This window comes from Lissotriton vulgaris, chromosome 12 (assembly GCF_964263255.1).
Source record: "Lissotriton vulgaris chromosome 12, aLisVul1.2, whole genome shotgun sequence".
NCBI classification, from domain to species: domain Eukaryota; kingdom Metazoa; phylum Chordata; class Amphibia; order Caudata; family Salamandridae; genus Lissotriton; species Lissotriton vulgaris.
The window spans coordinates 367,988,500-368,276,857 of NC_141700.1; the positions used below are offsets into that span (position 1 = coordinate 367,988,500).

Sequence of the window (288,358 nt, forward strand, 5' to 3'; positions counted from 1 at the left end):
ACAAAAACAGCAACGTAGACAGGGAACCCACTGCCAGATGAACACCAGGAGTGGGACACAGACCCAAAGAAAAAGAGACGCAACCGCAACCACCAGGTCACAGAGACCCCCCTCCCAGGGCACAACAATACACAAAGCCCAGGACGACCAACACCCAGGGGCAGCCGTAGGCGCAACAGAGGCCGGGAACCAAACGGAACACAGCCTCCCCCACCCCCGACCACGAAAGGGCCGAGAGGAAGACAGAGCACCACCACACAGACTGTCAGTAGAGGGAGCCAAAAAGCCAAGGAGCCACAGAAAAACAGAGAGTGGACCAAAACGCCAGGACCACGTCAGCCGAGGAGAAGACTCAACCCATCAAGCCAAGACAGGAAGGAAGGCCCGCAAACAGCCAAACTCCACACAACCCATGAGAAGGAACAGTGAAGTACAGGCCGAACAAGAGACAGCACGCACCCCAAAAGAAGAAGCAACACATGGAAATGCATGAAAGTGAGAGACAAAGTCCGCCAGGCGAAACCACCATCCCAGAAAACGAGGAAAACCCTGCGTATCTGCCGCAAGCCATTCATCAGAGAGGATATCCAACAGGACAACATGGAAGGAAAAGGTCAACCACCACAAAGTAAACAAACTGCGGAAAACCCCACAGCATCCAGGGATCTAGGGCCACAACCCAGCATCACCCTAATAAAGACCTATCCTCAGGACAACGCAAAGTAGGCCCTGGCAGCGCATACTGGGCAGCCAATACCAACAACTGTGGAAAAGCACAGATTGAAACTATATCAACCCAGGTAATTGGACAGCATAGGCAGGAAGATCTCGTGAACACCAGTAGCTCTTCACAGTATTCAGCGCAGCCCCAGAATCTGCAAAAATGTCATCCACCTGCAGAACCTGGAAACTATGCCGCATGGAAACAGCCCCGGCAGGCACAGGTGAAGACTACCCTTCACACATGGTGAGTGAACCCGAGCAATCGAACCAAACAGGAACTCACCACACAACAAAGGAAGTGCCCAGCAACCTCCAAGCAACACTGCCCCCAATCACCAAATCACACAACGTGAGACCGGTGAAAATTACAAGGGCAGCCCTGTAATCTCCTCCCATAGCCCCATGTCAAAAGACCTTGCCCGTGGGGGCCGGACGCTGCACTAGAACCACAGCGCCGGAACGACCCGGGGCCAGGACACCACGAAAACTCCCCGCCCCAGCACATGAACAGGGAGAGTCCCTGACCCCAGAACAGGAGCGCAGCTGACCGGGGGACCGGAGCAGCCGCGCAGAGAGAAAAACCCACAGGAAACAATGCAGAAGTAAAAAACTGCAAATTAAATACTCCTGTGAAATTCACACAGTAAAATAACGCAGAAGCATAAAACTGCAAATGAAACACTCACGGCACCGTCCTGAAGAAAGCCAGAAACAGAAACAGGAACCGGGAGCACCAGCGTTCCGACCGCCGTCGGAGCAGAAAAAAAACAGGCATGGCGGTAGGTGGGAGGGGCTTATGTAACTTTTGAATACTGGCGTTGTGATTGGCTGGGTGGAGGCAGGACTGCCTCACGTTGTTAGGACTGGGACGGGGAGGACCCATGAGGGGGTAAAGACCCCTATGGCAGAAGTGCAGTATGAAGGCCCCATTTAAAAAAAAGTCGCAGGGACCTTATCGTGACACAGGTGACAAAAACTGGCATCTAACAACTACAGTTAAGAAACCACGTTGAACAAAATGAGTGCCATAAAAGCAATTTGAACACATTTCACATTGTGACACTAGATTAACTGTAGGAGATACCTTGAAGTTTTAAATATGAGCCTCATATGCTCATTCAGGTCATTTTCACCAGCTGCACAGCACATCACACATTGCTGTAGACTTCTTTTTCCTCCTGCAATGGCTGGGATTTGGCCCAGTGATCATCCAAACACACTGTGCTGTTGGTTTTATGTGTAGCTTTGATACCAAAGTACAGTGATCGGTAAGTGGGCTACACAGCAAAAGTGGCCAAAGTGGGGCGAGCCAGCCCAATCTCCAACTAAAGCCAGTGCAGGTATTAAGGGCTGGAGCGAGCTGTAGGACCTTAATTATAACACTATAGGATTATCTATTAACTCAGCCCCAGCACACTTTTTTACAGCTGACAAAACTGGAGCAGACCCATTGCTGCTACAAGGCAGGTCGTGCACTTTGCTTAAATTAATTTCTTCGCCAGTAGCGGCTGGTATCCGGTAAGAGTGGTCGGGGAGCGTGGGGGACAAAAAAAAAAAACGTACCTGCTGTCACTCTTCTGCTGACTGCTTGTGCTAAGGCTCACTGACTCCCCTGCGACCAATCCCAGCGCTTCTCTCATGCTGGTGAGAAAACTGTTGGAATTAGCCTGAGAGTGCTAGTTTTCCACTCTATCAGGGACTGGGAGCCTGCTCCTGCTGTTATGGCCACCAGGTAATGCAGCTCGGGTGGAAGAAAGTCAATGTGCATGTCGGTTTGGCCATCTTGAGACAGCCGGCCAAACCCACATGCGCAATGACAGCAGTGCCCACCACACCCTCTCTGTGCTTGCTGTAGTACTGGGTGAGAATGGCCGAGTCCTCAAGACTTGGCTCAGAGAAGAAAAATAAAATTATAATAAAACTGTTTTATCATCATTTTATTTTTCAATTTTTGTAGCTGCTGGCAATTGGGGACGATGCTCCTTCGCCACAAGGGAGGAGCGGGTGTTCTTCACACTGATCAGCCCTGACAAGTGCGTGACAATTTCAAGTTCCTGAGGGAATGCGAGAAAATTACTAGAATGTGTTAATCTAATCCAAGACGTGTGGCACTTGGCAAGGCTACCTTTGTGCTATCTGTTCTTGCAGCTGCTTTAAAGGCTCCTGACCACGTACATTAGAGGGCACCAGAGATGCGCCAGATTGCCAAAGATTAAGACGTGGTAGCAGGTGTTACCCTGGGCTAACCCCAAGTTACCTTCTATGGTACATTGGTGCATTTCTTGGAACTAAAAATATTTCAAAGAATACATTAAAAAACCTACAAGAATTGCAGACTTCCACATGTATACATACATATAACCTGCAGATGGAAAATCTACACTTTTAGGGTCAGGCGAAGTGCACTTTTGCACAATTTTTTTTATCACTATGCATCAAAAAAGAGTTTTGACGACTAAGGGGCATATTTACAAGTCCCTATCGCCCCTGGGGTGTAACTGTTTTTTGATGCTCCAGTGGCGTGGCGCCATTTCCCATTTTTTTATAAAGTGGTGCTAAGCCACTTACGTAGTTTAACACCACCTTGTAAATATGCCTCTTTCTGCCACAGTTCTCTGCAGCAAAAGGGCATGCAATGGGTGTTACTGTGGGCTTTCCACCCCAAAACTCATTGCTTTTTTACGCTGCCCCAAGTTTGCAAGGCTGAGGCAGCACCAAAAACTAATGCCATGGAATGCCAGGTGTTAGAATGGCAATTCAAGGAGAAATTATCAATTTCTTCTAGTTTTTTGCTCTTTTCATGAGTGCTGCACTCTGCAGAACACAAAGAAAGAGCAAATCGCCATTATTGATTGTTCATGTGCAGGAAGGTGTCCCTTCCGGCACATAAACAAATGCACCTGCAGTGCAGGCACCCTTGCAACATGGTGGCAGGGCGCCTGCGCTAGCGCTAGCCAGCTTTTTTTACTCCAGCGCTAGGGAAAACACAGGGTTGCAACATATTCTTGTGAATACGGTGCATCCCTATGTTTTGAAAATGTCAGAGCGCGGTGCTGCCCAATTTGGCACAGCTCCACGCTCTGACATTTTCTTGTAAATATGCCCTGAAGTCCTTATATTGTGGCTTTTAGGAACCCACTGTCCACCAGGCCCTGTTTCTCCTCTGAAAATCCTATCAGTGCCACTCGTTAACTGAACTCAAGTACAAGATTCACAAGGAATACTCGTTAATCCACACGTACTCGTGTGCACAGGTGTAGATTTAGAGGTTTTGGGAAATAACATACATTCCCAATCATACCATAGTAAAGATGCTCCAGTCATAGGTTTCCGGACATACTATTGCGAATATTATGAGCTATTGATGCTGAAAAATTCTGCACGTGGGAAGGAAGCCTGTTCTGCGAACGTAAACTTTTTCACTTCCTTTTTATAATAGGAAACATTTTTCCCAATGGAGAAAATCTTTTCCTCTACACCTAATGATTGCAGGCATCCCCTTTCAAATCTAGTGTGAAAGGCGATTTTCTGCTGCATTTTTGGAAACAAATTGCCAACCATTTCAAGAGCAGGAGAGAAGATTTTGAATTTTCACAAACTCACAAGTTGGTGGGCAATCACAACCTCTCTAGATCAACCCGCCTTCTTCCGACCATTCCCACACCTAGAGCTGCATTACAATGGCCGAAGGACAGCCACTGACAGGTGGCCGGTGGCGGTCTTTCGGCCAAATTACCAGGGATCTCCATCCACCATATAACAATGGTATTTTGATGGGTGATGGTTGGAAACACCTACCGGCACGGTCCAGACAGACAGTCTGAAACGGCAGGCTTAAACAGATTTGGGGACCTGTAGCTGGCCCTCTTAACCCCCTGGTGCCTGCCACGTAGTTCAGGGATATGTGTGGGGTGTCTGTTTTGGCTTGTGGCAGGTGCTGCAGAGTGCAGCACCCACCATAATGCAAAACATGGGCAATGCGACTGCCACGATGACAGTCACATCCTAATTTGCCCTGTGGGACCGCCGCCTCCTCATAAACGGGTGGTCTCAAATTGAATTAGATGGTGTACGGATGAAAGTTTGTCTGCCATCCTAATGACCCCCCTAGTGTGGGGTTTACTACTCAAATTTTCTTGCTCCCGCAGTTCATGCCGGCTCCCCGCGTCCTGCGGGAGCCGCCATTGCTTTTGGACAGAGGGAGCTGCTAACATGCAGCTCCCTCTGTCCGAAAGCAATTCTGCTCTGCTTCTATTAAGCAAGAGCATTTTCTGCTCTTGCTTACTTGAAGCGGAGCAGAGTTTACAATGGCTTGGCTGGAGCGGTGCCCCTGTTAAGGCATAGCAAGTGGCAATGATCCGGGGGGTGGGAACCCCAGGACTTTGCTGGAGCCGGCACAGGGGGGTCATGGTACCCCTCATTTGTTTTGTATTGCCCCAGGAGGTGTTTGTTCCCTGGGTTGTGGGGGGGGGGGGGGCACAACCTCCCACACTTTTTCTAGCAAAAGCCCCAGGGAGGTGCCGGTCCCTGGGGCTTGTGTGGGGGCTCCGTGCACCCCATGCATTTTGTTTTATTAAAGCCCTGGGGAGGTACCAGATCCTGGGGATCCAGGGGTACTATACATCCCCCTGCAATAATTTATAATAAAGCCCGGGGGAGGTGGCAGTCCCCGGGGCAGCGAGGGAGGCCATAAGGGCCTCTCACGCATTCTTAATTAAAGAAGCCTTGGGAAGGTGGTCGTCTCCTGTGTATACTAAGCCCCAGGAGGGAGAGCCTGTGCTCGCCTCCTCTTTTTTTGCAGAATGCCACCGGGCACCTGGCCAAACGGGGGGGCCGATAATAAACGAAGTGCGGGAGCCTGCGCTTCATTTTTTAAAAATGTATTTTGATCCGGACCCATGGATCCCACTGAATATCTTTTTTTACTGTTTTTTTGGGTCCTGGGTGGCCCAGTGGGAACCCCCCCAAGGGGTCTAGTGGGTCAGGGTGTTTCTACCCTGACCCCTTTTCTTTTTTTTTAACGTTTTTTGTGGGACTGGCTGCCAACACTTCCTGGTTGAAGTGCTGGCAGCCAATCAGATTTCAGTAGGGTCTCCGTAGGCTGTGGGGCTCCCAGATATCTATATTTTTTCAACCTAAATATCTCTCAAACTACTGAACGGATTTACACCAAATCACATAAAAGCAAGGTTCCTGGGTCAAAATCTAGCTTTCTGCCGAATTTGGTATTATTCCGTTCAGCGGTTCAAGCTGTATTCATGTTAAAAAAAAAAGAAAAATCGTCATAGACATAACATGGGGAAAACGCGTTTTGGGACCCCCTTTTTTCTCTACCTCCGCTTGACGGATGACCCTGGATATTTCAACACAGCAGCTGAACCAAAAAGGGGACTTTTTAAAAATGTCATGAAGATTTGTCAAGCGTCTCTAAAGTTATAGGCAAAACAAAAAACACTTTTCCTATGGAAACTTTGGTCCTAACTATAACTACCTACTGACGACCACCAGTAGGTAATATATGTGTGTGTATATGTATATATATCACCATATCCAGTGGTCTTGAACCACCACCACGGTAGCTGCACCAGAGACTTGAACAAATAGACGATTACAACAAACAAAGCGGGCCCAGCGGGATGCCGGTGGTTGTTTTACTTTGATGAGAACAGTGCCATGGACTGGGAGTGCCATGAAAAACAGACATCATGAAAATATAGCAATCAAGCCGGAAAAAAACGGTTCCCTTCAAAGAAAGGATGCTACTGTCCCTTATTTCATTATGGGCAGGGCAGATATCTGGGTGTGCTTGGTTGTAGGACTGGCCTTACCCCAGAACAAGCGGTATTCTTCTGAAGCGGTAATTTCCCATTTTTGCTCAATTGTTTCTAGCACATGGCAATAAACTGAATGCGAATGTTTGTGCCACACACCTATCAGTCCCCGACTGTAGGTGCTACCCATGGCACCCATTCATCCCCTGAAGGCATGGGCGACCGGGTGTCCGTTCTAAGACACCATGGTAATGCGCTATTCTTGTTGGGAGACATAAAATACGAGTATATTTACACCATGGTGCCCGATGGGTTACTTGCTTCTCAATTGACTCTCATTAGGTCCCATCGAAGGGCAATTGAACTTTGCACTATGCCTCTGGTAATCAAATATCCTGTTCCACCACAACTTGGTCTTGTGTACAGTAGTGATTGAGTTCACCAGTGCAGGGAGTGTTATTAAAGACCTTTTTTGAAGTTCCAATAGTAGGACTTTAGGGATAGCAGGGTAGATCTTCCAAAGTTAAGGACTGATGGGACAGTGTTTGCCTCACCCTCCATCATCTCTCTCTCTCTCTCTGTGTAACTCTCTTTCTCTCTCTCTCTCTCTCTACGCTATCCTTGTATGTAACTGAGTTATTTTTCGTATTGGTGTTTTATTAACTTGTTGTGATGCTTCGAACGCTTGGAGATGGAGGTAATATTAAATCTTTGGGAGCAGTGACCGGTCTCTTGACCTATACATTTCTCTCTATAAATATTTGCACAAAAAACCACAGGAGTACATTTATGGTCAATAAATGGAAAAGGAAGAAAGCAAGCATAATATATCCGATAAATATGATACAGGATGCAAAACTGCCTTCCTACCAGCTAAGAAGAGCCTCTAAGGAGGGTCATAGTTCTCACAGTCCAGCAATCCTGCATCCGGCCTAAATGTAAAGCACGCGTCTCATCCGATCAATGTGGCTAATCCATAATTCCCTCTCAGGAAATATCCTTCGCTCATACCTGTTTGCACGCTGTAGGATGTTCATGTGTACATTATAACATTATTTTAGGATACCTATCGACTTTTGCAGTCTTTTTTTTTAAACAAACGCTATTTTATGCATTTTGTGGGTATGGATTACACCTCACAAAAAGGTCAGCGTGGAGTCTCTTTCTCTAACAGCCACTGTTTTTATGTTCACCTGTGTTGCATATGGGGAAACTATATTTTTCTGCTGTCTGCCTTGCCTTTTGGCCCCACTGACTATCGTAAAAATTAAAAGTAGGTACTTTTTTATCCGCCTACACTTCTTGTGAAAGGAAGTAGCTGCCTAACAAATTATCGGCTGGTCGGGGGTTATCGGATTTGCATTGATTTTCACACAGCCAGGCTGGGCTCCGTGCTCTTAGGTCTCCTGCCCTCGTTCCCTCCTTCCCCTGCCCGCAGGTTTGGTTTCCTGCCTCTCCTGTGAATCACCACAAACAGATAAGTCTAAGTGAATTAAAATCAGACTCGCTTGTGTTCTCAGGTTGCAACTTGTTACTTAAATCCATGCATTGAACAATTTAACAATACCCTTGAAATGTTTGCCCTGTAGCCCATGTTACGGCACGTGGCTTGTTTTGAAGCGCAATAATCCAAAATCAGAGGTGTAGTAATCGTAGTTAGCTCAGTAACAAGCATTGACAAAGTCAATAGCGTCAGTTTTTGGATATCAGAAAGATACTCTTGCGATAGAGTTATATGTATCTCAAAATGGCGGTTGTTCCGCGCGATGGATGCCATTTGTTGCAGAGCTGTCTGAGGGAAGTGTTCCAATTCATGGACTGGAAAGATTAGCAGTGCTGTTTTCGGTTAGCACTAACAGCAGAGGGTGCAAGGCTTGATGCAGAACTGATGAACTGTGGCAGGAAGTGAAGGTAAACTTTGCACCACAGTATTTGCTTACTTTGGAAAAGTGCTGATACTGTCCTATTAATTGCACAGCCAGCTCGTGAAGAATTGCTGACACTGTCCTAGTAATTGCATGGTCGCCTTTTTAGGAACTGCAGATACCTAGTAATTATAATAAAAGTGCTACTGTCGTCCTGTTGTACAATCGTCTTGATGGGAAGTGCTGGCACTGTCCTATTGTACAGCAGACACTTCAAGAAGTGCTGCTATTGTTTTAGTAATTGTACCGTCATCCCTTTAACATGGCACAGAGGCTGCCGGCTGGCATGTTCCCTTTAACAACGTGGAGAAGTGTGGCTCACTGGTTAGAGGAGGCAGACCTCGAAGCAGAGGTCAGCCCGGGGTTATCTCACAGGGGAATACCAGGACGGGTTCCCTAAGCAAGCGCTAGATACCGGGTCGGTGATTTGCGCTATATAAATACATGTACATTTACATAGTCGGCACTGTTCTAGTAATTGTATAGATTCCCCATTACCAATTGTTGATATGTACTGTTAATTGAACATCTGAGATTTTAAGAAGTGCTACAGCTGACCTGTTGTACAATCGCCTCTTTGAGAAGAGCTAGCACTGCTCTATTGTACTCTAGTTCCTTTAAGAAGTGTGGGTAACATTCTATTAATTGTGCAGTCACTACTTTAAAATGTCCAGGCACTACCCCTTGAAATAGGCGGTTGAGCAGATGCTCAGAGCCCGATGAGCCATGTGGAACCTGCCTTCACAATGCAACCAATGTTACACGTAGCCTTACAGACAGAGCCGCCCTCAAAGGAAAATGAAGCAGCGATACATTAGGATATAGCGGACATTCCCTTGTTTATAGTGATTAATACTTAGGTAATTGGAGGTTAAACTAAGTGTAAGTACCTCAGTGTTCAGGTGAGTGACTGAAACTAATACCATTCAGTTTTGCGAGTTCACACACTAGGCTAGTGTCACAATGATGTAAATGTTCAATTGTTAGGATAAGCTGTGGGCCTTAAGCATGACAGAAATCGTGTTGTATCCTCGTACACAGCAGTATCCAGATCGTAGGGACATTGTGGAAGTCCACCTGGTTTTCTTCCGTTTCCATATGCAGCATACATCCCAGAGCGACATAAGATCCTTCTATGCTGAAGCCTAAACTAAAGTAATTTAGGCCTTACCCTTCATATGATTATAAATGAAGATCTTGTGGCCTACTCAACTTTTCTTAGCAATGTTGTTTTCTGTTTGTACTAAGACTATGATACAACTACTCCAAGTTCAATATAATGCAGGGCTTTCTTTCTAGGAGGAACCAAGAGTGAGGCAGAGAGCTGCATTTGGACAAACTGGGACACCGTTCAAGTTGCCTGCAAGTTGACTGGCAAGATGAAGATAAATGGCAAAGAAGACTACTTACCTGCATTTGCCAAGGGGAACGGAATGACTTCTTCTCCAATCACCACCTGACCTGATCCGATATTTCTCACGTGGAAGAACAGGATAAGGAAGGAGTTTGATTGCTAGAACTGGTTATTCTTATATGGTTTCTAGAGGTGAAGACTCGCAGGTTGTTTGGTGATGACAAGCGGGCAACAGATCAATCTGAGAGTGGTCTGGACATCATAAACAATCTAGCAAGTTCCTTTTCTGTAGGCCTCTGGGCTTCCCTAAATTGTGCCCCTAAAGCTCCAAAGCAGTCATTTCCAATTCCGATCATAGCATAGACCTTTTCTCAAGATCCCAAGCAAAAGGAAGTGAATAAACTCTGGCTCATGTTTTATCTAGCTTTTCTTTGGATTTTGGAAGTGTAGAACTATGTTAAACTGCGTCTAGACTCAGGTTTGTTGTCCTAAGGAGTTTCTAGTGATTCTTCTCCAAGAAATTACTATCTGTCTTGCAAGCTGTCCAGTGACAGAACTCTTTTAGATTTAGAAGGTTAACCTTCTCTCCTTGATGTAGCAGTCTCTATTTGAGTTCTGAGACCTTCTGAAACTTCCCTCTGGGTGTTTAGGTCCACAGGTAACTTCCCAGTTTCTGGGAATGTCTTCACTGTGCTCTGGTGTTCGGGAATGCAGAGGTTCCCAGGCAAAAGTCTTTACTAAGGAGGATTCTCAATTTTAAAATGAAGAATTCAGTATTGAGTGTTGTTCAAGTACTATAATAGGGCCATATGCATCAACACATTTTCCCATAGACACAGAATGGGCAAAACCCTTTGATGCATCTGGCCCATTATGCTCCATTCTATCACAAAATCCTATGAGAATTTGGCAATATGGGTAAAACATGAAATAGTGTTTCCCTTTACAGCTTCGTTTCTAGCTTGATAGGCTTTGTGGGCATCAAATCCTAAAAAAACACAAGCAGTGGCAGCGTTTGTATATTTGGTTGTGCAGATTGGGGAGTGGATGAATGCGACAATAGATCAAAGTATGGATAAATAACCCAAACACTCCGTCAGATAACCACACACAAGCTATCACTTGCTGCTGCTACACAAAAATCCATAGATTAATGTATTCATCTTATTGGTATATGTATGGCATTTTCCATGCCCTTAATCCAACAGCCACGATCAGGCATGTGCAGACATACACTATCAGGCTCCAAAGTATGGATAAATAACCCAAACACTCCGTCAGATAACCACACACAAGCTATCACTTGCTGCTGCTACACAAAAATCCATAGATTAATGTATTCATCTTATTGGTATATGTATGGCATTTTCCATGCCCTTAATCCAACAGCCACGATCAGGCATGTGCAGACATACACTATCAGGCTCCAGTGTGCACAGTCTGAACCCACACACAACTTCATACACACATACCAACAGACACCCGCACACCACCATAAACCTGCAGAACATCAGACACCCCCATGTGCACTATCATATCCAGTGGCTTAATGAAACTTGAGCCCCCCACCCCTGCAAAGTACATTGAGGGGGCCTCCCCTCTCCGGCACACCACCTACTACTTTTGCTGAGGGGGCCCACTGGTGCTTTGGGAACCCCGCACCTTGGGGCCTGCAGGGGCTTATGTTACGCCAGTGCATATGTCCAGGCAAGCACACACACACACACACAATGGGCCACACGGACGTGATCAGATTCATTCATACGCGATCAGCTGCCCAAATCAGCGGTAGAAGTGGAGGGGGATCGGTGGGCACGGCGTGCCCCTACTTCTAAAAATAATTTCAGCCCGTTCCCCTACTTCTTTCTTTGAAATAAGCATCCCGGGACGGAGAGAATAGTCCTACTAAAAACGATACATTTTTTTTCAGCTTCCAGGGGCTGCTCGCACTTCTCTGTTGACCTCCAGAGGCTGCAGCAGCCCCTCCCTGACCTCGCACAGACCGAGGGCAGGCCCATTGTCATTCCGATTGAGGCTGATTATCCCCTTTGGAATGACAATGCGCCCGCCCGCTGCCTGCCTTTAGCATATGCCAGCGAGATCTGCATGAGGTGTCTCTCGTATCTGGGTGCAGGCCATGGCTCGTTGTGCAACAAATATACAAGATGGGTCCACAAATGTGTAATCAAAACTTTAAAACAATCCCACTGGGGCATGAGAGGTGCGCTGTGGGCAGTGTAATCTGCTGTTTGGAAAACACAACCCTGACGTCCACGACGCGGAGGAGGTGAGGAAAAGCATTACATCCGATCAAGCTATTTTTTATAGACAGTATACTTGTAAAAACACTTGTGGCTGTCAAAGGCGTGCCCGAAGGTGCTTGCTTCTTCTAATACGTTTTATGGAATATATATTTTGCTTAGTGCTCTAAACTGTGTTTTTATAAGTGTGTTTTGCTGCTCGGTACGTGATGTATTAAAGGGGAAATCCGGCGAATATTACATTAGTCTCAACACCCAGCAGACGTAATTGAACAAGGGAATATCGTGGGATGCCTATTGTTGGGGATTGTTCGAAATACAGGTCTTGATAAAGAGAACGGGGTTTTCCTTTAAACTACCAGACCCCTTTAACTGGAGGACAACGTGATCTTAAGCCCTCCTCTGAGATCCTGTGGCCTTTAAGGTGTGAGGCTCTGCTCAGAGGAGAAGCCAGAAAATCAAAATGCCCCAAACTTTGAACTACACTTATAATGGCAAGCAGCACGTGATGTGAGTGTGCTTTGCACTCCCTAAAAGAGAGGCCTCCACTGCTCCATCCAATCAAGGGAGTAGTCAGAAAATTAGAATGCCCCCCATTTTGCAGTAAACCTCTGATGCACACCAAGCAAAATAAGTAAATGTGCCCATCTTCCACTCGAAGAAGTGACGGGGACAGGAGAAGTGACGGGACAGGAGAAGGAGAAGTGAAGTGAAGGGACAGGGGAAGGAGAAGTGACGGGGACAGAAGAAGGAGAAGTGACGGTGGCAGGAACAGTGAACGGGGCAGAAGTGAAGGGACAGGAGAAGTGAAGGGACAGGAGAAGTGAAGGGACAGGAGAAGTGAAGGGACAGTAAAAGTGAAGGGACAGGAGAAGGAAAAGTGACGGGACAGGAGAAGTGACGGGACAGGAGAATTGACGGGACAGGAGAAGTGACGGGACAGGAGAAGTGACGGGACAGGAGAAGTGACGGGGCAGGAGAAGTGACAGGAGCAGGAGAAGTGACGAGGCAGGAGAAGTGACGGGGCAGGAGAAGTGACGGGGCAGGAGAAGTGACGGGGCAAGAGAAGTGACGGGGACAGGAGAAGTGAAGGGACAGGAGAAGTGAAGGGACAGGAGAAGTGAAGGGACAGGAGAAGTGATGGGACAGGAGAAGGAGAAGTGACGGGACAGGAGAAGGAGAAGTGACGGGACAGGAGAAGGAGAAGTGACGGGACCGGAGATGGAGAAGTGACGGGACAGGAGAAGTGACGGGACAGGAGAAGTGACGGGACAGGAGAAGTGACGGGACAGGAGAAATGACGGGGCAGGAGAAGTGACGGGGAAAGGAGAAGTGAAGGGACAGGAGAAGTGACGGGGCAGGAGAAGTGACGGGGACAGGAGAAGTGACGGGGACAGGAGAAGTGACGGGGCAGGAGAAGTGACGGGACAGGAGAAGGAGAAGTGACAGGACAGGAGAAGGAGAAGTGACGGGACAGGAGAAGGAGAAGTGACAGGACAGGAGATGGAGAAGTGACGGGACAGGAGAAGTGATGGGACAGGAGAAGTGACGGGACAGGAGAAATGACGGGGCAGGAGAAGTGACGGGGCAGGAGAAGTGACGGGGAAAGGAGAAGTGAAGGGACAGGAGAAGTGAAGGGACCAGGAGAAGGAGAAGTGACGGGACAGGAAAAGGAGAAGTGACGGGACAGGAGAAGGAGAAGTGAAGGGAGAAGGAGAAGTGAAGGGGACAGGAGAAGTGACGGGGACAGGAGAAGTGACGGGGACAGGAGAAGTGACGGGGACAGGAGAAGTGAGGGGCCGGAGCGGTGATGGGGGCAGGAGAAGTGACAGGGGCAGGAGGAGTGACGGGGACAGGAGAAGTGACGGGGACAGGAGAAGTGACGGGGGCAGGAGAAATGACGGGGGCAGGAGAAGTGACAGGGGCAGGAGCGGTGACGGGGGCAGGAGAAGGGAGGGGGCAGGACTGTTCCCATTGGGCACAGAATCTAGACTGATTTGCATATGGCTGGGTCCAAACTGGAATGGCATGGTGAGCAAAGAAACAATGGATTTGGGCCCAGATCTCTGTACTGAGGTGAATGTATGATATTGTTCTGCATTCAGTTGTTCTTTTTGCTATATTATGATTGAGCAGCTAGCTGGCGACATGAATATGAAGGAGCCTTTGTGGGTTTCCGTGAGTCTGGATTCTCCTGAAGAGTCCCTTTCTCTTCTGAGTCCTGCTTAACACATGTGTACAGGAGGAGCCCTGTGTTCATGACCTCAATGTTTGAGACAAAAAATAATCATGGATTTCTGAACATTGAGTAAAAGCATTAAGGTAACATGTTGTTCCTGCTTATATTTCACACGCTTTACATAAACCTGTATTCCCTATGACTGTTTGCTTTTTCCTGAATTAAACCTCAAACATGTTTATCCATTGTTTTAATTAAATAACGTTCTAAGCTGTAACTGGTCAGTGAAATGCTAAACGTACTAAAAATTGGTATGTTTTGCTATTTCTAGCCACGCCCCTGACTCCGCCCACTGATTCAATCTTCGGTTATTCCTGCCCCCTGATTCTCCGCCCACAGTTCCCCTACTTTTCTTTCCCCACTTCGACCACTGGCCCAAATATATGATCAGATGTCTTCACACATGATCATACACACACACATATAATCAGATACACATGTGCACAATTAGACACTCATGTACATCAACAAACATCTATGCATGCCATCAGCCATTGGCACACACTCAGACACTCAGGCCTGTAGAGAGCGTGCCTTTTAAAAAAAAATACGTTTCGCAATGATTTTAACATACTAAACATTTAACATACGAGTAGATGCTCGGTACTCTTAAACGTGCATTCATCACAGATTGAGGTCTGTCTTTTTAGAAGAAAAACACTTCAACTTTATATTGGGGGCACAACCCGTTCTCTTCCATAAACATTTACCAGCATACATTTAAAAGGTTTTGCATAGGAGCACCCAAATCACCTTGTACAGACCAATCAATAGTGCACAGAGTTTTCTTTTTGAAACTTTTTGTATTATATTCTATAGATGAGAGCCATCCAACCTTGCGGCCAACATATATTTCGTCTCCTTGGACTTCCTCAAGTTTAAAATAGGAATTTCAGAAAAAAACACACAACACGTAGTGTATGAGGATAGTAAGAACGACGTCATTCCCAAGTACTGTGTGTTGGATAAACACGCACAGACCATGAGAAGATACAGGCATCATAGGCCTATCATAGCCTCTGCTCTGAGAAGGAAAGAAAGTGCGATAGGAAGAGCGGAGGAGAATGGCAAGAAAGAGAAAGAAATGAAAGAAGGAAGGAAGGAAAATTAAGTATGAAGACAAGAAAGAACAAAAGAAAGAAAGAAAGAAAGAAACAAGAAAGAAAGAAAGAAAGAGAGAGAGAAAGAACATAAAAAGAAAGAACATTAAAAAAAAGTTAAAAACATACATTGGCCGGATGAAGGGTAGGAAAAACAAAAGAAGGAGCTGCTTGCATGCTTCTGCCATAAATTGCACCTATTTCGAGATTTTGCAAATGTTGGTACTTAGGGCACCAACATCCACACGTGATGGTAAATACTGTGCTGTTTTGCCCTGTTCAATACTATCAAGCTTGACAATGAACATTTATCAAAGAAAGAGTATTCAAAACACCTGGTAATTACCAAGTGTAGTAAATACCACCAAAGTCAGAATTCCGAACCGTGTGCAAACAGAGGTTTGTGTAGGAATCGGAGAACACTGATCAACTCATATTCAATGCCACTGTGTTGAATCATCCTCTTGTTGCACTGAACCATGACCAAGCCCGTTTCAGCGTCTCACTAAAGTATGTTAACATTTTAATGTATAACCTGCTGGAGCCATCTTTGTTAAACTACTAACTGGAAGCTCGGAGTACCAGCTTGACTTGTTTTTTTTCTTCCCACTTGGAGCATGCTGCATCAGCAGAACTTCCAACCCTGAGTTGACACTTTGAAAGCCTCTTTCATCTAGTTTGTTTCACGTAATGTAGGAATCCAGTAGAAGCTTGTATTAAAAGTAGTTTATTGACAGCACAGCATCAGGTACAAGTACAGCAGTATCCAAGTAATAACTGACAGAGAAGGGCAGAATGCTACATTAGCAAAGCTCTGTTCAGAACACAGAATGCATGGCAAGACACTGCGCAGCGCATGCAGTTAAAGAGGCAAGACAGAATATAACACGTAACATAATGCTTCCTCTGCCTGTTAGAAAACTGAAGTGTAAATACATGTAACTCTATTCTAGAAACCACTAAAACTGTCAATGTGTGTGGGTACCACTCTCCACTTGGAGAGCTCTGTGTCCTTGGCAAATGCTGTGGAGTCTGTCGCCTGTTTTTTCCCCCCTGTGATGACGGCTACTTTTTAACATTCATTTTACAGACGCATTCCAAACGCAGAGTACTGAAGTGCTTCTTTCACAATTTTGGTGCAGTGATGTTGGTTTGCAACAACTTGACGAGGAGCGATGGCTGGGATTGGAACAAACTTGCCCATTTTCATGACTGGAGTTATGCCAGTGTTCAGGCACATGTTTCGCTTGTGTGTACTTAGGTGGAAGAATGCCTGGTGCTCAGCTCGTCAACCAGGTTACATAGTTTTTTATGGTGGAAACTTTAAATGAGTGTGTATAAGTTTTTATTGGTATTAAAATACGAATTTGTTTGTCTAAAAAGGGCTGGGTTAGGGATGTTAAAGTGGTGAGCAGAACAAGGAAAAGACAGGAATGGGAAGAGCCTAGGTTTTTAGGAAGCATGGTATGATAAAATGCAAGCAAAAAGCAGGCGTCTGAGGTAGGGTATTGGATGTGTCCATATGCCCCTTTTAAACCCTACTGGGTGAATACTGTTCAGCACTGGAACTGGTCTAGCTGCCCCGGGAATCTCTGTATATCCCACTGGGTCCTGACTGGAGATCTCTCTAATTCCAGGCTAGGGGTCAGTGGATCATAGTGCACCAATTGGTGAAATGACTACATTCCATCCTTTCACCCAGGGCATGAGCTGCCATTAGTTGACATACCACCTATTTCCTTTATCTAAATGTATATTTTTCATCCTCCCGCTCTTGGTGTAAACTGTTAGTAACTGACAGATTAGCTACATGCTTTTTCCGTAGTATGGCTGAGTTTAAAATGGAAAATGGAAACTCTAAGGTCATAGTGGTTTCGAGCAGGGGGGATCCTGCCCACTATATTCACTAATAGTATGATAAAAAGATGTGCAGATATTTAAAAGAATGGGAAACATGCACTAGTGGACCAAAAGCCAACCATTGTAGTAGGTACCTTTGATCTGGATAGAATCATGTGTCATATATATCTCACCTTCACCACTGTGACTCAATAGTATGTACACATGCATATAAAAACAAGCATTGGCAACGCCAACAGGTATCGCATGCTGTAACAAAACTGGTGCTCATGTAAAGCGCTCTGATACCTGATGTGTTCGGGTCTAGTTTGTGCTATATAAAACAAAAAAAAAAAAAAAAATATATGAAGCAGCCACGTCATAATTAGGGCGCTCTGTATTCCATTTTTACAAATAAAAACAGAGAGAAAACATTGTGTTTTCTGTCTGCATTTATTTTTAAAAGTGGAAAAATACAGAAAATCTGGCTTCTTTTCAGTTACTCTCCGTGCTGAGGTTAATGAATTTCAGGCCACTAGCTGTACATATTGGCCGCATAGGGAGTTAGAAAGCTGAATCAGATTTGCTTAAATTACTTTGTATTGCAATATGATATGTATACGTGCAAATATGTGTGCAAATATGCTAATTCTTTTCTTGTGGGTTCATTATTTTATTATAGTTTGGCTGTATAATGTGCTAAAACCTGACGGGCATTACATTCGAGTGCACGTTTGTCCGTTAAATAAATGTTGAAATATACGAGTTACCACCTCTTCTGTTCTATAACCCAAGATAAATATGGAGAAGTACTAATAAGATGGCTACAATAAATATGGATAAATACAGATGGAAATGTTAAAAAACTAAATACCATAAAACAGGGAGCCCTAGTCATAATGCTTTTATTTTCTTATGGAAGTTGTGAGGGAGGGGAATAAGAAACAGAGTCAATAGGGGGTGGGGTGGTGGGAGGGCAACAATCAACATGACCCAAAAAGCAACATTGTCTTGGGTAGAGGGACAATAAGCACATTCTACAGGGTATGGGAGGGAAATAAGCAACAAGGACGGGGTGGGGGGAATAAGCAACATGCCACTGGCAGGTTTGGAATGGAAAGAAGCAACATGGACAGGGGTGGGAGGAGAATAAGCAACAAGGATGGTGGTGTGGGGGAATAAGCAACATGCAGGGGGTAGTGGGAGGGGCATAAGCAACACAGACAAGGGAGGAATGATTAAAAGCAACACAGGCAGAGAGGAACGCAAAGAAGCATCCAAGACAAGGATGGCAGGGTAAGAAGAAAGTAAAGAAAGAAAATATACCTCAATCACAGAGAAGGAAGAAATTATCAAAAGGGGAACTCTTTTGGATAAAGAAACTGGACACAATAGCTCCAAAGGGATTGAATCAGCATTTAGAATATGCATGTTGTCTATAGCTAGAGGGATTACAATATGCTCAGTTTACATATTCATTTTCGGTGGTCTCAATCAAGGATCCTAGACAGAATGTGATGTTTTAACATGCTCTTTGGGGTATCATTTTGATCTAAATGTTTGACTGTGATGGTCATAATTGAGTCTTAGAAGAGTGTGTCTGATACAGCTGACGTTGCATAGTCTTTACATACACTTCCAAGACATTGTCAATGTTCAAAGGTGACATTTCAGGTAATGTTCTTATCCACTTCAACCTATTGTTTGAAATTAAACAGCTTTAAGCATCATATAGCCCTAGAATGGATATGAGTTTCGACATTCTTTCTTAGATGTTCAGACAGGAAGTATTCGTTTTTCGACACTTGTACATTCCAACCAATTTTAATTACAGGCAACCAAAGTTTATATTTTAAATTGTTGTATACATTCAGTACCATTAACATCGATTTAGGACACCTCCAACAGAGTGTTCTTATTTAAGCTTGTTTGAAATTTTTACCATTTGTGAAGTCCCATTTCGATGACCATGAAGAGTTGGACCATTTCTCACAAGTCATTCACATAATCAGTTTTACTTCATGGGACGTTTTCTAGTTTCTTAAACATCGATTTCAGACAGGTTAATAGAATACTGTTTTGGAAAAAAACACAAGCTTGTGCAGTGACATCCTTGTCAATATCGAACATGAAGTTCCGATTTAAGCTTGATTCGGACAACTCCCACCATTTTTTAGTTCTATTTCGATGGCTAGTACACACTCGGAGGCCATTCAGCATAAATAATTAATTACCTTAGTCATACAAAAAAAACCTTTGGAGAAGTTCACACTTACCATACCACTTATACGCGAACAGCCTTACACCAATAGGATGACAGTGGACATAAAGGATGTAATCAAAATAATGCAAATCTAAAAAAATATAAATGTATTTACAGGCAATAGATACCATATATATCACAATAGACAGTAAAATTCATAACAAACCTGGACTATACAGTAATATTAAAAACATCAGTAGAAGGATAGAAGATTATTGTCCTAAAAACACATTTGTACACAAAACTAATTAAAGTACACAAATATTGGGAACACACAAAAAGGAAAAATTGATTCCTATTTCCAGAGAAAAACACTAAATCGAACATGGATCAATTGTAGCAACTGTAGATAGTTATCCAAATACTTATGTCGGATACAATTGTCACCACAAATTTTACGTAGTTTTCTCCAAAGGGCATAGACGCGTTTCGGTGGGCACTAGTTTTTGGTCAACATCTTCTTCAAGGAAAATTACATAAGGTCCCAATCACAAAAACAGTCTGTAAAAGATGAACACAACAATAAGCCTTTGAACCCCAATCATAAAAAAATATAAAAAATAAATAAAATACCTAAAACCCAGCTTATTTTAATACATCAACCCAATGTCCAAAACTCAACCCACTGGTGATAGAATAAGGCCAACACATACATCCACACATACTCAATCGCCCCACAAATTCTAACTTAATCACAGGCTCAAACCTGCTCTGCTCTCCCATTTCCTAATCTCTACTATTATATTCATTAGTATAAGGGCCACCATACAATCCACACATGATGTATGATATGGGCTACAATAGACCCACCAGTACATAAATAAAAGGGGGTCCCTACGCCTTCCTGGTCTTCTTCAAAGGAGACATCCGTTGATGTAACCCATAATTATATAAATGAACATCAACAGCAGAACAGGACACAATGATCTACCAGTATAGCATATAAAAGCCTCCAGAGTAGTACTGCCAACGGGTACTCCAAACCATCAGTACCTGTGCAAAAGGATCATTCTATTACCTCACCTCACCTACAAATAAATAATTAATCCCATGCTTATATTGAGGTTATCACAACATATAATTACCTTTAGGTGAGTATTTGGAGAAAATATCGTATCCGTAGTGACTGGTACACAATAAACTGTCACTATATTTCAAAAGGGTCCTCCAATACCATATGTGGAGTGCAATCTGAAAGGGTATAAAACTCATGGTCAAACTCAATATATGTGCTACCCTAAATAATTAATTACACATGATGGCTTCACTTGAACCTCGAGGGACTTGTGAAACAATTTTACTATCGGGTAAGACACTTTTGATTTTCACACAAGGGTCTTTTTATTCAGTCTGGATGTTGACTCCGGACACAGGAATGTACAAACTGAGTATGCTATGTTTTAATTTGATTAGGAAAACAACCTCGCTCATCAAGACAACCATGAACTTTGTTAGGATTATCTTTTCTTTTTTTTCCTCCACAGTATGCACTGTTTACCAGAGAGATACCTGTTCTTGTATACATAAGATATGGAGAGAATCTTGAATATGTTATTTACCCATCATTAGCATAATTAAGCCATTGATATCCATTACACTGACAAGCTGAAAGCCAGGTTAATAATGCAATGATTAAGTGATATGTAGAAATAATTTTATGCATGGGCTTTAAGAAGATTATAATTCAGTGACAGTTTTATGAACCATGAAGTATTATATCTACTTTGAAGACTTTGTTCTCTGTGTATCAAGTATAAAATATTACATTGCTCTTTTTCGTTCCATAGGTAACCCTCTTGTGAAGGACCTCCACAGGTACAAAATGCACTGGAGATTTGATTAGCACTGATCAAACAGGGACATTTGAAAAGCACTTTGTGATGTATATATATGGAATTCATGGAAATAAAGACATGGAAAAAGAATTGGAACGTTGGATTACTTAATGAGTCATGAATGTTTTTCTCACTGCGATAAAAAATAGGGAATTTAAGGATTACATTCATTACCCGGTAGGGTAAATGAGTGGTGCTTAAGGGGGACACTATCCTAAGTCAGGAATAGTCCTCTTGAACCTCAATAATGGTGCCGGCAGCAGAACGACCCTAATCCAGATGAAACAACCATCACTTGGTCCGTGCTCCAGCCGAAAGAAGAGAAAGTGAAGCCGGCTCGGGCTGCTCAATTAAAAGCCAGCAAATGAGAGTGAAAATGAAGCCCACAAATGGTAAGTGTTGCAAAGTCATCCTGTGCCCAGGGCACCCCCCAACATTTTGCTGAATGGTACTGGTGGTAACTGACTCTGACTGACCCTGTGCTCTGCCTTACCAGGCCCAGGGCCAGTGCTATGCTGAAAGAGACACATTAGAATACAGTTAAAACACCTTCATACACTAGGCTACACAATGGTATGGTATGGTGGGGTACCCCTGTGATTGGCATGACCTCCCCTATAGGTCCCTAGTATATAATAGGGCAGTGGGATTGAAACTACCTAGAAGTTCCTAGTATCCTGGGGCATGGCAGTTTAGAGGCCATCAGCCTTTTTCTGCACTTGCATGTGTGCACTGCTGAAGCCAGAGGTCAGTTTTAAAACAGCCTTGGGTGCCAGGTCTGCTTTTAAATAGTAAATTGTGCCCAAACCCGACTTTGATGTTTGGGACACTTGAAAATGGATAACCTACACTGTTTTTTCATATTAGTGACCCCCAGGGTCTCCCCTGAGTGTCCCAGGGGAGGGGGGTCAAGTATGTATAAGGTACACCCTGATACAATAGGTTTTTATATGCCTGGATAAAGTGCAATATCACATTTCACTCCCCACATTGTGGTAAAGTGCTGCTCAATTTCGACTTTGATGCTAGGAGCACTGTGGAGGGAGGATCTGCAATATTTCTACAGATTCAGAACCCCTAAAGTCTCCCCTAGTTGCACCTGGGGTGGGGTCCTGTAGATATAAGCAAAGTACTTATAAAATATGTTTTTGTAAGTCTTGGTGCTGGAAAAATGGCCCGTCCTTTTTTCCTATTCCCGAATGGTATTAATAAATTCAACAAGATGATATTTACAACTCTGAACTTCCCACCTTAGGCAGATGGCAGGATTAAGAAAGGTATGAACAGATGCAGGGGGAGAGTCTAGGTAAATTAGCCATCCTAGGGGTGTGTTTAGCCAGCTCGTACCTCCTTGCTGGAAAATCAGCATTTATGGATTTGGATGATTTGATGCACTGTGGGACAAAATAATGCCACACTCTACAGATTGTGGTCATATCTTGGAGAAGTTACCCTGCTCGAATTGGTCAGAAGTCACCTCCTGCTTGACCCAGAGAACTTGGAATAAGTATCTGAGAGGGGCAGAGCCCTCCAGACCTGCTGCTTGAAACTTACTGAAGCAGGACATTGCCAGCTGAGAAGATTGCTGTGCAAAGATTTCTAAGGCCTGACCTCTGAAGACCGCGAGATCTGAAAATACAGCCCTGTGGATTATCTTGCTGAAAAAGAACTAAAGAGTGGACTCCCTGAAAGCTACTGGTTAAAAGAAGCTCATCTGGAACATCACCAACTAAATCTGCACCTTGAAGAACCACCTGTGGATTTGTAAGGGTTTTGTGCCAGTGGATTGTGGGAACTGAAGCCCTCAACTTTCAAGGACCATCTTAGAGCTTCTAAACCCTTGGAGTGACTCGGAGCAGATCGAGATTCAGCTTCAGGGGTGACAGGATCAACCAACAGCCGCCGGACTAGTCTGCAGGAGGGCCCAGTGTAAGGACCGAACACTGCTGCGGCACCGAGGTCCCAGCAGTTTCCCTTGACTCTGTTGCACTTTAAGAACTCACTGTGTCACTCTCATGGACTTCTCTACTTTTGTCCTGCCCGCCATTTTGCTGCTGTTCTCGTCCGTTTTTCTCTGGACCGGCCATCTTGTCCATTTCCTTGTCTTTTACCCTTTTCCCTCTTTTGCTCCTTGACGATCCTCTGATTTGCCTTTTCTCCATACCCTTGTATCCCTCCCACCCTCGGTGCTGTGACTACGTCCCCCCTCTGACCCCCTTAATGGAACTCTGCTCTCCTGGGTTTTTTTGGGCCTTGACCTGAGAAATTCTACTATATGTATATACATGTATATAGAGATAACTCTAACCACTAGTATATGTAGTAGACCTGTACTCTCTACCATTCCTATGTGACTCTTAGAGTGTATCCATTTCTATCTCTTCCTTGAGGGACATTACAACTTGTACATTTGCAATTTTTTCTGTTTGTATCTCTTCCTTGTGTGACTCTACAACTTGTACATTTGCAATTTTTTCTGCTTTTATCTCTTCCTTGTGTGACTTTACCACTTGTACATTTGCAATTTTTGTTCTGTTTGCTTCTTTTATGTAACTCATGTAATCCTAAGTCCTTATGTATAGCAACTGGTTCTTATGTAAAGCGCTCTGACACCTTCGGGTAATGTTTGTGCTATTTAAAATTGCATTAAATGAGGAACTTCAGGAAGAGGTTCAAGAAGTTTGGAGAACTTTGGATCAACTTTGAAAAAAAGTTCCATTGAGAGACCGACTCAACCTGGCCAGCCAAGCCGCCTACCTTTAACCATAAGCCGGCAAAACCAACCAGGTTCGTCCAACTAAAAGCTCCATTGCTCCAACTTCCAGAGATTGACTGGTACTAGAAGAAATCTGAAGCCGGCGAACCCTCACGGAATCTGGCTACATGAAGAGCATCGAAAGACCCAGCGAGAAAAAGCTCCAGAAAAGTTTCTAAGTCAGCTCGGAGATAGGGTGACCAGCAACAACCGGGAACGCCTTCCATCACGTGTCGGCCTGGATTGCCCCGCTGAAGCGCTTAAGGAACATTTTTTTTTTTTTTGTTGAAAATTCTTTATTGTCAGGAGTTTAGAAGAGATATTCATAACGACATTTTGTAATTGCATCAACATAACAGTAATATGATCCCCGGGCGGGGAAAGGATTTAACATAGATTGTATTAACAGTTATCATGTTGACGTAAGGCCCAGCAGGCTAAAAGTGAATAAACAGACATATGTATCACAAGGCCCAGTATCATCCCTTCTTCTTAACACCCATCCCGCCCATACTGTTTCAAGTCAGTAGGCTGACTTCCCCCTTACATAGCATGAGCGGGGACTCATAAGAATAAAGAAAACAAATCTAAAAAACCAAACGACGGTCATCATGTTACCAAAATCTGTGTACGCTCATATATACTATCCCACAGGCTTACACATTTGGCATCCCGCTTGGAGTGGTGGTGCATGCCCTCCGCCTCCCAGCCCCGCCCCCGTTCATGTTAACAACTCTATAGCCACTAGTCTTCTTCTTCCTCCGAGTCTGAGTCCTCACCCTCCGGCAATGCTTCACATGGGTCACCCCTATATGCGTTCCAAGGCATCCACACCCGGTTCCATTTGCGGGGGCAGGCTCTTAATACATACACTGCTCTCTCCTTAACCATGAGGAGGTCCATATTTCTTATCCACCCTGCCACCGTCGGTAATTCTGGAGCGCCCCACCTCTGTGCAATGTCTCGTTTGGCCACTGTCACTGCTAGGGTGACCCACAGTTGTCCATACCTGTTCAAGTCCGTAGGGTCCCAAATGTTCAGCAGGCATTTACGTGGTTCCGGCAGTACCGACACATTGATGGCCTGAGAGACTGTGCGCATAATCTGACGCCATAGTTCCCTGATTTGTGGACATTCCCATAACGTGTGTAGGAGAGTCCCTTCCTCCCCGCATCCCCTGAGGCAGTATGGGTGTGGCGCCCTCTGTATTTTGTGGAGTAATGTGCGAGTGTAGTAGGTGCGGTGTAGTACCTTGAGCTGTATCAGGCGGAACCTGGCTGATATGCCCACTTCCCTCGGCGAGGCCAATGCCTCATTCCACTCCGTTTCATCCATGTCGCCCAGTTCGTCCACCCATTTCTCCTTAAGTTTGTGTGTGGGATCTGGCATGTTGTTAGTTAATTTTTTGTACGTGAGCGAGGTCGCTTTTTGCTCCATGAATTCGGTGAGCAGCCTATCCTCAAGGGACGATGATTCTGGGAGTGCGGTGTCTGGTGGGATCGCTCGCAGTAGTGCATGTCGGATTTGTACATAGCGGTACGTTTCAGTGGGCCCCAGGCCGTATTGTTGCTGGAGGTGCTGGAAGGGAATAACCGTGCCCTTGTCCCAGAGGTCCCCAACCACCGAGATCCCTATGTCGTCCCACCTCGCAAATCCTTTACAGGTCCGTAGGTTACCCAGTGTTTTAGTGTCCCATAGTGGTGTCAGCCTGGTGATTTTACCCTTCCACCCTAGGCGTGATTGCGCCGTATGCCAGATTGTCGCTGTGTGGAATGTCGGGCCTAGCAGGGTCTTTACCTGCGGGTAGTTGTACAGTGCCGAAAGCATGCCATCAGTCCCCAGTTGCGACCAGTCTGCCTTATATGCGGGGTCGTCTCTTGAGACGTGAATCCAATGATTAATAACTTTAAGCTGTGACGCCCAGTAATATAGTTGGAGATTGGGTAATGCAATACCCCCCTCGTACCAGCTCTTCACCAGTTTTGCCTGCGCTATTCGCGCCGGACCATTACTCCACAACAGGCTGGAGACCAAGGCTGCTACTCGTCTAAAATACTGCGGGCTAACCACATAGGGGGAGTTTTCTAACACATACAGAAATCTCGGGAGAGCCATCATTTTGTAGAGCGCCGCGCGCCCTAGGAGGGTCAGCGGCAGCGTCGCCCAGTATCGGACATCAGCACGCAATCTTAGCAGAGGCGGCTGCAGGTTTTCGATATAAAACTGTTTAGCGTCCTTCGTCACATAAATACCTAAGTACTTAAAGGAGGAGGCGGTCACTGTGAGAGGACAGTTAGCCGGCAACACCGGAGCCGGGCCAGTAAGGACATAGAGTATAGACTTGGCCCAGTTCAGGGTATATCCTGAGGCCCGGCCGTGTTCATCGCAGATCGCCAATAGGGCGGGGACCCCTTCAGTCGGGCCGGTCATGTATACTAACATGTCGTCGGCGTACAGGGAGACCTTGTCCTCCCACCCGTCGCTCCAAGTGATTCCCCGAAACAGCGGCGTCGATCTTAGCAGGATTGCCAGTGGCTCCAGTACTATCGCAAACAACAGGGGCGACAGCGGGCACCCCTGTCTTGTCCCCCTCCCCAGTGGAAAGGTCGAGGATATGCGTCCGTTCGCCACCACCTGTGCCATTGGCTGGGCGTAGAGCAGTCACACCCATGCCATATAATGGGGCCCGAAGCCCATGCGGGTTAGGACAGCGAAAAGGTATTCCCACTCTACCAAATCAAATGCCATTTTAGCATCTAAGGAAAGTATCACAGCCTGCTCCTTAAGAAGATGTGCCCTCGCCAATACCCCATGTACCCTCCGTAGATTAAGCGCTGTGCTTCTATGTGGCATAAAGCCCGATTGGTCAGGGTGTATTAGGGTACTCAGATGCTTGGTTAGGCGACTGGCCAGGAGCTTCGCCAGGACCTTCGCTTCTGCGTTGAGCAGTGAGATGGGTCGGTATGAGGCACTATCTGTTGGTGGCTTAGATGGTTTGGGGATGGCCACAATGGTGGCCGTGCGTTGATCGAGTGGGAGCAGCGCCTTTTGTACGCTGTCGTTATACATGTCTAGGAGGGGCTTGGCCAGGACAGAGTCCATCGCCTTATACCATTCCACAGGAATTCCGTTTGGGCCTAGGGCTTTGCCTGACTGCAGCGCCTGTATCGCCAACTGGACCTCTCCCTCTGTCAGGTCTGCATCAAGTTCCTGCTGTGCTTCAGGTGTGAGTACGGGGACAGGGATGTGACTAAGTGATTCTGTGGCCTCCCGCTCAGTGACTGGTCGTGTCGGTGTGTAGATCCCCTGGAAGTGGCGAGCTAGAGTCTGGATTATTTGCTCCGGGTGAGTTTGCAGCACGCCGGTCGCATCGTAAAGCCCGTGTATCCCCTTGTTACCGTTACCCCGTTTGTCCAGCCACGCCAGCATCTTCCCCGCCTTATCGCCCACATCATAGATTCTGTGCGCCGTGCTCGCGAGGTGTCCTTTGGTAATCACAGTGAGGTGTGCCTGGTGTTGCTGTTGACGGAGCTGCAGTTCATGTAGCGTCTCAGGAGTGGGGTTTGCCATATGCGCAGTGTTCGCTGTGTGTAATGCTAATTCCAAATTGGCCAGTGTGGCCCTAGACTCCCTCTTATGCCCAGTAATGGCCGATATGGACGCCCCTCTGAGGACCGTCTTATAGGCCTCCCACAGAATCGAGGGTGAGGTGACCGACCCAGTGTTCTCAGTAAAATAGTGTGTGGTGGTTAATTTGAGTTTTTTCCTAACGGTAGGGACCTGCAGATAATTGGGATAGATCGGGTATAGCCTACCCCGCTTACAATCCTTGGTAGAAATGTGAAGGGAGACCGGGGAGTGATCAGAAATTCCTCGTGGCAGGATATCAATACTATCCACAGAGCTCAGCCCAGCCCCCAGAAAGAAGAAGTAGTCAATACGGGAGAGGGTGTTGTGGGGTGCAGAGTAGTGTGTGTATTGCTGCGCTGTAGGGTTCAGGTGGCGCCAGATGTCTGTGAGGCCCATAGCAGATAAAAATCCCGGAAGTGTGGCAGACCCTCTCTGGCGAGCTCGCTGGGGAAAGGTGTCCAGCAGGGGGTCCGTGATGGCATTGAAATCTCCCCCCAGGATCATGTCCCCCTCAGGGAGGTCAATAAGGAATCGGCTAAGCGCCGGCAAGGCTGTAGCATGCAGTGCCGGGGGGATGTATACAGATATCACATTCAAGGCTCTCCCCTCCCACTGGCCTGAGAGTGCTGCGAACCGTCCCTGACCATCTGTCTTGTGGCCAGTGACCAGGAAGGGGGAGTTGTTTCTGAGGAGTATCCCGGTGCCCCTGGAACCCGAGGTGAACTCGGAGTGTACTGCCATGGAGTACCCACGCCTGTTTAGAGCCTTACAGGTGGTCCCCGCCAAATGTGTTTCTTGCAGCAGCACTAGGTCTGACCGATTACGTTTAACAGTTTGCAGCACCAAACCCCGTTTAATTTTGTCTCCCAACCCTCTGACATTCCATGTAAGGAGCTTCAGTGGGGGCACCAACGTCGTTACAGGGGTACCCATTGTGGGTGTAGCTCGATCATGTTGTGCCATTTGAATGTATGAACCGCGTTCTCCATGTTCAGCAGGAGAAGGACGCCAGAATGCGGAGGCGGCGCACGCCGCCCATAGTGAGCAGTGTTCCCGTGCCTTGTGAGATTGCAATAATGATGACCATAAAACTTAACTTTAACTTGAACCTCGTAACTCCCCTCCCTCCACCCCCTCCCTGCTCCCCTGCACCACGGACAAATTCCCGCCCGCATCCCCAACTTGGCAGAGTGCTTTACTCCCCCCCTGTCTAGTCTTACTTGCTTGTGGGGTTGGTGAGTCCCCTACAGGCTCCGGCCAAAACCCACCCTACTCAGTTCCATCGGCCCAAGGTCCCAAGGGCAGTGTTCAGTTCTTGGTGCATTCCAGTGTGGCCATTCATCCCCTGCTAGGCTGACCTGAATCAAACGGGTCCCTCTCGAGATCAGAGTCCAGGCCCCCGGCCGCGCCCTGCTCAGTGGCCGGGCTGGCCGCACGGTGTTCCGGCGTCTTCTCCTTACGGTGATCCTGGCGTTCCTTGCGCGGGCGTTGAGGCTTGCCCGCCGGTCTCCAGCCATCCAGCCATTCTCGTGCCACCTCAGGATTGTCGAAGAACCATGTCCTTCCCTCGGCCACAATCTGCAGTTTGGCGGGGAAGAGCATTGAATAGGGTAGTTCCCTGTCTCGCAGCGTCTTTTTGATGTCATTGAAGGATTTTCGACGCCTGGCCACCTCGGCCGTGTAGTCTGGGAAGAACGCTAGCGTGGAGTTCAGGATTTTTACCGGCGGCGCTACTCTGGCCGCCTGCAAAATGGCGTCCCTGTCCCTATAGTTGAAGAGTCTGGCCAGCACCGGTCGCGGCGTGGCCCCTGGTTGGGGCGTACCCCCCGGGACTCGATGAGCCCTCTCAATGGAGAAGAAGGCTGACAGGCCTTTAGGTTGTAGTTTGGTCTTAATGAGGTCTTCGATGTACAGGTCCATGGCCCCCTTTCCCTCCGATTCCGGAAGGCCTAGGATACGGACGTTATTTCTTCTCGAGCGTCCTTCCTGGTCGTCCAGTTTTTCCTGTAGTTGTTTAGTGGTCCTTTCTAGTCGTTCCATCGCCACCTGAAGGTCAGAAGTGTCTTCAATGAGGGATTTCGTGACCACCTCCACTTGCGACACTCTCTCCGACATTTTCTTAAAATCCGCTCGTAGCAAGTTCACTTCAGTGGAGATGGTGCCTACCGTCGCTTGGACGTCTGTGAGAGTTCTCATTATGGCTTCCAGTGTGACTTTTCCAGTGCCATTGGTGTCAGAGGAGGCACCGGCGGAGTGCCGTCCAGGTCCCTGTGAGTGGCTGTTCTGGGCATAGGCAAACTTATCAAGCTTTGCTTGCGTCGCTGTCATGCTCCTCGTGTTTTTGCCCGTCATGTTGGTTTGTCTGGGTTGACAGTGTTCGTGTAGGCCTTCCTCTCGGTGTTTGCCGTCGAAGCAGCCGGTAAAAGGAGCAGGAACCGCAGGGCCCAGGTCGATCCCGGCCTGTAGTGTAGCCTCACTGTGGCTGCCGCTGGAGTCGGCAGAAGGGCTTCCGCGGGGCTAATGGCGGCGTGCGTATCTCTCGGATATCGTACTGTTTCTCCTTTCCACGTGGGTCGCGCCGCCGCTTTCTAGGGTTGCAACGGACAGCCGGAGACTGGCGCCACTACGATGAATTTAGCCCTTCTGCCCAACGGCGGTTCGGAGTAATGTTCAGTGCTGTGGGAGGACTGCGTCGACCCAGGCTTCCCTCGCCCTGTCTTGCCGTAGTTGTCGGGGCGTCCGCCCGGTAGCGTAGGTCCGGGGCTGCTTCGACGTTGTGCGGGGCCTCCCCCGCCCTTGATATCACTGGAGTCTTGGCTCAAGGGTGCTCCCAGGTGCAGCGTTAAGTGAGCGCCGTGGTGGAACTTGGCGCCAAGCGAGGAGGAGCGGATGCCGGCCGAGGCTGACTTCTCCCGGCCGGGCAAGGCGCGCTTCCGGTCGGCCTGCCCCCGAACTCTGGGCCGTTGCTGCCGAGTTGTCATAGGCCTCGTCTCACTGTCGACGGATGGAGCACTTCCCGGCGTCGGCTCTGCGCTGGGGGCGGCTCGTTGTGTGCCGCTCGGTTCCCGGAGCCGATTTGACCCCTTCAGGCAGGTTAGTAGACGGATGTGCATGCGGATTATTGTGCGGGCCGGATTGCCTTGCGGAGCTCCCGAGTTAAGCTGCCGCCATGTTCGGCAGTTGGCCACGCCCCCAAGGAACATTTTCTAAGTCTGCTTCACGGACATTGACCGGGAGCTCATCGAAAGGCAAGCCGGCAAACCCTCACCGAATCCAGACTGGCTTGGAGCGTCGAGGGACCTCGGGAAGAAAAGCTCCAGAAAAGTTTCTAAGTGTGAAGGTAGAAACTGGCCCGGTCTATCGCGAGCAGGTAGTGCTATATTTTATTAAATCTTTGAAAATTCATATCTCTGGTTCACTACATTGGATTTTTGTCATTTTGGTGTCATTTTAAAGATAAACATATTTCCTATTTTTATAAATTGGTGTCGGATTATTATCGCGTTGCGTCTTGATTATTTACTGAAATGGTGTTTTAAATGCTTTACATACCTGTCTTTGAAGTTAAGCCTGTCTGCTCACAGCCACGTTACCAAGGGTTGAGCATAGGAATAATTTTCTATGACCTAGGCTGAGTCCTACCATGTGTTTGTGGCCTTATTGCCAGTGGCAGACCTACAGTTGCCCCTACCAATAACCCACTTTCCAACATTTGGTGCCAGCGGTGTGGATGAGGACTTGTGTTTAAATGTACACCTTTCAGTAAAGACAATTAAGATTATAAAAAACCTCTAAATTGCCTTAGAACAAAACTTTTGAGTTTGATTTTTGAAATTTGGACTAAACTGTTTTTAGTCCATTGTTTTGACTTTTCCAAATTGTTTTAAGTCTGTTGTGCCTAGTTTTTGTGACCCAAAACTAGGGAACTATGGAGCTGGACCTGGCTAAACTGTACCAGTTTAAGATAGCTGCTCTTAGGACACAGTGTAGGAGTATGGGGATGCCTGCTGCCAAGAAGAGGAGGAAGGCAGGGTTGCTTGAATCCCTACAGAACTGGGTCGGGGAAGCTGAGGAGACCCCAGGGAGTGGAGGATGTTCCCCCCAACCACACCCAAGAGGGGGGTGAGAATGAGACCTCTTCCATTGTGACTAGTGTTAGCCAGGTGAATAAAGGTGGAGGTGGGAGTAGGAAAGGGTCCCTTACTCAGTAACCACTACCGTCCCTTGCAGAGAGACAGCTTCAGGCTCAATTAGAGTTGATTGCCTTGGAAAAGGAGAAATTGGAATTGTCTAGGAGATAATGGAAGAGGGAGGAGGAGAAGAGGAATGGTGGCAGCAAAAGTCAATGAGATGTTAAGATGTCCTGGGGTGGTAGATTTAAACCTAAACTTACCAAGGGCCTACTGCCCAAGTACACAGAGGGGGATGACATTGACAGGCGGCTTGAAGCTTTTGAGAAGGCCCTTAAAATGAGTAGGGTCCACTCTAGGTATTGGGGCACTCCTGTGGGAGTTGATTCCAGTAGCTGGGAGGGATAGGCTCCTGACCCTGAAGGGAGAGGATGCAGAATCATACCCGCAGATGGAGGCATGCTTAATCAAGAGATTTGGTCTCACTCCAGAACAGTGCAGGGTGAAGTTTAGAGGCACCCAGAAATTGAGTTCAAAGTCTTGGGTAGACTTTGTGGACGTTTCAGTGAAGGCACTGGAAGGCTGGATTGTTGGTAACAAAATTGACACACATGAGGGATTGTATAATTTGCTTTTACAAGCAAATAGAGAGGCAACGAAGCAGATATTTTTCAAAATGCTAGAGCACACTAAAGAAATGAAAATGTCCTTCATTGATGTCAAACAGATGATCTTTTTAATACATCCTGGAAATGTTCTTGATTCACTATGGTCAAATTCAACATTAACCACGCAGCCAATGCTTTTTGCCCAAATGGGGCTCTCTCAGGGCTGCAAACACAACATGAATACAATCAACAATATTCAATTGTTCAATACGGGGTTGTGTATAAAAAAAATGTAAATGCATGAAATTTTGTCATCTTATTTCTAGGACTTCAAATACATTCAATTTAAAAAATGTCACTAAGAAAGATATTCAATTATTCCAAGCCAAAACGACATAATAATTGACTTTTTTGTGAAAAAGAATGTGATTGGAAGAAAAACAAGAAGAAGATGAAAGAAGAGAAAGAAAAGTAAAAAACACAAAGTGCAAGGAGAGTTATTATTACTCGCAATTCCAAGACAGACATTATTACAAAAAGACAAAAAAAGAAGAATAGAACGATAGTCAGCACCTCAACCACATGTGCCAAACATAAAATGTAGTGAATAATTCATGATGAAATCACGAAAACTCCTACTGAAAAGGCACAACTGCCATATATATGGCGAACACCTACTAACAGTGTGTGCAACTCACATATATGTCAACAAAAACGAGAGAGAAAGAAAACGAAAAACCAACATCAGAGAATACGTATTAAATCAAAAACTCTCCATAGAGTAAGCTCAACCAATGTAGTAGTGACCGCTTGTATTTCAGATCAATATGATAAAAGCTGTAACACACATGACGACCAATGCATAATTTGATTAATGATCGGACCTCTCCTGCATTAAAAACCATATAAAATACTAAAGTTTATTGAAAGCGCATTTACATCCTCAAAAGGGTATCGCATCCAACAAAGGTGAAAATTCACGCGGGGGAAGTGTAATTAAGAACTGCACACATTGTAAAGATGATTCACGAATGCTGAAACAAAATAGCCAGTATTAGCTACTCTGTAACTGTCACTAAAAAAACTAAAAAATATAACTACAAGGTTAGGAATTAAATTGCCGATATTTACCTTAAGAGCGCCAAGTCTTGGAGCTATTAATGTTCATCAAGTGAACCTGTGTACACTGTGATATGCGACACGTAACATACTGTAATGGAATTCAATCAATTATACACACAATTAGTACCGTATGACAGGTCCCATATTAAAGACATTTAGTCAATTCAAAGAAAATGTGCTAAAATAAAACATGAGACGCACATATGTACGTCTATCAAAGAAGAACAGACTGAACATCTTAAAAACAGTTAGACAAATGTAAAACCTCACAATCAAATTGGACAGAAAGCGCAAAGAGACCGGCACAGACCATGTACAAAATCGCATCGTTACGAGTACATTAATAATGAAAGGACTTCCGGTCATAACCCCACATTTCTCACCAACTATTAAATGTAGCTTACAATACAGTCACACGTCCATCCTTGAATGCACAGAAATCGTGTCATTTAAACTGACCCCTAATAACAGTATTCCTAAATATGTCTTTTATTGTGTTTGACACTAAATTCCAAAAGGTGCCTCAAAAAATATAACTATTCGAGAATAGATAGCGTACTCGAACTCGGTATGCCGGAGCGTGGCAGAACAGGCGTCCTAAACCTAAACAGTATTCTAGACTGTGTCTTTTATCGTGTTTGACACAGAAATAACGACAATCAATTGATACAGACATCATTACGCCATCACAACATATATGTAAAGGTTCAAAACACGCAAGAATAAAATGTGCGTGTAGCCCGCCATATAACCTATTCACAGGTATAGATGCAAGATTTAAGAGAAGTTTACTTACAAAAAGCATTCCTCAAAGTGGCCCCCGTAAAACGCAGAATCTCGCGACCCGCCGTCAGTCCGATTCGAATCCAAAAGGGAAACGAGCCAAGTATCATGTGACCGTTTTTAAACCAATGCCAGCCACAATTTCTCGTGACATCCACACACGTGGTATCCCTCACGAGAAACACTAGAACATGACTCTTCATAGTTGCAAGTAAGCGTAAACACCGTACTCCTATCTAACATGCTTAATTAAAATAACCCGAATGTATAGTACACACATTAGAACCTTGATAAGTGTTTAGTAATTAAATATGGAACCCAAAAAATAATTTGTTTTTGAAGGAACATATTTTGACTCATTGTGCAGAAAAGAAGTTACACCAGTATCTAGTGGACTCTAAGCTGACAGACCCCATAGAGTTGGGGGAATCAGCTGATGAGTGGGTGAGAACCCAGGTTTCCATTCAGCTTCAGCGGGGTGACCAGATAAAAGGACAGGTCCCTTCCCAAGGGAAAGTCCAGGGAAATGAAGGTCAAAAACCTAAGGAGTCCTCCAAAGACCCACAAAAACCTGCACTATTGGGGGTCCGAGCCAACCCAAATTCAAAGGGAGGAGGTTTCAGGGAAAGCCTGGTAGGTTCTTTGATCCCTCAAAGGTGGGTAAGTGCTTTGACTGTAACTAGCCAGGGCCTAAGCAGGGAGATGCTGTCTGTACCAAGAAGCTCCCCCCTAAGAGGCCAACCACTGGGATTGCCAGTGTAAATGTGGGGGTGGAGGGTGGTGTACAGAACAGTCAAGTGGTGGAAGCAACCTTAGTGTCCCTGGGTGGGATGAATATTGCCACCCTTGCTGCCTTACCTTCAAACATTGACAAGTACAGGCAGAGGCCTAACGTGAATGGGACTGAGGTTGAGGATATCAGAGACACTGGGGCTAGTGTAACTATGGCCCTGGATGAGCTGGTGCCTACAGAAAGGTTGCTACCTGGTGAGTTTCACCAGGTGACTTATACAGACAGCACTATCAAACTCCATCCTATGGCTGTGGTGGATTTGGAATGGGGAGGTGTGATAGGCCCTATGAAGGTAGCTGTGTAAAAGGTGCTCCCAGTCCAGTATTTACTGGGCAATGATCTTGAAGCCTCTGAGTGGTCAGAGGTGGAGAGAGGGCTCTATGTGAAAATATAGGAGCTCCCTGAGTGGGTAGTTGCTGTGACTAGGTCACAGACTAGCCAGAAGAGAGGGTCTGGACACTTGGACCCTGGAACAAAGGGCCAAGCATCCAAGGACAAGGGCATTGGGCCTGGTGAGCCAGCCCAGGGAACTCCAGAGGTGCAGGAAGAATCTAACCCTGATGGGGAGGATCTGGCCTCTAAAGGAAGGGACTCCATCCCTGCCAGAACTGTCAGATTTGGCAGAACTGACAGGAGCAGGTGGACCCTCCAGAGAGGAGTTCAGTAAAGGGCAGATGGACTGTTCCACCCTTAAGGGCTTGAGGCGGTTTGCTTCCAAGCAGGAGGAGGGGGATGACAGTGGGTTTCACAAACTCTACTGGGAAGATGGACTGCTGTATACTGAGACGGAAACCTCAAGGAGGGGGCCACCAGGAGGTTGGTAGTGCCCCAGAAGTACAGAGAGTTCATCCTGACTTTGGGTCATGATATCCCCTTGGCAGGACATTTGGGACAGACAAAGACATGGAACTGGTTGGTGAACCATTTCTACTGGCCTCATATGTCTGAAAAGGTAACAGAGTTTTTCAGCTCCTGTGTCACCTGTCAGACCAGTGGCAAGGCAGGGGGCAAGACAAAGGCTCTTCTAATATCACTGCCAGTGGTTGGAGTTCCTTTTGAAAGGGTGGGGATGGACATTGTTGGTCCCCTGGACCCACCTACTACATCAGGGAATAGGTATAAGTGGTAGCTGACCATGCCACTAGTTTCCCTGAAGCCATACCTCTTAGAACCATTGATGCGCCTGCAGTGGCTAGAGCATTGCTTGGTGTGTGCACCAGAGTGGGTTTTCCAAAAGAGGTGGTGTCGGATAGGTGCACAAACCTCCTGTCCAGCTATCTGACTGCTATGTGGGATGAGTGTGGTGTCAACTAGAAGTCCAACACCCCCTATCACCCACAAGCAAATGGTCTTGTTGAGAGATTCAACAAAACCCTGAAGGGCATGATAAATGGGTTGTCAAAGAAGAAACTCATGAGGATATGGGATGTTCTCCTCCCATGCTTGCTGTTTGCCTACAGGGAGGTGCCACAGAAAGGGGTTGGTTTCAGTCCCTTTGAGTTGTTGTTTGGACACCCTGTGAAGGGGCCATTGAGCCTGATAAGAGAGTCTTTAGAGAAGCCTCTTAAAGAAGCTAAGGACAATGTGATCGACTATGTGCTAGGCCTGAGATCTAGAAAGTCAGAGTGCATTTACAAGGCAAACAGGAAACTGGAGGCCAGCCAGGAGCTCATGAAGCACTGGTATGATCAAAAGGCTACTATGCCTGAGTATACTCCAGGACAATTGGTGTAGGTGTTGGAGCCTGTGGCTTCCAGGGCCCTCCATGACAGTTGAAGAGGGCCCTATCCAATCTTATAAAAGAAGGGTGAGGTTACCTATTTGGTTGACCTTGGCACCCCCAGGAACCCTCACAGGGTTCTGCATGTGAATAGATTGAAACCCCACCATGAAAGGGCAGACATGACCATATTACAGGTCACTGATTTGGGTGTGGAGGAGGAAACTGAGCCTGTGCCCGACCTCCACTCCATTAGTGTGCAAGACGGGTCAGTGGAGGGAGTTGTGCTCTCTCCCAAGTTGACAGACAAGCAGCACAAAGACTGTAAGCAAGTGCTGGAGCAGTTTGCTGGACTTTTCTCTTTGACCCCAGGCATCACTGAGTGGTGTGTGCACCACATTGACACTGGTGACAGCCTACCTGTCAGAAAAAAACTGTACTGGTTGTCTGACCATGTCAGAGGCAGCAGTAAAGCTGAGGTAGCTAAGATGATGGCATTGTGGGTAATTGAACCGTCCGAGAGTCCATGGGCCAGTATAGTGGTGCTGGTACCCAAACTTAATCCTCAGGGGGGACCCAAGGAGTTATGGTTCTGTGTGGACTACAGAGGATTGAATGCAGCCACAAAGACTGACGTTCACCCTATACCTAGAGCTGATGAGCTCATTGCTAGGTTAGGGTCTGCTAAGTGCCTGAGTACATTTGATTTGAATTCAGGTTACTGGCAGATTGCCCTCACCAATGGAGCAAAGGATAGGGCAGCATTCTCCACACCAGAGAGACATTATCAGTTCAAGGTAATGCCCTTTGGCTTAATGAATCCACCTTACACCTTCCAAAGGTTGGTGAACAGGGTCTTGTTTGGGTTGTAACAGTTCAGTGTAGCTTACCTGGATGACATAGCTGTATACCGTTCTGCCTGGGGGGATCACTTAAGCCACCTAAGGGAAGTGCTTCAGGCCATGCAGCAGGCAGGCCTGACTATTAAGGCAAGCAAGTGCCAAATAGGGCAGAGTTCTGAGATGTACACGGGCCAGCTGGTAGGTGGGGGCAATGAACAGCCTCTCCAAGCTAAAATCCAAAATATTTTGGATTGACAGCTCCTGTTACCCAGACTCAGGTCATGGCATTCCTTAGACTGACAGGGTACTATAGAAGGTCTGTTCAAAATTATGGGACCATTGTGGGGCCCCTAACAGAACTGACTTCTAAGAAGAGGCCCAAAAAGGTATATTGGACCCCAGAGTGTCAGAAGGCTTTTGACACTCTGAAAGCTGCTATGTGTTCAGCGCCAGTACTGCTGGCCCCTGACTACACAAAATAATTTATGGTTCAGACAGATACTTCAGAGCAAGGGATTGGGGCAGTGTTGTCACAGCTAAATGAAGAGGGCCTTCATCAGCCAATTGCCTTTATTAGCAGGAGGCTTCTGCCCAGAGAGCAGAGGTGGAGTGCCATTGAGAGAGAGGCTTTTGCTGTGGTGTGGTCCCTGAAAAGGTTGAGACCATGTTTGTTTGGGACTCACTTTTGAACCTAACCATAGACCCCCCAAGTGGCTCATGTAGATGAGAGGGGAGAATCCCAAGCTGTTAGGTGGTCCATTTCCCTACAGGGAATGGACTTTACAGTGGAACACAGACCTGGGGTTGCCCATGCAAATGCAGATGGACTTTCCAGGTCTTTCCACTCAGCTGATGAGGACTACCAGGGTGTAGGTTAGTAACCCATCACCTTTCATTTGGGGGGGCTATGTTGCAAAGTCATCCTGTGCCCTCGGCACCCCAAAACTTTTTGCTGATTGGCACTGGTGTTAACTGACTCTGACTGACCCTAAACTCTGCCTAACCAGGCGCACGGAAGAGACACATTAGAATACAGTTAAAACACCTACATTCACTAGGGTACACAATGGTATGGTGGGGTACCCCTGTAATTGGCATGACCTCCCCTATAGGCCTCTAGTATATAATAGGGCAGGGCATTTGGAACTACCTAGAAGTCCCCAGTATCCCGGGGTATGGCACTTTAGAGGCCAGCAGCCTTTTTCTGCACTTGCATGTGTGCACTGCTAAAGCCTGTGGTCAGTTTAAAAACAGCCCTGGGTGCAAGGACTGATTTTAAAAAGTAAATTGCGCCCAAACTCAACTTTGGTGTATGGGGCACTTAAAAATGGATAACCTACAATGTTTTGGCATATTAGCCCCCCCACTCCCCAGGGTCTCCTCTGGGTATCCCAGGGTTGTGGGTGTGTCTGTGGGGGGGGGGGTCATGTATTTATAAGATACACCCTGATAAAATGAGTTTTTTTATATGCCTGGATAAAGTAAAATTTCACATTTCACCCCCCACATTGTGGTAAAGTGCTGTTCAAATTCAACTTTGATGCTAGGAGCAGTGTGGAGGTAGGATGTGCAATATTTCAACAGATTCAGAACACCTAAAGTCTCCCCTAGGTGCACCTGGGGTGGGGGCCTGTAGATAAGAGCAGAGTACTTATAAAATATGTTTTTGTAAGTCTTGGTGCTGGAAAAATGGCCCAAGTTATTTTTCCAATTGCAAATCCCCTGCTACATAGGTTAACATTGCAGGCAGTTATTGATTAATAACTCTTGATAGGAGAGGGCTAGAATTGCCATTCAAAGACTTCTCCAAATTGTATTAATAAATTCAACAATATGATATTGTTGAATTTCTCCTAAAGTATACATACAAGAAGCTATACGGCTTTCTTGTTTGTAAGTCCAGATTCAGCCTTCCAGCGGTCTGCCCTGATTGGTCAGAGTTAAGTGGATTAGCCAAGCTGCCTTGAAGAGGTGATAAAGAGCAACTGGGGTCATCCAGCTCTACTGGTAGGGCAGTGTACTGTTCCATAGGAATGCCAGGTCAGGGGGGCTCATAAACTATGCCCTTCAAAGAGGAGAGCAGAGAACAGTGTCATTTACAACTCTGAACTTCCCACCTTAGGCAGATGGTAGGATTAAGGAAGGTATGAGCAGATGCAGGTGGGAGAGTCCAGGCAAATTAGGCATCCTACGGTTGTGTTTAGCCAGCTCTTACCTCCTTGCTGGAAAATCAGCCATTATGGATTTGGAAGATTTGATGCACTCTGGGACAAAATAATGCCACACTGTACAGGATGTGGTCATATCTTGGAGAAGTTACCCTGCTCACATTGGTCAGAAGTCACCTCCTGCTTGACCCAGAGAACTTGGAATAAGTACCTGAGAGGGACAGAGCCCTCCAGATCTGCTGCTTGAAACTTACTGAAGCAGGACATTGCCAAGCTGAGAAGATTGCTGTGTAAAGATTTCTAAGGCCTGACCTCTCAAGACTGCACCATTTAAAACTACAGCCCTGTGGATTATCTTGCTGGAAAAAGAACTAAAGAGTGTATTCCCTGAAAGCTACAGGTTAAAAGAAGCTCATCTGGAACATCACCAACTAAATCCGCACCTTGGAGAACCACCAGTGTTTTGTACCAGTGGATTGTGGGAACTGAAGTCTTCAATTTCAAGGACCGTCATGGAGCTTCCAGACCCTTAGAGTGAGTTTGAGACACTTTGGGACCCCTTGGGGAACTTCAGGAAGAAGTTCAAGAAGTATGAAGAATTTTGGAGCAATTTTGAAAAAAGCTCCATAGAGGGACCGACTCAACCTGCCCAGCCAGGCCGCCTGCCTTCAACCGCGAGCCGGCCAAGCCAACCAGGTTTGTCCTGCTAAAAGCTCTATCGCTCCAACTTCCAGGGATTGACCGGAACTAGAAGAAAGTTGAAGCCTGCAAACCCTCACCGGATCCGGCTACATGAAGAGCATCGAGAGACCCCGCAAGAAAAAGCTCCTGAAAAGTTTCTAAGTCCGCTCATAGAAAAGGTGACCGGGAGCAACCGCAAACTCCAAGCCGCCTGCCTTCCAACACGTGTCGGCCTGGATTCCTGGATTGCCCCGCTGAACCGCTAAAGGAAACATTTTTAAGTCTGCTCCAGGGAAGTTAACCGGGAGCTCGTCGAAAGGCAAGCTGGCGAATCCTCACCGAATCCGGACTGGCTTGGAGCGTCGAGGGAACTCAGGAAGAAAAGCTCCAGAAAAGTTTCTAAGTGTGAAGGTATAAACTGAGATCAGGACCTGCTGCGAGCTGTAGCCGCTCAGGGCACTATTGCGCTGGCCTGAAACTTTGACTTTGGCCCGGTCTATCGCGAGCAGTTATCATGATAATGTGCTATAATCTTCTAAGAGCTATATTTTATTAAATCTTTATAAATGTATATCTCCGGTTCCCGACATTGGATTTTTGTCGTTTTGGTGTCATTTTAAAGATAAACATATTTCCTATTTTTATAAATTGGTGTTGGATTTTTATTATGTGTTGTGTCTTGATTATTTACTGAAATAGTGTGTTTAAATGCTTTACATACCTGTCTTTGAAATTAAGCCTGTCTGCTCACAGCCAGGTTACCAAGGGGTGAGCATAGGAATAATTTTCTAAGACCTATGCTGAGTCCTACCATGTGTTAGTGGCCTTATTGCCAGTGGCAGACCTACAGTTGCCCCTACCAATAACCCACTTTCCAACAGTAAGCAATAGTAGGGCTCCAGACCCATTGTAGAACACAATATCCATTGTAAGCAAGAATGTATGAGCTAACGCATTGTGAAAACTCAATGTATAGCAGATGTTTTGGAGTTTGCATTGAGAATTTACTATACATAATTTATTATGAAATACCTCTTTGTGCTTTGTGACATTAACCTTTATATCCTTATGCAGACCCTTGAAAGGGTGAATCCTTCTTGTTGTTTTGGGAGGCATCCTGTTGTCATCCTGTGTTAGACCTGAGACATTTGGTGTGGTATACCTCCACACTTTTTGCCTTCTCTTTCCCGTTTTTGATGAGCTCATTTTTGTTGGCATTAGGACTCTGCCCAATTTAACCCTGCTAACCAGTACTAAACCATGGTAAAATTGGTATACACCTACATTGCACATTTACCTTACTTAAAAGTACCCATGGCCAGTGTAGTGTAGCTCTATAAAACATGTCTCAGGCCTGACAGGAAAATAAACCTTTTGTCAGGCCTTAGCTTCCATTTTAATGCTTATAAGTCACCGCTAAGGTAAGCCGTAAACACTCATTGGGCATGGTACTTAAAAAGTAGGACATGTGCACTTATGCTTTACATGACCTGACAGTAGAAAAGTCCCGTAGTCGTTTTTTCCATTTAGCAAGGCTACCTCTCCCATAGACCAACAGTGAGTTATTTTATTACACTTAATGTGATAACTTCTGTTTGGAAGCAGATAGAGAAACACGTCTTCCACTCATTTAAATTGTTATTTTAAATTCTCTATAATGGGAAAGGTGGTTTTCAAGTAATTATCCTCCCTGCAAATGCCACTTTTAGAATGTTGCCATTTTTCTGCCTAAACCAAATGTACATTTCTGCTGCTGTCCAGGGTCATATGACTGATGTATGGTGTGTACTCCTCCCAGACAGGAGAAACGGGGCCTTGGTTGTGGGGCAGGGTGTTCCTCTCCTGAGCAAGATGACCTGGGGGCTGTACTCAGCGCTTCCTGGGCATCAGTGGGTAGCCTGAGGGCTGTTCCCACCCTCTTCCTGACTTTAGAAGCTGCCTGCCCTGTCAGTAGCAAATGCAGCTCACGCATGGGCCTGTCCTTTGTCACCTTCAAATTAAACTCAGGAGAAGGGGAAGAAATTACTAGAAACAGTTTAGAGGTATGAAAATAGAGAGACACCCCCACACAAAGGCTGCCACTGGGTATAAAAGTAGCACCCCCAGAACCTCTCTGAAAAACACTGCTGGGCCTGTGGAAGATCCAGAAGAAGGACTGCTCTGCTTTCTGAAGAAGGAAGACTAGACTTGCTAGGTTGGAACTTAGGAACTCCAGAAGTTCCTTCAATTGTCAGTTGGCTGACCTCTTTTTTGAGCTACAGAGCCACAATAAGTTTACAGAGGTATTTCCTGCTTCCCAGCTCACCAGACCCAAATGGACCTGACCTGGTGACCTCTGCTGGCCTCTGTGGGAATGAGTCCAGGCCCTCCAAGTGCTTTCTTTCATATCCTTGATCCTTGGCAGGATAATATATGTAATTCTCCCCTAAGGAAAGCCTATAGAGCCCTATGGCAGTATGTTGTATATTATTAAGCAAAACATATAGGTTTATATATGTCTTAGCAGCAAAATCCTTAAAAATGTTATTTTGTTGAGGAAAAGTTAGCTGCCCCATTGGCTGATACAGGGGTACCATCTGGAATCCCTTCTGAATGGGACTACCTAACTGGGTACTGTGAAGTATCAAATAAATCGTGACATTAAAGTACTCCTCCCTCTTCAACTGAAGTTTTCACTGGGTGTAACGCAATGCCATGCAGACCTATGAAGGTCCTTGCAGCACCTAACCGATGGCTTCACTGGATCCAACACAGGGTGGAGCAGACTGACGCAGGACCTCTAATTTCAGCAACTTGCAGTTCCTGAGAGGTGGCTTCACCTGATCCGATGCAGAATGACGCAAGGGCCTTGCATCACAGCACCGCACAGCCCTTGATTGGCAAGTCAATGGACCCGACGCAGCAAAACGCAGAGCTTTGCATCGCAGTGCTGTGCACCTCCTGTACAATGGAAAGAAGGCCCAACTCTCAGGACATTGCACTTGGGGCCAGATGTACGACCTGTTTTTGCATGAGCATAACCCCTACAGTGCATGTACAAACGCTGTTTAGCGAGTCACAATTTATTTGCGACTCGCTAAATAACATTTGCGACTCGAAATTAGGAAGGAGCGTTTCTAAGGCGTCCTTTCCTAATTGTGACTCTGAGCCCTAAGTATGACTGTTCTGATACAGCAATTGCGGTTGCAAAACAGTCACAATTTACCACCTACTTCAAATAGGTGGTAATGCAGTCACAAATGGGACCCTTACCCTCTGCAAATGCATGCAGAAATATTTTTTAAGGGCAGGCCATGGTCCTAGGGACTACTGCCTGCCCTTAAAAAATGACATGAAAAGGTTTCATTTAAAAAAAAAAAATGCATCCCATTTTCCTTTAAGGAAAACGGGCTGTATTTTTTTTTTTAAGCTGCTTTATTTCAAAGCTGTCCCAGACATGTGGTCTGCTGAGCCAAGCAGGCCACCATCCCTGGGAGGGCCAGCCATTCTCAAGGGGGTCGCAAAATGCGAGTGCCTCATGAATATTGATGAGCCCCGCATTTTGGGACCCCACTCAGAATCGCTAACAGTGTCTCTGACACTTTTGTAACTTTGGAATTGCGACTTGCAAAAGTATGACTCACTATTTTTCGCAATTTGCGAGTCGCAATTCCAAATGGTCGTACATCTGGGCTTTAGTCTTTTATCCGGCCTGTGCTCTATCGTGGTTAGGCTGAATTTGTGACTTCGCCCCAGTCCGCCATGACCAGATACCCGCAGTTGATACTTCGCACCTTTTTTGTGCTATTTTCCCTTAAATTAAAAAAACTCATAACTCCGGTTGTACTGGCTGGATTCTCATTGCTGCAGCATTGTTTAATTTATTAAAACATCTCATATTTTGGTTTGAGATTATTCTCATGTTGTGTTTTAACTTTATTACGGATTGAGTGCTGCATAAATAATTTACACATTGGCTCTAAATTAAGCCTGGCATCTTTGCCGCCACTTTTGTGGTTCACCCTCAGAAGGACTGTTTTTATTACTTCAGTGGGGCTCACATCCCTCTCAACTAATAACCCAATTTCTTTCATCCTGAAGAAGGTAGCATGCTATTGTTTTTTGGCCACTAACATGTGCATCAATGTTTTGTTATATGTCTGTTGACCATCAAGATTAAATAACTATGGTAAAATAGTAAAAAGTGTATGGATTAATGATATGTAGGGGCTGAGGGATGTTTTAAGTAGTATGAGTGTTAGTATGAATGATGAATGGCAGACATTTCAGTGGTGTATTACAGATATTAGAAGAAAATACGTTAGTTTTATGAACTATTATGGCATTATATTTATTAATTGATTTGTTCATTATTAATATGTGGAAGTAGCAAATATTCTGTAGCTATTTGACATTTGTTAAATAAAAAGTTTTGTACTGATATTTTGATCGTGTCACAAATTGCCACTACCAATACTTAAACATTTTTCAAAAAATATAATATTTCCGTTATTAGGTAAAATACCTGTGTGTTAAAGGTACAAATACTTACCTGTGTGGTATGTACTTGTATGGCAAATGCTGAGTGGTAAAGGTATTGCATGGTAAAGGTTGTTTTGCATATGCTATCATTTCCCTAAGGCTGGACATCTTTGTAGGCAAGTCCTTTCCGTTCTGGTCACAAAGTGATGATACAAAATAATAAGCAATTTTTTTATTTTAATTTTACTAATGAGTGTGTTGCTACTTTGTTAAAAAATGTATGGTTCAGAAACTGCAGGCCTACTCCTTTGTATCTTTTATTACTCTCAAGCCCCCAAATGAATGTTTTTCCAGATGGAATCGTATCATTTGTGTTTGAGTAATCATTGAACACTAAAGGAATGTGTATTTTAGGTAAAGGTGGCCAACTTGGTATATGTGATGTGATTTGCTACGTTAGAAGGCGTTTTATTACTGTAATCTATACGTGTTTATATTATTGTTTGAGAGATCTTGTTCCCAACTGGTGTGTGTGAAAGGAAGGATTTCGTTTTATTTGGTCTAAAGATGCTCCTTTTACTATATTTCTCTTTTTATAGATTGATTTTCAAATTTAAATACGTTTGAATTAAATTGATTAATCCACAGAGCCTCCCAGAAGCACTGCAAATGCTATAACACATTTATGTTACTAGTCATAGTATCTTAATCATGTTAACATTTGTATATCATCTTATTAAAAAAAGCAACTTCAACAATATAGTTATTGTAAGTGATACATTTACAAACTGAACTAGCTGTGCTTCTCCACTGGTGCCACGGATCAGAGGCCAAGAAGAAGCGGGGCATCAATTAGGGCTAGTGCACCGAGGACACCACTAGGCTGCTCTCGACTCCCTGAATAGGTCACACTGTCACCTAGTCAAACTGAGCAAAGAAGGTGACTCTCTGGAATATGGCTGCCCAAGAGCAGGTCTAGTCGAGGCAGTATTCATTATGTTTAACTCCAGCGACTGCATATGGAAAGGAAAAGAAATGGTCCAGAAAGGAAAAAAGGGCTCCATTTGAAAATCTATCAGTCCTGGAAGGAAAATGACTTGTCTGGGGTGGTATTCAGGCAGAAGACATCATGAAACTAGAAAGATAAAGTGAGCATCAATGCGGTCCGGAAAAGCAAGAGGGGTCCCGGCACAGGAGGGTTCCAAGTCATCAAAGAGATACAGGCAAAGATCTCCAGAGCAGGATTCAGTAATATGTCTGGAAGAGGCTGTAGATCTGGAATGCGCCCCCCCTTCAACATCTGCACTTGGCAAAAAACTGCACTTATAGCAAAGAAAGAGGGATATAAAATCATGGATTACTAGTGGCAACCGGCATAAATCTGGGGCAGGAGGCGAGGGGGTGTAAAGAAAGAATAAGACACCTACCTCCTCGACGCTCTGTCCCTTGTCGTCTCGCCTCCACCGAACAGGAAGCAGGCAGGCTCCAATGAGCCAATCACAATGGTGTAATGAAGCATTTTGATTGGCTTACCTAACCCAATCACAACGCTGCAATGCAGTGTTGTAATTGGTCTGAGTGCCATAGTTCGGCGCTCAGACGAGGACTGGGGGCCTGGGCATGTTCTCCACCCAGGCAGTAATGCAGCCTGGGTCGAGAACATGCTAGGTGAGCATGACTGTTTGACCGGTCCAAGACCGCCGGCCAAAGCGGCATGTGCACTTCAGTGTGCCCACCACTCCTACTGTGCCCTACTTTGTGAGCAGAGCAACCCCACCCTGCACCCATGATGCTGCAGCAGGAACAGATAAAAAGATAATAACATCAAGTTATTATCACTTTATTTTTCCTTTCTTTCACTGCTGCAAAGCAGTGAGTGGGGCGACGCTCCTCCGCCTCAGTGGAGGAGATGTGAATCTGTGAAACTAGCAGCCCACATCCAAACCAACCCTCAGTAAGTGAAACAACTAACGGAGAAACTGATGAGCCATCTAGCGGAGAACAGATGTTGTCAAGAAATGTCATATGGCACTCCAACAGCAATGCCAGGAACATCATGTACAATACAAGTGGATATGCAAATAATTAACTCAACAGAGTCCTTCTCATCACTAAACTTCAGTAATTTTAGCCCACGGTCTTTAATAGTCAATCAGCAGGGGCAATCAGAAGACCCTGAGTCACAGGATCAACCGCTAATTGAACTCTCAGCAATTGTGTCCACGAATGAAGCCAGTGTATTGCAGATTAGACACCCATTGGTGCCGCTCCTCGACCCTTTGAAAGGGGATGGTAGACATTTGGATTCTACAACATCCAGTCTAAGTCCATTCTTGGCTCGAAGTAGCAGTACTCCCACCAATGTTGAATCCACTTTAGAAAATAATAACCCTAATGCAGTGGGCACTGAAATTTCTGAATAATCAGCTAGTGGCATTCCAGTGGGTATGTGGGGGCCTTTTTGTTGACTATAGACGCAATGTCCACAGCAATTCATCATCAAGAGGACAAACAAGAACTTCAGGAGGCCCTTCCTAAGATCTTGGCAGTCCACATAGTGGGTATAGATCAAAAATTGCAAGCTCTTAATGATCTGATACGGACATAGTGACATGTCAGTGTGCAATTTTAGGGGACAATCCCTAAGTTCTGTCCTCAATCGTCACCACCATTTTGACGGAAGTACGGTCTGAAGCAGCTAGACTGTTCGAGAGGTAATGTATTCTACAATAAAAAGAAACAGCAGAAACCAAGGGTTTAACAGAAAACCATACTTCAGAGCCAATGTACAACCTTGCCTAGGTAAAGGGACAGACATCGAGCAATATTGAGATTAGCCCCCAAAACAAGTTGCAGATGTACCTGGAAGGGAGAATCAAGCAGTTGTGACCACTTAAATTGAAAGGTGGAGCAGGTCACTACAAAAAGGGAAAACCTGCTGCCTCACTCCTACAGGAACAAGTTGGAGAAATGTCCATTTACAAGATGAGCAAGCAACAGGGGGCGCCAGGAAAATAAATTATTGCTAACTCCCAACTACAATTTGATGGGATCATTCAACACCCTAAATAGAGGTACCATCATAAAACTCACAAATGAGGCATGAGCGGAGCCACGCTAGCAACCAAGATGGCCACGTAGGCTCCCGGCTCTGCCGACCTCGGCCTCCCGCCGGAATATCCTGCCAATTATCCTGTCTTTGCACCCCGTCACAATGTGTACGAACCTGCCGTGAGATTAATGGTGCTATCCCGAGATCTCTACTTGCTCGGCTGACGAAGATATGTTGAGTGGAAGTTTGCGGCCTAGATCTGCCCGGAAGCCGGGGTCTCGAGTACTGCCCCATCCGGGTTTCAGTTCAACAACATCGGCTGTGGTGGTGTGATTGGGTCCGGTCTACCGATGTGGACAAAGAACATTTTTCTTTTGGTTTTTCGAATTGATGTGGACGACAGCGGGCTGCCTTGGTGAAGGTTGGAGGAGGGGTGACAGCCTAACGCTAGAAGTTGTGGACGGGGGCCCTGCCCGGTGACCCGGTAGCCGGCCCGCTGGTGTTCGCTGGGTTTGGTTCTTTGCCTGCGGTGGCAGCCCCAGGATACCATCGAAACAATACATAAGTCTCCCTCTGCAGTCGACCGTTTCCTATCCGCCCGTACCTCTGTACCTTTCAGGTATAACTATGCCAACGTTGCCTTAAGCAAGCACACGGTGGTGGTGAATACAGGAGCAAAACAGCTGTCCCCTTGCAGACCTAGCAGATGCTAGAAGCCCACGGACGCTGCCCCTCCTCCTTGACGCGCTGAGAAAGACGCTGTCTTTTCTCCTGCCGAGAAAATCCAGCTCCGTCGTTTCCAGTCTACCCTTGAGGAATTTGCAATTATTTTCTATGTACCACGTGCATAATCGATATTTTATATTTAGCATGATGTACCTAAATGTCACCTTACATATACGCAAACATTAGCATGAAAACGTCTGCCATATTTTAGAAACTCTGCCCTGCACCACTCCTCACATTTTATACTTTCTTAGCCTGACCCGAGCCATTTTGTGGCCTCGCTAGAAGCCTTACACTAACAGCCCGCACTCATCCCTTTCTGCCTTGTCGGCGTTCTCCTGAGAAATAACCCAACTGTTGCAGAAATGCTGTTTCAGCTCGTTAGGCCTGTCAAGGTTGTAGGTAGCTGGGGAGGGCCCGATAAGCACATTCCAGAAGGGAGCGGGGTGGGCTGTGTCGGAGCCGGTAGAAGGGAGTCACCCATTCGACCTTGCTAAACTGAGCTGAGCTAAACCATAAGTTCTTTGTGTGCCATATATGGTCTTTTCCCCCTTGCACCAACTTGTACCAGCTTGTACTTTTCCATGTTGGGCCATGATTTTACCAATGCAACTGTATATATGTGATGACCTGACAATGTGCCAGCAGTCTTCTTGGCGGACCTCGTGGGGTTAGGTCGCAAGGAGCTCCTCTGGCAGAGTTTTGTTTGTTCTAATAAATGCTTGGACCTTCTACACTGCCAACTGGCTGATTATTGATAATGGGAATGGGATTGCTCATGGTAAAGACTCTAATAAGGGGTTTGTAAATAATTTTCGGTACTTCACCCTTGCGGGTGACTGGGATATCGGGTCCTGAGAGGAGATACCAGACCTCCCGCATTCTATTCCAGAGGTACGGTGCTGACTAAACCCTTAGAGAGAATTCTTGAAACAAACTCTTGGCAAAACCAACTTAACTTAAACCTCTACTTACTCCCTCCCATGTATTATGCTTAGGTCAGGTACACCGGGGTAGGCGTAGTTAGAAGCACCAGTTGAGGTCGTTAGCTAATGTATATATAAATGTATATATTTTATTCATTTTAACTATCTTATGGCTAAGAAACCATATCAATGCTTTTACAGTATTATTTCGTAATACTCCTTTTACTGTACGCACTTTTCATAATAACAAGTCTTGCAATTGTGGCAATTCATTTCTCTTGCATGAGAAGGAGGACTGCTCAATAAATAATATCTTTTATTGAAAACGCCCGTCTCTCTATTCTCTGCATCCTGGTGAAAGTAAATCTGCACAACTGACTGAGTGAAATAGCTGTCTATTGTTTCACACGACTCTAGAGATTGACTCTTATTCTGAGGAGCAAAGTTGTCATGTTTATGCGGTTGTCGGAAGCTGAATCCCTTCTTGTCTGAGCCAGGGAAGCTGATCACTTCCTATTCAGTCAAGAAAGTTTCCAGTGACCTCTGAGCTAGCTGGCGCAAACCTAAATTAAGTCTAACATAGTCAGTAGAGACCTAGGAGACCGCAGTCCTACGTCTACACTGCTGTTTATGTTATTCCAATGCGCAGGGCCTATAGGGAAAATAGGAACTACACTACATGGCGCCCAACGTTTGGGAAGGCGATAAAACTAACGCAAGACGTTAGAGTAACTCAGTCGTGCTTTTTCACACAGACCCTTTCTCCCGTAAATACTCCAATAGACGTCTGGTGTGGGTGAAAGGTTAAAATCAGCCGGAACGTAGTAGGAAGAGATTCCTATGTAGAGTTTCTGGTTTAGTTAACGTTGAAGGATACAGTGTTCCAAAATATTGTGCACCTAATCTTTGTTTCCTTGGAAACCTGCTCTGCAAACCTTCATTAATACAATGTCAGAAAATGGCAATAACAACGGAACCAATGAAGTCGAAGTAGACGCGAATCAACAGGGTCCCAATGTTACAGGGATTAATGAACCGGGTGCGATTATCATCCCGGCAAACATAAGAAAATCTATAACTTCAAAACTTATAGAAAACGGACTGACATCACAAGGTGGTACAGTCATTTTCGTGATAGAGGCACACGAATATCGGCAGACAGAGGTATTCTATTCTTGGATAAACTTTCCAGCGGCAAACGCTACAACACATGAGTTCCACTATTACAAAATAGAGGATCCACCGGAAGAATATGCTCCTTTCGAGGAGATTAAAATACCATTAAAATTCCAAGAGCCCCTGCTCTGGTTTAAAGGTGCCCTAAAACATAATGATCACATTACCAGGCTCGGTCCACTAGGTAGACCAGGAGCAACGTGGCCGGGTCTAGCCAGCTACACACCACATCCAGACATCGAAAAAATGTCAAGAGAAGAACTTTTAGCACAGCTAAAAGTATTAATTAAAATACACAGACAGTTAGTCCAATATGTAATGCGGACTGCAACAGTCCAAACAGCTGTTAATATTCCACAGCTGACCCCTCATCAGGGGAACACAAATAAAATTACACCACAGAACATACAATCATGTCTTGGAAAAACTCCCGCAAAATGGGAACAAATTCCTTTCTGGTTAGCACAGAAAATTACTCAAATAGAGGCAGTATTCCCGAATACTACCCCTATTGAGAAACACAGAATTCTGACTATCTGCCTTCCAATGGGGGTCGCACCACATGTGGAGGACTGTGACACTTGGGGTACAGTCTTTGCTTCCATTTACACAAAAACACATGGTGTTCCGTCCATGGCGGTAATACCGGATGTGCTAAAACAAATTCAGAATGAATACGGTCCAGAACCTGCTTTAACTCTTGGTATGAAATTACTGAAAGACTTCAAGCAGGTCTCGGCTATATTACTAGCCAACATAAAAGGAGAAGCAGCGTCTGTGGCGATCCGCCAGAAATTGAAAGAAACAGATATAACAGATCAACCAATTGAGCTTGCCAGAATTATAGAAAAATGCTATGAAGAATTAGGTAGAGATAGTTTGGGTGGGAAACCTGTAAAACCCCAACTACTCGAAAATCCTGAAAAATTATTTATTAAAAATAATCTAAACACTCCAAAAAAGAGTTGGGATGGAAATAAACAGTCCACTCCCAAAGAAAAAGTTTTCCAGTCCAGAGGATGGTCTCCTCGGCGGAGGGAAAGGACTCCGACTCGAGAACACCAGTCTCCCCAGAGGGAACACTCTGAGAAAAGATATAACCTTAGAAATAGGGATAACTTGAAAAAGCCTGATAGATATCAAAGTATTGATACACGTCCCTCTCGATCTTTTTTGCAGAAATCGGAAAGAAGAGGACGGTAAGATCCAAGGGAAGAGCACATCAAGTCCAAAGACAAGGAACCTGCTCAAAGTAAAAAATTACAATTCCCAAGGAAGAAGGTAGCCAGTATTAGAGTAATCGAACATGCCGAGAATACTGAGGACACAGCTGAAAAACGGAGAATGGGCAGAGACAATGCTAGACAGTGCAGCAGAAATCAGCATAGCTCGCAAGATCCTGATGAGTCATCTGGAGACAGTGGACACGAATGAATACATTCAGGTAGAAACTGCAGACACCAGAGTTAGCGAACCTCATAATATATACGAAATAACACTGCGTATAGAGGGAGATAAGACTAGAAAAATAAGGGGTCTATTTTGGGATAACCTCTCAAAAGGCTATGACATCCTGTTAGCCGAGAAAGATTGGCCCCCAGCGTTTGTCAGGGAGTGCCCTCATGGCGAATAAATGATTATTTATAACAAAGAAAGGGAGTCCAAGGGAATATTTTATGACCAACCAATGCTACAGCTCTAACAATTACTTGAATACCAACTTAAGAATAGCAAGGGTACAGAAAAGTAGGTGTGTTTCTTAGCCAGTGATGATATGTGCTATGACCAATGAATAGCGAAATCTATCGCTGGGTCTCTCAAAAGTGCTCAAAGAGATCCCATCAGACTTCCACCCTGTACTGCCCTACATCATTTGGGAACCTTCAATTTGCACATGGGGAATTGAGTACCCAGTGCGAGATTTGACCAGACTTAGCCAAATCTACCACATCAATCCCAAACCGTCTGTGATGTAATCTGTATTGGGTATCAGGAGGTAGCTGAAAAGCAGTGCTAAATTGTGTAAACCAAAAAGTGTATAAAGTGCAATATCTAAAATTGAGTACAAGGGAGGAAAATATTTTTAATGGACACCTCCTTTTTCTCAACGATAAAAACAGTACAAATGGTAGCCTTAACAAATAACTACGCAGATGAAAAAGTGGTCGACATGTTTCTGCAGTCTTTTATCGGGCCCATGGGTCACCTTGCTGCTTCATCAGGACCTATTTTGCTACTGCTAGGTGTGGTGATGTTAATCAATTTCAAAAGCAGTGTGAAAAACAAAGTAAATATCACCTGAGAATCTCCTGTGTTCAAATTGTCGGAGTACACCAGATGGACAGACACACACACACACAAATAAGAGAGAAATGTACATATCATTAGTGACAATAGCATTTAAAAAAACATCTGCTGAATTATTTTGTCCAGTCAGAAATGCGTACTGCAAAACATCATGTTACCTTATGTAGGTATGCGATGAGAGCTAGATCACCAGCGTATCTACTAATCATATGCACTTTGTAAACATATAGAATTACACTCACCCAATTTGCAGGAGAATGTTGCCCCCCCTCACCTGGCCACAGCTCAGGTAACACGGAGCACCGCTCTATTCAAGCCAAACAAAAGAAAAGATCAGAGGAAGCACCTCGCTGCTGCGAATTAAAACAACACTCTTCTCCTTAACTAGGCTTATAGTGTTTAGGTAAATCATTAATTTCTTATTTTAAATACTATAGTCACCGCCCAGTCAAAACACCCCTGATGTCATGGATGGATTAAAACTCATAAGCTGAGCAGGTGGACTTAATATTTGTAAGGACACATTCAGGACAATGTCTGCTCCCAAAATTCGTCATTATTGAATGTGGCTGACACTCATCGTACTGCACAAAATCTGATATCACTGCACAAACAAGTAAGCTACCATCCTGATTAAATTGTGTGTTGATCACTTGGATGTTACAAGTTAAAAATATAACGTTAGTGCCCAGGAGTCCAGCTCGGTGTGTACTACACCCCTCATCTAGCGTAACGAGGTAAATCAATTCACCGGGCACTCGCCTCAGCAGATACACACCACCGTGTGTATAGATGAAATCTCAAAACAGCGCGCGAGCCCTCACGCATCGTTCCTATTGTGAAGCGTGTAACCAGTGCTTACTTTTGTTTGAGCGCTAGTTTGGATTATGCTCATTGGCCGCGTTTGCAGTATACGGATCTCAGCTAGAGTTGGTGCCGTATACTCGCCGAGCTGCCCCTTAATTCAATCATCTTAAGGAATCGCCAGCCTGCCTACCTGTCCGTCGGTACTCCAGACGTCCTTCTGGGCTGTCTGTGGGAGGTACCCAACGGACAGGAGGAGGTCTATTTGGCGAATCCTCTGGTTGGCGGCCGCTGTGATGTCATCTCAGCGCACCCCCGAGGCTGTAGGGAAATGTAGTGCATTATCCCAAATGTGCCGATTTCGTGTGCTAAACGTAGATTTAGGAGTGTCTATAATCACTTATTCTAATATCACTTCACTCGACTTGAGCAATTGAGATATTGAGTCATTAATCCCTTAATGTCTGTAATAGAAGGGAAAGAGAATTTCTTCAACGTCTATTTTCATTCCCAAAGGTGCAGAACTACATAATGGACCTATATTCCAAGGGGCGTTGTAGTCCTTAAAGATGGCGCTTGAAAATGCCGAACGTGAATTCCCGACACTAATCGTGTGCGATTCGCATTTTTGCGTCAATTCTTACAATAATGATTTGCAAAGCTGTGTTCAAAATGATTACAAAGACGATACAGGTGCCACAATGAAGCATAAAATGCTTTGGAAACAAGTAGTTCTTTTACAGAAGGAACTACAAAAGACTCACGTGATACACACTCTGAGTCATCAACGTGATGGCGTTCACGTTGCAGGGAATTCATTGGTTAATTCAGCCATAGCAGAAGCAACTAAACCGGCTTCCGTAGCCACAAAAAAGGGTTCAGAAAAATACATAGACGGGGAAACCATGCTGGCGGTAAAAACGTCTTCAAAAGACAACTGTGCAGCACTACCTGTGAACTATCCACTCAATTATATGTACGTAATTGATGCAAACTCCATTCCATTTGCTCGAATCCCTGGAGTGGGGGATAGGGTAATTCCAAACACGTATCGGAGAAAGTTATTAATAGCAGACGCACACATGGGTGAAGGACCAAGGCACAAACAGATGAAGGAATCTCTGACTGAATTACAATCAGTATACTGGTGGCCCGGGATGAGCCTGCACCATTATAAATTTGTAAAGAACTGCCCAGACTGCGACAGAGACCGCAGTAACGAGTCAAGCGGAGTAATGCCATGGCCATTTATGAAGGTAGCATAGAGCTATCTACACATGCAATCCAGCGTCCTATTAATTGTTTAAGACTACAGTCACTTAAAAATGTGGCCCCAGCGCACCGCTGAGGCTAGAACTGTTATAAAAGATTTGTGAGTCTTTATCGGCACATACGCAATTGCCATGCTTCATTCTGAGCAGGGTCCTGCTTTTAGCTCTTGAGCTTATAAGGAGGCCATGACCAGCATGGGCATTGGATTGCGATTCTCTTGTCCCTTCCATCCTGAGGGAAACAGCGTAGTGGAAAGAAAAAACCGAGACATAAAGCAATCTATAACGGCAAAGGGATTAGGTTCGGGTGATGGGTGGGTCAAGTATTTAATAAGTGTCCAAAGTAGTCTTAACAACTTGCCAAGAAATTCTCTAAAAGGTTTCAGCCTGTACGAACTATTGTTTGGAACTAGAAGGCATGTTCAGGACTTAGATAGTCTTGCTTCAGTGGTAAAAGATAAGAATAAAGACTTTGACATCAAAGATCGTTTGGCTGTTTTACAGGACTTAAACGAAACAAGAAAAGCCCTGAGCAACATTAAGTTAAAGCAACAGCCAACCACCACTGAAGACACACCACCTGTCCCAGCAAGACCTGTCTGGATTCCAAATATTGGGGATCTGGTCAGAGAGAAAATAGCGGTAAAGAAGGAATTTGGGCCTTCTTACAGAAAAGCAGTACCTGTCTTAGCGATCAACGGAACAAGATCAGTAGTACTACCGCCCCTTGCTGGTAAAAAGGAGAACAGAGTTGTATCAACCGACCTGGTAAAACCACAATCATGTGGCCTATAATCAATAGCAGGCCCAGTGGACTCCCAAGAAGTAACAGAATACCCAAATTTGCTAGTATCCAAGAGGTTCAAACTGAAAGACTAATCATATTTGATAAACCTGCAGTGAATAAAAAAGGACTATGCAGAAATGCCATGGAACTTGTGCCTCTTGAAACACAAATTGAAACAGTTCGTCATGAAACACCAGTCTACAATGATGTGGCATCAGAATGTGCTAATGAAAGTCAAATGGGAAAAACAATTCCAACAATCGACAGAACTGCATCTGGCTACTTCATCAATTTCGACAACTTTTCTGAAGATCAAAGCGACCCTGAAGTGACGCCGGAAACAAAGACTTTTAAAGAAAAAGCAACAGAACTCTTTCATCAACTCAAAGAAACCTATCTTATTTCTCCATGGTTAGAATTTTGGATAGGGTTAGGTGTATTTTTCGAGAAAAGAGAACTATCATCAGTAAATGTCACAGCCATTCAATACCCGGCGGGATAGTTTGGGACAAGACAGACTATGAAATATATGGCCCGGTCGAGATCTTGAAATATCCTCACCAGTTTAAGGTTTCATTAAGTGACTTTGTAAAACCAAGTACATTCTCTGATGATTGGTACTTTAAAAGTATAAATGATATGATGTCGGATTTAGTGTTGTCAGCAAAATTTACAGAACATGATTATTTACAAGGTTCATCTAATTATGAACAGATGTACTGTTTTTCACATTACGCAGACCACTATTTACATAAATCTGCTCAACCTAGAAATGTTTTTAAATATAACCAATTGGAACATTGTGCTACTCCACCTAAAAGCAGTTCAAAAACATTCTATGAGAAATTCCAATACTTCTCAGGGTTTAAAACAAGTAATGCAGAAACATTTTATTATAAACTGTTGGATAAAACAGGGACGAAAACCATGCTGACTAATACTAAATTGATATATTCAGAAGCATTTTATGAAACAATTATTACATTTGGTATTGATTTCTGGAAAAATAACATTGAAACAAAAACCATCTGGGGTACAAAAGATTGGTAGGTACAAGGCCTAGAAGCATTATTTCGAGCCTGCATGATCCCAGAGCAAATAATGTTCTTGAATGACACAATTCATCAAACAACCTGTCTTGGACTAGCCAAGATTAAAGACCTTAACAAACCGTCTATTCCAAAGCCAATACCTGATAATGCAACCACAGATATTGAAATAGACGTATCCACAATTTTAAATGAAAACAGAACACATCCTGATTGGAAAAAGTGGTTAATCTGGCCTACCGACACGAATAACTGTCAAGATAGATTCCTGAACAAAGTACAGGGGTTAAAAATGACCAGACCAGACCCTAGATACTCCCAGAGACAACATCCAGGGATAGTAACAACATACAGTGTAGGGAAACTATGCCTTGAATGGCTACAAACATCCACACTGGCACAAATTAAGCAACACTTGTCTTTACTTAAAGATGGTGCTGACTTGCGCGATTTCATTATGGGACCACGCAAACAGCGTCAAAAACGTTTCATAGCGGCCAGCATATATGCGGCATACAACGAGGCTTGGAAAGAAACTCAAATTGAAACAGCCGAGAAAATACGAGAAATTGATCGTATTAATTTGGAAAAATCGCTTTCTGTTGTGGACAATGGGTTAATGACTCTGTCCTCCAGAATATATTCACTGGACAGTATTGTATCATCTGCAATTGATATAATAGACCAGGACTTGCTAATGTTACAACATGGCCAGTCCCAATTGCGTTCTATTGTACAGCTAGGCTGGACGTTGCAAAATCTCCGTTCGGGCTATGTGCCATGGCGTTTAATCAACACAACGTCATTGTTTTCCATCTTTAACCTTACTGATAAACAAATCAGTTTGGCACAGAAAGGAGCAGACTATACAATCCTGAGCATCGAAAAACTTGAGAGATTACCATTGACAATGTCAGAAAGACCTGTCATTGAATGGATAATACACAGGATTATCACAATTCCGATAACAACTTTCCAATTTAAAAATTGCCTTGAGTGTATACCGGCAGGCCAGTATGAAAAGTTGGGTAAAGGATACATTAAGTCATCATGGAAATTACCTTATACACACACATGTTATAGTGACAACAACAAAAATGTATTTCTTAGTGGTAATGAGTCTAAACATTCACTAAGCGGTATACTTTTGTGCCAAGGTATTAACTTACATGGGGCCTGTGAGGGTACTTCAAACTACCTTTCATGCCACCAGCACGGCACACCTGCAGCACAAATAGAGCCATTCTTTAGGCAACTTTCTAACGGGAGTTACGTTCTAATAACGGATCACAGCTGTTGTGGCTTGGTGCCAGGGAAAGCATATCTCTTAAGCGTGAGTTCCATGGTCACTTGCTGTATGCAAGCATTGTATTCGAATGGCCCTGGAGACTCAGTGGTTCCGATTTGGCCTAGTTTGAATATCTCTTCTATACGAATTGATACTTTAAGCAGAATGAAGTCTGTGCTTTTGCAGACAACAGTGCCCATCTCGTCATCAAAAGAGACGTATGATCTCTAAGTTGCAAGAACGGGGGCAGAGATACATACACTTTTATCAACAAATTGCCCGGTGCATTTCACAGAAATGCTCAGCCAAATCCTAAATATGTCGAATGCCAGTGGTATCTCGAATGTATTTAAGACAGTTTTTTCGGGACTATTAACACCATTTGAAGCAGTCGTGAGTATCTTTCCAAATTTTGTACATTCGATCTTTGGCGGCGTACCACTACTTTTGGGACTCGTAGCAGGTATTTTATTTTTGACTCTCCTGCTCTGATATGGCAAACCAAACCGCAGACATGACTCCGGCACGGATGGAAGAAACGATCCTAGCAATACGCTACCGGGACCGCATAACTAAAGTCCTTGGGATAGCCCGGCTACGAGATCTGAATATGACCTGGTTTCTTTCATTCAGACCTATATGGCAGACCTGCATCTTACCTGTGAATGAATGAATGAAATGATCTTTATTCGGATTCTGAAAAATCCATAAAATTACATACAGGATGAATCTTTTAAAATACGTGAAGACATATACAAAGTTAAAAGTTAAAAATGTTAAAATACATCCCAATTAGACATGAGCAGCATATATGGCAAGAAGTGCATATTACATAGAATTGTACCACAAACAGTTTAGAAAAATATTCATAAATTTCTGTTTAGATAATGCTAGTAACAATGTTTCCATACTAATAAAAAAAAACCTCTATACAGTTTGTATTTAGAGTTTAAAGTGCGTTGTGCGTCCGAAGACCGTTATGCATGTTCCATACTTGCCCTCGATTTAACACAGGCTTTTATGAAGCAGCTTACGGTAAATGTGACATCATCGGTTGGTAGCATTTGCAAAAATTTAAATGCCAATTTAAAATCTCTTAGATTGTATTTTCTGAAAATTGGCAATAGGTAATGATGGATATACAGTTTATAGTGGCCACAGAAGATAAAATAATGCAATAAACTTTGTTTCCCACCGACAGAACACTGGCATTCAAGCTCTTCTAGATTTTTGTTATAGCCGAGTGGAAAGCTCAATAAATTTACAATACTGCCATCACGGAACCTGAATAAGAGGCTCCGATTCCATCTACCTATCGGTAATGTCAGATATCTACAGGGTTTGTAGGATTCATTTAAAACAATATTGTTAGTCACAGTTAGTGGAAGATATTTAATAATAGCTGGTTTCATTAATTCAGTTCTCATGCGTTCCTCTTTGTATAACTCATACAGTGCCCGTTTTACAATGTTCTTATGGGCGGGCACAATGGTATTTGGCGAGCTAAACAGGGAACCATGTCCAACACTAATTAGACTATTCTTGACCGCATTTAGCCAAGGTATAAGGTTGGATCGTTCATGAGATAAACAGTCTAAAATTATGCTACGGGTCAAGGAAGCTGCTGGATTTGTCCAGGTTTTTAACCAAAAAAGCGTAGGCCTTGACTTTATGAAATCAGCTATGTATAACAACTTAAGTTCTTGGTGGCAGATAAAGATGGGCGTGCAAGAAATACCACCCAATACCTTCCTGCAAAATCTATTTTCCTCTAGCTGCAGAGGCAAGCTATTACAATAGCCCCACACTTCGGATCCGTATGTCCCAGTTGGCAGACATTGGGTACGATAAATATTTAACAATGGGGTGATCACATCTGCCACTCTCGGTTGGCGAAGAGATAAAATTGAATTAATTGATTTGCCAAACTTATTTCTTGCGAGGGCAGTGTGATGCTGCCACGAGCCAGTATTAGAGAATAATAACCCTAAATAGGGGAAGGTACTTGTACATTTTAGTTCATTTTCGCCACTTTTAATTGAAAGGATGTTGTATCTTTTTAAACCACAATTCATGATAAATGATTTTTTAAAATTGGTATTCAAACCTAAATCAGACATAAAAACAACAAACCCTGTAATTAATGAGCGCAACGCATTTGGGGTACGCCCCATCAATACAGCGTCGTCCGCGTAAAGTAAGGTGGTGATAGGGGAGCCATTAATAATTGGGACATCCTTAGTGTTCTTACTCAGGGCAGGGCTCAGCCCATTGATATATAAAATAAAAAGTAAAGGGGCGAGTACACAGCCCTGCCGGACTCCTCTTTGGATGGAAATGTCATCAGATAGTTCACCTTCGTTGTTAATGCGTACTTTTGCCTTTAGATCCCTGTGTAAGTATGAAAGAAAATGTACTAAAGAATCATCTAAACCATATTCCAGCAATTGTGACCATAACCTAGAGCGGTTAACAAAATCAAAAGCGGAACTCAGATCCATAAAACCTAAATAAAGTGGGGACTTTTTAACGATAATATATTTGGCCATGATTAGGTTCAGGTTGAGACACTGCTCAACAGTGCCCACATGGCTTCTAAACCCCAATTGGCTGCAGTGTAACACATTATTATCTTCGGCCCAATCCCTTATTCTCTTAAATAGTACCCTACCAAGGACTTTTAATGTGTTGTCGATCAGCGAGATCGGTCGGTAACAGGCCGGATCGGCCCTGTCACCTTTCTTAAATATTGGTACGATAACGCTGTTCGACCAGGTTTCGGGGATGGAGCTGTCGGTCAAGTGATTAAATAAGTTACATAATAGGGGGGCCCAAAAGTTAATTTCCGATTTGATCTGGTCGATAGATAGACCATCAGGGCCAGGGGCTTTATTACTAGCGCTATCAGAAATTGCATCCTCCACCTCAGATATTGAGAAGTTCAGTTGATCATTATTGTTTATAAGCAAAATAGAATCTATGCTAGGGGCAGCTATGTTGTAGATTTTGGAGAAGTGCTCCACCCAGTCCTCTCCATTGATGTTACAGTTAATTGGTTGGATGTTAGAACCAAAAGACCTGAGTGATTTGACTTCTCTCCAGAACCCCGCGGTGTCTTTTAGAGAGACATTCCGTATTAGTAACTCCCAGTGGTTAACCACTAAAGCCTCTGTTCTTGTCCGTAGGGCGAGTTTATATTTAGTTCTTAGTTCTCTCACTAGGTTAAAATCCCTAGGGTTTAGTTGTAAGGCCGCCCTCAATTCCCTATTGGCTTTAGAACACGCGGAATCAAACCAGCGTGGGCTGTGGTCTGTATTGGGCCTAGATGGTTTAGAGGATTCCCTTTTCACTGCCCCACAGAGATTACCAAATGCCCCAATCAACACTTCATCGGTGCTCTCAAGGGACAGACAAATGTCTATTAACATTGGGTGCTTTCTGATTACATTGGCTAGAATAGCTTTGTTGTCCGCCCCTTTCCATATTAGTCTAAGTCTATCGGTAGACAGTACCAGATTTTGTGGGCCACTCTCAACCTTTAATGCAGCCTTTCTTGTCTGAGGATGGTCTAGATGTATTCTTAGCGGATAGTGGTCACTATATGTACTACAAATAACCTCAGCTTTTCTAATTATATTACACAGAGATGGACAAAGAAATACATAATCAATCGTTGAGGCGCAGCCTTGGCCTATATAGGTGGGTGCGAATTTTGTTTCGGCGCTAGTACCAGCGATTTCCATGGCATTCACTAAGTTACGTGAGGCTAATATGTTCTTTAATTCCTCGCCATTTTGACACGGAGCACTCGTGCGATACATATGAGCATTAAAATCTCCCCCTATACAAATACCATCGTAATGACCATATTTCAAACCCTCAACGATATCATCAATAAAACTAAACAAAGACAAAAAATTTCCGTTGGGATGATTAACAAAATCATTATTATAAAAATTAATTATACATAAAATCATCCTATTAATGTATTTTACAGCCATAAAACTTTTGCCTGGTGTTGGTATCGTTTTGATTTGTACCCCTGGTTTTATCTTTGACCAAATGGATAGCCCCCCGCTTGGCCGTCCCATAGATGAGGCTAAGGCCTTTGAGTTATAGCAGCAGAAGCCCTCCATTGTAGGGTCAGTTAAACACCAAGTTTCCTGGAGCAACAATAAGTCACAATTAGTTTTCACCCAGTCAAGCCATTCTTTGATTTTCAGTTTGGAGTTAAGACCCGCTATATTCCAACTCACAACGGAAAGTACAGAGTCCGAGGGCTTATGATTCGTAGATTGGCCTCTTACAGGATTTCCTATCAGAGAATTTATATCTGCCTGATTTCCGTTGGTGACAGATGATAGGGAAGCAACTGAGTAGGCTGGCTTAGTTAGAGAGGGTCAGTCCAACATATCCAAACCTGACAGGGGTGCAAATCTATTGAATGTATTGAAGGGGAAAGCAACTGGCTGGAAATGCATGGCTGGTGGCTGAGGGTACCTTGGTGGAGGATAAAAATGCATTAAAGGCGGTTGGAATTGCATAGGTGGCTGTCTGTAAAAGTAGCTTAAAGGTAGCATAGTTACAACCGTGGAAATAGCTGAACAGTTACCACTTATATTAAGCAAATGTCTTACAGTTCCTGGATTTTTGAAATTAAGAACTACACAATCTCCATCCTTATCTTTAGGTAGTGGTCCAATCCAAGGCACCCTGCGGGCTGATATTATTTCTCTTGATATATCATATCCGACCCCTTTATGTTTAGTTAGCCAGTCTATACATTTGTTTCGGAGTTGAACCCAGGTTTCCCCCTGATCCTCCCTCAGCACCGGTACTCCTGCCAAAATCAAAACAAATGGGCAGGCATCCGGTGGTAAGTGTAGAGGACGCACCGGCCCTTCGTTTTTGTGGGACTTATTTAACCTTACTTGAGTAGAACCTATGTTATCGTTTGCAGCTGATGTTGTGGCTGTAATAGGTTGGGTAAGGTGGTCATCCTTGCTGGTTACGCTTTTATTAGTAGTGGCCAAAGGAGTGATTTTCCTTGGTGCAGGGGTAGGGATGGTTTTAACAGCCGTACTAGGTTTTACACACTTAGCCCCTGCATTAACAGTTCGTGGTTGGGCTAGAGGTTGTGTAATGGGCGATGATGATGACGATTCCAGGTTTTTTGTTCCCTTATTCAATACAATGCAAGCAGCCTGTGTTTTTGATGAAAGGGTGTTGCTTAAGGACTCAAGATCGTTTAAAAGACGGTCGGCTCTAATTTGGTCCAGGCTAATAGACCCCTTTCTTTTGGCTTCAACATTTTTGACCAGGTTGTCCAATCTGTCCAGTCTTTTAAAAACATTATTAAATTGGTTGATCATAAGTTTCTCTACTCGATTAAAAATAGTATCTACTATAGTTTCAATAAGGTTCCCATTCTGCTTGGAAAAGGTATAATTATCTCCCATTAGTGTTGTTTGGGTCCAAACAGTATTACCGTTCCCATCAGGGTGGGTTATGGGTGAAAAAGATGTATTATCTATATCCACAGAGTCTTTTTCCTCCGTGGGTACAGTTGCCACCCCCAGAGATTTTTGTTTGTTCCACAGGCTTTGGGGAGTAGGCTGACGCTTGTTTGGTAAGGGTTGTTTTCTTTTATTAGTGCTTTGCTTAATGATACCTCTTTTCCTTTTCCCCCTTCCTGGTTTGTTACTGCTGGGCTCCGTAACATCCAGGGTAATGACATCCCCCTGGGAAACAGGTGTGCTAATAGGGGTGGTTTCTTTAGACAGAGGTGCCAGTTGGCTAACTGCTGTAGTTCTTAATAGGGCAGAATCTGTAGCTATATATATAACTGTGTTTTCGTCTTCCGATACAGTAGGCACGGCTGCAGGTGGAAGTGGTGGCTTAACCACTGTAATCTCGGGGGTAATATGGGTGTTTCCGGAAGCACTTGGTATGTTGTTAGTCATATAAGAACCCATTGAAAACCTCCTCTCTGTCTCTACAATTTCATTGAAAGCGGTTTCAATTAGTGTTTCAAAAGATGTGATCAGGAAGACTGAGGCAGAGGTATCAGCATCCTGGGAGGATATATCAATGTGGGTGTTTATGGTAGTGGAATCACCCATGTTTGCGCTTGGGTATAACACTTACGGTTGAGAAGTTCTTAGGGGGGTGGCCCGCCCGACCACAGTCGTCCACGGACGGCCACAGACGGCCCGCCCTCTGCCCGGGCTCCGCCCGGCGACGTCCGCGCGCGTCCGCGACGCGGAGGGAGCTCCTCGATTTTGTGCACCTCCTGGTGCGCGGGACAGGAAGTGGCGGTGGTGTCCGGCCGCTAGGGATGCTGGGAACCGTAGTTCCTCCCCTCGGCAGCCAAGATGGTGTGAGGCGCCGTCAACAGGGATCACTGACGGCGTCAGGAGCCCAGCACCCGGCAGCGACAGACACGAAGAAGAAACAGCAGTGCCCAAGGTAAACGCAGACACGCTTCTGCGAAGGTCCCCGCTCCACCGAGGGAGCTCCTCGATTTTGTGCACCTCCTGGTGCGCGGGACAGGAAGTGGCGGTGGTGTCCGGCCGCTAGGGATGCTGGGAACCGTAGTTCCTCCCCTCTGCAGCCAAGATGGTGTGAGGCGCCGTCAACAGGGATCACTGACGGCGTCAGGAGCCCAGCACCCGGCAGCGACAGACACGAAGAAGAAACAGCAGTGCCCAAGGTAAACGCAGACACGCTTCTGCGAAGGTCCCCGCTCCACCGAGGGAGCTCCTCGATTTTGTGCACCTCCTGGTGCGCGGGACAGGAAGTGGCGGTGGTGTCCGGCCGCTAGGGATGCTGGGAACCGTAGTTCCTCCCCTCGGCAGCCAAGATGGTGTGAGGCGCCGTCAACAGGGATCACTGACGGCGTCAGGAGCCCAGCACCCGGCAGCGACAGACACGAAGAAGAAACAGCAGTGCCCAAGGTAAACGCAGACACGCTTCTTACCTGTGCTTCGATGTATGCTATGCGGAGAGGAATGCGTGTTAGACACCTGTCTTGCACTACCATCAGCAATACCAATGGATGTCGATACTTTGCTAAGTCCAGTAACGGCTCACGCATCGTGTTGTCCCCAGCGGTTACCAATCCTGATGACGGCATTCGTTGAGACTCCTGCTCTACGACATGGTGGTAGTGAATACAGGAGCAGAACAGCTGTCCCCTTGCAGAGCCCAGCAGATGCGAGACGCCCACGGACGCTGCGGATCACTGAAATAATATCGAGGGACAAAATATCGACTTGCCAAAATATCGTTGACAAAATATCGACAGTCAAAATATCGAGTTTGTATCTACAAACAGGTAAGTACAAAAATATCGAGTACAAAATATCGTTAACAATAATATAGATGTAAAAAATATCGACTTTATTAAAAACAGTGTTAAATTAAATTAATATTACATTTTAATTACTAAAATATACTTAAAAATACTTACATTAAATTATAATAATTAAATAATAAATGAAAATAATAAAAATAATTTTTTACAATCTTATTTGTTGACCCTGAACCCTAAAATATACCCCTTTACCCAAAAACCCAAAACTGACCCTGAACCCTAAAAATACCCCTTTACCCAAAAACTAAAAACTGACCCTGAACCCTAAAAATGCCCCTTTACCCAAAAACTGGAAACTGACCCTGAACCCTATAAATGCCCCTTTACCCAAAAACTGAAAACTGCCCCTGAACCCTAAAAATGCCCCTTTACCCAAAAACTGAAAACTGACCTTGAACCCTAAAAATGCCCCTTTACCCAAAAACTAAAAACTGACCCTGAACCCTAAAAATGCCCCTTTACCCAAAAACTGAAAACTGACCCTGAACCCTAAAAATGCCCCTTTACCCAAAAACTGAAAACTGACCCTGAACCCTAAAAATGCCCCTTTACCCAAAAACTGAAAACTGACCCTGAACCCTAAAAATACTCCTTTACCCAAAATCTATCAATATTATTTAATTACCAAAGAATTATTAATTAACAATAACAATAAAGTAAATATATTAGCACATTAGCTGTAATTATTTTAATAATTAATATTATTTTTTCCCAATTAATTACTTAACAATAACACAAAATTATATATATTAAAATGTACTCTAATTAATGTAATTAACTAATTACAATTAATTAATTACCAATTAATTAAAATTACAAAATATGTACAAAATTATATTAATTAATAAACTAATTATTATTAATTAATTATCAATTAATTATAAATATTTACAAACATATATTAATTAATTAATTATTATTAAATTACTTCCCACCCTATTCCCCTATAAACCCACAACCCGCTACAGAATTACATTACGCAATTATTAAAAAAACAAAATTCATTTAATAAAATATTTTATAACATTAATACACACTTTTCACACATATTATTACATAAAAATACACTATAAAATATTATATATTATTAAAAATTCGATATTTTTGCTATCTATATTTTATACAGTCGATATTACTTCACTTACCTGAAAAACGATATTTTTGTAGCCGATATTATGTCCAGTCGATATTTTGTCCAGTCTATATTTAAAACTCGATATTATGTCCAGTCGATATTTTGGAGTCGATATTTTGTCTGTGCACCGGACGCTGCCCCTCCTCCTTGACGCGCTGAGAAAGACGCTGTCTTTTCTCCTGCCGAGAAAATCCAGCTCCGGCGTTTCCAGTCTACCCTTGCAGGTGACTGGGATATCGGGTCCTGAGAGGAGATACCAGACCTCCCGCATTCTATTTCAGAGGTACGGTGCTGACTAAACCCTTAGAGAGAATTCTTGAAACAAACTCTTAGCAAAACCAATTTAACTTAAACTGCTACTTACTTCCTCCCATGTATTAGGCTTAGGTCAGGTACACCGGTGTAGGCGTAGTTAGAAGCACCAGTTGAGGTCGTTAGCTAATGTATATATAAATGTATATATTGTATTCATTTTAGCTATCTTATGGCTAAGAAACCATATCAATGCTTTTACAGTATTATTTCGTAATACTCCTTTTACTGTACGCACTTTTCATAATAACAAGTCTTGCAATTGTGGCAATTCATTTCTCTTGCATGAGAAGGAAGACTGCTCAATAAATAATATCTTTTATTGAAAACGCCCGTCTCTATTCTCTGCATCCTGGTGAAAGTAAATCTGCACAACTGACTGAGTGAAATAGCTGTCTATTGTCTTATTCTGAGGAGCAAAGTTGTCATGTTTATGCGGTTGTCGGAAGCTGAATCCCTTCTTGTCTGAGCCAGGGAAGCTGATCACTTCTTATTCAGTCAAGACAGTTTCCAGTGACCTCTAAGCTAGCTGGCGCAAACCTAAATTAAGTCTAACATAGTCAGTAGAGACCTAGAAGACCGCAGTCCTACGTCTACACTGTTGTTTATGTTATTCCAATGCGCAGGTCCTATAGGGAAAATAGGAACTACACTACAAGATCAATGGGTTTATTTGTCCTTCATTTATTTCCAGAGCAACGTGTATGTTTGTCGCGGTTCACCTTTACAAGTTCATTTGTAACTGGATGCGGATCAGATCAGAAGTAACAAGATTAGAGGTAAGAACATTATTATAATAATTATGAAAGCAGTAAATACATATAAAAAGTAGAAATAAAAATGTAATATATAGTAAGAGATGGAATGCATAATGGTTTTAATATAGATGTATTAAAAAATATATTTTCAAATAAAGAATAATTTATTAAATTTATTACATGTTTTGAAAAATAAATAAATGTATACGTCACATGTAGAAAAATAGTTTTGTAATAAATAAATGTTCAATAATGTATTACATTATTTAATTGTCCTTTCTTGTTGTTTGTTACTCCAGATGACGTAGACGAGTAAACGTGAAGGTCGCGGCAATTTTGGAGAGCGTCGTTGCACAAAGCAGCAGGAAGCAGATCTGCGCTCAGGTAGCAATCATTTATGACTTTATTAAATGTTAAAAAAAGTAAAGGATTATATAGATTGTAAAGAGAGAATAAGGAGAGGTCGCATGTGCTAATATTAACAAACTTTATAGTTTTTCAGCATGTCACCAATTATGTAGCTAGTGTATGCCTTTGTCGGGTCGCCTGTTTATTTAGAGTATTTAAAGTGTTTTAGAACATAGTAATGTTTTAGTAAGTACATTTTTAAATTTTGCAAATGTGTAAGCATTGTTTAAGTAAGAAATCCATGTGTAAAGAAAAAAAGAAGAAGATCGAGTACCCGGATTTTGGTTTTGGATGGTGTTGTTTTTTCATCTAAATGGAATTTTGAAAAAGGATCTTGGAGAAGTTATTTACAAGGATGGATTTTTGGGAAAGAATGTTTTTGCCTGTTTGGGATCATGATAAGAAGAAAGAAGATGCTTCGTGGATTTCTTGGTTGAAACTTTGGAGAAGAATCGATTTTTGGTTTGGATTTCGCTATTAGAAAAAGTAGAAAAATGAAGACTTGGATTGTGGATCGTTTGATGGAAAATTGGTATTCGATCTTCAACTGTTTGGATTATACACATTTGGAATGGATTTTTTGAACTTGGTCATATTTGTAAAAAAACTTTTGGGGGGAATTGTTTCTTTGAAAAAAAAATGGAAATCATTTTTTAAACAATCCAGTGGATGTCTTGGTGAATTTAACATAAGAATGGATTCATAGGAAGATAGAACACATCTAAAGGTAAGGAGACCCGACATTAAAATTTAGAAAAATGTTTTAGAAAAATGCCAATTGTAATTAGAAGTAAGGTGAATTTAGGGTGAAGCAGGAAAGTAAAGTTGTTTTATTAGTTAAAAATACAGTATGTTAGCAACATTATCAAGGTAGTCTAAAGCCACGCACAACGAAAACTGTTGTAAAATACCCAATAGTCTCTCAGACATTTCCTTAGATTTTTTAGAGATGCGTGGGTTTAGACCACCTGTTAATGTTTGGGAAATTCTCATTTCTTGAAAACTTTGCTCCTTCTTCAAAGTTTCCAAAAAATGATAAAAGTTGGGGTGTGGTTTACCAATTGTATGATTGAAGGAGTTATGCCATCCCTCTATGGCATTGTTTGTCTTTGCTTCTCCTTCTAAGCAGCTCGTGTAGCAGTTCCACCACTCCACATGGAAACATGGCTGCCTCCTGCGACCCGACCTGATTAGATGCCCAATCAATGTGTATTCAAAATAATTTAGTAAGAGTGCCAATTTTTCTTCGTTGTCATTAAAAAATTCAGATTCTGTAATTGCAGTGTAGTACTCGTCTACACTTTCAGGAGGAACAAAGCAAAGAGCTGTTAGTTTTTTAAGTTCAAATTGTAGTTTGCTATCCGATGAATACTCTGCAACCAGGGAGGTTTTTTGTAATTTAAGCCAAAAAGCCTGGGAAAAATGGAAAAAACATCCCTGAATTTGGGTATCCGTGTACGTTTTGGTAATCACATTAATCATTGCAAATTCGAAATCAACAATTATTTTCCTAGGACTTTTGTTTGATGTTTTGCTTTTAATCACTGACAAAAGTTCAGTGTAGGTTGAAGATTGTTTGTCAGGTAGCAAACTGTAGTCTAAGGGAATAACATTGTTATTAATTTTAGCATGAATAGTGTAAATTTGAGTGAATGGATGGGGCGTACTTTTAAACGTCCCATCCATCATCCAAATTTTACTATTCTTTAATTTGACAAGGTTGCGGGGTGTACTAAAGATAAGAATACGTTTTTGAGGGTTTTGGTTGTCATGCAGGAGGAAAGGTTCATTGGAAAAAGATACAGTGAGTTCAGGAGGAATGTGAATTTCAGAAAAGGTATGAGGAGTGGCTGTATGTGTGTTACTTGCCTGCTTTTGTCTTTGAATAATCCTTCTCAGGTTGGGAATTTTAGGCATACTGCTAGCTACATGACTGGGGACATGCTGGGCAACCTCTCTTAACCCCTTCCATGCTGATGACGGCCCCAGCCGTCATGCACTACGGTGCTCGTGTGCTGATGACGGCTGGGGGCCGTCATAAACCCGCCCACTCGCGATTCTGCCGCACAGGCGCAGAATCGCGGCCGCATGGAAGAGGTTAAAATAGAACCAGAAGTGTCATTGGAGGTGCATGCAATTTCCTTCATTTTGTTGATTGTTTCACAAACCTCAATGTCCATTGCAGAGGCAGAGTGGTTGTGGGCTGTTGTCTTAATGACTGTCTCATCCAAAGTAACCGCTCTGCCTCTGCAATGGCTTGAGTAATATTGCACACACCTCCAATGTCTTCGTGGTTCACTTATTCTCTCTTTACAATATATATATCCAGCATGTTTCAATAAACGATTCCCTTTGTTGGTTTTAATGTAGGAGGCAGTATTTTCACTTGACATTATCTGAAAAGAAAGAGAAAAAGATTTTGTAAAAATCACTTTCCCTAATGCTGCACCTTACTGGACTTAGAGTAGTAATTGTAACCCCTACACCATTCATCACTTTCCATACTGCTGCACCTTTATGGAGTTAGAATAGTAAATTATACTCCTACACTATCCATCACTTTCCCTAATGCAGCACCTTCCTGGAGTTAGTATAGTAAATTATACCCCTACACTATCCTACACTTTCCTTAGTGCTGCACCTTCCTGGAGTTAGAATAGTAAATTATACCCCTACACTATCCATCACTTTCCCTACTGCTGCACCATCCTGGAGTTAGAATAGTAAATTATACCCCTACACTAGCCATCACTTTCCCTACTGCTGCACCTTCCTGGAGTTAGAATAGTAAATAATACCCCTACTCTATCCATCACTTTCCCTACTGCTGCAACTTTCTGGAGTTAGAATAGTAAATTATACCCCTACACTATCCATCACTTTCCCTACTGCTACACCTTCCTGGAATTAGAATAGTAAATTATACCCCTACACTATCCATCACTTTTACTACTGGTGCACCTTCCTGGAGTTAGAATAGTAAATTATACCCCTACACTATCCATCACTTTCCCTACTCTGCACCTTCCTGGAGTTAGAATAGTAAATTATACCCCTACACTATCCATCACTTTCCCTACTGCTGCACCTTCCTGGAGTTAAAACAGTAAATTATACCCCTACACTATCCTTCACTTTCCCCAATGCTGCACCTTCCTGGAGTTAGAATAGTAAATTATACCCCTACACTATCCATCACTTTCCCTAATGCTACACCTTCCTTGAGTTAAAATAGTAAATCAAAAACCAACACTATCCATCACTTTCCTTACTGCTGCACCTTCCTGGACTTGGAATAGAGATTGTAACCCCTACACTACTCATCTCTTTCCCTACTGCTGAACCTTCATGGAGTTAGAATAGCAAATTATACTCCTACACTATCCTTCTCTTTCCCTAATGCAGCACCATCCTGGAGTAAGTATAGTAAATGATACCCCTACATTAGCCTACACTTTCCTTAGTGCTGCACCTTCCTGGAGTTAGAATAGTAAATTATGCCCCTACACTATCCATCACTTTCCCTACTGCTGCAACTTCCTAGACTTTGAATAATAAATTATACCCCTACACTATCCATCACTTTCCCTACAGCTGCACCTTCCTGGAGTTAGAATAGTAAATTATAACCCTACACTATCCATCACTTTCCCTACTGCTGTAACTTCCTGGAGTTAGAATAGTAAATTAAACCCCTACACTATCCATCACTTTCCCACCTGCTGCACCTTCATGGAGTTAGAATAGTAAATTACACTCCTACACTATCCATCACTTTCCCTAATGCTGCACCTTCCTGGAGTTAGTATATTAAATTATACCCCTACACTATCCTACACTTTCCTTAGTGCTGCACCTTCCTGGAGTTAGAATAGTAAATTACACCCCTACACTATCCATAACTTTCCCTACTGCTGCACCGTCCTGGAGTTTGAATAGTAAACTTGCCCCTACACTATCCATCACTCTCCCTACTGCTGCACCTTCCTGGAGTTAGAATAGTAAATTATACTCCTACACTATCCATCACTTACCCTACAGCTGCACCTTCCTGGAGTTAGAATAGTAAATTATACCCCTACACTAGCCATCACTTTCCCTACTGCTGCACCTTCCTGGAGTTAGAACGGTAAATAATACCCCTACTCTATCCATCACTTTCCCTACTGCTGCAACTTTCTGGAGTTAGAATAGTAAATTATACCCCTACACTATCCATCACTTTCCCTACTGCTGCACCTTCCTGGAATTAGAATAGTAAATTATACCCCTACACTATCCATCACTTTTACTACTGGTGCACCTTCCTGGAGTTAGAATAGTAAATTATACCCCTATACTATCCATCACTTTCCCTACTCTGCACCTTCCTGGAGTTAGAATAGTAAATTATACCCCTACACTATCCATCACTTTCCCTACTGCTGCACCTTCCTGGAGTTAGAACAGTAAATTATACCCCTACACTTTCCTTCACTTTCCCCACTGCTGCACCTTCCTGGAGTTAGAATAGTAAATTATACCCCTACACTATCCATCACTTTCCCTAATGCTGCACCTTCCTGGAGTTAAAATAGTAAATTAAAAACCAACACTACCCATCACTTTACTTACTGCTGCACCTTCCTGGACTTAGAATAGAGATTGTAACCCCTACACTATTCATCTCTTTCCCTACTGCTGCACCTTCATGGAGTTAGAATAGTAAATTATACTCCTACACTATCCATCACTTTCCCTAATGCAGCACCATCCTGGAGTTAGTATAGTAAATTATACCCCTACATTATCCTACACTTTCCTTAGTGCTGCACCTTCCTGGAGTTAGAATAGTAAATTATACCCCTACACTATCCATCACTTTCCCTACTGCTGCAACTTCCTGGACTTTGAATAGTAAATTATACCCCTACACTATCCATCACTTTCCCTACTGCTGTACCATCCTGGAGTTAGAATAGTAAATTATACCCCTACACTATCCATCACTTTCCCTACTGCTGTACCTTCCTGGAGTTAGAATAGTAAATTAAACCCCTACACTATCCATCACTTTCCCACCTGCTGCACCTTTATGGAGTTAGAATAGTAAATTATACTCCTACACTGTCCATCACTTTCCCTAATGCTGCACCTTCCTGGAGTTAGTATAGTAAATTATACCCCTACACTATCCTACACTTTCCTTAATGCTGCACCTTCCTGGAGTTAGAATAGTAAATTACACCCCTACACTATCCATAACTTTCCCTACTGCTGCACCGTCCTGGAGTTTGAATAGTAAACTTGCCCCTACACTATCCATCACGTTCCCTACTGCTGCACCTTCCTGGAGTTAGAATAGTAAATTATACTCCTACACTATCCATCACTTCCCCTACAGCTGCACCTTCCTGGAGTTAGAATAGTAAATTATACCCCTACACTATCCATCACTTTCCCTACTGCTGCACCTTCCAGGCGTTAGAAAAGTAAATTACACCCCTACACTATCCATCACTTTCCCTACTGCGGCACCTTCCTGGAGTTTGAATAGTAAATTATACCCCTACACTAGCCATCACTTTCCCTACTGCTGCACCTTCCGGGAGTTAGAATAGTAAATTATACTCATACACTATCCATCACTTTCCCTAATGCTGCACCTTCCTGGAGTTACTATAGTAAATTACACCCCTACACTATCCTACACTTGCCTTATTGCTGCACCTTCCTGGAGTTACAATAGTAAATATTACCCTTACACTATACATCACTTTCCATACTGTTTCACCTTCCTGGAAAAAGAATAGTAACTTAAACCCCTACACTATCCATCACTTACCTTACTGTTACACCATAAAGGAGTTAGAATAGTAAAGTATACTCCTACACTATCCTACACTTTCCCTACTCTTACACCATACTGGAGTTAGAATAATAAATTAAACACGATCACTATCCTTTATGTAATTTTTTTGAAAACTACAGAGGTATTTTTTAGCACATATTAATTTGATTGACATAGCTTTACCTTTTGACTTAGGAGTTGTAGACACTTTGCAAGAAAATGTGTTTTCTTTTGTTGTTCTTTGCAGAGCTTTGTTTTTCAGATGTTGGTCTGTTTAGAATGTAAAGATAAACATTTTATTAACGTGCTGCTTTTTTAACAATATTGTTTTGATGATGTCGATAACAAACATGCTTTTTTATTACTTCATTGTTCTGCTTATTGATTAACTTACTTTTCTGTTTTGATATTATGCAGTTGCATTTTAAACGTTTTCAAAGCATTTATCAGTATAAAAGCATATTTGCATTGCCTTTAATTTGAAGTTCATTTTTCTGGAGAAGTCTAATCATTTTAATCTTTTTAAAGGTATTTCACTTGTCTTACCTTTGGTACTTTACTTTTGCCTGGTTGTTAACATTTCTTGATTTATCTTTATGATTTCAAAATGTTGGGTTGGGTTTTCTGAATGTGTTAAAAAATATAGTTAAAGCATTTTTTAGTATTGTGTGGTTTTTAAAGGATGTGTTTGCTGTTTGTGGATTAAAAGGGGTTAATAAAGAACAGCTTACTGGTGCTTTTAGAAATGTATTTACCTTATTTGATGTACTGCTTTGGTTTTTGGTTTGTTGACTTGTTTAAGGATCGCTTAATGTTCGTCTTTTTTTCTTTTTTCCAACTTTATAAAACTGTTGTTTTATCTGTTGAGGGTTAAAAAGATAATTTATATGTTATTTACCATTTTAAAAATCCCATTATTTTTAAGTAAAAATTGCTTCGTTATTATAAACTTTTAGTCATATGTAAAAATAGTGTTTCAAGTTATGAAAAACATTTCAACATAGTTCTTTTTATTTTAAACATGGGTTAACAGTTTTTTAAGATGAGCAACAGCATCCCTGAAAAAAACAATATAACTAATAATTGCTTGGATTGGTTACCTGTGTTTAAGAAGATATTATCACTTGTGTTCGTTTTTCTTTTAATCTTTAAGGGATGTTATTTTTGGTCCTTTAAAATTAATCAGTTTGCTGAAAAAATGGAAATGTAAAAATGTTTAGTTTACTAAATAATTATTATTGGTTTAGTCACAACACAATTTTTTTTTAGACAGAGTGATATACTATTCAAATTTTTTTAAATGAAACAATAATTGGATATTGTTACATGTCAAACTTTAATAATACATTTCATTTCAATTTTTTTTATTATAAACGTACTTACATCTCTTGGCACTTTTTTCAAATCTCGACAAGATTTTAAAAAATGATGGCAAAGTATGCAGAAATCTGAAACATAATAATGTTTTAAATTTAATATTAAGTTAAGATTTTATTTTTAAAAAGCTATTTTCACTTTGGTTTTAATATAAACCTACTTGTTTGACCAAAAGGACTTGTATCTCTTTGGCTAGAGTTTGTCTCTATGGCAAGAGGTCAGAGGGTCAGTTTGTAGCGACTGCTCTCTCTGGTAGTTAAATAACTACTGAATTCAAAATCGCGTCTTACTCGTATTTATAGGTTTTTGTGAGTGTCATCTTAATTTTTGTGAAAAGTATCGTTAAAATGTTATTTTTTTAGGATTTATTTGCTGTGAAAACGTCTAATTTAAATTACCTATTTAAAATTGTGTGTTTTGTGCTTCGAATTGCGTTTTGTCCTCCATTTTGTTTTTAGTGCCTAGGTGTTTGTTTCATGAAAAGAATTGTAGGACTCTTTTTTTTCTTTCTTTCTAAAATGGCGGCTATGTGTTTGTTTCGCAATTTATATTAATAATACTTAAGTTTTTGAGTTTAAAATATATTGATTTTTAATTATTATGTTTTTAAAATCCTTTGAAGTGCCTTTTTTAAATGAAATTAATAATTGTAATATTAGTTTAATATTTGGGTACTTATTTTCATACTCGAGTATTTATTTTTAAAATACCAAGCTATTTTTCAAAATTTACGTTAAGTTCTTTACTATATTTTAATACACTTCCCCATCCAAAAGCCCTATTTTCCCTGCATCCCGTCCCAGGAGTTATTTTACAACAAAAAAATATGTAAAATTCATTTTATATGCATTGTAATGGTATGCGTTATATTTGTTTTCGTTGTAATGGTAGTTTTCTATTACTATTATTATTTTGCGTTGTAATGGTATGCGTTGTAAAATCGTTCGTTGTAATGCTACTTGTGTTATAATAAATGCGTTGTAATAGCATACGTTGTAATAGCATGCATTGTAGTGACATACATCCTTCCAAGGCCATATGAAAATCTAACAATTGTGAAGCTTCCATGTACGTCCCACCAGGGTCTGAACCAGCATGTTTATATAGACTCCACGGCCATCCTCAATCAGGCTAGGCCCTGGCTGCCTAAGGGTTTAGCCATTAACTGGTTCTGCCAAGAAGAAACAAAGCCCTATAGTAGAGTCGGACTACATAAACATCTGCTCAAGGAACACACATGCAATAGCAGCGTTGTCATTGGTCAGAACGGGGCCCAGCCAGGCACCTATCGGGAGGTAATTTTCTCCATGTAGGCTGCATTGCAGCCTGCATGGAGAAAGGGCAGAGTGTGACTGACTGGTTTAGGCGGACCCAGTGGACCGACCAAACCAGTCATGCTCACTCAGGAATGGGCACACCACTCCTCCGCTGCCCAGCACTGCTCGGAGAGCAGCCTTGCCCACCCGCCAGCCCACAACCAAACACTTCTGTTTTTTCACAGTGCGAGAAGCAGAAACATAAAATGGTAGTATTACCATTTTATGTTTCTGCTTCTCTCACTGCGAGAAAGCAGTGGGGCAACACTCCTCCACCATATTGGATGAGCAATCCCTGTATACACCCCAATAAAGCAAAGAAATGGGTTGACATAGAAACGTTTCTTAAAATAACAAAAACCATACAGAAGCAAAGTAAGCACTCAATTTTAATTATCTCTGGTGACCTCAAAAATTATCTATGCAAATTCAGCACAAAAGGGGGCATCAATCACAGTGGAATCAATTTCAGAAAGCAGCTGGATAAACTTGGGTTTAGGATCCTGAACTGTCATACAAAGGAGGACTCTCTTGCATCGATTACCTTTTTAAGCTGTAAGAAAAGTTCAACAATTGACTATACCTTAATCAGTGAAGCAGCTCTGCCTCAGGTGTGTCACTTTCAAATTCTCCCTCGTTCAGAGAGTGATCACTTCCCCTAATACTTCCTGATGTTGTGCAAGACCATGCAGCTGTGTCCAACACATAATTTAATCTCCGCTCTAGTAACTTATAATTTAAAAAGCTTAAAATGGTATGGCCCGGGTATAGAGAAGATAATGGCAGAAGTCTACCATTGTGCCGGAACAACCGAGGTTATAAAAAGCGCTTCAGAAAGGCAGGCAACAGTAGGAACAGAAACAAGTGAGCGTGTAGCAGCATGGGTACTTTTAAGTGACTCATTACAAAAAAAAAATCCAACTAACATACGCCCGCTCAAGTGCATGAATGGAGCCAATAAAGGCGGGGGCTGTGGAAGGCAAGTATGGAACAATAAAGAGCTACAAAGTCAAAAGTCTCAAATAGCATGAGAACCAAGATACGTGGAAAAGGAGCTAAGACAGGGTAAGAGCCCGGATAAAACCTTGCTTCCTAATCTGAAAAAGCAATGTAAGAAAAACTGCTGGAGAGAAAAAAGAAGATATCAAGAAGATCTGTGGACAAAGCTCCTCAAGTACAGTAAACATCAGAATAGTAAATAAACCTGGCAGCTGGGGAATGGGTTGACATCTTTAAAAGAACTTTAGTATAGCGCAGAGATTGAAGCAGCCACATGAGAAGCTCACGTTCTTGCTATATATTCAGCGTCAGAGCCAGTGGGTGTGGTGGGAATCCAGCAGGCCAAAGCCAAATGTAAGACAAGCCTAGACTCTGCAACTTGTTGCAAAAAAATGAACTCCGATATGCACAAGGTTTCGATAAATTATGACCAGACCACTTGGGTGGTGGATGTAGAACAACTGATGGGAATTTTAAAGAATTTAAAATCAGAGGGTGCAGCAGGACCAAATGGAATCCTGAACGGACTATTCAAAGGAGATGTATCTTACTAGGCCTATTATTTTGCCCCACTGTTCAGTGATCTATACCATTCTAATCATGTACTAGACTCGTGGAAAGGCAACATCTTTCATTCCATTATCAAGAATGGAAATCCTGCATCACCATTCAGGTATAGATAGGCTTATAGCATTAATCGATGTTGAAGCAAAGCTCTATGCATCCTGTCTACTATAACTTGAAAAGCTTGGGTAGATGAAAAACAACTAATACCACAAATTCAAACAGGATTCAGAGCAGGAATGGAGGACATTAATGAATTTAAAAGCACTAACCCTCCTAGTAGAGAAGGCCAAACACACAAAAATCATGGCTATTTGAGTGTTTTATAGACCTCAAGTCTGCTTTTGGTTGAGTGCCCCCAGGCTGACAATGGATAAAACTGAAAGAATGGGGTTTACCAAAAGATCTTTTAAAAGCAATCATTAAACTACTGTTAAACCTGACATCCTTGGTGTGGTTTCCCATTACTTTTTGCCTCTATCTCCTGTATTTTGCTGCTGTGCTCAATTTCATTTTTGCTGGCTTAGATGCTTTGGGCACTTTGCCACTGCTGATCAGTGTCAAACTGCAAGTGCTTCCTGTGTAAATTGTTATCATGATTGGTTCTTCCTGATATGCATATTTGATTCACGAGTAGGTCCCTAATAAAGCGCACTAAGTGGGCCAGGGCTGGTAAATCAAATGCTACTAGTGGGCCTGCAGCACTGATTGTGCCACCCACACGAGTAGCGCTGAAAAGATGTCTCAGGCCTGCCACTGCAGTGCCTGTACACAGTTTGTTAACACCTTCGCTGAGGCGGCTATTCCGGCGCAGCGCTAAGGGGGGGTAGGGGGGGGCCACGTGGCATGCACATGCTGGTGACGGAACCGCTCCATCACCAGCCGCGGTTGAGCTGTGCTCATGACGGTTCAGTCATGGCCCTGCCCGCTCAATGGAACGCCCAGCGCAGGCGCGGAATCCGCACCGCGCAGGCGCGGCGAGCGGGCCATGATAAGGATAAAATACAGTAAGGATTTTTTTGGACAAAAAATAAGGTTCAATCCTCAGTGTAGAGAATGGATGAGCCTGCCCCACACATTTGCAAAAAATGTAATTCTTTCTTGCTGGTACGTAATTGCAAAATCCTCCGTATTCTGATAGGCACAGGGAAAGGGGGGCGTAGGAAGATCACAGGTGCAGGCTCTGGGAGAAAATATGTTGACGTTTCGCCTTACTGTATTTTAACCTTATCTTCTCACTGACCTCTTGGGTCGCTTTTACACACGAGCACTTACTATCACTTTCCTCTATGCACGTCATTTTGACAACAAACCCCTTATGTAAGTAGCTGTGTTTTTCTATTTTGTAAAAGTTTACTATGCTGTCTCTCTAAGTATGTATTAAATAATACAGTCTCCCGGACTGGGCGAGACACAGTTTTTTGTTTCAGGTGTGGTTTTCTTGCATCAACAAACACCTCCGGCTAATATATGTTCTTTGTTTTGATTAATATCTACCATCACGGATCTAATCGGATGGCGATCTAAAGCAAAATGAATAATTGATCTATGTGTACACTGTATATTTTGAATTAACGTCTAGGACCGCTTTTTCTATAATACTTGCTACCCAGGTCCTTTGACTTCCATTGGGTTAGCCCCTGTTTATAACGCTTCCCTTTGAGAACAGACCACAAAACATAACAAAATGCATGGTATCTAGTTGTGTAGTGTCCATTAGTGGTGTTTTCACTGAGTTACTGTGAGTGTTGGTGCAAATACGTTACACATTGCCTTTGGGATAAGCCTGTATGCTTGTGCCAAGATAGCAAGGGGTGATGTTATCTAGTGTGTATCCCCCTTACCCTGAGTGGAAGCAAGGGCCCCTATTTGGACAAAGGTTCCTACCTCTGCCAACTAGAGACCCCCATTTCTAACAACTACACACAGAAATCTGGGCGTAAGTTAAGATTGTAGATGGCGATCAAGTCACGTGCAAAATCACCACTAAGAACATACTCAAACAGGTATGCATTCTGGAGCCAAGTCTGTTTAATTTATACCAGTTGACACTCTCCTACTGGATAACAGCCATTCGCCTACACTTGATTCAGAGAAACTAAGCTGCCTTCAATATGGGGACAATATTGTTCTAGTGAGTTAAACACTAAAAGTGTTTGCAATGCAGCATGAATGCTCTAAAAAACTATATGGATGAGCAAGGGTTAGAGTTAAACCTGAATAAAACTAAGGTGGTTCGCCTGGTTGACTCCAAATTCAAGACACACTCCTGGTTTTGAGGGGGGGGGGAGGTGGAGGTAGTTCCCTTATATAAATATTTGGGATTTACCATGAACCATCAAATGACCTGCAAACACCATCTAGTTGCTATCCAGGCAAAAGCACAGTCGCTAATCTATGTGTTCAAAATAGCAATGCAAAAACTGAGCTGTCCATCTGCTTACGGTAATGTCTGCTTGGCTACTGCAGTTGCCAATGGTACGGAAATTATGCAGGGACAGGAAGTAGTCACTCTTAACAAAATCCAAACAAAAGTTTATAAATTTGTGTTTAATATTCCAAAGTCAGCTTCACCAGCCAAGGTGCGCCTATAATTTGGCTTGAAAAGTCAAGCATGTCAGTGCAAGAGCGCGTTTATCAAACTGTGCTGGAGACTGCCTGCTTCTGAAAGGGAATCAATCAACAACGTATGCTGGCTGGAAATTGAGGAACAACAACGCAGCAACTTAAAAGGCTCTAGGGGAAATCACCTAAACCAGATCATTAAGGATCGAGGTATGCAAGAAACCTGGGCAGCAAGCATGGGAAAATCTGCATTTAATTGAGCACTAAATACCTCAACTCGGATCTCATCTCATCTAGCAGACCATAACGTATTTGCGTGAAGGCGACATGCCTGGACAGTGATAAACTCAACCAACAACTTACACATTCAGAAGAATCTGTCAGTGCATTTTTCGCAGGTATTAAAGGGCAAGTTCATGTTATTTTGTTTTGGTAACATGGAGACTATAGATCTGATGTCATGTCCTCCTGGAAATACCAGTCTCAAAATCCACCTTGTTGACTTTGAGGATATAAACAAGAGGCACTAGTACACATCTTATGCGTTTGTCTAGTACCCTTGGCACAATAGAAAATACTCCTGAAATCATCAGAAACCCGAAAATGCACTCTTGCAGGATAGCTGTATTACTTGGTTAAGTGGCACGTCTGTACCCCTAGCTTGTAGGTAGGGTAACGTGTTTTAATGGCGCTATTCAAAGATTTGCCTAAAAAGAAATAAAACAGAAAAACTTCCATAGTATAAAGCTATAAAGTTATGTATCTTCAGTCTCCCTGATTCACGCCTTTAAGCTGCATAACGCACCAGCACTTTAACTTGGGGATTGACTATGGACCATGAGCGCCCCACGTTCAGGTGAAAACATATTTCTGGGCCTGGTGTGGGCGAGTACTTACGTTTAGTTTAGGCATTTGTATCTTCCCTGACTTGAGCAAACATAGGCACTACCCTGGCTGAACAAACGATTTTCACACCTCTAAATTTTGTAATGACTTTGTATGCATAATAGTATTTTAACTGCAGGATATTTTGCACAAACCTAGAATGCACTGCTTAGTGTTAAAAATGTTAATGTTTTTTAAAGCTGTTTTGAGACTATTTTTTACATTTTTACATTTTGAAGTATTTGATTTGGTTTTATCGTATGCAATGGTTTTAATTAACCATGCAAATAAACTTGATTTGATTTGAAGGGTCCAAAAATCTATAAGATTCTGGTTAGGCAAATAAGGGCAAAACAAATACATGAAATCCTCATCTCCGGCTAATGTTCTCCACTAAAGCATGTGTTATCTAGGTTAGGTTTGTTTTCGGTTATTTTTTTCTGAATTTTGGTTCTCTCGCGTTTGTTTGGACGGCCCTTTGTGCTTGTTCTGATTAACATTGACAATGTTCCTGCACAGCACCGAGGTGGCGTGGCCACATGACTTAATCCAGCAGTAGCACTGCTGCTCCAACCTGTGCAGGAGTGGAGGGAACCTCTGGGAGGAGGAGGAGGAGGCGGGGAGACCTCACCGCTCAGGAGGGGGCTGCTCAGGGGAAGGGGAGAGCAGGAAGGAACGCACAAGGAGAGGACACGCTGGGGGAGCCGGGACATACAAAAGGAACATACAGCGGCTCTGGAGAGACGGTGTTGTGGAGGAGGACCGGGGGAGACAGAAAAGGGAAACCAGCAGCAGAAACAGCTGCATCGTAGAGAACAAGACGAGCTAGATAGAAAAGGGGTCAGCATGAGAGAGGGGTGAAATAAAAAGCACCTCCAGGGGCAGGTTTTAGAAATTGGAGGCAGGTAAGGCGAAGACTGTAACACACGGGAGAGGTGAGACAAGGAGACGCACGCACATCCGAGGAAGCCCCTGGCAGGTCTGCGGGAGCCGAGCACGGAGCTCCTGCGATGCTGACACCTCCGGCAGCCTGCTTGGAGCCTCCGTCGGGCCCTGGGATGTGTGGGGGCATCGAGCAAACCTGCCGAGCCGGCTCCATCCTTCCACAGGCAGCTGCCGTGACCGAGGCCGCGCGGCGCACCCGGGCCAGGCACAGCTGCAGCCAATGAGCCGGGGTCCGCGCGCTGCCCGGCGCTGCTCACTCACCTCATGAGCCCGGGGTCGGAGCCGCGCGCTGCCGGGTGCAGCAGCCGCCGGCGCGCTCCGCCGCCGCCGGACAATAGAGCTGTTCATGTCCCGCCGCCCCTCCCCGGCGCTTCCCGGCAGACTGGCGACCCCCCAGCATGGAGAGCCTCCCCCTATGCAGAGTCCTGCGGCTCACCCTTCTCTGCTGTGGTGAGTACCTGGGTCACCTTCCAGCTGTGAACGCTTTCTATGTTTTACAGGGTCTTCTTCCTTTTGGTGTGGCGAGTTTTTGCTGTGTTGTTTGTGGTATTCCCTATCCTGTTTTTCGGTGCTGCCGTGCCCACCTTTGTGTTTACAGTGGGCTGCTTCCCACCTCTGCCTCGATGAGAAGTCAGGGGCACAATACCATGACTGACCCACCTGCCTCTGTTGAGGTGAGTACTTACATGTGTGTAGAGTGGGTTTTTAGCAGCGTCCGACTCTCGCCCCATGTGTGTTTATATAAGTTGTGTGTGTGTGTGTACTTATATTTGTACATTACGTCATTGTTGCACCTCATCGTCCTCTGCAGTGGTGAGAACCCACTGGTGTATATGAGTGCTGCTTAACTCCCTGCAGCAAACCCTCAGCTGCTGCGGGCCTAGTTCAACCTCCTATGCTCAGGTGAGCACCTCTGTGGGTGCATATTTACAATAGACCAACTCCTGGACCCCACATTCACCTGCGCTTGTATTGCAATAATGTGCAGTGCTTCATAACCCTGACGTGGTGCTGAAGTGCATTAGTTGCAGGCAGGTAGTGCTCTATTGCGTGGGGAAAGGCTTTGTTGGAAGTGTGTTGAGGTGCAGTGTGGACAATTGGAGAGCATTGTGGTGCTGTACGTGAGTAACCAAAGTGCTGTTCTTATCCTGTTTTAGGCCATTGCACCTAAACACATAATAGTTGGCAGATGAGCTAGAGATAGAACGCATGAATTTTAAGGTAATTTATCGTACTAAATAATTGGGCAGATCTGACTGGTATCCACTCAGGAGAGACAGCGAAGCACCACACTTTATTCACTGGATATAAGCAGGAATGCCAGATGCTCTTATGAAGTCTCCTGGGTGGCCCTCAGACATGGTCCGTAGTCAGCCAGCCGCCATGGCAAATGAGCTGGGTCCATCCATGAATGTCAGAGTGCAACCCACAGGAGGAACAGTGCCATGGTAATTGCTATTTAGGAGTTACTGAGGAGTGATTGGACCAGGTAGGAACCCTCAGGAGAGCACCGGCAGCTAGAGTAGAAGCTCTGCAGGGCTCACCCATCCGCTCAAGTGTTACAGATGAGCAAGCCCTGGACAGGCACTGCTTTCAAGCCCAAGTCCATCACTGCTTTCAAGCCCCAGTCCATCACTGCTTTCAAGCCCCAGTCCATCACTGCTTTCAAGCCCCAGTCCATCACTGCTTTCAAGCCCCAGTTCATCACTGCTTTCAAGCCCCAGTCCATCACTGCTTTCAAGCCCCAGTCCATCACTGCTTTCAAGCCCCAGTCCACCACTGCTTTCAAGCCCCAGTCCATCACTGCTTTCAAGCCCCATTTGTTAATGATACTCTAGTCTACTCACATGAGTGACAGAGGGGTAATCCTCTTGCAGGCACTGGTTACAGGTAGCCAGGGCCCCAAGGTCACAAAGGGGTGTTCAAGCCCACAAATAAACTACACAAACAAAGCAAATAGTTTGAAAAGTCACAAATCAAGAAGGCTAGGGTCTACCCCAGGATCGACGGAGATCCAGCACGTCTTGCTCTGCTAATGGGTAGCCAAGATTAATGCCCTTTTGGGGCCTCCGAGGAGCAACCGATGGCCAAGCACTGGCTAGTGGTAGCCAGAATAAATGCCCATCAAGGTCCACCCACGTGTGACAGAAAGACAAACCATAGTCCTCCAGGGGTGTGAGGCAGCCGGGGCATATTGCCTATTGGGCCCACCGAAGAGCAGTGACGAGATGCTCATGTTCATTCACTGGCTACAAGCAGCCATACTTGTCTAACTTGGAGGAGGATCTTGGTGCTGCCAATTGAGTGAATCAGCCTGATTCTGCTCTACTATGGCAAAAGTGTCAGTAGAGTGAACCTGTTGGTATCTTCGCCTATGTAGCTCCCTTTTAACATTGATTTGGGCTTTGATTCAGACTGACATTATATCAGGATTTTTAAAATGTGTAAAATATTGGCTGCACTTAATGCACCCTACAAAGACCACGCTGCATGTGACACCTACACAGGTAGGTCGATAGTTAGTACAGAAGATGTGAATTTGGTCTTGCAAAAATTCTAAGACTGTTGGAGTTTACTAATTGGCTGAAAAATGTTGACCTACATAAGAGAGATTGTTACCACCGTTGTGTTAACTTTACCACGTAAATAAAACATCATATTGTGACTGTAAATAGTTTTATTCACATATGGGGGCCCACCTACTCCCATAAACCATCCTGTATGTTATAGATGGCACAGTAATATTAGTGTCCCCATCAGTCGAAAGCCCTTCACTTCTAGTTAGGATCCCATCCTGGTGTGAAGACATCCCTGTTAGGGTGAGAACAAAACCTATTGTAGAAGCATGCCGCCTCTGTGGATGAGGGCTTTGTGTCCTTTTAATGAGAACTGCAGTGCCAAATTCGAATTGCTAAGCATTAAACTAACAACCAAACCCCTAAAAATCTGTGTGTCATATTTTTTGTGTTTTAGCCTCAATAAATATATAAGGGATTCACTGAATCAAAAACGCCTCTCTTTCTACGAGAGAGACCTACATGATTATGAAAGAACTTCTGAAAATCCCCGATCCTCCGTTACCCCAAGATCCCTCAGGCGCCAAATGCAATGAACTAGCCACTTACTTTGATCAGAAAATAAAAAATATCATTTCCACCCTACCCCAAACGGAGAGCCCTTCACACCATGAGATACCGCCCCCGGACACCACCCCTCACTTGGACTCTTTTAATTTAATCTCCGAGGAGGATTTCCTCAAAATCTTATCCAGCACCAAAAGTGGCTCTCCCAGTGACCCTGTCCCGATGCGTTTTTTAAAACAGATAGCTGCCTCCATCTCCACCCCGGCAACTGAACTCATAAACCTCTCTCTCTCTCTCAGGGCATTGTGCCTCCCAGTTGGAAAGGAGCCATTGTCAAAGCTCTTCTCAAGAAACCTCATCTCAACCCTCTTGAGCTTGCCAACTTCAGACCGATCTCCCTTCTCCCGGGGCTCAGTAAGATCACAGAAAAAGTGGTGAACCACCAACTTTCCCACTTTCTGGAGTCCAACGATCGGCTGCGTGACTCCCAAACTGGTTTCCGGCCAGGCCAAGGCACTGACACCGCTCTCCTCACTGTCATCGAGGAGGCTAGGCGCATTCTGGACTCAGGAGGATCAGTGGCAGTGATCCTCCTGGACCTGAGTGCGGCCTTTGATACGGTGAACCACCGTATCTTGATCCACCGCCTGGCCAAAGCCGGAATACGAGGGTCCGCTTTGACCTGGCTATCGTCCTATCTTTTGAATCGTACCTTCCAAGTCTGGGAAGGCAATTCTCAATCTGCCTTAATTCCCCTTCAGTGTGGTGTGCCGCAGGGTTCATCATTGAGTCCCACATTGTTTAATGTGTATATGGCCCCCCTGGAGGAGGTGGTCGCCCCTTTCGGGATCAAAATAATAAGTTATGCCGATGATACCCAATTGGTCGTCTCACTATCACAACTCAGCCAAAGCCCTGACAATCTCTATCAATGCCTGACTAAGATCCATGCCTAGATGTGCGACTCTTCACTTAAGCTCAACGGAGCAAAACCAGAAATCATGACGCTAGGTTTCAACTCTGCATCTTTGCCCCCTTCCATTTGGCCGGCCTGTCTAGGGGATGTACCCACCCCGAAAAATGAAATCAAAAGCCTGGGGGTGTGGCTTGAGCAGGACCTTTCGCTCAAGACACAGGCAAAAAGGACAGCAGGTACCTGCTTTGGTCTACTCCGCTCCGTCCGTGAAATCCTTCCCCTTCTCCCGCAGCACTCCAGGAGGCTATTGATACAAGGCCTAGTTCTTTCGAGACTAGACTTCAGCAATGCAATCTTCTTGGGAGCCCCAGAAGCGACAATCAACAAGCTTCAACAAACCCAAAATGCCGCTGCCAGGCTCTTAATGGGTATCCCCCTCAGGTCATCAGCTAAACCTGCTCTCAAAGCACTTCATTGGCTCCCCGTACGAGAGAGGATCATTTTCAAATCCCTTTGCATCGCCCACAAGATCCTCCACGGTAAAGGACCCCCGATTATGAGAAACCTGGTCACCCCCTACAAACCCAATAGACCTCTGCGCTCTGAGAATGGGTTCCTGGCCACGGTGCCTAGAATCAAGAAAGCCCGCACCGGAGGCCGCCGTTTTTCGGTCAATGCGGCTTCACATTGGAACTCTCTCCCATTGCAACTTCGGGCAGAACCCGGCCTTTCATGCTTTCGGAAATCATTGAAAACTCTCCTCTTTCCCAAATGATTCCCCTCCCCCCTCTGAGTATCACTTTATATTAGCGCTGCGATGCCTTTCGGTAACCATGCGCTTTACAAAAATGCCATACAATACTATACAATACAATACTGAGGAAAGACCAAGGAACATCTCCACAGTCCTGCATTGACAACAGACAGCCAAGACAAGTGCTCTATGAAGTCAATCTATTAGCAGCCAGTGGCAGTGACATTAGGGGTATCAGGTGCTCCCTGAACTAGTAGTGTTGATAGCGTGTTAGTGCCATGGAATGGCAGTAAATAGTAGTGTAAGTTATAGAAAGAGAAACATGCATTTAGAGGAGGGTTGCAGTGAGAGGAAAGAGAAGAAGCACGGATTTGGGCCCATGGCCCTTCTTAGTCGTAAAGGGCCCAAACAGGAAACGTGTCACTGGAACAATAGGAAGGCGTCCAAACTGGATGCCCAGGAAAGGAGAGATTGTAAATGTTACTCTGTATCTTATAGATCATTTTGTTTCCCTCTCTCCCCATTGGTGTGAAGTGCATCAGTATGAGTGTAGTGTTATGGATTGTTTGTGTGTTTATAGTAGACCAATTCCAGCTCACACTGATCAGCTGTGCTCATGAGCCATGGGTACAAAAAACTATGCACACATTTATTTGATGAGGGCACACTTGTTAGTGTTGTGGATTGTTTTTGAGCAATAACATGTAGAACAGACACACTACATAGAACTGAATTGCCATACATTAGTAAGTGGGCAACAAAACGAATGTAGATTATTCATGAGGAATGGGAAGAGAACATTAAACATTTTTGAGGCTTCAGTTGTGACACTTAGCACGGCAAGTGGGATTTTCCCATTATTCATACCTGCCCATCTATATAAATATTGTGTTTTACGCTTCCTCCGAACTACTATTTGTAAACTGATCCCATGAAGGGGGACTCATGGGGGAGCTGTACACATTATGGTTCTCCCACCTCCATCAGGCTTCTTCTTCTGTCCCTTCGCACCGCAACACTCACTCACAGACCTCTCTTAGGTGCTCCTTTTCTTAAAAGCCATTGGGCTGAGCTTGACGGGAGCCAGGGTGTTGGCGCATGTAGTGATCGAGCTGGTGAGCTTCTTGATGACTTTCGGTAAGTTGCTGGTATGCTCCAGCTAGTGCGCAGAGAGGACGGAAGCTCATTCCTCCTCTTTGATGCTTTTACAGCTGCGGTGGGGGTACGGTGGTGGTAGGTCTGTGTTGGTGTGGGCTCAATATGCTGGTACTGATGAAGGTGTGGTGAAGGTGATAGTTGCTAGCTTGTCGATTATGATGTGTCTTAAAAGGTACAACAAGTGTCCAATGGTGTGGGCCGGATCGGTAGTGTCCTGGGTGTGACTGAGAATTCAGAGGTTTTCTCGAAGGGCCATAGAGCAGGGGTCAGTGGTGTTTTCTAGGCGTAAGTCGTCAATGCTGGCATTGACGACGATGAGGGGTGAGATGAAGTCCATGATGTTGCTGGAGAAATGGCTGCAGGATCCTGGTTGTCCCTTCTGTCCAGGTAGTAGTTGGCTGTGATGTGAATCTTGAACGTACAGTGCTCCGTGTAGCTGCTGGGGGTGTCTGTGTAGGTGTTGCAGCTGATGGTGTCTTTGAATATGATGGTGACTCTAGGCTTGTGCTGACGGCCTTGCCTGGTGAACCTGTAGCTGGCAGGGATGGCTGTGTCGATGTACGGTGCAAAGGCTGGGTTTAGCTGCAGTGTCCCAGGTTCCACTCTGAAATCCTGAAGATCACTGGTATTGCAATTTAAATATAATAATGTCCTGACGGGTATTTTCGAGAAAAAAAGCATTCAACAGAAGATGAAAACTAGAGGATTATTTTGACTGGAGTTGTAAGAAGCAATTTTTTTCCTGGCATGAATACCCCCCCCCCCCCCCCAACACACACACCCCATCGAGAGTTTGTATGATATTTGAATTCTGATCTTGCACGATGAAAACCTACAAAAACAGTGCTCTCACTTCTACAGTGCCTATAAATGAGCTGGCGTGATGGTAGCTTTTAAGTGTAGTTAGATGGGTGCCTTGTTGTATTTCTCCTGCCGCAGCTTCCTATTGATGATTTCAGCTCGACCCCGGATTGCTGACTTCTACACGGGGGGACTCAGAAGCCCCTCACGTGGCCACCCCTTTGCTAGCAGAGGCCAGTCTTGGTGTAGCAGAAACAAATTGATGGCTAACAATGCCTGCAAACCTGTTTCTTCGTTCTTTGGTAGCTCTTGGCACTTGAGGGTTGCGCTTCTAGCTGCACAGCACAGCAACTCCGGAAACCTGTTGAAAGTGTGAAGCTGTTTCAACCAACTTTTTAATTTATTTTTTAGATGAATTCAGTGGCGGTTCCTCCACTAAGGCGGGGAAGCATCAACCCACTGCAGTGGTTCCCAAACTTTTTCAACCCACGGCTCCCTTGACCTATTAGCTGTCGGCCGCGGCTCCCCACTATGTTACGATTTTTTTTTAGGGTGGGGGATGTAAGCCCGGCCTTAGGAGTGGGTAGTCCCAGAAAGTGCACAATCGTGACTGCAATGTTTTGATTTAGGTCCTCTGAACAGTCCTTAAAGGGTTATAAAGAACAGCACCTCCCTTTCAATAAACACATTAAAGGGGATTGGAGTAGCTTTACCAAGACTGGAGACAAGCTGAGGAAACCTGCAATACTGTCAGTGAGAATACTCTTCAAAATGAGACAGAGTGGGGGCCACCACCTCTGCACCCAGAAGACGTAAAGTACGAAGGAGCACTTAACTGGCACTTGTAACAGAGTGTGAACTACAAACCAGTGTAATTTAGACATTAAAGTGGTTTGGAGTTCATTTAAATTGTGCCTATGACTTCATTACTTTTGTTGGCAGTCATAAATACATCCTTATTAAAATAAACATTAACTTTTTTTATAATCCCCATATTAGAAAGATGGATTAAGTGATTTGTAGTGCAGGGTTCTCTAGTCAGACATGGCAGGAACAATAAAGGGAATAAAGGTGGACGCCAGCCATAGATATGATATTTCCAAAGAAAGAGAAATTTGCTTGCAGCTCCAGCTTCTCCTTGTGCCCTTTATTTTCTGAATTTATGTATGTGCCTCAGAATACTCATCCTGTTCTGCATCGAAAACAGATGATGAACGGAATGCAGAGGAAATCAAACATTCACCCCCAGTCAAAGAGATCTGGGTTAAATCCATCGTTCTTTTGCTCACCATGCCACCCCAGGTTAGACCCAGCCATATGCAAATCAGTCTTGACCCTGCTCCTCATGGGAACAGTCCAGCCCGACATGCCACGCCAGGTCTTCCCTGGACAGGAAAGAAGCATCCTGGGACCGGCTTTGGGGCATTACCCTGGCTAGCTTGAATCCAGTGGTACAGTGAGCCCGGGACCCACGTCTGGGCATACTCAGCGCACTTAGGGCGAGAAAGCAAAAGGCACACAGATAAAAGACAAAATGCAGATCACTTGACAGCATTATTAAAAAAAAATAACTCAAATTTCTGCATTTATCTCTTGTAAGATATCAGGGCCTAGACAGAACTATGAAGATGGACTTTAAATTGCAAATGGGACTTCACACTGCTCATGTGCTAACATTCATGTTATTCTAAAAACAAAGGGGTGTACTAAAAATAAATTTCACCCAGAATAGTGAACCTATGTTGGGTTTTGGGATTAGTTACTAGTACATGGTACTTCTTGCAACCCACATACCTGCTCTCCTCCCCTGTGTCTTTTCTTTCTTCTTCTTCTTTCCTCTGGCACATGCCTCTTTTCCGTGTATCACTCTCCACTCTTTCCATCCCTTTCTCTTTTTTTGCTGTACACATTCACTTTTTATCATCTCCGTCCTTCCTCTCTTTTTTCTTCCAGTGCGTGTCTGTCTCCACTCACCTGTTTCATCTCTCATTTCCTTTCTTAACTCTTATTGTTACCTGTCTCCGCCCCTCACTTTTCGCCACTCATTCACAATATTCCCTGTTTGTCTCGCCTCTTCCCCTCTTTTGTCTCCTCACCCTCTCTACTCTACCTACCGGTTCCCCTCTACCTACTTTCTCTCTACTCCTCCTTCCTTACCGCCGCTCTGGGAAAAAAGAACCAGCAAAAAGCCCTTCCCACCCTCCTTGTCACACACCTACTCCAGGAAGTCTGAGACGAAAATGGCTGAGGTTCCTCCAATGTGGCTCTGGGGAGGGGCCCTTGCTCTGCCCCCGCTCCCTGTCCCAGGAAACTATTGAGTCACCAGGAAGGACTGCCTGCTGCAGCACACCCTGCACCGGGAGGCCAGGAGGCAGGTGGACACCTTCGGCCCCTCACCTCGCGCCTGCCTCGATCACTCACCTGTACGCGTGACAGCTGCGCTCCTCTTCCCGCGTCCCTTCTGCACGTCCCATACGCCTCGAGGCCTCTCTCCCAGCCCTACACCTGACCCGGCGCCCCTCCCACCAGATACTGTTTCTTTCCGAGCTCGCTGTTCTCTTTCAGGCCCGCATCTGAGCAGCCCCCCCAGCCCCAACTGCTGATCTATCCCCACACTCGAGCCCGGGGGCCTCTAACACATGAAAAACTTCCGTTTAGAATGACCGCGAGCTTGTTCATCACGCTTGCGGTCATAGAAATAAAGAGGACCGCACGAACATGGTCCTCGGAGGAGAGGAACATCTTTCACTGTCCAGTGGTTCCCAAACTCACAATCTGTGTGCTTAGTGCGCGGCGCCCCTATCTGGTTTTGACGGTGCACCGGGGTGCCGCGGCGCACATATTGGGAACCACTGCCCCACTGTCTTGCAGCAGTGGAGGAAAGGGAAAAATAAAATGATAATAACTTGGTGTTATCATTTTATTTGTTCCCGCTGCAGTAGCACAGGGGCAGAATTGCTCTGCTCGCAGAGAAGGAGTGGTGGGCATCCTTACCTGAGCACTCAACTACAGCCCTTAGACTAATCACAACCCTGCATTGCAACATTGTGATTGGCTCGGGGGAGCCTGGCTGTTTCCTGTTAGGCTGACGAAGGAGAGACGACGTTAGAGAGAGCGGCGAGGAGGGACGTTTTTCTTTGCACCCCTTAATGCCCCCTGTCACCCCAGATTCGTGCAAGCTGCCACTGGATGAATTACATAGAGGGCCAGGTGGTATTGAGTATTTTTTAAGAAAATTATTTGTTGACAGACAAATGAAACTTGTTTGAACATTTTTTTTTTCTGAATGCTTATTTTTTTAGCAAACCCTCTTTAGTTTCACAATAATAAAATACACAATTCTAATACCCAGAAGTTGTGTGTTTACTACACTTTATGGTGTGCTGAAGACCATTGTGCTGAAGATCTAGTACATTTTTTTTTTTGTAGATAAAACAAGAGTAAGGTACCCGCCAACCGTGTTGGGATTGGGGTGTAATAGTGTAAGAACAACAATGTCCCAACTGGTATTGATTAAAGACAGTTAGTAAAGATATGTAAAAACATTATCCGAAAGGAAACCAGGAGACTCTATATAATTCTGACATGTGCTAAAAGCATCATTTTATGTATAAATATTTAAAGGTGAGACAGAGATATAGTTAAGTTATGGCAGCACTGCAGTATATAAATCAAAACAACTGAAAAAACAACCCAAATTGTACGTGGTGCTCTAGGTGTGACAGTGAAAACCAAAATAGCGACGCAAGTGACAATGTGAAACAGCGTGAGCAGCGCAAAGTGACTGGTGAATAAATATACAGTGTATTAATTGGTATACGGCGGTTCCAAGTAGATTATAAATTCATTTTGGAGGTATTCAATGTGGTCAACCGCTTCGTAACTCGCGCCTGTATTTGCGCTGAAAGGTCGACGGCGTTTCGATCCAGGTTACTACAGGATCTTCATCAGGTCTGGGTCGTGGGCAGAGAAAAAGGGGGGTTGGAATATGGGATAGGGTGGGAAATTAGACAATAGGAGGGGTGACATGGGAAAGGGGGAGGGAACCCGTGACCTCCAGTGGGGTACCGCTATGGTGAGGGGATAGCTTGCAGGGACTGGGGCATCTCAGTACTGTGGAGGGAGGTAGCCAATTTGTAAAGAAGATACCGAGAGGGTGGTGAACATGCACGAGTCAGGGGTGGACATGCAGGAGTCAAGGGTAGGTAATAGGGTCTTGACTCTGAGCCTGTGATCCACGGTGGTTAAGGCTGCCTCAGAGGGGGTAGGCCATATGACTACTAAAGGTGTAAGAAAGTAGGTAAGGAAAAACCCAAGTAACCACGTTCAGGCATGGTGGAACAGGGCATGGCCTAAGATGGAAGGTAAAAGGGCGGCAGCATTTACCTGATGGCCGTTTACTGGGAGTAAATCGCCGGTGGACAGCAATAGCCGAGTGGTAGGCTTGGCTTCTTGTTCTGTAGAAAGAAGAGGGTGATGAGCGGGGATATGGCCAAACCCGTGTAGTGGTAAAAAAGGAGAAGGACGTTGCTTACCAGGACTGGCAGGAGCAACCGGAACGATTAATTCCGGGGTATGAAGGGACTTCTTGGCCTAGCGAACAACAACAAGGGGGACGGAGGTCAGTAATAACCAAACAGAACTCAATGATAAATCAGGGGAACACAGGGCGAGACGGTCTTACCCGGGTCAGAGTTATTGAGTCCTGTGGCCATCCCGGATGAGAATGAATGCAAGTTGTCCGATCCCAAGCGTGGTCGGTAGGCTATGAATGAATCTGGAAGGGAGGCAGGAATGGGTAAATGTACTGTTAAAAACCGGCGAAGACGGTAATTAATTGGTTGCAGTGTACACTGGGAGGTCAGTAATGACCAAACAGAGCTCAATGGTGAAAGAGGGAAACACAGGGCGAGACGGACTTACCCGGGTCCGAGTTGCTGAGTTCCCTGGCGATCCCGGATGTAAATGAATTCAAGGTAGCCGATCCCAAGCGTGGTCGGCTAGCTGAGAATGAATCTGGAAGGGAGGGAGGATCGGGTAAATACACTGTTAAAAACCAGCTGCAGTGTACACCAGGAGACGTGCCTCAAAGGGAAAAAAACTTCGGGGAATGTCCGTGGGAATCAAAGTATCCGCAGCGGGACGAGCGCTCACCTCATCTAGTAGCTGGAGAATGATAGGTCAGGGGGCGTGGCTGACAATGACTGCGGCGGCCGTCAGAGTCAGGAGGCTGAGGATAGGCTGGGTGGGTGGAGGAAGGGAGGTCCAAGGGTGAGTGGGCGTGAGGGGGGATGGAAGGGGAATAGACGCGTTGGAAGGAGGGAGGGAATCGGGGTGGGGCGGAAGGGTCAAAGGGGCTGGGGCTTCTCATGGGCTGAGGAACTGCTCCAAGACCAGGACCCGAGAGTGAATGATAGCGGTACACAATACTGGGTGTACAGACCTCGGTGCTAAACATCCGCTGTGAACCCTGACAAAGGCAGCAATCCAGGTACTTTTAACAAGCGGACAACATATATGTGGACTGTATCGTTACAAGCAATGTCAGACATATATTCGCGGTCTCAAACAGATTAATTAATAGCATCAGAAGCTGTACAACAACAACTAATCTGTATGATTAGACATATGACGTCTAGAAATCGAGGTGTCTGCAAGGTTGGCTGAATCCTATGCGGTCTGTAAGTGGACTGGTGCCCTTAACTATAGTTAAGGCGAGGAAGCACAAAAGATGTAGGCTAATGTAATGAAAAGCCACCCTGTCTGACATCAATATGGCAACAGTGTTGGAGAGAACAGGGACAGATTGCCAACAGGAAGGGAGTACGGTCAGATAGATATATAGTGCTGTTCCATTCATCAATGGTATTTAGTCCACTATTGACAGTGTCACAAAAGGTCATCCATTTGCACTTGCATCTATTGAGAAGTATTTTGATGTCTCCGCCTCTCTGTGGTAGTGTGACTTGTTCAATGATCAGCCACCTGATGTCATTGTCGTGATGGCCTTTTTCCAGAAAATGAGCGACCAAGGGTGCCGTGGTGACCTTGCAATTGATCCGGCTTCTGTGCTGGATAATTCTGTTCTTGATGGTTTGTATGGTTTGTCCGATGTAAAGTAAGTCACATGGACATCTGATGGCATAGATCACATTGGAGGAGCGGCAGTTGGTATGGTTCCTGAGGGTATATGATTTGTCTTTGTAGGTAAATACTGTGGTGTTGGTGGTGAGTTCACAGACTGAGCAACTCTGGCATTTGAAGTGACCGACTACTGGTGGAAGCCCCCACGCAGCCGTTATCGTGTGTTTGTCAGAGGTCTTTTGAGGCCATTTTTTTTCTGAATGCTTATTTTTTTAGCAAACCCTCTTTAGTTTCACAATAATAAAACATACACAATTTTAATACCCAGAAGTTGTGTGTTTACTACACTTTATGGTGTGCTGAAGACCATTGTGCTGAAGATCTAGTACAAGCATCTTTTCCAAATATTCTAGGAATAGAGTGATCATATTAATATACGTAATCTCAAAATATAACTTGGGAAAGTTAAGCTTCCTTTCAGATATAACTTGGGAAAGATTAGCTTCCTTTCAAATTAAACGTTTTCAAACGAAATGTAAGTCAAAGTACCTAGTCATGTAGAGGATACGTATTCAGTAAACAAAGTTTTAATCAAAATATTTCTTCCACCTCTTTCCGTAAAACACTAAGGGGTCCATTATGATGTTGGGCGAATTGCCTCCGCCAGGCTGGTGCTAGCCACAACCGGCCTGGCGGAGGCAATCCGCCCGACACTTATGCCTGGATTTCCCCTGCCGTATTAGGATGGCGGGGGGGAGCGCGGCGGACGGAAAGACCGTCCGGCGCTTTACCGCCGCAGTCGCTTTTGGACCGCGGCGGTAATGGAATAATATGGTGGCGTGTCCAATGGACACCGCCAGCCATATTACAATGCCCACATATAGGTGCCTTTCCGCGGCGGCAATGCTGCCACGGAAAGGCAGGTGGTGTTTCCTGCGGCTGCCCCCTGCGGGGCCCCCAGGTGATACTGGTTCAGGGGGAGGACAGGGGGGGTACCTATGGTACCCCCCCACATTTGCATATGCAAAGCGGCAGTGTTTTGCATTTTGGCGGGCGGTGCAGATTGCACCGCCCACCACAATGCAAAACATGGAGGACATGCCCGCCACAGTGGCAGGCACATCCTAATTCCCCCTAAGGGACCTCCGCCCTTATGGTGGGCGGTTCCGTTCTCCGTTAGGGTTTGTCCGCCTGCCCGCCATCCTAATGAGCTCCTGAGTGTCAAAAGTAGCTGGTCCTTCACCACAGCAATAGTGAGCAGACCATCCTTATCCTGTGAAGGGTGGTCGAGGTGGAGCTGTGGAGACATTTCAAAGTACCATGGCTCCTTTGGTGTCCAGGAGCATGCCTACAAGCTAAGGTGTAGTTGATTCTGTTGTATCAAGACGTGTTGTTTAGCACAAACATGCATCCCAATAGAGCCGCATTCGCACTATAAAGTCATTCACAGATACTACAGCAAAGGAGACATTGCAAATACACTGATGAAAAACCCCACACGTTTTTAACAATTCATTAACCTTAATTAAGCAGGCCGGGTTCATTTTTCAGACTTCGGTGGAGATTGTTCCATTATCTCGACCTATGAACTCAAAAGAATGATCCACAACCTTGCTTATCTCCCTAAAACCGGGGAACTTAAAAGAATTTTGGAGTGGCAGAGCAACGTTTGGGAAAGGTTTATCCTGTGAAAATCGTTGTGCTAAAAAAAGTGGTTGAGATAGATACAAGATCCTATGATTAATAATACATTATTGGATGTAATACTCTGAGCTTCCTAGAAAGAAGTTCAAACTTTAGATGACTAAAGACAAGTCTTGCATAAGTGTTTTGTATATGTTGTAGCCATTACAGGTTTTTGAATGTATGACTCGGAAGAATGTTAATATTGGCAGAACATTTGTAGCCATTGTGAGTTCATGTCCATGCCGGAGTCTCGGGCAAGGCTTGTCCGGGCCCTAGACTTCAGAAGGAGCTCGACTGTAGAGCAGATTCTGTAAGTATAGCACTAACATTTGTATCATTCATTTCCAGTTACGGTTCTGACCCTGTCCTCTGGAAATAAGTAATCATATCTATGAAAGCGTGAAGAATATTCTTGACGGCCCCATAACCCATTCCTCAGGGGTGTCCAATATAACTTGCTGCACATCCCCAGATTGTTTGTTTCAGCTATCTTCTCCTCATGGCTCTTCTGTCTACGGGGTAGGGGGATGGGGGGGATGTGAAAGGGAAAGTAGGGCATTGCATAGGGATGGTGCCTGTGGAGGACATAGGTATTCCCCACCCTCAAAGCAGTCACATAGAAGCAACACAATCTGTTGATCACACAGTTCCTCTTGCTTTATGTTCATGTAAAGCAACCTCAAATTCAGCTAAATGTGTGGAAGCAAATAATAAAGAGGTGTAATACCTTTAAGATGTGGAGCTATTTATACCCTTTCCCTTTTAAATAAAACCATACATACTATTCATCTAGGAACCAGATTGGTAAAAATAAAATTATAAACCTGAAATCTCCTCGCCCAAGACTCCCAGTAACCTTTTCCTCATGTCTTCGATTGCTGTTTCTGTGCTGCGATGGAATCCAAAACCTGATAGCAGATCACCCAAAAGATTATTTTTCTCCAAATGTTGAGTCGGCTATTTTGTAATGACCTTTTTCAAAACAGATTCCAGCTGTTGGTCGGCACTGCAGAGCTCAAATATGTATTGCTCAATAAAGGGGTGATCTAAGAATGCTTGTGACAAGTAAGAATTCCTTCAACAAAAGAAATACTAGAAATCACTACAATCAATGGAGTAAGAGTTGAACATAGGCTTAATTCAGACGGGAGACAGGATTTTTGAAGCCAAAAATGGTTTTATTTTAACTATCTCCTGGCTGAAATTCCATTTACTGCAATAGAAGTCAATAAGGAAAACACACCTTCCCCCAATTTAGTTTCAACCTTTTCAGACGATTGTCAAGGGTAGTAAGTGCTATTTAAATACAACTTTTTATCGCGCTGATTACCCAAGAGTGTATGCAGGTGCTTGGGCTGGTGAGTAGGTTTGTGGACCCAAGGTGCTTATACAAAGAGCCAGGTCTTCAGCTTCTTGTTGAACTCCAGAAGTGAGGAGGCGGTTCTGATGTGCTGAGGGAGCTCATTCCATGTCTTGTGTGAGCGACCTTGCTCAACAACAGCAGTGAAGAAGCACACAGCTGTTTGAAAGGAACCTGGATGACTTTACTTCTCCACCACCCCCTCATGGATGACATGCAATACAAAATCCCTTGGATTCACTACCCAAACTGCCCTCTCCTGCAAATAACAGATCACTAAGAAAACTGAGACCTCGTGGTACCTCTTTTCTGAAGAAAGTGAAACCATTTCTCCCTAAATAAGACTTTAGAACATCAGTCAAAGCCTTAGTCCTCATGAACCTGGACCAAGATAATGCCCTCCTCTGTGGCTTCCCTGACTCCATAGTGGTCCCCTGAAGGGCTTTCTACATGCTGCAGCACATCTCATCAAAGGCCTAAGTTCAATGACATCACCCCGTTCCAGAACTAACTATAGTGCCTCCTCCTCCTAGCCCCTGCATCCTTGGTAAACAAAGCTTTATCGCTTATAAGACCATCAGAAGTGGCACCCATACATATATGTCTTAGTAATTAACCACATCATTAATTAGCAACACACTCAAACAGGACTTTGTTAGACTGAAAATAAAAGAGGACAGACCCTCACCATCCGTGTTCCTAAAATTAGGAACTGCTCCAACCCCACTGCAATTTAGAATGGAGTTGACGACTTGCCTCTTCATTGAACTCTATGTCTGTACATTAGGAATCACCATTCACAGATTCCTCCTAATTGTGAATGAACCTCAGTTTTTTGTCAGGGGTCCCGCCCATTTGCAGAGCTCTGTTTCCTTTTGGCTGCAGTTGGCTCTACCACACTATTATTATGCATGCTTACATGTCTTCTTCCTCTGCTCTGGTAAATATGTGTAGGTATACAATAGATTATGGTACTCAAGCTGACTTTCCTCGTTGCCAGGGGTACCACCACCTCCTCTGTTTCAGCCTTTTCTACTTCTGTTATTGTTTACATATGTGCAGTAGACTGTCCCAGGCGCATTCTCTTCTCCTTTGTTTCCCTCTTTAAGAACCTCTGCCCCTGTTAGCCTACCTTGCTCATCTACTTATCTATCTATTGCTATGCAATAGGCAATCCTACTCGGGTGTGCCTTCGTTGAGCAGCTGTCTACCATGAATACTAGAGTTTTGTACTGCAATTCACTCTTCACTTGAGGAGTGAATTCCTTGTGTGTGTACATCAAACTAACCTACTGCTGTTCAGCATATACATATATATATCTTCAGTGAATACATGTGTGTGCTTAAAACTGTATTCTAATGCATGACACCCTTCTCGGTGTGAGTGCTTGTATAAACGGAAAGCTATTCTAGCGAAACTGAACCTACACATCTGATGGTTTGCACAAGCTGAAAACTGTCGCACTGCAGTCCCTCATGGTCAGCACAGTGAATATCTCAGCTGTTGAGTAGTGTTTTATAGCCTAATGCACTTCAGTTCATCTTACTATGCTGGCATCTGCATACCTTCTTATGTATGTTAAAGTAACATATTCTGCTAACCCATGGCTCACAGGGTGAATACATGTGTAAGCAAGAAGGCGTTCTCCTACAGGTAACCGTGTCTAGTCCTCCTGAGCGATCCTGTGCATGTTTGTGAAAAGGGGCTTCTAATTGCATTGGTGAGTGCCTGCGTCATTTTTAAAATTGGCTGCCTCCTATACCCTTGGATGTTTTTGTCTGCACAATGGGCCATTCTATTGAAGACTGCTTTCTGGGAAGAGGTCGGGCACCTCCACGTGTACAAGAGCTCTCCATCCGTTGCTACAGAGGTATCTTTGTGTATGCAGTAGGCGATTTTCTCTCAGATGTTTTTCATCAGATTGTCTCACAATAGGCCATTTTATTGCAGATACCGCTGCCGCGCGTCTGTGTGTGTCTCTATATGTGGGTTCAGCATGCCTGCACGCTACAGGTTGCCTCATATGCTTTGAGGGTATTCATCATTTTTTCAACTCAAGCTCATCTTTCATGTTTTTATGTCTGACTTAGCAGAGCTTGTATCAGCAGAAAAGTTGTTACCAGTTTTCTTCACATATATATGGAGTGGAATTTGGGCATGCCCAGGGTAATAGCACTCTCATCTCATGCTGTTGGATATCTAGTGTATCATTCCACCTTCCAGACAGTGCTTTCTTAGGAATGTATAAGGGACTATTTTATATCTGAGTAGCGCTCTCACTTATCACGCTGTTATTCACCTAAATATATTTAGGTCTTACACACATTATATAAAAAAACAATCACTTTTTGTTACTTTTCCTCTGCATTTGCTAAGTCAGCATGCCAGGCTGTAATGTGATGGAGCCTATGTGAATTCACGCCTCTGTTTTCAAGGGCATGAAAGCCAGTCCCATTGGCTTTACCAGGTGCATTTGCAGAGGAAAGCTGTCCCGCCCTCCTCCTCCTCCTCTGCACTTGACTCCATGACATGTGGCTTGGCGCACTGTGTATCCTTTTCGAGGGGTACTTGGACAGTTTGCTCCCTGTGTGGAAATATTTTCCATTGGAGAAGAAAGGCAGACATCCCGCTTACTTAGGGGTGCGTGGTCTGGAGCCGAAGCAGTTGTGGATATTTTAGTTGTCATTGTTTAGATTGCTGTACACCTTCTGCGTTTCTTTTATTCGCCGCTGTGTGCGCTTTTTTAGGCTGTATGGAAAGCCGCGCTCATTAACGATGTTGTCATTCGAGCTAATTTTTCAGCGCGAGGGATTTCCTGCAGGCCTTGTTTTCTGAACTCCACGAACAATCTTAAGTTCGTTTGAAGGTATGCTACAGAATACACGATTAGTGCTCGCGTTTGCAACCAGGTGATTTACTGGCTAAGACTTCACACGCAAACCATTACAGCCTGAAAATGCCAGCCACGTTCAGCGCGCGCCCGCCGCCCGCCGCCCCCCTCTTCGTTTCCGACTGATGTCTCCTGAGCTCGCGCTGCTGCAAGGCTTCGACTCGATGACATCATCCCAAAGTCTAGCTAGAAATCCACTCCGTCGAGAGCCGGAGCCCTGGCAACCGCACAGGGAGCTTTGTAAACAAAGATTACAAAATCAATGCATTTTAATGATCTTTTTAAAAGAGATGCGTCATCTGTACGGTAGCAGTCAGTCCAAAAATGCTTCCCAGAAGCATATTCAGTGGATGTTTGTTCTTACGGTTTTTGGCAAAGCAAAATAAAATGCATTTCAGAACGTTTTAACAATGTTTTCCATATCTGAATTTTAATTGTTCATTCCAATACATTATTTGAGCACAAATATTTCTGGTTGTCATTTTTTGAGATCGTTTTGCCTAAATGGATTATGATGTTCGCTTGTACATAACTGAATATTTAAATGTGAAGTAATCAAAAAGTGTGAGTTGAAATGCTTGAATTAATCTCCGCCACTGATAATTGTTTAGGGCTGCAGCCAAGGCCTTTCTTTTTAGTGACTGTGTCACTCCACTGACTTCAATAGGAAAAAATAAATTATAACTATCCTTATTGGCTCTTGGGCGGGACTGGCCAGAGCTGGGAGAGGAGTGGTCTCCTTAAGTGTGCAGAACTGCTTGGGCCTGTGGGGCTGGCCAAACAGTCCTGCGCACTTTGCATCTTTCTCACTAGGCTGCATTACACAGTGTGGCGAGGACATGTAAAAAGCGTCCCAGTCCCTGTCTGAGCGCCGTGGTTTGGCGCTAGGACCAATCGCAACGCTGAATTGCAGAGTGGTGATTGGCTTTGGTTTGCCTGGGAGTCCGGGTGCTTCCTGCTCCTTCCTGCAGCCGGCAGAGATAGGCAGAAGAGGATGGTGAAGAGGCAGCGGCTGACCGGGCCAGGTGTATATTTTTTATTTTGAATCTGTCCTGCACCTGCCTCACCGATCGGTAGCAGCCGCTACTGATTGTTTTTTTTGCCCACCATGCCACCTAAGATTAGACCCAGCCATATGCAAATCAGCCCTAATCCTGCTCCAATACGAACTGCTCAGCCCAAATTGCCAAATAAGGTACTCTCTGAACCGAAATGCAAGAAACTCAAGACCGTTTTAACCCTAGTTCAGTCAGATGCAGCTTGACCTCAGTGACAAAGAGCGCACAGGAGATAGACTGAAGACTGGCTTGAGAGAGTAGGCAAAATGTCCACTTACAATCTGAGGGGGTGGGGGTGTGCCCTCTGAATATCGAAGACAGAATACCATGGCTTGAAAATATCGAGGAGAAAATATAGAAACTGAAATTTCAAAGTAAGTATAGATTTTCTATACCTAACTCCACATGGATGTAATTTGTGTACATATATTATGTAATAATTGTGTGTGTGTGTATATAATGTGTGTTACGTGGATATGGAGTTAGTGATAGTATCCCCCACTCCCCAAAATGTGGGTTCTATTAAAATATGATCAGGAGGGTGTATATTTTGACTGTTATTTATAAATAGGGGGGACCTTGAAATTAATTTGCCCTCTTTAGTTTGGAATGTGTCCCCTGCCCTGTAATTTGTCTTGGAAAAGGTTTTCATGTATCAAGGTGTATCGTAAGGCAAATCCACAAAACCTCGAGCGGTTTGTCTTGTGTGATGCATAGGCCAGTCAAAGTGATGTTGCTAGTTTGATGGAACTTGCATAGCTAACCTGCTGGTTGCCGAGTCTGCCAATGTTGGTGCAAACTAGAGGGGTTCCATTGTGGCCACCATGTATACTTTGCTTTGGCACAATATCATGGAGCGCTATCTTTGTTTGCTCAGGACAGTGTAACAATCTGGCAAGAGCAGAGAAGTGCAATCATTTTTACGTTCTCCTTAAAAAAGGCTCCTAGTATTAACATGAACTGAAGGACTAGCATCATGCCCATAGTTTGGCTTACCAAAATATTGTGCAAGCCTTTAGACTTGAAGTGGTCCTAGGACTGCTACTTGATCAGTTCAACTTTATAGTCCGCATAACATGAAAGGGCCCATATGAACTTAGATGGTGTGGTACATGTTGAACAGGTGTGAGATTGAGTCTTTCATGAGCTGTGCAAGGGCTGAACTATTAGCTGTACAAGCATTTAATAGTTCCACATTTAGGGGCTAGATCATTACATTATGTTCCTATTCCGCAGCGTTTTGGTGGGGAGAATGTTTAACCAGGTAGTTTATTATGGTGATGAATGCAACTTAAGAGCATGCAGACTGTCGAGGATGGATTATGCTTCATCAGGGACCAAATGGAGGGTACCAATATTGCCTTGATTCTTGAGTTCAGGTGGGCTTCCATGTACTACACTGGGTTTAGAGATTCAGTTACAGCTTACAGGAGGGTCCCAGCCGTTCGACCTATTGTGGGACTGATGTTGGTAGAATACATTACTGTAGCAGTTTTGCAAATGTTGCTTCTTGTTGTATAGATTTAGCTTTTGCCCTATGGGCAGATCAGGAATTATGGTGCTTTCTTTTTAGATGTCTAGGTAGCATGCTATCAAGCAAGAAACAAAAATGTTGTATTCGTGACTATATTGCCGGAGAACTGCTAATCACTAATGCGGTTAGACATCATATGCTTGGGGTTGGATGGGGCAGCAATCTGTAGTAGGAGCTCTGTTTTTGGCTTGTTTGTATGGTTTTAAGTCTTTCACTTCATAGCGCCATTTTGGCTTTGTACGTGTGTATAATGTCTTGTATAGCTAATACTTTTTTTAATACATAGCTGAGTGTTTTTAGCGTAACATTGCACCGTGCCACCCAAGTTGTTCCTTAGGACTCCAGAGGATATCTATATGAAGCACATTGAGTAATGGATTGGTCCCTTGGCTACTCTGTAATGAATTGCTGTCATGGTAGATTATGTTGGCTCCTGTTTGTATGGCTTGGAGGAGTGGCATGGGAGGAAAGCTGAGGGTCAGTTAAATGCTCCACCATGAGTGTCCATTTCGGTCTTCAGGATCTTTGTAGATTCCCGTGGCCAGGTGTTGGAAATTCTCTTTATAGGTTGAACTGGATTAGGGGGCATGGGTTGCCATGGTTGATTCCACAAAGCTTGCTATAAGGAAACCGAAACACATTGTTTGCGGTGTGGAGTAAATGCAGTGCATCCAGACCCCTTTTGCTCCCTGGGAAGGAGTCTTTTTTTTTTTTTGCACCTTATCCACTAGGTAGTGGTGAGAATGTTTTTTCTGTGTTGTCAGTCTCCTCCATCTGACATGCACAAACACCATCTCCTCAAATACCTCTATTTGGAGATTACCATATCCGAAGGTGTACATTATATGGCTGGTTGTGTGCTTTGATAATTGTGTCTGTGTAAAGGTGTGAGGATTGTGGCTGGGGGTTTACAGAGCATGAATGATGGTATGTAGGATATGACTTAGGGTGCAGAGTACATGTAAGCATGGTTGAGGATCTGCCGTGTGTAACAGATGGCTTGCTGCTCGTGCATGGCTGAGGCTATGCTGAGTATTGAATAATACAACAGATGGACATAGGACAAGTCTAAAATTGCTGAATGACTGACAAGCAAGACAAAAATGTGGTTTAACATATGCAGCGATTGAAAGAGAGTGCATAGCATGCCCGAGTGTAACGGTGGGCTGAATGGGATTAAAAAACATGTGGAAAGCGCAGGATCATTTTTTGTTTTTCACATCAAAATAGCATGTGCTCCTTACTGTTAAAATTCAGGCTCATGAAATAGAAAGGACAGGATATTTTACTTTCTAATAGTCCTGGGCTAAATTTTAATTACGCCGGGGTAATTTGGAGGAATTCCAGTAATTACGTATTCTTGGGCCCAATTTGGACACCAGGGTGCATTATTCACTATGAAAATATATTAAATGCTTCATTATGCTTCTCACCTAATTACGCATAGTTACGAGTAATACTGCTGTAATTGCGCTAGAGAGAATTATGGCAGTTATGCCCACCCCTACTTTCTAACATCAGAAGGGCACTGATGTTTTTAAAGGTTTTTTTTTTAGCTTTAATGAGAGAAGTTTGTTTATCCCTTTTGTCTTTGAACAGGGTTAATTCTTCTCAAATCCATATATTATAGCGGGCTCTTCCATGTTGCAGCGGCTAAGATTGTGAACTAAGAGCTACTGATATGTTTGTTCCAATTCGATATTTTTCTTTGCTCTAGTTTCTGACCTCTTACTTCTTATTCAGCTTTATCATGCTTATTTAGTGTTTCTTACGAGATTGGGAGTCTTATTTACTTTCTTGGTGTTCCTTAGCTCATTATTAGCATGTAAGATTATAGGGCATATGTATTTGTTTAACGAATTACATGTTTTACTTTTATGTACCGTATTTTCTCTCTGTTCACTTTATTCAATAATTAATTTCAAGGGAATTCAGGCTGACATTTATGATTCTTTGTAGGCCATGGGATTTGCTTGTGAATAGTTTAGCGGATATACCCGAATTCTTCATTTGCAGTGGTTTCTTTTCTTTTTTATTTCAGTAATTTTTTATTGAAAATAAAAAGCATATTTACATGGTACAGGGTGAATCTCTTTACCTGTACTTATTGCTGTGCATGGAGTAGCACTCCTGAGCCTGTTTATTATTACTTTTGCGCATCTGAATCCTAGTGCACCTGCTTCCTAGTTTTATCGCTTCCTTTTGTAGATGGCTTTTGTGAGGACACACTTTTTCTGTTACTGGGTTTGCATTTTTTTATTGGAGTTGAAGCTTCATTCAAATTGGCTCAGCTTCTAACTATTTGCTAGGATCATCACTCTACCGGTGATGTAGATGCCGATGGCCTGTCCCTTTGCTTCTACCAGACTAATTTGTCCTCTGTGAAATTTTGCAATTGATTTCCCGACACTGCTGTTCAAAAAAATTGCCATTCAACAGTGATACCGAGCAATTACTGTTTAGTGAAGGTTTGCAGTTTCTGATTTCTTTAGCTTGTGTTTATCCCACTGGAGATGATTTCTTAGAAAAGTGAAGGGGCTTTTGTTTTACGGGCTTTCTCAGAGTGCATGCCACCTCCCCCCACTACTGTATAATTCTGGATCTTTTTTCGACATTTAAGTCGTAGGTATTTTTTTTTTTGTTTTGTTTATCTCAATTTGTCCTATCTCTTACTCTATCTTTCATGAGGGCTTCCTCACACCCTCTTTTTCTTACCATTTGACTTTCCTTCTTCTTTACCCTCTTCTCGCTGTCTTTTCCTCTCGGCTCGCTCGCGCTCTCGCTCTCTCCAAATCTGCCTTTCTTCCTTTGTTTGTATTCCACCCTCTTACTTTCTTTCCAACTTCTTTCATCTTCTCCTATCGATGTCTGTTCTTATCTCCTTTCCTCTACCGACCCTTCCATTCAGGTGGGACTGATAATGCACTTGTTCAAATGTTTCTTGCTTTCTATTCTTAGAAATCTTATGCTTTCCCTTTTCAGTGTTCATCCATCCTTACTCTTGTTATCATACCTTCACTTTTCTTTAACCATCTCGCTCTTCCCATCTGCATTACTGCATTGTTTATTTTTACCTCTCCCTCCTAGTCTCCTTCTGACTTTGGCCTGTGTCCCTCTCATTTCGCAACGTTTTAAAATTTTATTTTTTCCTGTTATGATTTTATTTTGTCCTATAATAAAGCGTGATTTGTTTGTCTATTTTTTCAATATTCTGATCACATTATATAACATGTTCGTAGGTTTCCTGTCACAGCTCTACTTTAATTTTGTTACATGCTTCTTTTTCTTTTACGTTTGCTTGTTTTTCTTCCTTTACATTCACACACTGCCTATTGAAACATTTCCTTTTCCCTCCCATTCTAATGTCTGCCATTGATAACGGTTTAGAGATTGTAATCTACCTATGTGTGTATTATTCACCATTTCATCTGGTTTGCTGCTATTTTTATTATTGACTTGTGTGGCTTCAAGTCGGTGGCTACTGTATGAACAATCACTGGCAAAACCAATAGGTTTTCCCTGTGAGAACTATTGGTTTTGGCAATGTGTTTCAGCCATTATGTACACCAATGTGGCTGCTGTTTAACATGACTAAAGTTAGTGGAGGGGGTGTGGTAGATTGGAGTTGGGCAGAGTGAAATGGAGTAGAGTGGAATAAAGTAGATTGCGTTAGGGTTGGGTAGATTGGAGTGGAGTAGTTTGGGGTGGGGTGGGATAGGGTAGAATGTAGTGGATTTAATTGAGGTGAAGTGAGTTAGATAGTACTAGATTGTGGTATATTTGGTTGGCATGTGAGAGATTGGAGTAAAGTTGTGGGGGGTAGATTGAAGTGAGGTAGATTGGAGTAGGGGTTGGGTACCTTGGCATGGTAGATTGGAGAGGGGTAGATTGGGGTGGGGTTGAATAGATTGCGGTGGTGTGGGGTAGATTGGAGTGGGGTAGATTGGGGTTAGAGTGGAGGTGGGATATGTTGGTTTAGATTGGAGTGGGGTAGATTGGGGAAGAGTGGAGAAAAGTGAATTGTGGTTGATTGGAGTCTAGTGGGGTTGGAGAGACTGGAGTGGACTCATCAGGAAGGACACTCAAGCTGAACAGCCTTAATTAAAAATTAGAAAGTCAGAAAATGTGAGTTACAAACACGAAGCCAATGGTAAGCAACAGGCCTAATGTATTCATAGGTCAGCTTTTTGGTTGTCCCCAAAATGACTGTAGCAAACCAGACAGCTGCATTGTCTGGTAGGTTTTGACCGAAAAAACAGGGCAGTACAACAAACAGTCAGCTAGGTACTTGTTTTGCCTACCTTGCCAAATGGTTCAGAGCTTGCTTTATTAGTTAAAATTCTTTCTTTTCCCAATGAAAGTAGGTGGTTGCCTAATCCTCTTTCTCTTCCACTAAGTGTGCTGTTCTTCACTCATAGTTCATGCATTTAACACAAAATGGCTGATTTATTTTAAAATGAATTGCTCTCTTGGAGTTAGGCCTAAGTTACTGCAATAGTCAATCTACTACTGTTTGCAACATGTTGGCCTCTCAGATGCCCATCTATGGCTGGAAGGTGACTGTTGGGCTCAAAACCGCATCCCCTTTTTCTGGCCCTACCTCCTTCCATTGACGCGCTCCACATCCTGCCCCAGACCCCAACCTGTCTAAGTCCACCCCCCTCTACCTGCTAGAGTGAAAATATTTTCAACGTGGCCAGGTCTGCTCTATGGGACTGTTTCTTCGCTCAAGTTACATTGATTTACATGCTCTTTTCAGTCTCGGTGTTTTCCAGCTTCAGATAGACATTGAAACCAGAGTGATGGACAAAATAATGTCCTTCGTCATTCCTGATGGGATGGAGAACTGGCACGGTGAACTCCCACAAAATTCTCTCAATGTGAGTCAAAATACTTAGAAACCGCTTTCATAGCAGAAACAGTGCCCCATTTGTTCCATTCCCTTGACCCCACAATCCAGTAAGGATCAACGTTGCCATTAAGAGCCTGAAGGCTCTGTAGAACGCTGTAATATGTTAATTGTGCACAAGGTGCCATGTTTGATATGACTGTTAAGCAAAACGTTTTGTATTTCAATAACTTCTAAATCTGGAATATGAGGGGAATCTGTTGCACCTCTTGACTGTCGTGGACCCTTGAGTGAGAAGGTCTTCGCCGAAGGAATTTAAAGTGACTGAGCCCACACTTCGCCGCAACCGCTGCGCGGGTGCCGCTTCTGAAGCTAAGACACCGGGGGAAGCCTTGGGAGTCCGGGCGCTGTGCTGTGGGCTGCAGAAGGGGGCTGAGCCGGCGACTGTGAGCGCTGCAGGGACTCCAACATCCAGGAGTCCCTGCGTGACCTCTAACACCTGGTCAGCGTTCCCCAGCTCAGACCCGCCCACCATGCTCACTACATAACTGACAGAAACCCCCGCAGCGAGGGAGCGCCGGGTGAAGCCCGGGCAAAGGGTGGGCCGTCTGTGGCCGTCAGGGGCTGCAGGAGGCTGGGCTGGGCCTAGTCCCTAACTTCTATTCTTTGGTGTTCATTCGCCAGCTGCTTGTAGTTCGCAGTAAGTTAGGGGTGTGGGATATTGGTGCTTTCATTCTTGTTTGAAATATACTAGCAATGTGGCTGTGGCGCTCTTTCAGATTGAGAACACGCTCTGTAGATCAGAGTCCACTGTCTAGGGAGCGGTCTATTGCTTAGTAAAGTGTCAAGGATGGCTACAGAGGTACCGAACTCACTACCCGCCGCTATTGGGGTTTCCATACTGGGTCCCTTAGACAAATATTTTGCAAGGGCAACCAAAGAAATATATCAAGAACTTATGTTAGCGGAGAAACGCGCGGAGCGCCGGTTCTCAATTGACTTACTTAAAAAGAAACCATTACTTTCCCCCCCGAAGGTATCTATGCAGTCACTACCTGATAATACAAGCAACCCGGGCGAAGATGCAGAGTTATTCAGCACCGATAATATTCCTCTTATTTTTCAAGATCACAATTCCTCGCCTATATCTATTGATATTACTAATGATGGTACTGTAAATGGCCCATCGGCCACTCCTAGTTGTTTAATAGACTTGAATTCTCCCGTAGTCTTGGACCTTGTTTCTCAACCACACTCAATTTCCCCTAATCAACTAACACTGACATTCCTATAGAGACACTTCCATCAGCTACTGTCAGTGTGAGTAAAGTCAACTCTAAGAAACTTCCGAGGGCACATTTTTCTCCACCAAGGAAAAGAAGGAGAAAAGGTGGGGTTAAAAAAGGGGAAATCATTTCACGTGTCATTCCGCCTCCGGTTGACTCTATTGATAAACCATCTGGTCAATCAGAGAAGGATGCTTTAGAAGGGCCTCAAATATCACCAATCTCAGGGGAATACATTTCGTTGACTAAAGAGACTATGGAGATGTTTGAACATCTCCTAAAATCTCTTTGCTCCCACTTACGGAGAGAGTCAGTCAAAAGGTTGGGGTAAAAAATGGATTGCATCTTGGCAGCTTCCAAACTTACTGTAAATTCCAACACCGGTGAACTCAAGGAACACTCCATAATAAATAACCAGCCAACCTCTAACAAGGTGAATTTAAATACCCTACAGAAAGAAAACCCTATATTGAAAAACAAAACAAATTCTATTTCCCCAACAGCTGTACATGCTACGCATTAAGAGAAGGTAATGCCGGCCTCTAAAAAACCGCTTCCTCCTATAAATATTCCAAGCACGAAGCCGGTGACAACAACAAAGCAGAGAGTAAATTTAAATTCTAGGAATATAGTGCAATTGCCCCCAGAGTCAGCCAATTTTGTGATAGTTCTTATTTATTTATTTATTTATTTATTTATTTATTATGCAATTTGTATCGCGCAAACTAAACCCGAAGGTGTCAAGGCGCCTATCAAAAACAGATCAAAAAGTTTGCCGAGCACCACTACAGGTATGCGCGTGTAAAGAGGTGAGTCTTTAAAGAAGATCTAAAGGCTTGTAGAGTGGGGCGGGACCTTACTTCCAGAGGGAGAGCATTCCACCATTTTGGGGCCAGATTGGAAAAGGCCTTGCCTCCCCACCTTGTCTTCCTGACACGAGGCACAGAAAGAAGAAGTTTATGTGAGGAACGAAGATTCCTGCCGGGATTGTACAGAGACAGGATGGATCCAATGCCCGTAGGGCTGGTTTTAGCTAAGGCTTTGTACACCATACACATGGACTTAAAGAGGATACGGTCCACGACGGGAAGCCAGCGGAGCTGCTTCCGGGCATCGGTGGCAGAGGCACGTTTAGGTAAGTCGAGAACAAATCTCGCTGCCGCGTTCTGGACCACCTGCAAGCGCTGTAGCTGACTCTTATTCAGTCCAGCATACAGCGCATTGCAATAGTCCAGACGAGAGCCCAGAAGTGCAACGGCCAGTTGCTTTCTTGCCTGAAGGGACAGATAGTGCCTGATTTTTCTTAGTATATGGATGATCCCCCAACAGGTCGATACAGTCCTGTTGACCTGTTGGCACATACTAAGGGTGGGATCGATCATAACCCCCAGATTTTTTGCTGAGGAGGTAGGATCGGGGCAGGCACCCAGTGAGTTCGGCCACCACTCAGCAGACCAGATCTCTTCCTTTCCTCCAAATACCATCACCTCAGTCTTCTCCCCATTCAGTTTCAATGAATTGTGAATCATCCATTGGCCGACTGCCTCCATACAAGATCTACAATTGGTGGCAGTCGACATAACTGACTGGGCGAGAGAGACGAGGATCTGGGTGTCATCCGCATAGGAGACTACCTCCATCCCGAAAGATCTAATAAGTCTGGCAAGGGGGTCACATAAATGTTAAAAAGGGTAGGACTAAGCGCTGACCCTTGAGGGACCCCACATTGCACAGACAGGGATGGAGATAGGAACGGGCCCAGCATCACCCTTTGCTCTCTGTGATCGAGAAAAGAGGAACGGAGTCCCAGGGCCGCCCCCCGGACCCCAATCTCCCTCAGTCGAGATGTTAACACCGAGGGGGATAGGGTATCGAAGGCAGCCGTGAGATCTAAGAGGATCAGGAGAGAGGTCTGTCCCTCATCAACCCGTGTGCGGATGTTATCGAGCACTATGGTGAGGGCAGACTCGGTGCTATGTTCCCTCCTGAATCCATGCTGGGAAAGATCCAAACAGCCCGAGCTCTCCTCGATTGCAGCAAGATGTTTATTAAGATGGGCTTCTAACATCTTAGCGGGAGCCGGGAGCAGTGAAATGGGGCGAAAGTTTTTTAATACCCCAGGGTCAAGAGAGGGCTTCTTGAGCAGAGGTTTTACCACAGCATTTTTCCACTGCTGGGGAAAAATGCCCTCCTTCATCGCCCTGTTCATGATGTCAACCAATGAGGGAAGGAGGGATTCTCTGCACTGCTTAAGGATCTTTAGCGGACAAACATCTAGCGGAGAGCCAGATTTAGTTTTGTTGAGCAGGATCTCAAGATCCTGGCAAGAGAGAGGAGGAAAGGATTCCAGACCCAGAAGTCTAGATGGTTCTGCACCATTAGGCTCCAAGACAGCGGGCACCGAAGGCACAGCGGTAGAGGATCTTTGAGCTTCCAGGGCAATGTAAATGTCCGCAATTTTGGACTGAAAGAAGGAAGCTATCTTGTTGCACAGTTCCTGAGAGGCAACCACAGGGTCTGGGATCTGGAGAGAGGCAAGAGAGTCAACAATCCTGAAGAGCTCTCTAGGAGACGAAAGTGAGGATGTAAGGGCCGTGAAGTATTCTTGCTTGGTCTTAATCACTTCCAGTTTGTAATCTTTAAGCAGGACCTTATGAGCTTCTCTATCCTTAGGGGCCCAGCTAGAGTGCCATAGGCGTTCCTGTCTCCTTGCTTCCTGTATACGGAGCCTTAGTTGTTCTGAGAACCAGGGAGCTGAGGGTCTTTTCCTGGCTGAATAGCAAGACCTAGCTGGGGCCAGTTCATCCAGGGCCTCCGAGATGGTCTTTTCATATTTAAGGACCGCTGAGGAAGCGTCCGTCTCCTGAGTAGTGGACAGGCTAGATATCCACGGATGGAAAGAATCTTCCCTGATGTTTTTGAAGTTCCTTCGCACTTCCATTGTACTCGGGACCCTTCTGATAGAGTCCTGGATCAGATGGGTCATATTAAAGGGAACGGCCAGATGGTCCAACCATGAGAGATGGAAGGGATTGGTGACTGTCAGCCTCTGATCATTAGAAAAGATTCCATCGAGCGTGTGCCCCGCTCGGTGGGTGGGACCGTTCACCAATTGGGTGAGTCCACAGGCTGACATAACTTCCAGTAAGGAAATTGTGTCACGGGCCTCCAGTAACTCTAGGTGAAAATTAAAGTCACCTGGAATAGTGAGATTTTGTCGGCCGAAATAGGGTTCCAGGACCTGCATCAGTTTCAGCCCAAAATCTGCTCTAGGGCCGGGGGGACGGTAGAGCAGAATCCCATTGAACGCGGGGTTGGAAGAGTCAGACAGGGAAAAATATAAAACTTGGAACACATCCTTAGGGTCAGAGAGAGGTATAGTGTGGCAATGGAACCTGTCTTGATACAGAATAGCCAGGCCACCACCAACACGGCCTATTCTGTCCTGTTGTGTTAAGCAGTAGCCCTCAGGGACCGCTTCCACAAGATCAGGGCCTGAAGAGTCTTTAGCCCAGGTCTCGGTGATCAAAACCCAGGATGGTTTCCTATCTAAAACGAGCTCCTTAAAGACAATGTTGTTCTTACCGGAGTCCCAACCGTTCCAAATGGAAACATTGAATATAACGCAAATCTTAAAAACAAAAATAGGCCCCTTTCTTTCACATCTAATTGGAGATCTAATCTCCGTTAGATGATGCAAGTGGGTGGGCCCTAGACCCAAAGATATCGAGGGGGATGTTGTGAAAGTTAATTTTAGGGATCACAGAGTGGTCACGCACATTAGTGATTGGTTTCCAGGAAGAACTGAGGGGGGTGTTTCTACTCGCAATCTGAGTTATTTTTACCCTGAAGCTCTGTTAATACCCCCTAACCAACCACTAAACCGTCGAAACTTTAACCCCCTAAACGTAGTACACCTTGTTTCAAATCCTTTAAATTTGGTACACCATGTTTCACATCCTTCTTTTTCTGCTAATTATACAAATAATTTTTCTCCTTTTCTTGGACGTCAGTTTCCCCCCAGATATTTTCCTCCGAATACTAATTTTGGCCACCCGGTTAATCCTAATGAGTTCTGGAACATTCCTCTACAAAACCTATATGAACCACTCACTGGGCTCGACTCAAATGAATGACTCGATATGCCAACTCTCGATATAGAGGTTACCCGAGATTGCCTGAGTGTTTCTGTTACATTAGATGAAGTCAACAAAATTGCCCCTTTGGTTACTCCTCCATTAAGAAGTAGTTCCACTGAGTTAGAAATCAGTATGTGGGAGAAAGGCTGTGTACCCTTAGCGGAGAGGAGTGGGACCTGTAATGATGTCACTCTTTGTTCGCTGAATTTGTATGACATGGAGGCCATTTCCACTCCCAGTGAAACAAAGGATGATTGGGCTGGGGCGGAGGGTTCATTGCACGATGCCACACTTGTGATTTCTAATTGTATGCATTCGGATAGTGGAAAGTGTTTAATTTTTCCTACTAATTATCCGGAAAGTGATATGGAGGGTATCGGTGGGAATGTAGAATTTGTTGATATTGCATCCCTGTCTGAAAAATGTATCCCTGGTGGTCAGATAAATCTAGAGGCCCTCTCCAACACCTCCATTCCTACCCCTGCTTATATTGTACATTCCATACTTAGATGGAATGTGGCCGGCCTTGCGACAAAAACTGCATAGCAATCGTGGTTGGATCTGGTGAATACTCATTCAATCCTATGTTTTCAAGAAACCTGGGCCTTCAACCCAGTGCATTTACTAGGGTACCAGACCTTCCATGCTCCGGCCTTGGTGACTAACCATGGCAGAAACAAGGATGGTTTGGTAACATATCTCAGTATCAATAGTGGACTAACTGTGCTGACACACATTCCCAAAGACTCCTACCAGATAGTTATGATTGGATGGGGTAACTTCCTCAATCCTATTATAATACATTTTTACAACAATTTAGCTCCTGAAGCTTTAAACCAAGTATTAAATGACTTAACTCATGCAGTTGTTACATTAAAAGAACGTACTACTAAGGAATGCATGATTGCCTGGTTGGGTGATTTTAATTGCAATATTTGCCAGTATGGGCCAAAGGAACTTTGTGGCCTAGATTGTACAATGGATGATACCCTGAACCATTTTAACCATTCAAAACTAGTGGATAGTTTAAATAGTTTTCTTTTTTATTTTAACTTAGATTTTGTAAATGAACTGTGCTCATCGTCACTACCTTTTCAAACTACTTTCCATGGAAGAGGCTCAAATACTGTGATTAATTTTACTTTCTTTTCTAAATCACATGCCACTCTGCTCTCCTTATGGAAAACATTGGACGGGGTGTATGGAGACCATTGCGCCTTAATGTTTAATATAAGAAAACATATAGAGAGGTCACAAACTCGTACAAATACTATTAACTATCTCCCATATTTCCTTGGGACGGACAAATGGCTATACTATTAAATGGGACAAAGTGATCCCTGAAACACTTTTTAGAAATTTATTATCCGAAAGACGTCCGGAGATTAACATATGTTTATCTCCATTAGAAGACCCGCAAAAAATATTAGGCTCTTTTAACAAAATTCAGCAGACCCTAAAATCCTTATTGACACGGCAACCTAAACCTGGAACTAATAAAAGAGAGGTTGGTTTGACAAACATTGCACCTCTGCTCTAAAAATTTTGAAAAAGGCGTTACATACCACCCCGCGATCTTTAGAGGCCGTTAGACAGGCAAGATGTAATTATCGCAAGGCTATTGAGAACAGAGAAAAAGCCTTGAAACAAAAGGCCTTGGAAAGTTTAATCTCTGCTTCAAGAAATAAAGATGCCACAGCCTTTTGGAAGGCAGTAAATGCCCCCTTTTGGCGAGGCAACCAACCGGAAATGATAGATATTGCCATCAACGGGGACACTTGGGTCGCTCATTTTAAAAATTTGTATGATGGACAGGAGCTACAATCTACTGCTCCTGAGGGTGGCACTATACTTCCTCCCATCTCCGAACCTCACGTGAAAAATCTTCCGCTGGATCTTGTTTTTTCATGTGAAGAGGCGAGTCTGGCTATTAGAGAAAGCCCGTCTAGTAAGGCACCGGGTCCAGACTCCATACCAGTAGATGGTTTTTAAAGCTAAATCAGATTTTGGGCCCCCTTGTTAGCCTTAGTGATGAACTGTGCTAATACCCATGGTCTAATACAAACATGGTCAGAAGCTATAGTGGTCCCCATTTTTAAAAAAGGGGACAGGCATGACCCGTCCTGCTACCGTCCAATTTCTCTTATTGATGCTTTAATGAAAGTAGCGGGGCGCATCATTTTAAAACGTATGCAAAATTGGATCGAGGAAGCTAATATCCTCTCGATTTTTCAGTATGGTTTTCGTCAAGGTATGGGGACGTTTGAGCAGAGCCTTAATTTACATCTTTTAATTTCTAAATACACTATAGCAAAAAAAGGGAACCTTTTTATTACTTTTATAGATTTAAGTTCAGCATTTGATTGTGTTGAACACAAACAACTGTGGGCTACCCTAAAAAGTCTCGATCTGGATCCTTCCATTTTAAATTTTATTAAAGAGTTATACAAAGATGCTGGAGGGAGGGTTCGCTTTGGACAACAGGGAGAGTGCTCATCAAGATTTTCGATCAAGAGGGGAGTAAGACAGGGGTGCATTTTGGCACCCCTACTCTTTTCACTCTATATTAATAAAATTGGTGATTACCTCAACAGCTTTCCTTATGACTACCCTGTAGTACAAGGCTGCCCTGTTCCATTCCTCTTATATGCGGATGATGCCGCAATTTTATCGCTGACCAGCCTGGGCCTTCAAATGGCAGTCTCTAAGTTCACTCTTTTTATGAGGGAAAAGGGACTGAAGGTCAACATTAGAAAAACTTTCTCTATGTCTTGCCGACAAGGAACAAAGACAATACCCTGCCCTGTCTTCATAGAGAATAAAAAAATAGAGATCACCAATCAATTCCCGTACTTGGGGATTTGTTTTAATAGGAAATCCACTTGGAAACAAGCTATCTTAGCGAGAAAATTAGCTTTCTCTAAGGCCTCTGGTGCCTTGCAGAACTTTGCAATTAAAATTGGTGGAAGACCTGTCAAGGAGTTGATTGTCATTTATAAAGCCAAATGTGTGTCTACGGCCATTTATGGTTCAGGGGTGTGGGGAATCGATTCCGTACTTTGTATACAACAGACTGAGAATCGTTTTCTCCGGTACCTCTTAGGGGTACCAAAATCCACTCCTAACTACTTTATACATATAGAACTCGGCCTTTCATATATTTCGGACATTATTATGACGGAACCCATCCTTCTATGGCACAAGCTCTGGTTGACCACTGAAACTGCCTTTACCCGCAACATCATATCCGACTGTTTACAATTGGATGGCGTTAACCCCTTAAGTGCTGCCTCGGTGCATTGGCCGACGGCAGCACTACCTCCCCAGTGCTGCGCACGACCATTGGACGTCCATTCAGCACTAGTTCCAATGGACAGCGCAGCACTGGGGAGGAATGTTTAATAGCATCTATGAGGCTAAGCGTGTTAAGTGGTTGTCAACAGTAGAAAATATGATGAGTGACATCGGTCATCCAGAGTTTTTTAAGAACCCCTCTACCATGGAATCAATATCAAGGAAAGGGCTACGCAAAATGGTTATGGACCATCTAGAGAATAAAAGATGGAAGACGGAGAAACTAAAAAAGTCTGTCCTAGCCTATCAACACATTACTCCTGAACGGGGTCCCGAACTATATCTTAATAGTGACACTAATAGTTATTCTAGAATGCTTTTATCCAGATTTAGAATGGGTTCCTTTTTTCGATTGATCACATTCCCATCCTGTAATGATTGGTCGAGACAAATGTTGCCCTGTCCCTGTGATGATGTGGCCCTCCAATCAAATTTGCACTCCACTTTATTCTGGAAATGTTATCATGTTCCCAGAAAAATTTTGCTAAGACCAATTCTCAAGGAGTGGGGGACCCGTTCTTGTAGAGAGGCGTTTTTTAAACTACAAAGGAAGGAAACCCCAAAATTAATTTTTACTCTAATCAAATTTTTGAAATTATTGGTGAAATTTAGAAATTCAATGAATTGACTGTATATATCTTTTTAAAATTGTTTTAAAATTGTTTTAACCCATAGGGCTCTCTGAACTGTATACTACAAATTGAGGCCTTGGAGCTTTATTACATTTCTTAAAAGAAGTAAGCAGTCCACTGATGAAACCTTTTTTTTTTCCTTTTTATTTGTACAGCACATTGGATAACACATGGAAATATCGAAAGTGCAGCTGTATCAGGAGGTGAGAACTCCTTCATGGGGATTATTTGTTTTGTAAAAAAAAATTCATTTATACACCATGTATTCTCTCTCTCATCAGTTATTAGATTATTTTTTCTATATTTTCCAGAAAATTTAAAGCACACATTTTTATAATTGGTATAATCCAAAAACTATGAAATCTAAAACATCTACATTATGGACACAATTCACAAGTGCAATTGAGTATGTGAAGCAGGGCTCCTGCATTTCTACTTCATGCACTCTAAATGTTTGTGCATTGGTCCCAAACATAGAACATTGAATGTTTGAATGTTCAGGAAATGTTCATGAACACTTACTACAAGTGGAAATGATTGTTCCGTCTTTAATACTTGTTTTTAATATGGAGTTAGCCGTTTAGTGCTCCAGTAGTACTGCCACTTGAACTCGTAAATGCCTTTGTGAATTGCTCCCTATTTATGAAGAATAAAAAGTTAGCATGTTCCTTGGTTCAAGAGAAAATGAAAAAAACCTGAAATTTAGTAGCAATGTTTTCAACGCAAAAAGCGGTTAAAACGGAAAATCTTTGTTTTTTTCTCATTTAAAAAGGTATACAATGATTACTCTCCGCATCTATGTTACTTGGGCAGCGTTGAAGGATCTATGCATGTATATCATTGATTAATGAAGTATTTAATTCAGGTGAGGTGATGTGTTCCATCATAGTGATCAAGTCTCCCACACCACAACCAACACTCCTTTTACAATGTAAAGGAAGATCTCTATAACCACCATAGCTTGAGTGAAGAAGCAAATCCTTACCAAATGAATAGTCACACTTGAAAATGCTGGTGATAAAGCCCGTTAATCTAATGCGTAATTAGTCTGAAATGTAGATCAAAGTAAATGCAAGTTGCCACTGGGCAAAAATTATGTGAGTTGAGTGCGAGGCTCTAATCTGCATCTCTGTGAATTAAATATATGCGCTCATATATCTTGGGTGGAAACGTTTGGCGGAGCATGCTTGGCATCGTTTGTATGATAGCATACCAGCTTAATGAAGAGTCCTCGATAGTATTTACAATGATGCACTGTACCATTTTCATGGGAGGGCCCGTAGATACTCTATACAAACCATAGCTGTCTCCCATTTTGCACTGTAATCAGCCATGTGGAGAAGACAGATAGATCAAATCTAAATTGTGGCAGTAGGAAGAGAGTATGCAGTGGTAGTTCATGGAGATGTTCCATGGGTAGCTGTGACTGACTGTTTACATGCTCCAAATTCACTCCTGGAGTAAGTTGCACCTACTCATGCAAGAAATATTTGTATCTCAGTCTTAATATTTAGAAAGGGAGCAACAGTTGTGTTACTGAAAAGTATTATGTCGGCCTTGCCGCTGCAGCTGATTTGCTTTGTATGTCATTGTGCCAGACACTTTCTCTTCCGCCATGCTTTCTTCTAAATCCTTCTATTCCCTCGACAGATAGCGCCAGCAGTGTGGCAAACTTTCTACTTGGTTGAAACCTGACCTATTTTGAGAACCCACTCTCCGGTTTTCATATGTGGACATATTTACCCACACCAGTATTTTGCTGTATTTAGCTGGAAGGCCCAACAAACGTCCCAAGTCTATCAACAAAAAAGATTTGGAATATTCACAACAGCAAGGGAATTTTGTTACTAAACAGAATGGAAACTCATGTGCTTCTGACCATGCACAAGTTTGCTCATGTGGTCTCCAGTGTTACCACTCGATTTAGACAAAGGATGAACACAGAAGATCAACCAGGACACAGTCCTGGTGCAACCCCTTAGGGACTGGTAAGGCCAGAACCAGAAACCACACTGTCCTACAGCTGGCTTCTCTTGAGTTCCACACATATCTGATTATAATTAGTTTCACTATAACGAAAGAGCAGTAGGAGAGTCCAAGATTTTATCTGGATAACAGTGGCAAAAGGCATCTTTAGGCATATGAGTGACCGGTGGAACTCTTATTTTCAAAAGCTGTTCCTCTAACTACATTTTCACGATCCAGCTCTAAATCCCACATCTAAGTTGGATGTTTCATTGTTACCAATTGATACTACAATTGGCTGGCCTGTTTCGGAATGTATAATTGAAGGCCTCTTTCCTGAAAATCAGCACAGTAGTTTATTCATTCTGGTCAAATGTGCAGACACAGGAACTGAACTTCTGATAAACTTTCTTTTTTTTAGAGTTATTCGTGAAGGCTTTCTTTACTTTTTGTGTCTCTTTTCTACTTTTTAGGAGGGAGGTGCCAATAAACTGGGGATTTTTGATTGACCTTTCTTTACTCTGTTTGGCAGGGTTCTACTGGGGAATCAAAAAGCAGCACTGGCACAAATGTTCAAACAAGCCCTGCTCCCTTCCTCTCCTGGCTTTCTCTCTTTCTGCCTATTCTTTCTCTCTCTCTCTCTCTCTTGAAGCCACCCTTTGCCTGCTGCAGTTAACCTTGGGGAGTTAGGAAAAATAACAGAGCCTTCTCTCGGCTTTCAAAACCAGCCTCTGTCCCCCGAGGAAATGGCTGGTGTAATCAAAAGGCCTGTCTGGTCCTGCTGACAGCATTAAAAGATCCTTGGAAATATCAAAGCCTCTCCTCCTTTCCTTCTGTCATTGAATGCCTGAAAACCCTGCCAACCTTTTGTCGCCGAGTAATGCAAATGTGAGGTTTATTTTGAGATGGCTTTAAAATAGGACATGTGCGCTAAACTCCCTTATTTATAGTAAGTAACTTGATGACACAAGAGAAAATAACCAAACCATCATGACGGGATACTGTAGAAATAATTATTCATTGCGAGGGCCACACCTATTTAAACACCTTCTTCTGGCTGACCGTGCCTGACTTTATTCTAGGGCTCCCAGTGCTTTAGCCTCACTTATAAAATAAATGCTGCATTTATCACTGTTAACCTGAGTGGGCAGACGAACTCATGCTCAAGTCAAAACACTGGTTCTAATTGTAACACTACATGTAATACCAGTCCTCTTATAAATGGAGCTGTGGCAAACTGTGATGGAGTTTATAGCTAGTTTGGCAAAATAATATGGCACACTTTGATTGGGGGCAATGACATTAGGGACTGGAAATTGATCACAGAAATGTACTTCTCATCAGTAAGCTGCCAGCTATTCAATGAGATGCCATTGCTGTGGTGTCCCTACTCTTCATGGATGTAAGCCTCTTATTTGTCTGCCTCCTGTTTTCTTCTTTTATTTGGGGGGGGGGGGGGGGAGGGAGGGGGAAGGGGGATTTTAATATAGCGCAAACTTGACCCGAAGGTATCAGAGTGCTTTACGTGAGCTCTGGCTACGTTACTGGCGGACACCTTCATTTTTGTTAGGCATGGGGAGTTTAAGTGATTTGCTCAGAATAACAGGATGTTGAGCGTCCCTGCTGAGACTTGAATCCCGTTTCCCAGCTTCGAAGTTGACTGTCTAGCCTTTAGTGCTCATCCCTTCTCCTCTCTTCGTTTCTCCTTTAAGTTGTATATCATTGTAGTTGTAGATTGGATGGTTTGTTGCTGCTGGCTGTAGAGAATTGATTGAGTGGATCACAGGTGTTGGATCCCACCCATTTCTTTAGTTCATCCAGAGCACTGGCCCTGCAGAATGCATTCCTTTTGACTCTTTACTGTGCTTTCGCCCCGAAATGGTAGTAAAGTCTCTGGCACCCATCGCCTAAGAGAGCGCTCTTGTGTTTTGTTATGGCAACCAGAGGATGGTAGCAAGGGATGCAAGCTGCTCCTTCACTTCTCTCTCCTGGGATGCTTCCCGTTGCTGGAGCCACGACACACCTAGCCAGACACCCTTTCATATGCAACATTTTCAGAGCTGCCCATGAATCCATGTCTCTCGCATTGTGGCAACAAATCCTAATTATTTTCTCATATGTACCATAGTGTGAATTAAATACTTGTTTAGTGCTATGGGAGCTTGCATGAAAGTGTTAATGGCACTCCTTTTTCACAGCCTAAATGTAGCATTAAGTGCCTGCTCCTGCTATATAGCCTGTTTGCAATATTTAGATAATATTTACTAGGGGCTACTCTGTACCTAGAAACTGATAAAATTTGAAAGCAGGGGCAGTTTTTGCTAAAAGGCCACAGCATGGCAATCTTTAATGGGGCAGCAAAAAATGATCAGAAACCCTGGTGAGATGGCACATAAGAACCCTAAATTTGCCATTAAAGTTCCTCTTCTGGTTTAGATTGTCAAACAGCATGATTCCAGCCTTTGCCGGTTGATCCTGCAGCTTCATGACAGCGAGCATTTTCTTTTGATTTAATATTTCCGCATGAAACACCCTACAAATCAAGGATGGTTCTGTTGTCTAAGATACCTAAGGTTGCTGACATTCAGGATGTCGGCCCTCCATAAGTATACCAGATAAAAACAATAAGCACCTCAGGAGGCCTTTAAATGTAGGAAAAGGGAGCCAATTATTTTGCTTTCATTTTGTATAACTATCCATCAACTGGTTTCAGTGGAAGCCTAGAGAAAAGGACACCGTTCATGGCAGCCCATTGCATTCAATCAGGTCTGTAGATTAAGGCTCTTATTGCACTATTCAGGCCCTTTGCATGGCTGCTGCATTGATGAGCGACGTGCAGCGACATTTGCACAAAGTGAAGTGGGTGGGCCTTTTGTTCTAGCAGCCCACACTGCTTTGCTGACACATGGCTTCTGCTATATTTGATGCATTGTGAAACATTCCCTCGAGTTTGCTGCCTGTGAGGAATGCGTTAATGGTTAATTTGTGTTCTACCATAATGGTGGGTGTAGTTGTTACACATTTAACCAATTCACTTCCGTGGAGTTTAAGTCCAGGACTTCATTTTTTTTTTACATTTTCGCAACGATGTGGATCAAACGGGCTTAACTTTTCTGTTTCGTATCCTTTATCATCACAGTCTGTTATTGCTGCAGCCTAAACGTAGAATCATTGTTAAAGGCTGACAAATACTTTAAAAACGCGACCATTTATACTTTTTTATTTGCAACAAACCAACACTCTAGAAGGCACCCTAGCTCCTGCCGTCTGTACTGATTTGTTCCAAATGCCATCATCTGCAGGCAAATCGGACAGAAGCTACCTTGACAGATGTGTAAGGACAACAGAAATTGGAACTCCGGGTAGTCCCGTTCTCGAAGGTCAGCATTCCACATGAAACACAACCAACTAATGTTACTCTTTTTGCCCGCCATCGTTTTGCCTACTCACATTCTAGTAGTGTGGCAAGCCCTTTAAGTATTTGATCAGTGAGTTAAAAAAATACTTTATTCGAATTGAACAATGCAATTCATAAAAGTACTTTGACTGACGGAACCAGAGCATGATATAGGCACCTATCATTGCAGCCAAGTATAAATGTCTGCAAGAAGGTTCTGCTAATAACAGACTCACACATTGTATCACAACAAAACATCCTTGCAGAATGACCAAAATGGCAAAACCCTTGCACAGGGATGGAAAATAACCAAAGGATTAAGACAGTACATTGCAAAACCCTGCGGTATGGGCTAAACTATATAAAAAAAAAAATCAATAAGTGAAAAAAGGCCTGTGATGATTGACAATTTTGTTTTGTACATAAGTTGAAATTCTCTAGTTTTCAAACGTAGAAGCACGTTCAGTGAGTGGAGTTCTGGAACACATATGTAGTCTTCCCAGTGTCCAACACACAATGGTTTGTAATGGGGAGTGTGGCCGGCACAGAAAGTAAAGCAATACGAGGGTTGATTTAACAATGCCATGCACAGACCTACAAAACAAAAACGCGCCCCTCGCCCCCTCCAGTCTTCTTCTGCTGTGTTAACTAGTGTGCGCACACACAAGCACACACCAGAACACACACACACACACACCAACCACACACCACACTTACACCCCCCCAACCATTTGGAGGATAAAGATCTATAGTATTGCAAAAAGCTTCTAAATTATTAGAAGCATGAAAGTAGACTTTGAGGGTAAAAAGGTGTGTAACATCGGACCCAAATACCTCAACGAGAGAGTTTCCTTCCATGTATCCAAGAGGAACCTCCGCGCCGCCAACCTCGCCCTAGCAGAGGTCCCCCGCATCCGCAGAAACAGAACCGGCGGGAGAGCTTTCTCCTACATCACAGCAAAAACCTGGAACACGCTCCCATTGAACATCAGACGCTTCCCAACAGTGCACACGTTCAGGAAGGACCTCACGACCTGGCTCTTCCACTGATCCAGAGCTGCCATCTTCCCCAGTGCCTTGAGACCCTCACGGGTGAGTAGTACGCTTTATACCCCCCTGATTGATTGATTGATTGTTGTGGCACCAACATATGGGGACGCTTGCATTATTTACGTGATGAGGGAATCCCTTTGGAGTAAGCAGTAATCCTAGAGTAATTAACTTGAAGGAGTTGGACATCCAACCTCAAATAATAGATGCAGATAAAACATTTGAAATGGGAAACTAATGATATTTGTTTTTGGTATTCTGATTCAGTTTACTATGTCAATTCAATTGGTGGATATTGATGTAATGAATAAACTATTGTTAGTTATGGATAGAAAGGTGTTAATTGAGAGAGGGATCAGATAAGATTGCCTCTTTTGCATCTACTGTAAATAAGACTGGCCAAACATTTACCAAATGCAGTCCCATGATGTTGTCAAAGACAGACAGGAGCATAATTGGTCTAGTATGTTAAAAAATAAATAAATGGGGTCCAAATCTAAAAAAACATTGCTGTGTCTACTCCATTTTTACAGGCCTCTGAGTCTTAACCTGTGGTATGAGAAGTGTTGATGAAATGTCATAGAGAAGGATTGATGGCAGGTACTAAGTCATGTTATGTGGCCACATGGTGGTGATTATCCAGCGATTCACATTTAAAGCTAAAAAGGGCCCAGCTGACCTTCACAGAGGTCATCGTTGAAAGGGGAGTAGTTTCTAAGGAGGCTACACCAGCCATCTGCAAAGTATTCTTCTAAAATAAGAGTGCCAAAGGGTGTTTAACCCCCTGTTAGCTGTTGAAGGCCTTCTTCAAAAAGAAAGAGATCATGCAGAAGCTGTGTGGATATAATGTTAGACAAACAAAATGTGTGAGCCGCAAATATTACTGCATTATAGAAACAGTAGAGAAAATCTCACAAGATTAGCAGAGGTAAGATGAGAGGGAGCTAAAGCTTTTTTGTATAATAAAGACAAAATATGTAGTGCTTGGGTTGGATTATACATTCAGCGTGTCTCCTCAGAATACCATCTGCGCCACTCGTGTTCCACCAATATAGCTGCAAAATACTTTTTTAGGTCTCGTGCCTAGCGTTACACTGCGCAGCAGTGTTCGCGCAGCAAGAGTCCTTTTCTCGGCTTTTTGAAAATGGACCTTTACATTCCACACGCTTGTGCTTGTATTTTTAGTATTCAGCTCTGATATTGGCGTTTTCGTGTGTGTTTGCTTGAAAGGCAGCATACCATAGGTCAGAGGCGGGCGCATAGCTCCGCCCCTGGCCTATTGGTGTCTGTTACGCACATTTCTAGCATGTGCTTTAAATTATCGAGGCCTTGTGTGTGCGCGATAATTGAAAGAAAAATGCTAGAAATGCGCGCGCACCACTCACGGCTTTTGTTTTCATTTTGAACGTCACTGCTGCTTGTTTTTATTCCACCCTGTTCTGTGCTGGTAAAATATTCTGTGCTCAGATGACAATTTTATGATTCACATCACCACCCGGAATCTCCTGTGTACCAAAGGGGGTTCGAATCCAGTGAGAATATGACTATTATCTTGAAATAAAAAGTGGACAGGTCACTTTATTTTTTAATAATGTTTTTACTGTCCGAGCACTGCCGGTTGCAGCGCATCACAGCACTTTATAGAGATAATGTTTTTACTTTCGGAGCACGGCCGGTCGTGGGGCTTCACAGCACTTTAATCTTCGATAATGTGTTTACTTTCCGAGATTCAGGGTCGGCCGTTCTAGCCATTAAACCATGTCTGGGGGCCCTGCACTGCAGGGGCCCACGTTACCTCCCATCTTGATGACTTCAAGCTGTGGAAATCGAAGTATGGAAATGAGGGGAGAAAGGTTGTGCAGATTGGAGGGTACATGCTGATGAGACGTGGGGGTTGGTTGCCGAAAGAAAGAGGGGCATGTTGGTGTAAGAGGCAGCACATACCGATGACACAGGGAGGTAGCGTGCATTCGAGGGGTGGCGGTCGGCGGCAGTCCAGGCTCCTGTAACCTCTGCTGCCCCTTATCCCTGCATTACCCAAGCCCATCCTCGCCTCCTCCGCCAGCTTCACGGCCGGTCGCAGCGCTTCACAGCACTTTATTTTTTGATAATGTTTTTACTTAGAGGAGTCGAGCAAAATGCTGTGCATGGGCGGCCTGCTGTGCCACTTGTTTTCAATCTCCTAGTACTTGGGCCGGCTCCTCAGGCGTCGCTCTGGGCCCCAGCTGCACGAAAAACCTCTTGTGTGCCTGAGCAAGTAGCCGCTCTTCCTCACACTTTTCGGGTTACTGCTGCTTCACTTTAACTCCAGGGAGCACGTCAGCGGCATACTGCCGATCCTCTCTGCCCCTCTGCTACCCCGCTGCTGGGGTCTTTAATGGTGCACCCGTCTATGCCCCCGGCCGAGGCTAACCGAGGGCACCTTGGCCACACCACTGCAGCAGTTCGTATTCCTTGAAAGCGTTTGCCTCGAGGTAAATTGCAAACGTGAAGCACTCTTCAAAATTTTACCACGCAGCATGCTGTTTATTTGCAGTCTGCACGCATTATTGTGTGACACTGTGCTTGTGCAAATTAACAAAGCAGTGCTTTCTTTTAGCTACATTCCGATTTTGAAACGCAACGGGCACTTTATTTTCATGCCACATTTATGGGTGCTTTTTGTTGTACATGTTTTGTGTTTAGCGAACTATTCATTTATTTAGAGCCTGTAAGATTTATTGCTCAATGTGTCTCATTTTTGTACTAGAATGAGGGGGAAATGACTTAATTGGCGTTAGTTCGACCCCGATGCGGAGCGGCAGGGCTGTTTCAGCTGCCTCCCTACTGCTGCTCATTCCTCCTCATCTGTGCTTTTGTGGCTGTCTCGCCAGTGTGCATCTCTGCTCCATGCACTTTCCCCACGTAATGGACCGAACATGCTGTCCTGCTCCTCTGTACTCTTTCAGCTGTGCCACACTTTTCATACACAACAGCTATTTTCTCACATGAGCGCCTGCCGAGCGGTGCCTCTTTACTTTGTTAGGTTGCTTCTTTCCATAAATGAGCTCCCTGCCGAGATTCATTGCTGCCTCTGCTACTCAACCCTCCTTCAGTGGGCAATTAAACTTCACATGTAACGTTACCAGGGCCGTGTCATAAACCCAGCACACTAGCAGATCAACACTTTGTATTTAGATTACTGTGCACTTTGTATGTCTGGGTTCTAATCCTATTTCAAGAAACCTAGTTTGCATTTTTAAACATTTGAAATGCTGCTGAAGATTTATTCATTAAATCTGCATTCACCACCTAAATTATGTTTAAAAAGTTATTTATTTTCCAAGTCATGGGCAGGGGATGGTTTAAAGTGCTGTATTCAAATTGTAATATCCAATCCAATCCAATCCAAAAATCTTTATTTCGGCCATTAAGGCCATAAAAGATGCATAAGAAAACATACAACATATTAAAATCAGCATTGGTATACATTCATGAACAAATGACAACATTTCTTAGCTTTTAAAATCAAGTTTGTAAAGTGCATAGAAAGAGAAGCAGCACAATACATGTCATTAAAAATAAGATGGGCAATATAATGGAAGGCATTATCGACAAAAAACCAAAGGCTACAGTAAGACAGTGGCAAAGGCATTTATCCTATGATGATTTAGCCTTAATCAACTTGGACCTAATGCGCCACATGGCGAAGAGATATTTTGAGACTGCAAAAACGATGTGGGGGGAGGAATCGGATTTAAGTATTCTGTAAGATGTTACACAGTTCCTTATTGCCATGTTCCTACATAGGGGCACCAGCCAGTATTTCCTTGGTGACTTGTAGGTGGGGCAAAAAAACAGAACATGGATTTCCTCCTCATCACACGAATTACAGCCGGGGCATAATTTATCCCCTCCCATGGTCCATTTGCTGGTGAAGGATTTGATAGGTAGGGTGCCAAACCGCCACTGTATGAAAAGCTTCCTTGCCATGATCGGGTAGATAAAGTCCATAAAAGTTTCAAACTTATAAGAATTTTTGGATTCGATAGAACAGTGGGTTAAGGTGCCGATTCTGGGAGCAGTCGTGTGAGAGACAAGATTTTGCTCCTTGTATGCTTCCACAAGTCTTTTCCGAGGGACCTTGTTACAGCCTATTTCTGGGGCCACCCATAGCTCTTTGAAGCCAAGCCGGAACAGTTCTTTTTTAACAAAGGCAAGCCAAGGGATTTTGTCATTATGGTTTAAGTTCATGACATGCACCAGATCTTGCCTATAGTGACTAAGCTCCTTTGTTGACCAGAGTCTGTGCCAAAGTCTTATAGGTTTGGATTCAAGGTCCTCCCTAATGGACGGTAAACCCAAATCTAGACGTAAGGGAAACAGAGGAGTTGCAGTTGGGAGGGCTAGGAGACGTCTCATGAAGTTATTTTCTACACGTACCAACTCAGTTGCAGCTAGGTGTCCCCATAGTTCACTGCCGTAAAGTGCGGCAGATTTTGCTTGTGTTTTATATATCTCAACTGCAGGAGCTATAGGCTTGTATGATGAGGTGTTTGTAACCTTTAAGATAGCCCCAGAAAGTTGAGAAAGCCTTATTCGTGAACTTGAGATCTGTGGTCCCCAAGAAAGGTTCTCTTGGAGGGTTACGCCCAGGTACTGAAATGTTTTAACCCTCTCTAGAACCGTGGAATTTAGGGATGGATTAGGTCTAGTTGTGGAGGAGGGGTTAAAGATCATGTACTTGGTCTTCCCAGCGTTGATCTCAAGTCCATACTGGCTGCAGAAAAGACCGAAACCATCAAGGATTCTCTGAATTCCCATGGGTGATTTGGAAAGCAGGAGGGTGTCATCAGCGAACATAATTGCCGGCACCCTCCTGCCTGCCAAAACCGGGGCGTCACTGTCCCTAACGTTATCTAAGTGTGAAATGACACTGTTCACGTAAAGACAAAAAAGAGTAGGGGCAAGGACGCATCCCTGCCTGACCCCCCGGGAAACAGGAAACCTTTTTGTCAAAGCTCCACCCGCCCACATCGTACCTGGGCAAAGTTGCCCTGATGGAGTCTTATTATGGCCTGGAGTAAATTGGTGGGCACTCCCATCTCCTTCAGAACCTCCCAAAGTTTTTTCCGTGGTACCAAATCAAATGCTGACTTCAGGTCTACGAACACCATGAACAATCTCCCGCCCTCGATGGTCACCGATTTCCAGAAAAGGAGGACGAGGCGGAATATTTGATCCATGGTGGACGTATTTTTCCTGAAGCCAGCCTGGAGGGGACTTAAGATGTCATTTTCCTCCATCCAGTCCAAGAGTTGGTTCAATAAGAGACGGGAATAAATCTTTTGGGGGACATCTATCAGGCTGATCGGCCTGTAGTTGGATGGGAGCAGAGGGCAGCCCTTCTTGAAGATAGGGACTATCTCTGCCCCCAGCCAAGTACAGGGGATCGCCATTCCACCTGCCAGTGAATTGAAAAGAATGTGAAGATAAGGCGCCCAGATCTCAGGGTGGGACCTAAAAAGGTCACCTGGTAATTTATCAAGGCCGGGGGCCTTGCCCAACGCTAGACCATCTATTGCGGTAACCACTTCCCCTAGCGTAAACTCCAAGGTGTCTCCAGGAAGGGAGAGGAGTGTTGCAACAACGGCATCAGTATTCTCTAAGGTATCTGCATAGAGTTTACTGAAGTGTTCTTCCCATATGTGTGCTGCTATATTGGGCTCAACTGCAGCTTTGGGTTCCCCTGAGCCAGTAGAAACTAAGGACCAGAATCTTCTTAAGTCCTTAGTTATTAGGGCTGCTGAAAGATCCTGCCATCTATCCCAGTCCCAGTCTGACCTCGCACGGGCCATTGTGTCCTTATACTGACGTCGCAGAGCGGCCACCCTGGTACGGGGTACGCCCTATTTGACTGCGGTGATAAGGTCTAATTTGGCCTTTCTGCAATCAGAGTTGTACCAGGTGGAGGTTCTAGTCTTAGGCTTGGGCTTTGGCACCTCTGGATAGAGAACCTCTCTCAATGCTCCCACTAAGTCTTCATGTATAGAGGGTAGGGTATTATGCAAATCCTGGGTACTGGATTGACTAATTAGGTCGTTCAGAACCTCGAATTTAGGCAGCACCAGGTTGTAGATTTTCCCAATATTTTCTTCTGATTTGGAAAATTTCTGCCATCTCACCCTACGCCTGTTTGAGGTTAGTACCAGGGTTCCCCGTTCATCTCTTTCCTCAAGTGATGATGGTCCTGTATATTCTGGAAGATAAGCCAGGGAGAGTTGTAGAGCATTGTGATCACTATCAGTGCGGGGGATAATGTTAAAATCCTCTACCTTTGGCCAAAGACTGGTATCAACAAAAATGTAGTCCAGTCGTGACTCGTGATTATTTCTGTTAAATGTACATTTAGAAGGGGTGTCTGAGGGTGTACGTCCGTTGCAGGCCCTTAGTGCAAAATTAAGAGTTAATGACATGATTTGAACCGCAAGTGGAGACCAGGATCTGGGATAGGGCGATTGGCACGCTGGAATACCCCAGAAGTCATCTTCTGCCGTAAGGGCCCCTTCCCTCCAGCCCTCTAAGGGCTCGAAATGACAGTTGAAATCACCACCCATTACCACCTTGTAGTCGGTCGGCAACTGACCCAAGAAGGACGCAAGGTCTTCAAGTGTGGCAGACTCCGCCGTTGGGCCTACTGGGCGGGAATAAACATTTATTATTGCCAACTTGGGGGCGCCCAACCAGTTCAATAAAACGCACTGGATGTCTTGAGAGGACGTAAGGTCTCAATAAAACGCACTGGATGTCTTGAGAGGACGTAATATCACCTGAAACCCTTCATTTAAGTACTCTGTCTGTTAGCACCTCCAGGATCTTTGTTTATTTTTTGGAAATGTGGCGGTTTCTGTCGGGTAACTTTGCATCCAACAACTTACTAAGGTTAAAACAGGCCCTGCAAACACATATATTATTGACAGTCCTCCTGCAGCTGTTTTTACTGTTATTCATAACGGATAATAAAATACATTCAATATAGCCTTTGCACATACGTGCCCATTCATGTTTGCTACCTAATTACACTCTACTAAACACCAGATAGATACATCCACCATAAAACTACTATGCTACATAGCAACCATCCATACAAATACACACTACGCCATGCCACATAATTCCCATCAGCATCATTTAACTCAAAATACCACACAGTTCCACGCCACACAATTCAGCTCCACACATTTCCATTCTGCACCACATAATTCAACAACAAACCACATCATTCAAATCAACACACTTACACAACAAATGCATCCAATCCACACCTCAACATTCAACATGTCACACAATTCAACAGCTCACCACATAATTAAATTCCACTGCATACCATGCCACAAGACAACAAGTGTGGCTCACCGGTTAGAGGAGGCAGACCCAGAAGCAGAGGTCAGCCCGGGACCAGGGTTCAATTCCCGACGGGGCAGGGTTTGGAGCCCAACTGTCCACGGACCTGATAATTCTCGCTTCGGTGCCTACTTGAATCAGGGGTTCACGCTCTGCAACTCTGGGCAATAGCTTGCTCAATCTCCACTACGGCCCCCGCGGCAGAATGCCTGGCTTTCACCTTGGGGGTGCCCAGCTGGGCTATCCCACAGGGAAAAACCAGGACAGGTTCCCAAAGCAAGCGCCGAGATACCCTTTGTGGTGATACGTGCGCTATATAAGAAACTACATTACCATTTTACATTACATTTACCAATACACATATTTACACTCCATAACACTCAATCCCATTCTACATAATTCCAGTTAATTTAATACCACATAATTACTATCCACATTATTCCTCTACACAAATACACACACACTATTCCACCCCGCACAATTCCACAACTAACAAATTCAATCAATCCATATATTTAAACTCCACACTACATACAGCCACTACATAAACAAAAGACGTTGTCATTTAGAACACCATTAGCTCCAACTTTCACTAATAGGGGGCCAATTGCATTGCAAATGCATGTGTTATTGTACCTTGTGGCAGATCTGCTCCACTGTATCTCTTGAGGCTCTAAAAGCAAATTTGGTGATGAAGAGTGAATTGTATTTTTCTTAACAACTTTTTAATTAAAACGTTATTCTCTTTAAATTCCTGTAATTCCCATAGTTGAAAAAAAAGCATTTGCCATGCAATAGGTTTAGCTTGTTTGAGCTATTGCCACTATAAATGACAATTCCTTTTATTTATGTTTTGATTTAGTATTTGTTTTCATAATTTCACACTCTTTACGTTAACCTAGCCATTGCTTTACTGTACAGTTGCTATAAAAGCATATAATATGGTATAGTGTGCATTTTCTTTCTTTGAAGAATTGCTCCACTGCAAAGAAAAAATAAATTAAAAAACATTGCCATTTACAGTGCTAATTTCTCCAACTCCAACATTATTGCATTGTAAATGCTTGTCTTCAAATCCATTGTGAACCATTGGTTAGCATATCTTCCATTTCTGAAAGGGTGGCTACCTGTGAAGCATGGTGCTCAACCCCAGCATTACAAGGCATAATCACCAAATGTTGTTCCGCAGCATCGCTTGGTGTGGTACTCTCACACCTGGTAAATACCAATACGGAGGGGAACATTATTTACCAGGTGTAATATTATTGTATCTTTCTGTGCTTTACTCCTCAGAATGGGGGTATTACACAGTAATACTGAAACCTGGATTGTTATGTTTTTTTCCCCGTACAAATTGCATTAGTACATGTTATTAGCTCTTAAGTGTTCAAGGTACGTCGTAATAAAATAGCAGAAAAATAGATTGTGTTTATGCAGATTCTGCTGTTAGTCTTGTTAAAAATAACTGTCATGTGGAATTCATGTTGGAATTCAAGGTTAAAACATTGAAATTCAACCGAAATGTATTATCCTAACATTTATGGGGACTGGCTTTGACCCAGAAGTTTGAACTATGTTCATTGCTCACTTTGTGGTCGGTGACACTGGTTGCTGGTAAATCATCTATGACTGTAGAGGGCATGTGATCGCCAATTATCGTCAAGACACTTTGATTGAATTTTTTGGTCATTCATCTGAGAACTATTTCTAAAACGGTCACATTCTAAAGTTTCCAAATGTTTCTGGTAGGAGGTAGAAAGGATCTTAATAATAGGCATCAAAACATACAGCTGTTCTACTAATATGACCTAAGATATATTTAAGTTTTTCTCATTTTCTTTTCTTTATACAAACCTTTGACTGTTGGGGAAATCCTAAGATTTTATGATAGTCCTTTTGCTCACATTACATCAAGTAATGTGTTTCATTATCGAGCAATTTGATTGGGTGGACACAATCCAGAGGAACATGTTGCAACCGGCATTACAGAAATCAGAGACTAGGTCCCCATGGTACTCTGTGGGACCCAACATTGCCCACCTGTGAGGTACTTTGGTACTTCAGGAGGAACTGCCGCACAAGCTTTACCCCAGGGTACTGTGTACATGTCCACGAGGAAGCTTGCAAGGTACAGCAGGATAAAGGGGTGAAGCTTGAGCTGCGGGTACCGCAGGAATACCACAATACCTGCAAACAATGACTCAAAACACAAAATGTGGATTTGGTGTTTGTGAAGGTATGTCTGTCTGCAGGTGTTTAGCTGGCGTGGAGGGGGAGGCAAGGGGTTGGCAGCGCGTAATGGGGCATGGCCATATATTTATTGGTGTTATTAAACACCTACCACTACATTTGTTAAATTTAGTTCCATTGCTTTGCTGACCCTGAAACTCTTGTACATGTTGCCCATTTAGGGCCAGATGTAGGAGCCCTAATACCGGTCGGTAACGGCCGAATTCGGCCGTTACCAACCGGTATTAGGGTTTCCAGATGTAGGGGGCCTAAATTTTACCGATTCTGTAAAGTTACCGAATCAGTAAATTTACAGAATCTGTAAAATACCGAATCTGTATATTTACCTATTCGGAAAAACCACATGTAGGTGGCACTCCTAAGAGTGCCACAGGCCCTTAAAAATCGGTACTTTACCACCCAATCCTATTGGGTGGTAAAATACCGAATTCAGGTGTGCATGCAAATCTGTGCATGCACACCTGTGCAATGTGACACACAGACATGCCCTTAGGGCATGTCTGTGTGCCACATTGCACACAAGTCCAGAGTGGGGTGCTAGAGGGTGTCAAAGTGACACCCCCTGCACCCTTGCAGGATTCGGTATTTACCGATTCTGTAAATACCGAATCTGCATTTTACATTGATTCCTATGGGCTTCAAGGCCCATAGGAATCAATGGGAAATACAGATTCGGTATTTACAGAATCGGTAAATACCGACTCTTACAGATTCGGTAATTTTTTACCTACATCTGCCTCCTTCCAATTTACCGACTTTTAAATACCGAATCGGTATGACTCGGTATTTAAAAGTCGGTAAATCGGATTTACCTACATCTGGCCCTTAATTCTCTAATAGCCATATGGGAAAACTTATAACTTGAATACAAGGCAAACGCTGCTTTTAAAATAAACAGTTGGTCCCACCATTTGCTTGTTTATTTCACTTATTTCTTTTGTTTATTTAATATTTTACTATGCAATAGAAAAGTAGCACGCCACAGAACTCTGCCTGGCTGAAACTATATTTACATGTTACTGGCTTCCCTCCCTCTTGTGTGAATCTTGTCAATAGTATCACTTATTCATTCAAAGTAATCTTGCCTAGGTATCACTCATTCATATAAATTGTTATGCGACCATCTTTTTCTCTATTTGAAAATTACTTATAAGAATACATCTTGTAAATTGATTTTCTAAAACACTTTTTTCTTTTACCCTTTATTTCTGTGATGTTGCTATGAGTGAATGTGCTACCTCATGAGTTTACTGACTGTACTGCTCACCTTTGTTTGGACTCCTCCACATCATTCTCTCAGTCACATCTGCATTGACCTTCCTTTGACGTGGCCATCACAGGGATAACTCCTTTATCAGTGCTGCACTCTGTTGCGAATCCTCATGATTCACTCAAAAATACTAGTTGCCTCGGTCTCCTGTCTTCAGCAGCTCTGACCAGTGAGGAATGGAAATTGATGCACTGAAATATACCTGTTCTTTCACCAGACTGGGGCTTCTCTAAGGATAGCCCAAGACAAACCTAGGTAGGTCAAACGTTGCTTCATGGGCTGTCTGTGCGAAGGTTTCTACAGATGGTTCCTGATCTATAATTTTGCTCCCAATCCATCTACTTTACCCCTGATTTTCTCTGTCTTCAGATCCTCTTCTCTCTAATTCTTACTCCCAACTGTCTGATACTCGTTATCTAAGGCGTCTATTGATGACATCCCAGGAGCTCATTCTGCCTGCTCCAGAATCTTCTGCACAGTAGCACTCACGCAGATCAATGCTGTACAAACCAACAAAAACATACAGGAAAACCCTGAGAAGTGTAATACCCATTTGACATACAATCCAGTACTTCATAAAGGCTGTAGAGGAGAAGGGCCTTATTTAGAGTATGTAGGACAAGATACTTTAAACAAGGTGAATGTCCTGTCCACCATATTAATACAATTACATTATATCATATGGCACATGTAATACAGCAGACCACAAATCTGTCGCATTGTGATGGGTTAGCCCACTTTCCAGCCTCTAAAAAAGGACCTATATAACAGGCATGCATTCTGTGAAACAGCCTGATTTGCAAGTTACTTTCCCGGAACTACTAGAATCGTTACCGACACATGGATTACAGATAAACCCTTCTTCTGCCTCTTATTAGTTGAAAATGATGATTTTTGCACATAGCCCTTTTTCAGTAAGAAGTGATTTCTATTCTAGGGGCCAGAGTAGTGATTTCTCAGAGTATGAATTATTGTGTATGTCCGTACCAAGCCACATAAACCTGTTTACATTGATGAAGTAAAGGAGACTTAAAATGTTATTCATTAGCCGTGTTTGTCAGACATTGAGAGGGAGACTTATTGTGTTCTCCCATCCGAAATGGTTATGGCTTCTGCATACTCAGGAAATACCTGAGGTTTGTGATGGTAAAAAATGTAAATGTAATTTGATACTTGTATAGCGCACTTCTCACCCGCAAGGGTCTCAAGGCGCTTGTACGAACGAATACCGCTGTGGAACCCATCCTGGATTTCCCTGGGAGGCGTCCACTCCTGGGCACCCCCAAGGTGGAGGCCAGGCATCCTTAGCGTTGTGGGGGCCGTTGTGGAGATTAAGCAAGCTATTGCCCAGAGTTGCAGAGTGGGACTCCAAGATTGGAATAGGCACCGAGGCGAGAATAATCAGGTCCGTGGAATTTTTGAGCCCAAGATCCACCTTACTCACATTACCAAGTAAATGTCTCATATTTTGATTTCCGCTGATCACAAGACACGTTTTAAGGTATGTGGCAGCATGAGCTGTTCGTCGGAAAGACTGGAAGTATATCTCTTCCGACACAGCGCCCATGGCATTGTAATGTTGTATCCCTGTGATCAGGCCTTAAAGGACCTTTGGCCATATCTCAATTACATGTAAGTACTGTAGTAGCAGATGTGTTGGTGGCTCAGTCAGATCTCCCCAGAAAACCAAACGGGCCCTTGTGAGGGAAGTGTGCAATAGGAATTGCCCTGTGTCTCCCTCCAATGCCTCAAAGGTTAACAGTGCACCATCCATTTATAAGTTGCCCAGGGTGTCCACACCCGCAGCATGCCAATGTGTAAGAGCCTCCTCAGAAGTGTCCGTCCTCCCTCTAGGCGTCCCCAAGAGTGGCAGTTTCGGAGCATATGGGATTGTTGTCCAAGTAAGATGCAAGCTCCTCCTGTAGCACTTATGCACCAGTCCTAAGTGTAATTGGGATGGCCATGGGGGCTTGGCAGCACAATTAAATAATTGATAGATCTGGGGTTGGGTCCATGGCTGTTGCAGGATGGCCGTGTCTTACAAACTCTTGCCACTGAGCCACTTCGTCACCCATTGTAGCTGGGCCGCTATATAGTGCAGCTCCATGTTGGGGACGGCCAACCCTCTCTGACTGGTGGGGGCATATCGTTTCCACAGTGCAACTTTGGGCGTGCCATTGTTCCATATTAGGTCTCGCAACAGGCAATCCAGCTGGCGGAAGACCTTGGTCAGGACATAGACCGGGAGATTCGAATAATAATATAGTAATTTGGGAAGGACAATCCTTTTAAGCAAGGTAATGCGGCTCATAACATTTAGTGGGAGTGATTCCAAAATTGTACTTGGGCCCTAACAGCCGAGATCGCTCTCGTCCAATTGGCGTCCAGCAAATCATCAGGCGTCCGATCTATAAAGACACCAAGATAGCGAAAGGTGGTGGGACACCACGGAAGAAGTGAACCATTGAGGAGCACATCCGTTTTAACCGTGTCTTCGCTAAAGGGGTAAACCCCTGACTTGGCCCAGTTAACTGGAAGACCCAACATCTCTTCAAAGGCCCTGAGCATGTCTGCTATGGATGTGGGAATATCAGTAATGTCACGCACATATAATAACAAATCATCGGCATATAGAGAAACGGCATGTATCCCATCCCCCAACTGAATTCCCCACTCCTCACTACCGCCGCAGAGCAGCATCACCAACTGCTCCGTGGCTAGAGAAAAGAGTAGCGAGGACAGTGGGCATCCCTGACGTGCCCCTGGCCTCCGTTGAATAGGGTCTGATATGTGCCTACCAGTTCTGACCCGAACAGTGGGTTGCGGGTATAGCACCTTTGTGGTCAGCAAAAACAATCACCACCTTTGTGGTCAGCTATTGGGACTCTCTGTGTTCCTTGGTATAGCAGCTGAACCATGCTCTTGCAGTGGTCTCCTAGCTCGCATTTATTCAGTACCACCACCAGATAGAGCCATTCCAAAGAGTCAAAGGCCTTTTCCAGGTCCAATACCAGGCAGCCACGGTCTCTTCCGTCCCCTGCGACAGTGCAGGGAGGCAGCGGGGGCCAACTCACTCCATCCAGTGGTAGGGCCCAATCCCTCGAAGAGTCATAGGTCTCACCATTCTTCCGCTCCTTCTGGGGTGGTGAAAAAATGAGTCTTTCCATTTGTGATCACCTGCAGCGTCGCCGAGAATAGCAGCAAGAACTTGGGGTCATGTTGTCGAAGGCGCCACCACCGCTGAGGGGGTCATTGCAGATGTCTCTCCATGAATGATTACGGCGGAGAAGCAAATACAGGGCCTTCTAGACCAAGTGGGGTTCTTGGAGGACAGGGCCGAAGACGCTGAGGGCCGAGCCCTGCGCAACTACGTACACGTTGTGGGTCTGCCGGAAGGGGTGGAAGGAAGAGACGCGGTGGCCAACTCTGAACAATGGCTTCGCGAGCTGTTGCCCGGGGAAGCCCTCTCTCCATATTTTGTTGTTGAACGGGCGCACAGAGTTCCTGCCAGGCCCCCCCCACCATGCTCCAATCCGAGGCCTCTCTTAATCTGCCTATTGAACAAAAGGGACAGGGATGCCGTGCTCCAGGGAGCCAGGAAGCTGCATGAGGTATAAGTAGACAATCACACAGTTATGTTTTCCCCGCACTATAAGTTTCAAGTCCAGAAACAACGGCACTCCCATCTGGTAGTGAAGCTGCGCCTTCGACAACATGACCCCAAGTTCTTGCTGCTGTTCTTGGCGATGCTGCAGGTGATCACAAATGGAAAGTCTCATTTTTTCACCACTCCAGAAGGAGCGGAAGAATGGTGCGACCTATGACTCTTCGAGGGATTGGCCCTACCACTGGATGGAGTGAGTTGGCCCCCGCTGCCTCCCTGCACTGTCGCAGGGGACGGAAGAGACCGCAATCCCTGCCCTCGCAGACTCTTGGCCCGCTACTCCTTGTCCTCTTCACAGAGCATCAAATCTGTTCCTGGGACACGCACAGAGGTCGCAGCCCTTTCTAGATAACTTTTAATGGATCTACACTGCCAGGAATGGGAGCTTGCGATGAGGATCTACACGAGCACGTCCGACTCCATTGCCGGCTTAGCCATGCCCCTCCCAGCTAGGTATGGGCGGAAAATCCGTTTCGCTCGCGGATTTTGCGGATTTTCGGGAAATTCGCAATCCGCGAGATTCGCGAATCTCCCGCAAAATCCGCAAATCCGCGAGCAGCGGATTTTGCTCGCACTGCTTGCACTGTTCGCGTGAGTTCGCGGCTTCCCAGTACAACTTCGCGCCCCGCGAATAAGTGCTAAATTGCAGAAATACGATCTTAGCAAAACTGAAACTACTTGCCAGGTTCAAAAGTTCAGGCTCATCATTAGTAGCCATTTCCTGTAGTGCTTCCTGAGGGGCCCCTCCAGAGTTCAGTTGCCAGTTGCAACTATTATGTGACCCTGCTCTGAACCTCAGAATAGTTACACATATGCCACAAAGGTCCTGAATTACAGCTAAGGGAGACAAGCAGGAGCCAGGCTGGAAGTTAAAATCCATTAATCAGCCCCTAATTCATTATTGTCAGTTGGGGCAGGGCAGGTGTTGTAACTAATTTTGCAACAATGAAAGCACTTAGCAAGTGCAAAAGATCACTAATCAGGGCGCACTAAGGAAGCAGGTGCCAGCTAAAAAAATATTCTGTGACACATTAATCAGCCCCAAATTAATTCAGGTCACTTGAGGCAGGGAAGGTGTGCTTTGCTTTGCCGAAAATAATGTACACTGGACAACCAGAGGGTGTGGTGATGAAACAGAGGGTGGCATGGGTGGGCCAGAGGGTGGCATGAGTAGTCAGAGAGTGGCAGTGGTGACAGAGAGTGGCAGTGATGAAGAAGAGTGTCCCAAACAGGCTGGACACGTAGAAACAACAAGTTCGCAAAACTTGCGACCCGACAGGTAAGTTCGCAAATTGCGAAATTGTAAAAACCCTCGCGAACTGGCAGAAACACGGGCGAACACAAAAAAAAAATCCGCAAATTCGCGGGAATTCGCGGATTTTGCGGATTGCGAGTTCGCAAATCCGCAAAATTCGCGAACGCGAGATCCGCAAAATTCGCCCATGCTTACTCCCAGCTTTTGGTTCTCATGTTCTCTTGTCCCATTTGTGTCTCCCGGATCAAGGTTAAAGATGAACCACATTCAGTAACTGAAGCATTTTCTATTAGTACTGCAAAAAGAGAGACCCTGCATGACTCGTAACAGGAGTATAGACCCATCAACCATGTTGGGATTGGGGTAGAGAATTATATACAAGGAATATCCCAACCGGTATTGTTTGCAGACAATTATTAAGGATATCTATACAGTATTATCCAGACAGAAAAAGGAGACTCCGTATGATTTTCATGTGTGCTCAGGGCATCATTTTTATAAGCATTATGAACAGTATAGGACAATTGTAATTAACTATTAACTATTAATATCAACACTGCAGTTATTGAATGCAAAGTGACAGCCCAAGGTTGTACAAGGTGCACAAGTGCAAAGGTGAGTGACACTACGGCGACACAAGTGACAGTGAGAGCCGCATGGACGGCGCAAAGTGTATGGTGAACAATTATGTACAGTGAATAAAATCAACAGAGTGGTTTCAACATTTTTCAAAAAGATGGTTATTCATTTATCATTTTTTTGCGAAAACCACTGTGTGAAGGGCACCTAGAATCTCGCTGGAGAGTCGACGGCGTTTCGATCCGTAAGAATTGGGATCATCATCAGGACAAAGGGGGCTGGAAATAGTGCTGTAAAGGGGAAGAGGGGGACATGAAGTGAATGACAGGTATGGGCGGCGGTCTAGTAGAAGGGGAGGTAAAAAGAAAAGAAAAGAAATGCTCACCGTTCGGCAACAGTTGGGAGATCTAAGTGAGTCAAGAATCTGTCGGGATTCCTCGTAGGACGTCCCTTGGCAGATGACGGGATCAAACTCACATGGTCGATACTACAAGTGTAGTTGAGCTGGGCGTTTAGAGGTGAGAGGGATTATAAGTGTAAAGTTAAAGAGCACCGTGTCTAGTTTAGCGGAAGTAAGGGGCACACAGTGAACTTACCACGAGATGAATTAAAGCCGCGTGGTCCGTAGATGGTTCAACGCTGATCCCAGCGTGATTGGCGGGAGGGGGGAGGATGGTGGTAATGACTCACAAGGTCGATTTTTCAAGTGCAGTACTGCTGGGGGTGAGAGGTAAAGGAATTATGAGTTTCAAGTTCTGGCGCGACGCGCCAGCCATAACTTAAGAAAGGGGCATGAAGTGAACTTACCACGGGGTGATTGAGGGCCGCGTGGTCCAAGGATGATTCTGCGCTGGTCTCAGCGTGACCGACTGACGGGCGGGGGAAGGAGACACAATCTGGAAGGAAAATGTAATGGGTAAGCGATCACCAGGGATCGCGAGTCCAGTGAAAGGCAGGCTCGGGAGTAACAAGCCTCTACGGTCGGGGGTGAAGGACCTATGGTAGACTTACCACAAGATACGGGGTTGTCCAGAATCGGCGTGGTCCGTGGCAACGTCTATGCTGATCCCTGTGTGATCTGCAGGAGAAGGGGAGTGAATCTAGGGGAAAGAGAGGAAGGGGTCAATGATCTCAAAGATCCGGAGGTTATTGGGTCCAGTAGAATGCCGTGGGAAATCGGCTTTGGGCATTTACCTCTCCTCAAATTCAGAACGGGCGAGTGAAGCACTGTTCGAGCGTTGCCTTAGCGATCTCGATATTGGGACAGAGCTAAGTAGTAATAGGTCGAGAAAGCCGGTCTGGTGACGCGGAGCGGCTCAGATGGTAGAGTTGCCGGGAAAAGTGGAAAGGGCTGGGGGTGCGGGTGGAGGGGCGGGCGGTTGAAAGTGAGGGCAATTCGTGAGAGGCAGCTGTCTAATGCGGGAGAGAACGGGACAGACAAGGTAAAAGCAGGAAATAATTGGGCCAAGGTGCAAAGGCATCAATTGTCGATAAATTGACAATGGAGCAGGAGGACAAGTCAGAGTTTTAAACCGAGGGAGAGAGGGGGGGAGGGGAGGAGAGGGGGGAGGGGGGGAGGAGAGAGGGGGTGGGGGGTGGGTGTTGGGGAAGGGGGGGTGGAGGGGGGGAGGGGAGGGAAAGGAGGAAGTGGAATTCCAACAGATTCTAATAGGAACATATTTGGATTTTATTGCAGTTGGCTCTGTTCTTCTACTTTCACAAGTCTGCATGGTGTCTATTGTTTCCCCCCCCCCCGATGTGTGTATCCTTTGCCATAGTGTCACTAGCATACAGCCCAGTTCCATCTCTAGTAACACAATTTAGTGCATTATTTCCCTTTTATATTTGGCAAATACGCCTGACATTTGAGCTGATGGATCATCTTGCAGGACTCAAGGCACCTTCTGCTGCTTTCATAAGGCAAATATGTAATGTGGGCACCTGTAAAGCTGTCAGTTGCTCTTCAGTTTAGACCGTCACATGACCAACTGTGTGAATTCTGACACCAGAGCTGATGGCACCGTTTAGGACCGTACCCCAAAATCCTTTCAGTGTACTCCTTATTTAATGGAAGTACCTTCTTGACACCAGCACCATCCAGGCCCTATGTTTGGCAATACTTTATTATACAATGAAAATGCCCAAGATCAGCAGAGATAAAGGAGTAAAAGGGATCAAAATACTTCAGTGTTAGTATAAATTCATGAGTCCAGCTGGTTACTACCCTAAGAACAGGCCCATCTTTTTCTGGCCTTTTTTGAATGATTAACTGACGGCTCATAGGGGGTAAAATTTCTGAGGCAGACATTTATAAAGGAGGCACAATTGACCATGGTGAGATAGCATCAGATACTATCCCACTGGCAGCCTTAGTTCAGAATCCTGTTGTACTAAGGCAATTTCTAAGATGACAAACCATAGAGTTGGCAGGGCGTACACCTGCAACATTACATGTATATGTTTTTTTATTTAGTAACAAAAAATACATATATGCGATAATAACTATATTAAAGCCTGTTATATTTTTATCATTTGTTCTGTTTTACCCAGTAGTTAATTTGTAAAAAAAAAAAAAAAGTGCTGGAGCTCTCCTCAGGAGGCAGCTTGCACCAGCCCATTTCTCTTATAAGCACCACCTAAAACAGAACCATGAAAGTGGGGAGAGGATGTGGTGTAATGGCCAGAGCTGCTGACTTCAGAGCTGGGGAACCAGGTTCTACTCTAGGCATCGGCTCAGCATCCTGTGTTCCTGGAAAAATCACTTAATCCCCCCCGTGCCTACCAAAAACAAATGTGTCCCTACCTAGTGCCCATGAAAAGCGCTGGTGTTGATGTTAACGTGCAGGTGCTGAGCACCGGAAACCACCGTCTCAAGTTAAGCACTGAATTTAGCCCTTTCTTTCCAGTGAAGACACCTGCTGATTTTGCCTTGAATAAACCAACACACATAGGACTACACCATTTCAGATGCTTCTAAAACATTTCACAGATCTAACATGAGCTTGAGTTCTATTCTGTATTATTTATGTTAATAAAGAGTATGCCTTGTATGTATTTGACTAATAGCTGCTTGCAGTGGAAAACTGGAACAGCGCACTGAAAGACGTGGCGTCATCTACAGTCCCTCCTGGCCCCTGAACTACCCTCCCGCTATGAATTGCAGCTGGTATATTCAAGGAGACCGTGGCGACATCATAACAATAAGGTATGATCAGTGGCCTTTTCATTATAACAACTAACACGAGAGACCTTAATATCAGTATGAAAACCTGTCTCTAATTTTCTAGCATATTACAGTGAAGTAGTCACTTGTAATAAGAAAATGACATAGCTGCTCAATTGTAATAACTTATATCAAGTGAATTGTGATGTCATAAGATGAAAGGCAAGTCGCGGAGCATCATTACCATTGCAATTGAAGCACTTTTCGTTCTTCTGATTTGTTTTTCTGAAACGAACAATGATCAGCACAAAGGAGAGATTTATGACAATGTTTACTTTTTGCCACTTTAGTTTATTACAGGAAAGGAAGTATTTCTGCATATTACTACTCATTCAGAGCTTCACCTTTAAAAAAAAAAAATAATAATCTGGTTTACATTAGACTGATTGTAATATGTTTTTGCAACAAATGACTGCCTCTTGTTTGGTGTGTTTAATTTCACACTACAAATTCAGCTTTTATTCTTCATGTCTGCAACCATACTATCTCTATCTTGCATAAGAAGGAGCAAGACACCAAAGATTTAAGTAGTTTGCGGGATGGGTAATGGTGTGAAAATGTATTCGAAGAAATAAAATAACTTCTTCCGTACCTTTGAAAAGAGGATGAAATTCACCTCAGAGATCCGTGACCTTCTCACAGAAATCCTTGGGGATTTGGGATATCCTTATTATGTATGTCAGGGAGTACTTTACTCACTATATAGTATAGGAAAGTGATCAGAGATTTATTTGATACAACAAACCACACAATGCAGGTATTACTCAAACTGTTCGAGTGTGCTCTGGCCCCCACAAAAATAGTGATTTGGTATTACAGTTAAGAATTTTACTGTCTCTGAATGGAAGTTACTTCAGTTTTTCAGTTGCCGCCTGCGAACCTGTGAGTTCTGGTTCCGCATGGCAGAAGGTCCGCCACTTGTTTATGACGCTTGGTACTGAGGAGATCCTTATAAGTTACCTTAGGAATGCAAGGAAATCCGATCACTTTAGCACTTTAGGTTTCAGGTGCGATAGCATCCAGCACCAAATAAATATACTTCAGCATGTCACCACTTTCTATAGTTGCACCTTAGGAAAGGACTCCAATCAAGGGACATTTTGGAATTTTTAAAATGCTTTTACAAATGTGCATATAATTATGTTAAATCTCTTGCAAATTGTGCGTTATAATATTGTTGTAACATGTATTACTTTTTTCGTAAGAAACTCACCTTCTGTTCTAGATTATAACTGTTTTATTAACCAAACTATAAAGTATTGTTTTTTTAAAATGTATTTTTATTGAGAATTTATGAAGACAGAATCAACATTTCAAAACGCAGTGAAAAAAAGATCATACAGTACTGGACACATAAATACAGCAACATGTTCAAATTTCATCAGTTCAGAGCATGATTTTAAAGTGCAATGTGCATAGGTAAAACCAATCTAGCAGACTAGTATTAAGAAAATGTGATTCAGGTTGGATGTTGTCAGAGAACAGACTAGGATTCGAATACACTCCAGAATCTTTCATATTTCTTAAGAGCAATAAAGTATTGTGTGTGTGTGTGTGTATATATCAATTTCAAAAAGCTTTACTCGACAGGGAGTCCTAAAAGCACACGCAAATACAAACCGCTATCAAAATACACAATAAATAATACATAGACAATACACAGAATAAAACAGTATTGCATTCCATTTGGTTATTGTCGAATAAGAAAGGCTGGTTAAAATTCATATATGATACAGTTAAGATTAATTCATAAAATAAAGACAGCATTAATATCAATAAACATATTAAGTAGCTAGCAGCAGACAGCAATAAAGTACGTGTACGAATGATCCAGGCCCACCTTAAAAAATTGGCTATAGCGATATGGGGAGAGCAATCTGATCCTAGTATCCTTAGTGCTTCTATATGCCTCAAAGTGCCCAAGGAAGAGCAAACCGGTCTCAACCATTTGCGACGTGGGGCGACATATAGGGGGCATACAAAAAATAAATGGGCTATAGACTCTACCATGTCTAAACAATTATGACACCCATTTATAAGTATAAGCTTTAATTGGTAGGGTACCGACCCTAAATTGAAAATACAATTTTCGATCAGGGGGGCTATCAATTATGTCCCAGTATGCTTCACAGGACGACCAAGATTTATGATGTAAAAAACGGACAGTCCGGTTAGTATTCATACCGGACCGGTAGGATGACAATAGGACCATTTCCCAGTATTTTTCTTTCAATTGTTTTTTTGTAGGGAAAGTTGCTGTATCCGGTTCATCTCATAGTAGCCTTAAGTCCAGCTTTATCAAAAGAGACCTATGCTCTTTTAGCCACTGGATTTTATGAAAGCGATCTGCCAAAATCACATCCTTCAAACCCTGGACATAGTGTGTAAGTTCAGGGGTGGTGCAGATTTGCCTCCAGTACAAAAGTGGACATAGCCTGGCTATATCTACCACATTTTTTCTGCCTAGATCTAATAAGAGCGGGACCATAGGTGTGCTTTGGGGAACGCAAATTAGACTACGTAGGAATTTATTCTCAGTTTTTGCAAAATAACTCAAGTTATAAAATCCCCATAACTCTGCTCCGTAGAGGGCAGAGCTTATCATTTTGGTGTTATATCTCCAAAGCTGGAATAATTGGTTTAGTGAAAGAGGATTTATGTTTAGGGGATAAAATACCTACAAGCTGGTGGAATTTTAAGAAGGCCATATCGGTGTGGCTTTTCCATCCCAAGTTATTCTGGAGCAAAATACCTAGGTAGGTGAAAGCATCCACCTGTTCTAAGGGAGTGTCGTTCAGGAGGATTCTACCTTTGAAGGGTTTATGCTGATTCAGGAACATAAACTTAGTTTTTGTGGTATTAATCTCAAGCCCACGCAGATGGCAAAATTCCCCAAAGGCGTTGACAGCCTTCTGCAGGCCACTTGGGGTCCTGGAGACAATCAAAGTGTCGTCTGCAAACAAGAGGACAGGTACAGGAACCCCAGCTATAACAGGGGCATCAGTAGGGGATCTGGAAAGATGGTCCACTATTCCATTAATGTATAAGGAAAACAGGGTGGGGGCTAAAACACAGCCCTGCCAAACACCACGTTCGACAGGGAATGAATCGGTGACCTCACCCTGTGTCCCCATCTGTTCCTAGCAAAATTGCTCTCATGTAAGTGGACGAGGAGGGTCAATAACTCAGGGGCCATCCTCAATTCAGGAAGGACTCTCCAGAGTTTATAACGAGGGACCAAATCAAAAGTCGATTTCAAGTCGACAAATACTGAGTAAAGAGTCCCTTTAGACAAGACCACATTCCTCCAATAAATTGTAATGATGCGAAAGACTTGGTCTATGGAACTGGTGCAAGAGCCAAAGCCCGCTTGATATGGGGATAGTATATTATGTTCCTCTACCCACGACTGTATTTTATTTTGGACTAAACAACCCATACGTTTTTGTGCTGAATCTATTAGGCTGATGGGCCTGTAATTACCTGTAATTACTGGGGAGGGATTTCTCTCCCTTTTTAAAAACGGGGATTATTTCTGCTCCCTTCCACGAGAATGGAATGGGAGCACCCTTAGCCACTGAATTAGCTAACAAGGCAAAGTTGTGTTGTATATATGTATGTATGTATGTATGTATGTCTCCCAAAGTTGCACCAGCAAGATAAAGCCGCACACCAATCACAGGTAAAGGAACATCCTTTATTTTTCAATACAGGCAGCTTGTCATTCCGTTTGATTGTCCCCCAGCTTTACGCGTTTCAAGGATATCTTTCCTCTTCGTCAGAAGCCTTTGGTTTGGAACAGATTGTTTGCAAACATTTTCACATCTTCCGTTGCATATTTAACATGTTTAATTATTTCGCATCAGGTGTGCCTTGAATGTTTTTTTTCTTCTCTCGTGTTGCAAACTGGTAGATGTGTTTTTTTCTGCAACTATTACGCCCTGCAGTGGGCCCGATCAAAACCAATGTTTACAGGGACTATTTACAACCCACATTGGGCTCCCGAATGAAACTCTGCCTACTAAATTCAAAATACCTGCAGTGCCATAGCGCAAAGGGAAGATTCCCCCTGCATGGTCCCTTTGTAGTTTGAGAAGGGGGGTGCGTCGCTTTCAGGGCCTGGAACACGCCGTGTATAAATGACTCCCAAAGTTGCACCAGCAAGATAAAGCCGCACACCAATCACAGGTAAAGGAACATCCTATATTTTTCAATAGTAGGCAGCTTGTCATTCCGTTTGATTGTCCCCCAGCTTTACGCGTTTCAAGGATATCTTTCCTCTTCGTCAGAAGCCTTTGGTTTGGAACAGATTGGTTGCAAGCATTTTCACATCTTCTGTTGCATATTTAGCACGTTTAATTAATTTGCATCAGGTGTGCCTTTAATGTTTTTTATTCTTCTCTTGTGTTGCAAACTGGTAGATTTGGTTTTTTCTGCAACTATTACGCCCTCCAGTGGGCCCGATCAAAACAAATGTTTACAGGGACTATTTACAACCCACATTGGGCTCCCGAATGAAACTCTGCCTGCTATATTCAAAATACCTGCTATGCCATAGCGCAAAGGGAAGGTTCCCCCTGCATGGTCCCTTTGTAGTTTGAGAAGGGGTGTGCGTCGCTTTCACGGCCTGGAACACGCCGTGTATAAATGACTCCCAAAGTTGCACCAGCAAGATAAAGCCGCACACCAATCACAGGTAAAGGAACATCCTTTATTTTTCAATAGCAGGCAGCTTGTCATTCAGTTTGATTGTCCCCCACGCAGATGGCAAAATTCCCCAAAGGCGTTGACCGCTTTCTGCAGGCCACTCTGGGTCCTGGAGACAATCAAAGTGTCGCCCGCAAACAAGAGGACAGGTACACGAACCCCAGCTATAACAGGGGCATCAGTAGGGGAACTGGAAAGATGGTCCACTATTCCATTAATGTATAAGGAAAACAGGGTGGGGGCCAAAACACAGCCCTGCCGAACACCACGTTCGACAGGGAATGAATTGTGACCTCACCCTGTGTCCCCCATCTGATCCTAGCAAAATTGCTCTCATGTAAGTGGACGAGGAGGGTCAATAACTCAGGGGCCATCCCCAATTCAGCAAGCACTCTCCAGAGTTTATAACGAGGGACCAAATCGAAAGTCGATTTCAAGTCGACAAATCATGCGTAAAGAGTCCCTTTAGAAAAGACCCCATTCCTCCAATAAATTGTAATGAAGCGAAAGACTTGGTCTATGGAACTAGTGCAAGAGCGAAAGACCGCTTGATATGGGGATAATATATTATGTTCCTCTACCCACGACTGTATTTTATTTTGGACTAAACGACCCATACGTTTTTGTGCTGAATCTATTAGGCTGATGGGCCTTTAGTTACTGGGGAGGGATTTGTCTCCCTTTTTAAAAACAGGGATTATTTCTGCTCCCTTCCACGAGAATGGAATGGGAGCACCCTTAGCCACTGAATTAGCTAACAAGGCAAAGTTGTGTGTGTATATATGTATGTATGTATGTATGTATGTAGGCACGGAGTCCACTACTCAGGGTCTGGTAGTGAACGATATTCCTCTGATGCAGGACCTAGCAGTTTTGCGAGCTGAAGCTCCGAGCACTCAGAACACGCAGGGGGAGGTGAATATTCAAACTGGTGGCCTCAGCAATCTCAAGCCACGATCCACCTTTACCCCTGTTACCCCATACGACAACATCGATATCTTTCAGGATGCAGTAGTCAAACAAATGAAGGCTTTACATGTGACAACGTTGAAATCAAACTATGGTAAACATCACGGCAACAGCGAGTACCAGAAACTGATCAGCAAAATGAAATCGGATGGAAATATCATTGTCAGGCAATCTGACAAGGGTGGCAACATCGTGCTCTGGCCCAGATCACTATATATGGAGGAAGCCTACCTCCAGCTCAATGACCCGAACTGCTACAGGCACTGTGACATCAATGCACTCAGGACAGCACAATCAGACTTCCACTCTCTCCTGATGGGATGGCGATCCAGCGGACTTATAAGCATGGATGAGTTAAAGTGTCTGAAGAATGATCATCCTGTAACCCCCGTGCTGTACCTGAATCCTAAGGTGCACAAGGATGCGATCAAGCCGCCAGGTAGACCCATCATATCGGCGTGCGGGGGTTTGTTGGAAAAAGCCACCAACTACATTGACTTGTTCCTCCAAGAGCATGTATTGGCACTTGACTCATATATTCAAGATTCAAGTGACTTGATGAGGAAATTAGATGAGTTTGAGTGGAACAATGATTTTTGGCTTATTACCCTAGATGTGTCATCTTTATACACAAGTATAGTGCATGCAGATGGGTTAAGGGCTGTTGTGTTCTTTTTGGGCAGGCGACCCATAGAATTAGTCGAGCATAACAAAATGTTGATGACTATGATTAGTTTCTGTTTAAACCACAATTACTTCATGTTCCTGAATCGTTACTACCAGCAAGTCAGGGGTGTTGCCATGGGGGCCTGTTTCTCTCCCAGTTACGCCTGCCTCCACATGGGGTACTGGGAGAGACAGGTCCTCAATGGTACTCACCACGATATCTGTACCTGTCATATCATCCGATGGTACAGATACATCGATGATATCCTGATGATATGGCATGGAACTTATGAAGAGGCTGTTAGTTTCATTGATGTTTTGAATTCTAATTCATTCAACTTGTCGTTTACATCCCACATCAGTCAGGAGGTAGCACATTTTCTTGATGTTACATTGGAGGTTTGTCAAGGTAGGCTAGAAACTAAACTTTACAGAAAGCCTACAGCTGGCAATACTATCTTGCACGCGGGAAGTCATCACCCCCCACATTTGATTCGGAGCATCCCCTACGGAGAGATGCTCAGAATTCGTAGGGTGTGTAGCACGGACTCCCACTGTATAGCTGCACAAGCAGCCAGTAAACAAAGGTTCCTAGCCAGGGGCTATAGTGAGAATCTGATCAATACAGCTATCAGAAAAGCCAATGCCCTGTCTCGTAAAGAGGCACTGATCCACAAGAAATCACAGAAAAACATCACTGCCAGCACTGAACAACCTGTTAGACTCATTTGGACCTACAGTTGTCAGCACGGGGCGCTCAGGAAAATCATTAACCAATACTGGAATCTGATTAAATTGGATCCAGTTATTGGTGAACACATGCCTAATAGACCAGCAATCACCTACAGGAAGGCGTTCTCATTACAAGACGCACTAGTTAAATCCAGTCCTGAGGTAATACCCCCCAAAAATTGGCTGGCAGCCAGTCGAGGGTTTAGGAAGTGTTCCAGCTGTAAAGCTTGCTCTCAGGGGCTCAATAGGACCGAGTTCTTGACAGGATTTTCTACGGTGCCTCGTAAGATCAATAAGCAACTCACGTGCAAGTCGGAGTATGTGGTGTGTGTGCTGGAGTGCCCCTGTGGCCTGCAATACATTGGTAGTACCAAATTGCAGGTCCACAAAAGGGTGCTCCAGCATATCAGGGCAATCAACACAAATGACGCCACTTACCCTGTCGCACGACACTTTAAGGAGTTCCACGATAACAACAGTGGTCTCCTTAAGTACTATGCTATTGACGCAGTGGGCCCATTGAGGAGAGGTGGTAACCGGGATGGGATCTTAAGGGCACTTGAGACCAGATACATCCTGGAAATGGACAGCAAAAGTCTGAACGGCTTAAATTCCACGGAGGACTTTTACACCTGTTTGTAAGGACTCTAACATCTAAATGCCTCCCAACACACCTCTGCCACCCTCACAAAATCAATGTTGGCTAGAAATGCATATACAGGTATAACCATCAATGGTGTTGAAAATTGATTAGATATGACTATACAAGATATGAGACACTAGGTCATACTATCAATTGTGAAAAAAGTGGTTGACATATATCCTCAGTTTAGTTGTGTAACTAAATACATTTGGAGTACTTCAGAAAATTTTGGTTTTAATTTCACTTGTCTATTTTAGCACTTTCAGCGTTGATGTCATGGTTTAAATTTTTCTGCAAAACATTTAATAGTGGGCTATGCAGGGGATTGTATAAAATACATACATGCTTGTGCCTTTCTTATCCGATTTTTACACTACTACAGGACATATTAATTAGTTAGGTGGTAGTAGTTCGGAGTATTTATACTGTACATAGGTGTATATATATGAAATTGTGTGTATATATTTTATAAATGCGGGGTCTTATGGTATACTGTGCATTAGTATTTATTGCATTTAAGGCATTTATGCCGGCAGTTTGTAAATATTAGCTCTCAAATCATCCGATTTGTAGGAGGGTGTTCTTTTGCACATTTTGTAAATATATGAAATCTTTCATTTTGTGAATACTTCATATGCCCCCATGTAAGTAAATATAACCTTTTCGAATTATCGGATATTATAAATGTATTTAAACAGTTATTTAAACGAAAGGCATGCCTGTAAACATAGCTAGTTCTTTCCCCCGTTTTTGCAATTGTAAGTGAATGTCTAATAATCATGGTTAAACACTCCCACTGATTAAACTGCAACCAATTGAATGTTCCCGCTGTTAGTGCATGTGCACTTTAAATTTCACGCAACTCTCTCAGTGCGTCATGTGACCAAGGCCTCTGTGCAGGCCGAAACGTTATGCTGGCGTGGTGTGCTGAGGAATAAAAAACTCACCTGCACTCTGGGTCTTCCGTGTTCTTCCTGTCTGCTGGCCGAGGATTGAAGGTCTGTTGCAGTAAGGGTGCAAGTGCGGAAATACATATATATATATATATATATATATATATATATATATATATGTATATATGCCGTCTGCTCTTTGAAGACGGTAGCTGAAAGGGCATTTGTATGACTCGTGAAGAAGAATTCTAGGTGCCCCTATTTCAGCAGTGAGACCGATTGTCGGGCATCCCTTTCATAGTGACAGTGGTGCAGTGTAAAGCTTATGGCCATTTGTACTACTGCGTTATAGCACTGTAACATTTATCTAAATAAATCCACAATAAGAGCCCGTAAGATCGCTCAGTGAGCCAAATGTCGGATGAAAAAATATTTTGGCAACCTTCTGGGATACGGTTTAAAACAGGCCTTCAGGTTTTTTATGTCACTACAAATGCACTTTTTGAGCTGGGTTCTGATTAGTAATGCGCCTACAACAATGCGTCTATTCCCACACTATTCAGTAACACCTCATGCTTAAAAGCTGTGTTGCACCATGTTTGACACACGTTTCCAAACCTCACGCCTGTCAGTCAACAGATCTGGTATAGGTATTGCACATGCAGCACTCTGCTTATTGGTGCACCTTGAAAAGGGCGTCAAGGATCCTGAGGCATATCTGAGCGCTATGCAACCCTATCGGGGTATGAAGCATAATATAAATGATACAATATAATACAGGGATACGCACTCGGGTACAGTTAGAAATGTGGTGCACACTTAATAGATGGGTAATATTAAAACAAATGCATTAGTCAAAACACAAATTCTAGGAATAGTTTACAAATTAAATCCGATTTTGCTGTAGTGATTGCCATATTTAACATGCACTTAATTTGCCATGTTTTATAAACAGCATAGCAAGCGTTTATCCAGCCAAGACCAACTTGTGCATGCTTCTTAGCCCGGCAGATGTAATTTTTAATTTTTTACTTGTCAAATGCAAATCACAACATGTAAGCAGGATATACAAACTAAGCTCCTGTGGCTCCAAATGGAGCGAGGTGTGCTCCAGTGATTCCTTCTAAAATGTATTAACGAGCACATCTCTAGAATTAGCAAACTTCCCTGCTGGAGGTAGGAGAATTAAAACTACGCATAATATTTTATTATCTGAAAAATTCTTTAGATTAAAAAATGTGAATAATTTGTTATTTGTCACATTAATGTGTTTGGTTCCATCTGCCTCACCTAGTTCATCTGCACCAACATTCATAATATCAGCAACCGCAGATTGAAACAGAATTTCCACAGATGGTTTGTCAGCACGACTTGTCCTCCGTTTTACTAAATAGTCATCATCATCAAGAAAACTTTATTTCGGCAAGGTCTGCCATAAAAGTACAATAGTATAGCATTTTTATACTCCTTGTCATAAAAACACATAATAAAATCTAGCAAAAGTAAAAAAGGGAATGTTAAAAGGAACAGCAGTAGCAAGTAATCAATGAAAGCAAGATAAGCCCAAAGGTAAAATGGTTGTTGAAGGGAAGAGGGACACTCCCTAACGAGGGAGTGCCTCATATAGAGCATATACAAGTATCACATTTAGGGATAACATTAGTGGCGTATTACATAACGTCAGCCTATAGCACATACTGTTTAAAAATATAAATAAGCAAATGTGAGAGATAAAAAGAAATAAGCTTCAATTAATAGCATTTAAAATCAGGGAAATTGTACTTTGAATAGAACGACAACAGCTATGAACAGTGTTCTAACTACTGACCAGGCATCTTTGTCTGTTCCACATTGCAAATAAAAAATTAGCAACTGCCGCAACAAAAATTGGATAAGTATCATGTTTAAATATCCTATAGACCTCTCTATAATTTCTAATACCCAGATTCCTACAGAGCTGAAGAACCCATTTAGATCTAGCAGCACTGCATAGGGGCAAAAAAAATCACATGAATCTCTGTTTGTTCCACATTCCTGCACCCTGGGCATAACCACTTTTTTGCACCCACCCGGTTATTGGTAAATGCATATAGGGGGAGAGTCCCGTTCCTAAATTGGAGATACAGTTTCTTCGCTAAAAGAGGTTGAATAAAATCTAACACGGGCTCAAAACTATAGTGCTGCTTTATGTCTAAAAACCTGTAGGTAAGACTGAATGAGTCTACTGTCTGGAACATACTTGCCAGTCTCTGTTCTTTCAAGGCCAATGTTTAAGATTGTTTAGATATTGTGGGACAAGACTCTTCAGGTGTAGCCCACATGTTATTTCTCCGTAATTTGCAAAGTTTGTTACGAATAAAAGACAGACAGGGAATCTTCCCCGCCCCCTGGATAGACAAGACTGATTTAAGCTCCTCTCTATAGTGTTCCAACTCTGTGGTGCTCCATAGCCTACGCCAATATAAAAGCGGGCGAAAAGCTATCAAGTCGGCTATAGGAGCAATGCCCATGTCCATCCTGAGAGGAGTTAGAGGGATGCTTTGCGGGAGGCCCAGGAGTTGCCTTAAAACATTATTTTTAGTTGCTGTCAGAACATTACTAGGACGGTGGCCCCAAAGTTTGGCACCATACAACGTTGCTCCCCTTGCCTGGACCTTATATATTTCTGCAGGGGGGACAATAACTTTGGCACAGTTCCTATGCACTTTTAAAATCCCCCCACTTGCCTGGATGAGTTTTAGATTTACCTTGTTAATCTGTGGGCCACATTCCATTTTCTCATTGATAGTAATGCCCAGGTTGTCAAAAACCGGGACCTTCTCTAAGGACTTGGAATCCAATTTTGGGTGCGGGCAGTTGGTTGAATCAACGTTAAACACCATGTACTTATTTTTTTTATGTTTACCTCTAGATTTCTTTTTTTGCAAAACAAGCTAAATTCCACAAGGACATGCTGCATCCCCATGGGTGTTTTTTCGATAGCAGTAGCGTGTCATCCGCGAACATTAGTGCAGGTATTTTGCATTTAGCAAGTTTTGGGCAATCTATATCCCTAACAGCCAAGAGGTCCCTGATTAATCTGTTGAGAAAGAGGGAGAAAAGGGTTGGGGCGAGCACACAGCCCTGTCTCACTCCTTTCTCAACGGGAAAAGGAGCAGATCGTTTCCCGCCATTCCCAAATCTAATTCTGGCAAAAGTGCCATCATGGAGGCGCTTAAGCTGTTGGCAAAGATAAACTGGTGCACCCATCTCATGCAAAAGGCCACATAACTGGTCTCGATTCACCATATCAAACGCGGATTTAGGGAACGTTAGGTAGAGGGAACCATCTTCCAGTATTATGGTCTTCCAGTGGATTAGCTGTAATCTAAACAGCTGATCGACAGTAGATGTCTTCGATCTAAATACAGCCTGAAGGGGAGTTAAATTATTATATTGGTCCATCCAGGTCTGCAACCTCCCCAATAGGACACAAGCAAAAATCTTTTGTGTTACATCGATTAGGCTGATAGGCCTGTAATTTGCCGGTTCTAGTAGGGAGCTCTTTTTAAAGATAGGGATGATCTCCGCACCCGCCCAAGTTGGGGTGGGGGGTGGTTCAAGCTATGTAGTAATGCGTTGAAAAAGCACTGTAAGTATGGAGCCCAGACTACCTGTTCAAATCTAAACAAATCCCTTGGGACCCGATCCAATCCGGGAGCCTTATTTGGTAAGAATTTGGTCAGAGCCACTGACACCTCGGCTAGGGAACAGGGGGGTATCTTGGTAAGAGTAACATGAATGGGATCTATACAGTCCATGCCAGGCAGACCCAACTCACTAGCCCCTAATTGGGACTTTGAATATAAAGATTTAAAATGGCTTCGCCATACCTCCTCCCCAAGGTTTGACTCAATTGCGGACCTGCCCTCTGGTTTTCCTGTTTTCACAAGATTCCAGAATCGTCTTGGATCTTTTTCCTCTAAAGCTTTTTCAATGGCCTGCCATCTGTCAATTTTCCATTTAGTCTTAGCGAGTAAAATAATTTTTTTTAAATGTGCCCTAGCTTCCTTGATGCCCGCATTGTCACCCTCCCTTAGTTTAATCAAGAGAGTGCTCTTTGCATATCTGCATACCCTATTATACCAAGGGTTTTTACTTCTATATTCATTTCTTTTGGGGGTTGAGGGATTAGAGAAAAAGTCTGCCAGAGTTTCAACCAAATCCAGATGATTTTTCCCCAACACCTCTATATAATCGGTATCATCGCTAGTATCCATAGTGAATCTTGCCTTTTCCAAAAAGGGGATGATGGATTTGTATAGGGAAGTCACTACCTCTGGTGATCGTGAAAATGTTCCCCAGCAAATTCCTTTACCACCATTCGTTACTACTAAATCAAGGGGGGGGCAGATTAGTTGAGGCCCGGCCAGCTGTCACTTGGGACCAGTCAAGGTTACAACCAGCGGGTTATGGTCGCTTTCAACGGGGGACTGGACCGAAAAGTGCACAATCCTGTGCCAAAGATCCACACTTACTAAAATATATTGTATTGTTGTTGCCTGACCATTCCTTTCAAAGGTATTCTTCCCTGGTTTGTCATCGATTAAACGTCCATTGCAGGCCCTCAATGAGTGTCCAAGGGTAAATGAAGTCAGCTGTAGGACCAGAGGGGTCCAGCCCCTGATTGGATAGTGGTTGCACTTTGGGATTCCCCAGGTTGAGTCCTCATCACTCGTGATAGGGTGTGGTACACCAATTAAAGGTTCGTAATGGAAATTAAAATCCCCACCAATGATATAATGGACATGCTCGGGCAGCGTGGAAATAAAGGTAGCCAGGCAATCTAACGTCTGGGATGTCTGTCCATGCCTCACAGGAATAAACATTAATGATGGCCACCTTTGGGAATTTACTAGAAAATATCTGGGGAATAGGTTTCAATCCCCTTAACTGCACAACCCCAGAGTACACCAACCCATATACGCAAACCTCCTGATGGTCTTCCCATGGGCCCTTGAGCTGCCGCTTTACAATATGTAGCAAACCCTTCTCTATGAAGGGGTTTCAAGGACCATGTCTCCTGGAATAGGCAGATCTCGTGATTATTGATAAATTGAACCCAATCCAAATGGTCCATTTTGGCACTTAATCCAGCTATATTCCAAGACATCATCTTTAGGCCCTTTTGATATTACTGCCTTAGTGTTCTCTATTGCTAAAAATGGCCTCCCCCCCATTCAGGGCTCCAACACAGGTGCGCTTCCCCCCCGGTCATCAGATATTTCAACATTGAGTTCAGTGAGGTGTGATACTGCCCCTAAGGCGTTCTCTAGTGCTGCAATAGCGGTACTCATCGGCAGTAGATAATTAGGGCAAATTACACCCTCTGCACTTTGGACTTCCCTGACATTATATGAAACTATTGGAACCCCCCGTTCAGAAATAGGGGGGACTGCCCCCACTCAGGAGAACTTAGTACTATCCATAAATTCTTTTGTGACGTCTGGTATTCCCGTTGGAGATTCCATTCTCGCTAGTTACATGCATCTGGTTAGTTCACAATCATCGGCCTGGGCCCGCTAGGACTAATTAAAAAACCTTGCTGTGGACCCTTAGGGATTAGATGTTGGCTACTGTGATTCAGTCAGTCCACCTGGTCTAGAACACTAAATCTGTTACTGACGGGTAAGGTGGCTGATGACAAAGAATTGTAATTACAGAGCCTGTAGTTTACATGATCGACCTAAGGCCTAATCTCCCAAATTTCCCAGGAATTACCTCTTCTCTCAGACAAATAATTAGGGGAGTAGGGAGAATAGAAGTAGGTTAAGGGGAAGGACTGTATCCCCCTTGCCTCCCGCATCTGATGCCAGTCACAAATATGCTCTACTGCCCGCCTGTCTCTAAAATTAATCAAGATACAGTCACCCTCAATACATTTCTTTCTTGGTCCCACCCACCCAACTCTGCGGACAAATACAATTTCACTATAGACATGAGGAGGAAGTGGCCTGTTCACATTTAGCCAATGAGTACACTTATTTTTTAGTTCGGTATATGACTCCTCTTTGCCCTGCTCAGCTTGGGTACGCCAGCCAAAATAACAACGTAAGGAATTGATGCAGGTGGTAAATCAATGCAAGGCAGGTTGGAATTCCTTTCGCCCTGGCCAAGTGAACACGTACGGTAATCAGCTGCTTTGTCTTGACCCCTGGTACTAGGCGCCAAACCACCTCCTAATTGGCATGGCCCTAAGCCCTCATACACAATAAGATCTCTCCCGCCATGTGACACATTGCCTTGACTCAAGGGAGACCCAACCATTTCATTCCCACTAATAGACATTGATGGCAAATTAGAGGGGGGAGAGATAGATGATGGATTGGTAGGAACGGGGGCATTGCACATTATATTCGCAGCTGTTACAATATGACCCCCCCAATAACTTTTTACTATTATCGTCGTTAAGCACAAGAAGTGGATCTAAATGGGAAAGTTTGTCTTCTATAAGTGCAAGTCTTTCAATGATTGGTTTAAGAGATATGGTGAGTAGGGTACCCAGCTTGTCCCAGAAGTCCACGTCAAGTTGTAGGAAATGGCCACCAGCCATATCCGAATTACTGGCACCCAGTAGAGGGATAGATGGCATAGTCTCAAGTGATGGTGGCATTACTGGTATCTCCATAACATCAGGACTGTTGGCTTTCCGGGATTTTGCATTTTTTTCCTCTGTGGACCCCCACCCTGTTTTCTCTTTACTGCGGGATCTGGCTCTTGGGCAGAAGTGTGAAGAGAAGAACTGTGAACAGACTCGTTAAAACACGTGGGGATGTACTGCGGGCGGATTCTCTTAGTGTTGTGACATCAGACAGAGTGAGAGATGATGGTACTAAAGATTATGCAGTGCTTACTGGGGTCGTTGAGTGCCGCGATGGCAACATTTTGTCTCCTCCCATGGCCTGAGTGCCAACACCCACATCTTCAAGTTGTACAGGTGACCTAGCATGGATTATCCCTCAAAAAACGAGCGTTTGGAGTGAGTAGGGTCCAACGATAGGAGTCGCTCTGTCATGGCTATCTCATGGGCCAGTACTGATGTTGCTCTAATAATGAACTGGTCCAGTGTCCATGAGACAGACCCGCTATTAGTAGTAGTACTCCTCCCAATTCCACCTCCAGTAGCCATCTTATAGTTTGACTATCGAAACAAGTTGGACAGATTAATAAAAAGCCAGGTGAAACCTAATCCTGCTGGAATGCAAGTAAGAAGTAATTAAGGTAGATTAACCTCGATAAACCATTAAAGTTAGAGGCGTGGTCCGGCCCGTCCTCTTACGTACTTGAACGGGCTCAAACGGGCCCGCCCTTGGCCTGGGCGAGCCTTTTCCGCCCTGCGGTTGTTTTAAGCGCCTCCTGGCGCTTCATGAGGACGCTGCTGACGGGCACCACCGGGGGACTCTGGGAAATGGAGTCCCCTGCGCTTCCCCTGGTCACGGCAATGGCGGTGTAGTCTCCCTCGGACTGTTGGAACAAGAGGTCGGTCTTGCGGCGTATGGCAGGAAAGGCAACAGAAGACAGCAAAAGGGACCCGCGCTGCGGGAGCCCTGCAGTTGTTTTAAGCGCCTCCTGGCACTTCCTGAGGACGCTGCTGACGGGCGCCACCGGAGGACTCCAGGCAATGGAGTCCCTGACGCTTCCCCTGGTCACGGCAACGGCGGTGCAGTCCCCCTCGGACTGTTGGAGCAAGAGGTCGGTCTTACGGCGTGTGGCAGGAAAGGCAACCGAAGGCAGCAAAAGGGACCCCTAGTAAATAGTAGTTTTTTCTAGGAAAGAAATGTGTAAGTAAAACACAAGTATTTACTTTTGTTTATTTGTTTAACTGAACCAAAGTACCCAGTTAGGATTTTCCTGTTTCTCCGCATTATAGGTGGCTTCACCTAAAATAGTAAGTTGCCACGCACATTTTTTAAAATAACAAACTGTGTATAATAATAAAAAATCTCATTGATTTCAATATTTTTTGCATCTAAGAGTTATTCAAATGAATATTTCATATTTGCTGCAGAAAGTAATCCGTTCCTATAGAGATTTAAACCGCTTTAGACTGGTACTATGAAACAGAACGACTGGAACCAAAGCATATTTGTACATATACATACATACCTTTGTGTAGAGCATTATTAATAACCTGCGGTCCTAATACATGTTTTGAGTCTTTGTGTAAGCTATCCCAAAGCAGGCATGTTTCTAGCTACACATACCTGGGTATGGTGATGGGCTTAGTTTCATAGATGTTAGTCTTCAGTGGTATTAGGGTTCATAGTCCAGTCCACTTGCAGGCCATGGTGACTCATGTTAACTAGCATTTAACAAACTTTAAAGGTCTCGCAGCATTAAAGTTTGAGTTACTGGCATTGTAAATGACAATGCTTTGCATAAAAAAAAAATAATTTGCAATTGGTATATAAACATTGTTTGTGAATGGTTAGCTGTTGCTTATGCTAAGTTGGCAGTAATATAGAGTGCTAGTCTTGCTTGTTATAACCACTCACTCAAAGCTCAGACTTGTAGATACAAGCCTAAAATAAACCAGACCCCCATCAACTGTATGGCACTGAAGGTCTATGTATCTAAACGTCTTGTATTTCTCATTACACCTCTATATCCAGTCTAGCTCACTACCTTGATAGAGGCGTACCAGAAATCATGAAATACTAACATTGTTACTAAACCACAACAACTAGTGGCTACTGTCTTAATCACCTTCCCAAAGGTGTAATTCCACCCCCATAGAGAGCTTACTGTTAGTGGAAAGCAAAATAAAGTAGTAACATTGCCACCCAGCCTACCTGTCAGTCGTTGCCTCGAGACTGTTCTGAGTCTTGGGGGAGGCACCAAACCGAACAGGAGGCGCCTTTAAATGGATAGTGTGGGGGACTCTTATTGCTACCACCACTTGTTTACTATGCCGAATCGGAACAATCCTTACTTAGCATGGATCAAGGCCATGGAAATCCAAGAAGATAGGATGGTCTCTTCATGTTTGTACTCTTAGGTTACTCGAGCAACACTCAGTACTAGCCACCGCTCCGCGCCCGTATTTAGAACTACAAAGTGACGTCAGCAATATGGCGTCTGTAGTCTTTGTACAGAAGCAATGTGCGGCATGTGTATCTAGGAAAATTCAAAAGGGGAGACAACCTGAGCCAAAAAAGTCTCTGTCAGTCTAAACCGCACCTCCGCAAACAAGTGTAGGGATTTAAAATCCGAATGCTCCCCAGATGCGCCGCAATGTCCTGACGTGTGATGAATTACAAAATGACGTCAGAGCGTAGACGGTTGTAGTTCGCACTCAGGGACGGTTGTCAAACTGTACCGCAACATATTTAGACATGGAGATCAGTCTGGCATTTGTATTTTTGCTCTTCGGATTGGTTTTCCTAAAGGGACATCATCTTTGGCATTTCTTGGAATGGCGGTGTGATTCTCTGCCCGGTACCCGCGGACGCTGCACTCTCAGGGGCCAGGTACTGTACTCACCATGCACTTACTATTGAACTTGCACTTCGTACTGCAGCAGCAAGTTGCCTTGATGTAGCCCTTTCCCCTGTCAGAATCGCTTACTTGTACATGGCTTGACTGAGTTCACATGCGCTACGCACAGTATGGGTCTGCCTCACGCGCGAGGGTGCCTCAGCCTCTTAGTGGTGGTAAGTGAGTTAATAATTAGAGCGTAGGTTCTAGGTCTGACTGAAAACAAACCATATTTCCTAAAACTTCTAAACCGAAACCTTACGTGGGGCGGGACTTCCGCCTTCGGAAGCCCGCGCACGAGTCCACGGATGGCCAGAGAAGCAGTGCTGGTGACGCGGGGCTCCCATGCCCGAAGGAAAGCCCCGCGGAGTCTGCAGAAGTCCACAAAGCTGGTAAGTGGGGCTTAGTTGGAGGGGGAGGAGGGGCGAGCTTGTGTGTGTATGTGTGCGGCGGCGTGTGTGCGGCGGCGGGGGGGGTCTCTGTATGTGTGTGTGCGTGCGTGTGTGTAGGTGCGCTCGTGTGTGTGTCTCTGTTTGTGCGCATGCGTGCAGGGGGAGGTGTGGATGTGTGGCAGCTTTCCAGGAGAGGAGACAGGAGCTGGCCACAGCGAGCGCGTTCGCGTGCGTGTGGCCCGCTCAATCCCGAGTGCGCGGCCAGCTCCTGTCCCCTCTCCTGGAAAGAAGACTCCGTAACAATCGGTCTCTGGCGAGACAGCGCTTCGCGCGGTTCAACGCCACGAGACCTAAAAATGAGCCATACTGTGGTAGTGAAGTGGAGCATTGTGGGATAGCACAGAAGGCTTTTCAGCATGACAAGATTGGTAACTTGGAAGTGCTGTTCCAAACTGCTTGTGCAGAAGCACTTCATTGATTTTAGGAGTGGTAAACCTGGGGGAAATATCACTGCTGTCAATTCTGAGTGGCCGATGTTCCCTCACCTTGCACTATCGGATACAGGGACATTAGACTCGGGTTTATGTGGTGTGAAAATACACCCAGTAAAAACACCAGTGTTGTGGGTTGGCAGTGAGAAGAGGCTAAGGCCAGTCACACCTCACCTTCAACCTGAGCAGCGGATGAGAGAAAGCAATGCTTCCCTAATCGCAAATTAACATGCCATGTTTCCCCAACCTTTCCAAAACGTGTCCCCCACAAAACTCCCTGCTGTGGACCCCCACTTCCATTCATACATGCTCGGAGCAGGTAGAAGATGGGAGCATTAAACTCCTTGTAATCGGGCCATATCTCTGTAAAATAAATGACCCAGTAATTCTGGGCTTAATAGGACATCCCATATTCTAGGGAGTTTAACCTGTAATTGTCGTTAACTCATGGGGATATACCCACGGAAATCATTAACTCAGGCCTCAGTATCTCTAGGTGAAGTTAATTATGACCTGGTAATGAAGCCCTACAAAGGAATGGTTTAATATGTGCCATTTGTTGTTGTTTCCAGCAGTGTCTTAGTGGTCCGTTGTTAAGATCAAAGCAAACTCCAATGATAATCTGGGTACAAATGAGCAGGCTAATAGAAGTGCTGCTGAATGGTGGAAAGATGTTACGGGCAGGATGGGGTTGTAATATAAAGGGAGTATGCCCATGGCCGCAATACAGTTCTACTCTGATGGCCTTCGGAAGGGATGATATGTGTGAGGATTTTGACAGCATGCCATTCAAACAGAGTGTTGTGCAGTGGTGTGGGTGTTTGATGATCTGTCAAATTCGGATAGTTTATTGTGGGTTTGTAAAGAACTCTGATAAATATCTTTATAGATCAGTGAAGTCTAAAAATGTGCCCTAATCTGCCCACAATTTTTGTCATGGATCAACCATCATGATCTTCATGGCACTTCAAAAGACTTTTTTTCAAGTACAATTTATAAGTAACTTTATTTGACTCCTTGTTTTCTTATTCAAAAAACCCCACCTAGGATACCTATCGTTATAGGAAGATAGAGGGCATTCGTAACACCTGTATAATCAATCAATCAATCAAAGCATTTGTATAGCGCGCTACTCACCCGGAGGGTCTCAAGGCGCTTGGGGGAGGGGGGTCCTCTACTGCTCGAACAGCCAGGTCTTGAGTTGCTTCCTGAAGGAGAGGTGGTCCTGGGTCAGGTGGAGGTGGATGGGGAGGGAGTTCCACGTCTTGGCAGCCAGGTAGGAGAAGGATCTTCCTCCCGTTGTGGCTCTTCGGATGCGGGGAACGGCGACGAGGGCGTGGTTGGTCGATCGTAGCTGGCGGGTGGGAGTGTAGAAGGTCAGGCGGTCGTTGAGGTATCTGGGGCCCACGTCGTGGAGGGCCTTGTGTGCGTGGGTGAGGAGACGGAACGTGATTCTCTTGCTGACGGGGAGCCAGTGCAGGTCTCTCAGGTGTCCAGTGATGTGGCTGTTTCGGGGGATGTCCATGATGAATTGTGCTGGGCTTCCCCTGCCGATCTGAAAGGTTTGATGCAAGAGTGCGGGCCTACTGCGGATACCAGACACAAGTCCCAGTTTCGTATTAACTGCTGAATCACAAGCAACATCGGTTTGCCCTCTACCTGCTTTGGACATATTGGACAAAGCAAGGGTGAAACTGCAATGACAGAAGCATGTAAAGCTAGTAAAGATAGAATGGCATCCTCAAGTTTGCTGTCCATTTGTTAGGCACCCGAAAAACGTTCTATAGTAGATTGTCCATCTGTAGATCGAACCCCTTTGGGTGACTTGATATGTTCATTTGCCTCTTTGAGAAGAGTGAAAAAAGAACACTCTCTTTGTTCGACAAAGGCAGAAAGTATGTGGAACAAAGGAGGGCCGCAGGAGCTCATATTCTTTTTAATCAATACCCTTTGCTGCTTCCATTTATACACATGATCTTGCCGGAGATTATCACTACACAGCCTTAGTAACCCACTCTGTCAACCGGAAGATGGGTCTTTGGATGAGTGAGATGCAACTGAGAGAGCGCAATTTGAATATAAAGTACATCGTAGCCATATTTAGACGTATATGTTATAAACGTAGGAATGAAACGCATATCGTAATGTAAAGTTGACGATAATAGCATAAAGGCCAACTAACGTGATAACATGGTATAGGAAATGTAAATATATTCACGTGTTAAACATGCATTAGATTTAGAAGGCCCGTATACATGATGGGTAAACATAGAAATGTGTAGAAGTGTTTACGAAATGTAGAACGTGCACAGTAGAATTCGTGTACGTGTGTAACTTTAAATGGAGAACCGGCGTGAGAAATGTAACGTGGATAAATGTATAGAGAACTTACATAACGATGTAACCAAGGAGAATGCATAAGTTATACTCTACGCAGTCGTATTCTATGTATTATATATTCTATGTAAAATGTATTCAAGTATAACTAAGACTTTTTGCTAAAGTACGAATATATAAATGTATGCCAAAGGTTATACTGTGTAGAGGGTTTTGTAGGAATGCTGGAAGAGTTTAGGTCATTTGTGATTGTAACCTGACTGACCAAGAGTTCGAAGGAACATAGTCAAATGTATGTAATTTAGAGGGCTTGTAAAAGTCGTAAATAGTTTGATGTGGACGTGAGAGCCAAGAAGTCTAGTACTTGTTAGATTTAAGGTGACAATGCCGGACGGAGCTTATTGCTCGTACGTGAGGAGAGAGACTTTTGAATGTGAACTATGTTTTAACAAGATCATTCACAGGACCTAGCAGGGTCAAGTTAAGCGACATAGAGCGAAAGTTTTGTTTAAGGTCACTTGACTTTTGCGTGAAAGGAGTCAGTAAAAGTCGCCAACGGGATGATGAAGATGACATCTAAGGAGAAGGGTCAACTTAACGAACGACGCAAGGAGTGGACCAATGGAAGAAGCAGGAAGTTGACATCATCGGGGAAAGTCCGTGGTGGGCGTCAAGGGGCGTTACACCCACACTGTGATTGTGTATTTTAGGGACAGCACCCCGGGGAGGAGGTAGCAATTGGCAATCGGAGATTAGGGACGGTGAGGCGAATTGCTCAGAGCGAAGACAAGGGTAGATGCCTTGAGCAGATGCGCTGAGAGATCAGAGCGCAAGGGAGCAGTAGGCCGAGGACCCTTAGAGAGAGTGGATGGGTAGGCAGATAGGGTACTGCTTCTGAAACTTAAGATTCCTTTAGAGGCTAAGAGAGTTTGAACTTCTTTGGAAGTCAAACTGCTGACACTTTTTAGGGAAGAAACTTGCGGAGTAGGGATGTCACATAGCATAGAGTAGGGACAGTTTTAACTTGATTATTTTATCTTACTGCAGATGACGCAGAAGGAACCACTTCACATCGAAGCTTAAGTTGCTGATATTGTAACTGATTTTGTATTTTGTATACTTTGAGGTTTTATCCTGAGTGGATTGTATTGCATTCAAATTTACTTCATATAAAACTTTTAAACTTTATCAGTTGTAAGTGGTTCTTCAGAGTGGCGTCAGTTAATGGGGTTTGTCTAACCTATACGGGGGCGGGGGTTGTCGTTTCCTCAATGACAGATACAACTCGATCCGAAATTGACGAATGAGATAAGTTATTAAATTGATCATAATCATAAATTGATATCAAAATCTCATTCCCCGCACAGACAAGGACAGAGTCCGCTTGCCCTTCTCTTCCAGTGGTGCGTAGGTGATAGTAATGGTCAACACAGCTCTATCAAGCTCGATCGTCAACACACCTGAGTCCTATCCAAAGTCTTCATTTACTCAGACTTCTGAAGAGAGACCCAGCCCTAAGTACCCAAGTCCGTGCACATTATTAAAGCACAAAAAGGAGAAAGTCACATTCTCAAGCAAGAATTCCGCGCTTAACACAACTCAAGTAAACCTTCACTGTTTTCATCTACTATGGACAGGAATTTTAAAAGCTCTCGGCAGCCGGACTTTTCTCATTCAGTCAACCTCACAAAGGAAAGAAAGTATTTCAAAGTGTTCAGCAATCACCACTGGCACAGGTTACATATCCTTCTCCTGAGACAACCATTTCAGTTCCCTACAATTCTGTGATTTCTGCCCAGCTGAGTTCCTTGTCAGTCATTTCTGGCCAGCTGAGTGGCAAAGCTTCTACCTAAGAAAAGCACAAGTCTTAAGAGAATAAACAGCTTAATTATAATATTAAATGATAGATGGATGTTTAATTTGGTAAGGGACATAGGCACAAAAGAGACACCATCACTAAACATGTCTTCAGTACTAGAAGATATGGTTCATAGGAGGCCTTGACTAACAAAAGACTGCCCTGGTTAAGAGACTGGCGAGGTCTAGTTATAAGCTGGACACTTGGCTTGAAAAATGAAGACTGCATATATCGAATAAGGAACAGAGAGGGAGATGTTATTATGATTAGCTTTGGAGACAGCGATTTTCCTGAATTTCCCTAGCATTTCTGAGCCCAATGCAAATTGTCTTCACCCCTGAAGTTAATCTTGGATGCATCTGGTTCCAAAATGGCAATTGTTGCAATCTAATTCACTTGAAGCGACTGTGAGAGTAACCACTTCGTACATCCCTCAGTTGCTCTCTTTTGAATTGAATTTGTTTTTCTTTGGAATTGAAATTTTACTTTTCTCTTTCATTTCTCTCTTTCTTGCATCCATCCGAGGACACACATTTATTTAGTTCCTTATTTTTAAGAGAGCCATTTATTATTTCATGTTTTCATATTTGTATGTGGTTTGTCAGAAGCTCCAAAGGTTTCTTGAACCGAAACAAGTTTAACCAAAATAAAACCAAAACCTCATCATAATCGAGGAATTCTTACAGAACTTGAGTTGCCAGTCTTTCTTCAGTACTTGTACAGTAGTTTCTAATAGAATTTCAGGTGTTGCATTTAACAATATGTAGTAGTTGCTGAGTAGAATTTATGTGGCTTTGGACACATTAGACATGATGCCGAAATGTGGACTTGATTTTTGACTTCAGTATGTTCCGTTTTTTTCTTGTTACCTATACACTGTGTTAACAAGCCCATGCAGGTCAAAAGGGTGTGATCAATTTACTCCAAATATTTAATGAGAGTGACAAAGCACAAATATTCTCCAGATACAATTTCTATAGATAAAGCCATCACATTCCACCTACTTTTGTCATCAAAATAGTTGTTTAAATATTTATGTCCTCAACTGTTTGAGTATCAACAAGCACATACCAAATGTTTTGTCAACTTAATTTGTTCTAAACACTATAATTTCAGATTTATGTCTACCGATTGCACATTAATACATTAATGCAATTTAGCATCCAGGATCCCACTACACCTTGACACAAGATTAGTCCTAAAATAAGATGTTATCAACATACATTAAAGCAGGGTGTGTGCTTCAGCTTTGGAGTAAACAAATGGTCTGCTAAATAAGAATTATAATAGTGGTGCAAGAACAGTACTGGAATAAAACATAGAAGTCACCACTTTACACTGTTGTATACCTCACTTGTTAAGTTGAACCTTGACCCAGGCTTTGGATTTAAATGTTTAGACTGTTGTTGGCACGTAATCGTTGGACCAGCTTCTGCCATAATAAGAAATGATATAATATTATGAGTCCAACGTTGGTAATCAATTAAAATACACTGCAGGACTGGAAGTGTTTTCCCTTCATAATCTTGGAGCTTAAAAAGCACATTACCAATGCATTAAGAGTGGTGCCAGACTTGGCACCAAACCAGTTTTGAAATGTGAAAATTAGTTTGAGAGTTGGTGTTCGGATAGAAAAATGTCTTGGGCATGGTAAACGGACATGCACCCCTACCTTGTGCTACTCACCTGCAAGTGAACCTACTATCCTTACTTTGTTTTTCCCCAACACCCACAAAATACTTCATGCATGCTGAGGCTTAGCCTGAAATGGTCCTGAGAGTCAGAGCATGACTCTGAGATTAAGTTGGAAGTGTCAAAGACGTACCCCTTGAGTGACTCAAAACTATCATCTTTGTGTCTTGGAAGTGTACGAGTGATGGTGGCAGCATACTGTTTCTGAATGTGCAATGCCTATTGGCTCATGTAAAGTTTTGCTCATATGCCATGTTCACAACCTACACTTATGTGTGAGTCCCGTGGACGAGCCTGATATTGGTTGTGAGTGTATGTATGGTATAGCCAGTGGGATCAAATTTGGAATTGTTCTGGTTATGTCATGGTGCAAGATGATGTTGATACAGCCTTCCCAGACTGTGGAAGTGCTTTGTGAGCATTTCTGAGCAAGTGCGTGTAGCCACAGACTCTGAAGTGTGGAGCCAAGAAGGTAGGTCTGCCCTTACAAATTCTACATGACCTATTTAGCAGAGAATTTCTGATTAGTCCATCCTGATCTCTGCCGTTTGTGTGATGGTAGAGGAATGAGTGTGAGTCAGCAGATTCAGTTTTTAAAAAGAGAGAAGTTTCTATGCTGGCTTTGGACCTTTGATCTGTCCTTGACTGGTCCATTCAGGAAGGCCAATGACAGGCAGGTGACAATCATGGTGTTTGTTACATGCACTCCTGCTTGGAGACCGCATCATCACTACCTGGTCTGAGAGCCATCCCCTTAAACAAATAATTGTTTGCACAGCAGAAAGAAGATGAAGTTATGAAAAGAATCACTCCAAACTGGTTCCTGAACTATAGACCGTGGATCCAGACCCTCTATCTGAAAGCTATATATAAAATTGGGACACTGTGTTTCCTACTTTGGTTCCAATGTCAAGCTACTTCACTTACCAAAGATGGGACTACTACACTCTTACTCAAGCTGTTTTGATCCAGGGCTGGGAAAGCTGATAGCCAGCCTTCCAGAGGCGAGTGAGCATCACTGGAAAGTTACACATCTGGCTTGATAAGCTATGGGTGCTCCGAGAACCTGAGAGCCTGTCTGTCTGCTGAGGGGGCGGAAGTGGAGCTCCTTGACCTGTAGAATCTGTCTGTAGAGGAGCAAAAGCCAAGCCACTAAGTCTGGTAGAGAAGTAGCCCGAAAGAAGCCGTTTTCCCAGAGAGTAGATCTGAAGCCGACCTGCATATACCAAAGAGTCTCCTGACCTCCCTGCCCAACTAAAGACCAAGCTTGTTAATGACTATTCACCCAGTCGCCCACTTCTGTGACTGCTACAGAGGTGTACTGGAGGACCTCTGCTGTGCCCAAGGACCTCACCCTTGTGCCTGAATAAAAAAGAAATATTATTCCACTGCAGGGGCTGGAGCCAAGTGTCCTGAGGACCTTTGCAGAGCTGGTGCATTCTTCATCAGCTGAAACATGAGGATTTGAGGTTGCTGATCATGAATTTTACTAAGCAGATATTTTTGTGGGACTTTGAGAGATAACTTCAGCCCGCATACTAAAGCTGCCTAGCGAAATCCTAGGAACTGACCTACAGTTCATGGATGTCAAGAAAGCTGCTCCACAGTTTCCATAGTTTGCACATTAGCTTAATTCAAGACTTTCTATTTCTGTGTGTGGTGAACATTGAGGTGTGCATCCCAGAAGTGTAACTTTGTATCTATGTATCATATTACCTTTTGATGGGATGAAAGGACTTTGTTCTTTAAAAAAAAATCTCCAACTCTCAATACCTCCCTTCGATGCCTTGGACTGCTCGCCCTCGTTACCCAGAAAGTCAAGTGCATTTGGGGCAGGCCCGGATTGGCCATAGCGGGCACCGAGCAATCCCCCGGTGCACTGCAAGGGTGGGGGCCCTTTTTGAGCCTCTGGGGGCCGATTTTGTTACAGGGCTGATTTTACTAAAACCGGCCCTAGCAAAGCGCTCGGCGGCACCTCCAACCCCTCAACATCTCCCCCCCCCCCACCCCCGAGTGGGGAGGGGGGGCCGGCCAAGCACTTTGCCAGGGTCGGTTTTGGTTCCCAGTCCGACCCTGATTTGGGGTGTTCGTGGCTCACTTTGCAACTCTACAGTTGGAAGGACCCCAGAACACCAGTGATTAATAGCCCTATCCGCCATGGCTGAGACCCAGTAATCCCAGCTTGCCTTCTGGCCTTCGAAACAGGTTCCGAGAGTCGCCAAAAACTAGCAGTGTTGTGCAAATTACTTTGAGGGAAAGCTTTGTTGTTGGATCTGAATTAGAAAGAATTGCCTATGCCTCACAGCTTAGTTAAAGTACACACAAGTTTAGGTACAAGTAAACCACAATTTATTAGTTTAATACTAATAGTGTGGCCCTGCCTACCCTCCTTCCCATTGGGCCCAGCCACCCCTGTTTTTTCTGATTGTTGTTGGATCTAGCATGGCCAAGAATCTATGAGAACTATGGCTCACTTTGTCCCATTTATGTACACTGGAACAAGCTGGGATTCTCTACCGAATTCATGGACTTGACAAATTTGCTTTCAGCAAATTGAAAAATGCCATCGCAACAAAACTGACCATAGCTTAATTACATATATATACAGGTTACTAACTACTAGTGCATTAGGAGGCTTTACATTGTGCAAACCACCAGCAAAATGCTGGTTAAAACTGTTGGATTTGCAGCAGGGGAGCACTTCCATACATATAGTGGAAATATTCCACCAACATTTTAATATTAATGTACACCTTGCTTTAGGGTGCTAAGTTAAAGTCGTACCCTGGCTTGTATGTTTCCAGAAGGGATTAAACTTCATTCCCTGCTCGACTTTTAACCCCAGTTCTCATTTAATAATGGTATTGAATTTCCATGTATTTTGGGCAAACAAGTGGTAAGTCTATTCTGTTTTCTTTTTAAGAGTTGTTTTCTCTGAAGCAGTTAGACGGGAACATGTTTTAGCTAGTCCATCTTGTACAATGCTTTGCCTGCCGGCTTGCATATAATAGCAGTTGCAGCTGGCTTGTACTAAGGGTGGTGAGGTCAGGTGGGGCGGGGAGGAGGGAGTTGAAGGCGCAACATTTTTTATAAAGTTTTTTAAAAATCACTTACCGCCGCAGCACGACATCCTCCTTCCTCGAGTTCCTTCTAGGAAGCTCCTGATGCAGGAAACTACTCTACCCAATCCTGGTGCTGCTTTCACAGCATGTAAGCAGTGCCAGGATTGGATCGAGCAGGCTCTCCCAGTGCTCCTGAGAGCACTGCAGGTCTGCGCTTTCTCAAACCCAGCTGACGAAGTCCGCCATGTTAGAGAACTTTAAAACGCTCATGTCTGGCCCGGCGCTGAAAAATAAAACAGTAATAAAAAAAGTTATTACCGTTTATGTTTCAGCTCTGGGGCTTGTGGGGCGACGTTCCTCTGCTCAAATGGAGGTGCTGCCACTGTATGATAGTCATAACAGAGGAGGAGTTACCACCATGCTTACTTTTGGTCCTTCTTGTTACAAAGTGCCTTGATCGAGTAAAGACCTACAAGAGATGTGCTCTCATGTTGTCCTTTTAAAAAGTTATGCCATAGTTTCCCATCGATGGAGTTCTTAGGTTATCAAGAAAAATATTAACCAGCTGTCATTACCTTTCAAAAAATGAATACTGCCTTCCCCACCAAATGCAGGGGGCCTGTATAATGTCGAGAGGATTAATTCCAGTAGCCGAACCCCAATAAAGACCTGTCATCTTTGGAGCCATCCTGAATAGAGAATACTTGATGTTAAAGTAAATGCTGCATCTCCATCGTTAGGGATGAGGGGGACTTAAGAGGACTATGAGTCCAAGAGTGCAAAGCTTAAGTCCTGTGTCCTGCACCAGAAAAGTAGTAGAATTACATCACTCTTTTCTTTTGAAGTCTTTTCCCATCTGTGTGTATGTTTGTCTTAAAGCATCTAAAAAAAACAATCCGTCACCCAGATCACACCATTGCCCTCCATCTCCGAGCCTTTAAATGTTGACTATTCTTGCATCTACAAGTCCCCTTTCATGAGAAAATCGCTTTTTGCACCAGGACCCTTTATCCCCAATTGAGAAGAACACCCAGTATAGCAAATTATACACAAAGAAACACATTTTCCTCGGCCCAAAGGTCCACGTTTCTGATTGTAAAAGCGATTTTCTGAAGATCTTTTCTCGTTTATTTTATGCTCTGCGAAATGTCTCTGCTTTTTGCATTTAATGCTTTAAAAGTGTCTTTTTAAGATTATTTAATTTTGCTGCTTGTTTGTGTTTTTCATTGATAGTTTTAAGAATTTTGATGTGGAAGACTCACGCAGGTGTGATGTGGACTGGCTTATGATTGGCCCATCCTCCAGGAGAGAAGAGTACAAAGTGTGTGGTCCATCCATCCCGCCTGCCTTCATCTCCGCGAGGGATCACACCTGGATTTTCTTTCATTCAGATGCATTAAGTTCAGGCCAATCTCAGGGATTTCGCTTATCATATATACGAGGTACTTAATAAAATCATGTTGCCTTCATTTTGTAGTGAAAAATGTGACAGTATATGACGTTGTTATTGCCTGAATTGCCAAGCATACTAGGGCTTACTATAGATAGGCTAAATGTTGTTTATAACTCTGTCGCATTTTGAAAAACTGTAGCGTTTGGCAGATGGCCTAGTTGATCATAAAGGTGATTGATATTCTGTCCACCATATTACAAGTGCAATACAGCATGTTTGTGACTGTTTATCCCATTCACCAACCTCTAAATCATGCCCTTAGGATGTCTTCCATTACATCATACAGCACTTCAAGAAGTGTAGACCTATAAGTGGAGTTGTCTTGCCATGATACTTCTGCAGACCTTCATGCTGCCTTTCTTGAAGCTATGACAGAGCACAGTTTAAATTGACTGCATCATTTTGAGTTATGATTGTTAAGAGGAATTTCTAAAATTATACTGTAATGCCATGTTGCGTAATTATTCCTTGTTCAAGCAAAATGATAGTGTGTGGAAAATGCGAACAACCCAAATGTATGCAGCTGTTTTTCGCTCCACTTCTGTTTTCTTTGCACAATTGTGTTAACACAGAATGCACCCTTACTTCTATAATGGACGCAAAAATGAATTTTACTCTGACATTTAGTGCCATTTTCACCAATTCCACATAACAAAGTTAGGGAGCAAAATTACCTCGCAAACCTGCCTCTGGTTAGCAAAATACCTTGTACAACACCTGCCCCTTTATTCAGCCCGCTCCCTCTCTATTCCAAACAAAATCCACCAAACAAGAATCCTGGCACCATCAGAGCTATAAAAAATATAAGAAGGAGCAGATGGAAGGCACAGTCAGCGACTACGGAAGGAACATACATATGTGTGGGCTGCACAGTCATAATAATGGGGGGCGGGGGGGGGGGGGGCGCATTCTCATTATTATTAATGATCTTTGAAAATGTGCGTCCTGGGGTATCTGTGTTTTCCATATCTTTTCTTCATTTTGTTCCTCACCCTTTTCGTAATCTATTACTCGTCTATTGCAAGTTATTTTTTCCTGAATTGCTACTCTGCTTACCTTTCTTTATTTTGTCATGATTTTTTATTAGTGTGTTAGTTTTTTTTCCAAAATCGCAATCCTCTTTCTCAAACTTTTCCAATAGAGCAAATGCAACTTAAATTGTTTTCTCTGTCAGTGCTTTCATACACTCATCTACTGTGCATTACTTCTAAAAGAAGAAACCTCGCTAATGATCCCACAGAAGCAGTCTGGCAATCCTGAAAAACAGAAGCCATAAGTGCAAGTCAAGCTCTTTCATTTCTTCTTTGTTTCCATAGCTCAATCTCGTTTGCTTTTTCGTTGCTCTCGTCCCAAAACTTTTTGTGTTCCTTTCTTGTTGTTTTTCTGTCTTATTTATTTATCTGTTAACTTCGATGTTGCCTCTGGCTTGCTCCTGGATTTGCCTTCGCTTGTGATCCACTTTTAGATAGCGCTCTTTTCCCATTTCTTTTGGTGCTGTTCTACCTGTGACCATTTTTGCTGTTAGTTGAACAAGATTTTTTTCCTGCTTTTTTTGTATGCTTTTTGCACATGGTGCTCTACCCAAGGACATCTGTTTTTTCTTGGTCCTCCTAAATATTTTTTCTTATACATATAAATAAGTAGCCCTTGGCACAACGATGCATTTTCCTGTTTCTCATTGTTTGTCTAACCATTTGTTTAGAATTTCTGCTGATGCATTATGCTCTTACTTTGCACCTTACTTTTGTTCTGTTGGTCTTTCATGTTAGTTTGAGCCTCCACTCTTGAGCTCCACCCCTGTGATAGGTTCACCTTAGTCTTTTCACTTTTTACTTGCTCACCTGTTTGTTCGTTTGCATACTGCTTCCCCTTTTTACATGTTTTTCTCACTTATGATCATGTCTGGCTGTATAGTCTCCGTTCTCCAGAAGTCAGTCTTTTCTGTCCCAACATCTTTTTAATTCTTTTAAAACACAGCGTTTATTACTTAAAAAAAAGGTCTTCAAGTGGTTCTGTCGGAGAGAACAATTGCTTAGTACGTACAGAAAATTGATAGAAATAGGTCTGTAGGGTCAGAGTCTAATACATTCTTTTAAAGACTTCGAGTCGAACACACATAAACAGAGCTAATAGTTTCAAAACATAATATTTAGTCATTCGTATATGGCTGTCACTTATTACTATCAACACATGAATAACACATAAATAGAGGTGATTGAGGTGAGCACAGTGATATGCGTGACACTGTGATATTATACGTAAAGTTTACAAGACATACAAATATATATACAAAAGTGGAAATCAATAAAGATCTGTCCTATAACGCTTTTTGACATATTTTCAACAACCCCTTTATAGTCCATATTTTTCTTTGGCCCGTGAAACCTGCTGGACATAAACTGAAGGAACCTTCGACGTTTCGACCCTGATGTATACATGAATGAAAGTGCATCAAAGCGGGTCTTCCTCAGGACTGAAAACAGCGGAGGACAGCCAAGGCCAAGGAATGATATGTGTTCACACACATCAAGAATGCATTAGTGGTGGATGGCCTGTGTCCAAAAAACATACATCAGGTCTCCCAACATTGAATCCTGTGATGGTTGTTTCATTAACCCCTTCGCTGCTGAGGACGAGCTCAGCTCGTCATCACCCACGGTGGTCGTGTGCGGATGACGAGCTGAGCTCGTCATCTAACGCGGCTTTTCGAAAAAAGCCGCACAGCGGAAAAATAACCGCCGCAGCGATGCGGTTAAAGGTATAAACCGCAAGGGCGGTGGTATAAGGCTTACCACACCAATAGTCAAAGCAATAGTCCACCTTCCAGGGTGGAATCTTGTCTGAAGTATCAGCGACAAGGCGAATATGATTAGCCACTCTCTGGTAGGGTCTTCCTTGTGAAAAGCAGAGTCTATGCAGATATACTTGGCCACTCTCAGGTAGGATCTTCCTTCTGAAAAGCACAATAAATGTTCAGCCTTCTCAGCGCGCAGCACTGCCCAAGAAAAATATGGACTATAAAAGAAGTTGTTGAAAATTTGTGAAAAGGCATTATAGGACAGATCTTTATTGATTTCCACTTTTGTATATATATTTGTATGCCTTGTACACTTTATGTAGTTCAAGTTCAGGAATTTGTATAACGCACTACTCACCCAGAGGGTCTCAAGGCGCTTGTGGGAGGGGGTGCATTATTTATCGAATAGCCAGGTTTTAAGTTCCTTTCTGAAGGAAATGTGGTTCTGTGTGCTCACCTCAATCACCTCTATTTATATGTTATTCATGTGTTGATAGTAATAAGTGACAGCTTTATACAAATTACTAAATATTCTGTTTTGAAACAATGAATAGCTGTGTTTATGTGTGTTCCACTTCAAGTCTATAAAAGAATATATTGGACTTCACCCCTAGAGACTAATTTTTGTAATTTTCTGTATGTATGTACTAAGAAATTGTTCTCCCCGACAGACCCACTTATAGACCTTTTTTTTTTTATTAATGCCCAGGTTCTGAGGGACACAGGCTCCAACGCTTTATTATTTTCATAAAACCTTTTTTCTGAAATTTCCAGTTTATTGCTTTGTTCATTATATTCCAGCCAAGAACAGGTGGTGCGCTGATTTATGTAAAATAGAACATATATTAAAACTGGTATATAAGAAAAATAAATTAAAAATTCCAAAGAATTGCCTGCTAAAATCATTTCAAGAAATACATTATACATTTGCTGAGTAGGGAAGAAAAATGTAAAGTAGCAACAGCATTGTCTGATGTGCAGTAGTCTCTATGAAGCAGACTAAGAGAAGGCCTCTGAGGCAGACTTCTGCACTGAATTAAATAACAAAAAAATGTAGTGAATTTTTGAACCGATGCACATCCTGATTGGGTGTGTCCAAAAATGTCGGTACCTTACACCTTATTCCATTTAAACAGTGCTCTCTATTGCACGTGCATTAACACTCTGAATTAGAACAAGCACTGGTGTCAGCCTCCCTGTGACAGTGTGCAGCCCTTTCTGTTTCATGCTTAATTTGTGAAATAATAAGTGCAAGGGCCCTGACCAGGAGGCCACAGCAGCTTGCATCATCCATCGTCCCTGTCAACACTGCCAAAACAACTACTAACCATCTTTCTCCTGCAAGTGCGACAGTTCAGGTTATTTCAGGTCTCCAAATCTAAAAGAATGGCTGCGGAGGCTGGTATTAGTTATATTTTATGTATATTGTATTCATACCGAACTGTTCTGCTCATCTCTAAATTAGATGAGCACCGCCACCATGTGGTCATAAGTGTGGTGTTGACAATTAAGTGCTGGTTTCGAGCACCGGAAACCATTTAAGTGCCGGTGCTGAGCACTGGATACCACCAGCTCAATTTGATGCAAGTTCACTGGCGCACAAAGTGAAGAAGGTATGCCCTCATTTGCATGGGGATGTGGTCAAAGGGAAATCCGGGCACGTTTTAGTCCAGGTCTTTGGGACATTATATTGTGATCAGCAGCAACTGTGATTTCTTGGATCACAAAGACTGCCCCAGTATCTTGTGGGGGGCTATTCGTCCGCTTTATCAGAGCTCTAGGTGAAACTAGAAATTGGAACATGCCTTCCAGCTCGCACAAGATATTTTTCTGGACCAGATTATGGGTGGAGAGCACATGGTCACGGATGTTTAACTTGGAATTTACCTTGTGAGTTTTATGTTTGACACACATTATCCGTACGCATTAGACGGCAGGGGCCAGGTTATGAATGGGAATGCAAACATTAAAAAATGTTTTGCTTTTCTACGCGAAAGTATTGAACTGAAAGTCGGATTCATTTATTAAGGACTTGATTGCCTCTGCAGAAAACCTTTCAGGCCCATGGTTAAGCTGGCCAAAGAAAAAAGAGCCACCAGGCAGAGTTTGTGCTGGAAAGAGCAGATAGCCACGATAAAGCAAATTGTAGAAACTGTAACCGGCTTTAAAAACGAGAGCCAAGGATTCAAGTAATGTGTTCGCACTTCCCTGAGCTCACATGTAGCTTATGATGAATTAAGATCAGATTGAAGTAAGCCGACCGGAAGAGCATTATCTCTTCAATGTAGGAGAGCCTCGGCAGTCGGTCGTCATTCTACAAATGAGAAGATATGAATGGCTTTATATTTTTGGGGACAGTGGACTTTCAAGAAGACAGTTAGGATTTGCTTTAAAGTGCGGGTAAGACAGAGTTGAGAATGAAGAGTAAATGCAGTAGGGTCTTCACTGTGTACAGCGTTGGGGTTAATGCAATCCAGGGCAAACTGTTGCAACAAAGTATGGAAGAAAATTTAACGTTTTTTTTTACCTTCAGCAATAGTCATCAGTGTAGAGTGCCACCCGGGCGCTCCTCTACTTTGTATCAAACATCACATGCATCCCAAGACCCCTCGGGGCGGTCTCGCACCGAGGGGATAAATAAACCTGCGGGAGACCGCTCGGGGTCTTCCCACCTACACCCAGTATGACAAGTGTGGTGTCGTAATTACTTGCTAAACCTTGGACCTGCTCGTAGCCGAGCAGCCCTCTACATTGGTGACAAGACCGGTACGCATACGCCCACGTGTGCCTGCAAGCTCCGAGGCACGCGGAGCCCACCTGCATCTGTCCTGCCCCGCTGGAGCCGTGGGTTAAGAGAAGCCACGAGGGTCCCAGCGTGCCCGATCCAGCCTGCTGCTGTCTGGCAACCGGTGCGGGCCTGCCCACGCGTCTCCTGCTGGAAGGAACGCCTTCGGCTGGCGGGCCCCCTGGTTCTGCTGCGTCGCCTGGGTGAGTGAACAGCGCATACCTGCCCAAGCCCGCGCCGCTGAACCCCGCTGCGGTCTACCTGTATTCTGGGCACCTCCAGAGGCCCCACCAGCCCAGAACAGCCCGCTCTGACACGAGCGGCCGAAGACGCCGGTGCAGCCTGAAGCAGAGGCCCTGGGCTGCCCCCCCCCACTCCCCAATGCGTGCGAGGCGGAAGCGCCAATAAGACACGCTCGGTGTCAGTGGCAGTGCGCAAACGCCCGTCTTCAGCACCAGAGGCCAAGCGAGACCCTGCACAGCGCGAGTAAGTGCTCGCATCAAGCATTGGCAGCACCAAACCCTTTGAATCTGCACAGAAGAGGGGGGAAGCAGAGGAAAAAAAAAGGGAGAAGAAGTGAAGGTGCAACGTGTTAATCTGGAGGCACAGAGACATAAGTGGTGCGAGGGCTCGAGCAAGCCCACCCGCCTGCACACGGTGTCCTACACGTGGTGAGGCCGGTTTGAGCCAGCGAGCACAAGTGTCGCACCCCACAGGAAGCCAGCGGCGCATGGCGTGACCGCACACGTCCACCCCAGCACCAAGCAAAGTAAAGCGCCACCACTGATGCTGAACACGAGGGAGCTACGCCCTACTGCGTCACGACACCGCCATGAGTGTCCAAGTGCCAGCAGCCACAGCAGCAGCGCCAGCAAGGAGCAGAAGGGAACCCAGGGCCTGCGCCGAGGCCCCTGCCACCGACTATAGCACACACTGCAGTCGCACCCCTGCCCCCGTTTAGCGAATCCGCCGACCCGGCTACTGCGGCCCCCAGATGGAAGGCATGGGTGGGGTGACTCAATCACTACTTCAAAGGGACACGTGAAACTGACGGGACAGTCAAGAGGTCACTCCTCATCTACTATGAGGGAGAGGAAATTTACGATCTGTTTGAAACACTCCTAAACACTGGGGAAGATGACGACTATGATGCGGCGGTCAATGCGCTAAACGCCCATTTCGACCCGCAACTCAACAATTACTTTCAAAAGTTCAAGTTTAAGAGGGCCTGGCAGACTGAATCCGAGTCCATAGACATGTTCTATGCAAGGCTCCGCCGGCTAGCTAGCACATGCCCATTCAGAGAACCGAGAGAGGAGATCCGAGACCAAATCATCGTAGGATGTCGGTCCAAGTTACTGAGAAAGCTGATACTAAGCCAGCCGGGCATTTCCTTCGACGAGATCCTGGTCCTAGCTCGGCCCCACGAACTGTCCGATGCCAGGGCGGAGGTGATGGAAGCCGCCCTACATTCCCCTGTGGCCACTCCGTCGACTACCCGGCTCCCACCGATCAAAGAGGAAGAGGTGGACGCCATCCAAAGAAGGCCCGCACAAACACGTCAAGCACCAAAATTCACGCCAAAGAACCAATGCGGATACTGCGGAGAAGACCACCCTGCAGACGCCACGTGCGGAGCCAGAGGAAAGATATGCTCCCGCTGTGGGCGGCCAAACCATTACGCCAAGGTGTGCTGAGGAGGACGTTTTCGAGCCAGGCCCAGGGCCAGAAGCATGACACAGCGTGTCCGTCAACTATCGCTGGAAGAACAAGCACCACCGGACGACCAAGCGCAAGGCAAACGTCCCATGTATGAAGATGACGATGACGAGGAGGTGTTTGTCATCTCGTATGTCAACCGGGCCGGCACCAAGAGACGTCCCCACCAATGTGTTCGGTCACCATTGATGGCAGCAAAGTTCAGGCGCTAATAGACACAGGCGCGTCTGTAAACGTAATGGACTCAGAACAGTATGAGAAACTCCCGCCCAAGCCGGCACTCGAGCTGTCGAGCGCGAGGATCTACACCTACCGAGGCACCGATCCCCTGCCACTGCGAGGGGTCATCCAAACCACCATTGTGAGCGGGAAACTTTCCACGAAGGCCAAGTTCCATGTGACTGAAGGCAAGAAGGGAACTTTGCTCAGTTGCCACACGGCAGAAGATCTAGAGCTTGTATTCTTTGCCAACCAAGTCCACGAGTCCCACGCGGAGGCCCTGCTTGAAAGGTTTCCAGAGCTCTTCCAGGGATTAGGAAAACTCAAAGGGAAGAAGTTCCGACTGCACATCGACAAACCAATACGGCCTATGGCCCTCCGGCATCGGCTCGTGTCCTTCAATCTCAGGCCGCAGGTGGAGGAAGAACTCGGGAAACTCGAGGACTTGGGGGTGATAGAGAAGGTGTCCGGACCCACACCCTGGGTATCCCCCTTGGTGGTAGCCCCCAAGCCCTAGCAACCAGGAGCGATTTGACTGTGCGTCGACATGAGGTTGCCAAACACGCGGGGAAGCGAGAGCGGCACATCACCCCAACCAGGGACGACATAGTGGTGGACAAAAGTGGGGCAAAGTGGTTCTCCAAGCTCGAGCTGAATGCGGGTTACCATCAACTGGAGTTGGAGCCGGAAAGCAGATACATAACCACTTTTCTCGACGCACGTGGGGCTACGCCGCTACCGAAGACTCGGCTTTGGGGTATCCTCAGCCGCTGAGGTTTTTCAAAACGCCATCCGGGAGGTGCTATCGGGACTGAGCGGCGTCATCAACCTCAGAGACAATATCCTAGTATACTCCGATACCCTGGAGGAGCACCATGCTCACCTGAGAGCTACCCTGCAACGCCTTGCGGACAGCAGCCTGACCCTACACAGATCCAAATGCTCATTCTATCAAGAGCGATTCAGAAAAGGGGGTGGTGATGAACAGAGTGTCTGAATTAAGCAGACCACTCTTACCCAGTCCAGAGATCAGGGCTTGATCCATCAGTTATTTATCTCACTGCACCATCCCAGCTCAGAACCTGGCTATATGCAAATCAGTCTGTCCCTGGCCCGATGCATCATGGGAACAGGGCAGACTAAACTACCAAGCCAATTCTTCACCAGAAAGGAGACCAGCTACCGGGGACCGGTTTCTGGCATTTCAGCCGTCTTCGGCCCGGCTTGCTTGAATCCTGATGGTGCAGTGAGAAAGGGACTCATGTCTAAGTATACCCTGCCACACCTATAGTGGCCAAAAACGATTCAGAAAAGGGAGTGGTGATGAACAGAGTGTCTGAATTAAGCAGACCTCTCTTACCCAGTCCAAACATCAGGGCTTGATCCATCAGTTATTTATCTCACTGCACCATCCCAGCTCAGAACCTGGCTATATGCAAATCAGTCTGTCCCTGGCCCAGTGCATCATGGGAACAGGGCAGACTAAACTACCAAGCCAATTCTTCCCAAGAAAGGAGACAAGCTACCGGAGACCGGTTTCTGGCATTTCAGCCATCTTCTGCCCGGCTTGCTTGAATCCTGATGGTGCAGTGAGAAAGGGACTCATGTCTGAGTATACCCTGCCACACCAATAGTGGCCAAAAACGATTCAGAAAAGGGGGTGGTGATGAACAGAGTGTCTGAATTAAGCAGACCACTCTTACCCAGTCCAAAGATCAGGGCTTGATCCATCACCGTTATTTATCTCACTGCACCATCCCAGCTCAGAACCTGGCTATATGCAAATCAGTCTGTCCCTGGCCCAGTGCATCATGGGAACAGGGCAGACTAAACTACCAAGCCAATTCTTCACCAGAAAGGAGACAAGCTACCAGGGACCGGTTTCTGGCATTTCAGCCGTCTTCGCCCCGGCTTGCTTGAATCCTGATGGTGCAGTGAGAAAGGGACTCATGTCTGAGTATACCCTGCCACACCTATAGTGGCCAAAAACGATTCAGAAAAGGGGGTGGTGATGAACAGAGTGTCTGAATTAAGCAGACCACTCTTACCCAGTCCAAAGCTAAAAAACAGTGATGGATCAAGCCCTGATCTTTGGATCTTTGGATCTTTGGCTTAAAGTAGATGGTGAACGGGTTTGGTGCACTGAGCACTCTTTGTCATGAGTAGGAGCAACAGGATATGAACAAGATGAGTTTCACAATTTAAGTTCGCTGTGGGATATACCTACTGCTCTTAATATTAGTCCTGATGCACTTGGACAAGATAAATAGATAGATTGATCGATTGATAGTTAATGTTCTTTGCTAAAAGCTACAGAGATCCAATACAGTCAGAAAACAAGCATTTCCCCTGTCCAGCACAGGTATGGCATGACTCAAAACTTGTAACGTGGCTTTTGAGGTGCTCGATTGCTCTTCCCCATTCTAGATTAGGTAAAGCTGAAAGACAAAACACCTGTAACTGTTAGTGTTAAAGTCATTTGGCGTCTGCATGCTTTACCCTTCTAAATTCCCCAACACCTGCTTAGAGTATCTAATTGACCCTGCTCCCACCCAGTGTGGGTCAACATTGAGGAAAACCCCCTCATAAAGGGGTATTCTGGTACGCAATGTGAAAAGGTAAACACCAAGTAGGGAAGCCCAAATCCAACCAGCATTTAATGCAAAATAGCAAGCCGCAAAGCAAAAGTTTCAAAGACAATTGTCATTTCAACTTACAGGCCCTCAGGCTAGAAAAATGATCAGTTGGAGTAGTGCACTAAAACAAGTCAATGTGAGAAGGCAATTTGACAAAAAGTAATTGGTTGCAGAAGAAACTTATCTAATATGCAGGTGACCTTAACTTTTCCTCCAAGCTAGCAACTTGAACTTCCTTGGAAGGAAGATGGTATTCTAATCCACAAATACTGACTCTATTCTTGTGACAACCCCTCCTTTCTTTGGCAGAGTTTCTAAAAGGAGGTGGTGATTGCTGAAATGTGCAATGTAGTATACAAGACAGAGGGCCGGATTTAGATCTTGGCGGGACTCCCGTTGTCTCTCCGCTGCAGAGTATCTAAGTGCTCCACCAAGCTAATGGTATGCCACCCGCTGAATTTAGATGTATGCTGGCTGAACAGCCGTCCGCATCGACAGACTGTTGTCACATAAGCAGCCCACTGTCATCGAGGTGGCGATCTCCTCTGCTGACTAACTTTATTCCGTCAGGTCTGCGGGTTTGTGCCAAGCCTTTTTAGATGTCCCTGTTGTGCTGGTGTCCTCCTAGCAGGGTTTGCTGGTGGAGTGAGTCCCTGGTGGACTGGAGACTGGTAAGTAGTACTGATTTATGTATCAGTACACATATATGTTGTTTGCTTCTAAAATATATGTAGGTAATGTTATGCCCCTTTTCATACATATTCCATAGCACACAAACCACACACACACTGTGTTGAATGCACACCCACAGACACCATAAGCAACCAAAACCAACACAATAACATAATTTTCTTTTAAAGTGTCAACAACAGTGTATTATTTTACCTTGATAAGTTGTGAAATGTACACTAATGCATTACACATAAAAAGAAAATGCATGCAAGAGCAATGTAAAAATACACTAGACTAAAGCATTTGTCAACACACTATTCATAGTAAAACTCGTGTAAAAGAAGCTTACCTCAGATCCCGGCGACTATGGAGTTGATCAGTGTCATGGTTACATAGTAGCCGCAAAGAGAGGACCTGGACAATGGGTTTGAAGGTGGAAACAGAAAAAAAAGGTACGCTTGTACCTCATTTCCTTTGATTACACCAATTCAAAGTAGGATGTATCCCTGCCACAGGTTCCTCAATGGAAAGGCACATTGTGATTGGCCTGGCAGTAATCTTGGCTGGACTCCCACCGACAGCCGCCTCTGCCTATGACGGTGTTGATGTGGGTGAACAGTCCTTTGCAGAGTCAGCAGCACACAGGCGGTCTTTCGCCAACCGCTTATATCTAACTAGAGAGGGTGGACCACCATGTAGGTGGGTGGTGAAACTGTTGAAAAAGTGATGGCGGGAGCAGACCCGCTCAGATCTAATTCAGGCCCATAATGGATTCTTGGTCTACCTTAGGCTAGCAAAGTTGTCAGTGAAAACAATAGAGAATAAAATTAGAATCATAGTGAAATTGCTTTCCAGCTGTATATATGCAATGTAGTGCAATGTTTTCTCACAATTATTTTTATGAAAATACTGCATGTAACCATTTCTCATTACACATATACTGGGTATAATTTATCATAATAAATGATGTTCGTACAACAGTAATTGCGTTGAAGGGGAACTCTGAAAGCTGTGGTCTACAATTATTTACCTGCTTCTGAATTCATGCTAAAGTACTAAAAACGGAACTCAAACTTTTTCGATGTTCACACACACACCATGGCCCAGGGATCAATATGTGCATGCTACTGTTTACACATACTTGTAACATAATGGTCCAATGCCGGCATATGTCAGGATACTCACTCTGTGTTTTGCTCTTTAGGCAAAGCGGGCTTGACAGTTTGCCAAACGGATGAATTCTTGTGTAAAAATGGCAAGTGTATACCCAGTACCTGGAAATGCAATTCAGCAGACGAATGTGGGGACAATTCAGATGAAAAGAATTGCACAATTCCCCCAACAGAGCCTCCGTCTACCCTCTGCCCCTTTGGAACATTTCAGTGTAGCATCGCCCATTCCACGCAATGTTTGTCCAATGAATTAAGATGTAACTCAGCAAAGGATTGTGTCGATGGCTCAGATGAAGAAAACTGCCCTGATCTTTCTTGTGGCAAGAAACTTGGTAATTTCTATGGGTCCTTTGCTTCGCCAGACTTGTTCCGCTCTGACCATAGTCGGGCAGATCTTCATTGCACTTGGTATGTCGATACTCAGGATAACCGCCATGTCATTCTGCAGCTTGATTTGCAGCTTGGTTACAGCGACTACGTAAGAGTGTATGATGGCATCGGAGAGAGGGGTGATAGGCTGGTGCAGATGCTGTCGTACCACAACAACAGACATCCCGTGAACATTGAGTCCACAAAGGGTCAACTCACGGTTTCATATCATGCTCGAGCGAAGAGTACTGGCCATGGGTTCAACGCAACCTATCAGGTAAAAGGCTATTGCCTCCCTTGGGAGCATCCTTGTGGCGACGATGACGAGTGCTTTTCCAATAAGCAGCACTGCGATGGTTGGTGGCACTGCCCAAACGGGAAAGACGAAGAAAACTGCCCTGCTTGCCAAAAGAACGAGTATCCCTGTGAGGGCAGCAGTGGTCTATGCTACTCTGTTCTTGACCGATGTAACAACCAAAAGAACTGCCCTGACGGTTCAGATGAAAAGAACTGCTTCTCCTGCCAGCCAGGGAACTTTCACTGTGGCACCAATCTGTGCATCTTCGAGACCTGGCGTTGTGACGGGCAGGAGGACTGCCAGGACGGAAGCGATGAACACGACTGCCTGGTAATAGTGCCCAGAAAAGTTATCACTGCTGCACTTATTGGGACTCTGGTGTGCGGCTTGCTGTTGGTGATCGCTCTAGGATGTGCTTTCAAACTCTACTCTCTTCGGACCCGAGAATACAGGTAAGAAGTTCAAGCATAGTAAATTTGAATGCAATGTTTTCTATTTGCAAATTGTCTAGGCTTGGTATATTTAAATCACACCAGGTATTTAGATGCCATTGGAAATACATTTTAATATTTAACTGCTTGCTCTGACTTCAACGGTGTGCCACCAGGACTATCTTGGTCGAAGCCCTGTAGTGGGCATGTGTGTAATCAATCTGCATATAACAGAGTACTGCCCCAAGACGCAGCTTACTTTGCACTGGAGAGAAGCAACATATCTGTAATCTCTATTTACTAGATGCCAACAACAGGAGGGTGTGGCTGTATATTTCAATGACTCTAATAAAAGAGAGAGGGACCCAGCAGCCAAAGGGGTAGGGTACCAAAGAAGGCAAATGTCAAAAGTGAAATCCCCTTTGGGCAATTTAACACACCAAACACTATTTTTGTCAGAAACACTCAATCTGCACCAGGCATTACTTCAGTCAAAGAGACTTAATTCACACCAATGTGATGAACAAAGAGGAAATATAACCATATACAATTTATTCAGACAATTATTGAAAACATCTCAACCCCTATTTAAAAACATAATCCAACCCTATCATCAGTAAGGTACTAATCCATTTAAAAAATGCAAATAATTTTAACAAAAACAATATTGAGACATAAAAATGGGAGTCACAGTAAGGAAAAATAGTTCCTATTAGAGGAGGGAAATGCAATAGTCAGAGAAGGATCAACTCTGAACAATATTCCAATTTTTAGTCAGAGTTTTTGTCTCCAAAGACTTAACGTAATTCTCCCTCACCTGGGCATCAACGTGTTTCGGTGGTCACATTGATTAATAGCCAACACCTTCTTCAGGAAAAAGTATATTCATTCCCACTTTAACATATTATCTCTGGAAAATAAAAACAATAGGAGAAACATTTTTTACATAACTCCTAACGTATTCAAATTACATACAGCATATTTTTACATATCCTCTATGCTCGTGCAATAGATATAAGCACCTACTGGTCTGCGGTGTGATAAGTGGACAACAAACACAGCAATCATAGCAGTATATCATATATTCAATGATTATTATGGTTAGGTGCAATAGAACCTTAGGGTATATTAAATGGGGCATAGAGACCTCCATATTTATCCATACAGTACAGCCACTAAAGTTGTAAATGGATACCAAGTGTGGGGCAAAAAAAAACCTCCAATTATTGCCATAAAATGCAGACGATTACGTCCAAAAAGGTGCCAACTGTACAGTAGAAATTTGAACAAGTTTTTAAAGTTGATAATACAGAATATGGGTAAATTCTAGACCCCGTAAGTCAGACACTTTTATTTTAGCTATTCCGAGCTCAATACCTTTATTCATGGGTTAACAGAGACCTCCAATGCTTCAACTGTAGGTGGTAGGCAGTATGTCAATATCTGCATATGAACGAGAATTGAATTATATAAGGCACATTAATGGTATGCACAAAATGTGTTGTCACTATATCTTTATTATAAACTGAACAAACCTCTGTTATGCATGTAAATTCCACAAATTCTCTTCAAAAACGAGGTCAGTCAATGTACTCAAGTGGCTGCCTTAAATATTCGTTACACCCTAAAAAACAATGGTAGCCATCACCCGCATGAATTTAAATAACTAAAGTGTAGATAATCTATCTAGTCATGTTTTCTATAATCAGGCCCGCTTTCTATGGAAAATGCTTGCTTCCTAAGAGTGAACAGAACAGAATGGCTGGATAGGACAAGTTTATATCATTAATATCAGTAACGCAGTCGAAATGTACTACGTTACCAAGGTATTGTATACCAAAAAACAAATTTATTTAATTTTTATCTGGTTTTTAAATTTATCAGAAGCACATGGGCAAACCAAAGACTGTCACGACAGTGAATACATGAATACAATATTTACATTTATACACACGTACCAATATACATTATTTACAAGGTGAAAAAAACACAATTGAATAAAGATGGTTGTAAAAGACACACCAAAAAAATCAATAACATTAATCAATATTCAAACATTGATTGCATTTATATACAGTGAGAAAATTCCTACAAGGAGCAAGGGTACAACCAGTCCATGAGGATGTGAAACCAAAGGACAGGCGGGGACAGATGGAGTAGTACACCTGCCTGCCTAACACCACTGTGGTTAAAATTTATATTGGGTTGCACCACTAGGGTCCCAGGTGGTATTTGCTTTCTTTTCCTAGGTGCACCCTTTTGAATGACCACAGGGTGGGTATGTCGACGCGTTTCGAACCGGATTATTGATGGTTCTCTTCAGGACGGGGACTGGGAACAATGGTTCTGTAACAATATACAGAGTGGGTGTCAGGGTTAAATAACATACTTGTGTGAGAAAAACTTTTTGCAATGACTCCACACCATGAGAAGACTTTTACCTGCACGTGGCAAAAAATCTGCCTTGGTGTCGGTAAATCGCCGGGGAAGGGGTTGATTCTGAAAAAACATACATAATTAGAGCTTAGCACCCAAGTCCGCGGTGGAACTTACGGGCTATACTGATACATGTCACCTAGTGCCGGCGAGGGCAACAACTCGTACCTGTGGTTAGCCGGTTTGGATTCTTTAAAGTTTGGTTGTCCGCCACGCGGTACACACACGAGAAAGGAACTGCTTACATAATGGCTACGTTTTGATGTGCAAGCTGAAAATACACAGAAATCGACGCGCGAGATTAGACCAGTGTTTTAGTGTGAGACAGTGTTTGTGAATTACGGAGCCAGGTGAAAATTCCTACCTGAGTAAGTAGCTTGGGCAACGTGTAGCATCTGATGTCTCAAATAACTGCAGGGCTGGTATATACGTGAGCCGGGACCTGCATAGCAAGGGGCAAGGGTAATTAAACCAAGCTGACCCGTGAGGCGAGAGTTATGGCAATGTGGCGCTTAGCGCGTTTTTAGCAGGGAACCTGCAGAGCACTTACGTTGTCAGGCGGATTGAATCACGCGGAGTATCTCGGGCTGTAACACGCAGTCTGTTAGTGTATCTCAGCGCTGGTTTGGATCATTTGAAAACTCCCAGGCTGGTCGGCTTGTGGGAGTGGCTGAGGGGCGGGGTGAGTGAAGGATCATGATCCATGTAGTTCGGGCCATTTTTTAAATAAACATTGAAAAAAAATTTTTTTGGGCATTGTGTCCACAGGACCTAGTGAATACAGCGCATAATCGTACCGGGGCATGGGTATTTGCAATCAGATTGACTTCTTGTTGAACACTATGTCAGCAAGACCTGGAGAGTTTGGAATACTCAGAGCCCACCAGCTTATGGACAGGGTGCCAAGACAGTGCAGCAACAATCATAGTATGTACAACATGTACAGACTATTATGCACCAGAATACAACCGAGTTAAAAACAGCAGCACCCTTAGTTCCTCGGCTGAGCTTGTTTGTGCTGCTGTTTTTAACTCGGTTGTATTCTGGCTGCACTGTCTTGTCACCCTGTCCATAAGCTGGTGGGCTCTGAGTATTCCAAACTCTCCAGGTCTTGCTGACATAGTGTTCAACAAGAAGTCAATCTGATTGCAAATACCCATGCCCCGGTACGATTATGCGCTGTATTCACAAGGTCCTGTGGACACAATGCCCCAAAAAAAATGTTTTCAATGTTTATTTCAAAAATGGCCCGAACTACATGGACCATGATCCTTCACTCACCCCGCCCCTCAGCCACTCCCACAAGCCGACCAGCCTGGGAGTTTTCAAATGATCCAAACCAGCGCTGAGATACACTAACAGACTGCGTGTTACAGCCCGAGATACTCCGCGTGATTCAATCCGCCTGACAACGTAAGTGCTTTGCAGGTTCCCTGCTAAAAACGCGCTAAGCGCCACATTGCCATAACTCTCGCCTCACGGGTCAGCTTGGTTTAATTACCCTTGCCCCTTGCTATGCAGGTCCCGGCTCACGTATATACCAGCCCTGCAGTTATTTGAGACATCAGATGCTACACGTTGCCCAAGCTACTTACTCAGGTAGGAATTTTCACCTGGCTCCGTAATTCACAAACACTGTCTCACACTAAAACACTGGTCTAATCTCGCGCGTCGATTTCTGTGTATTTTCAGCTTGCACATCAAAACGTAGCCATTATGTAAGCAGTTCCTTTCTCGTGTGTGTACCGCGTGGCGGACAACCAAACTTTAAAGAATCCAAACCGGCTAACCACAGGTACGAGTTGTTGCCCTCGCCGGCACTAGGTGACATGTATCAGTATAGCCCGTAAGTTCCACCGCGGACTTGGGTGCTAAGCTCTAATTATGTATGTTTTTTCAGAATCAACCCCTTCCCCGGCGATTTACCGACACCAAGGCAGATTCTTTGCCACGTGCAGGTAAAAGTCTTCTCATGGTGTGGAGTCATTGCAAAAAGTTTTTCTCACACAAGTATGTTATTTAACCCTGACACCCACTCTGTATATTGTTACAGAACCATTGTTCCCAGTCCCCGTCCTGAAGAGAACCATCAATAATCCGGTTCGAAACGCGTCAACATACCCACCCTGTGGTCATTCAAAAGGGTGCACCTAGGAAAAGAAAGCAAATACCACCTGGGACCCTAGTGGTGCAACCCAATATAAATTTTAACCACAGTGGTGTTAGGCAGTCAGGTGTACTACTCCATCTGTCCCCGCCTGTCCTTTGGTTTCACATCCTCATGGACTGGTTGTACCCTTGCTCCTTGTAGGAATTTTCTCACTGTATATAAATGCAATCAATGTTTGAATATTGATTAATGTTATTGATTTTTTTGGTGTGTCTTTTACAACCATCTTTATTCAATTGTGTTTTTTTCACCTTGTAAATAATGTATATTGGTACGTGTGTATAAATGTAAATATTGTATTCATGTATTCACTGTCGTGACAGTCTTTGGTTTGCCGATGTGCTTCTGATAAATTTAAAAACCAGATAAAAATTTAATAAATTTGTTTTTTGGTATACAATACCTTGGTAACGTAGTACATTTCGACTGCGTTACTGATATTAATGATATAAACTTGTCCTATCCAGCCATTCTGTTCTGTTTACTCTTTTGTTGAGATCCGGGCTGGGTAGACGTAGGATCCAAAACCTTTGTTGCTCTACTGCTTCCTAAGAGTGACGTAATGCCCATTCTACGATGACCTAATACATCCGAAAGGCCTAAACCTATACGCACTGTCATCTATTATAGTGCCATCTCTTGTAGTGCGTTGTTAATAAATACCTACAGCTTTTTACCGTGCTTTAAAATAATGGTTCATACAGTGTATCAACCTCACAATACATTACATTAACTTGACAATGAGAGCGTAATATGATATACTATGTAAATCCCGCATATTGGAAAGGTAGAGATGTCTTATGGTGCGCATTACATATTCATTCTATGCTCGCTACAGAATCCTGCTTCATTTGATATATTTACCTAAAAATGCGATAAAGGAGTGCAATGAATGACTTGATTCCTTGTCAAAAACACCGCAAATATTATCTTCTAAGATAATATTTCCGGTGTTTTTTTTACAAGGAATCAAGTCATTCGTTGCACTCCTCTAAGTGCCCGATATTGTGCGTTTTTTCACTGTCTAGACCGCTGGCGGTACTGTTTTTCTACATACGTTGTGAGTTTTAAGCAACCCGTAACGCGGAAGCGGTCTACGCGTTTTTGGCCAAGTTATCGTATTTTTAGGTAAATATATCGAATAAAGCATGATACTGTAGCGAGGATAGAATGAGTATATAAGTATTCAGGTCTAGAGTGGTTAAGAGCTCAGTGCATGAGGACCAGAGTCTTAAACAGCATCCTCTTTGGGACACTATCCAGTGTGGTTTCTTCCAATGAGAAGAGATTGATGGTCATCTGGGTAACTTAAGAACCAAGCGGGTCTCTGCATTTTGAACAATTTTGTAATTTCTTTAGCAGGTATTTTGGGAGACTAGAAGAGAGGGCCATGCTTGCTAGTGTCGAAAGCCTCTAACAATGTAATGCGTAATACTTCACTAAACCACATAGTCTATCTTGTTAAAGTAAACTACAAACATATGTTTATTGTGCAGAGGGTTCTCAGACGCTGTTTAAATTGGCTCATTCTGTTGGAAAACTAAGGAGTGTTGCATTTTATTATATGGCATTTATATAGCGCATGCGATCCACAATGAGGCCCTGAAGTATTTTTCCGGATGAATAGCAAGTTAGTCATGGGTACCAAGTATTGCATTGTATTGTGTTGCATTGCAACATTCATATAGCGCTAACCACGTCTGTGTGGCGCGCTGTACCGCTTGCCTACATGGGTAGCGTGTTACACTGTGTACAGTGTGTGTGTTTGGAAGTTGCTGCCTTTGTTTTGATTCTATGTGGGGAGAGTTTTTATATCGTGTGTGAGAAACATTGGGTGTGGTTTTTGTGTAATGGAAAGCAGCTGTTAGCAGTGTGATAGGTGAAGTGAGAGAGGTAGGCATGCAATTTTTGGTTTTCTGTAAGCTGACCTCTTTGTGCAGCTCTGAAGGGCCTTTTATGGTATTTCTTATTTTCATAGTCCACTTCTTCAGTGTTAGTTATTAGTCATTGGTTACGATTTACAAATTTCATTTTGTAGAATGTAAAGTAGTACTAATTACTCCAAAATGTAATCCACACACCTTTGATTGTAAATCTCCATCGGCCTGTTTGTCAAAAAATTAGCAGATCAAAGGACTGACTCGTGCACTGCGTCTGTTGGGCTTATGCACGACAATGCCATTCTAGACCATGTCAAAAGCCACCAATAATATTAAATAATACAAAAAAACAGTCTAAGATTGCCCACAATAGATATAAGCGTAAACCTAGTTATGCCTGCTGTGTGAACTCCGATTTGACTTGGGTCTCGAAATTGAATATCTTTTGAAACATCTGAAAGTTACGGAGTAATTGATTCTACCAGTGAGGAAAGTAATCAAAGGTTGGAAATATTAATTGATGAACCTGAGATCCTAACAATTTGTGATGTAATGGATAAGAATACATTAATTGATACACTTTGGGATACTTGCTCAATAAGTTTGACCATTTTAGCACAGTTCCTGGTACTGAACCGTGCATCACGATTTCTTCCTCCTAAAATGAAGGATCTGCAGTCTTCTGCTCACATATTACACTCAAGCTTTATGCTACACTGGCAACTGGTAAATGCTCAGGTGAGGTTTAAAGTCCTGTTGATATCAGAAATGATCACAATTTGTCTAGCATTGTTTTTTCTCTCTACACCCTCCTACCCTTTCTGTTCCTTCTATGCAAATCTATCAGCACCAACCGCCATTAACAATTTAGAAAGAAACTCCTCTACATCTGGGTATAATGTGTGCAGACTACTCTACCCGGCCAACTTAGTTATGAAAACTGCCTTTTTCATTACTGTAAACATGAAAAATAACTTAACGTTGATGACTTTTCTATTTATCCTAGCGGCCGGAACAATCAAAGGTGCTGGAAAGGGCTTATTTATGTAAACGAAAAAAAAAGTCAGAGCAGTAAAACCTTTTTCATTTGCATAAAATAAGACTTTAAATAGAATGTAAGCAAGAAGTGCAATTCAGTATTGGCTGCCAGTTGGTTCTTCTCTTCTTTTTTTTTTTTTGTACATGAAATGCTGAAATCGTGTCTCGAAATCTATATCTACGTCTGCGATCTAAAAACTGGTTTATTTTATCAGTCACCACTATTATTAGCAGTTTTGTACCAAAAATAAAAGCTTTTGGTTTGTGTCTTTTGTTTTGGAGACTTCCACTTTTAGCTAATATTTGCTCCTTTTTGCCATGAGCACCAGCTGAATCTGTTTGATCATCCTAAAGGTAGCAGGGATGGCAAGGCTGTTTTAAGTGACATAGCCAATTTTGAATGTGGTACATGCCTCACGAGTAGTCTATGAAGACTAATTGAGGGGATATGAACCCATTTCTTGTACCCCCGTTGCCATCCAAGTTGGGTTTTGCATTGGAAACATTCTTTAGATGGGTAACGGAGTATTTGAACATGCCCTCCTTCATCGAAAGACCAAGATAGGGCTAGTACAGCAGGTTGGATTAACCAATGCCTTCACCTCCCCAAGTTAATTGTATGTGCAAATCATTTATAGAATCTATATCTGGGGAGATGTATGCCTGTTGATGAAAGGTATACAAGGTGAACATCGGTATGCACTGCAGAGTTTTCTTTGTTAGGATAGAACGTTATGTCTACGGATGATCCCATCTAGCAGTAGAGGTGATCACTGAAAATGTGGTGAACACCCACAGAGTCATACCTTTTGTAGGTATTGGCAAACATTCTCTTTTGACTTTTCTGACGGTTTAAATTTATTCTGCAAAATGTTCAAAGTGTTGACTAACGGGGTGGAAACGTTCCCCAAACAACACCTTGCTTTTGTCTCAGGGGTGTAGAAAAAGGGATTTTACCACCAGAAATATATTTTGCTGGGTAAAAAGACTGACTAAAACATAGGTATAAGTTAATGAAGAGTAGATTTGTCATTTAATTTTTTTTTATTTGTCAGTCAGTTCATACTTTGCAAAAGATATACAGATTGTAAACGTACCTTCTGTAACATTTTTGATGCACTCTTGGAAACTTAGGTGAATGTCTGGTGAAAATCCTAGAAATATTACTGATTAAATAAAGGAAACTGAGATTCCTGGAAAGGTGAGAAATTGAAACCATTTTTAACATGTTTGGGGCATGTTCCTGCTCGAAAGAATGGAGGAATTATATTGTAGACTGGTCCTGTTTTAAGGAGAAAATGATCCATCCAGCTTTCTAGTTTGTCAAGAAAAAGCTGCAGCTTGTTTATAACTCTTCCAGAGAAGCTGCCCCCAGGTACAGTTGGGTATGCTTTAGATGGGGTACACTGCCAAGACTGAATAGTGCATTACGTGTGTTTTATCCTCCCTACATCTATTTACCATCTTCTCTCAGCATCTCCCAAGTGTTAGACGGACCGGGAGGGTCGGCCGAGGACAAGAGGAGAGGTCTCCTCTTGTCGAGACGAGTAACTTCCCCCCCACAGACGGACACCACACAAAGATAAGGTTTACGTTCTTTATAAGCAAACTTAAAGTACGGTAGAATGGTACAAGGAGGTCTGGACTCAGGGGTCCCCTCGATTCTAGTCTCTCGGATGGGAAGGGGGTAGCGGGACAGTCTTGTTACCAATCTGGCAGAGGTGATGATATGATGGATAGCTCACAATCCTCGAGCTCGGCGTTCTAGATGGACGGGCCGCGGCAGCGCCAACAGGTCCCGAGATGATCGTAGGTAGCGACGGTCCGCGGCGGCGCCAGCAGGTCCCGGTGAAGATGGTAGTTACAACGGTCCGCGGCAGCGCCAGCTGGTCCCGACGAGGATGAAGGATTCAGAAGGTTGCGGCAGCGCCAGCAGGCAAGACGATAGTTCTCAAGGCAGGGCTACGGCAGCGCCAGTAGTCCGTCAAGGATGAGTTCTTCACGGCATCTCTCGACTCCAGGATACAACTGCCTTCCTGCTCTGGAGCTGCCCCAGTTATAGGTCTGGCGCCCTTTGATGTCCGGACCCTCGCACTTGGAGGTCGGGAGGTCCGGGATGAGGGAGTCCAAACACCCAGCAGGGGGGTGGAGCCAGCGCCCGGGGGAGCTGGGGGCGATCGGCACCTGGCGGGGGAGAGCCATCGACACTTCTTTCTCCCATCAACCTGCCAAGTGGTCCGTTCACCTCCTGGGTGGATGGTGGTGCCGGGATGTCGGGGCCTGGCCAGGCCCAGGGTTAGGGTCGAGCTGAGGCCACGCGGCCTCGTGGTGCAGTGTCCAAGATGGCGGCCGGGCCGGGCGAGGGAGCCGGTAGTGGTTCGGCCCCATGATACAGAGATGTCCGGGGGCAGGAGTCCCGTATGAGACGGGGTGCGGATTGCTTCTGTGGGTAATACCTGGTGGGCCGGGGCTCGGGCCCTGTCATGCGGGGAGGGAGCAAGCCCTTCATGTGGCCTGTCCAACATGCGTCCCCCCCAGCTGAAGGCGGGGAGAGTCACCCATCCTCTTGGGGACTCTCCTCGTCGAGGCGGAAAAAGCGTGACAGGCCATCTGCGTTGGCGTGGTCTTGGCTAGGTCGATGTTCCACAGTGAAGTCCATCCCCTGCAGGGAGATGGACCAACGCAACAGTTTGGGATTTTCCCCCCGCATCTGCATTAGCCACTGCAGGGGCCGATGATCGGTCTGCACCCGGAAGTGGGTACCGAAGAGATAGGGCCGGAGCTTTTTGAGGGCCCACACCACTGCGAAGGCCTCCCTCTCGATGGTGCTCCAGCGCTGTTCTCGGGCCAGGAGACGTCTGCTGATGAAGGCCACTGGTTGGTCAAGTCCTTCGGGGTTCAACTGGGAGAGGACCGCCCCAATGCCATGGTCGGAGGCATCCGTTTGTACGATGAATTCCCGACTGTAGTCGGGGGCCTGGAGCACAGGGGCAGTGCACATGGCGGCCTTCAGCCTCTCGAAGGCCGCTTGACAGTCTGGGGTCCAGTTGACCGTCTTCGGGTGGTTTTTGGACGTGAGCTCCATGAGGGGCCCCACAATGCTGCCATAGTCCCTCACGAACCGCCGGTAGTAGCCGGTGAGCCCCAAGAAGGCTCGGACCTCGGTCTGCATGACGGGAGGCTGCCAGGACTGGATGGCAGCGATCTTGAGTTGAAGAGGGGCCACCAGACCGCTTCCCACCTGGTGTCCGAGGTAGGTTACGGACCCCTGACCAATTTGGCACTTGCTGGCCTTGATGGTGAGGCCGGCCCGTTGGAGGGCCTGCAGGACCTCTCGGAGGTGGTGGAGGTGGTCGGACCAGTGGCGGCTGTACACAGCGATATCGTCCAGGTAGACCGCGCTGAACTCCTCAAGTCCCGCCAAGACCTGGTTTACCAGTCGCTGAAAAGTAGCCGGAGCATTCTTCATGCCGAATGGCATGACTTTGAAGTGGTAGTGGCCATCGGGGGTGGAAAAGGCGGATCGTTCTTGAGCCCGGGGGGTGAGACCGATCTGCCAGTAGCCCGCTGTTAGGTCGAAGATGCTGAGGTAGCGGGCAGCCCCCAGGCGGTCGATCAGTTCATCCGCTCGGGGGATGGGATGAGCGTCGGTTCTGGTGACAGCGTTCAGGCCCCGATAGTCGATGCAGAATCGGAGCTCAGGGGTGGTGCCGGGGGCAGCCGCTTTGGGGACCAGCACGACCGGGCTGGCCCAGGGACTGTCCGAAGGCTCGATGACCCCGAGCGTGAGCATCTTTGACACCTCCTCTTGGATGCAGGCCCGTACCCGATCTGGTACGCGGTACGCCCGATGTCTGATAGGGGGACTGTCCCCAGTGTCCACGTCGTGCAAGCACCAGGGGGTGACTCCTGGGGTGAGGGAAAACAGGGTCGCAAACTGCAGTAGGAGGTCCCGGCAGCCTTGGCGCTGTTCCGGGGTGAGGGCATCTGAGAGTCGGACCCCGTCCACGGAGCCATCTTTCTCCCGGGTCTTTAGGAGATCAGGGAGAGGTTCGGAGTCTTCTTCTGTTCCGGTGTCTGTAGCCATCAGGAGGCCGAGCTCCGAGCGCACAAAGTGGGGTTTGAGTCTATTGGTGTGGAGGACCCGGAGGGGGTTCCGTGGGGATTCCATATCGATGAGGTAGGTGACGGGGCTCTTGCGCTCGACCACCTTGAAGGGCCCCGTCCACTTGTCCAGCAAGGCACATGGTTCGGTGGGGGACATCACCCACACTTGTTGGCCCGGTTCGAATTCGATGGAGGAGGCATTTTGATCGTACCACTTTTTCATGTCCTCCTGACTGGCCTCAAGGTTTGCCTTCGCCATTTCTCTGAATCGCCTGGTCTGATTGCGTAAGGTCAGGAGGTACTTGAAGACATCTGGAGGGGTCTTTAGGGGGGCCATCTCCCAACCTTCTTTGACTAGGCTGAGGGGCCCGCGCACAGGGTGTCCGTACAAGAGTTCGAACTGGCTGAAGCCGAGGGACTTCTGGGGGACTTCTCGATATGCGAAGAGGAGGCACGGCAGTAGCACATCCCACTGGCGAAGGAGGGGCTCTTCCAAACCCCCAATCATCCCTTTGAGCGTGCGGTTGAACCGCTCGACTAGTCCGTTTCCTTGAGGGTGATAGGGGGTCGTGAATCGGTAGGTGACCCCGCACTGTTGCCAGAGGGACTTCATATATTTGGAAATAAAGTTCGTGCCTCTGTCGCTGACGACTTCTCGGGGGAAGCCCACCCGGGAGAAGATCCCCATTAAGGCCCGGCCAACCACCGGGGCTGTTACAGTTCGCAGGGGAACGGCCTCGGGGTAGGGGGTGGCGTGGTCCACCAGTACCAGGATGATCCGATGTCCTTGTGCTGTACGGGGGTCCAGGGGCCCCACAATGTCTATTCCCACCCTCTCGAACGGGGTGGTGACAACTGGGAAGGGTTGTAGAGGTGCTTTAAGTTTGCGGCCGCTCTTCCCGCTGGCCTGGCACGTGGGGCAGGACCGGCAGTGGTTGAGGACGTCGTTTCTCATCTTGGGCCAGAAAAAGTGGGTCACCAGGCGACTGTAGGTTTTGTCCTGACCCAGGTGTACAGCCAGGGGGACATCGTGGGCCAAATTTAACAAGAAGTCTCTAAAACGGAGGGGCACCACCAACACTCGACTGGCCCCTAACTCCGCGATTCTCTGTTCACTGTACCACAGGTCCTTGTCCCAGTAGATCCAATGGGCTCCGGTGGTGTACCCTGCGCTCTGGTCGAGGGCTTGCTGGCGGAGTCCCTCGAGGGAGGGACAGGTCCTCTGCTCTTGACGGAACTGTTCCTGAGTGGGCCCCCCTTCTTGACGCCACTGAGCCAGGCCGGGAAGGTCCTGGGGCTGAGCGAGTCCTTCGGGAGTTTGCTCTGGGGGGTTAGTATGGTCGGTGTCCTCTACTGGAGCGATCGGGGGAGGAGGTGCTGGCCATTCGGGTTCTTCTGGTCGGGGGATGGTACGGGCGGCCATGGACCGGGTGGTTACGCATGCCCAGTCCGGGAGGCCCAACATCCCCAGGTGCTCTCTTCTTTCCACGGCGGCCCACGGGGAGCTCTCAAGATCATTCCCCAGGAGACAGTTCACGGGGGCATCATCTCGGACCGTCACCCTCAACATGCCGGAGACCCCTCCCCATTCGAAGGGGACGCAGGCCATCCGACATAGGCTCTCCGAATTGTCGGCTGAACGGACGGGGCAGAGAATGTTCGGCAGGATCTGTTCCGGGGTCACCAGGTGACAGCGGACGGCCGTCACACTGGCCCCGGTGTCACGTAGGGCTGCGGCCCGGTGCCCATTAATGTTCACCCACTGACTATATTTTCTGGTGTTGGCGGGTAGGGGAGCCCGCGGGACCATGTCTCTTCCCCCTAAGCACGCTAGAACCATGGCGGCCGGTTCCCATTCTTGTGGTTCTTGTTCGCCTTCTTCCTGTTCTCCGGAGATTTGTTCTCCCCCCAGGGCGGCGGCAGCTACCTGGCGGGGTCTCGGAGTTTGGTTCTGGGGACAGTTCGGGTCATTGGCGTAGTGGCCTACTCGCTGGCATCTGTGACACGTGACATTGGCTCGGAACCCCGGGCGTACGGGGGGGTTGCCTCGGTTGGCCGGGGGCGGGGTGCTGGCAGCGGGAGCGGCCGGGACGGTGTCTCTTCCTCGCCCCTGGCCTCCTCCTCCTCCTCGGGGACGGTGCTGACCTTGGTTGTTCTGGTTCTGTTCGTGCGGCCCACTCCGGCCCACGCGGGTGCTTTCCCACCGGTCAGCCTCGGCGGCGAGCTGCCGTGGTTCAGTCAATTTACTGTCGAGGAGGTGCTGCCTGAGCTCGACGAAGCAGTTGTTAGAGAGGTGCTCCCACACCATGAGATTAAAAAGTTGCTCGTAGGTCGTTACATGGCTGCCCTTGATCCAACCCTCGAAGGCTCGGCTGAAATAGTTTACATATTCCACCCAAGTGGTACCCGGGATCCGGGTGCAGTCTCGGAACCTCTGGCGGTACATTTCGGGTGTGAGCCCATATCGGGTGAGGAGGGCAGCCTTCATGTGGTCATAGGAGGTCATCAGATGGTCTGGGAGCTGTAGCAGGGCATCACGGCCTTCATTGACGAACCTCCCCCATAGACCGGCTCCCCAGTCACTTCGATCGATCCGGTGGGAGGTCATGGCGATCTCGTAGGCCTTGAACCACTGTTGTATGTCGTCATCTCGGAAATACTCTCGAACGACATCCTTGGGGATGTGTACTTTCTTTTCTGTCGCTCCTGGGGTGCGCGGTTGCTCGGGCACCCCAGTTCTTTGTTCTGCTTCCGTAGGTCTATTTCTGCTAGTTTGCGCTCGTGTTCGTACGCCAATCTTTTTTCTTCAAGCTCTCTCTGCCTCTGTTTTTCTTCCCGTTCTTCTCGGAGCCGCAGATGTTCTAGGCTCAGTTTTTGTTCGGCTAATTTGAGTTCACCGTCCATTTTGAGCCGGGCCATTTCCAACTCATGTAGTCTGCTTTTTTCTCTCTCTCGGATCTCTTCCTGCGAGAGACCCGTCCTTTGCTCCTCGGGAGCCGTGGTGTTCCTCTCTGATGCTGCAATGTTTTGGTCCGGGGGTCTGACGGCCCCGGTTTCTGCCCACGACTCAATGGCGTGCTTGAAATCGTCTTTAGTACTCAGACCGGTGGTAGCAATGCCTAGTTCAATGCAGAATTGTTTCAATTCACGATGGTTGTACTCTTCCAATTTCTCCATCTGAAATTTCTCGGTGGATCCGCTCTCTTTGGTTGTCATTGTGGTTTTGTCGTGGGGTGAGCTACTCTCTGTACGATTACGCGTTGATTCGGATCACGCCGCTGGCCACCAATGTTAGACGGACCGGGAGGGTCGGCCGAGGACAAGAGGAGAGGTCTCCGGGGAGAGCGGTCTCCAGCGATCGTACAGACGAGTAACTTCCCCCCCACAGACGGACACCACACAAAGATAAGGTTTACGTTCTTTATAAGCAAACTTAAAGTACAGTAGAATGGTACAAGGAGGTCTGGACTCAGGGGTACCCTCGATTCTAGTCTCTCGGATTGGAAGGGGGTAGCGGGACAGTCTTGTTACCAATCTGGCAGAGGTGATGATATGATGGATAGCTCACAATCCTCGAGCTCGGCGTTCTAGATGGACGGGCCGCGGCAGCGCCGGCAGGTCCCGAGATGATCGTAGGTAGCGACGGTCCGCGGCGGCGCCAGCAGGTCCTGGTGAAGATGGTAGTTACAACGGTCCGCAGCAGCGCCAGCTGGTCCCGACGAGGATGAAGGATTCAGAAGGTTGCGGCAGCGCCAGCAGGCAAGACGATAGTTCTCAAGGCAGGGCTACGGCAGCGCCAGTAGTCCGTCAAGGATGAGTTCTTCACGGCGTCTCTCGACTCCAGGATACAACTGCCTTCCTGCTCTGGAGCTGCCCCAGGTATAAGTCTGGCGCCCTTTGATGTCCGGACCCTCGCACTTGGAGGTCGGGAGGTCCGGGATGAGGGAGTCCAGACACCCAGCAGGGGGGTGGAGCCAGCGCCCGGGGGAGCTGGGGGCGATCGGCACCTGGCGGGGGAGAGCCATCGACACTTCTTTCTCCCATCAACCTGCCAAGTGGTCCGTTCACCTCCTGGGTGGATGGTGGTGCCGGGATGTCGGGGCCTGGCCAGGCCCAGGGTTAGGGTCGAGCTGAGGCCACGCGGCCTCGTGGTGCAGTGTCCAAGATGGCGGCCGGGCCGGGCGAGGGAGCCGGTAGTGGTTCGGCCCCACGATACAGAGATGTCCGGGGGCAGGAGTCCCGTATGAGACGGGGTGCGGATTGCTTCTGTGGGTAATACCTGGTGGGCCGGGGCTCGGGCCCTGTCATGCGGGGAGGGAGCAAGCCCTTCATGTGGCCTGTCCAACACCAAGCCTTAGAGTGAAGTCACATGCACTAAAAGGTCTCTTAAATTTCAGCATATACTGAAGGTAGTGAGTGCTCATCAGGCATGAGGAACATGTAATCTTGGTATTTATTGATAATACTTCGAATTGACAAGGTGTTAATCTCAATTTTTAACATCTTTTTATTCTGCAATGACTAAGTCCCTTCTTTATGTCATTACCAAGTACAAGTTGTCCCAGACAAATTCTCAAATATTTCCACTACTTCTGCTCATGTTGCCGCTCTCAGCTCAAATATTCCAAAGGACAAGGGAAACACAAATATACTAAGGGACCTTGGGTAATTAGAAGCTATAAGGAGCAATGGTCGCTAAGATGAGAATAGGATTCTAACAATATCCTGGGTGCACAACAATATTACACACGGATTCTACAATCAATAGGTCAAAATGTTTTATTGTATATAAAAAGAAATCATTGTAAAACTGTGTGAGTATAGGAGTATATACCCTTAAAACCCTAGTGCTTTGAATGTGGAGAACGGGGTCTATAGCCAGAATGTATGCAAATTAGACTAGAACCGATCGCTATACGACTGGTCAAGGCCAATTTTGGTTAACTTTTACCTATACCTCAGAAGTGAATGTGGATGGAAACTGGGCTCATAGGTTGGTAGTAGGGGTGGCTCCTCCGCTAAGGCGGAGGAGAGTCACCCCACTGCTTTCAAAGCAGTGCAGAGGAAAAGTAAAATGATAATTATGGGATGTTATTATCATTTTATTTTTCCTGGACCTAGATGCGGGGAGGGTGCAGCTGGCTAGAGCAATGCCAAGGGGGCAGAGTGGTGAGCACAGTTTTAGTAGGCATGACTGTTGGGCCGGCCGTCTTGGCCCGGCCAAACAGTCCTGTGCACTTTGCATCTTTCACACCAGGCTGTATTACACACCCTGGCGAATAACATGCCCAGGCTCCCTTCCCCATCTGAACCCCGAGCCACGCAGCTCAGACCAATCACAACTCTGCATTGCAGCGTTGTGATTGGCGGGAAGCACAGGTGCTTCCTACTGCAATAGAGGAGAGGCAGCAGAGAGGCATTGACTGGTGATGCGAGAAGGCAGTAAGTTTCCTTTTTTTTTTTTCTACCCACCTCCATCCGCCTCCCTGCCACTGGTCCCTACCGGCTGCCACGGATTGGTAGATAGTGGCTGTAGCTAGACACTAATAATAACTGAACTGGCTAATGAGGCACCATACCCATTACTGGTATTCTTGTTGCTAGACCTCTCAGCCTTAGGGTGGTCTTCCCCCAAATGTTTTCCCTACTTGACTCCAATTTTGTTGAATTTGTTTTTGTTGGGCTTAGGACTTTACCACTGCTAACAAGTGTGAAAGTGCTTGTGCTCACTTCCCTAAACATGGTTTGATTGGCATATACATAATTGGCATATTCGATTTACTTGTAATTTCCTTGTAAAGTGGTATACCATATGCCCAGGGCCTGTAAATTAATTGATACTAGTGGGCCTGCAGCACTTGTTGTACCACCCATCTAAGTAGCTCTGTAAAACCCGTGCCAGGCCTGCCAATGCAACCTGAAGGCAGTGTCCACTGCCATGTAAACTTGGCATTTAACCCGTTAAGTGTGGCGCACGTTCAGCGGACGTCGCGTGCACTACCTTGGTAGTGCTGCGCATGTCCGCTGAACGTCACGGCCCCGCCCGCGCAATAGAAACGTTCCGCACCAGTGCGGAACGTTCAGCGCAGCGGAGGGGTTAAAACCCCTTGCCAAGCCTTAAACTCCCCTTTTATTACATATGCCACCCCTAAGGTAGGCCCTAGGTAGCCAATAGTGCAGGGTGCTGTGTAAGTAAAAGGTAAGACATATATGTTTAAGTTTACATATCTTGGTAGTGAAAAACTCCTACATTCGTTTCCCACTAGTGTGGCCTACCCTTCTCATAGGATAACATTGGGGATTCCTCATTTCATGTAATAAGCTGTAATCCTAATTGGGAGAAGTAGATCGGTCATGGTTAGTGCCTATGACATTTTAATGATAAAACTTCTCTAATGGCAAAGTCGAATTTATTATTACAATTTTGAAAATGCCACTATTAGAAAATTAACAATAGAAAAGAGCCACCCAATAATCCCCCGGGTATTGTTAATAACAAAAGCAAGATGTCCAAGAAGGAAACATTCAAATATTAATTCAGTTATTCTAAGGGTGTCATAGACATGAACACTTAATTCAATGAGAACATAGCGATTGTAGGCAAGACACTTTTACTGTATCAAAAATTAATATTTAATTCTTAATATTCATATGGCTTTTTTTTTTATGAAAGTCTGGCAACAAAATACTACCTATCAGTTACAATAAATACAAATACAGTATGAACAACACCTTTCGCATACAATATGGACAACTGATTCAACTATATCTATGTGAATTAACACAATACATTTGGTGAATCGAACTCCAATAAATTTGATGTTTTATGCAAAAACGGTGTAGTGCGTCGACGTTTCGGTCCCCCGTTGGTCTAATAGATCCTTGGGACCATCTTCAGGACAAAACGGTTGCATAAAAACATCTAATGTAAACATAATAACAATAATTACAATAAAATACAGCAAATGACATCAATCATACCCTATGGTACAAAGAGAATAATGTGGCAGCTCACACCACAAGGAAAACAAATGCACCATGGCCGTGTCACCCCATGCTACAATCCGTGTAGGGACATCACAAAAAATACAAATAACAAAACAGCACTAAGGTGAATGAGTGAAAAATTACCTAGTAACCCAGTGAGAGCGCAAAAGAATATCAGCACACATAAATGTATTACTCACATGCCTCAAACATCAGGCAAAGTCGCATTCTATTTTGAAAAAGTGAAAAACAGAATGAGACAACTAAATAATGTACTAAGCGTGAACCAATACCAACGCCTAAGTCAATAATAATAATTCTCACAATAAGACAAGGCAGACCGGTCATCTAGAAGATAAGGTGAATATATAAATACCAGCTCTTGTGTCGCACCAGGACATCACCATAATAGCAACAACATAATCAAAACAAATAAGTGAAAATTCACTCAAGTCACGTAAAGCCATCCAGTAACCTAAAAGTAAGATATGGCATATCATCAGTGTCAGGGGTGCAACACCTCGAAACTGTCGACCCAAAACACCAAACAGAACTGAATAAAACACGGTATAACTTACTTCAGCAGCCAACAGACCGGCAATACTCAGTCTCCGGACCCCCGGTCAGCACTCGGGGATTCAACACGGAAGCAGCGAGACGCTGCATTAAGACGCCGAAAGTTAGGTGACAATTGCAAAAAACACAGTTGATGGACAGAATGTAGAACAATGTCATACATTCACCCCAGTACAAGGATCTGGGCCTAAATCCATCGTTTTTTTGCACTCCACACGAACCCTGGGTTAGACACTGGCTATATGCAAATCAGCTCTGACCCTGTGCCTCATGGGAACAGTCCAGTCCGAACTACCAAGCCATGTCTTTCCCAGACCGGAATCAAGCATCCAAGGACCGGTTTCTGGCTATCAGCCTTCATCAGCCTGGATAGCTTGACTCCAGTGGTGTGGAGAGCCTGGGACTCACGTCTGAGTATACCCAGCACACTCGGGGTGAAAATTGCAAAAAACACAGTTGATGGACAGAATGCTGAACAATGTCATACATTCACCCCAGTACAAGGATCTGGGCCTAAATCCATCGTTTTTTTGCACTCCACACCACCCTGGGTTAGACACTGGCTATATGCAAATCAGCTCTGACCCTGTGCCTCATGGGAACAGTCCAGTCCGAACTACCAAGCCATGTCATTCCGAGTGTGCTGGGTATACTCAGACGTGAGTCCTAGGCTCTCCACACCACTGGAGTCAAGCTATCCAGGCTGAAGAAAGCTGATAGCCAGAAACCGGTCCTTGGATGCTTGATTCCGGTCTGGGAAAGACATGGCTTGGTAGTTCGGACTGGACTGTTCCCATGAGGCACAGGGTCAGAGCTGATTTGCATATAGCCAGTGTCTAACCCAGGGTGGTGTGGAGTGCAAAAAAACGATGGATTTAGGCCCAGATCCTTGTACTGGGTTGAATGTATGACATTGTTCTACATTCTGTCCATTAACTGTGTTTTTTGCAATTTTCACCCCGAGTGTGCTGGGTATACTCAGACGTGAGTCCCAGGCTCTCCACACCACTGGAGTCAAGCTATCCAGGCTGAAGAAGGCTGATAGCCAGAAACCGGTCCTTGGATGCTTGATTCCGGTCTGGGAAAGACATGGCTTGGTAGTTCGGACTGGACTGTTCCCATGAGGCACAGGGTCAGAGCTGATTTGCATATAGCCAGTGTCTAACCCAGGGTGGTGTGGAGTGCAAAAAAACGATGGATTTAGGCCCAGATCCTTGTACTGGGTTGAATGTATGACATTGTTCTACATTCTGTCCATCAACTGTGTTTTTTGAAAGTTAGGTGACGTCACAGACCCGGGAAATGAAGTGGCCATATTGGAAGGGAGCCAAAATCGGCCTCGGGCATCAATTAACTAGATATATGAGCCCAATCACATGACTCTAGGTGCTGGAGCGAAAAGTTTAACTCCCATTTATTTAAAAGTGAAACAAATGTATCGAACATATATATATATATATTAAGGATAATAATAATGGCGGGCATATTTGAATCGATCCACACATCGTTGCAATAAAGCCGAAAGGTAAATATATACATATGAGCTCAAGACTCACAAAACAAACAGTCAAAATTACATCAAAGGTATACCCTATATACATGGTGCTGGATCAGAAGTTAATATTACTGGTAACGTAAGACCTAGGTGGACTAATCAAAGGATTATAACAGGTCCCAACAAGGTTTCTCAAACAACACCCCTATCATACCTAATTTACATTATACCAATGCAAGGAAGAATCCATAATACAACTCCCTGTGATATATTGATACTCACCCGAGTGTAAAAAACAGCTCAATGATACTACCAGGATGTAATCACCTTAAAACGGCCATGGTATGCCATTCAATCAAAGTATTTAATCCATTCTCAACTGTATTGCAGGACCAAATCCATTTGTTCTCCTTTTGGGTAAGCAATTGGTCCACATTTTGTCTTCTCTTTGTACCCTTCACAATCTCAATAACAAACCATTTCATTTCAGTAGGCAAATAAGACATTTGGTCATAATGTTCGACAAGCGGAGCAGTCCTCAAATTGCAGCGAATCCGTGATTGATGCTGTAAAATGCGCTTTTTAATTTCTTGTGTAGTTTTTCCAATGTAATTCAAAGTGCAAGGGCACTGTATGCAATAAACCACATTTCTCGTAAGACAATTGGAATGTTGTTTTAGTGTTATGCATCTGCCATTTATATTGCAAGTCTTAGTTGTCACAGTGGTGGCACAGGCTGTACATCACCCACAAGAAAAATGACCTACTATCGGTGTCAGGCCCCACATGTTGGTAATGGTACTGGGCGCAGGTTCTGTATATATGTTTATACAAGATGATCACGCAAGTTTCTTCCCCTCTTAAAAGCAAAGCGTGGCATTGCTAACTGTGGCTCAACTTTTCTAATAAGGTGCCAATTGCGTCTAATGATCTTGCTTATTTGCGCTGACTCAGTTCCAAAAGTCATGACACATGTAATGGGTTGTACTACATTGTCCAGGTCAGTTTCACGTCCTGATTTTTGTAATCGGGCTGGACGATCATAAAACCATGCCCGCTTCATGGCATGTTTTACCAGTCTATATGGATACGATCTCATGACCAATTTAGCCTGAAGTATTATTATTATTGACTTAGGTGTTGGTATTGCTTCACCCTTAGTACATTATTTGGTTGTCTCATTTCGTTTTTCACTTTTTTAAATAGAATGCGACTTTGCCTGATGTTTGAGGCATGTGAGTAATACATTTGTGTGCTGATATTCTTTTGTGCTCTCACTGGGTTACTAGGTAAAATTTCACTCACTCACCTTAGTGTTGTTTTGTTATTTGTATTTTTTGTGATGTCCCTACACGGATTGTAGCATGGGGTGACACGCCATGGTGCATTTGTTTTCCTTGTGGTGTGAGCTGCCACATTATTCTCTTTGTACCATAGGGTATGATTGATGTCATTTGACGTATTTTATTGTAATTCTTGTTATTATGTTTAAATTAGATGTTTTTGTGCAACCGTTTTGTCTGAAGATGGTCCCAAGGATCTATTAGATCAACTGGGGACCGAAACGTTGAGGCACTACACCGTTTTTGCATAAAACATCAAATTTATTGGAGTTCGATTCACCAAATGTATTGTGTTAATTCACGTAGATATGGTTGAATCAGTTGTCCATATTGTGTGCGAAAGGTGTTGTTCATACTACCACTGTATTTGTATTTATTGTAACTGATAGGTAGTATTTTGTTGCCAGACTTTCATTAAAAAAAAGCCATATGAATATTAAGAATTAAATTTTCATTTTTGATACAGTAAAAGTGTCTTGCCTACAATCCCTATGTTCTCAATGAATTAAGTGTTCATGTCTATGACACCCTTAGAATAACTGAATTAATATTTGAATGTTTCCTTCTTGGACATCTTGCTTTCGTTACTTTTAGAAAATTGGCATTTTCTTGCTCTTAGCCCTGTGTGTCTGCAGGCTGTCTCTAACACACGTCTTGGGAGGTTGACAGCTGGATTTTGTGTATTCCCTCTAGACAGCCACACACAATGGGAGCGTAGGTGTGTTTTGATGGGTCATCCTGGGAGGATGGGAAGGAGGAGTTGGTTAGAGCCTCAAACTCACACTTGAATAGGCTGTGTCCTGTCCCCACACAAAGGGCAGCATACCCACCTATAGTGAGTCTGGAGCCACGGCAGGAAGGAAGGACCTTTGTGCCTTTCAAAGACCCTTCTTTAAAGTGTCCCCACCTCAAAGGCACCACTGGACCTCAGGCCCTAACACTTCAGTGAGTTTCAGGACCTGTGGATACTCTACCAGGAAGAAGGACTGCTGTGCTGCTGAAGGACTGCCACTCAGCTGGACTGCTGGTCTCAAAGAACTGCTTTCTTGCTGTGCTTGTTGCTGCCCTCCTGGTCTGGGTGAGATGGACTGGGCCTGTATCACCTGACCCCCAGAACCCAGAGTGACTCCAAGGGCTTGTTGGCTGGACTCCTGATCTGATGTTGCAGGGACAAAAAAGCCTTCCAACTGTCCTCCTTCTCCAACTGGACTCTGCCATCTGTGGGTCCGCCATACCAAGTGGTGCCACCCCAGGCCTGGACCCTTAGAAGTGGGCAGATTTTGCTCGCTTCAGCCAAACCTATGCATAATCTCTTGAAACCGCACATTGGTGCTATTGCATGCATCAGAACCAGCGTATCGACCCTGTTGTGTGGCCAGAAGTGGCGCATCACCTCTGTTGCGTGGCTCAAACAGACGCATCGCCTTCTGAGCCACAGCTGTGTGATGCTCTCCCCGGCTTAAGGTCTTAGAAGCTAGGTCGACAGCAGGCTTATGGCAACGCCGAGAACCCTGCATCGCTGCCTTTGCGCTTATCAGAGCCGAAGCATTGCCGCTGCTGCACGGATCATCACCGTACCTGAGATCGACACTGATGCATCACTTTGGCTGCATACTCCTTATAGACCGAATTTTTGACGTTGACAAAACTCAGACAAAGGTACTTTTGTTCAGTGGGCCAAGCCTGGTCCCTGTATCCGGCCCTCACTCCATCGTGGTCAGCCTGAACTTTTGACTTTGTCCGGGTCAAGCACGACCAGATATTCATTGTTGGCACTTGGTGCTTTTTGGCACTATTTCCACTTAATTCTTTAAAAATCTATATACAGTTTTACTCATTGGATTTTTGTAATTTTGGTGTCAAATTACTTATTAAAATATCTATTTTTATAATTTGGTTTAGAAGTTTTCTTTTGTTCTGTTTTCACTTTATTACTATTTGTGTACTGCATAAATGCTTTACACATTGCTTCTAAATTAAGCCTAACTGCTCGTGTGCCAAGGTACCCACAGTTAAGCACAGGTTAAATTATTGTCATTTTGTGGTTCATCCTGCAAGGTATTGTTAATATGGAAAAGCTGGTGCTAATGTGGAAAACAATATATTCATCTGTGAGAACGAAATCTCATTTTTATTAACTAATTCGGCTGATGTGAACTCCACATCAAGCCTAACTCGCAAATACATAGGCTCTGAGACCTAGGCCTGCGGTCACTGATTGATAGTTCACAGTTAGGGTGGCACGTAGCCAGCAGGAATGCACAAACAGGAAATCCTAGGCTAATCCCACAGATAGATGCAGCAACACCAGATGGTCCTGAGAGATTTGCCCCAATAAAGCACACATGGCCAGAGGGGTATGTGCGCTCCCAAAAACACCATAAAGTCAGATGCCACATGAGTTAGGAACATGTAGCCAATCCGGACACAACACACGCAGTGATCACGTACTCCCCTTGCCAGACATCTGGACACGTTACCCGCTGGCCGCATTGTGTCCATTCAAGGTTGAGGCCCATCTGTACTTTCCATTAGACAATTTATGACCTAATCAGCGACTACATTCCTTACCATACATGGACCTCCCGAAATAGTTACAAACTGTATAAAAAGAGGCCGCAGACCAATTGTAAATTGAGACAGTCTTGAGACCCTGCACCCGTAACTGTTCCCTGACCTCTCTGTTTAATGAAACAAACTGTTTCTGTTGTGCCAAACGCCTCTTGTCTCTTTTTTTTCAAGGTATTTCATGTCAAGAAACAGAATTGTGACTATTGCTTGACCAGGGCTTAGCTGTTGCTTGACTAGGGCTTCCACACCAGCCAACCAACAACCCAATTTCTTACATTTAGGGACACAGAAACCTACCCAGTCATAGGAACATCTCTGAATTCCTGAAGCATTAGGGAATGATAGTCCCCAGTTTAGAGACCTATTTTTCCCATATCAGTCGATCGAGGTTTGGCTACAAGAACCCCCTTTTGTTCCTACCAACATAGAAACTACCACCAGAGGAAAAAGAAACGTAAGGCGCAATAAAGGAAAGAGGAGAAAAAAACATATTCTAGCCCTTGAAACTGGAACCAACCAGATATACTGAAATCTAGAAAACAAAGATACCTTACTATAAGAACAGTATCAGAACTGTATTTTAGCTTATGCTCTTCAGCATAGCCTCTTCTCTTACAGTGGTTCTATTGGTCCGGAATCAATGCAGAAATGGCTAGGTACTGTGAGCAGTGCCGGATTGATAGTTGGCAATTCCTGGTTATACTCCAAGAGCTCCCTTATAATATTTGCCAGTAATTACCCTACCCATTCAAAGGATTTGGATGGACTTAGTGGTCCACTGAAATATTGTGGTAGAGGGCACAGATAAATAATGGTCAGAGTGGACTATGCTACCTAGTACCCAAAGACATTGCTGTTGTGTGGCGTTTGGAGCTCCTGAGTGAATTTTCCCGATTCAAAGGTACAATGCACATTGCCCTTATATAGGCATAGAAATCAATCCCCTATTTAGACATAGCCCATGCAGACCAAATACAGGCATGGCTACTTCCACCCGTACCAAACGTCACAACAATTTCTTGGAAAATTGGCTTAAGCAGTTATGGAACTTCCAATTGCTTGAATATTGATTTGTCCAAGAACTCATGTACTTTGCAAAGAACAACTATTCTCTAGGGGTTCTTTCCTGATGTTATTATGCCTGACTTTACGTCAATCTATGGCATTCCTAAACACTTTCAAGGTATAAATATACCTTCACTTGCTATGGCAAACTACGGTGGTTCGGAGCAGTTCGACTATCTACTTGCCCGACACAGCTCGCTACAGCAATTGCCGAAGGAAGCCGGCCCTCCAGCTGATGCACTGATCATGAGGCTGCCCTTCTGTCGCCGAGAATCCAGGTGTTGGGAAATAGAGCCCTGAGACAGAGATAGCAGACCTCCTTCCTTCTAAATCAAGTTATGGAGCTGATTAGAGCCTAGAGAAACCTTTGGTAGATTCTTGGCAAAAACAACTAAACCTATGCTACACAATACTTACTTATTCCCGCGTACTAGACTTAGGTTAGGTACATTGGGGTAAGCGTATTTAGAAGCACCAGTTGAGTATTTTAGTCCATATTATTTATGTATTTTTATATGGCTTAGAAACCATACAAAGCTTTTACAGTATTATTTTATAGTACTATTCTCGCTGTACTCCTTATACTTTGCAGTCTGCTTAACGATTGTTGCAGTTCACTTCTCCTGCCTGAGAAAGAAGACTGTTCAATAAACCTTTTTATTGAAAACTCCCGTCTCTCTATTCCTCTGCAAACTCTGTTGAAACGAAGCATGCACGATTGACTGAGTGAAATACTTATCTATGGTTTCTGCGACTCTAGAGATATATTTCTTATTCTTGAGAAACAAAGTTGTCTTGTTTATGCGGTTGTCAGAAACTAATCCCTTCTTGTGAATTCAAGAGTTTCTAGTGACCTCTGAGCTAGCTGGCACTCACTATTAAGTTTAGTATATTCGATAGAGACCTAGTCGACCTCAGTCCTACGTCTATAGTATATATTATTCCAATGCGCAGAGCCTATTGGGAATATAGGAACTGCACTACATTGCCCCCATGATGAACTTCAGCTGCTCATATTTCTAATATCCTAATACATAATTTTACATTGGTGGGACTCTCGGAGAAGATTTTGACAGATCATGGCACCAATTTCATGTCACAACCTTTGGCACCAATATGTGACGGACTATGTATCAATTATATCAAGACATACGTGTATGGAACGTTTCAATAAAACATTAAATCATATGCTGTAAAAAGCTGTCAGTCCAGATGGGAAGGATAGGGATAAAATATTACCACTAGTTCTATTCATTCAAAGAAGTGTTCCCCACTCCTCTACAGGTTTCTCCCAATTTGAATTACTTTTTGGTCAGCAACCAAGAACAATAGTCAATATGGCCCAAGAAAAGTAAGGTAGAGTCATAAGAACAAACCATGTCCCTAGTGAAATATGTGGCAGTTTTGAATGACTGACAACTGGCAGATGAATGTCAACAAGACCAACAAATAGAACATAAGTACAGTACAGTTCATGAGTCCACGGCATACCTCTGGAAATAGGGGATCATCTATTAGTATTATTGCCAGTATCTGAGAATAAAGTGCTAGCCAAGTGACTCTGTGGAGCGATAATCAAAAATAAGGTCATTAGAGTATCGGATAGTCAGGAATCCCAGATCTGCTACATAACTCTCTTGAAAAAATTGAAGGTACCAGAGAAAGTGGGGATGGTTAGAATTGTATAACAAACTCTCCAAGTAAAGGATGGTATGCTCCTGGCATGGGAGGCACAGTCGTTGAAGAAATTGATCAAGACAATTGGTATTATACCAGAAGAGGAAAACAGGTGGTTGGTCAAGCTACTTAGGAACACAGGAACAATATTTTCATCTCTTCCAGGACATACGACTGTCGTAGAACATGCTATTGTTACCCTGCCAGAAACTAAAATGCGGGTGAAGCCCTATCCTATCCTGACAGCATGGAGAGGGTCTGTAAAAGTTGAGACCATGTTGTCTTTGGATATAAAATTGCCACCCCTGAGTGAGTGGTCATCGGCAATTATATTTGTGCCAAAACCAAATCAAGACTTCATTTTTTCATGATTTTCATTGTTTTATTGAGATCTACTTTTGATGCATAGATATCCTGTCCCCAGAATGGATGTGTTGTGTTGTGGATGTGTTGTATGTTTGTGTGATTGGGGTCTGCCTAATACATTAGCACATTAAAACTCCTAAAAAGACACTACCAGGTTCCTTTGATGAGCTCATAGAGACACAAAACTGCTTTGCAACACCATGTAGCCTCTTTCAGTTTAAAATATTTCCCTTAGTGCTGATTGAAGTTCTAGCCACATTCCAATGGCTCATGGATCAGATTCTAAGACCTCAAATGTGTTGGGTGCTTTTTCTGGATGATGATATTTTCATTCCAGATTGTGGGTCAAATTAAAAGCATTTGTGGTTGGTACGAGAAGCATTCCAAAAAGCAGGATGATCAACTAAATTGGCTAAGTTTACCATACTGACAACTCAACTACAATACCTGGGGTTCGCCCTCAGCAAAAGAAAAATGAAGCTCTTAGCGTTATCCTGAAACCTACAAATAAGAAGGATGTTCGTTCCTTTTTGTGTTTTGTGAGAAACAGTCTGCAGTTTGTTCCTCACTTTTCAACTTTATCTAAATCACTTACAGCATTGTTTAAAAAAACTCTTCCCTCAAATCAGTTATCTTGGGGTCCGAAACAAAAGAATGCATTTAGAGCACTGATGAAGACTGTTCTAGCTGCAGACCCTGTGTTAAGACTCCCAGATTTTAAATAACCTTTATTTTGTGGACCATACCTTCTGGAACTGAGCTCGAGACAGTTTTGGTAAGACATTTGAGGATTGTGAGCACTGAGCACCCAACAGTATGTATTAGTAGGACGTTATTGCCTCATGACAGCTCGTATGCAACCATTGAGCAAAAATGACTGGCAATTTGATGGGGCATGGATACATTTAAATATTATCTCTTGGGTCAACATTTTGAATCGTATTCAACCATACTCCATTGACCTGGTTAGCCCGGAATAAGGATAGCACCCATCAAGTGTAATGATGATTCCCCTTCCCATATAACCATTTTCCTTCAATCAACCAGGAAAGCTATAGAGAATAACAAATTATTTGTTGAAGATGCATGAAACTGCCCTGACTGTAAGTCTCTGCTTAAGGAGGAGCGAATGTGAGTTGGCTAAATCTGTGTATGAGCATCAATAAACCTGTTTGTTATATCACACAGCCTGTCTCCAGATCCATCATCGACCATTCGACAGCAACCAAACAGACATTTCAGTAATGTATTGGACATTAAGCTCTCTCCTTATTCGAACATTCTCATTTCCAATGCCCCAACTGGCTACAAGCTAAACAGAATTCTGTCTCCCCTTTGTGGGGTTTCACACCTCATCCCCTTTTGTGGGGTCTGACGCCCCTTCCCCTTGACAGTCTTCTGCATATTTTGCATTTTTAAGAACAATACTTTTGTTTCAGCATTTTCTTTCTTTTTGTGTTGCGAGTAACACAATGATGTGTGACCATCACTAGTTCAGCCAGCTTCTTAGTTTGCCATACAATTCAGAATGTTGTCAATTTACACCCAACATTCAGTAATGCCTGTACCAAAGCAGCACCTACAGCTTTATGAGCAATCTCCGTCTGACCAGCTATGCCAGAATATCTTTCAAACACACCTTTAGGTCTGGCTAAATAATCAGATGGTGTCTCAACCTAATTTTGTTTACAATTTAAGATCTTACTCCATTTGATGTTCACTGGGGGCACATCTGCAATCACATCTAACAATACATCCAATGATGAGCTTAATTCCCCATATTTTACGGAGCTACTCTTTGCTATGCTGCTTTTCTCCACTAATCTTTATATCATTTCTCTCTGCACTACCAGTCGCAGTAACTTATTCCCATCTGCCCATTTAGATGTATACACCTCAAACACAATTTGTAGCTCCTCTCGGAATTGAGTGTGATTCTCCCAAACATTAAGAAATTGTTTCTTAGTACTCCTTAAGTCAGAGGGGGTCCATGGTTCACAAACCTTAATTCCATCTGTGGCTATTGGGTAATCCCTCAAGGGAAGGATAGAAGATGAAGAATACTCATCGTTGCCATCACTTGGATAGAGAGACATAGGATTCTATCTAGACTGTCATTCTGGGGTGTGTCTCAAGCTTTCCAATGGCATGGCAAGACTTTATCATCAGTCTCTGTCCCAGGATGGAGATTGTGCTTGCTGTACATTAATGAACAGTAGTGAAATATGCTTCTTGTGCCCTTGCTCGCATCCCTCTGCTGGGTACCTTACTGTCAGTTGTTTTGCAATACTCGCTTGTGCATTATCTCCTTATACTTCAGTCGCTGGCAATCCCCAGGCACTGCTCTGTTTCCATGTGCATCAGCTGCTTCACCCCTGCCTCTTAGCTGGCATAGGGTAGATATCAAACTGATCCAAATTCTTTGTGTTCTCACTTTATTTCCCCTTTTCAAGTTTTATCTCCTACACAGACAACATCTGTGTGCACCCTTTTGGACAATACTTTAGCCATAGGATGGTGGAAGCCATGCAAAGGAAGCAAATAAAATACATTGCAAGCGCTGTTAGACTTTGCTTAATGTTTGGTTCGTTTCACGCTAGCACCTTTAGCCAGCTCCTCCGGTTTAGTGCTATGCTGTTCTCCACCGCAGGTCTCTTGGAGAAACTTCGCCTTTACCTCTGGCACCTGGAGTTGTTTGTGGTGCCCAGTCCAGCTCTCTCAATCAATCAATCAATCAATCAGGGGTTTATAAAGCATCCTACTCACCCTTCAGGGTCTCAAGGCACGGGGGAAGGGGAGCAGCTCCGGATCAGTCTAAGAGTCAGGTCTTGAGGTCCTTCCTGAACGTCTGCTGGGTCGGGGAACGTCTGATGTTCACAGGGAGCTCGTTCCAGGTATTGGCTGCAATGTAGTAGAAGGCTCTCCCACATGTTCTGTTTCTGCGGATGCAGGGGACCTCTGCCAGGATGATGTTGGAGGAGCGGAGGTTCCTCTTGAGTACGTGGAAGGATACTCTCTCATTGAGGTATTTAGGTCCGATGTTGAGGGATTTGTAGGTGACCCTCTTGTCGACAGGGAGGCAGTGGAGGTCTCGTAGGTGTTGGGTCATGAGTTCGTGATGCCGTGTCCCGAGGACGAGTCTGGCCGCGGCGTTCTGGATGGTTTGGAGTTTGTGTAGAAGAGTTCTGTTGATTCCAGCGAATAGGGAGTTGCCGTAGTCCAGTCTACTGGTAATGAGAGCGTGGGTGACGGTCCTCCTGCAGTCGGGGGAGATCCATTTGAAGGTCTTTCGGAGGATATGCAGGCAGCTGAAACTAGTGGATGGTACGGCGTTTATATGGCGGTTCATGGAGAGGGAGGAGTCAAGGATGGTGCCGAGGCTTTGTGCGTGGTCTGTAGGGGTGGGTGGGTTCCCAAGGGCAGAGGGCGACCAGGTGTTGTCCCAGGCGGAGGTGCAGGGGGCTGAGGATGAGGACCAAGCAGCTGTCTATTATCCAGGCTGCCACGTTCTTCATTCCTTCCTGGAAGCAGAGTCTGGTGTCTTCGGGATTCTTCGTGAGTGAGAGGATGAGCTGGGTGTCGTCTGTGTAGGATACAATGCTGAGCCCATGCTGTCTGACGATGGCAGCGAGGGGGGCCATGTAGATGTTGAAGAGCATAGGGCGGAGTGATGATCCTTAGGGTACTCCGCAGTTGATATCGGTGGATTCGGTGAGGTAGGGCGGGAGTCTGATCTCTGGGTTCTGCCCGAGAGAAAGGATTGGATCCAGTAGAGGGCAGCTCCTTGTATCCCTGCGTCGTGAAGTCTGGCTGGGAGCGTGCGATGTGAAACGGTGTTGAAGGCTGCAGAGAGGTCTAGAAGGATGAGGGCCGCAGTGTGTCCCTGGTCGAGTAACATGCGGATGTCATCAGTGGCGGCGAGGAGGGCGGTCCCAATACTGTGGTTGCTGTGGAATCCGGACTGGGATGCATCTAGGATGGAGTTCTCTTCGATGAAGGTGGTCAGGTGGGCGTTTGAGTCTCACAGTGACTTTGGCCACGAAGGGGATGGGTCAGTAGTTTTTCAGGTCCATAGGGTCGGCCGTTGGTTTCTTGAGGAGGGGTTTAACCTCCACCCGCTTCAAGTCATCTGGACAGATGCCGGATCTGAAGGAGGCATTGATGGTCCGTCTTAGTTTGGGTGCGATGGCTGTGGCGGCCCTGTGGAATATGTGCAGTGGGCATGGGTCCGTTGGGGCTCCAGAGTGGGTTTTCTTCATGGTCGCGGTAATGTACTTCGACGGTGGCTGGATCCCAGGTCATGAGGGCTGGCTTATCGGCGGCGGTGGGGAGGGGGGGTGTTGTCCGGCGTCTGTTTGCTGAAGTTGTCGTAGAGGACCTTGATCTTCAAATGGAAGTAGAAGCTGAGCTTGTCGAGGAGTTCCTAGGAATTTGTGACGTCTGTGCCTTCACTAGGGGGTTTTGCGAACTGCTGTATGACGTTGAACAGTTCCTTGGGATTGGTCGCGTTGGTCTGGACTTTGTCTTTTATGAAGGTCCGTTTGGTGTTTCTTATGCGCTGGTGGTATTCCTTCAGGGCGCTTCTGTGGTTTTCTGGTTTCACCAGGTTTTCTCTAAGCGTCTGGCTTCTTGTAGTACAGTGGTGAACCAGGCGGCCTTCAGAGGGCGTTGTTTGGCGGGGTGGTGGAGGGGTGCAAGCTTGTCGGCGCAGCAGGAGATCCAGCGGTGAAATTCTATGGCTGTGGAGATGGTGTTGGTCATGGCGCTGGGGGTGTTTTGGAGGAGGGTGGTGTTGAGGTCTTCCTCTGTGACCTTGCTCCAGTTCCGTTGTGGCTGGCTTGGGTGGGTTTGGGTGCGGAAGTGGTGTTAAAGGTAAAATAGACGCAGTGGTGGTCTGTCCAGAGGGGCTGGGTGGTGTGACTGAAACGGATGTTTGTCCCTCACAAGAAGATGGGGTCGACGGTGTGTCCAGCTTTGTGGGTGGGCATGTTGACCAGCTGCTTCAGTCCGAGGTTGGCGAGGAGGGTGATGGAGTCGGGGTTGTTGCAGTTGTTGAGGTGGAAGTTAAGGTCCCAGAGTAGAATGTAGTCCTTGGAGATGATGGCGTGGGGTGCGGCGAGCTCGGCGATGTAGTTGCGGACTGGGTGCGAGGTCCTGGCAGTCTGTAGATGAGGGTGCCACAAAGCGTGGTCCTGGGGCTTGTCTGGATCTGGAAGTGGCAGTGTTCTGTGTTGGAGTGGGGGTCACTCGTGCTGGATGGGGAGAGTCGGAGGCGGGTCTTGTTTGCGATGGCGAGCCCTCCTCCTGGGTGGTGGGAGCGGTTCTTTCTCTGGATCTTGTAGCTGTCTGGGATGGCAGTGCCGATGTTGGGCCGGAGGTGGAGTTGATCCAGGTTTCTGTAAAGAAGGCGACGTAGGGCGAGAGGGGGTCGATTAGGTACCAGATCCCCACGGCATGTCAGTGCAGGGACCACATGTTGAGGAGGATGCATATGCCAGGGTTTCAGCGGTGCGTGCATCAGGGGGCCTTCGGTGGGGGGGGAGGTTTGTCAATGGTGAAGGATCTGCGGCAGGGTCTGCCAAAGAACTGTCCATGGGTGGTGTTCGGCAAGGATCTTACGCAGTCTGTGTGTCTTCCGGGATTGAGTGTGTGGAGGGTGGTGGAATCGTAGCTGTGGGGCCTGAGAGAACCCCGCGTCATGGATGGGCGCAGACGGGCTTGACTTGGGTGGCCCAGTGTGTGCGTGCGCTGCGTGACCACTCAGTGGTTGCTATTAAGTAGGGGGGGGGCGGGGCCAGTGGTAAAGAGGTGGGAGCAGGGACTGAGTCGGGGTGGGAGGGGCTGCAGGGGCAGCAGCGGCGTTAAACGGGCAAAACAATCAGCAGAATTAAATAAAATTCCTTCAAAAATATTAACCGCATGCGCGCTTGCGGGTTTTCCCGCTGCGCGCTGAAAATTCAAAAAACCCGCGTTGCGGACAAAGCCAGCTCGTCATGCGCGCAGCGCAGGTAACGCCCATGACGAGCTGGCTTTGTCACCAGCATCGAAGGGGTTAAATAAGGATCCTCAGTGAGACCGGGAAAGCAGAAGTACAGTACACTACAGATGAGATCACCAAGAACCTGCGTGGGCTGTAGGCGCGAACCCTGTGCAGTGGAGGACTCAAGGCAGCGGCAGTGAGGCTTTTGGCCACCATAAGTGTGGCAGAGTATGCTCAGACGCGAGTCCCTTGCTCACTTTGCCACTGGATTCAAGCAAGCCGGACTCAAGACGGCTGGAATGCCAGAAACCGGTCCTCGGAAGCTTGTTTCCGGTCCAGGGAAGACCTGGCTTGGCAGTTCGGGCTGGACTGTTCCCATGAGGCACAGGGTCAGACTGATTTGCATATAGCCATGTCTGAAGTGGGGTGGCAAAGTGGGCTGAAGAACGGTGATGGATTAAACCCAGATCTTTTGACTGGGTGTGAGTGTTTGATTGATTCAGATGCTCCGTCCATCCACAACCCCTATTGTACCACTTTTGGCCGCCATAAGTGTGGCAGGGTATGCTCAGAGGTGAGTCCCTTGCTCACCTTGCCACTGGATTCAAGCAAGCCGGGCTGAAGACGGCTGCAATGCCAGAAACCGGTCCTCGGAAGCTTGTTTCCGGTTCAGGGAAGACATGGCTTGGCAGTTCGGGCTGGACTGTTCCCATGAGGCGCAGGGTCAGACTGATTTGCATATAGCCATGTCTGAACTGGGGTGGCAGAGTGGGCTAAAGAACGGTGATGGATTAAACCCAGATCTTTTGACTGGGTGTGAGTGTTTGATTGATTCAGGTGCTCCGTCCATCCCCACCCCCTTTTATACCGCTTTTGGCCGCCATAAGTGTGGCAGGGTATGCTTAGACGTGAGTCCCTTGCTCACTTTGCCACTGGATTCAAGCAAGCCGGGCTGAAGATGGCTGGAATGCAGAAACCGGTCCTCGGAAGCTTGTTTCCGGTCCAGGGAAGACATGGCTTGGCAGTTCGGGCTGGACTGTTCCCATGAGGCACAGGGTCAGACTGATTTGCATATAGCCATGGCTGAACTGGGGTGGCAGAGTGGGCTAAAGAACGGTGATGGATTAAAACCCAGATCTTTTGACTGGGTGTGAGTGTTTGATTGATTCAGATGCTCCGTCCATCCCCACCCCATTTTGTACCGCTTTTGGCCGCCACACGGCAGGGTATGCTCAGACGTGAGTCCCTTGCTCACTTTGCCACTGGATTCAAGCAAGCCGGGCTCAAGACGGCTGGAATGCCAGAAACCGGTCCTCGGAAGCTTGTTTCTGGTCCAGGGAAGACATGGCTTGGCAGTTCGGGCTGGACTGTTCCCATGAGGCACAGGGTCAGACTGATTTGCATATAGCCATGTCTGAACTGGGGTGGCAAAGTGGGCTAAAGAACGGTGATGGATTAAACCCAGATATTTTGACTGGGTGTGAGTGTTTGATTGATTCAGATGCTCCGTCCATCCCCACCCCCTTTTGTACCGCTTTTGGCCGCCATAAGTGTGGCAGGGTATGCTCAGACGTGAGTCCCTTGCTCACTTTGCCACTGGATTCAAGCAAGCCGGGCTGAAGATGGCTGGAATGCCAGAAACCGGTCCTCGGAAGCTTGTTTCCAGTCCAGGGAAGACATGGCTTGGCAGTTCGGGCTGGACTGTTCCCATGAGGCACAGGGTCAGACTGATTTGCATATAGCCATGTCTGAACTGGGGTGGCCGAGTGGGCTAAAGAACGGTGATGGATTAAACCCAGATCTTTTGACTGGGTGTGAGTGTTTGATTGATTCAGATGCTCCGTCCATCCCCACCCCCTTTTGTACCGCTTTTGGCCGCCACACGGCAGGGTATGCTCAAACGTGAGTCCCTTTCCTCACTTTGCCACTGAATTCAAGCAAGCCGGGCTGAAGACGGTTGAATGCCAAAAACCGGTCCTCGAAAGCTTGTTTCCAGTCCAGGGAAGACATGGCTTGGCAGTTCGGGCTGGACTGTTCCCATGAGGCACAGGGTCAGACTGATTTGCATATAGCCATGTCTGAACTGGGATGGCAGAGTGGGCTAAAGAACGATGATGGAATAAACCCAGATCTTTTGACTGGGTGTGAGTGTTTGATTGATTCAGATGCTCCGTCCATCCCCACCCCCTTTTGTACCGCTTTTGGCCGCCACACGGCAGGGTATGCTCAGACGTGAGTCCCTTGCTCACTTTGCCACTGGATTCAAGCAAGCCGGGCTGAAGACGGCTGCAATGCCAGAAACCGGTCCTCAGATGCTTGTTTCCGGTTCAGGGAAGACATGGCTTGGCAGTTCGGGCTGGACTGTTCCCATGAGGCACAGGGTCAGACTGATTTGCATATAGCCATGTCTGAACTGGGGTGGCAGAGTGGGCTAAAGAACAGTGATGGATTAAACCCAGATCTTTTGACTGGGTGTGAGTGTTTGATTGATTCAGGTGCTCCGTCCATCCCCACCCCCTTTTGTACTGCTTTTGGCCGCCATAAGTGTGGCAGGGTATGCTCAGACGTGAGTCCCTTGCTCACTTTGCCACTGGATTCAAGCAAGTCGGGCTGAAGATGGCTGGAATGCCAGAAACCGGTCCTCGGAAGCTTGTTTCCGGTCCAGGGAAGACATGGCTTGGCAGTTCGGGCTGGACTGTTCCCAAGAGGCACAGGGTCAGACTGATTTGCATATAGCCATGTCTGAACTGGGGTGGCAGAGTGGGCTAAAGAACGGTGATGGATTAAACCCAGATCTTTTGACTGGGTGTGAGTGTTTGATTGATTCAGATGCTCCGTCCATCCTCACCCCCTTTTGTACCGCTTTTGGCCGCCATAAGTGTGGCAGGGTATGCTCAGACATGAGTCCCTTGCTCACTTTGCCTTTGGATTCAAGCAAGCCGGGCTGAAGACGGTTGGAATGCCAAAAACCGGTCCTCTGAAGCTTGTTTCCGGTCCAGGGAAGACATGGCTTGGCAGTTCGGGCTGGACTGTTCCCATGAGGCACAGGGTCAGACTGATTTGCATATAGCCATGTCTGAACTGGGGTGGCAGAGTGGGCTAAAGAACGGTGATGGATTAAACCCAGATCTTTTGACTGGGTGTGAGTGTTTGATTGATTCAGATGCTCAGTCCATCCCCACCCCCTTTTGTACTGCTTTTGGCCGCCATAAGTGTGGCAGGGTATGCTCAGACGTGAGTCCCTTGCTCACTTTGCCACTGGATTCATGCAAGCCGGGCTGAAGACGGTTGGAATGCCAAAAACCGGTCCTCGGAAGCTTGTTTCCGGTCCAGGGAAGACATGGTTTGGCAGTTCGGGCTGGACTGTTCCCATGAGGCACAGGGTCAGACTGATTTGCATATAGCCATGTCTGAACTGGGGTGGCAAAGTGGGCTAAAGAACGGTGATGGATTAAACCCAGATCTTTTGACTGGGTGTGAGCGTTTGATTGATTCAGATGCTCCGTCCATCCCCACCCCCTTTTGTACCGCTGGGGAGAGTGCTGGCCGGGACCGAAGCTCTCTGTCCTATTCCTTTTGTGGTGATTCTCAAAGGTACCCCAATCTATTGCCAGTTGTTAGACTTATTGAAAGCAGCCTCCCATCACCTTTTGTGTGTTGTATGTACCACCCTACGTGCTGTAGGTATGCCCAGATCAGAGTACCGGCTCACCATGCCACTAGAACCAAGCTCTACCCAGCTGTTGAGCCCATAATTAGGGTAAAACAGGTCCTATATTCCGGTTTAGGGTGGACCTGGCTTGGCAGTTCGGGCTGAACTGTTCCCACGAGGGGCAGGGACAAGACTGATTTTCATATGGCATTGCTCACAGTGTAGTGGCGTAGAGTGGGCAGGTGTAGAGTGCATTGATGTACAATGTTGCAGAGTAAAGTGGTGCAGAGTGCAGTGGGGTATACGGTAGCAGCATAGAACTCAGCAATGTACAATGCAGCGTTGTAGAATGCAGTGGTGTAGATTTGAATGTTGCATAGTAGAGTGCAGTGTAGAGTGGCATAGAGTACAGTGCCGTAAAGTGCAGTTGTACAGAGTAGAGTGGCATAGAATGCAGTGACGTAGAGTGGTTCAAAGTAGAGTATAGTGTCATAGAATAGAGTGCTGCAGAGTGAAAGGGCGTAGAGTACAATGTTGCAGAGTAGAATGTAGTTTTGTAGAGTGGCATAGAGAGCAGTGACGTAGGGTGAATTGCTGTAGAGTAGAGTGCAGTGTCATAGAGTGGAGTGGCGTAGAGTAGATTATTTCAGAGTAGAGTGAAGTGGAGGGGCCCAGGGTAAAATAAGGTGGCGTATAGTGGAGTTTTGTAGTATATAGGGATGTAGAGCAATGGTGTAAAGTGGTGTAAAGCCCAGTAGATTGAAGTTGTGCAGAGCAGATTAGAGTGAATTGGTATATAGAGTGTAGGGGTGTGGAGTGGTACAGAGTAGAGTGCATTGGCGTACAGTGTATTGACAGAGTGCAGTGATGTAGAGTAAAGTGTTGCAGGATAGTGTAGAGTGGAGTTCCATAGAGTGAGTGGTCTAGACTGGAGTGGTGTAGAGTGTAGTGGTAAAGATTGCCGTAGTGGTAAAGATTAGAGGTGCATAGCCTAGAGAGGCGTAGCGTGGAATATGCATTGTGTGGTAGCACACTTCCATTACAGACAACACATGTTCAATTGAAAAAAAAACATTACATTTGCACAGACATACAGTTTCACTGATAAAAGTATTCAGTGCACAAGCGATAATGTGGGGAAATGTCATCACCTGGTGTATTAGTTTGTTTTGATTGTTTTAAAATATTTGTTTCCACCACAATTCAGAATTACCCCAAAATATGCTTCATTGAGCTTTTCTAAATCTGAAATATCTGCACAGTCCTTTTTAGCCATTTAAATTGTGTTGTGTGCTTCCCCCAGTAGCTAACATGATTGTTACATACATCCTTTCACTTTGAAGTAAGAGAAAGAAAAGTAAACACCTAGCTCTGTGCAAGAGATAGCCTGGCATTTGACCTCTGTCTTTGAATGCATGGCAAATGTGACAAGAAAACAAGATTTAAAAGTCTGTTTACAGAAATCGAGCACTGGTGGGCAAATACAGTAAATAGGATTTAGGCAAGGGAAGGGACGACCTTGAGCTGGACAGCCTAAAACAAATTGAGTGAAAGGGAACAGGAGTGAAACTCATAGACCAAGCTGGGACTGGGTATGAAGTATATATAGCAAACAATGTCCCACTAGGTAACAGTAGCAAAGACAGTTTAGAAAAATGCATACAATATGTATTACAAGGAAGGAAAGCAAGGAGTCTCAGTACATTTTGTGAAAAGGTTATTAATCACCAGTTTACATGAAAATGGGAAGCACAGTTAGGTAGCAGCACTGTACATGAAAACATTCATGGAGCAACCCAATGGGCACTTGGTGACAACGTGATAACAAAGTGAAGGTGACGACGCAAGTGAACGTGGTGAATGGCGTGGTCGGCGTGAAGTGATAAAAAGCAATGACATAGGCTCTACATTGAGTGTATAGAATTAAAATGTTCAGATTCGGCACAGTTCTGTGCCTATTGGTAGTGCGCCGTAAAATCGCGCTGTGTTTGTCGACAGCGTTTCGATCCTCTGTGAATCGGGATCCTCTTCAGGACAGGGTTGCCGTTGATTTGAAGTGCTGCTAGGGGAAAGAATCGAGTTCAGGAGATCGGGCATGAGGGGCGGATGGCTTAAATAAGGGTACGAGTGTGAGCCGGGTGATCGAGCAGTTCACGTTGAAAGAGAGCCAGATTAATCAAAGGATCTTACAGTGTTGGCGGTGTTGGGGCACATGCATTTTATGGTTCGTGGGTAGGGCGGTAGGTTTAAGGTGATGGTAGGGACAGGGGAGAATTGTGGACGAAATGGCATACCTTAGGTCCGGGAACGCTGACAAGAAGGGGAAGCCAGTCGTCCAGCGGTGGTGGACCCAGGCGATCAAGGATGAAGCAGTGATCCTGGGCTGGGGGGTCAGGTCTCGGTGGATCAAGCCCGCGAGGCACCTAGAAAAGCGATCTAGGTTAGGATGGGATTAGCAAGAATTCTCCGGGGTATCGGGGGATCAGCAGGTGGTGGGGGGATTTACCGGAGTCAATCTGGTGCTGGAGCCGAATGAATCCAAGGCGATGGTTTCCCACGGAGAGTTAGTGGGTGAATGAGGTTGTCAAAGTGAACCAGGAAGTAACCAAGTGGAGGGGCGGGGCCTCAGGTCCGGGGGGGCGTGAGGACGGGAAATGGGAGGGGTGCTGAGGTAAGGGAGACGCCCAAGGGCTGATTCAGGCAGCCTAGCGGATAGGGGGAACCGGGAAGTGGGTGGAGGAAGGGGAGGTCAATGCGAGGTGGTCTGATTGATGGCAGGAGAAGTTTCAAACATACATATATTGAGCAATCAACAACTCTGTAAAATGATAATACATGTAATTACACATCAGACTGAAAGCGCAATGAGGCATGAATAGTTAGGCATGCACAGTAGCAAGGAAAACCGCTAGGGCGGTCGGTTAGAGTCTTAGTGAGATCACTGATTGACTGGCACTTTCAAGAGTCATGATGGATAGAACTTAAGGGTCTGGAAGGTTGCTCAAGTGGTGACCGTGTTGTTCCATTCATCAAGGGTGTTCAGTTCCCTGTTTACAGAGTCTGTAAGCGAGATCCATTTACATTCAGCTCGGTTTAGGAGTAGGTTTATGTTGCCACCTCTGGTTGGGAGTCTGAGGTGTTCGATTACTGCCACTTTATGTCAATGTCTCGATGGCCTTTTTCAATGAAGTGAGTAACAAGGGGAGCTGTAAGTACCTGGCAATTGATTCGGCTTTTGTGCTGAATAATGCGCTGCTTCACCATTTGGGTGGTTTGGCCAATGTAGAGTAGATCGCAAGGGCAGCGAATGGCATAGATTACGTTGGTGGTTTTACAGTTTGTATGGCAGTTGAGCTCGTGTCTTCTCCCATTGTATATGAACTCTTTGGTGTTGGTGGTGAGTTCACATACACTGCATCCTTGGCATTTATAATGTCCACGGATAGGTGCCAGGCCCCAGGCAGATGTGATGGTATTTTGGTCTTTGGGAGTTTCTGGCCACGTGATGGCACGCACCAAATGATTAGCAATGTTGTTGCCTCGTTGATACGAGAAGAGTGGTGGATCACGGAATTGTTCTTCAGATCGTAGCACAGTCCAGTTCTTTTTAATGATGGCACTTATTTTGTTGCTGTCTGGTCCAAAGGTAGAGACGAATGGAATCCTGGTCATTGGTCTCTTGGTTTTGGGGACTAGTAGATTCTCCCGATGGTAGTACCAGGCGCGTTTCTTTGCTCTGTTGACCAGTCTGCGTGGGTATCCTCTATGGATGAGTTTGTTCATCAGGATGTCTGCTTCACGGAAGTAGTCTTTTCTCCATTTGCAATTACGTCTGATACGTAAAAATTGTCCGAAGGGCAGTCCATCTTTGAGGCCTCTGGGATGATGGCTTGAGTAGTGTAGTAAGGTATTGCGTTCTGTTGGTTTTCGGTAGAGGATGGAGCCCAATGTGCCTTCCTCGGCATGTATGATCACGTCCAGGAACGGTAGGTCGTTGGTTTTATGCTCACTGGTGAGTTTCAGATGTTCTTGGCTGTTGTTGAGCCATTCAATGAAAGGTGTTAATTCATCAGGGGTACCATGCCAGAGGAGGAGAATGTCGTCAATATAGCGACGCCAGAGATCCACATGGAGGAGGTGGGGATTGGCTGGGTTGAGGATTAATGATTTTTCCAGATTGTGTACATAGAGTATCGCAAAGTTGGGCGCGAAGCACGCGCCCATCGAGACGCCTTTGATTTGAAGATAGTATGTCTCACGGTACAAGAAGTAGTTATTCTGTATAGCAATTCTGAGTAGGTCCATGATATTCCGTTGGGATTCGGGCAGGTTGTGGTCTGGTTAATAACAAATCGTGGATGACTTGAAGGCCTTCTCTGTGAGGGATGTTGGTGTATAGAGATTCTATATCCAAACTGACCATAAGTTGAGCGGTGGTGTCAAAGGCCTTGTCTTCGATGGTGGTGATGAGGTCCATCGTATCTCGTACATAGGTGTCAGTCAATGGGACAAATTCCTTGATGATGGCGTCAATAAATTTGCCCAGGGGTTCTAGGATTGAGCCGCACCCGGAGACAATTGGTCGACCCGGAGAATTGGTCGTATCTTTGTGAATTTTCGGCAGGACATACAGGACTGGTGTCCTGGGGTGTGGGTTGTTTAAGTACGCATGTTCTTTTTTAGTTATGATGCCCAGATCTCTCGCCGAAGTAGTAACCATCTGTATCTTGGATTTAATGTCTTGTAATGGGTCTTTGGTTAATGGACGATAGTGTTCCAAGTTGCTCAGTTGGCGTTTGATTTCAATATCGTATTGGTCGGTGTCCATTATCACGATTCCTCCACCCTTGTCAGCGGGTTTGATTATAATTCCGTTGTTGTTTTTAAGTGACTGGAGAGCATTCTTTTCGGTAAGGGGTAGATTGTAGGGAGTGAATCTGGGGATGGTTTTGAGATCCAACACTTCCTTCATGACCAATTTTTCAAAAGTCAAAATTTCCGGTGACATGTGATGTGAGGGCGGATTGAAGGTGGAGGGGGGATGGAATATAGATTGATTTTGGTAGTTGGATTCGTTTTGTCAGCAAAGAAGTGTCTGAGTCGTATCCTTCTGAAGAATTTAAGAAGGTCAGATTGGAGGTCCAGGAAGTTGGTACGTTCCGTGGGGACAAAGGACAACCCTCTCGAGAGCAGATTAGTTTCTTCAGATGTCAAGGTATGTTTGGATAGGTTGAATATGGGGATAGTCAGTTCGGTGTTCCGGGTTTCACAGTTATTATTTATTGTGGTTGACCCCATTGGTAGAACCGGTTCCGTGTCTGACGTTCTCCTGAGAGTTGTGGTTGGTATTGTCGGTTTCTTGGTTGCCGAGTTGGAGGAGGTGGTTGACCGCGGCCGCGGCCCCGGCCTAAAAAACCGGGTGGCAGGAGAGGTTGAGGCCTGTGGCTGGAGGTGGAAGTTCCAGAGTCTGATTCTTCTGCCGAAGTGTTGGATGAATCCGAAAAGGTAATAATTTGGTTGTTCCGAAATCTGCCCCAGTTGCGTGTCCTTGGTGGGTTATATGGGGTGTTGAAAAACTCCTCGTTTAGGTAAGGATATGTGCTCTCTACTTTGTAGAATTTGATGTCCTTTTGTATTTTGTTGACTTTTTTGTTGGTTTCAAAGGTGTTGAAGGTCTCAATTGTTTTGTTGATTTTATCCAGGAGGCTTTTGGCATCGGCTATTGAATCGTCTGCTGCAATGAGTTTTTCCAATTCGTCAATTTCTTGTAGTTCCAGGCGGCTGTGTTCTATGGCGGTATCGATTCCTAGAACCATCCAATGTCTTGAGCATGTGGTGGCAAGGTGGCTAAAGCTTGTTCTGAATTTCGGATCTTGGGTAAAGATAGCAGGGGTGTTCCTTATTTGTAGGCCTACCGGTATGACACCCGATCTCAAGTAATCAGTAAGCATACGCGCATGAAGATCCGTGCGTATTTGTTTTTTCTTAAGTTTTTCAAGTTTGTCAAGTAAAACTTTGGAGGAGTTGGGGGTAGGTGTGGTCGAGGAAGAGGTGGACGGGCCTGAGAGGAGTGACGGCCCACTCAACCTCGATTGAATGTACTCTTCAGAGTAAGTAAGAGACTCCTTGGACATAGTGTGTATGTAAGTACTATTACACAACTAGATGCTATAATTAATAAAGCACGTATGACAAGTACCGTTTGGTACCACTCTCGCAGCTCAGCAGCTGCTCACAACTGAGTGAAAGGGAACAGGAGTGAAACCCATAGACCAAGCTGGGACTGGGTATGAGGTATATATAGCAAACAATGTCCCACTAGGTAACAGTAGCAAAGACAGTTTAGAAAAATGCATACAATATGTATTACAAGGAAGGAAAGCAAGGAGTCTCAGTACATTTTGTGAAAAGGTTATTAATCACCAGTTTACATGAAAATGGGAAGCACAGTTAGGTAGCAGCACTGTACATGAAAACATTCATGGAGCAACCCAATGGGCACTTGGTGACAACGTGATAACAAAGTGAAGGTGACGACGCAAGTGAACGTGGTGAACAGCGTGGTCGGCGCGAAGTGATAAAAAGCAATGACATATAGGCTCTACATTGAGTGTATAGAATTAAAATGTTCAGATTCGGCAAAGTTCGCCACGCTGTTCACCACGTTCACTTGCGTCGTCACCTTCACTTTGTTATCACGTTGTCACCAAGTGCCCATTGGGTTGCTCCATGAATGTTTTCATGTACAGTGCTGCTACCTAACTGTGCTTCCCATTTTCATGTAAACTGGTGATTAATAACCTTTTCACAAAATGTACTGAGTCTCCTTGCTTTCCTTCCTTGTAATACATATTGTATGCATTTTTCTAAACTGTCTTTGCTACTGTTACCTAGTGGGACATTGTTTGCTATATATAAAACAAATTGAGGCAGCAAATAGAAAGCATGGAAATGTGACCTACAAATCACAATGCTAATGGTAAATACCAGATAGAAAGCCAATTACACCTTTTTATTCATCACATTTCAATACCTAATATAACATGACATTTCTCAAACGTAGATTAATAGCCTCATGGTGAGTGGTCTGACATTTGATCGCTATTTGACAGCATATACAAGCACTTGGTGGTTTGAATGTTCTTAATAATTCATTTCCTCTTAAGTGAGGTGTCTCAATTTTTTATGTTAATACCAACCCTTATTTTCTTTTAGCCTTATTTTACTTACTAACTTGTTCCAGGTAAGCTTAGTTTACAATATATAATGTGGACTTTCATGTCCTACAAGTCATCTGGGATTAATTTACATTTAACTTATTGCAGAATTGCTAGATGATATATGCATCTTAAAATGTTAGTTTGATAATTTAGTTGTATCTCTCCAAAACATATACAATAGGTAGAAGGTTTAACCACCTAACAATGCAACTGGAGATTTGGTCAACTGAAGGTTCTTAGGAGTCATTAAAAAAGGATGTGTTGGTCCGGACAAGCCTCTATACCTGATACCATTGCCTCTTTTTATTCACATCACAGTGAGTTTGGTAATGGATCTCAAAGATCCCCCACCAGAAGCACAATTGTGAGACACAGAGGCACACATCATTGTTTTCAAAGAGTCAAAGCATCTATACACACCGGGCTGTTAATAATCCAAACTGATTACATACTTTTCATAAATACTACAACCTCTCCACAGTGAAGTCTAGGTAAAGAGAGTCAGACACTTTATCACTTGCATCAGAATGGAAAACCTCCTTAATAATACATCGTCAATTTCTTTTAAATGGTATAAAATTGATCACATTTTCCATAGTTAGCTATTGATTTTATAACCAGTGGTATACTTTGAAAGCAAAATCCCATACATTTCTTCCTTCCTTGTTCACACTCATTGCTTCCTTTCTGCCTTCCTTACCTTAATCGCTTTTTTCACTCCCTTAATCATTTGTTTCTCTCACTTCTTCTTCTTGCTTGCCTTTTCTTCCCTTGGCCCTTGATGTAATTATCTTTAAGTGCATGGTTAATTTCCTTCCTTATTCCCTTCATCCTACCTTGCTCTCTCCCTCCTTTCACCCTTCTTTCCTTCATTCCTTTCCTCACATGCTTCATTGCTTAATTCCATTCCTTTTGTTCCCTTAATTACTACCTTAAGTCATTCACTTTCTTAACTCTTTACTGTACTCTTATTTTTCTCCTTTCTTTACTCCTTTGTTTTCTCTATTGCTAGCTTGCTTCCATCTCTTCTTTATTTACTTATTTCCTTTTCCTCAAGTTTTTTTTAACCTTTCTTTCTGCCTCACTACCTTCATACAGCTTCTGCTTAATGTACATAATAAAAGTTAAGATAAAAGATAGAAAAATAAAGTTGATGAGTAATCCCTTTGATGGTTTTCAAATGGTTTATTGGATATACAAACAAATATAAAAGTGTTCATTTTGTACAACTTGTATAAACTGGTTACTATATCTCAGTATTTGTGATCTTTTAGTCTAGAATTACATGAAAAATGCGTATGGACTGTATACGTTTTCTAACTGCAAATCACAGTTGTCACTTGTGAAATCAAGCCAACTTTTTATTTTTTTCTCATTTTATTTGACTGACAACATTTGCATGTTTGTGTATTTCTATTATATATGTAGTCTCTACCATTCATTTGCTTCCGTACTGCAACTTCTCTTCTCTGGTGCTTGACTTCTCTGACTTGGTTTCTTCCCTTTTCTTTTGTTGATAAAGAGCATTTGAAACGCAAATGACGCGTCTTGAAGCAGAGTTTGTGAGGCGTGAAGCTCCTCCTTCATACGGACAGCTTATTGCCCAGGGACTGATCCCTCCTGTTGAAGATTTCCCAGTTTACAATGCGTCACAGGTAACATGCAGTGGTATCTCATGACATCACCATTATTTATCCACTTGTCTTGTTTTTTGACTGTAGCTACTTAAATGTAATTAAAAATATATTTTTGTTAACACAGAAGTGCTATTCACAAAAGTAACTTTACTACACTTTTGAGTAACTTTACTACTTGTGGTTATTCACAAGTTTAAAGTTACTCAAATGTGTAGACTCACATATCCCCAATACCTGAAATAGGGGGAGAAGTCCCTAAAAACCTCAAATATCACTGTAATGTTACTATTAGTAGTGACTTTACATCCGCATTTTCAATTCCACATACTTGGAGACTCCCTCAATTGGTGCAGAGATCTTTCAATGGATAAGTTTAGGAAAGTTAAAAGTTAAAAAAGAATTGTGTTTAATGTTAGTGTTAAATAATCTAATATATTTATTGTACATGTAGACTATGTTTTTAAAAATGTCACTTCGCTATTAATTACAGTTTAAACTAATTGTTTAATAAGTGTAAGTACATTACATTAAATTAAAATTATTTTTTACATTTCTTAAAAAAAAGACCCACATAAAGTAAAATGTTTATATTTATTCATGGAATGAAAGCTTTTACGTTATGTGTACCGCCGCCCACTTTGCTCATGTGATAAGACACTGCAAGGACGCTTTGACTAAGTGTATGCGTACTAATTCTGAACATATATATATATATATTTATATTATATCCTGTAGAACAACTAGATAATCCCATTAATCATTCTTATTCCAGGATCTTCAACAAAGACTTTACCGACCTATTTCCAATTGTGTAACCAATAGTCTGTAATATAATTGCAGATACCTGCCTACAACAAGTCATGGAGTCCCTTCAGAAACACTTTATTCGTGATTTAACTTGTCTTGGATGGTCTCTTGTATGTCTCTGCACCCTTTTAGATGTCATTTTGGCCAGCCGTAACCAAGGCATCTACTACGAGTATTAGCACTTTTGAGCGGGCCAGTGACTAAGCACTAGCACTTTATTAATGATTGTTTATCTCCTTGAGCAGTCTAGTGATTTAATTCGTTTTGGATGATTTGTTATTAGTCTCTGCAGCCTTTTAATTAGATGCTTTTTTGCCAGCTGCAACCAATGCATCTATTATGAGCACTTGCACCTTAGAGCCAGCCAATGACTAAGTACTAGCACTTTGTCAATGCCTATCTAGCTTCTTGAGCGGTCTTGTCAACAGTGTTGATTATTTTTAGTTTTATTAGGAATAATTAAAGTTGTAACTTATTAGGGTATGTTATTAAATGTTAAATTGTGTATATTTTGTATTGTAGGGCCTGTCTTTGAAAGACTAACTCAATAAAATAATCATTCATTCATTCATGCATTCAATATAACATTAATGTAATTGCGGAAACACTTTTTATATTAAATTCACTTTTTAAATCGAAAAATGGTCATTAAATTGTTTTAAAATTAATTAATATTTATTTATAAATTAATTACATTTTTTAACACTAAGCTAAATTTATAGATATTTTAATTCATTAAAATTAGTTATTTTAACATTATTTCCTAGGGGATTTTTCATAAAATCCCAAACTCCATTATTTTCTATGAGAGGTTGGTGCAGTTCAGGGTTTACACGTGGGTGGTGCTGGACTTACTCCAGCTCTGGGGTGGAGTACATTTACGACTGTTTTTGGCGGTGGGAACAATAGATATGCAGTTTTTGAATAGGAATGTGCTTACACTTTTGTGTATGGGTGCATGTCCATCTCTAAACCCCTCCATAGCCCCCATTTAACCCCATATCACTCCTTCCTAAAACCCTCCCATGTATTGCTATATATATTCCCCATTTTCCAGTCAATTCCCCATCCCTCCCACCTTTACTACTAAAACACCATATGTGTGCGGAGAGATCTGTACATAAAAGATAGGATAGGCAGAGGCATAATAGTACTATTGTAGTACTACTAAATGTACTACTAATGCAGTTTGTGAATAGGCTCCACAGGCTTCATTTTACTGCTCAATAGTTGTGATAATGAAAGGGTGGGATTGTTACATTTCAGCTTGCTTGATTAGCAAAAGGTTTAATACCCAGCTTAGTTTATGACTACTTGTATGTTCTGATTTAGAACCATCGCATTGCTGCTGGGTTTCCCTTAAGAACATCCCTCCTTGAGGGAAGGGGGTTCTGAGAAATGGTTGTATGCATCTAACCTAATATTCTTGTTAATAGGCCTCTGTATTGCAGAACATCCGCACAGCGATGAGACGACAGATGAGACGCCACACTTCCCGGAGGAATTCTTCAAGGCGGCGGCTGGGAAGACTATGGAACAGATTATTTCACAGGCCAAGAGTGAGAGGGCAGATTCCCCTCTTAACACCGTCACATACTTCCCAGTCGAATTTCAGTGGGGAACTTCCCCATCGAACTGAGGTAGACGCCCCCAGTTCTTTAAGTACTCCAGAAGGGCAGGTTTTAGACTCTGACCCGGTTGATTCAATAGGACGACTGCCAGAAACAGCTGTAGGTATTTTGCAGAATGAGCTCGATGCCATAGAAACTACACCTTCAAATGTCTTACAAAGCTCTTCTGCAGATCCTGCTGTAGATCCTGCTGCAGGTTGCATTGTGGAAGAAAGGAACAGTAACTTGGGATCTGAAGAGAGTACCTGCAGCAGGTTTGAAGCACCAAGCAATATGGAGCCAGAGAAACATTTTAGGGATCCATTGTCTGATAGTGTCGCGGCAACTCTCAGCAGTGAACTTGAGTCAAGAGGAAACACATCAGGGACCAGCAACTCAAACAGGAGTCGTTCACATAGGAAACAACTGCATAGATTGCCTTTAAGTAAACACAAGTCTGAATATTCAGACGCTTCTTTGAATGTTCATATTCAGGTGACTGTGCAACACCAGGCTGGCCCTTGTTCATGCCAGGAGGAGCCCTTGGGTGTCCATGCTGCTTGTTTCCATTCTACAGAAGTGCCAATGACAGATGACCCCTCTTCTCCCCTTTCAGAAATCAACACCAGTGACGACGAGTCTTTACTTGTTTGTTAAAAGCAATTGTGGTGATAAATCAGCCTTTTAGATTTGTATTATTTGTAATTTCCACTCTGTACTTTAGTTTTCAGCCTATATTTTTATATAGTTACCTTAATTAAATGCCCAAGCATGTATTTTGACTGTTGAAGGTGAGATGAGAGTAGCAGTTACTTAAGGAAGGACTGCATATCAAGCGCAAGTAATACGAGTAAATGATTGTAAAACAAATTGCAACACTTAAATGCTCCCTGTATGTCGAATTTCATCTTCAAGGGCCAAACTCATGTCAGTATTTCATGATTTCCACTCACACTAAATTTGCATACACGGAAATGTAAATAGGAATAGTTTACATGTTTGTTGGTTTTCGCCATTCCAGAACAATGATTAGGCACCCATTGTGTAACCATGATTAGAACACACAAAAAGTCTTAAAAGGTAAGCCTATGAAAGGTATACATTTCTAAAAGTGGATGTTAAAAAAAATATATGTAGATATCGGATGAACAATTATTTTTTTTGCGGTACTTTGAGTTCAAAATTTGTCTTAAATGTCATGGCTGAATACTTTCAAAAGGAACATTTTTACTCCAAGTGCAAACGTTAAATTGAAATGGAAACATTAAAATGTATGTAGAAATATGAACATTCTTTTTCCTTATCAGAAGAAAAATCTCGTCATGTAGGCTGCCCTAAGCGTTTCTACAACAGTTCCTTGGCCGACTCGACTCTCAACTTACTTTCTCTATGAATTACTGAAATGCACAAAAGGAAGAGAATGTAACTGGTGAACCACCCTGAGGTGGAATACAAAATTTATAGAGCGTGCGCTACATATCTACCTTTAGCATATTTACCATTATTTAAAGAAAATCAGTTCCACTAATGCAGTTTAACTTGTTTCCAATCACATGAACATGTCTGCTGGTAGCCATCTGGAATTTGCGTGTTTTTTAAATTTTGCTGTGATATAACTGTGGCTACAAATCAGAACCAAGATAGAGATGTTTCGAATAATATTTTTTTTTCATATCATTCTCAAGGGTTAAGTTCTGTGCATTCCACTGGAGAACATCGTATTTTAAGGTACAAACTTTCAAAGCTGATGTAATCTCGGTTGAAATTTTTATTCTCTCTGGTATGATACGTTTTAAAAACATATTTATAAGATTGCAAACTTATCTTGATTAGAAAGTTGGCCTGCTTCATGATGAAAATGACAGTGCTCCACAGTTTTGGGCTACACTATGAAATATTGAATTATTTAAGAGATCAAAACTTCTTTCTAAAAATAAACCATGTTGAATATAATATTTTTTTGTACCTTTTACACTTTTTACAAGTACTTTAGAGAATGTGTAATGTTCGTGAAAATTGTTGGCTCTTGCAGTTTTCGTTTTTTAGTTTGTATTTTTGCGAGTTTCCTGACACCCTATAAAAGGTTCTAATGGATACTTCTAACCACAGATTCGTCACTTTAGACTACTCCAGGTGCCAGACTGGATGCAGAGATTTTCCTAGCAGTGCTCATGCGTGCTGCTAGGTGACATTGTGCGGCTTCACACTAGGTCAATAGCAGAGCGGAGCTGCATATAATTGTTACACCTGCATGTTGACCTCACAGGACGAGTCCTGTCACCGTTTCACTTCCCTCATTAACTCTTCTAGTAAATTCAAGTCCAAACACAATCATAAAAAAAACTAAGTGAAACTTGATCCCATCATGGCACTCCTACTGCAAAGAGAAGATGCAAGTGTGTCAAGATGCAAGTTACACTTCATCGAGGTCACAGAGCCAATTCCTCAGCTGATCCCAGAGCTCCCTGAACTTCCCAGTATGCTGTAGACCAGGAAGCAGCTTTAGTCCTTTGTAGAGGCCATGCTGCAAAAATGTATGCCTTTCCAGCTTCCTCTGGCCCATCTTTGTGACCCACAGAACCAGAGGCGCCTAGAGTTAGGTTACTGGTGGCAAGTCTCTCCCTGGCATTGTGTGTCCTCTTGAAACCCTTTACTGGGTCTGTCCAACTCTGGTACAGACTTCCATGCTAGCCCCACAATCCATGCTGGTTCCTGTCCCCCGAAGCTGGAGGATGATCCACCATCGGCCCAACTCGATCGATGTCTAGCCACTAAAGTGCAACCAGTCTTTTTTGCAGTCCGACTCTAACCTTAATCATCTACTGCATCACAGCTTTAAGCAAAGGCTCCTTTATCTTTTTTGTTCTGACTGTGATCCTGTGCCAAGGCAGGGTGCATTCCAAAATGTTCATGATGATGATGTTGAGGGGAATGGCTTGCTACTTTGCTACCTCCTCAGTACACTGTTAATGCCTTATACCTCTACTTGCAAAACGTCAGTGGATTTGTCACCTCGCCTAAGACAGCTCGGCTCGGCTCGGCCATTAAAGAGGAGAGTGCCTCAATTGCAATGGTGATTTTGAGGGCAATGTGTGTGTTAGAGTTACACCTGCCATACATTAAGACTAAAACAAATCTTTTGATAGAAATCCTACAGCCTGGGCTGGCAAAATCTGAGCCCATGGTTCTATTCCTTGATGCTTTTACAAATACTCTGATGGCTTCCTGGTCGAAACCATCTACTTGCCCACCTGTGAGATATCATAGACTAGCACCTGGTGACCCAGAATTTCTCAAGGAAAAGAAAACAAAACTAAAATCTCCCTCGGATGTATACTAGGGTGAAACTCCTAATTAAAAAAAGTTATTTTTACAGGAGCTAAAATCCTCATCCAATTATTTGTTGACACTTTATTATTGTTTATTTTATCATCGATAGCCCCTTAAGTGCTGCCTCGGTGCATTGGCCGACGGCAGCACTACCTCCCCAGTGCTGCGCACGACCATTGGACGTCCATTCAGCACTAGTTCCAATGGATAGCGCAGCACTGGGGAGGAATGTTTAATAGCATCTATGAGGTTAAAGCATATAACGAACAGCAATAGCTTAGAACACAAATACTATCACAAAATAGTTTCAGATCTTAATGACAAAATATAGCATATACAAATATGGCCACCCACCCATCAGACATACCAATATAACAGATTCATACCACTCAAAAACAACACCAATAAAATCAAGCAAGAGGTTTGTCAAGCATCATCGTACTAAGTTCACAAGTAATGTAGTAATTGTGATGAATTTTCAGAAACAGCTTGACAACAATGCAAGGAATATACTATCATAATCATATTAATACATGTTTCTTTGTAATTCCATTGGTAGTACAGATAAAGCGCTGACCCACATTTCAGTGAAATACCAGGGATGAGGCGGCAACTTCCTCAGTGAAATACCAGGGATGAGGCGGCACCTTCCTCAGATTGGGATTGGACAAACCGCCAGAATAAAAGCAAGGATGGATGGATGGATGGAGGGGAGGCATTCTATTGAAAGACTTAAAAAAAGGTTACAATTAGTACGATATATTAGTCTGTATATAAGGAATATGGCCAACCACCGCAATTCACCATGTGTATGTCACTAGGAAGTTAATTTAACCATGGAGTACCAAAGCAATAATACTGTGAAGAAAATGCAAATGAAGAAATGACAAAGAATAGATCCATTGATCCCCTCAGTATAAAAAGAAAGAGCTAGACAGAAAAGGTCCACAGGATAGATTGTCTCACCCATGCTTCGTGCTATACAGTAACAAGGTGACTAGACAATATAAAAATTCATACCTAATCTAAGAACCCAGATGTAGGCATCCGTAAGAACGGACAACACATACACTAATGCACTTGATATCTACAGATACACTGGATGTGGTGATTGACTGTGTCCCCAATGAAGATCACAAAATGCTGTACAAGGGAGTAAGGAATAAAGGATAAAAAGACAGAAGTATTCCATCTAACTTTTTTTCCCCAAAAGTGAAATGAATTATCTGGGAGACTTACCTATAGTGTAACCTTTAAATTGATTTGGAAAAGTACGTAATGTGTTGTAGCTTTCAATTAGTGGGACCTGTTCCCTATTAAAAGTAGCTTCACTGTTAACATGTAGTAATTCTGGTAGGAGTTCCATAATTCAAGGTATAACTGAAATAGTTTTATAATATACAAAAGAGCATAATACATGGGAGGAAATAGAAACCACTATGAAAAAGCATAGTCTACACTGGTCGGTGGAAAAATGCAGCTCACAATGCACCTCTTATTTAAAGAGCTTCGCAACGCAGAAGTGCAGCATAAAGCACTACGTAAACCGCAGGCTAGTTAACATCCCAGAATGCGTCTCCGCCAATCTACTGCACTCAGGGGGAATGCTATTCTCCTAAACAGGATGGCTCAGCAAGCTGAACGCTTGTCTCCCGCCCATGAGGTGGTATGTAAAGGGTCTGTAGATTCGGACCGGGCTGGCTGAGCCTTCTGCCAATGCGGCGTCGGTAAATTGAGATATTTTGCATTTACATCGCTTAAAAACACAGGCCTGTTGGTTTATGCGCGGCACAACAAAGGTCATTATATTTAAACGGAAAGATTACCTGACAGAGCTGAAGAGTGTGATGTAAATTTGACACTCTGCTTATGGTTAATTACAGTTGAAGGAGTTGGAGTGACTTCCTACTGAGTGAACTGTTGACCCACAAGCGATCCTTTAAACAGAGGCACCTGTTGGCAACTCATCTCTGGTGACCCGGCCGTGGAAGACCTCCGTCTAAGAGATGAGGACGATATGACACCCATAGAGCGCCCAGGGCTTTGTACTGCGTCTGCTGTATCTGAAACACTGCAGCGCACACACAACCTCCATCAACCAACTGTCGCCTGGAATCCAGCTCCGACTAGGTAAAATCAAAAACACACTGGCCCCAGGGTGCTGACGTCACTCCTGCTCAACAGTTATCTTCTTCAAACAAGTTGGCTGTAAACCACTGACCCTGAATGTTACATACATAGAATTTCAGAGCCTCATGTCTGACTGCTTATTATTCGTTGCGTGTTTTTCTGTTGTGTTTGTTCCTCTAAAATCAGGCCTTTCTAAGAAAACCCGTCAATACCCTGAGTGTCCAATGGTGCAGGTTTCAGATTACATATTTTTAAGTTATCTAGATTTTACAAACAAACAGGCCTTTAGTTACCACCTTGTGCAAACTGGCTTTAAGGAAAGTACCTACATGCAGGCGTGCAACACCCATTGGGCTCACCGGGCTTCAGCCCCCCCCCGTCGTGTGTGTCAGCCCGGGCTGACACAGCTTCGCGGCTGGCGACGTTTTAATTACAGCCGCACCCGAGTACTTCACAGGTCTGTAAAAGACCATTTAAATGTAAATGAGGCTTTTGTTATGTTTTTAGCCCTTCTTACATCCACTCTGGTTACGGCTGGAAGAATTAGCCCCCCCCCCCTCCACCCTCACACCTCTGCTGATTGTTTACAGTGGGATTGGCTGGGATTCGTATTCTCTGGTGCATTGTAAACCCAGCCTAATGGCGCGAAGCGAGACTGTGGTGTGCGCTCTAGTCTACGAGCGTGTACGCGAGGACGCGTCACGCCGTAGACGAGAGCGGAAGGCGCACGCATGCGCAGAACGGACAGAAGCAAAGGCGCGAAAGATATATTCGGCAGTTGGCGACCGGAGCGGATGCGATAAGACGCTCGGCGCTCTGTCTATGAGAGTTTCGCATAATCTAAATAAAGCAGTTCTACAACTACAGAGGCTCAGAGTACATGTTGTGGGGGCGAGGAAGGAACATTATATCGGCGACGAGGCTGAGACACGAACACCACCGAGCACAGTGGAGAGGAGCAACCAACCTCATCAGCCCCACACCAGCCTGCGGGACAGAACAGCAACCTGCAACCAGCACAAGCATAGAGCGTGGCAGCAGCGCAAAGGCACCCCGTGCAAGGACACAAGCCACAAGGAACCAGGTCAGTGTTTACTGAGGGAAAAGGGCACATACCCAGCACCCTGGCAACCAAAGGCACCACCCCACAGCCAGAGGAGGTGGCGCAAACAGACAACCTCACGCAGGCAATAAGGGATAACACCCCAGGGAGCCCCAGGGGTCAAGGTGACACGGCAGGGAGTGCAGGAGCATCCAGTGGGCCCGACCAACCCATAGCCCAAGAGGCAGACCACAGAGGCGAAGCCAAAATGACGAATCAAGCATCAGCCCTGTTGGCCCCCATCCCTTTCCTACCCAGACCAGGGGAACCCCAGTTAAAATGGGAGGATTGGAGGGAATACTTTAAGAACTACATTGAGGCACTAGAGGACGAAAATGGAGAGGAATACACCCCAGCAAGAAAAAAGAGACTGTTACTCCACAATCTAGGCCCGGAAGGGGTGAGAGTGTTCGCAAACATAGTGCCCAAGGAAAGGGGTGCAACAGAGACGGATGTCTTCAAAAATGCACTGGAAGACTTGGACAACCACTACCGCCCAGCGGTCTGTGTTTCCATAGACCGTTACAATTTTCAACAAAGGAAGCAAGAGGCAGGCGAGTCCATAGACGACTACGTGGCCGCGCTCCGACGTCTGGCCATCACATGCCAATATGGTGCTCTACAGGATGAGTACATCAAAGACCAGATAGTCATGCATACCACCAGCAGGGCTGTCCAGGACAAACTATGGGCACAGAATGAGACCTCGCTCAAGGAAGTCATGGCAATGGTGAAAAAGGCGGAAATGTCGAAACGCGGCGCAGGTGCGGCCAAAAGAGAAAGCACGCAGAGGCAGATGATTAACAAGATAGATGAGGCCTCAACGTCCAGCAAACAAAAAGGAACGTACAGAGAACAGAGGAAGGAGACAAAATGGACCGGGAAACAGACGGGCCGCCCCAACACAGACAGCAAATTCTCGTGTTATAGATGCGGTAGCACAGCGCACTCTACTCAGGATAAACGCTGTCCTGCGTTTTCGTGCCAGATGCACGTTCTGCGGCCTGGTCGGCCATTTTGAAAAAGTATGCCGCAAGAAGGGAAAGAGGACCACGGTCAAGTGTGTGGAATCTGCGACTTCGGAAATCAGCGAGGAAGACGACCAAGAAGACGGAGAAATGGTGCTGTGTATTGAGGACCAGGTGCTGGAGGTGACAGGGAAGCGCAGAGATAAGCCCCGAACGGACATGCTCATAGGGGGAGTGAAGGTACACGTGGCTGTCGACTCAGGTTCTCCATGGACCATTGTCCAAAGATCCATATGGGATGAAGACTTCGCACCAGTAGTGGGGCCAGACCTACTGCCGCCGGACATCAGGCCCATCTCATACACAGAGAACGCTATTCCCTTGGTGGGATGCCGAGACTTCACATTCGAATTCAGAGGGAGGTCAGCTACCTGAACTCTATACGTTGCAGAGAAGGGCCCTTCGGTACTTGGATGGAGAGACGCAGGGGATCTAGGGATCATACTCAACCCAGGCGGGAAAGAACAGATACTCTTAACGGACGAGTGGCCCCTCACGAAAGAAGAAGACTGGAAAGCGGCATACCCCAAGGTGTTTGAGGGTACAGTGGGAAAACTGGACAAATTTGTCCACAAAATGGTCCTCAAGGAGGGGGCAGTACCAGTGGTACACAAAGTCAGGAACATTCCCATATCCACCAGTGAAGCCGTGCAACGGGAACTTCAGAGGCTGGAGAAACAAGGCATCATAGAGCCGGTGGACAGTTCGGAGTGGCTTTCCCCCTTAGTGGTAGTCAAGAAACCAAATGGGAAGGTTTGTCTCTGCGTGGACCTCAGAGAGCTCAACAAATGCCTCATTGTGGAGAAGTTTGCCCTGCCCAGAATTGAGGAGATGCCGGCAAGAACAAAAGGTATCGCCCATTTCTCCACCATTGATCTCACGTCGGCGTACCACCAAATTGAGCTGCATCCCACGAGTAGGAAGTACACCTCCTTCGTCACGCCATTCGGGTGCTATCAATTCCGCAGAATGCCCTTTGGTCTGGCGTCCGCAGCAGCTGTATTTCAAAAGTTGATGCATCGGTTGTTTAAGGACATCTCAGGGGTGCAGTACTTCCAGGATGACATTCTGGTGATGGGATCCACCAAAGGGGATCATGACAGCAAACTAACCAGAGTCCTTGAAGTGTTGCAAAACAAAGGCTTGACTGCAGAATGGAGCAAATGTAAGATTGGGATGCCCTCAGTCACGTACTTGGGACACGAAATTGGGACACATGGTATTTCCCCGAAGGAACAAAATGTGAAGGCCATCAGGGATGCCAAAGCCCCGAGTACCAAGGAGGAAGTGCGGTCATTCCTTGGAATGGCCGAGTACTATAGTAAGTTCGTGAGACACTTTGCCACCAGAACGTACAGAATGCGACAACTCATCAAAGCAAAGGCGAAGTTTGAATGGGACACAGAAGCGCAAAACGAATTCGAGATGGTAAAGGACTGCATCAGCCAAGCTGTTCCATTGCAAGGATACATCCCCTCAGGCAACACCATAGTGACGACGGATGCAAGCGACAAAGGCTTAGGGCAGTGTTGGCACAGGAGAGGGAGGATGGATCCGTAGAAACCATCAGTTTTGCTTCACGCGCTCTATCCCCGACGGAACAAAGCTACAGTGTCATTGAAAAAGAGATGCTGGCGGTTACTTGGGCCATGGGCAAGTTTCGACAGTTCATTTGGGGTACAAGATTCAATCTCCAAACGGACCACAAGCCCCTGGTCAAGGTCCTGACGTCTTCGGGCCATGACACTGCGACCCCAAGAATTGCAAAAATGACACTAAAACTACTTGATTTGAAGGACTGGGTTCTTTAAGACCCAGCGGTGCCAGGGGACAACACCTGAAACCTTCGTGGGTAACCTGCTCCGGCGTACGAATGACAGAGACACGGGACACTTCCTTCGGCGTCAAAGATTCAAGGTTTATTTACTGCAGGGAACACAGAAGTCACGACAAGTACAACACGTGCAACTTGGGGAGACTGCTTCAAATTGGTTCTGTGGATCGCTCCTTTTATACACGATTTTCCCATAGGTTTGCATAGCAGACAAAGGTTTACAACCCGGTTCCCACAATTATCCCCAAGAGGGGTCGCTTTGGTCACTTTGATACTCATAAGGTCCGGAACATAAGTGCGGAAACATTTGGCGTTTCCCAACTGTAAAAACCCATCTTCCCACCATTAGTACATTCCAATCAGCAGTAAAACAGATCGAAATAGGAACAGGGACAGGTGTAGAGGAAGATGGGAACAGTAGGGAGATTGGAAAGGGTGTAAAAGGGGAGGTATTGGGAAACACGAGCTACAGGCATCAAAGGGACGTGCCTAATGAGATGCACGGTTAAGACAATAAACCAGCACGGCAAGATGAGCCTCGAGCGGGGCCATCTGCCTTACAGTATCATCCCCCTAATCATAAGGACACTTACAAAGGACATGTGTCTTCCGCAAATATCTTGGGAGTCCCAGGGTCGCGAAGCGGACAGCGTCCGTTCGCTGGCTACTTGAGGGCAAGAGACAAAATGGATGCCGTATCTAAGATGGAACCCGTGGGTACAGATGAAAAACCCATGTAGCAAACGAACGGTTTAAGTTAGCACAGCGAAACTGCGCACACTTACATAACTCGTCATTTGCGGTTCATAGATACCAGACTCGACCATATTCGTGCGAGTCGAAAACACCACTTACAATTGTCACGGAACCTCAGACGCTCCTTTTGCCCTCATGTAGGCAAGCACTAGTCGGAATCATACTCGATATTCATCAGACCATCTAGATGTTGCTGTAGCATAGCTCTGTCCAACCGAGTTCCATTGGTAACAGGCGGCTGTCTCATACACGTTGTAGCACAGAGGCCACATAAGGCAGGACCGCACTGCACACAAAGGCAACACGTGAACAGGAACGCCACAACGACTCCGATGATCATCAGAATCTTCCAACCCCAAGTCGACATCAGGCCCCAAAACCACCCAAGTAGCGTCCAATCCCCTACATCCACGTGTATGGATTCGGAGATCTTATGCAACTTCGAGATGGCTTGATAGACAGTCGGAGCGTTATCAGGAATGAAAATACAGCAGCTCGAATGGATCACCTTACATACCCCACCTCGATCTGCTAAGATCACGTCTAAAACCATACGGTTTTGTAACGTCATAAGTCTATCCGCCTGAAGTTCAGTGGTGATATTACCAAGGGCACTGGCAGTAATATTAGCTGTCGATTCTACCACTCGAGTCAACTGTCTTAGGTTCCTACTATTAACCATAGGTCCCCAAAACGGGAGGAAACCCTTGAAAAAGTCTCCTGCCTCTTGACCGGCAGTATCTTCTTCGCTGATTACGCCTCTCACAACTCTAGTCTTGTGATAATCTGCATCTACAGTGAACGTCGGAGGCAACAAGTTTGCGATAAAACATGAGCCCATGAAGTCAGAGGGCAACCATGCATACGCACGATCATGACAGATAAAGTATGTACCCTTGGCAGCCAGAAACACAGGGGACGAGACCATCGGCAGAATGTAATTTTCAGTGCAAGCACTCTCTCCAAGTCGGGCTTTCGATCTTCGGCCACGACCTATTAGACAAAAATTACCAATGTGGGGTACGACCCATATCGGAGGCGAGCTTTTAAGCTGTTTTTCACTAGTGAACACACTATACTCGCCTCTACTCAGGACCCTATAGGCTTGTACCTCTTCTTCTGGAATAAGCGAAGGATCATAGATATCGCTATCTAAGTCTTCAATCGCTATAGACAAAGGTTTTTGATACGAGGTAGGACCAGAGTAGGGGGAACGTGGTTCTCGAATGGGGTGGAAACCTAGTGCGCTTCGAAACATTGTTTGGAATGCTCTAGCAGACCCTTGGGAACTATACGGTAACACCAGATATGGAATTCCCTTATCCGTAGTGTGTGGCATCAACCCACACACCCAACAATTAGTAGTGTTAACCACTAACTGATGCTGATGAAGGAGCTGGATAAAGGAATTGTTGCGGAATTCTGCACGTCTAGCCTGCTCGTGTTCAGGTAAGATATGAAAAGAATGAGGGGAAACAGTGGAGGTGAGTTTAGGGTCAGGGGTAGAAGTAGGTATAGCAGAAGGTAAGAAGTAAGACATCGTATAATACACCCCACCCGCCAATAATGCAGAAACAGTCAAAAGCAATACGAATATTTGGAACATAAAACATTTGGTACGACTAAGTTGTTGCAACTTGAACCTTTGCGCCTGAGCTCCTTCCAAGTCCATCAGCTTCGAAAATGCCATCCCCTACGACCGTCCGCAACGTTTCTTGACGCACTTTGTTCTGTGTAGCAGTAGTCAATCCCTAGGAGTTCCCAGGAACCGACGGTCTTTAACCTAGTGTCAAGACCTACTAACCAGAAGGAAGTACACGCGCGGCCCTACGGCCTTTATTCACAATTATATGTATGCAAAAGTGTCTCTCAGCTGTGGAAGCAAAAATATGAGGAACGAAACTCAATGTATATATACAAAATAATTACAGTGGTACGAGTGTTCAAACTGATCGTGGAAAACGGGATAATGCAATTGTCAAGGGACAGAACAGGATCTTTTATTAGTCTTTAGTGCTGGATCGCAAAAAGTATCGGGTTTTCCCAGGACGTGTCTGTTCGTCAAACAAAGGATCCGTTGAAGAGACAGCGTTCTGTTGATCAGTTGAATGTTCTGGTCTTGAGTCCTTTGATGACAAATGTTCAACAGTGTCTTTCTGCTGCACTGAGGATTCACCGACAGATTGTGCGTCGCTGAAAGGTACAAACGCCGGCAATCCTTCGGTTTCAGTTGATGCAATGCCTCTCCTCACCCACGAGTCTGCTGGCAACGGAATAGGGACTTTTTTGGTATGGGTGGCATGCACCCAGTTTTTCCGACCCTCTAGACGAACTGCAGTTCTCGTGGCAAGGAGGACCTGGTAGGGTCCAGTGAACCTGGGGTCCAAATTGTTCTTGCGCGAAAAGTTGCGCGTCACCACCCAATCTCCGGGCTGGAGCTGGTGGCCTGGACCCTCCGTCTGCGTCGGCAATGCTTCGTAAACCTGTTGGTGAATTAACCTCAGTTTAGCAGTCAAGTCATGAAGATAATCGATCAACATTGGATACTCAAGATCACAGAACACACCCGGCCTAGGGACCCCCCAAACATTGGCAGGACGACCGAACACTATTTCATAGGGACTGAGCCCTACTCAGGAGTGTACAGTTGCCCTTGTTGACAATAATGCTAAGGGTAAAGCGTCAGGCCACGAGAGACCAGTCGTAGCCTGAATCTTCGCTAACTTTAGTTTAAGGGTGCCATTGTACCCTTCAACCAAACCAGCTGACTGGGGATGATTGGCGCTATGGAATTTCTGATTAATTCCAAGGCCCTTACACACACTCTTCATCACATTCCCCACAAACTCACTTCCGTTATCGGACCACACAACTCTAGGCATTCCGTACCGAGGAAAGTATTCCTTCAGTAGGATTTTCGCAGTTGACAAAGCAGTGTTGTCCTTAAGAGGGTAGGCTTCGATCCATCGGGAGAACGCGCAAACCACAACTAAAACGTATTTCAGGTTATTGCATCGCTCCATATGGATGAAGTCTAATTGGATCACCTCAAAGGGACATGAAGGGGGAGCAAAACTACCAGGAGGAGTTGGGGTTCCCTTACCAGGATTGTACAACATACATACCATACAATTCTTGACCAATCGTTCAGCACATTTTGTGATACCATCATTCTTCCACACAGGAGACAGCAACTTGCAAATACCTTTCACGCTAATATGTGCTAACCCATGCGCCATTGTCACAACAGCCAGCACATACGCATCAGGCAACATCCATCTTTTCTGATCCGATAGGTCAATCCAACAACCATTCGCATCCAACTTTCCCGTACTTTCTTTCCACTTCATCTTTTCAGTCTCGGTGGCCTCATTCTGAATTGCTTTCACACTCTCGATAGTGTCCTCACACATACTCGATTCTGTAGGCCACCTAACCGAACTCGTCACATACATTCGAGTGCTAAGGTTCCGGGCAGTCTCCTTAGCAGTCTCATCCGCAAACGCATTACCACGACCAACATCATCCGTCACCTTACGATGCGCACTACATTTAACAATCGCCACTTGCTTAGGCAACGTAAGTGCATCCAAAAGATCATTCACAAGCTGGCCATGCTGAATCTTCGTACCATGCGATGTTAGAAAACCTCTCTCTCTCCACAATCGTCCAAAACTATGTGCGACGCCAAAGGCATATTGGCTGTCGGTAAACACATTCACACGTTTCCCTTTCGCTAACACACACGCTCTAGTGAGAGCGATCAGCTCTGCAGCTTGGGCAGAATTCTGATTTAGTCGTGCAGTCTCAACAACAGTATTCAACGTTACAACAGCATATGCAGTAGTCACATCGCCATTCAGTAATTTAAAACATGAACCATCCACATACAACGTTCCATCTGGGTCCTCCAAAGGAGTGTTTTTAAGGTCCACTCGACCTTTTGTTTCCTCTTCTGTCCTCAAATAACAATCGTGTTCTGTTATTTCATCTGACTCCAAGCTAGTTGGTAACAAAGTCGCCGGATTCAGGACATTACAACGTTTTATCTGAATGTGTCGACTGCATGCGGAACCATTACCGTAAGCATATTATCCATGACCAGTCCTGCTGATTGTCGGATGGAGACCGCAGCTGCCGCTGTTGCTCTCAAGCAACTCGGCAATGCTCTAGCTACCGGGTCCAAGGTCGCGGAAAAATATGCACATGGACGTTGCTTACCACCAAAAGGTTGCGTTAAGACACTCAACGCACAACCTTCTCTCTCGTGAACATATAATGTAAACGGCTTGCTATAATCAGGAGTACCTAACACAGGAGCCGAACACAATGAATCACGTAATTCAGAAAAACTTTTCTGACATTCTTCCGTCCATGGTAAAGGAGTTGAAACATCCTTGCACGTAAGAGCTACCAATGGTTTCGCTAGCAATGAAAAATTTGGAATCCATTGCCTGCAGTACGACGTGATACCTAGAAAGGCACGCACATCTCTTTGGGTTGTTGGCACAGCCATTCGCGCAATTGCTGCAATTCTCTCTGGGGTCAACCGCCTTCCCTCCTTTGACAATAAGTGACCTAGATAGGTTACTTCTTGACAACAATATTGGAGTTTAGAAGGTGACACCTTGTGATTTAATTCGCAGAGATGTTGCAGCAACGACACCGTAGCAAGTTTGCAAATGTCCTGAGTATCTGCAGCTACCAATAAGTCATCGACGTATTGGATTAAGGCCGCACCAGCTGGCAACCTAAACGCATCCAGTTGACCCTTCAAGGCTTGACTGTAAATCGATGGACTCTCACAGTAGCCCTGAGGAGCGCGTTTAAACCGGAAGCTGCGTCCACCAAGAGGGAAACCGAAAAGGTCTCTGCTCTCTTCTGCAATGGGAATGCTGAAGAACGCATTCTTCAAATCAATCACCGAAAACCACGATGCAGAAGCTGGAATCAGAGTCAGTAATGCCGTGATGTCAGGCACAACGGGGAACTGAGGAATCACAATTTTATGCACCTCCCGTAAATCGATAACAAAACGATAAACAGGTGGTTTCGAAGGATCAGTACGTTTTAGAATGGGCAGTACAGGGCTGTTGCACACGTTTCCCCGTGTTTCCTCAATAACGTCTTTCTCGATCAAATCATAGATGATCGCTAACAATGCTCGTTCACCATCAAGAGAGATACGATACTGGGGAATACGTGACAACCGCACATTAGATTTCAACTGAACAACATAAGGGGAGATGTCAAGCAGGCCCACATCATTGGGACCTGTTGCCCACAAAGATGTAGGAAGAGAACTCAATTCCGGTGGAAGCTTATCGAGAGACAAGTACATAGGAGAGACAACCCTCTCTCCCAACGTAAGTTTTACACCCGCAGGGGAACAATACAGAGTTGCATACAAACGTTTAAGCAAATCCAGGCCCAAAAGATTTTCACCACAACCAGTAGTCAAAATCAACGGAGCTTCTAGCTCACGAGGCCCAATTGTAAGGGGCAAAGGGCGCGAAACTGGATTGCTAACGGGGGCGCCAGAGAATCCAACGGAAACATTTGTTAAGCCGGACAAAGGTGCGCCAGGGAGTTTCGAATGCTTTATGGAACTTTTCGCTGCACCAGTGTCCAACAGAAAAGGCTCAACGACGCCCGATGTAGCAACTGCGACGTAAGGCCCTCTCTGATCAACCGGAACTGATACTACTCCCTCTCCTTGTCTTCGGCTGTCCTAGTAATTACTGTCGTCAGTTCCCTGATCGACGTAATAATCGTCTACATTGTACTGCGCAGATCGTCCTTGCGACGATCCACGTTGATCAAAACAATTATCGGAATTGGATGGGTTATCTGAGCGATCATTCTGAGCACCACGACCTCTACCACGTGGTGCCTGCTGTGAACCACCACGACCTCCTCTAGATGAATTACCACTATTACGTTCGTTTAGAACAGGACAATTGAATTTGATATGACCCTCCTGTCTACAATAGGCACATTGATTGTACCCTAACGAGGATCTTTGGGAAGAGGAGTCATTACGAGATTGTGATCGATTCGATTGCGACTGCGATCTATTTTGTTGCGAAGCATTCTGATTCGAACGTGGAGGATAGGCCTGCTGTAACAACACTTTAGTTTTAAGTTCTTTCGTCTTTTTATCAGCACAGTCGTTTTCTTCTTTCTCTCTATTCTCATAATACTGTGCCATAGCGAATATTTGAGCTGAAGTAGAAACGGCCCATGCACTTTCTGAATTCTTTAATTTATTGCTCAAATCGGGCAATAAATCCGAAACGAATTTGTCCACAAACAACCGTTGACCGCCCTCAGTGCTCATATCCTGACCACTATGATCGATGAATGCTTCCTCGAACCTCGTAAAGAAGTCGGAGACACTCTCGTCCTTCTTCTGTTTACAAGCTGACAATTTATCCCAATTCACTCTCATAGCTGGCATAAGAGTTTTCATTAACGTTATTATTCTTTGAGGGAGAGCAGTAATGAGTTGTTCAGGCTTAGCCCCACCAACTTGTCGCGTATCGGCCGCAATAAGGGCAGCCCAATCGCCACCTAATTCATTTGGATGATTCTCCTGACGAATCTTAGCCCATACCGGTTGCGGTACAACATTGCCAAACAGCATGTCAATATCAGCAAGATTCATTACCGTAGCGTCTACGAACTGCAATAATTCCTTATAGTACCCTGCAGGATTTTTGCGAGGGTCAGGCAAAGATTGCTTTACCTGTAACACTTCCGAGCGTTTCCATGGGAGATGTATCCATACTCTCTGGAAATGTGGCAAGATCGGAGGTTGAGCATTAGCGTCGCCTGGCATCCACACTGGTGGAACTTCTCGCATGGGGAACTGACCAGACTCATCTGGCTGTCTTTCAACATCCTCAACAAACAAGGCTTGAGGTATAGGAGTGGGACGAAAAGATAACAACCGTTCAACAGCACGTCGAACATTAGAATCCACTATCAGTCCAGTCGAGAACTGAAGCTGTAGATCAGACAAAGCGGTCAGCACCTCGTCAGGTGCGTCGGCCGATATCTGATCACGAAGGACCTTACACATTTCCTCGAACACAAATCTCTGGGTTGGTATATTGAATTGACAAAACGTGTCGAGTACAATACGAGGTGGATTTCTAAGGGGATGCGTCATCCAACCCATCGCCATATTATATAGCGAAGCGCGTTCCCTATTACCGGGAAGCTGACTACGTCTCTGAGGACCATCGGAACCAGCGGACCCAAAGACAGGTCCGAGAGAATGAAAGAAGCTAGCCGCAAGAGGAGAATTACGACTACGAGTAGAGGGAGAAGTATAGGACACAGGACTGACAAGCGAAGGAGTAGAGACCGAAGCAACAGCAGGAGTTAACAGAACAGGAGCAGTAGCGGGAGCAGGAGTATGTGGAAGCGGAGGAGCAGTAGGGATAGCAACGGGCAAAGGAGCAGGAACAGTCGGAAGAACGGGTGCAGGTTGAGGAACAGGCAAAGGAAGAATAGGTGGAAGAATAGGTACAGGGGGAACCACAGGAGCTGTGGTACCCTGTACATATGGAGGTGGCGACTTCATAAGATAGGACATTAAGGGATCCTCAACTGCCTCTTCCTTCTTGTCCGACTCCGTAGGCAAAGTAGGATAGCATTTATCTATAGTCATACGCTGTAATCTATCAAACACTTCCTTTTCCTTAACCTCCTTATCATGCTGAAACTGCTCTGCTTTCTTTACAATGGTAGCAACACCATCTCTCTGATTTCGTTTAGTCTGTCTGATTTCTTTCTGTCGGGCTTCTTTACGCCACAACCGAAAGGCATCAAACATGGCCGGCCTTGACTTTTTCTCGAACAATTTAGCCTCTAAGTTATCTAGGATCGGGGTCTCAAAGCTACCGTGAGGTGGCCAACTAAGGACACCGTCCTTTTTAGTATAGCGAATCCAATAATCATTAAAAGTAATCGGGCCTAGCCCATGTTTACTGTACAGTTCATAAGTCGGAGTTCCAACCGGAGGTATCGGACACGAGTCCTCCAGTCGGGAATCCGCACCACAAGGTCTGAAACAACTAAACAAAGTACTGCGACTAGGCATCTTGCACACTAGCCGAGTTTCACAAACTTCAAGGGTTACGGGATTTACCAAGTCCCAGCAAAGAGCAAAAACCCTCGGTTTTTGGCGGCTGCAGTCGTCAAACAACACAACAAAGTACCAAGAACCACAAATGCAATGGAACCATGCAACAACTAAGCAACCACAACCAAGAACTCTGGGAGCGACCCACAAATACTTAACTCAAAGATCGATGGCGTCACCAGGAAGGCCCGTCAATCGTCTCGCTCTACTAAGGTCTACGCCAGGCGCCAAAACAGGTCTACAGTCAGGGCAGCAGTCCGTCGCAGCCGTCAGGAGGCGGGAATCTTCGCGGGAAAAGTCTTCGGGCCACTTGTTTCGACAACAGGATCGATGAAGCGGAGTGCACCTTCCCTCGGAGATTTCACACGAAGTTCCTCACGATCGTCGGGCTTGGACCGGTACCCCTGATGCAGCCCTACGTTGGGCGCCAACTGAAGGACTGGGTTCTTTAAGACCCAGCGGTGCCAGGGGACAACACCTGAAACCTTCGTGGGTAACCTGCTCCGGCGTACGAATGACAGAGACACGGGACACTTCCTTCGGCGTCAAAGATTCAAGGTTTATTTACTGCAGGGAACACAGAAGTCACGACAAGTACAACACGTGCAACTTGGGGAGACTGCTTCAAATTGGTTCTGTGGATCGCTCCTTTTATACACGATTTTCCCATAGGTTTGCATAGCAGACAAAGGTTTACAACCCGGTTCCCACAATTATCCCCAAGAGGGGTCGCTTTGGTCACTTTGATACTCATAAGGTCCGGAACATAAGTGCGGAAACATTTGGCGTTTCCCAACTGTAAAAACCCACCTTCCCTCCATTAGTACATTCCAATCAGCAGTAAAACAGATCGAAATAGGAACAGGGACAGGTGTAGAGGAAGATGGGAACAGTAGGGAGATTGGAAAGGGTGTAAAAGGGGAGGTATCGGGAAACACGAGCTACAGGCATCAAAGGGACGTGCCTAATGAGATGCACGGTTAAGACAATAAACCAGCACGGCAAGATGAGCCTCGAGCGGGGCCATCTGCCTTACAGTATCATCCCCCTCATCATAAGGACACTTACAAAGGACATGTGTCCTCTGCAAATATCTTGAGAGTCCCAGGGTCGCGAAGCGGACAGCGTCCGTTCGCTGGCTACTTGAGGGCAAGAGACAAAATGGATGCCGTATCTAAGATGGAACCCATGGGTACAGATGAAAAACCCATGTAGCAAACGAACGGTTTAAGTTAGCACAGCGAAACTGCGCACACTTACATAACTCGTCATTTGCGGTTCGTAGATACCAGACTCGACCATATTCGTGCGAGTCGAAAACACCACTTACAATTGTCACGGAACCTCAGATTACACGTATGACGTGGAATATCTACCGGGAACTCAAAACAGAGTGGCAGATTACCTCAGCCGAGCTGCAGCAATGGAGGATGCGCCGGAGGCGGCCCCGGACAAAGAGGAGATGGTAGCCAGCATGGAAGACCATGAGACGACGGTTAGCTGTCAAGAATGGGCGGCTGCTTACGAACAAGATGCGGAGAAAGTAGAGATAAAAAGACACCTTACGTCTGGATGGCCGGACAAGAAGAAGCTCACAGAAGGAGTGCGGAGGTTCTACGAGATGAGAGAGGAACTGTCCTTGAGTGATTCAGGGGTCTTCCTATACAGAGGAGAAAGGGTAGTACCACCGGAAATACTGATACCCAGATTGTTGAAACAACTACATGAAGGACATCTGGGCATCGTAAAAACCAAGGCACGAGTTAAGCAAATGTATTGGTGGCCAGGCATGGATGCCCACATAGAAAGACAAGTGAGAGAATGCGGGCAATGCCAGGGAGCGGACAAAATACTACGACCTCTCAGGCCAGCCTTGGGAAAGTTCGAAACCCCACAAAACCCCTGGGAGAACGTGGCCATCGACATACTTGGGCCTGTCCTGGACAGCAGAGGAGTAAACAAATATCTATGTGTAGTCATAGACAAGTATTCGAAATGGCCTGAGGTTGATATACAAGAATCCATGGACACGGACACAGTGCTGAAGTTCTTGACGTCCTTGTTCTTAAGAGAAGGAATACCCAAATCTATTCTTAGTGACAATGGGCCGCAATTTGTCTCAGACAAGTGGATGAGATTTATGAAGAGGAACGGGATTGAGTCAAAGCACACAGCCATCTACCACCCAGCATGCAACGGCCAAGCGGAGCGGTTCAACCGTGTGTTAATGGGCTCCATACAAGCAGCCATCTCGCAGGGAAAAGACTGGGAGACCGAGGTAATGAGCATGCTGTGGGCTTACAGGATTACCCCCACGGTGGTGGGGTACAGCCCCTTCCAAGTACTGAGAGGTCGACTCCCGTTCACCCGGGACAATGTAGTGTGGAGGGAGAAGACCATCACCAGCAAGTGGTCCCCGGCGGTGGTTCAGCACAACCTTGAGAAAGCCCAGAAGATTTATGCTGCCCATTATGACAAACGACGAAACACAAAGGATACAGAGCTGGAAGAAGGAGAATGGGTTAAGGTCAAACTGCCCACTCTACAAAAGAAAGGAGAAAGCAAATATAGTCAACCCTTACAGGTCAAGGAGGTGCGAGGCAGGGCGGCTCTCCTCAGCGACGGCAAGGTGTGGTCCCAAGACCGCATGGCTAGAGTCAACAAGATTGTAAGGTGGCCCAAGTCAGAGGAGGAGGAGATACAGGTGGGGTCTGAGGAAATAAGACCTTCCTGTGTTCATAACGCAAACGAACTGTTGGAAGGCGTAGAAGAGGACAGAGAAATGGAATCTCCGGTCACAGAGTCTGCAAACAGGGACTACACACCGGCCGGTGAAGTACAGGGAGAAGATCAGAGAGATGGTGAGAGAGTACTGGGTGAGAGAGAAGCAGAAGACAACATGCCGGTAAGGTACACCCGCAGCGGGAGGGCAGTTACCATGCCCTCCAGATATAGAGACTTTGAAATGAATGGACAATAGAACTGAGACTGGTACTGTTAATTTGTTAGTGTAAAGGGGGGAGATATGTGGTGTGCGCTCTAGTCTACGAGCGTGTACGCGAGGACGCGTCACACCGTAGACGAGAGCGGAAGGCGCACGCATGCGCAGAACGGACAGAAGCAAAGGCGCGAAAGATATATTCGGCAGTTGGCGACCGGAGCGGATGCGATAAGACGCTCGGCGCTCTATGTCTATGAGAGTTTCGCATAATCTAAATAAAGCAGTTCTACAACTACAGAGGCTCAGAGTACATGTTGTGGGGGCGAGGAAGGAACATTATAGAGACTTTATTTGCTGGGAGGTGTGAAGGTTTGAACGTGACAGTGGAAAGAAAAAAAAATTGACTACCCAGATTCGTGAATGTCCTGAAAGCTGTCTCCTCTGAAGTCCGTAAATAGGCAATAGGCGTTACGTGAATAAGGAAATTATGCAGTATTCTCACGTTTCCCCATTCCATGCGCTAGAAATGTCCAGTTAACGTTTTCTCTGCATTCTGGTTCTTGTAGTCCTAAATTTGTAACGGGATGAACACTTCTATAAGTGCCTGAATTTACAGAAAAACCTTAACTGGAAAAGCTACTCGCGCACAGAAACAGGAGGCCTGAAACCTGCTTGAACGTTGTGAAAATTGCTGAGGTTCAAAGAAGGGAATAAAGGAAGCGTACTCTTTTATGTGCAGAACTTCTGCTGTTTGTAGACAATCCACGTTCTTCAGCAGTTGTGAAAAAGTGAGTGTTCTCAAAGCTGCACTATAAAAAGAATGTACGTCTTCTGCTGAATGGGAATAGTGAAGCTCTTGGTGGAATGGCCAGGGGACGGCAGTGCAAAATGAAGGTACACAGCTACAGATTAGTGTACATATCTGCCAGGCTAAGATGATCATGACCGCATGACACTTTACTGACACGCATTAAAATAATTAAAGCATGGAAACCTTTCTTCCCCAGTTAAATTTCTATTTAGGCTGCGTGTAGCATCGGATGCTTTAGCATCCGAGAATGTGATTTTAATTACCCTTTTGGAGAGGCCCAGAACCAAGCCCTGCCAGCCCGCCTCTGAAAGGTTTCAGCAACCCTCCTTGCCCCCCACCTCTTGTTTTGCTTGAGACGGGCTGCCACCGAGGTGATATCCTTGCCTGAATGCAGGGATTTCACCTAAGCACTTTTCGTGTGTTGACTTTGTATTCAGTTGTTTTAACAGGCAAAGGCAAAGCAGCAGCAGCTTTGAGGGGAACTATGCTTGAAGATAGGTGGCGCATGTTGTTTTGGGCACAGGGGCCTCACATGTCAACGGTTGTTTTAAGAGAAATGGTACATGAGCGTCTTGGCACCTGGGACATCATGGGCATGGTGTTAGGATCGAGATTCAGTATGGACGAGACTGCATAATTTCTGTCAAATTCACTCAGTCTCCTATGATGGTGAATATCAACAGTGGTTGAGGTGACGTCTGTCACTGACCCTTGGGAGGAAAAAGGGATAAGGGAGAGAGAAAAGGGAGACCCCCTAAAAGATCACCGCAAGGACGCGCCAATTAATGCGTTGCCATGGTCCATCTATCCGAGGGAAAGTCTGGAGTAGGTTAGAGAAAATATGATCAAATACAAGGTAAAAAATGTGAACCAAAAGATCTCCACAATAGCACAGAGAATTTTACTGCTAACATTCAGAACAAGAGTGTGACCAGTCTCCCAACTACCTGAATCCAGCCAGAGAGCCTAAGAGAAGAAAGGCAGGACACTTTGCTGAGGTGGAAGACACTGTCAACCCCATACAAAGAAGTGAAGTAGCTGCAAGCTCCAGATTCAGGTCCACAGAGCCAACCCCATACGGAACAAAATAAAACTGTAGTGACACAGACATGTGATAGAGCATCGCGGAGTGAAGGTAACTCACCAACTGCTGTCGCAGGTGAGAATACTCAGGGGACTGCGGCTCCTATTCTATCTCTCTTCCTCCCTTCCTGGGTCTGCTCCCATAACCAGTGCTCTCCCAAAGCTGCGCCATGAGTGTTTCCATTTTTGTGACCCCAATCTATACTGTCAACCAGTGCATCCTTCAGCCATAGCCTGTTTGGAATTCTCCTTCGACGGGACAGGTCAGTCCTACCAATTCTGACACTTTTCATCAATAGTTGAGATACGTTAATGCAGAGGGCAGGCACAGTCCTCACATAGTCATTGTGTTCCAAGAGAGAGACACAATGCAGGGCGTATTATATTGTATTTTAGAGCACTTACTACCCCTATGTGCGATGCTGAAGCACTTGTCCATGCAAGTAGCAGGTTACACCTTATTCGTGTGTGGTTGGAAGAGTTTTTTCTTTGCTTTGAGCCTCTGTGGAAAGCATCTCCATGCGGTGCATGATGAATACCAAAATGCAGTTTTGTAATGCAGAATCGCCACTTCGGTTTCTCAGCTTGGCCTGAGCATTACCTGATCCTGCTTGTCTGCCATTTTTGCTCCGCCCCCTTGATTAACTTTAGCCACGCCCCTTATTTGCTATGCTAGCCACCCCTGAAGTTAAGACCTAGTTGCGCCCATGTCTACAAGGTCACGTGAAAACAGACATTTGAGATCTGCGTCCTGCCTGTATTTGCTGTCAATTAATGTAAAAAGGCAGAATAAAATCCCAAAAGGTTGGTACAGCTTTGGGTGAAAAGGCAATATCGTGGCTGTGGCATTACCACTGAACATTTGAAAGCCCTCAACCAGTGGTTTCCATTGCTACGATATGACTCGTTCCATTGATTTTTGATATTTTTCAGGCTTATTCAACAGTTTATGCAACCATTGTAAATCTTAAGGGCAAACAAGTCTATAATGTAAGGTGTGTTGAATACATCTGGAAACTACAGAGCAGTCTCCTAACTCAAAAGGAACAAGCATTGCAGCACTGACGCTGTACTTTTAACTTTAAAAGAAAAGCGCGGGTGCCGCGATTATAGCAAAAGTAAAGAAATAGATTTTTTTTTTCTATTCCTTTACTTTTGATATAATTGTGGCACCCGCGCTTTACTTATAACATTAAAAGTGAAGCCTGGGTGCCGCGATTATACCAAAAGTAAAGAAATAGAATTTTTTTTCGATTTCTTTCGGTAAAATCGCGGCACCTGTGCTTTACTTTTAATGTTAAAAGTAAAGCACTGGTGCCGCGATTATACCAAAAGTAAAGAAATAGATGTTTTTTTCAAATTCTTTACTTTTGGTATAAACGCGGCACCCGCGCTTTACTTATTACATCAAAAGTAAAGCGCGGGTGCCATGATTATACCAAAACTGAAGAAAAACAACACAAGGGCGGAAATCGAAACTAGTGGTGCACGCGCACCACAGAGGAGTAGGGGGCGAGGGAGCCTGTCGTCTGTGTCCGCGCGCTGATGTGCGTCCGAGACACAGACAGGAATGGGTGGAGCAAAGGCAGGACATGCACACGTGTTTGCTCAATAGCGTGCCGTTTAAAAAAAACGCGAAAGCCAATGAGAGACGGGGAAAGCAAACCACACGCACAAGCGTGTGAGTAGCTTTCTAAAGCCTGTACAAGAGGTCTTGCACTGCGCAAGCACAGCTGCGTACTGCAATGCAGGTGCAAGACCTAAAAAGGGGGCAGACATATAATACAGATGGTCATGACAAGCTGATAAAAAAACCTTGTTTTTTAAAACTAACAGAATATCTAGGATCATTTTGCAGAAAAGAACCAAAAGAGAATGAAGGATTAGAAACAAGCCCAGAGATGAGGGAATTCAAGTTATGTGGAGCTATTTGGCCTGTGACTATGGGACAAATCGGAAAAGTTACTGGACACCTCAGCATTTTCACACGCATGACCAGTACCACATCTGTGGTCCCTTTGATCGGATCTTGTCCTAAGACAGATTTTTGACAAAATCAGTTCCTTTGCTGGCAATAGCTCTCACTAGGGAATTCCTTAGATTACGGTTGCGTTTAAACACAATCATGGGTTTAGGTATCTTAGTTACAGATGGATCCATGTTAAGGATATACCATTGTAAGTTGATAATCTGTCTGATTTTGTTATGTTATGTTATTTATTCTTTTGTATAGCGCACGGCTACTCAAAAAGAGTGTCCCGGCGCTTTTTTGGAAAAGGAAGGCTGCAACACAATAACATAACACCGTTAAAAAAAAGGACAGAATGCCAGACAAATACATACAGGAAAAACAGGCTACTGGGTAAACAGCCAGGTTTTAAGGCCTTTTCTGAAAGCTAGTAGGCTGGTAGCTCCCCGCAGAGTGAACGGCAGAGAGTTCCACAACTGTGGCTGCAGTAGTCCAAAAGAGCGGCCTCCCAGGCGAGCTCTCTTCACACGCGGAACAACCGCCAAAAACAGGGATTCCGACCTCGAAGACCGGGTCGGCTGATAGAAGACCAGTCTCTTTTGAAGATACTTTGCTCCCACCGCGTGGAGAGCTTTATAGGCCAGAGTCAGAGCCTTGAAGGCGATCCGTTTCCGGATAGGGAGCCAATGCAAGGTTTTCAACAGGCCCAATGCACTGGCCCGTCTATTTAGTCCAAAGATTGCTCTCGCAGCAGCGTTCTGCACTACTTGGAGCCGCTGCAGCAAATACTCTGGCAGGCCCAGGTAAAGAATGTTAGAGTAAACCAACCTGGACCCGATCAGAGCCTGCACTGTCAGTTTCCTATGGTCCTCAGACAGCAGGGGGAGGAACCTCCCCAGCATCCTAAGGATGCCGAAGCAGGTGCCCGACACCCCGAGGATCTGGGACTTCAATGTTAGCCCCTTATCCATCTTGACCCCCAGATTCTTAGCGACTTGGGAGGAGCAAGACGGTGGAAACATATTGATCGGCCACCAGGCCTGCCAGTCTGGCTCTGTGTCGCACCCAAAGAAGAGTACCTCAGATTTATCGGAATTGCACTTGAGGCTGTTCAGTTGGAACCATTGGAAAACAGCCCCAAGGCAATCCCGGATACTTTCCCCGTCAAAGTCTCCTCCTCTCTTACACGAGAAGAGGAGCTGGGTGTCGTCGGCGTAGGATACGATCTGGGCCCCATACGACTCCGCCAATGCCGCCAACGGGGTCATGAAGATGTTGAATAGGGTCGGGCTCAAGATAGAGCCCTGTGGGACCCCGACTCCCATAGGCGGCATCACGGCGGAATCTGGCGAGGCCCAGACCATTTGCCGGCGGCCGGCTAGAAAGGAGGAAAACCAGCCGAGCACCGTCCCCCGCAGACCTATCTCAAAAAGTCTTGCGAGAAGGCCATCATGGGGGACGGTGTCGAACGCCGCCGACAAGTCCAACATCACCAGCATGGCTTTGCCCCCAGAGTCCAGAACCCCTTTAATGGTTTCTGAGACCTCAAGGAGCGCAGTCTCAGTGCTGAGATGGGGACGAAAACCCGACTGGGTGGCGTGCAAGATCTCGTTAGTCTCAAGAAAATTGGAAAGCACAACCTGAACGTGCTTTTCCACAATCTTCGTGAGAGCCGGCAGCAGAGAGATGGGCCTATAATTGACCGGGGCCTTCGGGTCTAGGCCTGGCTTTTTGAGCAATGGAATCACCATCGCCTGCTTCCAGGCGTGCGGGACCACTCCCTGACTCAACGAGAGATTCAACAGCGGGTTTGCCAGTGGATTGATCACCTCCGCAACTTTCGCCAAAAATTTAGCAGGGCATGGGTCGAGGGGCGAGCCCGATTTGAGATTGCCCATTAGCGCTAAAGAGTCAGGGGCAGAGAGCGAAGGAAACACACTCAACGTCGCACCTGTCCAAGCCCGCGGGGATAAAATAGCCTCAGGATTAGTCTGGCCCATGGGCCCAGGCGATGGAAAAGAATCCTGTATGCATTGGATCTTACTCGTAAAGAAATCAGCAAGGTCCGAAGCCCAAGTACCAGACGGTTTTTCGTCCGAGGTGTTAGACCATGGGGAAATAAATTCTCTTACAATGGAGAAAATCTCCTTGCAGGAGTTAGAAGCAGCTTCTATTCTCCTAGCTAGATATGCTTTTTTTCCAGGCGAATGTCCCGGTGATAGGCCTTGACCACCGTTTTATAGGTCAGCTTGGCTACAGTATCATATTGTGCCCGCCAAGCTCTCTCGGCCACCTTACACTGCTGCCGCGTAGCCGACAGTGCTGCGGTAAACCAAGGCGCAGAGACCCGTTTCGGTGTCAGGCGGGGTGTCAGTTCCGGGGCAAGATCATTCAGCCTGTCTAGGAGCCAAGCTTGCAGGGTTTCCAAGTCCCTATCCAGATCGCCAGAGAGGGAACATGGGTGATCCACAGCAGCCTGGGCCAGCATCTCTGGGGTCACTCAATGATATGCCCTATGGACACGACCCTGTTGCTGTGCCAAGGCAGCCATCGGTTTAACTGTGCCTCTGATCGTAAATTTGGCAAGCAAGTGGTCTGACCATAGTACTGGTATAATCTCAATCCCCTCGAGAGGGGAAGACGAGAATACTTGGTCAAGAGTGTGCCCCTTCTCGTGCGTAGGCTCCTGCAAATGAGGGATCAGTCCCAGCGGGGCCATAGCCTCAGATAGTTTAATGGCAGCAGGGTCAGACGGATCATCCATCCGAAAGTTAAAATCCCCTGCCACGATGCAATGTTCCGCTTTCAGGGCCAGCTCCAACAACACGGAGTCCAGGTCTTCAAAGAGCGTACCGGGTGAACCAGGTGGTCTATACACGAGTAATCCCTTAACAGATTGATGTGGAGACAAAGTGATAGAAAAAGCGAGGGACTCTGAGCCTCGGATGTCCTTCACTGGCAGGATCGCACAGGGCGTGCCTTTCTTGACCACCAATGCCACTCCACCACCCCTTCCTTTAGCTCTATCCTTCCTGAAGATGTTATAATCAGGCGGGATTGCCGTAGCGACATCAGGGTTGGAAAATTCACCCCACCACGTCTCAGTAAGCATAAAACATAGTGGCTTCACTGTATCTAGAAGCTCAAATATGTCTTGCGCATGTTTACACGCCGACCTGGTGTTTAATAGCATGCAGCGATAACCCACACTGAGGGTGTTATTGTTGGGACGTGATAACTGAGAGCGGTTAGGGCGCCAGCCACAGCCAGGGCAGCAGAGTTTCCCGCGATGGCGTCCGGGAAAGACAGTGCGACAGCCTGTGACCAGGGTGTCAAAGGAGCGAAGTTCCCCAGGGGAATAATGCAGCACTGGAGTCCCAGGGGGACACATCCCTGGTGTTAGAACCCTACCCGCCGCTCCGAACGCCTCCCGGACGCTGACGGGCGCAGACGACATTGGATGATCGACATTGGAATGTTGTACTATGCACACTAATTTGTCATCTATATCTTTGTTTCTATGTTGAAACATGGTCTCCCTATTGAAATATTTAGCTCTTTTGAAGGGCTCCCGTACTAGACCCTTTAAGTAACCTCTGGTTATAAGTTTCTCCTTTAGTGTCTCTGCATGCAGCAAAAAGTTGTGCATAGTGGTGCAATTACAACATAGCCTGAGGAACTGGCTAAAAGGAATACCCTGCTTTTGGCATCACACGTGAAAGCCATTGCAGTGGAGTAGTGTGTTCTGTGCCATGGGTTTTGTGAATAAAGATATCCGAAGCTGCTCATTGTTTTGTTGAATCCATATAACCAGAAATTCAACTTTTTGCGGCTAGTTTTAGGAGTGAACCTCATATGGGGATCACAAACATTGATCAAAGATAGAAATTATTCAAGTGAAAAAGATATTGTCTATATATCTAAACCACAGGTCTACATGTTCATTTAAAGGTGCGATTTCATTATATATGAATTTCTCTTCAAAGGTTCCCATGTATAGGTTCGCTACACTAGGGGCACAAGCTGCTCCCATGCCAACTCTGTTAGGCTGATGGTACAGTTCCCCATCATATTCAAAATAGTTTTCATGCAATACAATGGATAGACATTGTACGATACAGTCATAATGTTCATTATGTCCTGATTTATTGAGAGTAAGTCTTGTTGCCTTAAGTGTTTGGTATTTATGGTATGTTGGTGTACAACGCCTCAATATCCATAGTGACTAAGATTTCTGTAGCAGGGTTATAGGGTACACCTTCCAATTTAGAGATAATATGCCCAGTATCTTTAATGTATGCCAGTAAAGCACCAACCAGGGGTTTCAAAAAGGTGTCGACACATTTAGAGACCAGCTCTATCGCCAACTCAGTGGTGGAGACAATGGGGTGTAGGGGTGGATCTTGGGTATTTTTGTGGGTCTTAGGAACCCCATAAATAAGAGGTAACCTTGTACTGGGACTGTTCAAATAATGGAATTCTTGGTTACAAATGATTCCTTTTCCAGAGCTGCCTCCATTACCATGTGGATCGAATTTTTGATCCTAATTTGGAGATTGCTGCTAGTTTTCATAATGGGTAGGTTCATTGAGCATCTCTTTCATTTTGAATTTGTATGTCTCCGTGTCAAAGACAATGCCTCCACACTTGTCACAAGGCTTGATGGTGAGTTGTTGTGTAGTGTGTGTAATGCTCTGGGTTCTTGGCTAGAGATATTATACACTGAAGTCTAGGGGTACGTTTTTTAGTATATACAGGAAGATTGGCGCTCAGACTAGTACGCGTTGTGTGGATTGTGTACAGAGTATGCATGGTGCTGCCAGGTCGGGGGAGTTACCCAATAACCCCGTAAGTGTGTGAGTCCAGGAACCCACACTAGACATATAAGCACAGTCCCGGCTGGTTATTTGTTTGATTGATTGTTTGGTTCTATTCTGTTACTTCATTAAATGACTCTGAACATTATACTGGTGTCGACCGCAGCAACTTTGATCCTAAAGGAACTTTAATACCATTGTTCTACCCCCACCATGTGTGCCCAGGACTGTGCTTGGACATTATACACTGGTTTGGGGACACATTTAAGCATGCTTTGCATTTTAAATGTAACTACTTTCTCAAGAATTTCGACTTCAGGTCCAAACTTATCTAAAGGGGGATATAAATATATTGTGGTTTTAATCCCAAGCTACTTATCTCAACAGTAGTTTTCCTGTTAATAAAGTATTTTTTAGTCTGAACCTGCTGTTGAAGAAGAAAATGTCTTTCATCACTTAAAATTCTTCATTTGTCACCATAGGTATAAAGGCTAACCCCTTAGAAAGGAAAAATTGGTCCAGCTGGATCTTGGATAGATTAAATGGGGATCGAGTTTAGTCTCTACAATATTGGTGGCACCTGGTCTGTAGATAATGTTGGAAGTTGTCCGGATTCATATATCATCCCCATGTTTGGTTCCTGAACCTGGTCCTGGGTGTCCCCCTTAACACCTTGGCTGCTAGGGGGTTCCCCTCCTGTGCTGCAAAGTGGGATTTACCATTGTTCATGACAAGGTCAACTCGTCATATGCACAGCGCAGGTAACACCCATGACGAGCTGACCTTGTCATGAGCATGGAAGGGGTTAAGAAGCCTAAAAAAACAGCTATTCCTGTTTGCTCCTTCAAAATTACCCTGTCTGTTGCCATATGAGTCAAAGTGGTGGGTGCTACCTTCTCCTTCTTATTCAGGTGTATCGGAGAACATCAACATTTTTTTATTTGTCCAATGCTGATTATCCAAAGGATATTCAGAGTCTCTTGGATAATTGTAGTATTTCTCTCCAATGTATGAGTAATCACGCTCTTGTGAGAATAGTCTAATATCTCTTTTCAATCTATCAGTTTTTTTCTTAAACCAGGATTTCTCACCAAGCATCTGGCTTCAGACAGCCTTATTGTACAGGCTTTAGCCAGTAAAGTGAATCCTATTTCATTCCACTCCACTCCTCTGGATAGAGACTCTAAAAGGATTGACACCTTTAGCAAACTTAGGTTTTCTTTTACTAGTCTGTCATTGTGGTCTGTAAACGCAGTCTGTCTGTTGAGCCAATACACCCATGCCGGCCAAATATATTATCCATGCAGGTTTAGATACAATGGATGTCCTTGGCAGGACAGTTGGTACCAGTGTGGTCCTTTGTCGACATGCCTGAATGAGGTCGTTTGGGTACTCTGGTGATGTATAGACTGTGCTGATGAATATGCTCTTTGATGGTTCCCGCCCCTTTGATGAGAAGACAAACTCCATTTTGGAACACTTTCAAGACTTTTGAATCTGTGTGTTCATTGAGGCTTTTGGCCCCTACCAAACAAATTTCTCATAAATTTCAGAAATGTAGGGGCTACTCCAGTGGGGTGGCATAAAGATGGAGCTAATTCTTTCAGGGCTGTGTATGAAGAACGTGCAGGTAACTTGAGGACCTTGAGACCCTCCCGGGTGAGTAGCGCGCTATACAAGTGTCATGATTGATTGATTGATTGAGGACCAGCAGGGAGATCAGTTTTCTAAATTCTCCTCCCCTGTTACAAGTCTAAAAACACTTAAGTTTGGTGTCAGTGGTGCATTCCCACACAGATGAAGACCAAATCCAGCATTTCCTACTGGGATGGCATCCACCACATCTGACAGATGGTTCTTGCAAATTATTCAAAAAAGTTATGCCCTACTTTAATTTTCTTCCCACCCAATATCCCTTCCACACCAGAATGGATTGTAGAGGAGCTTCTGCCAATCCTTCTGCAGGTGGTGTGTGTTTTGCTCTCCAGAAGTGCCATGAAGAGTGTACCGGACTCAAATAAAGGCTAGCATTGTTTCTCTCACTATTTTGGCATCCTGAAAAAGGATGGGGACCTCAGGCCAATCTTGGTCTTCCCTCTCATGAACTCCTTCCTGTGAAATGGCAGATTAAAGAGGCTTATGTTGGCTAGGATCCTGTGTGCTTTGGACCCAGCCAACTGGATGGCATCCTAGAACTTGAAGGGCATGTATTTTCATACAACTATCCTGCAATCCCACAGCCCTTACCTACAGTTCAGGGAGGGTTCGCCAGGAACCTTTTCAGTTTACTGTGCTACCTTTCATCAGGATCACCAGCTCCTCTCGGATGTTCACGAAAGTGATGGCAGTGATAGCTTCTCACCTCTCGAGCATGGGAGTTGCTGTATTCCCATCCGTCGAATAATGTTTACTGACGGCGGGCTTGCTGCTGTCAGTCATAAACCACCTACAGCATGACAGTGGATCTTTTGACATTATTGGTTTCCACCCTAAGGAAAGCAAAGTCCCACCTGATCCCTTCTTGGAGACTTCAGTTGATTGGGGGTAATCCTGGATACAGGGGAGTTCAAGACTTTCCCTCTGCAGCAACAAGTACAAGACATTCAGGCTATGTTCCATATGTTATGTTCTGTTAATTGTAGATTTTGTAGTGCGTAATCACCTGCAGGTCTCTTAGCGCTTGTAGAGAAAGCTCAGATAGCTACTGATAGGAGGGTAGCATCCTTAAGAAGGTTCTCCGGTTATTCAGTCCAGATTTGGGGAATTAAGAACGAGAATGCTCTGCCACCTTTCGATGTCATTTTGGCTCGTGAGGGAGCCAGAAGGCCAGCCATGGACGATCGCAGTGTACGTCCCGGAGCATATTTCATCAGACTCTCCTTAATATAGCCCGGCGCCTGGCCAAAGATGGCTTTATGGGCCCTTAAACTTGGCTCTCTGTTTGACCGGGAGCCAATGCAGCCTATATAGCAAAGGGGTGGCATGAGCCCATCTAGGGAGCCTAAAAGTCAACCTAGCTGCATCATTCATGATCACCTGTATCTTGCTGATTAGTTTCTCAGGGAGGCCGAAATAAAGAGCATTGCCATAGTCTAATCTGGACATGATCGTGGCAGATACGATCATCTAGAGTGGTAGGTGAGAGCAACGGGGCCAGCTTCCATAGCTGTCGCAATAGGCCCAGGCAGGTGCCAACCACCAAGGACACTTGATTGGTCAAGGAAAGGTTGGCATTGATCTTGATGCCCAGGCTTTTAATGACAGGCACTGGCTTAGGGGCCATGCTGAGCTCTTAAGGCCAAAAGAGGTTTTTCCAGGGGTTCCCCTTAGGAGAAATTACATGGATCTCAGTCTTGTCCGAATCAACTTTTAATGAATTGGCTGTCATCCAATTCACAGTGTATCTAACGGTGTTCTGAACGCAAGAGTGAGCTTGCGGAGAGTTATTAATCTGCAGAATAAGTTGGGTATCATCTGCATAATTAAATACTTGACAATCCATAGCGGCCAGTGCTGCCACTAATGGCTGGAGATGCACGTTAAAAAGAAGAGGAGACAAAGCTGAGACCTGGGCTACTCCACAAGTGAGGTCACCCCAGTTTGATATTTGATCACCCAGTTGAATCCTTTGGGACCTCCCTGACAGAAAGAACTCAATTCAATGATGAGCCAGCCCACAGATATCCAGATTAGCAATTCGCAGCAGGAGTTGTGCATGGTTGACTGTGTCGAACGCCGTTGACAGATCTAACAAAATCAAGGCCCTCGCATCTTTATTATAAGCTCTAACTCTGAGCTCATCAAGCACAGCCAACATCACTAGTTCAGTACAGTGATGAGCCCTGAAGACAGCCTTCCTCACTTGGAGTAGATTATCTTCCTCTATAAAAGAGGAAAGTATTGTGTGGACATGTTGCTCCATAACCTTTGCTAGAAAGGGGAGCTGGGAGATGGGCCTATAGTTTTTAAGATTGGCAACATCCGCCCCCGGCTTCTTCAGTAGAGGTGTGACTCTGGCTTCCTTCATGCTAATTGGCAGGTAGCCTGTCTCCAAGGAGTGATTGAGCAGCGAGAGAATCTCTCTTTCTAGCCCAGTGAGGGCCATAAGAAAGATCCTTGGTGGGCAGCGGTCTGCAGGGGAGCCCGATTTGATACAATTCATCAGGCATGATATGCGGGCTAAGTTTAAGTTAGGAAAAATGGTGAGTTTCACGTCTGGATTGCGGGGAAGTTTAGTCTGGTCCGGGGCTGCCTGATACATCGGGCTGTTATCTCAGTGAGAATGTCCCTGACTTTCTGGATAATGAAGTCCTGAAATTTATTGCAGTCCGTTGCTTCTGCTACCAATTTCTGTTCGGAGTTCTGGCTGAGCTCTTTGAGAATTGTAAAAGTTTCCTTCGGTTTATTCGTGGCCTCCATCATTATTTTGGCATCATAATATTCGCCTTTTCAGGCTATTATGACTTTTTTGTAAAGAGTTAGCAGGACTTTATAGTTTGCACGCGTGTCTGGATGGTATAATTTGCGCCATGATCTTTCAGCTTGACGAATGGTTTGCTTCCTCTGTTTCAGGCTTGCTTCTGGATCCAGTTAAGGGTGGTTCTGAGGCTTCTTGGTCTTTTAGCCCTGTGGATGCTTCCTGTTAATCACACCAGTTGGAACATGTGAGCCCAACAGCCGAACTTGAAGCTCCAGTGGCCTCAACATCATGGCCACTTTTTTGACACTGTCCAGATATCAGAAGAGGCAGTTCCAGATCTGCAGTGGTAGCTGACAGATCACAATTTGTCCTGTGGCATGCTATTCTCCCTTTCCCATCTGGAGCTGATAGTGGTGACAGACACATCACTGTTGGGTTAGGGAAGCTCTCTGAGAGAGGTGAGGATCTGAGGACTCTGGTCTCCTGTGGAGGGACGGCTCCACATCAGTTTTCTGGAGGGCGCGCCATCGACTGGGCTTGAAGGCCTTCCTGCTGTCCAGTGTACAACCTTAACATAATATTTGTGCCCAACAAAATATGTTACTGTAACGGGGTGAGGTTGACAGGATCTGAGGAGTGGTGGACACCCGGAAATGACTCCATAATTCCTCCTTCCTTGCAGACGGACACATGGGGCGCAGGTCAGGACGGACTCGAGGAGGAAGAACACGGCGCCTTTAACTGGACATACACGGAGGAGGAAGACACTCCCTCTGCACAAGTCGGAGATACAGGATTGGTTAAAGCCCAGGAAGTGCTGTACACGGCGTGTGATATCACCCCGGAGGAACAGGCGAGGAGCGGTGTTGGAGAACGGGCGAGAGAAGTTTGTAGCAGCGAAGGAGTACGAGGAAGGACCGAAGAACACCCCGGAGGAAAAGCTGAAGAGGAGTCCCACGGAGAGCCAGGAGGCCAACGATCCCGTCAGCCGCCGTGCCACTCTCCCGGGGGAGGAGCGTGGCTAGCCCAGGTACAGCAGCGTATGGCGGCTTGGGTGGGAAGCAAGCGTGTATTAAGTGTACAGAACCCGTGTGTGTCTTCCCTCGTTTACCCCCACTTTATGTTTCCTTTACCCCACGTTTAACCCTCACTGTCTGTAAAAACCCAAACCACTCCACTGTACTTGAGATACGAAGTCACCGGTGATACCCTCCCTCACTTCACACGGCCCCTTTGGTGCAACCCCCAGTAGACAGGAGAACTAACGGCTCCCTTTCTGTTGGTCTCTTTTGCATGGGAACCGGAGCCAAGCGACTGCCTTCTGACCAGACCGTGAGGTGCATCACGTCCATACGAAGAAGAGGAACACCCGAACGCCAAAACGGATTCCAGTCAATTTGCTAAAGAGAGACTTACTTTCCGAACGAGGAGAACCTTAATGTTAAAGTCCAATCGGGGAATTCCAATAAAACCATCTTTAACCCCACGACCTGGTGTTACTCTCGTTCCTGACCCACAACCTGGTACGTCTTCCACCCCTGGTCCAGCAGCCCAGCCCACAGTTACCAAGAATATTACAGGTAAGGATATAAAGTGTTGAATATCATTTTTGATTTATCTATGTTTTACTTTCCTGGTTAGACTTAATTATTATTTTAATGTTGATTATATGTAATAATTGGTTTATATAGTTTATTTTATTTTTGCTTTGGTAGTGTATTTAAAGATTTTTTACATTTTATTTGAATTGAAGTTTTTAAAATATATATTGTATAATAGTTTATAAATGGTTTATTTTTTACAGTTTTATTTGTAAATTTGATTATTATGTAAATTGGTCTTTTTAAATTATGTTCAGAAATATAAGATGTAAATGACGCACTCTCAGAGGTCAGCTTGCTTAAACTATAAGTTTCTAATCCTTAAACCTCTACATGTTTCGACACCAAATGTGTCTTGTTCACACAATAATACAGCTTTGCAAGGACGTGCATAAAAAACAATAAACATAGAAGAGGCACTCATAGTTGCATCTGCTCTCATCTCACGTCTTTCATGGTGGCCATTTTAGAACAGGTACGAAGGATATATACAATGTGTATTTCAATGCATAACCTTCAATAATCAGTATTAACAGCCAGCATCTGGCAACATATTAAATTCATATGTTAGAGGAACCAACAACATATTACTTTCATATGTTTACAAAGTTCGTGCTGCTATATTTTGCTAAGTTAGATTATGCGATCCATACTTTTACGTAGACTAGTGCCCCAATCATTCTAAAGCCAAGGATCTCAGTGAAGCACGCGTATACTAACAATACTATTTAATGTATTGTGTGTACAGAAGTGAGTGCGGACAAGTCCCACACTACATTGTGAATTATCTGCGCATCTACGACCCATGTTTGTAGCAGTATGTTATGTTGTGAAGGCGGACTAGTGCCCAAGAGTACTTTTATTCCTGACCATAAAAAGAACTAATTGGCTTTAATGCATCATTTTGATGTGAGGGTCATCTTGAAGCCAAGTGGCAGTAAAATCTAGCCAGTACTCACTTCTATGGAAAAGTGACAACAAAACAAAACTACAAAATATAAACTTAATGTGATACAGGGTACTTAAAAAAAATCTCTTATCTTATTGAAAGGGCAGATGTCGGTCCTGATGAAGAAAAGGGTAGGGAACCTGGGATGTGCCTTGAAATGTGATGGGTCCCTTTCTTTCCTCCTGTGAAAAGATAAGAGAAATAATTAAAACCAATATACAACTCAACCAGTAAGCAATTAAACATTACTATAGGCAAAGTTCTTTGAGAAGTATACCAACAAAGTCATATCAAATAAAGGAAGTAAAACAATCCAGTCTCCGTGCAAATGAGTGGCTAATTCCTCATCAAGGTTATGCCCTCCCGGGAATATAGTTTCAAGTTCAATTATCCATTTGACTCCTTTTTCCTTGGTGCTAGTTCCCTGTTGCCTCCCCTCTTACCCAGATTAACCTGCTCAATGGCAAAGAATCATAAAAGGGAGGTGTTGGATTGATGTTTCTCCTGAAAGTGTCGGGTGATCGGGTAGTGTAGGTCCAAATTGGTGATAGCTCTCAGATGCTCTTGGATACATTTCTTAACCATAAAGGTTGTACTTCCTATGTATTGGAGTCTGCATGGACACTCAAGGACGTAGATGACATTTTTAGTGCTGCATGTAAGGAACTGTGTAATGATCTTATTATTCTTCAACCCAGGTATCTCAAATTCCTTAATCATATGGCTGAATTTGCGTGCTTTACAGTGTCCACATGGATACAAACCTTTAATGTTATGTAAGTTCCTACTGCGGTTTTCTGTAATGTCACCTTTTACTAGGAGACTTCTGCCTCTCCTTTAGGTGACCAATGGTCTATCACTTGTGCTGCAACCTATGATATTATCTGATTTGAAGATCTTCCAATTGTCAGCTAAGATTTTATGAACCTGTTTAGATTGGTGATTAAATGTGGTTATCACCCTAGTCAGTGTCTCATCTCTGTCATCTTTCTCTGTGTTCTCTAGAGTTTTTGACCTGCTGGTTTCCTTTATTTTATTCATGGCTTTCTCGAGTACCTACTTCAGATTATTTCTTTCTGAATCTTTTTTTTTGTTCAAATCTGTTTTTATTGTGCACACAGCGATAAGCCTACAACCCCGTGTCGGGGCCGGCCGCGCAGAGAAATACCAGTAGGTGTAGCTAGCCAGGGGAGGTGGAACCATTAACACAGCGCCCTGCCTACAACCCCCGGAGGGGGCCGGCCGCATGGCTTAGGGGAGAATACAGCAGGAGGCGGCCATATGCTGGCAATGTGTCGTTGTGTGGGGGAGGCGCGTATGTGAGGGAGAGCAATGGTGTCACATTTTCAGAGGCCCAACAGGGACCAAACTGCCCCGAAGGGGGGCGGAAGCCAGAGTGGCAAGCAGGAAAGAAGAAAAAGTCGGAAGAGGAGTGAGCAGTGGCGGGGCTGAGAGGGGTCAGAGGGGTGTGTCTGCGGTCGCCGATAAGAGATATGAAACGCAAACCAGTGCTGGGGTTTCTGAATCTTTTTAACAATGTTTCTTGCTCTTGGGTGTATTTTTCATCTGTACTGCAGTTTCTTCAGTGCCCTCAGTAGCTCTCCATATGGGATGCTCCACTTAAGTGCTTCAGGATGGGCACTGAGGGCTTGAAGGAGACTGTTTCCTGCAGTTTCTTTACGATGTAGACTTGTTACTATGGTACCGTCTTGCACTGAAATTAAAGTGCCTAGGAATTCTATCCTTTTTCTGCTCATGCTAGATGTCAACTTAATATTGTACAGATTGTTGTTTAATTTCTTAATGTACTTAGTTGCTTCACCTTCGCTTCTTCTCCACACAATGAAAGGGTTGTCTGTGTACCTCATCCATACTTTGACTTGCTCAATGTTGAATTGAAAAATGTCTTCCTTCTGAATTCCTGTCTCCCACTTGCCTAGAAAAAGGTTTGCAAAGCTTGGTGCAAAGCACGTACCCATCGCCGTGCCTCTCACCTGCTTGTAGAGATCACCATCAAACATAAAGATGTTGTTAGTGAGACATATCCTCCTCATGTCAGCCAACATGTGAGTATGTTCCAGATAGCCTATGTCTCTCTCCTTAAGGAAGTGCATACATGCCTCTATACCCTGGCCGTCATCAACTATGGTATACAACGAGTTCACGTCCAGGGTAATCAATGTAAACTCGCCTTCCCATGTAATGTCCTCTATTTTATTGAGGAAATCCTTAGTGTCTCTAATATGGGACAGTAGATGGACAACATATTCTCTGAGAAAATGGTCTACATATTTAGATATGTTTTCATTCACATTCCCAAATGATGATACTATTGGTCTCCCTGGAGATCTTATGGGGTCTTTATGTATTTTTGGCAGTAGGTACATTATAGTTAGTTTTGGATAATCCCTTTTTAAAAAACAGTATTCCTGCCAGGTAACAAGCCCTGTCTCTTGCCAGTTAGACAGTTTCTCCCATGTTGTGGTTATACTCAGGTTGTATTCGGTGATATTACATTTGCAATAAAAGGTAGCATCATTCAGTTGTTATGAGCTTCCTCAATATACATTTGTCTACCCCACAATACAATGTTGCCCCCTATGTCAGATGGTCTTATTACAATATTTTTGTCTTGGGCCAGCAATAGAATGAGTTCTCTTTGTTTTTTGACATATTGAATCTCACATTATTTCTCATTGCTGTCTTATGTTTATGCGTAGTAAGTTCCTTTGTGACTACTTCGTGAAATGTATCAATTGAATCATGTGAATGAACTGGAAAAAAGATAGACTTTGGTTTGAATCTGGTACATGCTGCCCTGTCGGTGGTAATCCCATTTTGATCATCTAGTGGCATGCCCCCCTTGTTGTCTGGTACAGTACCCTCTAGCAGATAGATAGTTTGTAATACGTTAGCATCACCCACAGTTAAGTCTGGTTCAGTTCTGCCTTCTGTATAAGAAGCAATGTTTTCTGGGGGTCTGTCATTCATCAAAGTGTGTCATTTCTTTTAACTTGAACTTATGTATGGATTTAAAAATATCAACTTGTGTGTTTGCATAGTTGAAAAGTTCTGTGGGACAGAATGCCAACCCTAAACAAAGTTTTTTTTTTTTTTACCATTTTGGTTAGAGATCTTGATGAAAGATTAATTAAGGTTCTATTTGCCATTGTGTTATCCATGGTTACTGTGTTTTCTTGTAGCCCTCTCTTCTGGTTCCCATTGGCTCTCTGCTTTTTTCTCCTTTGTTTGTATTGGAGTTGTTTTTGTTTGGAGCACCCCTGCCTCTTCCTCGTCCTCCCTTTTGGCCTTGACCTCTCTGGGGTGTTATCGGTGCGGATATTGATCTTTCTGTTTGTCGTCATGTCCACAGCACCCTTGAATTCAACTAAAAAAGTTGCTGGTTTGGTTGTTACTTCTACATCAGAGAAAGTGCTGGTTGTGTGGACTGAGATGTCTGTATCAGAGTCACTAGCCGGTGTAATATCTGGCAGCTCTTCTGTAATTGCAGATATTTCTCTCCCATCCTGGACAGTTTGTTGGTTATACAGATGGTCATATTTCTGACTATAAGTTAAAATACGGCATTCTCGTAATCAATATAGTCTCTGTGTAGTTTTCTTTGTTTGCAAAGTTTAATATCTTCTTCATACTTCTTAAGTCTTTCTTTAAGATCTTCCTTGAATCTTTGAATATTTTCTTGTTTGGTATTCTTTTTTTAATTCATCTTCAATCTCATCCAGTTCCTTGATTATTCTTTCCCTATCCTCCCCTGCATACTTGATAAGTATGCACAACATGTTCTTAAAACTTGAGGCTGAGTTAGCAGCCCATTCTTCAAGCATGCATGGATTAGGGGATTTGTGTGATGGTGTAATGTACGCCAGTGTTTTCTGTTAACAAATTAAATATAAAAATATAGGTAAATACCACTGTTTACTCCGGACAGCCTGTGCCAATATTGTTCCCCGATTTTTCTATTTGTAATAAGGAACGCCTTGCCTTATCAGTAGGTCGGGCCTACCTCCAGTGATGAAAATAATTATAATAACCTTTCCTGCAGAACTATGGGCCTTAATACAAATATTTGGTCTTATGTGTGTGAGAACGAATGTGTGTATATACGTAGAACAAAATGTGTACATGAAGTGTGTTATGAAATATGCTCTATGGTTCATTTAGCTTAGGCTATCACTATGCCTATCTCTGATTCCACGTAACAGGGAATCGTTTCTGGGGAGGGTTTCTAGATAGTTTGACACTGCATAGTTTCAAAAAAGTCAACCATGTGTGTATCACATCAAAATGTACTGTACATTTAAAATGAACTACAACAATGGAAACTGTATGTCAAATGTTTTTTTTGATACTGCATATATATATAGAATATAAAACTAAGATGTTGCTTTTTATTTTCAGATTTTATTCTTGTTCCCCACCCAGTATACTGCCCCCAGCCCTGACGAAGGTGTGGCCTCATTGGCCTTTCACCGAAACGCGCGTCGGCTTGTGTCTCCAGGAATACGGCACTCTGTCCTAACTACATCAGGACCCGTATTAATGTCATCAGCCTGGAATTACTTTCCGATCTAGGCAACATATTGACCATCTATGTGTTGCATACGTCAGGACTAGAAGAATGAATGGAAGAATGAAAGTTGAATGTTAGAATAGTAGGTAGAGTAAACTGTCAAATGAGTGAGTGTGATAGTATGTCTGAAGTGTGGCTGTTACTGGGTAGGTCTTAATTCAGTCTACATCTTCATTCTCCCCCTTAATTTAATTTCTCCCATTTGTATATGTCCCTTTTATGCTCCAAAAGTATCACGTGAAACCAAAAGCACTATTTACCTTTTATATGTTTGTCACCTCAAATTCAAAAAAATATATCTAAAAGAAATAAATAAAAAAAATATATTTTTCCAATATATTCTGTTGAGTCTACTTGGATTGACTTTGTGTTTGTTGTGTGCAGTGTCAGCTTCTAGGCTAATCACCCCTTTTGCATATTGTTTGGACCCTCTAGCTAGGGCCACTATACCCTTAGGCAGGGTGCCTTCTTTCATTCTACTCACAGTAATGTACATTCTTAGTCCTCGTGGCACCATGCCTTTATCTACATAATCTTGGAGGGAGATAGCCTCCCACCATTTGGAGGATTCTTTTTTCTTCAGTTTTTTATATCTTCTCAGTTTAATGTTTAAAGAATTCTCATTGGGCTTGCTTGGAAATGGTTCCATAGGTGCCCCCTTTCCCGGAGCTTGAGCAAAAAGTGCCTGCGCCTCCTTCCGCCTTTCACTTTCATCTTCCATGATGTTTGACTGTGTTCTGGTAGTTCCGTGTTGTGTCACTTTGGACCTGCACGCCTTGGCAAATAGGGAATATATGCAGTATTTAGCCTTCCGCTTCCCTCAAAGTGCTTATAGAAGCTTATGACCTCCCTGCCTATGTGTAGGCGGTTTCTGATGCCACTCGTTGTGTTCTATTGCTCGTGGGGTGTATACACTCATACATGTATACGGCGCTGCCGCTCTCCAGTACAGTGTTCGTCCCCCCGCTTCAGCTTACCCACAGAGAAGTAGTTGCCCGACCCGCCGATATTGCCGATGAGAGGGTGCCCGCCCGAGCACGTAGTTCACGCACGCCCCCCTCCCAAACAGCGCCGCCAGGGGTCAAGCTTACCTCCGTGTTCCAAGGCTAGCGTCCTCCACGAAAACCACTTCATGTTGATCAGTTCTCTGTGGCCGACATACGATACCTCCGTAATGTGAAAACAATCCAAGTCGGGTACTTCCGGATCAGTCCCTGAGACAGGTGGTGCGTCTGCCGGTAAACCCAAAGCTGGTTTGTCAATGTCCAGAAATATAGGAAGTAAATGACGCACTCTCAGAAGTCAGCTTGCTTAAACTATACGTTTTTAATCCTTAAACCGCTACGCGTTTCGACACTAAATGTGTCTTGTTCACACGATAATACAGCTTTGCAAGGACGTGCATAAAAATACAATAAACATAGAAGAGGAGCTCATAGTTGCATCTGCCCTCATCTCACGTATTCCATGGCGGCCATTTTATAACCGGTACGAAGGATATATACAATGTGTATTTCAATGCATAACCTTCAATAATCAGTATTAACAGATAGCATCCGGCAACATATTACATTCATATGTTAGAGGTACCCACAACATATTACTTTCATATGTTTACAAAGTTTGTGCTGCTATATATTGCTAAATTAGATTGTGCTATTTTCTAGATAATTTCAAAACGCGGTACTTAATTGTTTAACTAATTGATTAGTTTAAATATGTAAATTTATTAATTTCTATACTCATTAATTGTAATACTTTTAAGTATTTTTAAGAAATTCATTTTATAGTATTTATTTATTTTATTTTAAAGGTTTTATATAGCGCTGGCTAGACCCGGAGGTATCAGAGTGCTTTATATGAGTATCAGATCATAGTTACAGGTTACATCGTTACAAAGTTATTAGAGCATGGCAACATAGTTAAACAATAAGCACAAATAAATAAGGGGAAAGGCAGGCAAGGGGAGAGATTCAGGGGAGGGGGGTAGGAGCAGGGGAAGTAGACAGATAATGAAGGCAGGAAAGAGGAGGGGAGGTTGAGAGACACAGCATGGAAAGAGGAGGGGAAGGGCAATGGGGACACAAACTGGTAGACGAGTCAAAGCAACGTCCAAAGTCCAGTAAGCTGTGATCCCAGGGGAAGTGGTATCACTTCCCTATCTCTTTTGCAAGAGGCTCCCTTTACACAGTGGACTCTCTCAGAGGGGTCTCTGAGACTCCAAGGCCTACAAACTGGATCCTTCCCCAAAAAGGGGAGGGGAGTACTTTGGCAAGGGGTGCCATACCATACCTCAGCTGTGAGTGGCTCCCTTGGTGCAGTGGACTCTCTCAGCAGGGTTCGCTGAGACTCCAAAGTATAAATATTGGATCTTTCCCCAACAAGGGGAGAAGGAGTGCTTAGTCAAAGGGCACAAAGGGCACAAAGGACAGGGGGCTAGGCAGAGTGACAGGCAAGGGGAGAGATTCAGGTGAGAGGGGATAGGAGCTAGGGAAGTAGACAAAGAGAGTAAGAGTACTAAATGGGAATCAGAGCACTTTTACATGAGGAACAATAATGTTGCAATATACATCAGTTAAAAGTTGCATAAGTATCAAGAAAAGCATTTAAAGAACTTGGGGGACAAGGTGGATGGAGCATTGAAGGGTAAGGGGAACATGGCGGACAAGGTGGATGGAGCAAGAAATGGTAAGGGGCAGATTTAAAAACATTCAGAGAAGTGCTGATGTTGCTTTAATGTTTTCGTGCAGCTCTCCTTTAAAGTCCCGGAGTGTGGCCAGAAGATCATTGCGGGTCAGCCCCATATTCTCCTTTGGCTGTCTATGCCCTAGTTCTTGTCCGTCTCCTGTGTTAGAGTTTCCAAAGTAGCTTAAGACCTTGTTGGCTTGTGATATTTTGGGAGGCATATGGGCAATGCCCGGGTCAAGCCGCACGTTGGTGCGCTCTGGTGTTCCCCCTCTCACTCGGCTGTGGGGACTAGACTTGTGGTTCTTAAGTGGCACTGTAGGACAGGGTCTCTTTCCTGTTGCCGAGCACGCTCCTCAGGGCCGCATCCTGCGAGTGGCCGTGGCCTATTGTATACCCCCCGGTGCCTTAAGAGATTGAGATATAAGGGATAGAGCCGCCATCTTAAGGTCAGGCAGCACAGTTAGGCAGGCCTTTTTTTTATTTAAAGTGTAGTATTAATTTTTTTTCTAGTATTTTCATCTCTTTGTGGGTATTAGATTTATAGGGTGCTAGTGTGGGAAGTGTTAAACATTTTTACTTTGTAAATACGTCTTTAATATTCTATTTAGAATCTTAAATGTTAATGTAATCTTATTTTAATTATGGATATAAATTACATATTTTGAAAACATGATATACTTAGTTATATATCCATTGGAATGTATTTTGTTTTCTTGTATATAGTTTTTTAAATTTCTATTTAGTAGTGGCAGTAGTAAAAAGTCGAACACTTTCCCTACTGTTGCAGAAGTTGGAGTGGAAATAGTAAATATGACCCTTCCACAGTTCAATATTTTCCTACTGTTTAGTGTAGAGTAGGAATAGTGAATTTTACCCTCCTAGTCTAATTATTTTAAGTATGTCACATTAATATTTCTTTCTTTAATATTTGTTGGTGATATTTTGTACTGTGATGTTTTTGTAGATGATGTGATGCCATAGATTGCCATCCATAATGGGGAGGCTGGCACAGGTTCTCATAGACAACACCACCTTCATGTGGATTTACAAAAGCAGACTGGTTTGGGGAACCTCAGCCTTGTGCAAGGAAGCTATGCATCTCTTGAGGAGCCTGAAGATCCAGAATAGATTTCTGGTTGCAAAACACCTGGCAGACTCACTGAACACTAGAGCAGACAAATTGAGCAGACGTCATCTGGCCATCTGGTGGTTCCTATGTGGCGCTTACATCGCAAAGTGGCACAAGGTATTTTCCATTGGTAGGGAGAACCCTGGGTAGAAATCTTCCCGCCATTGAGAAATACACATTGTCAACATTTTTGCATGTTGGAGTTCTGCAAGAACACTCATTAGGAGTAACTTTCCAGCAGGACTGGAATAAGGGACGCCTTCCACCACTTCCTCTTTTGGCCGAGTTTTGAAGAAGACCAAGAATGACTGGGCCAAATCATCCTTGTGGCCGAGGATCTGGCCAGGCAAGTGTAGTGTCCGGAACACAAGAGCATGAAAATGTTTCCTGCTATCAAGTTGTAGTGTATGGTCATTCTCTGGGATTGAGGCTACTTATACCTCCAGGATGGAGATTAAGTGCTGGCAATTGGCTGCATTCGATTTACCGCCTGAAGTGGTGGAAGTGATCCTTACTGCCAGACAAATTTGCAACCTGGTGTGGTGCCCAAGACAATAATTCCTCCCAGGCAACGCTGGCAGATTTTCTTTTATTTGTTTTGTCTTTATCCTAGCTAAGCCTTGTGGTAAGCATTGAAAAATTAAACATTTTTGGCCTGTCTGTGTTGGCAGAATCAAGTGTCTATGTTCAAATCCCCAGTTTTATTGAGATTTATTAAAGGCAGATGATACGCAACTGGCGGTCACGTTGAGTGGGGACTCTGATATGGAAGCTTCCAGGTTCTGTGACGGCTTACGGGCAGTAGCTAACTGGATGAATTCCAACTGTCTCCAGTTAAATACCAAGAAGACTGAGGTCATGGTGGTCGGCAAGCAAGCGGGGCTGTGGGGTGACAAGTGGTGGCCTTCTGAACTAGGTGTGACCCCCCCTCTCCTGTATCGGTGATAAAAAATCTTGGGGTCTGGCTTGACCCGACACTCAGTTTCACCTGTCATACCAAGAAGGTGGCGGCTTCTTGCTATGGCATTATCAGAGGACTTAGGCCTATCCTCAAATTTTTTGATGCCTCCACCAGACAACTGGTGGTTCAAGCATCAGTGTTGTCCCGGCTGGATTATGCCAGCTCTCTCCTGGCTGGGATCAATCAATCAGTCAGAACTCATCCGGCTGCAGCGAGTTCAAAATGCTGCCGCCAGAGTGGTGATAGGTTTGCCTAGGCGGTGCTCGGTCTCCAAATCATTGCACTCGCTCCACTGGCTCCCTGTCAATCAGAGGATCAAATTCAAGGTTCCCTGCCTTGCGTTTAAAATCCTCAAGGGTACGTCTCCCCAAATTTTGGAGAATCTGCTGACATCGTATGTACCCCCGCGAACCCTCAGATCCCTGGGTCAGAATCTGGCTGTGGTTCCGCGCTTCAGGTTGAGTAGAACTGGTGGCTGTTCTTTTCGAGTGCTAGCGGCGAACTGGTGGAACTCTCTTCCTCTTCAAATTCGGGCCATTGATGACCTCCTTCAGTTTAGACGTGCCATCAAGACTTTCTTGTTTGCTTAGCCCCTTGCTGTTCCTGTATTCTCTCTGTTTTATCGGTGTTGTGTTGTTTGCCTTGTCAAAGCGCCAGGACGCCCCTTCGCTGGGGCAGCTGTGCACGGTATAAGTAAAAATAACATAACATAACATGAGCTAATTCCAACACTCTCTTCCTCAATGTTACTGGTACAACCAACTGTCCCAATCTGTACACCAAACCACTATAACAAGTCAGTTCCGAGTCAACATGGAAATATGGGATTTTGTCCTGCCTTGCACCTTTAACACTTGGCCAACCTTGTGATAGCCACTTCATCACTTCTTAAAGGTTTGTATGAGCTTCCGGTTCACACTTCCACCGTCCCTCATTCAAAGCCCCTTTCATTGCCTCAGCTACTTGGCTATTTATACACATCCTTTTGTCTTTATGCATAGCTTGCCTTTCCAAATCCCTTACATGCATCCTTGATAAGAAATCAACCACAATATTTTTCTTTCCTGAAACAGACTCTATTTTGTAATTGAATTCTTGTAACTGATGCTGCCACTTAGCAATTCAAGGTGTAGCTCTAGCAGCTCCTTTAGCACTAAAATGGGCTCATGGTCTGTGTGGGCAACAAATGGTACATCCCACACATATATACTGAAGTACTGTGTTCCCCACCATAAAACTAATGCGTCCTTCTCTATGGTCGAGTATGTGTGTTCTGCCATCACATCTTCTTTACCATTCTTTCCATTTTGCATAGGAGCTGCACCTAACCCAAAACTACTGCATCAGTAATAATAATGGTTTCCTTCCTTGTGTCATACATTTTCAAAAGTTTAGCTTAAACAGTGTCCTTGCATATACCATCAAATGCATAGTGGCATTCTTCATTCCACAGATACTCTACTCCCTTTTTCAACAAATTGTGCAAAGGATTTGTTGAGTTCGGAAAGTGTGGCACAAATTGAGAAAAAAATTCAGCTGGACCCAAAAATGATCTTGTTGGAAAATGAGGCATCATCTGTGAGGCCTGCACAAATAACATGACTGCATTTGTCCTTCACTGGGAACCAAACGCCCAATTGTAGCGCTTGACTCTCAGAGGGTAGCGTTGCAGAGCAGTCTGAGGCTTACTCAAGGGAGGTGGTGTGGGCTAGTAATCGCCATTTGCAGGTGCGCAAAAATAACACCCAATAACTTATTGTCCAGTCTGTACTTTGCTTTATAAAAGTAAGAGTACATTTATTAAACACACACACACTACTCAATACTATGCACCCATTTACAAATATACATAAGCTAATGGAATTACTTTGTGACATTGCATAACATCTCCACCCCTCCCGCAGGGGAGTGGGTCTAGTACTACCACTCCCATGTATGCACATAATCTTGCTCCCCCAATGCAATTAGTTGAACATAACCTGGAGCGAGGGCCCTGCACCCTGGCACCATCCCAGTGGCGTCGGCCCCCCCCCCCATTAACTCAACAAGCATTAAACAGGGGTACACCTGCCTTGGTGACACATGACCCTGACTGAGCAGCTCCTACTGACCATAAAGTATGCACTCCTACATCTTAAGAGCTAACAGTCTGGGGTCTTCACCTAAGTGCAGCAGCAAGAATACATGTTTACGCACACTTTCGAATGACAATACTCATAACATTTGGATATCATTAACAATGCATTGCAAATACAGCCCCTAAAGGCATCACAGATGATCACAGGACTATGTATATAAAGCCAAACACCCTAGCAGGAATGTCTTATACATAACCCCACTTTGCGTAGGCCATCACCTTGCACCAGTGCTTCACATCAGACATGACCTTTGGACCCTCTAAAAGGGATAACATTTGTAAAAGGATTTGTGGTGCAATTACACCTCTTCACCTCCAGGGGATTCCTTCTTCCAGACATCCTCCACCTCAGCCCTTCACTTCATGAAGCACTTTTCAATCACTCTCAGCTAAATAACAAAAGTTCCAGCCCAGAAGGTTTAGAATGCATGCTGAGCCTTTGAGGAGTTATTCTCTCCAATCCCAAAGACACTTAGGGTGGGACTTTCCTCTTCGTGCAGGGGGGGAGACTGTGCTTCTCTAGCAGCTCCCCCAGCACCTTAGCACATGGGTGGTGGTGACCCCGCTCTCCTGGGGCCACCACAAGCCTTGAAAACGCTGGATTGCCCCTGCAGGTCGGCCCTGGCCTGCAAGGCATTATGGGCTTTGCTGCATACGTGAATCAGCGGGAGAGCCGCGCTGTGGCCTCCGGCTGCATCTTTGGTGGGTTGGAGGGTCCTGTCCCACCTGGACCCCCAGGTAAGTGTGACAGCTCGGGGAGCCCGCCCCAGCTGTTCTACCCGTGTTTCGGGCCCCGGTCCCACCCAGGCCCCTCACCGCTCCTCCGAAGCTTGCGGGGTGCTCAGTCCCACCCGGGCACCCTGTGCAAACTGCTGGGCTGAGGGCAGCCCGAGGGAGCCCACCCCGGCTGCCCCTGCCGGCTTCCTCCCGGCCCGCATCACTGTGTGCGGCCACGGGAGCTGGCTGGGTACTTCGGGTCTACCCGCTCCGGTGGGCAGACGCTTCCGCCTCCTCTGGTTCTTCTGGACTCCGGTTGGTCTTTGAGGCCCGGGGATAGGGTCCAGGGCCCCCTCCGTGACTTCAGGGCCCGGGGATGGGGTCCCTGGCCCCCGGACATCTTAAGGGGGGCGCAATGGTGATCTCCTGCATCAGTGGGGGGCCAGGGTGGGCTCCTGATGCCCCCTTGGGGCAATTTTCATGGGGGCGCGCAATGGCGCTGCCCCACCCCCCTCCTTCACATCACCGGGGGCCAGGGTGGGCTCCGGGCTCACTTTTAGAATCTTCACGGGGGCTTGTCGGCGCCCCCCTGCTTTGCTTCCTCCTGGGTCAGCCCCCGGGACCTGACCCACCCCCGGGGCATCTCTGAGACTGGCGGCGGAGCCCCACGCGCTTCGTCAATGGCCTTCTTAGGGGGGGTCAAAGGTTGCATACCTTCCAGGGGCCATATCTCAGCGCCTGGGGGTCCGATCTGCCCCATTTTTGTGTCTTCTTGCTCCTGGTGGTGTGCTCCAGCAAATGGGAGCACTCCTTCATCCTCCGGGTCTTCTGCAGTGTTGTATGGCGTTTTAGGATCCGAGCGAAATTTACAGATTCATGCCCTTATAAAGGTATAATTCACATTGCCCTTATATAGACATAGAAATCATAGCCATATTTAGACTACTTCCACTAGTTCCAAAAAGCCACAACGATGTCTTTGAAAACTCGGCTTCAGTAGTCAGGGACATCCCCTTACTTGAATATTTTTTTTTTTTAAACATTTTTATTGCAGATACACAAGGGGCCATTATACAATCTGTCGGCATCAGGCACTGTGAAAAGCATGTGGTAGTGCCACGCACCCTGAAGAAATACACGGCCCTTCAGCCCACACCCCGGAGGTCGGGCGGCGTGCGTCGTCAGCGCCTCCATTACACTCAGGGTTGTCAGTCATAATCAGCCTTTGGCTACCCAAGTTTCCGCTTTTTTCTTTTATGTTGTAGGTAGTAAACTGTCCCTTTCCCACCCCCCTCCCTCAACCCACGGTGGTCAAACTTTAGAAAACTCAGGATAGAAAGCAGCAATATACAAACAGTTTATGGGAAAAAAAACGTATCAGTATCTCATACCTCTCCCTCCATCACCCTCCCACCGTCCACCAGGTGCATACAGTTGTTCAGAGCTTGTCATGTGTAGTGACCCTTTATGCCGTTTGCGGGTGAAAGCAAGCCCTGTCGGTCCATCCTACCCCTCAACCGGACAGAAGCAGCGGTGCTACCCTTCTACCCTACCCCATCCCACTATAACCCCCCATCCATGCCATGGTAATGTCTCCACTTGGACCAAACTTTCCTGAACTTCCGGGGACAATCTCTTGCCTTGTACGTGACCCTCTCCGCTGCCATGTACAGGTCTAAACCTCTTCTCCACTCCTCTAGGTCCGGGCCCCTTACTTGAATATTGATTTGTCCTAGAAATCATGGCATTTTCAAAGAACTACCATTTCCTTGGGGTTCTTTGGTGACGTTATTATGTCTGACTTTACGTCAAACAAGGCATCTTCAAGGTATAAATCGCCTACACTTGCCCTAGCTAACACACGGTGGTTCGGAGCAGCTCGACTATCTACTTGCCCGACGCAGCTCGCTTCAGCAAGTGCTGAAGGAACCAACCATCCAGCTGAAGCACTGACAGAGAAGCTGTCCTCTCTCTCGCTGAGAATCCAGCTCCAGTGTTTCCAAGCTCCCCTCGCAGGGTGTTGGGAAGTCGAGTCCTGAGACAGAGATACCAGACCTCCTTCATTCTGAAACCAAGGTACGGCGCTTTTTAGATCTTAAGAGAATCTCACTTACTTCTTCCCTCGTGCTAGACTTAGTTTAGGTACATTTGGGGTAGGCGTATTTTAGAAGCACCAGTCGAGTACCTTTTAGCCTTTGTTATTTATGTATGTATTTATCTATGGTCTAGGAACCATACAATGCTTTTACAGTATTATTTTATAATCGTCTTACTGTACGCATTATACTTTGCAACCAGTATTACGATTGTAGCAGTTCACTTTACTTGCATGAGAAAGAAGACTGTTGAATAAATCTTTTTATTGAAAGCGCCCGTCTCTCTATTTCTCTGCACCTCTGATGAAACGAAGCATGCACGAGTGACTAGGTAAAATATCTATCTATTGTTTCCACGACTCTGAAGATCAGTTTTTTTCCTTGGGGAAACAAAGTGGTCATGTTTATGCGGTTGTCAGAAACTAATCCCTTCTTGTGTATTCGAGAAAGTTTCTAGTGACCTCTAAGCTAACTGGCACTCACAATTAAGTCTAATATATTCGATAGAGACCTAGTCGACCTAAGTCCCACGTCAAATCTATCGGATATATTATTCCAATGCGCAGAGCCTATTGGGAATATAGGAACTACACTACATGGTGCCCCACGTTTGATAAGGCACTAATTTAACGCTAGATACTAGAGTAACTCATTCGTGCTTTCAACAGGAACCCCTTTTCCGGTAAAATACTCCAATAGACGTCTGGAGTGGGTAAAAGTATAAAATATCCGCCATTACTGAGTAGGACGAAAATCCTATGTATTAGTTTTTGGTTTGTTCAACATTGAAGGATACAGTGTTCCAAAATATTGTGCATCTTTATTTTCTTTAAACTTGCTCTGCAAACTTTCAGTCAACAAAATGGACGACGAGGATAATCCCGGGGCAAGTGGAACTGCAGCGTCTACAGCCGACTGGGTTCAGATGTTACAGGTTTCCGGCAGAATGACGCGAATACTATATTCATCACTATAAAGCTTATAACACATGGCCTATCACCTAGAGGTGGTAGGGTAATTTTTGTCATAGAGGCACACGAATATTGGCAGACAGAGGTATTCTATTCATGGATTGTCTTCCCTCAAGCAAATCCAGTAACACATGAGTTCCACTTCCACAAAGTAGAGGAACCCCCAACCGAATACACTCCTTTCGAGGACATTGAAATTCCACTAACTTACCAAGAGCATCAGCTCTGGTTTAAAGGCGCCCTACAACATCAAAATCACATTAACATGCTCGGTCCACTAGGTAGACCAGGAGCAACATGGCCAGTACTAGCAAGCTATAGTCGTGCGGACTCTGACAGTCCAACCTCCTATAAGGATTCCACAACAAACCCCTCACCAGGGGAACACAAATAACATTACACCACAGACTATACAATCAGTCAATGGTAAATTGCCAGCAAAAAGGGAACAAATTCCATTCTGGATAGCTAAAAAAAATTACTCAAATCGAGGCAGTATTTCCTGACAGTACACCTCATGAGAAACACAGGTTTTTAACA

At 44.7% G+C, this 288,358-nt stretch overlaps 1 protein-coding gene across 2 annotated transcripts; it reads left to right on the forward strand.

Annotated features, from left to right (window-relative positions):
- Positions 1-82,467: 82,467 nt before the first annotated feature.
- On the forward strand, positions 82,468-237,558 carry LRP3 (LDL receptor related protein 3). Of its 2 annotated transcripts, none has more exons than XM_086945139.1 (7): positions 82,468-83,308; positions 118,599-118,646; positions 144,323-144,461; positions 173,671-173,879; positions 185,923-187,009; positions 233,074-233,206; positions 235,432-237,558. In XM_086945139.1, exons 1-7 carry the CDS (start codon positions 83,257-83,259, stop codon positions 236,260-236,262), a joined length of 2,499 nt encoding a protein of 832 aa, XP_086801265.1. In that variant the 5' UTR covers positions 82,468-83,256; the 3' UTR covers positions 236,263-237,558. The 2 variants fall into 2 exon arrangements, with proteins under 2 accessions (XP_086801265.1, XP_086801266.1); XM_086945140.1 differs by having other exon boundaries at positions 235,447-237,558.
- The last annotated feature ends 50,800 nt before the right edge of the window (positions 237,559-288,358 follow it).

Coding starts and splice junctions, on each gene's coding strand:
- LRP3 (XM_086945139.1), top strand. CDS start 83,257: ATGGAGAGCCTCCCCCTATGCAGAGTCCTGCGGCTCACCCTTCTCTGC. Junction 144,462..173,670: donor GGCGACATCATAACAATAAG/GTATGATCAGTG, acceptor TTTCATTGATAG/TTTTAAGAATTTTGATGTGG. Junction 233,207..235,431: donor CAGTTTACAATGCGTCACAG/GTAACATGCAGT, acceptor TCTTGTTAATAG/GCCTCTGTATTGCAGAACAT.